The sequence below is a fragment of the Numenius arquata genome, chromosome 1 (genome assembly GCF_964106895.1).
Source record: "Numenius arquata chromosome 1, bNumArq3.hap1.1, whole genome shotgun sequence".
In the NCBI taxonomy this organism is placed as follows: domain Eukaryota; kingdom Metazoa; phylum Chordata; class Aves; order Charadriiformes; family Scolopacidae; genus Numenius; species Numenius arquata.
Genome location: NC_133576.1, coordinates 123,749,549 through 123,963,348, shown reverse-complemented (window position 1 = coordinate 123,963,348; position 213,800 = coordinate 123,749,549). Strand labels below are relative to the sequence as shown.

The 213,800-nt window shown below is 40.8% G+C and overlaps 3 protein-coding genes across 3 annotated transcripts; 1 reads left to right on the top strand and 2 right to left on the bottom strand.

Moving 5' to 3' along the window:
• The first annotated feature begins 22,315 nt into the window (after nucleotides 1-22,315).
• Nucleotides 22,316-24,023, top strand: LOC141470395 (vitelline membrane outer layer protein 1-like). The gene is made up of 3 exons (XM_074156407.1): nucleotides 22,316-22,486; nucleotides 23,085-23,188; nucleotides 23,729-24,023. The coding sequence occupies exons 1-3, from the start codon at nucleotides 22,316-22,318 to the stop codon at nucleotides 24,021-24,023; spliced, it is 570 nt and encodes a 189-aa protein (XP_074012508.1).
• A 29,567-nt stretch (nucleotides 24,024-53,590) lies between these two features.
• CWF19L2 (CWF19 like cell cycle control factor 2) lies at nucleotides 53,591-132,314 on the bottom strand. The gene is made up of 18 exons (XM_074158981.1): nucleotides 132,174-132,314; nucleotides 121,524-121,634; nucleotides 120,684-120,803; nucleotides 119,146-119,253; nucleotides 116,151-116,270; nucleotides 114,554-114,647; nucleotides 113,295-113,410; nucleotides 110,627-111,342; nucleotides 107,347-107,443; nucleotides 104,241-104,330; nucleotides 79,311-79,436; nucleotides 77,907-78,044; nucleotides 63,152-63,364; nucleotides 61,972-62,088; nucleotides 58,121-58,276; nucleotides 56,699-56,779; nucleotides 55,194-55,295; nucleotides 53,591-54,279 (listed from the first exon to the last, which is right to left on the bottom strand). The coding sequence occupies exons 1-18, from the start codon at nucleotides 132,255-132,257 to the stop codon at nucleotides 54,139-54,141; spliced, it is 2,730 nt and encodes a 909-aa protein (XP_074015082.1). The 5' UTR covers nucleotides 132,258-132,314; the 3' UTR covers nucleotides 53,591-54,138.
• A 22,317-nt stretch (nucleotides 132,315-154,631) lies between these two features.
• ALKBH8 (alkB homolog 8, tRNA methyltransferase) lies at nucleotides 154,632-204,579 on the bottom strand. The gene is made up of 12 exons (XM_074152905.1): nucleotides 204,485-204,579; nucleotides 202,076-202,216; nucleotides 198,839-199,079; nucleotides 197,663-197,794; nucleotides 196,669-196,764; nucleotides 195,200-195,304; nucleotides 192,249-192,319; nucleotides 171,769-171,875; nucleotides 167,526-167,680; nucleotides 166,422-166,687; nucleotides 157,503-157,652; nucleotides 154,632-155,334 (listed from the first exon to the last, which is right to left on the bottom strand). Exons 1-12 carry the CDS (start codon nucleotides 204,500-204,502, stop codon nucleotides 154,765-154,767), a joined length of 2,052 nt encoding a protein of 683 aa, XP_074009006.1. The 5' UTR covers nucleotides 204,503-204,579; the 3' UTR covers nucleotides 154,632-154,764.
• Between the last annotated feature and the right edge of the window lie 9,221 nt (nucleotides 204,580-213,800).

The window sequence follows — 213,800 nt, the reverse complement described above, 5'->3', positions numbered from 1 at the left end:
AACCCCAGGCATCAGTGCAAGCTGGTGTCCAGCTTGGGAAGCAGCTTGGAAGAAAAGGACCTGGGGGTCCTGGTGGACACCAGATTGAACATCAGCCAGTAATGTGCCCTTGCAGCAAAGAAGGCAAATAGTACCCCGGGCTGCATCAGGCAAAGCATTGCCAGCAGGTCAAGGGAGATGATCCTTCCCCTTTACTCAGCACTGGTGAAGCCACACCTGGAGTCCTGTGACCAATTCGGGCTCCTCAGTACGAAAGAGACATGAACATATTAAGGAAAGTCCAATAAGGGGCTTCACAAAGATGATTAAGAGACTGGAATGTCTCTCCTATGAGGAAAGGCTGAAAGAGATGAGACTGTTCAGCCTGGAGAAGAGAAGGCTCAGGGGCACCTCATAGATGTATATAAATAGCTGAAGGGAGATTGCAAAGAGGATGGAGCCAAGCTCTTTCCAGTGGTGCCCAGTGACAGGAACAGAGGCAACGGGCACAAACTGACACAGAGGAGGTCCCTCTGAACATCAGGAAACGCATTTTTGCTATGAGTGTGACTGGGCATTGGCACAGGTTCCCAGAGAGGTTGTGGAGCCTCCATCCTTGGAGATATTCAAAAGCTATCTGGACAAGGTCCTGGGCAACCAGCTCTAGGTGACTGCTTGAGCAGGCAGTTGGAGAAGATGACCTCCAGGGGTCCCTTCAACTTCAACTTTTCTCTGTGTGATTCTGTGAACTGGAATAGAGATGTTGACAGGAACAACAAAACAGCATAAATGGCCATGAAGATAATCTCAGTGATGTGTTTTAAGTGAGCTGTAGGAAGGGTTGAAGGCAGCATGTGCCCAGGATCTCAGGAGAGGAATGAAGGTATACAGTATCCACCAAAGAAGTCATTAAGTACAGAGGGTTGGTTTTGGCTGAATGACTGTGTGTTTCTGCATGCTCCAGGCCATTTTATGCTCCACCCACTCTGTTACCAAGATACTGGTTACCACAAGCCAGCTCTTAGTAGCCATGTCCCCTAGCAGCTCCAATGTCCAAACTAGCCATTACAATTAGGTATAAATCGTGCGTAAATCACTCAGCCTGGCTCTGTCAAACCTCCCTCACCTGCAGGCTGGAATGAAGATTAGACACCCTACAAGTGGTTGAATCCTGCAAAAGAATCCAGTGTCTCATGGAAACGGTACATCAGCAAACCCCAAAATCACACCTATTGCCAAAGAAACGTGCAAGGGCAACAGAGGACCTATTCTATTCTGTGAAAATACCAACAAGCAAAGGGTCGCATTATCTAGAAAAAATAGGTGGGATTCTGACTGAAAGTAGACATTTACAGTGCAGATGTCTCCATCTGAAATAATCACCATGGGCTCCCTTTATAGCCACTGAGAGAGACAATGTGACGATGACAGAGAGAAACAGATACCTTCACATGAACCTCTCTCCCTAAAAATACCCATTCATCTCTGCTGACTAAAGGGAAACATGATCCCCATCTGGACTAGTCTTATAACCTCAACCTCTTTTTAGGCTTTAGCAGGCTAAAAACAGTAGTGCTGAATTAGAATTAATTTTCAGTAATATGGGCAAATGTTTAAGAGAACATGAGTAATCAAATTATGTGTTGTCTGGTCCTCATTTTCTCATTTGTTAAATTGACTCAGATTAATACAAAATAGAATAGCAGAGAAAATGCAAGTGAGAGATGTCAGAAGTGAGACAAGAGCCAGGATTTTCTAGATGCATGAGCAGAGAAAGATGCTTTACAGCAAACAACAGACTAAGAATAGATGTTCCTCAGATGTAGGAGGAGACAGTTTTGCATTAGTGATGGGGGGTAAGGAAGAGCTCCACTCTGAGGTGGTGCTCTTCTTGTTGTGAACTTGTTTTCAGGCAGTTTCCCACCTGCCCATGACACCATCTTTCATGTAAAACTTTCCTTGGAACCTTAGACAGTTTGGTTATCTTACTTACTAGGATGAGCATCCATTAGTGTTTTTTAACACAGAAATTACAATCTGTATAGTTTCTGTGTTCTCAATAGAACTAACTTTCTTCATCTATAAATTATGTATGTCTTATTTCTATAGCCTTATTCTTTATTTGCTCATTGTGATTTTTGTTTACAATGACTAATCATTTTAACACAGTCTTGTGAAAGCCTAATTGCCCTGCAGTGGGAGCTCTCAATTTCTTTCAGTTCCTGATTCCTTCCCAGGAGCCAGCAGGCCAAAACTGTTTATTTTTGCCAGAGTGCCACAGAATAATCCTCTCTATAAATGAATCTGAGATAAAGAACCTGAAAAGACACAGCAAGAGAGTTTGTCCATGACTGCAGCCCTAAGGCAGCCCTAAGTGTTGCCACAGGATGAAGGATGCTTGTCCAACCTGAACTTAAAAACTTTCAATGATAAACACACCTCAGATCCCTTAAGCAAGACAGTCTAGTGCTCAGCTGTCCTCACTCTTAGACCAGCTCTTCTAGCATCTCCTGAAATGTAAGACGTTGGAAATGTAAAACTGTTTTTCTTATTCATAACAGTACCGTTTATTCGTTTCTTCCCTCCACAACCATTGACACACATGAAGAGGGTCACATTCCTCTTCAGACTTGTTTTCCTACTAAATAATCCAAATTCTTTCAGTCCTACTGCTTATATCATTTTCTGCATCTGGTGTTTTGCGGGGTTGGTTTAGGGATATTTTTTTATTCTCTGCTGTTGGTAGGTCCACAGGTTCCTTGTATTTCATCATCCAGAATTGTACCCAATATCCCAGCTAAGTTGAACCAAAATGCGGAGGAGAGAAGAAGGATTTTTCAGCATGGCTGGAAGCTTGCACTTCTGTTCAGGCTTTCCAGTACGATTCCTGTCATACAGTTCCCTTTCACAACAGTATGACACCATTGTCTCATGCTTAAGTTGTGATCTGCTATGCTCAGAATTGCTACAGAGAATCCTTGCTGTTTTCCTTCATACTAAATTAATTTTAGTGTTACTTGCTTTTTGTCATGCCCACACAAGAACTGAAAACATATAAAGGGTCCATTTGTCACTAGATCTCATTGAGATTTCTACCTGCACAGGGTGGCCAGGAAGCAAATCAAACATCCTTAGGAAACTTGTTGAGCAGAAAGAAAGGAGACACCATGGCCAGTAACAAAGAAATTGTTTTGCCCATGTCTCATAGTTGCTTACACTCTTTGCACCAAGACATTCACTTCTTTTCCTCAAGGCTGTGTGAGGGGTCAGAATCAGCAGGAAAGGAGGTTCACAAACAAGGACTGGAGAATAATAGCTAAAAGAGTAAGCGTGTCTGCTTAGGCAGGATTGTACAAGGGCAGCCAGGGATGGAGAGAGGTGCTGTCTGGCTGCAGCCCAGGTGTGCTGGAAGGAAGTGGACGGAAGCTGCAAAGAGAACAGCTGGGACCTGCAGATAAGGCCATAGCAGACAACTCAGTCCATTTATACCCAGGGTGCAGGACACCATCAGGTGACAACAGAAACCAAGGCATTGTCTTGTTTGGCTCTGACACTCGGCTCTTTCTGAAGGTTTAATCCTGCATACGTTGTTTTCTAGACCTCTCATCGTTTTTTGCTAGACATCTGTTTTCAACAGCATTTCAACAGAGACCTTGCCATTGCAGCATGGTACTGGAAAGGTGGAAACTTTCTACTCGCTTATTTAGTTAAAATGCCTGATTAGATAGGAATGGTGGGACCAGCATGTCCCTCCTGTAGAACTGCTGCCTCACCGGTCACTCTCTCTCAACTCTCTTTGAAGATGGCTGTTCTCACGACAGTGTAATACTTTGCACCTATGCTTATTTTGAATTCTATCCCCATCCTCTAGTGTCTTCAGCATCTTTCAGGTTGGTGCCATCTATAAATTTAATAAGCAAACTCTCTATTCTACCAAGCAAGTCATTAATAAAAATATTGAGTAATTCCAGACTCAGAAGTCTCCTGTGGAACGTCTCAATATATGTTCCTACAGTTGGATCAGCCTTTTGACATTTTTTACCATTGATCCAAATTGCTAATTAAAGAAAAAAGAAAAAAAAAGAAAGAGACAGACCCTCCTGTGGTGCAGGTTTACTGACAGCCAGAGACCAAATGTCAATTTACACCCACTGTAAATCTATGACTATATCTTCAACTAAAGATCACCTCACATATGAAAACTCTAACAACTTATCCTGAAAATACATTGGGGAAAACTTCTCAGGATTAGCCTTAACCACAGCCGCAAGGCTCTTCAGTCCCTTGAACATAAGTGTTGTGGCATATCTAATATGTCCAAAAGTGATCCATCCCCTTCATCCCCCTCATCCCCCTCATCCATGTCAAGGACCTACTCCCCTGGCTGTATATGCTGTGTACACGTTAGTGCACACCTGGGCTTTCTTCTCCAGTAAAACAAGTGGAGGACAGGTGCCACCAGCTACATCATATTCTGCATCGGGATGCAGATCAATCAGAATAATGGAGGCAAGTCAGTTCTCGTCACTCGACTGCAGAAAGCTGTCTGGTGCTAACAGCAATGCCAGCAAGGGTACTTCAGTCCCAGAGTGTCCCCTGCAGAGAGCTGGGACTGCTCTTGTCACTGATGCTGCCTTCCCCAAGCTCCTACTGGTGGATCTTGACCATCCTCCCCAGTTCCTTTCCTCCCCCTTTAACTGGCCTGTGGAAAAATGCAGCCTGTGCTGTGGCTGGGTTTGGGCCATGCCTGCGGTGGCAGGGTGGCTTGCACGCTGGGTCAGTAACGCCAAGCCAAAAAGAGCAGATTGAGGTCTGCTCAGGCTTAGGAGAGAGAGGAAGGAAGGAGGGAAGGAAAGAAAGAAACTGTGCACAAATCTCTGAAAAGAAAATTGAGTATTTGTAGATTATTCTGATAAATAATAGATCAAAGTATGCCTTTATTTTTAAAAAGGATTTAAATAGCAGGTTCTGAGCACAGGTGAAGGGGAGGATGAAAAGAAAGGAGAGGACATGTCTTTGACATCAAAATGTCTAACAGTGTTTAATATATGTAAAGACCGGATACTTATATCAAAATTTTGCATCTCCTAAGGTGATTCAGGTGTTGGCTGAAAATAATTCAGCCACCACTCTGAGATCCATGCTCATAAACAGAGCAGATTGCACCCTGGCTTGCACCCAGAGCCAGGCAGTGCAATGGTCTCTACTATACCACGTGTTTTGACAAGGAGTCTTGATGCCATCAGCCTAAGATGAAGACTCATGGGAGAGAGACCATGGTCTCACAGAAAGTGCACATGTAGAATTACAATCCCCTTCCACTCTGGAGCAGGGCAGAAATATTTGATGGACATTGGGAATTACTGCTGGCCACTGCAGCCTGAACACTTGCATGGGAAAAACTCAAGCAAAACTAAAGAGGTCTTCACAGGCAGTCCTGCTGATCCTGAGAATTTACTGTGAAACAGACCCTGTCATCTACAGTTAGTCATCCACCTCTGGAACTGGTGCTGCAAGGTATATTGATCCAGTAAAGCCTTTAAGCACAGCATTAATCTTTTGGACTTCATTTATATTCTTAAAGTTCAGCAAGTGCTAAAGGGCTTTGCTGTACTTGAGCTTGCAGTGCCTTAAAAGCTGACCTTCAATTAGCAGCCCTCAAACCACATTCCCACAGCCCTCACCACTGACCAGTGGACAGCTGACCTGGGAGGCAGCCCTGATCCTGATACTGCTTCAGTTCTCCCTTGTCATGAGATGGTGTGAACCACAATGGTCTGGGCCCAACAGCTTTGCTTGGGGATCTGGACTCACACTATGTGGGAGGCTCTGGACTAACCAGAAGATAAATCATGCATGATCAGCAACTTTTCTGATGAGTTACTCTGGGGTCTCTGTCAGGGACAGATGACTATAGGGAAAATGCTGATTAGGCACAGATTAACCCAAGATACCGTATACCTGCATGCAGTTTGGAGTAAGAACATGAAGGCTGTTCTGTCTGAGTTACGAATAGGTATTTATTCTGTAGTTTTGAACCTGCCACCTGCTTGGCTTCGATACCTGCAAACCCATTGATCCAAACCTTCACGTCTTGCCTCACCTCCATCATAAATGTCAAGAGCAAGAATTGGTCACCACCTGCAAACAATGGCAGCTGTTTGGGGCATGATCTATTTATTAGTTACATTCCGTTAAAACCCTGATCTGGAAAGGTTCAGTTATTTGCTTTGGGAGTTTCCATAGCTTTCTTCACTGAGGTACCCAAATGCTCCACAAACATTAGTTTCTCTTGTGAAATGGAGTGACGTTTCTCCATATAATAGTCCAGGCACCAAGGTGCATGGACTAAAGACAAAAGAACTCATTCACTCTGAGTGCCAGAATTCCTTGACTAGATTTCAAGGTTTCAGGTGTTACATAGGATATAATAAATTCAGGGCAGAGCTACAACTGCTTGTAGAAAACTCTGTTCTGCAGTTGAGACAGTGTCTCAGTGCAAACAACTTAGAAAACAACCGATGATTAGGAAATCATCTATGAATGACTGAAGTGATCCATGTTGAACCACCAAGGGAGGCAGGACAGAGGTGCCCTATGCAGCATTCACACTCAGCAGGGTCTCAGGCTTCAGTCCCCAGGCCCTGTCCTGTTGCCCAGTCATCCCAGACTGACCACATCCAGACCTTGTCTCCCTGTACATGACCCTGGTGCCAAGATCCAGTCCCTCCTGGAACATTTTCTGCTTTGTCCCTTGCCCGAAGACTTGGAAAGGAAAGGAAAAGAGGAACAATGACCGCAATATTATTAAAAGTGTAGCAGTAAATGGGGTATTTGTGACAAACCCCACCTGTTCCTGCTGTTATGGGTGATGCTGAGAGCTGCAGGGAGCAGGAAAGTCCTGAGGAGATAGAAAGAGTAGTGAAGAGGCAAACAGAGGAGATGGACGTCTCTCTCCTTGCACCTAGATGCTGACCATTAACAGGAACAGAAGGAAGGGGAGGCCAGCCCAGCCACAGGTAGAAGGCAGAGGAACCGCTGCCAGCCCAGGAGAGGGTAGCATCCACCTGACCACAGAGCTCTGGCAGGCACAGGACCCTCTCCCACCTCCTCCCACAGCCATGTGCATTCATGCAAACCCACCTGGAGAAAGTGGTGCTGGCTGGGACAGTGGGACCAAAGTGCTTGCTGGTAAGAGGAAGCTTCTCTTCCGATGGCTTGCTGAAGCTTCCATGTCTCCTAATCTGGGGGTTCACTTGCAGCCAGCCATTGGGAGGGGAGAAGAATTGCTGTGGAAGAGATGTTGGATGTTAAGGAATCCTGCATCCTAGACATGGCAACGGCTTTTCCTCACCCTAGCTCCTACCATCAGTTTCAAACCATTTATGCCTATTTTTCCCACGTTTCCCGTATCTGGTTTCTGACCCCTCTTTATTTGATTTGGGAACTTCTGGCAGTATGCTGCCTGTGTATAGCACTTGTAGCACTTCAGGAAAAGGGAAGGGCTGTGTCTCTGCCTTCTGTCCAGCATGAAGACAGGTGAAGGTGAGCATCACACCACAGCTGCGGTTGCAGCAATAATCCTCTTCTGCTCCATGCTGAAGTATACCCAGTAGAGATGAAATAACGAGTCCACTTAATGCAATTGCTGCCAAGGCTCACCTGCATAAGTGCAAAATACATTTTTTTTGGTTACATTTAATGTTCACACTAATTAGGGATAATAAAGAGATGTGGAAAGGGAATGATGGATATTTTGTCAGACTTTGTATTGTTCCAACACTACATGTCGCTGAAATGTTGACTTTTTACAACAATGCAAAATGACCTATTTCTCCCTAGCCTCCCTCTGAAAAATGCCTGGACCTGAAGTTTTACAGACAAGTAAAAAGTTTCACCACAGGCCTTTATAATGTGTCAAAGTTACAACCAACTGAAAATCGTTGGAAAGGAAAACTTGAGCAACCTAGTTAGGACAGTTGTTCTTCCTCCCTTCCACAGTTCCTCTGAGTCTTCTACTGCTTCTGTAAGTCTCAGATGATCTTTATTTTTTTAGCAGAAGCCACTTATCCACATCCCTACTGACTAGAAACTGCACTGCACCAGTGCTGGTTTGTATCACTCTCCTCCTGGCTGAAGCCAATGGGCACAAGCTTCCTAAACCCCTCTTCTCTGGAGTCACCACAGAGCAGAGGTAGGTTCCGCGCTGATGGGAACTGCCGGTCTCTGAGTAGACTTAAAATTTCTGTGTGGGTATGAATGAAAATCACCTGCCCTGAGAACTTCTCAGAGAGAGGCTAGGTGCATGTGAGTGATATCTCGTCTTTATAGATACTTGTACCTTTATATGCATGTATTAAAAAGGGGTTAAATGCTCCAGCAAGTCTAAGTTTGTTTAGTCCCCACCGAAGCCTGCCACTCTAGCTGTCAGTGAAGCTTTAACAGAGAACTGGTGATCTGAATAGGGTCTTGCACATGGCATGTCTCCTACAGCAGCCCTACAGGAAGCCCACTTAACTCTTTCCATTTGCTGCCACACACAGGTTTTCAGACAGCCCCAAGAGTTTCTTCTCCTAAAAGATTCATCAGGACTGTGCCAGGCTCTGCTTAGTTATCATCTCACTGCTCTAACCTGAAAAGGTCTGCCTATATGCACTTGCTCATGCGGCTCTTGGCAAGTCCTTGAAACCTTGACACTGCCGTTTCCATTCCTTCCCCCAGTGTTCATCCCTCATAACATAATCATAGAATCATAGAATCATAGAATCGTCTAGGTTGGAAGAGACCCTTGGGATCATCGAGTCCAACCATCTACCCTACTCTACAAAGTTCTCCCCTATACCATATCCCCCAACACCACATCTAAATGTCTCTTAAACACATCCAGGGATGGTGACTCAACCACCTCCCTGGGCAGCCTATTCCAATGCCCGACCACTCTTTCTGTGAAAAATTCTTTCCTAATGTTCAGTCTAAACCTACCTTGTTGGAGCTTGAAGCCATTACCTCTTGTTCTGTCATTAATTACCTGTGAGAAGAGACCAGCACCAACCTGGTGGTTGGTCACACTAGACATGGGAGATCACATGGGAGGTCACATTAGACATGGGAGTCATAATCATACTAGACATGGGAGAGACACTCATGTTCAGTCAGGGACAAAAGGAGAGTGCCTGTAGGGTGGTCCCTGCCACCATACAGGAGCATCCATGTAGATGTAAGGGGAAGGATCTCTGGAACAGCAAGAGAGAAAAAAGCAGACACCTTCTTTTTTCTTTTTATGGCATTACCTCCAGGTCAAAGCCCTTTCTCAATGGCTCTCTTCACTCCTTCAGATTTGTGTGGGGTGCAGCCAAAGGGCAGGTCTGGGTGTCCCCAGTTGCCATTGTGTCACCCTACCTGAGTAAACACACCTGGCCCTTCAGCTACTCTCTTGGGTTCTTGGCTGGTTTCTTATTTCAAGGAAAAAAGGTGAGTGCCTGGGTGAAAAATCTCCCTTTCTCGGCTATTTGCTATGCTATGGTCCTTTCTTTTTTTGTATTCAGATAAAACTCCCATGTAGTAGGTCCTTTTGGAGTCAATCTTTTTGTGCCTGTCTTGCCACGCTTCGTCCCTTCAAAAACATTTTCTTGCATCACTTTGCTGAGTCCGTCTTGTCCTCAGTATTAAACTAATTACATAAAAATACTAAATCATATGAATAATTGGTCACTCATGCTACATTAGTTCTTGACTTTTCAATTTACTTCTTAGAGTGTCTAATTTTCTAACCAATTTTAGAAAGGAGCTAAATCCCTCAAGCAGTAAACACTATGGCATCAGTAGAATTGAAAATTGCAAATTCATGGCACAGGCCTCCACCATCTGAGCGGAGATCACTACTGTAGAGAAGTAAGTTGCCATTTTTAGTATGTAAGTTTTTTTGTCCATCTCCCTCAAGCAATATACTTATCATCATTCCAGAAAACTTTCTAGAAAATTTTTTGCATTGAGTCAGGCACTGCAACCACAAATAGAAAATTTCAGCACAAGTGGCTATACACCGGAAAAGCTACAGGCAAATGAATTTGTTTGCATTGAGTCAGGCACTGCAACCACAAATAGAAAAATCTCAGCACAAGTGGTTATAGACTGGAAAAGCTACAGGCCAATGAAATCAGTCTTAGAGAAGCAAACAGTAGGAAATCTCAACAGGCATTGCTAGCAAGCCTGTACACAGCGACAACGCGTAAAATTCTTCCTAGAAGAAAATGTTAACATCATGCTGAGTCGAAATATCTTGCACTTCCTCTTAAAAATTGAAATTTATTTCAGGTGAAACCCAGAAGATAATTTTTTTAGAAAAAAAAAGAAAAGTAATGCATTCAATGAGGCCTCTAACAGGCTTTAGTGTGCACACAAACACTCAGACTGTGCATGCAACAAGCGGAGAAAACATGAGAAAATTAGGAAAGAGAAATACACTCTATAAGTGAACAAGTAAAGCCCCTTATTCTTGATGTACATCTGAGCAGCACCATTTTTCTGCCCCGTGGCAGAGTTTGGGTTAGGTGAGGTTAGGTTTAGGGTCAGGGTCCCAAGGTCCTCCGGGCTGGAAGTTCCCCAGCACCTTGCTTGGTGGAAGAGTTTAAAAGAGATAAAACACTATGGTCTAGATAACCAGTGCCTGAAGAGAAGATTAAATAATTGCAAAATGTGAACCTGTTAACAGTGATGAATAATTAGAAGCAATATTAGAAAGAAAAGGTTGAAACTAAGAAAAGATCTGTCTGGAACAAGCCTTAAGTGTCAGGCAAGGCTAGAAAATTTAGCCATTGCATGTCCTCTACTGAAGCTAGGAGATGTACTTCTGTCCTGGCAAAAGGTAAATACAATTTTAACAGGAAAAAGTGCTGTCACAATGACTGCTTATTTCCTCAAAGGGAGAAAAATGCAGCTATACACCACTTGCTGTGAAACTGTGCTTGCTTTGCCACCAGGAGCTGCCTGTGTGCAGGTTGTGAACCTCCGTGGTTCACAACCACAGAGGCATTTCTTGGCAGAAGATTTCATTCACCGAGTACTTTAATTCTCTATTTGTTTGAGGTCACCCTGGCTTTTGCCCCCTGCTTCAGAACTGTAGGAAGCCCACCCCCAAGGCTCCCCATCAGGACTGCAGGACAGTGGGGTGAGCAAAAGGGGGTTGCTGATGGGAAAAGCTGATATACAAACTGCCCACCTTTCCACAGCCTTGTGTCAGTGACAGCCAGGACAGGTCACCAGGTCACTGAAGACCTGCTCAAGCCAGGTGTCACAGAGCAATGACTGTGCTGTCATCAGGCCAGAGCTCAAACCCAGACACTCACCAGGACCCTCACCCAGGGGCTTGGTCTCCTTTTCTCCTGCGCTTCCAGGCAGCAGGTGCACAAAAACTCATTTTTGTCCTCCCTGTTCCTAATGAGGAGGTTCCTGGGGCAACTGGGGGAATCCCCACTCTTACTTTAGTGGATACATCATTGGATTTGCACTGAAGTTAAAAATCTCGACTCCCTGTGGTGTCCTATGCCAGCTACTCACATGTCATTAACTCCCTCTGAAAACCCTCCTTCGTCCCAGAACATGATTTTCCACAGGTACCACCACCTGTGGTGACAGTGGCAGTTTCCCAGGGTGCATGCCAAAAAATCTCATATTTCCCCCTGCATGTCCAGCTTTTCACTAATTTTATGCACCTATGGGTGTTGTCAATTTCTTGGAAACTTATGGACATTTCCCCAGAACATCTTTCACAAAAATAGGGTAATCGTATCCACGAAGCATGAACCCTCTTAACTTCCCATACAAATTGGCCTCTCAAATGTTGGCCTCTCAAATGCTCTGTTCCCCTCATCTTTACCTACTCCTCAAAATAGGGTTGCATTTGGTCTTCGAAGTGCTTTGAACACCACAAATGGTATCTACACACTTCACTTGAGTAACACTTGCTTTGGGGAATTTCCTCAGTGCTTGGATCCTTTTGTCCTTTACGCACCCGTGGCCAGGTATAGAAAGGCAAAGCCCCTGAGTTTCTTGAAATACAGGTCCAAACACTTTTGCCATAATAGCTTCACCAGAGAGGCTGAGGTCTTCTTTATTTTAAACATATGCCTACATGAGATCCCAGAATCACAGAATCACAGAATATTTTTGGTTGGATGGGACCTTTGGGATCATCGAGTCCAACCAAAAAAAAAAAAAAAAAACCAAAACAAAAAAATAACCAAAACAAAACAAAAAGAACCCCAAAAAATCCCAGAACACCAAACACCAAAACCAAACCAAAACAAACACCCACAACCACACACCACACCACCCACAAACAGACACAAACCAACAATCCAACAATCTCGGGCACTAGAGCATGCCCTGAAGTGCCATGTCTACATGTTTCTTAAATACCTCCAGGGATGGCGACTCCACCACCTCCCTGGGCAGGCTGTTCCAGTGCCTGACCACCCTCTCAGTAAAGTAATTCTTCCTAATATCTAATCTAAACCTCCCCTGCCGCAACTTCAGACCATTTCCTCTGGTCCTGTCATTATTCCCTTGGGAGAAGAGGCCAACACCCACCTCTCTACAACCTCCTTTCAGGTAGTTGTAGAGGGCAATGAGGTCCCTCCTCAGCCTCCTCTTCTCCAAACTAAACAAGGCCAGGTTTAGAGATGCAGTCATACAAGCCAAAAAAAAAAAAAAAAAAAAGAGAGACAGTTTATTTCTCTCTCCAAACTGGGACAAGCCACTGTGAAAAATACTCTATTAACAGCATGTGTCTCTTCTATGGCCACATCTGCACAATTTTGTCATGTAATTAGACCCTGGCTCCTGCCAATGAGGGATCTATTAGCGAAAAGCTCCTCAGACAAAGGGAAGCCTTAGTGCATAAATTAATGCAAATCAAGCCTGGGCTCTCCCCTCCCATGCCTCTTGGAGCTGTTATGATCTCTGTGTTGCTGCAAGAAATGAATGTTCTGCTGAAGCCTGGGGACAACAAGCTGATGAGAGGGAAGACAAGGGCAAGGCACCCCCCTCATTTTTTTTCCAGACGAGGTCCAGGACCTCAGCTTTACAGCCTGGATGAGAAGGAAATATGCATGAAACAGCTTTGTGGATTGCTATTGAAACCATGTGGTGTGTCAACTTCAGTTTTAATTTAATTTTTTTAAGATGTTCATTTAAATCAAAATATGCACACAACTTTATTGAATCCCTGAATAAAACCGAGGTGAATTTTTTCTGGTCTTCCACTCTTTTCTCATTCCACTAGATCTTTGCTTCCTCCCAGGTAAAGTCTGCTAAAAGTAGAGGTGATGACACAGCTCTGAAGAGCGCCCATCTTTACTGCACAGGTATCAAAGTCATCCTCTACGGAGGAGAGCAGCAGTGATGAGTCAGCCAGCCACCACCACAACACTGGCTGCTTGCAGATGCATTGGAGATTTGCTGCCCCTGCTCCCACGTCAGGTTTTCACTGCTGCTGCACCGCCAGAGACCCAGAGTTGGGAGATTTTCCAGTCCCACCGAAGCATTGCACAAAAGCGAACATTTTCCAGGACGCACAAGTAGTGTCAGTCCTGCTCCTTCACTTGGATAATTGCCCCAGATCTGGCAATGGCAGAGAAACTCAGCCCAAGTAAACTACTGTTTCTACTCTCTTTCCTTTCCCCTCTTGGACCCCAAAATGTCCTTTCATCTTCTGTCCCTACCTTAGAAAGGAGCTGAAGCCAGTCTGAAATGGTGTTTCCTCATCCCAACCCAGGCCAGACCAGGCAGGTACACTCAGACTCACCCAGACCCACAAGCAACACTGTAACTAGAGGGAAGTGCCGAGTTTCCCTAGGAAATTGGCTCTATGGTATTTCTTGCTTGTCAGTGCTAGGCAGGATTTATTTCCTTGTTTGCTTTCTTCCCTACTGCTTGGGGGATATTTAGCCTTTGCTAGGCTCATGTTATTGGTCAGGAAAAGGACTCCCCAGGCAGCAGGAATGTGATGTCCAAAATTTTCTTATCTGCAACCTTAGTCCAGCTTGTATTAATAAAAGTTCAAGATTATTTAGTACTTCCATTCTGCTGGCCAGTTGTAGAGGAGATGGGAAATTCAGTACAGGCTTATGATCACAGTAAAACATAATAAAATGTGATCTAATAAATATTTTCATATTCTTAATCTAATAAATGCAGCACATGCTGTAATGTATATGTGATCCTGGTTACTTACATTCTACATCAACAGTTTGCATAAACAGTTAGATCCCAGCTGTCCAACTGCCTTTGCTCATATTCTCATTTTTTTCCCAATTTTACCCTGAAAATACAAAGAAAATAAACACATTGTAATGATGCTTTTGGCAGCAGCCCTCACCCATTTGCTAGTGTGAAGCTCCTGTGAATGCCTATCACTTGCCATTTCACACTCCGCTCTTTGCGGCAGGGACGGAGGCTTTCATAGAATCACATGGGGTTGGAAGGGACCTCTGGAGATCACCTAGTCCAACCCCCCTGCCAAAGCAGGTCCACCTAGAGCAGGTTGCACAGGAATATATCCAGGCGGGTTTTGAATGTCTCCAGAGAAGGAGACTCCACCACCTCCCGAGGCAGCCTATTCCAGTGCTCTGCCACCCTCAAAGGAAAGTTCCTCCTCATGTTTAGATGGAACTTCTTATATTCAAGTTTGTGCCCGTTTCCTCTTGTCCTGTCACTGGGCACCACTGAAAAAAGACCAGCTCCATCCTCTTGACACCCACCCTTTAAGTATTTATAGGCACTGATCAGATCCCCCCTCAGTCTTCTCTAGACTAAAAAGACCCAAGTCCCTCAGCCTCTCCTCTTAAGAGAGATGCTTCAGGCCCCTAATCATCTTTGTAGCCCTCTGCTGTACCCCCTCCAGCAGTTGCCTGTCCTTCTTGAACTGGGGAGCCCAGAACTGGACACAGTACTCCAGATGGGGCCTCACCAGGGCAGAGTAGAGGGGGAGGATAACCTCCCTCGACCTGCTGGTCACACTCTTCCTGATGCACCCCAGGATGCCATTCGCTTTCTTGGCCACAAGGGCACATTGTTGGCTCAAGGGCACATTGGTGGGAGCCCAGCAGTGCCAGGGCCAAGGCCAGCAGCCAGGCAAGGCCCCAGGGAAAGCTGTCCCCAACAAGCTTACAGACAAATATGACATGATCGTGCGTGGCTGAGGGAGAGCAGCGGCATCTCCCTCCCACCTCAGTCCGTTTGCTCAGGTCTCCAGCAACTGACGCTTCAGCAAAGACCCTCTTGCTGCTGAGTCCCTGTGGTGAGCACTGACAACAGGTAGGGTGTGCAAGCAGAGCTGTGTCCATGATAGCTGCACCGCATCCCACAAGGCTCTTCCCACCAGGGTCCCCATCAGTCTCAGGTGCAGCTTGTGGGGGTTCTGCTCACCAGCTGAAGATCAGGGTGGGGTCCTTGTTTTGAACCACTTGATTTGCACAAAGAATCAGTTAGAGCAAACGGGGCTGGAAGGATGTTCAGGAAATCTTCTAGTGCGTTCCTGCTCCAAAGCAATCATTGCACGGCAATCACCCCTGATGCACATGTGCTCAAACTTTGCCAAGAATGCTCCAGTGATGGTGACTTCCCAGCCTCCCTGGCATAAAGTGCACCCCAGTGTCCAATCTCAGCCTGCTGCAATGCTCATACATTACTCTTTGTCTCAGGCAGACAGAGACCAGTTCATCACCTTTCTATTTGCAGCACTATTTTGCACTGTCGCAGGCTCTTCTCCTGCTCCCCCACAGTGGCCAGGGGCTGTTTGTAATGTCAGGTTGCCGATCTTCTCATTCCCTATAGACCCCAGGTGACAGCACTCCCGCTGTCACATCTTTTCTCAAGCCCTGAAGCAATGCTTACCTCCCCAACGTACTCTTTACGTCTAGCCCTTGAACAGGGGTTCCCATACAGCCACTGAGCCCCCCACACAGACTCTCCTCGCAGTCCACTTTGGCCCTTTATAGCTGCCACCCAACCTGGCTCTACATGACACAGAGGCAGCCTGGTAAGGAAGGAGATAGGAAAACTGGGGGCAGATTTTCTGCCCTGTGCTCCCTATGTTGACCTTCCCACATCTTCCCACAGCAGCACTAGCTGCAGACCCCTAACTGAACTGCTCTTCCCATGACTCCCTTTCCCCAGTCCTCCTGTCTCTTGATTATGCAGTCCCGGCTCTCACGCTCATTCCTCACAGGTCATGTCCGTCTTCCAGACCGCTGACCATTTTTGTTGCTTTCCATTGGACTCTGTCCAACTGGGCCACATCCCTCTGGATGTTCAGTGTCCTCAGCTGAGCAGAGCATCCCTGCCGGGGGCTCACACATGCTGAGAATTAAAATCACTCCATTTGTCTTTCAGGCTGTAATTTGGTTCCTATATCTCGACATGGAGACAACCTGACACCACTGACTCATGCTTTGCCTTTGATCTATTATGACCCTCAGGCCCTTCTCTGCAGAGTGATGTTAATGCAGGCATTTTTCCTCATGCAGATGCTTATTTCTGCATAAGGTGGGAACTCACACTTGTCCTTGCAGAACTGCATCCTATTTTTTTCAAACTATTTCTCCAATTTGACAAGACAGGATCAATCTCAGGATCAAGCTGTGTCCTCCAAAGTACTTGCAGCCTATTACAGCTTGCTGTGGTCTACAAAGTTAATAAGCTTATTATTTATTTTATAGGAAACCATTAATAATGACCTGGCCTGACATTTCCCTGCTACTGACTCTCTCTCCAGAAGCCACCTTATTCATTCTTCATGAAGCTTTTCTGTGGAAATTGGATTTGGTCAGGGCAACGGGATTCATGACGAGAACAGAAGAAAAAGGGCCTGATAAGAAGCAAGACAAAGCAAGAGATATGAGAAAACAAAGCTTAACTCAAGTTATTATCTGTTTCCCATCTGAGAACAATAAAAAAATAACACATAATGCACGCCATCTGCTTCATCTTAGAGGTCCTAGCCAGTAACGTCAGAAATGCATGTCCTTATGCCATAGGTATGTCACATAGCCCCAGATCAAGATCATTTTTCATATGCCAGCATGTCCCAGAGAGACAGGAGTTGAAAGACAGAAGAGGTCAGTGCATGCAGTGGCTGGAGCACAGGTTAGCAGGGAGCCTGGGGGAGCCCAAGAAAGGGGACACTGATGATGTTGGGGGTCAATGGAAATAGCCATCAGTCCTGCACATGGGACCGTGAAAAGATAAAAGCTCTCTGGCTGCACCTTTGCGTGGCCAACTGAGGACCTGTTTTACACTCTAACATCCACTTTTCCTATTAATGAACTTCAAGGAGATGCCCAACTGCGCCAGCTCATTCCCAGCAAACATGGCCAGTTTTCCTGTCTTACTGTCGTACTGAGCCGTGGCTCTCCTTACCCTGACAGCTTCTCACAGGAGCAGATACCAACAGTGGTTATAAAGGTTGGATCAACCTATGTTGTTGGAATATAAATTCCCCCATTTCCAAAGCTGGGAGCTGCCCAGTGACTGCTCTCTCAGTAGGCTCAAGATGAATGGTCATCATGCAACCCTGCTGCAGCTGGTCTCTGCCTCCCTGCTCTTTTCTTGCCCTGCTCAGCACAAAGGAGCTCAACAGCACAGCTCTGTCCCTGCTGCGCCTGTGGAGGCTCCTGGGGAAAAAAAGGGATGATGCATTTTTTCCTCCTGTGGCTATACCAAGGGATTTGCATTGAAAGAAAAAAACCTCCCCTTTTCTATGGTCTCCCTTCTGCCCTTGTACTTGCAATATCCAGTCTCACAAGAAGAATTTTTTTTTGCTTGAGGTATTTTCATTGTTTGCTTTTTTTTCATTGCCTTTTTTGCAATCAACTTGCTCTATGTTAGTGTAAAGAATACCTGAAACTCAGATTTGAGACTGGAGGGGTGTTATTGAAGAAGAAATTAAAGATTTTGCAGACAAAACTTTATGGGGGTTTAGCTCTTCAAGTGTCCAAAGTTCCCAGACAACACAAAAAATATCAGAAAGAAGTGCAAAGGAAGAGCTCAAAAGGATAAATCTGTGTGGCTAAGGAAAGTGAAGGGATGAGATAGCGTCTGGGAATTGATGAAAGTAGAGAAGGGACAGTGTAAACTGGAAAGAAGAGCATAAATCAGGAAGAAAATGTGTTTAGAACTAACTTAGAGGACAAGCCAAGAGAAGAGTTTTGCTTTCACAGTTATGTCAGTAACACTGTGATACATCTAGTTGATATTTATCAGTCACTTTGGCGCTCTCCTCTCCAGATCTGCAGAAAACCCTCCCCACAAGCTCTCCATGGGGTTGTGGGGCAGCATCAGTCCCTCACTCCCCACCCAGCCGCATCCAGGGCTCCTGCTCATTGATCGGGTGGGAACAAATTGGGCAACAGGCAGGCAAGTCCTTGGGAAAGGCCACTGACCTGCCTTCTGGCTTCCTCGGGTAACAGCTGTAATTTGTGTTACGATGTTCCTCAGTGGCATTTTACTTCTTAAAAAAATTCTGAGTAATCTTATAAACAGTAGTAGAGATTGTTGTTGGCACGGGGCATGTTCACAGCTGCAGGATGCCCGTCTCTTTCTGTTCACCATCGCGGGACTGAGGTGATACTGCAGGTCTCTGTTGCCTAGTCCTCAGGAGTGCTCAGAATAGCTCCTGGCTCTCTCTTCCCCTTGCTCACAGACAAACCATGGACAAGGATCCTGCAGGGAGTCCTTCTCCATTCTTCCTGTCAAAGGGCAGGCTGCAAAGGAGACCCTAGAGCTTGCACATTAACTCCAGGAGTGGTCTAAAAGTTATGGTGCTGGAAGTACAGGACCAGTGCACACACCTTGTTAATAAGGACTTGAGGAAGGGTAAAAGGAAATAGGCACTGGTGAACCATAAGGTAAGGGAGGCTGCAGGAAACAGTGAAAGCTAAAACTGTGGCCAAATGGAAAAAATAGAAGTAACATATCTGGTGGCAGATTGCATGTAAAAACACAGCAGACAAAAAGCATTTTGAGAAACAAATGGCAAAGGCAATTAATGCTAATAATGTTTCTTCACTTCAAAGATTCAGGCTTCTGTCAGAAAATCTGTAGGACCAGCTGATGGTATAAGAAGACCACAGCAAATATGGTGATTTTTTAATTATTTAGTTGTGTCGATGCTCATAGTGGAAGAAATTTTGTGTTTAGGTGGTTCTAACCACTCTTGGGCATTAGGGATCTTAGGAAAGAATAGGTAGAAATTAAAATTAACTTAGTAGAGAGATGAAAAAAATTCACAGAGTGAATAGCAAAAAATAACGAGAATTGATACTAAGCACTCAAGAGGTCTAAGATGTCTCTAAACTGGAAGAGCTAAGGTCATAGCAGTGATGGATAATGTGTCATTTAAAATTACTGGAAGGTTAAACAGGCAAACATGAGGTCAATTTTAAAAAATTGTTCCAAGGGCGATCTGAGTAACTACAGACCTCTTATTCCAGCTTATATACTACAGTAGAGTCTGCCGGTGTTTACCAGATTTACATGGCAAAGTCTTTGCAGTGGAGGGACTTCAGGAGGGGCTGCTGTGAGAAGACACCAGGAGCTGCCCCCGTGTCAGACACAGCCAGTACCAGCCAGGTCCAAGATGGATCTGCTGCTGCCCAAAGCTGAGCCCGTCAGTGACACTGGTGGCACTGGCCATCATGTCTTCATTTCTATTGCTGAGTCTAATGCTATCCTGCCTTCCAATAATTTGATTAAAAGAAAAAAAAAAAATGTGATACATAACATGACCCTACAACTAGCTGCCAAAGCTAACCAGCAAAGATGTTTCCAGACTCACTGAGTAATTCAAACCCCAGATTCCCAATCTAACATAATGAAAAATCCTCCCATCCTGGGCTTGCAAGCTGGTACTTTCCCTGCCTGACCAGAGGACTGCAGGTTAACAGAAGAGAAAAAGAAGCAGGGAGTGAAGAGAAAGAGCTTCCCCAGGTGAGAAAATGTTCATTAGCAGGACTGTTGGAGACATCACTGGATAGTTGGGGAAGTTCAGTGTATGAACTTTTATCCAAAAGCACTCATTGGCCCTGTACGCCAGCAGCACAAATGCAATTGCTGATACTGATCCCAGCATTTTCATTCCAGTCCATGCCTCTCCTAAAGCTGGGAAGGTTTTCTGTAGAGGGAAAAAACTCAAAAACTTCTTTGACTCAAGAAGAAGATTCATCACTCTGGAAGGGTTAAAAATTAATGAGAGACAAGAGAGGGAAACATGAAGCTGAGATTAGTTCCTTCCTTGTTTTCTAGCTCCCCACTCTGAAGTTACAGAAATGCATACTGCATGTCTGCTTTCTCCCACAGGCAGAGTTAATTACTAGTGTGAATTGTTTTCACTGCTTCCTGCTGGAGTATCACAGAACCACTGACCTGGTGCCACTGCCTCTGGCTGCCTCCTCCCCAGGCAGCCGAAAAAGGGGTCTTTCCCCAGCCAGGATCCCCCTTGTCCTACCTGCAGTTTCAGGACCACTGGGGCTAGAGCTCAGATTGATCGATGGAGAGGAAACAGGAGAAGCTGTGTAAAAGTAGAAGACAAAGAAAACAGTCCCTCTCAATAGGAGGGACTCAAACAGAACAAGATTCAGCTCTGTGGATATAACTACAAACTGTAAAACATCTCTACTTTTTTCGGGTCAGCCAGTTCGGGTCTCCTCCCCTACCTAGCTCCTCTTCACTGCTTCTCCTTAATATTCTTTCATGGTTCTACGTGCCTCTGCCACTGCTCCACCTTAAAGCCATAACTTTCTACATATCCTGAAAGCCTCATCAAGCAACCGACATGGTTAATGAAGAGGGTTGATCATATCACTTATTCACAGCTCTTTACTGTATATGGTACCTGGCAATGGCCCATTGCTCTTGATGTGGTTGCTGCCACTCTTATGAGGAAATCCAGTTGCCACCTCAAGCTTAGAAAGTCCTATCTTGCTGTAGTGGCAAAGTAGCCATGAGCTATCCATTCTCCAGATCAGGACCCTGACCACACAGCCCTTCATCCCTGTTGTCTTCTTTCTGCTGTGTTCCTGTTGCCTATGAGATACAATGACACAAAAAGACATTTTCATCCTCATTGTGTCCCGTGGGTGCAGTAAGTAACTGGGATCTTTACAATTTTACCCAAGGAATAACATCAGAGGATTTCAACTGAAAGCAACACTTTCTCCCTCACCTGCACAAAACAGCTATTACAGAAGCAGGCTATTCCATTCTTCAGTAACTGAAGCCTGGAATAACTCTTTCTCCCTATGTTGGCTGTGTTTATGGTGTAGGATATACTGCTGGTATAGACCTCACAGGACAACTCTCACAGCTGGCATCATCACTGACTCTTCAATGGGACTGTGAGAAGCTTAACATCCTACTTAGCAACTACTCACAGGATACCCATGAATATTGCTGTCAGCAGAGGTTTCTTTCCAGCTAGTCCATCTGGAGGATGAAAGTATGCAACAGGAATTCACGTCTGAGAGTGGAAGTAGGGTCTGCTTCTGTTGGGAACTCCCACCCTCTCTGTATGCTCACACCCCCTAAAGATACACCTGAGCAGCTGGGAGTTGTGTCTGCACGAGTCCATGGGACGATGGGACTGCATGCAGTTTTGCTCTCATTCCCCTGCCCCCAGGACAAGAAAGATATGAACAAACTGGTGTGAGTTCTGCAAAGGCCACACGATATGTTTGGCAGCTAGAGCACTTGCCCCGTGAGAAGGGTTGCCAGCCTTTACACAGTCACCTACACTTAATACATGTCCTGGAGCAAAATGCAACGGCTTCCAGTGCAGGCATCTTCCTCAGCCGCAGTACAACAGTGAGAAGAGAAGAAAAGTGAGGAAGAGGAAGCAAGTGAGGACTTCCACAGGGTGAAGGACCCTGAGACCCCTCCACCTCCATTTTGCCTCAGCCCCTTCAGAGGTTTCTTCTCTTTCCAGTCCACCACATCTCCTCCCACCTCACTCTCCCCAACACCCGCCTCACAGCATTGCTGGGATCTTCCTCAAAACCAGAGCACCCCTTGTGGAGTGCTACCCCCTTTCCTTCCCTCCCATCCACAAGTTTTCACAGCCCTGCAAGCCCCCCAACCAGCGCAAATGAGTTACAGCCCTTCTGCCTGGCAAGGGTGGCCCCACCACCAAGGGATAGGTTGGCAACAGCAGTACATAGCAACAAGTAGCACTCCCCATGGCGTTTGTGGACACTCCCCAAGGACTTCCACCCACTTGTCCTGGCTCATAAATTCCCCTGCGCCATCACCTCCACGCAGTGAGGTACCAAGCAGGTCCACCATGATGCAGCTGCTCATTCCTGCTGTCCTCTGCCTGCTGGGCTCCTGCTGCCTCTGGGGCACGGAGGCACGGGAATATGAGTCCGTCCTCACAGTGCCCAATGGAGGCCCCTGGGGGTCTTGGGGACACCAACAGTTTTGCCCCAGCGGCTACGCTAAGGGATTTGAAGTGAAGGTAAGGTTTCACTCCTTCTTTGGGCTGGGAAAAGACCCTGCTGTGAAATGATGTTATCTTGTTCTGGTCTCAGGAGGGCTGGCCACACCACTTTGTCCCCTTGTAGCAGTTTGCATTGTATCTGCAGCTCATGCAGGCTTATCAGCAAGAAATCTCCAGCCTCGAGCAGCTCTCCAGGCTCTCTGCCAGCAAGAGATTTCTTAGCAGGAGTCCATGGGGTAAGAAAAGACCTGGGGTCTGCAGTACTGCAGAGCCCATTCCCAAGGGGTGAGGACAACTCCCAGCTGCCAGCACTCCAGCTCTGGGCATCACAGCACACAGCAAGAGGGTGGGCATGACCCGGGACAGCAGCTACCAAGCATTCCTGTGTCCAGAGCCTCTGATCCACAGCTTGGAAAAAAATCAGAGGTGGGCAACAGCGAAAAGGACTCCCTGAGAAATGCCGTGGAGCTGCCTCACAGCCCTGCTCAGCAGCACTACCTGTGTCCGGCTCTGTCCCTGAAGCCTCCTACCACCCCCCATTACAAGGGCTCACCTCATCTCTTCTTTGAAAAGGGGGAGGATGCTGACCTCTCCCATTTTCTTCCCCTCTTCTAAGGTGCAGCCCTACCAGGGATTTTGGCTGTTTGGCGACGACACAGCTCTGAACGGCATCCGCCTGCTCTGCACGGACGGCACAGTCATCGAGTCCTCCATGGGGCAGTGAGTAGTCTTTGCTTTCTTATCCTCCTTCAGGGCAGCAGCTTTGGGAGAGCATGAAGGAAAATCAGGGCGATGGTTTCCTCCATAGGCACCCATATCCCCTATAAGGTGGCTCCCCTCCCTGCTTGAAGAGGTGGGTGAGGTCCCCCTGGCCACAAATTGTGAAGGTCTTGGGGTAGAGTTCTGGTCCCAGGGAAGGGAACAGTACTTTGAAAGATGAAGGAGAGTTCAAAAATGCATATCTTGAACTTGTATTTTCTCCTTTTCCTCAAATGCTTACTTTGAAAAGGACATTGATATTAAGTCACAGGGACAAAGCAAGCAGCTGAAATTCCCAAGGGGTCCTGAAACAACAGGGTTGATGGTGGCCAGGCATCTAGGGGGTGATGGAGAAGCAGAATGAAACATGCTGGTAGAAACACACCATCCCTGGGTAGGCCCCCTGCCCCAGGAATACCAGGATCCCAGGCTAGTTGTTGTGTTAATTGCAGCACAGCAGAGGTTGAACATGTCTTGGTGAGTTGTTTTCTTCTCTCACAGGTGGGGAAACTGGACCAAGGCCCAGTTCTGCCCCAGCAACAAGCTGGTTTCCTTCTCGCTGCGTGTGGAAAAGAGGTGGCACCTGCATGACGACACGGCAGCCAACAACGTGAGGTTCACCTGCTCAGATGGGACAAAGCTGGAAGGCAGGGGACTTTCATGGGGTCGCTTTGGCCCATGGAGCAGCAGCTGCACCTCTGGGGCCATCTGTGGGCTCCAGACAAAGGTGGAGGAACCCCAGGGAAAGGGGGACGACACAGCTCTCAATGATATGAGAGTCTTCTGCTGTGAATGAGCCCAACCCTCCACCCTATGCCAGCATCTACAAGGTGATCCACCATTAAATCTTGAATCTGTCCTTGCACAGGGAGCAGTGTGCATCTTTCTGCATTGCATATTGCAGAGGGCAGCCAGATCTTATGTTACAGCACCCAGGGGGTTTCCTCCCACCCTCGTCCAGTGGAGGTGGGGTTGCTGCAGCTCCCGGCTCCCAGGTCCAGCCTGCAGCGAGGCTGAGGGTGGGTCACCAGGAGGTGTATGCACACACACACACACAGGGCCAGCCACTGATGAACGCAGAGAGCAGTGTCTTAAGACTGTGCCTACACCCACATAGACTCACACACACACACAGGAACAGCATGGGCAGCAGCTACTGTTCCTCTCTGGCACATCAGGATTGATGTCCACTAGTGAAATACATACTCACAGATGGAAAACGGTTCTCTCTGGTAGCTGGGTTTAAACACTCAGTCTGCCCCAAGCAGCCTCAGGTCCCGGTTTCCCCAGTGCCGGCACCGGCACCTCCAGCCCCGGAAGCTTGTGGTCCCGCTCCAGGTGCAGGCACGTGGCTCTCCTGCTGCAGCCCAACCGTGTGGCCTGAAGGGTGCTGGGGGTCTCTCACACAGGCTCAGAACAGAGGGTGTGCCCACACAGAAAGTGGGCAGAGAGAACGTAAGAATAATTAGTAGTAGCAGTAATAATTATTTACATCATTACATAAGAACATGTAGTAAAACTGCAGGATAGGCTGTGTTGATCAGGTGCAGAACTCGGTCAGACGAGTGTACTGACCAGCCAGCTGTTACCCAGGGCAAGCCTCTTTTATCCCCTTTTCCCTCACACTGGTTCCCCCCACAGAACCTTCCCCTAAATGTCCCATGACAAGTCTTGCACAGTCCCACAACTCCCTCAAAACACCCCCGAAGAAGTTGTACAACATCCCCAAATGCTTTTTCCCCACAGCCTCCTATGAGCCCCCCACCACAGCAGGCGCTGACCCCCACCAGTCTGCAGGGCCTTCTGGGGAGGGGGTGGCCCCACTGGTTCCTTGGTAGGGTTCATGGGGGGTCTGGGGTCTGATCGCTCTCCTCCAGCAACGACAGACACAGCTGATTCAGTGCTACCTTTGTTTAAACCCTGCTGGGAGTCCAGATGTTCCAGTGGTTTCTGAAGCATTAACAGTGCCATCGTTTGCCCATATTCATCCATACGGACTGCCTGCCACTTGGCATGCAGCCAGGAGAAGCCTCACAACAAGCATATTCCAAGTTTAACCCTTTCCACCCAGTCACTGAAAAGAGGGGTCTGAAAATCCAAAAGGTTATGTTTTTCTTGCCTATTTGGTTGGTTACCACATACTTATCTTATTCCATACCTATACCGGTAAGCCCCGCAGAGCCATCTACTATCTCCGGAACGCAGCAGATCTAAAATCAAAAAAGAACCACTGAGTACACATGAGCCAGCAGCAAGGTCACTTATCATCATGGATGGGTATCCAACTTTAAGAGATAAAGGCACTCTTGAGGTAGCTCATTTTTCTGTTTCGGGATTCTCTGTTTACAATTAGATATAGTAGGAAAATTCATAACTCAGCTTTTCTCCTGGTAAAAAGGTTCCCCTAGGGCACTCTGAAATACACTGAGACAAAAAAGATGGGATTCTAGTCATGAATATCTCAAGAGGTTTTTATATTACCTTTTTATTATTATACCACTTTCATATTACTCATTCAGTTAAGCGAGTTGCTGTACACAGCACTTTACATGGCATTAAACACGAAAGAGACGTTCTGTCTACACAGGCAGTTCCTGCAAGAGAACTAGTATTAGAAGTAATTTCATGATCTTCCTGCTCAGCTCTTAGCCCTCCCCATTATAACAAAAATGCTTGATTCGACTGAATCCAAATGCAATGGCAGGTCATCTTAATACAAATCCCAGTTTCTGGGCTGGGAAGATCTAACAGTGAAATGCTGGAAGAGAAATCCATGTCCATTACTCTCTCAAATTAATTATTTGATTAATGTTGGGTTTTGTACTGTATATGTCACTACCCTAAAATAGTGAACCCCAGGGCTTTGCCGCAGCGCACCACAAAGTGACTAAGCTCATGTCAAGTGCTCACTTTCTGTCCATTCCCTCTCATCTCAGGAAAACCTGAATGAAATACCAGATGGAAACCCAAGGTTTTCAATCATGGTTGCGTTTCTTGTGTGGTTCTTTACCTTGATGCACAGCAAGTGCTGGTTGAGATATTTAGTCTTACACCCCTCACTTAGTGCCTATTTTGCCCTTGGTCACCTTGATGTAAAGCAACATCTACTCTTCTCCCATTTACTGGGCAGAGTGTGCAAGGTGCTGAATATTTTATGTGCAGACATTCACAGCAACACTTCCTCCAAATACGTAGGTTATGTGCAACAGTTGCCGTTAATGCAGAACCATCAGTTATTCACATATGCATGGTTTTGAGCATCTGGAGCATGGCATCTGGGTCTAAAATAGAACACCTAGGGTTCACCTCTGTAAACAGTGTGCTGTAGCTGTGGAGGGATGGTGGCCTTGTTCTACCCAAGCAAGCAACCAGCTTTCCTCCTCAGAAAGTCCTAGTTACTTGCCCAATATGGACTGGTTCAGTCAGAGAAGAGCCAATACAGTTACATTACAGTAAAGAAGTACAACAGGGAATATCCTCAAGATAAAACCTTTGTTAAGGGAACTGGCACTAAAGGCAATGCAATGCCATTTACACTCCAGCAAGCAAAATACAAACCATAAAGGTCTCTACACAGCTTGGACATGCACCCAGCAGGAACATTTCCTTGGGTGCACTGCCATGCTGTCCATAGCCAACAGTGAGCTAGGTCTGCCCTTATGGTTAACAACGCATTCATTGAGCCTGCGGTCGTAGCCATCACCTCCCAGCAGTGCTACCAGCCCAGCACCATGCTCATCATAGCTCTCCAGTACCCAGTCCAAAGCAAAAATTCTTGTGTCAGACAGCATGAACTTACCTGTAGGCACTGGGCATTTCAAACAAACCACCTTCCTGACAGCAGTCAGCCTGAAAACTGCCCTGGCAAGTTTCTTGTTTCTAACTTCTAAACTTCCCAGCTAAAAGCAGCAAGTGTTGGATTCCAGTCTAAACTAGAAAATAAACTGCACTGGGAGACATTCGAGCCTAGAAGCTCTCTTGTGCTCACCAGCACTCTCATCCTGAGCCCACCACATTTCCTTCAGAAAAAAAATATAATACATCTCCAGAGGAGCAAAGTTTGAATTTGGCTCCACATTGAGCAAATGTCCCCGAAATTCAGAGCTCTTCCAAGACAACTTATTTCCTCTGACATCTTTAATGAAGTACTTATTTACATTATCCTTGAAGTCAAAATACTGTATCTGATGTTATCTGTTATTTTTTGTTTTAGTAGGAGATTTTTTTTTTGCTTCCACAAGTGTGCCTTTGACCTGTAATAAAATCCTTCCTGAAGTAATGGCTAATTCTGAACAAGCAAGTAATTATTCCAGTAAATCCAAAGGAGGGTACAAACAGCTACATCCCTCTGACCTTTCTGTGCCCCTTTTCAGAAATGAACACGTACTTTGAACAACAGAACAAAATTTCTCGTGTTGTGGTTCTGCAGTGTCATAGCAGAGTGCTCCCTATATCCATGTAATTAGAAGGGAGGTTAATGAATTGCTAAAGCACGTTTCCAGTGGATAAAGCAGATAGAAAGCATATTTAAGTGGGCTGAATAGTTTATTAAATGAGATTATAATAGACACTTCACCCCTTGACAAGTGTCATTTCAAGACGAATTGATGTAATTCTTTACCTCAGGAAAGTCCATTAGTTAAAAAAGGGCTGTACTCTCTACTAATGCAAACCAGTGTGGTCCCTCATTTCTTTTGGCCTGAATATTTTCTCTTTTTTTCTTTTCTATCTCTTAACCTTTCATATTTTCCCTTTGATTTTCTAGCAAAAATAGAGATCAGCCTCAGCTGTGACTTCAGATACATGCTTTCTAGCACCCATTGCTGTACTGGAAATTTCCTCCGTTTACCCAGCTTCACCACAGTGTTTGCAGGGATATGTCCATGGAGTGCAGCTGCCCTTCCCTATGCAGGATTCAGAAGCTGATTTAGGAATCATCAGTCTCGTACGTAGCTTTCCAATGCTGCTGTCCCTAGGAAAGAAAAGCAGAGGGACATTACAACCCCCATGACTCCAATACCTGGAGCAGGTTCCTTTGTATGTCTGTGAAGGAGCTGATCCTTGCCCAGGCCTGGAGGTGGCCTTGCTGAAGAAGAAAAAGGACACATCTCTAGGGAGGCCACCCGCTCCCTGGCCTGCAGAGGAACCAGCTCCAGCCCTGCTGCTCTTTACAGCCACTCAGAGCTTCCATAACTGTTTCAGTAACACACTTTAGCCAGACATTTTAGAAAAGAAGGTTAGAGTTTTTCTGCCTAAGCTATGAAGTCTCTGCATCTGGTTCTGTTGGGGGAGGATGGGGTTTCCTGTTCCCATTTTAGGGGATAAGGATATCTTTTGAAAGCTTCCCAGTACCAAGCTACCATGGTGGTACTGCTGGGGGAGAATCTTAATAGAAGGGGAAAAAAAAAATCACCTCTCATTCTTCTTCTCTCTGTCATGACTTTGAAGTATGTATTTAAAAAAAAAAAAAAAGAAAATTGATTATATCAAGAAAGCAGACAGCACCATTTGCTGTTCTCATCGTGCTTCCAAGCCTCAAATTTGTGGAAGTAACATCTGATTTTACAAAAACAAGATGCCAAAAAAGTGCTACGAATTTATCATCTTGCTAAAATCTGTGTCTTGATTGCAGTTGTAATACATATTCCAAAGTCTCATCAGGCAGCTATTTTTTCCCAGTTCATTGCAATGCCCTGTCAAAAAACAACTATTGTCTAAGAACCCCATTCCCCTTCTTCTCTAAATATTGCTTGTCTGCTCATACAGATTTTTCTAAATGCACCTCTGTCATCTGTAATAGGGTAATAGGCCTAAAAATTACTTAGTGCCATCTTGCATCTTCCACTTAGGTACAGAGATGTTTTAAACCTAAATTGATGTCTTTATTACACCGTTTTCTTTCTGCTCCTTGTAGCACTTTCTGATATCATCTCCCAATAACTGCAGCAGGGAGAAAAAACATAAAACCATTCCAATGTTTTTTTCTTGGGCTGAAAAATCCCCATGTGAAGTTCAAGTTCAATATCTCTGCCTCATTTGCCATTTGTATTTGCTGTATTAATTAAACAACCCATAGAAATTCCACACGATGCAGCCTGGTAGGGGCTGATGTCCAGACTGGAATGCCTGGAGCCCAGATAAAGAAGCTGGCTTGCTGGCATGACACGTTCATTAGTAGCTTGTGTGCTGAAGCTAAGTGAAAAAAAAGCAGTAAGACCATGGCCTGACAGGAAAGAAAAGCAGGAAAAATTACCAGTATTTTTGTTACTGATGCAACCCATTGCCATGAGCAAGACAGGCAAGGTACCCGGTGCTGCTCTGGTGGGGCCAGCCAGGGTCCTCTCGCAGCTGCCCAGTGCTGGCATGTCTCTCCCGTGCTCTTCCTCCAGCACCTCTCTGCTCATATGCATTTGAATGTGATATCCCTGGATACATTTCCCTTTTTCTTATCTAGAGCAACTTCCCAGCAAACTGTGAAGTTCCTAATTTCAATGCACTTATCATCTGTCCCACCTTCCACTGTACTGCCAGGATGGGTTTTGTGTAATCAGACTTAGACTTACTTAAGTCAGTTTTACATACATCCTAAAAGATGCAGAATGCAGAGTGATTTTGCTGTCCAGTAAGCACGAAACACCACGTCAGCTTATGGAGCATATTTCTTACTGATCAATTCAGGTAACAAAAAACGCCACCTGTTCACTGTTCACTTACCCCAAACTGTGCTAGTCCTGCTTAAACCTGTTAGGACCATTTATGCCAAGCCTTTCTTGTCATGGGGATTAAAGACTATAAATTCACTATTTGTACACCAGCAGAATGATGGCATGAAGATACAAGCACCTGGAATTGCTCCAGGTTATCAAGAGCGATTCTGCAGTTGGGAGGGAGGGTTTGGCCCGGTACCCACAAAACTCATTTTTCCCTGACCTCTTCTATCAGTTTGTGCCACTCTTTCTTTGGGTTGTAAACTGTTTGGGCCAGACACAATATTATTATATATATAAGGTGCCTAGTGTAGGAAGTTAGCTAGAACCTCAAACTACATCCAACATCTGTGAGATTGCTGCTCTTGCCTCCCTCCCCAAGGCTTTTCATGCCAACTCCAACAGCTCTGAGAAGAAATGCTGTGTCTCAGGAGAGCTTACCATTGACTAAGGCACCTGCTTCTTTTTAAACTCCTAGATAATTTTGCTAACCATCACCCCGAACGCTGAATGTTAGGTTGATGACTGAGTTGGAAATACCTCAAAAATACAAGATTTATAATGGGAGGGAGCCAAAGACCACAAAATGGCCACAGAGCAGCCATTACACAGTCATATGCCTCCAGCATTATTTTTCATGCAAAATCAGTGATATATTTTAAGGAAGCCACAACAGCTACAAGAACCTGAGTCATTCCTCTGCACAGGAGGAAAGAATTACATTAGGGATCGAAATGTGCTGAGGCTTCTTAATATGAAAACATAATTGAGAGATTAGTGCAAGTCCTTGTGAGGTGATGCTGTCCTGAACAGCACAGAAAGAGCAAGTTGAGAGCTAGTATTGTCTATGAACTTGCTCGGAAATCTTTATTGCTTGGCTGCAGCCTGTGTGTCAGGCAATTCACACTGTCTCAGTCAAAAAGCTGGTAGAAAAGAGGTATCTCCAACCCCTCGGGCTGAAGGTGCAGAAAGTCAGTTATTTCTTTCTGCAGTCTTTGCTTAAGTGTCTAAAGGAACTCCACTTAGTACAGTTTCACAAAGAATCATTTCCAAATTGAGATTTAAAAAAAGAAAATTAGATTTTACTCTCTTTCAGAAAAATCACATTAAAAGAAGCTAGAGCATATCCCGTGCCAGGGAATGGCAGCCTTTGTTGTACCTAACCACACTGTTAAAATCGCTAATTAATGGAGAAAAAGTATTTCAGAGACACTATGATCTGTAGGTCCAGATTAATTAGGATAACACTTTCATTATTCAGTGGTAATACATGCCACCTTTGAAACCAAAATCATCAAAAGTGGGAGTTTGCAAGCTCAGCAAGGACCCCAAACACATTTCTTTCCGCTTGTATTAAGGCAGCAAGTAGATTTTATGCAATTGCAATTTTCTCTGCAAGGCTTAAAGCCACCTCAGTTAGGCAGACTGACTCCCAGAAGCACACCCTGAAGAGGAGAGAGGGCTCTGCAGAAGAATATTTCACCCCCAAATTAGAAGAGATGACTCAGACCTGTTCAAAATCATTTTTTCTCTCCTAGTCTTCATACCAATCAGGGGTGAAACTAAGAGGGAAAGCATTTACTCTCAGCCTCTTTTCTCAGTTGCTCTTCCAATTTTTCCTTTTTCTTCTTATTTTGAAACTTTACTTTTGTACTTTCTCTGAACAGGCTCACCCAGCATATTTTCAGGGCCTTCATCCCCTCTGATCAACTTCCCCAGCACTCCTAGGGCAGCTTCACCTTTTATGCCATGCCTCTCTTTTGGGATTAGCTTCTCTTCGGGTTGGCAGGACCTCCTATCACAGAAGCAATATCACCACCCAAACGATTAATCATGGCTCTGCCACAGGCAGGAGCCCACATTAGGCTGTAACTAGAGGCAGTCAGGAAAACAAGGTTTCAGCTACAGGCTGGACATTGCTCAACTGAATAATTACAATTCCTTCTGGCTTCCAAATTACACAGAGTAAACCAGCATTATTTTCAAGAGGCTGTGTCCAGCAGCCCTGTGGGAAGCGCGTGATGATGGAATACCTACCTGGAAGTGGCCTTTTGCTTTATATGGTTCTGGCTGTACCACAATGTACATCACCTAGTTCTGCCTCAAGCTTTACAGTTTTATTGCTTCTCCTGCTTGGCATGTGCAGCAGTTTCCCCAGAATTTTCCACCCATTTTCACCTCAGCTCTAAATCAGTAGATGCTGGAGCTGTGGATGCTGGAGGTTTCCATCACTGGTATATTTTGCCCTCAGCCTAATCCCATTCTTGGGCCCAAACATGCCGTGAAGCAGAGTCATTACAAAAGTGATGCCAGTGAGATCCATTGTCATAAAATTGAGACCCCCGCATAGGAGCTTTGTAATTAAGGGATAGAGGCAACGAGTCATTACATTTGGTGCTGTCGGAGTTTTAGGAAAGCATGTTTCCTGTAACTCATGGAAATAACATACAGCCTTTGACATGATATTTTTTTTTTCTTTTATTGTTAGCAGATGTCATTGCAGTCCAGGATACCATATGGCCACTGTTTTAAGAGAGTTATTTAATTGAGTCCATGCCTTTGATACCATATACTTAGAGCCTTCAGGAATGCCAGTCAACTACAAAGTAGTCTTCAAATATCTCAGATGCTCACAGGTTCAGACAATAGAGCATATCCATAATTAACTCCATTTAGCCTTAATCTCATGGACAATTGCATTTAGCCTAATGAGCAGTCTTCATTGTTGGTGTGAAGTGGTGCCTTGGATTCCAACAGCTGTCTCTGTCTTTCCAAAGGAGCGACCGTAGATTCTAAGCATAAAGCTTTCAGTTTAGGCAGCTGAAAGGTGTTTTGTAAATGCTAATATTTCTCACGCTCAAATCTGAAAGAATTGAACACGCACAACAATCATGTTGAATAGAAGTACCCATAATGACAGCTGTAGCATAGGAGGAAAAAGTAATCTTCTTGTACCTTCTTTTCCCATCTGTAAATAACAGGCTAGTAGTCCTTCCTTTCCCACAGGTGATGATGTATTTGGGACAGAAACTGTTTCGGTTCGTATATTCACAATATTTCTTGTCTGATCCTGTTGGAGACACAAACAGTAATAAAATTTAAAAACAGTCAAGATTCATATAACAAATATATAATCTTCTTAAATTTAGGGAAATATCCGGGCTACTTCCTGTTTGAGGACTTTGGAAGGCAGATGCCACATCCTGGGCTGTTCAGTCTGGACCAGGGGCTCTTCTCAGTCCTTTGAACAACAGTTAAAAAGAAGAGAGAGTTTTAGGCAAAAGTAGGCAGTTATGAATCCACAACCAAACTCCTGGCCTTTACAGTTGTGTGTTATTTTTTAAAAATCTTCTATTTCCCTCATGTATTTTTACATAATATTGAACTGCTGCAATTGGTACACTAAAAGCATCTTCTGGAAGTGTTTATTTTTGTTTGGGTTCTTGCAGTGCATCTAGAAATATGAGCCACGAGGAACACTAGATCCTCCAAAGACACATATCTTAACTGAAATAATGAGTCCACTCTCAGAAAGAGTCTAGAGCTCCAGGACAACAACTCTTCTTGGTTATGCTCAGCAGCAGTACGGAGCCTGGAGCTCCCCTACACCTGGGATTCCTGCCAGTATCTGACAACCTGACTGAAAACTCTGTGCTACCCACGACATGAGGTGTGAAGCAAGAGATTTCACCTGAGCAGTAGCCTGTACCAGGGGAGGGAACAAAACTCCATCTGAAGTCATTAAATAAAACGGTTGGTAAAAGTCAGTGGGAATTAGAAGCAGGAGGACCTAGTCAGGAGAAGAGGCTGTTGTCCCAAAGCGGGATCATTTACCCAGTGTGCAGATGCCAATACACACAAAAAGTAGAGGTATTATTTATCTAAATCATTTCTGCAGAGATGGGTGCTAGGCGGTAATCCACAAAGCTAGCACATCTGCCTAAAAACTCTTAGGAATATTTATACAGTTCAAAACACAGAAATACACATCCTTAATTATAATTATTGGTTAGTACCTTGTCTTAACAATTTGTATTGGTTAGTTCAGTCTCTCGCTTTCATTCAAGTTACAAGGTCCTTTAATTGATGTGCACATGTTCCAGTACCGTGGGTGTGGTAGTCCAGTTCAGTCTCTAATTGAGTTGGTGGTCACAATCTCCCACTGCCACCTTTATCTTTTCCCCAATTACTGCAAATCTTTGTTGACTTTATGCCTTATCCAGCAGCTGTCTGGTTTTCAGCTGGTTTCAGCTCCTCCTGTGGAGGGATATTCCCTTGTTCTTCTGTTGCCTTCTGTTCTTCTTCAAGGGTATATTCGTTAGCAGGGCATTTATTGTTTATACCAAGTGTATACCCAGTTCCACAGGGCCTTGTAACCTTTTTACAGCTCTTTGTTCTTACTTAGTGAGAGATTCTACCTTCTAAAATATATTTCACCTTTTTAAAATTACATTCTACCTTCTTAAAGTACATCAAGACTACTGATGTAAACTAGGGAATACATAGCACCATTTGTGCAAGAAGCACGTAAGAATTGGAGCTCAGCAGAACACAACTCACTTGTTAAAATTTGGTCTAATTGGGTGGGAGGAGGCGGGGGAGGCTACAAAAAAAGGGTAAGCTGCTCTTCCCGTGTTCTTTCTATTAAGGGCAGGGGGAAAAGGACAAGAGGCAGTAACTTCTGTCCAAACTACATCCTTTGATCCTTTCTGTCACCTCCGGTATGTGATCACCTTCTTTTTATGTGAAAGGCAGGAAAACCACACTCCAATAGCATCACATGTTGTTACTCACAGTGCATCATCCCACCATGAGAAAACCAGTCTTTTCAGGTCCTTTGTCTTGACTGAGAATTTCAACACAAGTTAAAAATAATTTCCTTTCTGCCAAAATTATCTCCTTGCTCTTCTTCACATTTTCAGGATTGTGCTAAGGCTTTACAAATCACATATCCTAAACCTAATAACCATGTGACATTTAATGACATTGTAGGAATCATCTGGATCCTACTGCTACATGAGACAAAAGGCAGAGAGATGCATCAGATAGTGGAAAGAAGTAACATTTTCAGGGTTTCATTATTCTCATAGGTTGCTTATGGAAGTATGACATACAAGTTACAGAATTATTAAATTTCCACATGTATCTTTTATCTATTGCTTTCTCTGTAGGCCATTCAAAGAAAAAAATAGACTCAAGAAATTTAAATATTTTTTTTCTTTCTTACGTTTGTTTATCACCCTTAGATGTTGACTTGCTTTCTTTCCAGTTCCAAGGTATGGGTTAGAAGAGTGTAGGTCCCTGGGTTCTCTTTAGCCCGTGTTTTGAAACATATTTTTATTCTGCAAGACCTCCGGGATATTGTCCAATGCCTTTGACTTCTGAAATATAACCACTAGTTTATGTGAAAACTTAACCTCAATTTTTAGGGGCTGGCCTCTTTTAAGATCCAGTGTCTTCAGTGCCCTTGGTTCTCCCCGCAGTTCCCACCCCTCATTAGAACATTGAACTATATTAACATGCATTAAACATTCAATATGTGAAACATATTAAATAAAACACAATTTGGCTAATATCTTAAGACAAGGAAATTCAATACTATTCTGATGGCTGCTGCAAGACTCATAGCAAAAAAGTTATATTCTATAGGATATAACTCCTCTCTGGGAGGGAAAAAAACAGCATGACAATAGTTTTCTGCACAGAAATATAGGCTATAACCCAGCCTTCCTGGATCTGAGTTTCTACAATGCTGTTTCACAGGTCTACATGAGGCAGGTGTCTGAGCTCCCATTACAGTCCATGGAGAACCAGTCCACTCCAAGCCACGTTTTTGGCTCATCCCAAGAACACCACCCACACTCGGTGGGCTGAATCACACTCTCAACTCCAATAACTGTAACAGGAGTTCAGCCACCTTCCCTATACTAGTGCTAAATCACCTCCCTAAATTTAAGATAAAGTATATTCTACTACTTGCATCACATCACTGTGTAGTGAAATGCCTGCACTTTTTACTGCTTTCCCTAGTGAAACTGCAGAATTCATTTCCAAGCAAATTCTGGAAGTTATAGAAGAAACGAAGTCTGAGTGTTACTTGCCAGCAGGCTTCTTGCCATTTGGCGGCTTCTCAGAGGAAGAAAAGCAAACTGCTGAATGTGAAAACTGGACTCAAGAGAGATAGATATAAGGGGTCCTGGTTGAAATGCATCTGCAGTCCATAATTGCATATCAGGTTCTCTTCCAGAGGATGCTGACGGGCATTTGAAGGAAGTTTCTTTCCACATACAGACAGCACATATATGAAGTTTCGAGCAGTTCTGTGATTTAGTTGGGAACAAACATAGACAAGTACTGAGATATTCAGACCTTTCCTACCTCTCATTGATGCCTGCCTTGGAAAGAATATGTAAATTGTTTTACTACCGATGCAATGTCTCCTCTCAGAGGGTTTGTCCCAACAGCAGGAAGATGTTTGAAAATGCAGACACAGAACAGCAAGTCCTTTTTTGTTTAATTCCCGAGAGCCATTTTTCTGTGATACTACAAAGCTTCTCAAAGGTGACAAGAAAGTACTGTAGGACTCCTGTCCGCTTATAGTAGCTATTAAGCATAAATTAACTGCCACAGATGAGATTTTAATTTTTTCTTCAGCAGTGTAGAAGAGAAAAATTTCACTAAAAATGCAGTTTTTTTACTATATCCTTTTGGAAACAGATTAGGATTACTTGATTATAGGGAGAGAGCACACAGGTGACTTTCAGGTTCTGAGCATTTTGCTTCTTGCAGCAACGTACTTTATCTGCTGCAGAGAATTTGGGACTAAAAAAGGAGCCTCATGGCCACAAGAGGGTGCAAAATTACTCAGCACAAAGAGCACTTCAAAATAACCTTTCTGCTGCACAAATCACCAAGAGGATAGCAGAAAATATACTCTTGGGCAGTAAAGCTCCATCTGAAAGAACTTTGTCACAGATTAATTTTATTTGGACTGTATAATGACAGAAAACTCAAAGTAGAAATACCGCAAGCTTTTCTCAGAGGGAAAGGTAACTTTTTAAGGAAGTGTGAAGATTCTCATGGAGAGAATGTCAAATTTTTTTTTTCTTTTTGAAAGTTTAACTTTTTTTTTAAAAAAAAATGGTCCTTGGCAAAAGGAACACAGCTATGGGCCATAGGCTTGCGCAATTTTACACATGCTGTATGTAACATTATACTATACTTGAAAGTCCTTGTAAATATTTATTAGTCTGCAGTAATAGTGTTTTCACATCTTCCCCAAATACTCCAAACCATTCAGAGAGTTTCTTGCTGATTTCTTAGAGATTGATATGCATGCAAGTTATCAAACATTTTATTCTACTTCTTCTTTCCTTATTTCTGATGACTATTTTCTCCTTTGAAAACTTAATTGTGTTTAGGATCTGGCCAACATTAACCTTTTTACAAAGTTAGAATCCAAAATTACTTCATCTATTTTTTGCACCATCAGTTATTTGCTGTTCTTCCTAACTCAGCAACGATGCCATGGTTTGATTGCCTTCCTCTTAGCACAGGTGTAGAAGCTTCTCTCCTTGTCTTTTATGACCCTAGAAGCCACCAGATCCACTTCACATCTTTCACATCTTAGCCCTTCTGATTTTATCCCTACACATTCCTATTATGTCCTTACATAGACCTCTAATAATTTTCCTTTCCATAATCTAGAAATCGATTATCATCCCTCCCATTAAACGCTGCCTGTGCTGACCACACCTGAGCAGGAGGGACTGCACGGTGTTAAGTGGAAACCCCCACAAGCTCTAATCTTTCTGTGGGTCATTCCTCATTAGCAAAATGGGAGCGAAAAGTATGAGTTTTCCTCTGCTCTGACATGTGGGATTTTTTGGCTAGAGCTTGCCCTTTTTATGATATGGGTGGCCTAGTTACGTGACCAGGCAATAGCCAGAGCACAACAGCTGATCTGGTCTGCAGTGAGCTGATAGAAATACAATATTCATAAATTCTAAATCATAATGTATTTGCTGAGAAACAGTTTCAAAATGCCAATGCTAATACTATTCCCTTCCCATTATAATGAGTAGAAAAATATGAGAGACACCTATGACAGTATTTTTCTGTTAACAGTTCTCAGTCTTCACTACAGGCTGCAGATGCCCAACTTTTCTAAGCAACCAAATATCCCAAAGTTCAAACATATGAATATTTGATAACTTCCAACTTCAAGCCCAGCTTGTTTGAATCTAAAAGATCCTTTTCCATCTCCAAACTCTGTCTACGCATCTTTGTGTTCCCCATCTTAAATAATAATCCATCAGGAAGACATCCTTCATAAGGATCAACTCCCTCTTCATAACTACTTGTTGCATAGAGAGAAATACAGTCCACTTTTGGCCAATACAAGCAATAAGCTGGGAGTAGGTCTTCAAATATAGCGAGACCCCCATGCTGCGCCCCAGCACGGCAGTAAGAAGGATTTTGCCCAGAAGCATGACTGCTCATTACCTTTACCACAAAGGGACCTCTCCGTCTTCAAAGGGCTGGAGAGAGAATGAATCCCACCAGAGACTACCAGTGGGGACTATGAATCAGTGGGAGAGTCAGACCTGATGTCTCCAAACAAAATAAAACTCTGAATTAATTAATTTCTTTAATCAAAGAATTGAAGGGAATCGAAATTTTCTTCCAGGCATGCTGTCAAACTGACAAAGTGACTCAGCAAGCAAAATAATTGGTCTGTAATGTGATTATATTCGTGGAATCAGGTTGTTGCTGTTAAAGACTAAACTGAAACAACAGATTTAACACAAAGTTGTCAGGCCTGCAGTTTTAAAAGGTCCTGCTGTCTGTCATTAAATAAGTGGGAACTCAGTGCAAAAAATAATTGGCTGCTGTGTCACCACACTAGGGCTTCGTTTGTAAATATCTGTAATAAGCTGATCCAGATGTGGAAAACTAGAAGGTGAGAGCGATTGCATTTAGATTATTCCCCAAGACCTGTCCGCCTACGTAACACTCTTCCTTCAGAGAAGCGAAGACGATCAGTAACCACACACCCCATCTCCAATAAACAGACCCTGTCCCCAACACCCCCACCTATTAAGAAGGGCAACAGCACAGGTCTCCAAGGACTCCCCAGGATCAGGCAGAGCCAGTCTTCTACTTAACTAAGAGGACTTCACATACAGAGATGCTAAGCATGATACCAGGCAGGAGAAGCGTTCTTGCTGGCACCCTCAAACTAACAGACATACTGCAGGCAACGTCTTAAAGGGGAAAAAAAAAAAACATGCAATGAAAACTGCATAACCAGAAATCTTCTGTGAGTCTCAAACACATTAACCAGAAGTTGTACAAACACCATTCTGTTACTCAACTAATGCATATAGGCTAATTTAAGAAAATGAAACATCAGAATTTTATTGCCCTAAATAATGCAGCCATACGCGCAAAACGTCATAGGACTGGTAACAACAGAACTGAGGAATCACCTGATTATTAAAGCAAAGGAAACGATATGAGCAGCAGAGAAACGAAGTTTTCTTTTAACAAGAGCTTTGATTAAGAAAAGTTGTACTGTTATTGGCAAAATATTTGTTAGTGGGACGGTCTTTCATGCAGAGGACCTTAAGCTAGTGTTCTCCAGTTAAAAGAAATTATTTGATGGATGTTTAAGGCTGCTGATAATTTTTCCCCAAAGTGATCATACTGAATTTGGCCACTTTTGGTGTGAAACCGATTCATGGATTATTTCTTCACTCTCCTGTGAAACACCAGAGCAAGGCTACAGGAAGAGATGGGATGTTCTGTGTTTATAAGTGATGCTGGAAACCTTTACAGATGTTTTTTTTGTCCCTGCATTCATGGCTAGCTGTTGCCTGACTTCTTGCCTCCTTGTATCATGACTCATACTCTATTCCTGAGCAGCATCAGTTCCTGCTACTGGGAAAAAAAAAAATTAAAAAAATTGATGCCACATTTTCTCTTGCTTGTTTCCTCTAAAATTGCAATTGTTTATAGCTTTTTCTGGATCTCTGCTTTTTGTTTAGACTTACAAATCTGTGTAAGATGCTTGTAATATGAACAGCCAAGACCGATGTTTGTGGATTGGTCCCCTGGAACCAGGGGTCATAAAATGAAGTTTAATGATTCTAAGTATTTTCAAGAAGTTAACTGGGTCAGCTAAAAAATTGAATCTGTCTTTGATACATATCACTGTGAGATTAAAAATATTATCCCTATATCTTCATGAGCCGTGTATAATACAGAAGGGGAGCGCGGGAGGAATTCAAGGTCTTTCCTGCTGTCACAGCAAGGAAGAGAGCAACCAGCAGCTTATTCTCTCTCCTCACAAGTTCATTAATCTTCATCTGTAACTTCCTGTATGAAAAGGAAGATACATTTTTTTGGTGATGGGAAACTACTATCTTCACCACGTTCTTGTATGTGAAGTATTATGCTCCAGCCCACAGAACAGCCTTAACTCAAAGATAATCCCTGTTGGAGTAGATCCAGATCAGAGGGCTGGAACACCACTCCTGTGAAGAAAGGCTGAGACAGTTGGGGTGGTTCAGCCTGGAGAAGAGAAGGCTTTGGGGAGACTTCATTGCAGCCTTTCAATATACAAAGGGAACTTATAAGAAAGACGGAGACTTTTTACCAGGGCCTATAGTGACAAGACTACAGTGACAAGACAAGATAATGTTTTTAAACTGAAAGAGGAGAGATTTAGATTGGACAGATGGAAGAAATTTTTTATGGTGAGGGTGGGGAGACACTGGAATAGGTTGCCCAGAGAAGTTGTGGATGCCCCATCCCTAGAAACATTCAAGGTCAGGTTGGATGGGACTTTGAGCAACCTGGTCTACTTAAAGATGTTCCTGCCCATGGCAGGTACATTGGACTAAATTTTTAAAGGTCTTTTTCAACCCAAACCATTCTGTAAATTGGTGTCAAAAATATCTCTTTCCTAATCCTACACTCCTGTGACAAAAAAAAACTGAAGCAAAGGAGGTGAGCAAATTTCTGAGAAACCACAGGCAACAGACAAGGGTTCCACTCCACTGCTCTGAAATAGAGTCACCCTGCTCCATGTCATTCTCCACAAGTGCTCTTCAGCCTGTTCTCAAAACCTCGAGACACCAGAGCTGCAGAGCTCAGAGCAGGGTACCCGACTCCAGCTAGGGCACTGCCATCACTGGCTGGAGAAGACACTTCAGACACGGTCATATACTCTGGTATAACACAGACACTAAGCAAATGAAGGAAGCTGCAACTATTGTCAGCGTTACCTGCCTGGGTTACAACAGGCCACATAGTTGCAACATGGAGGTGTTTTGTTCATCTTTCAGCATCTTGCTTCTGGTGCCTCTGTTTTTTCAGAGAAAAAAAAATAAATCTCTCTTTCAGGGAGTCCCTACTCTCCTTGAATGCAAACATGTCCCACACTAATTTCTTTCTGTTTCTGCCTTTTGTGCTTCTCCCTGTAGAGCCCTCACAGCCTAGGGCTGCAGGGGGAAGGCAACGTTGACACTGACGCCTGGTCTCTGACACAAACAAAGACAGCATTCTGCCACCAGATAGCCAAACACCTCGCCAAGTAGTGTCTTCCTTCTAGTTTAGAAGAAACACTTATCACCGTCTTGGGGGGTTGGACTACATGATCTCCAGAGGTCCCTTCCAACTCCGTATCATTCTGTGATTCTGTGATATTATATTTTCATATCTCTGATACCTTAAAAATTAATACTAATGTTTAAATCACAGCAGTTCACAGAAATCAAATACGATAAACAGGCTCAAAGACGGGTGAGAGAAGTGAGCATCCTCACTGCACACCAAATGTGGTTCCTGTGAACACTGCACAACTCTTCTCAGAATCAAGAGACAGAAAATGGTGGAGTCCTCACAACCCGCTTGCTTGTCCTCTCTTCTCATCATTAAAAGACAATCCAGGCTTTCTAGCACTGCTGTTTTGCGAGGCAGGGACTCATTAACCTTTTAAAAGTTAATTATTTTAATATGCCAGAATCATATTACTGTTCTCATCTACCTGTATTCCTGTTTGATTTGTATAAAAATGTACTAAGGAAGACAACCGCACCATTTAACTGCAAGACTGAACTTGTTCTTCATTAGTGGAGAGGAAGACAACAAAATTATGACAGACAGCAGTTCCCACCAAGATTTGATTTGGAAGCTTTGCATAGAGGCTAAAAATAAACGACTGTGCAGTCATAAATCATTTAAAACAGTGTTTGTGGACAAGGAGCACTTCAAGGAGGATGTGGTGAACTGAAGTGAATGGGATCTCAGCGCTGCACAAAGAGCTGGGATCTGAGAGGACCTTCTGGGCGCTCTGAGGAACCCGAAGCCCAGGTGCTGAGTTGGGGCAGAGGATGCACTGAGACCTGGGGGCAAATTCACATGGTCCAAAAGCAGAGCAGTTTTACAGCTGTCAGAGGGAGCTACGTTGGTCAAAACCTTCAGACATATGAAGTCAATGTTTGTAAAGAGCTGTGAAGATGAAAGGGGATTAAGATTTTCATTAGGAACTTCACTCTTTCAGTTTTAAGCAAAGTTTTTAAAATGTTTCATATTCTGTAGGAAATATAAAATGCTATTTTTCCAGACAGCTATATACAGAGACAAGAACTACTCACACAGATGTGAGGTGAAATCCATATCATCTGTTTCTTTTCTGATACTGGCCAAAATATTTTTGCTCTAAAGAGAAAATAACCCAAAAGCTTCCCACAAAAGACTACACTTCAGGAAAAGTGGAGAGCTGGTTCACAGAAATTTCTCAAGAAGCACGTGCTGTTTGTAAAAAGAGATAATAAACAAATTCTCTGACCACTCTCTGCCTCCAAAATCACATTAAGTTGTTTGGGGGTGTTAAAATCCCCAATCTATGTTGCAATTTTCCCAGAGTTCTCAGGAAAAGCCACAAGTACATACTTTTAAATTCAACCAACATGTTTGGAAATCACTGGCACATACTTATGGGACATAATTTCAACCAAGTCTCTCAAAACTTCTGCTGGGTGGTGGTCCTCTCACTGTCTGCCTATAGCAAGGGGCAAAGGAAATAGGTAATTTGCCCCAAGACTAGTATGGGCCAAACTAGGACCCACCTCAAGCTTTCCGGATCTGCTTTACATGGGAAGTTGCTTTCCACTCTAAATGCAATTGGCTAAAAATACTAAATATGGGAATATCACATGAATTTTCAACACACAATAAGTAAACAGAGAGAACTGCTGAGAAGACCAGCCACAAAGCTTAATTCAATAAGTTGTTTCAATAAAGCTGAGCCATTTCACTGAAATACGTTGATTTTGACCAAGTTTTCTTTGCTGACAGACTAACGCTCTGATCACTTCTGATTGATTAGATAGAAGAAAACCCAAGCAAAAAAAGCCTTGGATTTCTGACTGTAACAATCACTATTCCACATAGAGATCCCTTGCAACATTTGAAAGATTCCTTGCATCCACGTAGAACAAGTACTATACAGGGTTAGCCACACTGGTGGCTAAACCTCCATCAAGTGCTTCTCTTCGCTAAGAGAGTCAGACATCTGCCAAATTTAGACTGCTCTTACACAATAAAATTCACAATAGTAGGCATTGGTCCCTAACCAACAGAGTCACTTGAGCCTAATGAATGATTCAATTAACCCATCAGGTCAGCTACAGCAGCGCAAGAGGAATCACTCTCTAAGGTTCCATTGGCTTTCTTGATTAGGCCAACACTGACTGTTTTGTGAACTTAGACATGCAGCTCACCGGTGGACACATAAAAGTGTTTTGACATTGTGCTAAATCCCATCTGCGGTGTGTAAAAAAGATTTCTTCCCATTGCAAGAACATTCACGAACAGCAGTAGATGGAAGAAACGTTGCTTTGCCCCAAAGGGGCACTCACTAAAGTCTGAGATAGAGAATCCAGCGCATCCTAAACCTGCTGAAATGTAGGGAATATTTAAAGGGACAAAAAACAGCTCAGGTATTAGACATTTGCCACTTCACCTTCTGATCCTATACAGTTGGTCAAACTATGTACGAGTAGAAACTGATGCTCATTCTTAGAATCATAGAATCACAGAATGGTTAGAGTTGGAAGGGACCTTAAAGATCATCGAGTTCCAACCCCCCTGCCATGGGCAGGGACACCTCCACTAGAGCAGGTTGCTCAAAGCCCCATCCAGCCTGGCCTTGAACACTTCCAGGGACGGGGCATCCACAACTTCCCTGGGCAACCTGTTCCAGTGCTTCACCACCCTCACAGGAAAGAACTTCCTCCTAATACCTAATCTAAATCTCCCCTCTTCCAATTTAAAACCATTACCCCTTGTCCTGTCACTACATCTCCTGACAAAGAGTCCCTCTCCAGCTCTCCTGTAGGCTCCCTTCAGATATTGGAAGGCTGCTATGAGGTCTCCCCGGAGCCTTCTCTTCTCCAGGCTGAACAACCCCAGCTCTCTCAGCCTGTCTTCATAGGGGAGGTGCTCCATCCCTCTGATCATCTTCGTGGCCCTCTACTGGACCCGTTCCAACAGGTCCATGTCCTTCCTGTGTTAATGACTCCAAAGCTTGACACAGTATTCCAGGTGGGGTCTCACGAGCGCAGAGGGGCAGAATCAGCTCCCTCGACCTGCTGGCCACACTTCTCTTGATGCAGCCCAGGATCCAGTTGGCTTTCTGGGCAGCCACTGCACACTGCCAGCTCATGTTGAGCTTCTCATCCACAAACACCCCCAAGTCCTTCTCCTCAGGGCTGCTCTCCAGCCATTCTCCGCCCAACCTGTATTTGTGCCTGGGATTGCCACGTCCCAGGTGCAGGACCCTGCACTTGGCCTGGTTGAACTTCATGCGATTTGGACAAGCCCATCTCTCAAGCCTGTCCAGGTCCCTCTGGATGGCATCCCTTCCCTCCAGCACGTCGACCGCGCCACCGAGTTTAGTGTCGTCCGCAAACTTGCTGAGGGTGCACTCTGTCCCACTGTCCATGTCTCCGACAAAGATGTTGAACAGCACTGGTCCCAGTACCGACCCCTGAGGAACGCCACTCGTCACTGGCCGCCAATTGGACATTGACCACAACCCTTTGAGTGCGGCCAGTCAGCCAGTTCCTTATCCACTGAGTGGTCCATCCATCGAACCCATGACTTTCCAATTTTGAGACAGGATGTCGTGCGGGACAGTGTCAAACGCTTTGCATAAGTCCAGGTAGATGACGTCTGTTGCTCTGCCCTTGTCTACCAAGCCTGTGGCAGTATTGTAAAAGGCCACCAAATTTGTCAGACATGATTTGCCCTTGATGAAGCCATGCTGGCTGTCTCCAATCACCTCTTTATTTTCCATGTGCCTTAGCAGAGATTCCAGGAGGATCTGCTCCATGATCTTGCCAGGCACAGAGGGGAGGCTGACTGGCCTATAGTTCCCTGGGTCTTCCTTTTTTCCTTTTTTGAATAATGGGGTTATGTTCCCCTTTTTCTAGTCAGCGGAAACTTCGCCAGATTGCCACGATTTCTCAAATATGATGGAAAGCAGTTTAGCAACTTCGTCCACCAGCTCCCTCAGGACCCGGGGGTGGATTTCATCAGGTCCCATGGACTTATGCACCTTCAGGTTCCTTAATAGGTCTCGAACCTGATCTTCTCCTACTGTGGGCAGTTCTTCATTCGCAGAGCCCTGGTTTTTGCCTTCCGTGACTTGGGCAGTGTGGTTAGAGCCCTTGCCGGTGAAGACTGAGGCAAAAAAGTTGTTCAGTAGCTCAGCCTTATCCATATCCTGGGAGGCCAGCTCTCCCGTTTCCTTCCGGAGAGGGCCCACAACTTCCCTAGTCTTGCCTTTGTCCCTGACGTATCTGTAGAAGTTTTTCGTATTGTTTTTGATGTCCCTGGCTAGATTTAGTTCTGCCTGGGCTTTCGCTTGCCTGATCTGGTTCCTGGCCACTCGGACAGTTTCTTTATATTCTGCCCATTCTACTCATCCCTGCTCCCAGCCTCTGTAGGCCTCCCTTTTGGTCTTGAGCTTGTCCAGCAGTTCCTTGTTCATCCACGCAGGCCTGCTGGCTATTTTGCCTTACTACTTCTTTTTTGGGATGCACCTCTCCTGAGCTTCGTGGAGGCGACCCTTGAATGCCAACCAGCTTTCTTGGGCCCCTCTCCCCTCCAGTTCTTTCTCCCACACTACCCTGCCAATCAGATCTCTCAGGAGACCAAAGTCTGCTCTTCTGAAGTTCAGGGTAGCAAGCCTGCTGCACACCCTCCTCGCTTTCCTATGAATCTTGAATTCTACCATTTCGTGGTCACTGCAGCCAAGGCTACCCTTGAACTTGACATCCCCCACCAGTCCCTCCTTGTTGGTAAGGACAAGGTCCAGCACGGCTCCTCTCCTTGTTGGCTCCTCGATCATTTGAAGAAGAAAATTATCATTAACGCATTCCAAGAACTGCCTGGATTTCACGTGCCCTGCTGTGTTGTCCTTCCAACAGATATAGGGGTGGTTGAAGTCCCCCCATGAGGACCAGGGTGTGTGAGTGCGATGCTGCTTCTATCTGCCTATAGAGGGTCCCATCCTCCCTGTCACTCTGATCTGGTGGTCTGTAGCAGACCCCTACTGTAACATCACTTGCCCCTGTTCTCCCTTTAATCCTGACCCATAAGCTCTCTGTCAGGTCTCCATCCATCCCCAGGTGGAGCTCCACACACTCCAGCTGGTCATTGACATAGAGGGCAACACCCCCACCCCGTCTGCCCAGCCTGTCCTTCCTGAAGAGTCTGTAACCCTCCATTCCAACACTCCAGTCATAAGAGCCATCCCACCACGTCTCAGTAATGCCAATAAGATCGTAGCCCTGGAGGCGTGCGTGCGTCTCTAACTCCTCTTGCTTGTTCCCCATGCTGCATGCATTTGTGTAAAGGCACTTCAGCTGGGCGCCCAATGGGGCTGACTTACCAGCTGGAATGGCTCCATTTCCTTCATGTCGCTCTTCAGGTGGCCTTCCTTTGTGGTGCTTTATCTGTGTTTCCCAGATTCCTTTTGCCTCAGGAGCCTCAAGGACAGGCCTGGTGTTATCACCCCCCTCCCCTTCACATCTAGTTTAAAGACCTGTCAATCAACCCCGCAATCTCTTGGGCCAGAATATTCTTCCCCCTTTGGGAGAGGCATTCTAGAGTCCTGCAAAAAATACATGTATCTGCATCGGTTTCGGCTGGAATAATTTTCACAGCAGCTTGTACAGTGCCGCCTTTTAGATCTGAGACCAAAACAATACTGATAACACACTAACGTTTCAGCTACTGCTGAGCAGTGTTTGCACAGCACCAAGGCCGCCTCTGTTTCTCCCTCTGCCCCACAGTTAATAGACTGGGGGTGAGCAAGAGGTTGGGAAGGGACACAGCCAGGGAGATGACCCAAATGGGATTACCAGAACGTCTGATTTTCAGCCCATTTTTTCCCCATGGAAACACAGAATATAATCCCAGAGTTCATTTTTACCTCACCTTTCCCAGATGATATTGGTTCCTGACTCTTCTAAAGCCACCCTTCCGATTGCTTTTGCTACTCGTGATGCCCACGCCACCTACCTCCACAGCAAGAATAATGGTATCAGAAGTTGCAGCAAGTCCATCAGCAATGATAAAAGCAATAGCAGGGAAACAGCTTAGCCAGCGTACACAAATACTGCAGGGTGTGCATGGATGTGGCATCAATTTCTAGTTGCTGCAATACAGTACTGCTGCTTAATTTTGTAGATGACCCAAGGGGTTATTACAAAAAAAAAAAAAAAAAAATCATTTAAAAGCAGAAGCAGAATTGAAAATGATCTCAGCAAAATGGAAAAAATGGTCTACGAAAAGGAAACAAAGTCAACAAAAATAAAAGCAAGAACCTAGACTTGGGCAAAAAATATCCAATATAACAGCAAACTATTGACCTGGGAGCAGGAGAGGATCTCAAGATTGCAGGGAGTCATGGGCTTTACTGTGTCGTACTCCTGTGACAAAGGCAAACACTCCATTGTGTGTGGGGGGTGGGGGGAGTACAGGAGGATACATCACCAAGAACGGCAGTAACCCTTCCGCATCAGACACACTGATAACACCTCACTGAGATATCATACCCACTCCGGAGACTTCCCCCACATCACATCTTTATGAACCAGAGAGACTGCAGAGCACAAAAGAATGGTTAAAAAAAAAAAACCCACAACAACAACAAAAAAACCCCAAACCACCAACAAAATAAACCCTCACAAAAACTAGAAAAAACAACCTACAAGAGAAAGCACCGTCTGTACCCTTGCATCATTCCAGATTAACGGGCGACCAGTGGCTGTGCATCAATAACCAGAAATCACGAATCAGAAAATCTGGAATAAAAATATTGCCCTCGGAGACTCTGGTCTGTGAGGAGTGCCTTCAACTTAACTCCAAAAGGTTAATCAAGCTTGGGTTTTTTGCTAAATTCTTTGTTCCTGAATATATACTTTAATGTATACATGCTTTACAAAAGCCAAAAATCGAAAAATAATAAGTTGATGGATTTTTGAGTCTAAGGAAGATCTTAAAGCAAGTTCAGGAGAGCCATTTCAGGCGACCAGCTGCCCCCAGATCACACGTACAAAGGCACACGCAGCTTGAGCACCGTGGAATGAACTTTTTACATCAACCCCCACAAGAAGAGCTCAGGCAGTGCTTTCTCTAATGCAGCCAACACGCTCATCCCGTGTTGTGGGATGTGCCTCTGGGCTCTCTGCCCACAGTGCGCAGGTCACACCTGGGTGGGAGGCAGGACACCAGGGAGGGTAAAGACGCTTGCAGTTAAAGATGCCCTGCAATTATGCAGTCCTTTTGAAACATAGTTCTAGTACTTCACAGACACTATACTAAGTCTCATAAACAGAGACAGCTGGGGAGTTGTGCAAGACTGATCGTTGAGCAGGATACAATGTTTGTAACTACAAATTCATGAACTTCTACAATAATAGATAACTCTTTTCCTAAAGATTTCCCTGGGACAACCCTGGGATTTTATTCTTAGCTTTGAAATCTGGGACACAAGAAAAGCTTAGATCATCTTTTGGAACCAACTTCCAGTGGTTGTTCACCTGGAAGTAAAATTTACACCAACTTGCCTGTAAAGGGTGTAGCATCATGACGTTCTTGAAGGAAGCATGTTACCCTTCCTTCTCACTTCAACCATGTAAATAAATGCATCTAGAAAAATAATGTTACCACACAGTTACATCAAAATCCACATGAATATTATCATGTTAGCAAGCTTGGATTTCCAAAGTCTGTTCCTTCATGCTGGATTAGGTCGCCTTGATTTGTAAAGGCTAAAAATGGCACTTTTAGCTAGGACATAAAGGGTCTTGCTTCCAAAACAGCTACTCTTGCAGTAAGAGCACAGCAGTCAGTGTCTCCACATCTTTTCATCCAGCAGTCCAGCTGGAATTAGACAAAACATGTTTTAATGATAAAAATACAGATGCAGAAGGCAGGAAATGCTAAAGAAATGTCAACCAAAGACAGAAGCCTTAAGGGACCCATCAAAATGCTTCTTCTTCAACAGATTGCAAGAGATTTGTGATCTCTTGCCATGACAGTTACTATTTATTTTAACATGTTACTTTCCAATCAGAACTTGGATGAAATTTAAAACAAGTCAGTTGAACTCAATACATAAAATTCTACTAAATCACATTTGATTATGACTCTGGAATAACTCATCGTTTAGATTCATGAACTGAAAAAAAATCAGCCCAAACAGACCTAAGATTGAATGTTGCTATATTGATTTTCCACCAAAGCAACAAAAATGCACGTTGTTCTCTTTCGGGTATTTTAACAAGTACAAAGCAACAATCCACCACTGTTACACCAAAATGGCACTAAATGCAGCATCTCACTGTCTTACTCCAAAGGAAAACACAAAAGGGGAAGGGAAAAGCAAGTGGAACATGGACATACATGAGAACTACCTATCTGGAAGAACATCAGTAACTAGCAGAAAGTCTTCTATGAGTCTTGCTTTTACCTCAGCTTACATCAACTTCATTTCACTGTACCACAATTTACATCAACAGATGACTTCAGGCTATTACCTTGACATCAAGCAACCGCTGGTTATGGATAAGGATAATAATACCACGACAACTTTTACACTTCATTTGGTAGCTAATGGTGTGGTGCAAATTCATGGTGCTTTCCTTCAGTTTGAGCAAATATAACAACCTCAAAACGTGGGTCCTTAATACAAAGACAACTGCCTCATGCATCAGGCTGCTTTCTACACGGCTGGGGGGAATACCAGGTTGAACAGCACAGCCTGAGGAAAGGCAAAGAAGAAAGTGAACATCTCACAGGAGCCTGTTTAGCTCATTTTCCTCCAGACAGACAGGCTAGGAATCTGCAGGGTATCAAGGCCTGAGGCAGATGATCTGCTTCCCTGTATCATCCATCCTGGTTCTCTGTAGAGAACTTAGTGGCAAACACAATTGAATAAAAAGCCCTGGAGACTGAATTCCTGCTCAGACCTCACCCAGGGCTTGATCAAGCAGCAGCAATGGTGTGGTGGTGCAGCATACCTTCCCTGACAGACCTGGAATGCAGGTGAGAGGACACAATTCCTTCAGCAGGGAAATGAAATACAAAGGTGGGGAGTACTCTGCATTGGAAAAAGCCGACATGATAGCAGGGAAACATTGCATTTTATGCCAGGCACTGAGGAGGACAGCAGCAGGTATCATGCAAAAGGAGGATCTTCCTGTCTGACAGGGCAGGACGTGGCTACGTCCTAACGCCTGTTAGATCACACACATAGGTTCCATTGGAGAGAGAAGTTCCTTTTTCTCCCCAGTTACACCAAAGAGTGCATAGGAGCATGTTTACAGCAATGTAAGAAATACAGCTTCCGAGCCCTGTTCTCCCTAAAGACACGTGAATTTACATTTTCCACCTCTTAGTGCTGAAATAATTTAGGTATTGGGTATTCTTCTGGATAAAGGAGGTCTACTTAAAATATTTTAATATTTATAGGAGTAAGGACCGAACTCAAAGCATACCATGCCTTCCACATAAGTGCTCTAACAAGCCATGTTCACTCTCATGGCTTCATGAATATTTAGAGACACTTATGAAAAGGAACAGTTTAACCTGAAGATATGCATGTCTGGTCTGCAACCAATTACTACAAGACACTATTCTCAGTGTACGTGGTAAGCACAGTCGCCCATTCTGAAAACTTCTAATCAGGTAAGACACATTTTCCTGTATCACTAGCTTGAGATTATTACCCTTACTCTGTATTTCAGAGCCCTTTCTGGTCCAAAGAATATCAGTAGTTTTGCTGAAACCAGAAAAATAAAATACGCACAGACCATGAGTCAGAAAGGAAGACTTTTCTAGGTACAAGTTAGATATCCTCTGTGAAACACAGCGCCTCCCTTGAGGAACATGGATTTTGAGCAGAAGTGATACCATTTAGAAAAATTGCATCTCTAGCACAGCACTGGATAAAGACTTTTCCGCCTTTTAAAGACTTAAAAGACAAGTCACCTCTGCCACTTCCCAGCTGTCCTCCGGGGGGGGCGGCGCAGATGAGACTGGAGACAACATATGCTTTCAGAGAAAACAATTTTTAGTCACGCTTTATGCCACCGTGCCAGTTTTGGCTGGGATAGAGTTAACTTTCTTCACAGTAGCTGGTACAGGTCTCTGTTTTGGATTTGTGCTGAGAACAGTGTCGATAACACAGGGGTGTTTTAGTTATTGCTGAGCAGTGCTTATACAGAGTCAAAGTCGTTTCTGCTCCTCACACCACCCCACCAGCAAGCAGGCTGGGGGGGCACAAGAAGCTGGGAAGAGACACAACCGGGAGAGCTGACCCCAACTGACTAAAGGGACATTCCATACCCTGAAACATCATGCTCAGTATGTAAAGCTTGGGGAAGACCGAGGAAGTGGGGGACATTTGGAATTATGGCATTTTGTCTTCCCAAGTGGCCGTTACACGTGATGGAGCCCTGCTTTCCCAGAGATGGCTGAACACCTGCCTGCCCATGGGAAGTGGTGAACTAATTCCTTGTTTTGCTTTGCTTGTGTGTGCGGTTTTTGCTTTACTTATTAAACTGTCTTTATCTCGATCCATGAGTTTTCTCATTTTTACCCTTCTGATTCTCTCACCCATCCCACTGTGGGGGGCGAGTGGCTGCGTGGGGCTGGGGTTAAACCACAACCACCACCAAAGACTGCACTTTACCTAAACTTGCTGCCGCATTACCACATCCTAAGCAACTCCTAGCAAAGTAGCCTACGGAAGACCAAAACTTACTGCAGAACAGTACAACAAGACCTTTTATCCATGGCTTGCTGATGAAAACCAGCACAAATCAGACATTAAATCACTAGAAGTATCATGACAGCTTACTTTTAAGTTATTTCTCTTGCACTGACACAAATTTACAGAGACCCTAAGAAAATAATTCACAACACAGCAGATTTCTACCCCTACCAGACTTATTCGCAAAAAAAACCCAAAAAAACCCAAAAAAACAAAAACCAAAAAAAAAAGAAAAAACCCAAAACAACAAAAAAACCCAAAACAAAAAAAGAGTACTGGCTTTTCAGGAAAGTTGCAAAAGACCACCAAGGGACTAGAAATGAACACTTATTCAACCCTGTAATATTTTGGGATCCATTTCTTAATCTGAGCACTTCACAATAGGTAACAGAACTGTACAGTTCTGCAACCTGGTCTAGTGGGAGGTGTCCCTAAGGCCCATTCCAACCCAAACCACTCTATGATTCTATGAAAAGAGCAGGAAGGATGTCGGGACACTTGCAGGATGCCTTAACCTCTGCTATGCTAAGGGCCTTCCGCTTGCCACTCCCAGCCTTTCCCTGTAGCACTGCAGTCTTTCGTTTGTGAGTTTGCGCCCCTTCCCTTAACCACTGGGAGGACACTGTGGCAATGTCTTCATCCTCGTCCTTCTGTCCTTGTCCTGTCCTCCCAGCTCTGCCCCTGCGAAGCCTGAGCCCGCTATGTCAGATTTCTCATGGAAAGTGATGTAAGAATCACCCTTTTTTCCCCCCTCACACTTCCCCATTTTGTAACTTTTACACAAAAGAAAAGACAAAACCTAGTGAATAACACAGTAGACAGTAGTCCTTTACATAGCGGGCAGGCATTTCCCAGTGACATCCATGCACAAAGCTTAACAATCAATTAACGTGCAACTCATCTCTGATCACAGTGTGCTCCAATCAGCACTAACAGCATCACAAGCAGGAACAACCAGCAGGGAGTTTGAGCAGGTCTCGACAAAACCCATATAGTTATAATTAGAAGAGTATTATGGAACACCACCTGCCACACCAGAGGGAATACCAGGGCAGAAGAGTCACCTGGGGAGATCCCTGTGGTGATTTGCTTCTTTTCTGGTCATTGGAGAGTGTTTTTTCTTAGGGTTCTTCACTGCTCCTCTCTCTTTCCATTTTGTTTTTTATTGTCATCATAAGTAACTGCTACCATTAAAGTTGTCATTTACCACCAGCTATGGACTGTCTCATCATCCTTTGTGCACCAGGTCAGCTTGAAAATACTACTTCATATTGAAAGAAAGTACAGAAAATTCTTGTGCAGGGGGGCAGCAGGAGGTTTATCAATCACATCATACCTGAACATTTGTATTATTGCAATGACCTCAACTTAAAGAATACAAGGACTCAAAATCAGAAAATAATTTTCTGTACAGCTTCTTTTTGCAACAATGTATTTGTATTATTCAAAACGTTCTTAAAATTTACACCATTTTCTACAGAAGTCACTGTGATTCTACAGAAGTCACTGGCTCTATGCTATATAAAAAAAATTCAGTTGCCTCAAAGATTATAAAAACTCCAAAAGCAGAACATATATTTTGAAGAATACCAAAGTGACATGGGTACTACTCTTTTGGCTTAGCTGAAAAATTAATAACTAAAACCACTGTACACTCCTGGTTTGCCAGGCTCCCAGGTTCATGTAGCCCACATCGCCTAAACCAGAAATAGGTAATTAGCAATTAAACAATATCCTTGGTTTTAAAATATATTTGCAATATATAACACACTGGTGTTATTCTTAACATATGAAGTATCCTTAAATATAATTTGTGGCTTATAGAGTTCTTGACTGCAGGGATGTACTCATTCTTTCTTTTTGGTAAAGTCATATGGTTTCCACCACTGTGCAAACTGCAACACCTTCATCCTCTGATCCTCAAAATTCTGCCTGATTCCTTTCCTCCAGAGCCGCGGTTCCAAGTCCAGCATGCCACCAATGATTTCCTTTGCAAGTAGAACAAAGATACTTAATGATAAATGCAAAATTACCATATTACTTAACACCATTTTACTATAGAACATATAAGTACATATTTTCAAATTATAACATTATTTGTCACTGTTTTCTTCAAGTGCTATTTATCAAAACGGGAAATTCTGAAAAATATACCAATTCAAAAATTAGAACCATTGTTGTTAGATGGCTGCCTCAGCAAAATTCTTCTAACTACAGCATAGCAATGGACTGCACAAATATTCTAACATTGCAAGACTGTTAATATATTTGTACATTTGTGACTAAAAAGAGAAAAGTTCAGAAAAAAGTTGCACACTTTGCTCTTAACTCTTCTCAAAAAAACTCATATTTCTCCCCAGTCAGTCTTAATGTTTTTGCAATATTGACTTTTTCAATAAACAACTTCTGTGACATAATAAAGAAAAGAAGACTTTACTGCAGCTCTTCCTGTATATACTATACTCTCTATACTACATGGAGTAGTTTAACTACACACCTATTACACTAGGAGTTGTCTGTGAGTTTGTGTGTCTATGCACCCTAATTTATACAAGCAGAAGCCAGTGCACCTATATGAGAATATTATGGCCATGAAACCCCTTTTTTTTTCCTTCTTTTTAAATAGATGCAAGTGTTTTCCATCAATTAGATTACATGTCAAATATCTAGAGTTCCTATTAATTCAAAAGAAACATGGCTCTAGAATCACATTCTGAGTATCAGCTAATGAAGAAATCAACTACTTTATTCAACGTGCTAAGTTACAACCACTCCAAGAAAAGCCAGCTAATAAACTGGGATAAGGTACACCAAAGTGACGATTCTGCCAGTACCTGTTTTAATTACTTAAATTTTACAAAACAGAGTATAATTGGTAAATTGATCTTTTACACAACAATACCTTTCCAAAGTAATGAGGGAACTTGTGCTGATCTTCAATGACATGAGCAAATCCTCCTTGAAGGCCAAAGTCCACAGAAAAGTATGGTAATCCTTTAGGAATCTACACATGCAAAACCACATTTTTAGATGTTTAACAGGCTGTAGGTATTTAGTTAACCTCCCCACAACTTAACAAATTTGAAAGTGTTTTTACAGTTGATGGCATAGCTTTTTTTTTTTTTCCAAATGACCTCTCAGACCAAGTTATAAAATTGCTACAGAGAACCAAAACAGTAAATAAACAGGTAAGGGGAAAGAATACCATACAATGACGAGATAAAGAGACACTGAAAACTGAAAAGATGATTACTGGGTGGCAGAACCTCCAGAGGACACCACCTACAGCATCAGGCAGGAGATAGGAGGGACCATGCAGCAGCAGGCACCCTCAGCAAATGCCTCCCTGGCACCACAACTCTGAATTATACGGGATGAGTAGAAATTTTAAGATGACCCCCAGCAAGTTGCATTTATTAAAGATGAGATGTTGAGTGATAACAGGAAATATTTACCCAGAGGAAATGTTGATACTCAGGGGGAAGGGGAAACATCTCTATGGAGAAAACCCCACTATGTGACTGGAAATTATCATTAACTTGCCAAATCAATTAATTTAATGATTCAGTCAGTCTACAGAAGAGACAGTGGTTATCCTGGTACAAGGAAAGAAAGCAAGAAGTGACTTGAAAGCAGATTCATTTATTGCTACAGTACTGCAAGTAATTTCTGCTGTTCTCTGCAGCAAGTTATTTTCCACTCTTTTAAATGTCATATCAGGCTTCATGTCTCAGTATTAAAACCCATTTCCTCTTTCTCCTAAACCAGGATTTGTTTAGTGCAAAGGTGCTATATTTATTAAAAGACACTTTTGGAAATTTATTACTACTACATAGCAGTAAACTACTTGTGGTAAAATCTATACACATCTTTCACTTTAATGTTAAAATGATGGAACAATCTTTGAACCTAAGATTTGTTTATACAAAGATGTTTCAGTTTAGTATCCAGGAGACAGACAGTGTACTGTTCCCTTGTTTTAGAAAAAAAGACTTATAGTGCTATTTATATTTACGCTTCATAAACTTAGCAACACAGAAGGCTGTTATAGGTCAATGAAAAAGACACATCATATTTTTTCCAGGAAGGTAATTTGCAAATCTTTGATCTACCTTAATTCTTCAAGTTAATCAAGAAAATTATGCTAGTACGTGTCTTCAAAGTGCCAGCTTTGTTCTCAACCAATGCTTGCAGCTCAGTCCACCTATTGTTGAAATAAATGGGAATCTTTTCCCTAATGTCAGTTAGGAGTTCAGTCAGACTTTTAATTTTCATCATGCTTATTCCATCTCCTGAGCCACTGATCTAATTGCGTTCCCTTTCTTCTCTCTTTGAAACAGTTTATAACGAAAAAAGATGAGAAGAATTTGCTGAGAAATTCAGTGTTCAATATATTTCATTACTTACAGATTTCCGAATATCTTTTGAAGAAAGATCAATTAACTTCTTGTTCACGGACCACTCTTCATCAGACTCCATTATAGCTTTCTGTAAAATCGTTTTATCTGAATGTGAAAACAGTCCTTCATACAGCAAGCAAAGAACTAATTTTTTCAAGGTAGTGAAGTACGTTGCACTGCAAGTACCAATTACTTCTTAACAAAGTAATCTTACCTTTGGCAACTTTTCTGATTTCCAGAACTTACATACTTTATAAAGGCATCGTATAATATCCTCAAACTCACTTAATTCTAGTCGTCTTTTTCTTTTTTTAATTTAACTTTTGCCTGACACAAATTATCTCCAACAAGCTTCAACTAAAAGGCCACATTTTCTTTTTACTAAGCTCATACAAAACCTCTTATCACTACATTATATTAGCTTTTTTCCTTTTTTTTTTTTTTTTCTTTTTTTAAACACTAAGAGGAGAATCCAGCTTAGAAGGCTGATTGCACTTGAAAACCTTTTGAGCTGCCTCTGTATCTGTCATAGTATGGAATTGAGTATAGTGTAGGTATCATTTAAATTTCATTTGCTGCATATTTTAATGGTGGAAACATCTGAAGGAAAGTTTTATGCAAATGACATTGCATTAAATCTTGTACTTTGTCCTTCCTTTAGCATTCAGACAAAACACAAATTTTATCAGCACTCGAAGAATAGCAATGAAATCAAACAAGTGGGGAGTTTCAAATGTTGTAGAAGCTACTCCACTGCTGTTCGTCATACTGATTGCTCCACTTCATCAAAAAACAATTGCACTATTTATTTCCAGAAATTGTTTCAAAGAACAAATGAAATAATTTACTTATAAAACGCAAATCATGATCCAGCAGAAGCTTCAATGAGCCTTTCCTGACACAGTCAGTGGAAAGAGAACAGAGAAGCTACAGAAGAAATACCTATGATGCTGCCTAATGTTCATAAGAAACCTAAGACACATGTAAAATTTGGGCCTACTGAAATAAAATGGGGATGAAGCATTATACATTGCTATTTCATAAAACAGTTGACATTATTTACCCATTTTACGCTTGGCAAGGCACATGTATGGGGGTTTAAGTTTATACTACAGAACTTAAGTGAGAAGTATTGCAATCCTTACAGCACTTCAAGAAACTCCTCCTCTCATCCTCTTTCTGTTTCTGTCAGCAACTTGAAGCAGCTGCAGAGTGACATAAAGCTGTTTCACTGACTACTTGAAAAACAGAATTACCTCACAGGACTTGTTTTAAGATCACGGAATAGGATCAAAGAATGGATCAAGAAGTAGGATCAAAGAACACATCTTTTCAAAAATAGTTCTTGAGTATCAAAAAATTTTCCAGAAATAGATGAATTATGATAAATACATTCAAATAACCTAGAGAAAAAAATATTTCTGTGTACCTTAAAGTAGATTGGAGCCATATCTCCTACTTCTTTTGGAAGAGGAATACATTCATACACCATGTGATACCGTTTCTTCAGACTCATGTTCGTTTCTAGGAACACACAGTCCAAGTCTTTAGCTTCAAACATTTTCACCAATGCATTTCGGAACATCTGTTTAAAGAAAAAAAAAAAAACGTATAATTTGAATGAATATTACAAAGCTTTCAGAGACAATATTTTATATTATTTCACTAACATAATATATTTATAATAAACTCATAATAAAATGGATAACAGCAACAATCATACTAGGAAAATTCCATATGATTCAACAATTTAGTATGAACTATATTTCTTACAATACAAACATAGGAAATCTAGAAAACAATTGTGAAATATGCATTATATTAACATTACACAGTCAGTTTTAATAAGTACTGCATATTTTTACAGTTAAAATTAAAACTATATTGAACTTCGTAACTCTGACGCTCCATAAAACAACATCGCTTTAACAGTAGTTCCCAAGCTTGCAATTTCTGAGAAGTTAATGTATTGGCTTCTGTTGACTCCAGATATCATTATCCTTCCACTATTCCTTCCAATTACAGAGTTGTTTTTTAAAAAAAAAAAAAAAAATACATTTCCACTAGGCATGCTTGACCTTTAAGGAAAATACTAATGTTGCCTCAAAAGAAAGCCATGGCTATAACCACCATCTTCACTGTAATGAATATAACCAAATGCAATACTGTAATACATATGGTCTCAACATACACTTACTAGCTCCCATTACAGATTAGGTGCTGTACCTATTCAAAGTGTATTTCAAGTTATAATTCTGCTAGCTCCAGCATCAGAGCCCTGCATACGCACAACAGGCTCTGCAGCATCTCCTACCTTTCCGTGGTGGAAAGGGCCAGGGAGCCGCAATTAAGCTCAAGACCTCACTTTTGGCACTTGCTTGAGCTAAGTTTCAGGAATGCCTGTGCCCCCATGTGCCTCCCTGATCTAGACCCTGACTTGACCTTCAACCTAAATCATCGCTGCAGACCTATCTAGCCATGACTGGGCTGTGGCTGACCTTGTCTACCACCATGGGACCTGCTCTTTTCTCCTGGCTTGGGTACCAAGGGACTGTACCTTGTCAGGAAGGTGCCTTCTCTGTGGAGCAGCTTGCTCTTGCTGCTCCCTGATGCTTGGCAGTTGGTATCTGCATCCAAGATATGCAAGAGCATCATTCTATAGCTTACAATGTAGATGCTGAACTAAATTATCAAGGACAAGGGATGAATTCTGAAAACATTTTCAAACGCACAAAAGATCTGACTTTGTGACAGGGTGCATGTTTCTGAAAGTGTCTCAAAATCTTGAAAACTGCTTTTTAAAAATTACGATCTTTGTACTATACATGCTCCCCATCCCATTTCCACATTGCAAGCCAAGAAATCACTGAAACTGTATGAGTCTCAAAGACTACAGGCACCACAGCTCTACAACTCAGGTAACTCATAAATTGTCCTTCCTGCATTGATTTTTTTTTTTTTATTAACAATGCTTAGAAGTACAAACAACACAATTAAGAGGCTAAGCCCATCTAAAGGTTTAAGATTTCCTATCTTAATGTAAATGGAGAGTTGATGAATCAAACAAGCATAAGCAAATACACTTATTCATAAACATCAGCAAGTACTGAAGAAACATTAAACCAAAGGCTGGGAAGGACTATTACAGTTGCTACCCTGCAATATCAAGTGAAATACAAACCTACTGAAAAGCCTGGAATATCTGCAGATGTTACCTAATGTTTCCCAGACTGCAATTTCTTGTTTTTAAATACATTGCAGTTTTCCTCCAAGTTCTGAGCAGGCCAAAACATCAAGGATAATTAGCATTGGAAAGGACAAAACCATTCATAAGAGCAAATAAGAGGGCTTGGCTCATGCTCAAATGCACACTGCATTGATACATGTAGCAGCTCAGGCAATAGAGAACATGTAAAGATTTATATATTTTCATATTAAAACAATTACATGCATATTTACTTTGGCAAGTGAGCACATCAGTCTAAAATACACAATAAGCTAAATTCAAGTGCCTGAAGGCATACAGGATAAAAGAACCTCTCTTGCTTTATTCCAACATATCTTAAAAAAAAAAATCCCAGCAAAACTAGTTAGCTGAAACATGTGCTCAATACATTTTATGAATATTTAAAGTGTGCTAATTTTTTTCCCCCTCAACAACAATATAAAATATGGCTCTGGCATCAGAAAGTTAGTTTAGTCACTGAGTAAATGTGTGCTTATACTCTCACTAAAGCCTTCCATACTCCTCCTACTGAATTACCTGGAAGCTGGAAAAGAAAAAATAAATCTGTTTCCCTCGCCTCCCAAAGTACCTTGTTGCAAAGAAATGTTTAAACTGCTTATGAATGTATTCACAGGGTTAACAGATAATAGTTTTGCTAACCTGTTGCCTTTTCTAGCAAGGAAAAGACTAGCATTGAATACAGGAATTGCATTTGGTTATCTTTTCTTTATCTTATTTTCCTTCTCATACAAATTTAGAAAAATTATAATCTATTTAATTAAAAGAGGTTAGGATAAATAGAAGATATAGAATAAACATATTTATCACTTTTCCCCATGCTCTGTTGTTCCTCCTGATCCCTATTTATTGCACTTATTTGCTTCTTATAGAACACCTTGGGCTCCCTTCTTGCTTGGGAGGAGCATAATTTACTAGGAAACATTGTATAAAAATTACATCAGCCATGAGAATCAATGTGGGGAGCAAATTTGGAAGTCAGAGAATCCATAAGCCAGGCTTGAGGCACAATCAATGTTACTTAAACAATTTCAAACTCATGAACTAACCTGCTTTTAAACCTAAGCAACTGCAAGTGACGAAGCCTTTCTCTAGTCTGAAACAGCATCCAGTATTTTGATATAAGGGATTCCAAGCTGTTTTCCTTGAAATAATCCTGATGGCGGAGGAGGAAGACCAATCACTGTCAATCTCCTAGGCAGAACCTCAGAATCATCACAGAATCATGGAATGGTTCGGGTTGGAAGGGACCTTGAATATCACCTAGTTCCAGCCCCCCTGCCATGGGCAGGGACACCTCCCACTAGACCAGGTTGCTCAAAGCCCCATCCAGCCTGGCCTTCTTACATTCCTCCCTTGATTTTCCTTTTCCAAAGAAAACAGAACTCAAAAATGTCTTCATAAGAGTTGGAAAACATGACCCATCATGTTTGGCACTTTATTCTAATAATTCTTTTCGAAAAACTAGGAAATTGGATTCTAACATGGACCTCATATTTGCAGAAGAATGAGATCATTCTCTCTCCATTGACATCCACCAAAAATCCAGATTATCTTCAAAAAACTGAAGGTATGTAAACAACAGATTCATAGATTCATAGATCTTCAGCTTGTGTTTCATTACAAGTCATCTTTCTGCCCTGACAACCCCTGGCACTCCCAAGGGAATCCTAACTGCCAAGCCAGTTATTCCACTTTTTGTAAGGGATCAGCTGTACCTACATCACCCCCAAGAGATGTTCCTCTAACATGGTTTCAAAGACCTCCAACAGCAGAGGTTCTGCAGCATTCCTGGCAACCTTTTCTACTGCTTATAAATGAGAACTTTTCTTCAGCGTTTACCCAGCATCTCCCTTTTTCAATTTTTGACAACTAATTTTCATCCATATTGTAAGAACGTTCTGCCCCTTAGTGGAATCAGAAGAGAGCTGCCAGGCTGGAAATTATGAAAATAGGTACGTATGAGAAGTATATTATTATAGAAAACAACATTATTTTACAAAAATGTTAAAACATGAGCCAGTTTCTCAGCTGACCTGGATTTCTTCCCAGATTTCTTCATCCAAAAGTGTGGCTGCAGTATGGTGCTGCAGAGGGGCTATCAGGCAGTGGCCTTCAGTAAGGGACTGGTAGCTTGGTAGAGATAAGTAGACCTATAAAAAGCGAACAAAAACTGTAGTTTTTTCTAGTGTTAAAAACCTTCCCGTTGCTAAAGCTAAGAAACACATCATTTGCTAAAATTCAAACCAATAGAAGCCACTACCTTCTAATTACAGCAAGGTATTAGTAATTTTAGTGTTTTTAAAAAGGTCACGTTATCCATCAGTAGCTCCAATGAACCAGTAGCATCCAGACAGCAGCTCCACCAATAAGGCAGTATGAAATCACACAGTTTAGTCCATTAGAATACCTTTTTCTGTAGTTATATATGTCTGTATGGATTTTAACAGAATATATTATATAAATGCATACAGATATAGATATAGCTGTATATTTATCTATTAGGTATATAAACACAGGTACATATCTGTATGCATTTATATATATATATAATTTATGTATATACAAAAATAAGTGCAATGTACTATAATACATATCTATTAATCTAATTCCTTGGCCTATAAAAAGTTTCAAATCAAATGAAAAATATCAATGATAAATGAAAACTTTGGAGAAAGAATGACAAAAAAGCCTATACTGAAGCATTTCATGTTATAAATCCAAATATTTATGCAACTTTTAAAAGCATTAACAGAAACAAGAAGGTTCCCCAGACAAAACTTCTGTCTATTTCAAAGGATCTTAGGCTTAAAAATGGAATTCTCCACTTAATTTTCTTTGATATGATTGAGATACAATTCTTCACCAGTTCAAATTTCCTCCAGTGCAGTGTGATTCAGACTTCCACAAATCCACCTACAGTCTAATCTCTGCACTCAGATCTTTCATTATTTCTCCTGTCTTCCACAAATCCACAAGACTGAATTTCTGATAGCAAAGATTAGCTTTATATTTCACAACAGATTTAGATCTTTTTCTCCCTCATCCTTGAGGAATTTGTGAAATCAATTGGAAGCGCAAGGAAAATAAGAGGCAGAACAACGAATCATTTCATAGAAGCAATTTTGTTCTTAATCGTAGGCACTCTAATATTAACACTGCCTTCCTTTATTTCTTTTTTATTTTTGCATTTGTGTTAAATTGCCATTTTCTTACCTTGGTGCCAATTGCAATAATAAGATGTTTAGAAAGTTCACTGCTATCAAAGCAGTATGGGCACTTATCCATGCGTGCAGCAAGCTGCTGGTGCTCACGTATTGCTTTTCTTCTTTGTATTTCTTCCTCTTCCCCACTGCGCGCTCTTTTGGCTGCTTTGGAAACAAACATGTCATCCAGAGTGTAGTACTCTCTGTCAGTTTTTTCCATGAGCTGAAAAGATACACAGAAAAAATGCGCGTATATGTAAATAAGCAAGAAAATATACTTAGCTCTTTGCTTTATCCTTTATTGAGAAAAGCATAAAGTAGGTAAGCAGTAGCATTGCTTCCTTCCATACGGCATCTGCAGCACATGCAATCATCAGGTACATCTCCCGAAAGCAATCATACACATTCTTAGACAGCATAGATATTAAAATATAGACATGTGACAGCAGTGAGAGGAGTATATTACTATATTCCATCTCAAGTTAAGGGCTAGGTATTTCAATATTACCTTGACATAACTTCAGCTTTAAACAGATGCACAATTTTTAAATCATATATAACCATATGTTTTATTTCATTCTTTCCCCTCTTCCTCCTCCCCTATTATGACTATCACTATCCACTCAATCACCTCTTGTGAAATAACTAGACCTTGACTCTGCACCTCATATTCATATTCTATGAAAGCATGCTAACAGTTATTCTTATCAAGTGAACAGTCTGAGCCATTTTGTGAAGAAAACAGTCTTTTTCTTCAATATTTAGTTTTCTTGAGTATACCTGTTGCTAGATACAGATAACGAACACAACTAGTGCATTACCACAAACAAGGCTGAATGATCCACAGGATTTTTTCTTTGCTCATTAATTGCTGCATTTCAGTTAAATGTGTCACATTTAAAAGGAAACTCAGAAGATACTAAATTTGTTACAAAGACATGCTCAAGGGTCAGTGGTATCTCACAGGAGCTTATCGGTGGAAACCCATACAAACTGGATACACCTCACCTAGGCGATATTCGGGAGGGATGGAGGCTGTAGATAGGAACTGAAGGTGGGTTTATGGCAATAGCAGCAAGAGACAATGAATGGAAAGGAAAGCAAGAAAAGTATGCAGGTCATGGGACTCAAACCCAAATGACAGTAGATTTCACTAGGCTTTAAAACTCACAGAACATTTATATATATATATATATATATCACTAGGCTTTATCTTTTTTTTTTTTTTATTTTGATGAAAGCAAATCCCATGGCATCTTGCCTAAATCAAGACTTAGCAAGTCTTGATTGTAAAGATTAACCTTTTAAAAGACTTAGGAAAGTATTTCTCTATTTTCAGCTTTGGCTGCTCTACATGACTTTAAAATTAAGTGCCATTTATACTCTAAATACGTAACACACATAGCTAAAGCAAATGTAAAAAGAATTCAAAAGATTTTTTTCAAGTTTTTCTCTTTAAATTAAATCCCAGTGCTGCAATACTTTTATGCTATACTTGACTGCAATTTTCCCTTGAACAGTTTGAGTAATCTCCTTATCAAAATGACAAGGAGCAAAAAAACCAGACCATTATACAGATGTCTTGATATTGGAGGTGCTGGCCCTTCAGAGTCTTCGCAGATTTATATGTATGAGTGGTTTTGCTCCAAGAATTGTTAAGGAAATGGCAGAAGTGTCTTCACAACAAATCCTTATATTTTAGAATACTGATGGGGATAGCCCTGGGAAAGGACTAATGTTAGCTGAAGGCATTCTGAAGGCACGCTGTCAAAACTGGAACACAGTCTCCAAATAAAAGAAAATCTTCCAAATATCCCAGGTGCCATTTGTGTAGATAATTTGATATGAAAAGAATTTAAGACTTTATTTTGTAGTGTGGATAAGTAACCTCCTTCCCCAAAACACAGACAACAACTTTTGTTCTTCCTGAATACTGCAGTTCTCTAACACAGACCAATACCTTATTTTGTATATGTGCAGTACTTTCATTACCAAACAACTGAGGAGCAGCCTTCTTAATATTACTTTATTTATCTGTAATACTTTTAACTGCTTATGTGCATTTCCTACTGGAAGCCACTGTAGACTAAAATCAACATTTCAGTAGTTCAACTCTGTTATTGTTCTGTTTTACTAAAAAGCTGTAATCTACATTTAAAACAAACAGGAAATTCCCAAGCCATAGAAAAAATATTTAGTGGTTTGGGTGTCAAAAATCAAGTCTCTGTCATAGAAGCATAAGAAAGGTAAAACTGGAGCTTCAGCAGAAGAAACACCAATAAGCGCTATCTACAGAATGGCACCATTCTGTTATTAACAAAAGTACTGTGAGAAAGCAGATACACATGAAACAAGACAGCTGGCAGACTACAAAGAAAAGGAAGAATTGAAATCAAAACACCTTGGATATCAGGAACATCACATGCAGCACAGAATACCATTACTATTTTGCTTTGGTTGCACTTAGTAGTCATGGAAATTCCTGGTTTGCTATTCATGACCTCTTTTAAATAATAGTACTTTTCAAAACACCTTAAAAATACTCTACAGATCCTTTTACGCAAGTCCCTTATATCACAGGAACATATTTCAAGAATTCTGTCTAGTGATGAAATAAATATGGGCCGGATGATGTGTTTCTTCAACAAGTGCTACATACAATAAGACACCTGGTACTCAAAATAGAATGTTCACCTAAAAAAAGCAGTAAACTTTAAAAAAAGTATGTGTTGCCTGAAGACCAGACTCAGTTTTTCTTGGTACAGTCATGACCAACAGAAGATCAGTACATTTCAAATAGTAATTCAGTAAGACCAAAAAGAAATTACGTTGCTGTTCTTGAGAAATTATACTTTTCTGCATCATGTTCAACACAATATGAAAAAAATATTCATAATTCAATGGCACAGATCTAACAGTAGATCTGAAGCAATATAAAGTCTAATAAATGATGACCTTGAGTGGAATCAATAAAAAGAAGAACAATTCAGGAGACTTAGAAAAACAAGTTAAAAATGCAACAACAGCAGCAAAAACAGAAAAGGAAGAAAACAAATAAACCAACCAGCCATTGGGAAAAGTTAGAGTCACCCCAAAAAATGGTGAGAAAGATTTCCCAGTTGCACCAGAGACATCTTCCAGTGCTTCCAGGAAATCCAACGGTAGCATTTCAGGATTCAACAGTAAGTCAGTGGAGAATCTTAAACAAAATTTTGGATTTTTCCTGGAAACAAAAAGACGTGTAGAAGAGTTCTTCATACAGGTAGTGGCCATGGGAGCCAGTCAACATTGCACTTCTGGTTTAAGATGTAATATATATTGGTCAACAGAATTAGATGAAGCGCATTGGGGAAGGAAGTAAAATAAACGTAAGTTTACTTTGGAGAAGGAACAAGAAAACGTAGGCAGTAATGCAGCATTTTGGGGAGAGAAGCTACAGTAAAGGGGTATTTAGAGAAGTATTCGCAGATCAGGTTCAGGTTACCCCTACCACAGAGCCTGTTGTAGATCGCATTGCAATACTAACAAGTAACGGAAGATAATAAGGAAGGCAAGGCAGTTCCAGAAACCAACACCTCAGCTTCAAAGACATTAAATAAATGCCTGAAATAAGCAAAGTCGAAGAATAAAGTTACTTTAAACATTTCATTCCACTTATGCAATAAAAAAAAGCCTAGTAATTAATAATTCATGTCTAATTGGATGTTCTTCAAGCACTATACCCTTCCCTTGCTGAAGAAAAACAGACAAGAAGAAAGTGGAAAAATGAGGGGTTATCTTCTCCTTTTTCACACCTTTAAGGAGAAGCTTATGAGATCTTTATTCAAGTCGTAAGTCCAGCACATCAATGCACAATGCAATTATACTGCAGTTCTGAGACAAAGAGACCAAGTTGCAGATGGTCACCCTGTCCATGAATCTTCATTCCTTGCTGTTTTATCACATCCTTTAGATGACTTCAAAGGAGTGTTAAAACGGGATATATTTTCACCTCTAAAAACAACAGTCATGAAAGGAATAACAATCTCTTTGCAACTCCCGTATTACCACAGTGTCCTTCCAAGATCCCTCAAAACAGTTCAGAAGTACAGAAACCTAAAAATAGGCAACAATATCATCCAGCAAGAACTGTGTATTCCTACTGAAATAATATATGATATGAATATGTTGAAAAATCCATTCAGCAATATTTTCTGCCTTAAAAAAACAAACAAAAAACAAACTAAAGATGCTTAGTCTGAAATATTGGAATAGTAGCAATGAAAACAACTAACACATTCTTTGTCAGCAGCAAGGAAAAAAATGTACATATTTTTTAAAGGGCATAATTCCTTAAATATGAGCATCCTTCAAATCCTACAAATGCCAAACATCAATGTGTCAGAACTGAAATAAAATAAAACGTAGCTGCTACCACGGCAGATTACAGCTACTGCTACTTGAAATATTGGCCTTTTTGAAAACTTATTTGGGAAGAAAATGGAAGTTTTCTTTCCAAAAAAATGTATACTCTTTTACAAGAAGGTGCCCAGTGCGTTCTGCCAATTGCATTATTTCACCGTAACAAAAATCTCTCCAAACAAGTTAAAGGGAAATTGAAAGCACAAGAAGAGAGTGTTAACCAAAATGCCAGAAGGAAAGCAAGCAATCACTTAAAAACTGATTTCTTTGATACATATCTTCTTCCATACACAAGACAGAGCTAGTACAAATCCAAATTAGGTTCGCTGGAAAGCTTCTGGTCTGCATCAGCTAAAGCATCACACCTGTTAAATGCGTAAGTCAATGCCTGCTGGAGGTTGTGTGCTTAGTTCCTCACTGTGCTGGATGCTGCGTGCACCCTTTTTCAGGTGGTGCACAGAAGTCGGAAAGAAGCAGGCAGTCACTTTCATATATCATTTTTAAGTTGGGATGGCCTACAAATACATCACTGAACTGCCTAAAGTTAATATAAGAAATTCAGACATCTATAAAGACAGTGCACCTGACGTTCTCATTTCTACCAGATGCTGTCCAAAACCAAGAGCTAACATAAACCGACGTTCTCAGAAGACAGATCATCTCCACAGTCCCTTGTCTTCTCTTTCCTATTTCACTTTTTTGTTCTGGATTCATCTGCTACATTCTTCCTTCAAACGCGCCCTCTGTTTTCCAACTTTTCCTTCTCTTTTGGCAAGCAACAGTTAACCAGAGAATACACAGGCAGCTTTAGGACTCAACACCAGGCAAAATGACACAGCCTCCTACACCTCGTGTTGTGATTGTACAACAGTGGCATTTCTACCATCCATCTGACAGGGGATCTGTTTTCCACAACCAGGATGCAGTTTTGGTTTAACCAACAGGGACGGCATCACAGCTTTGCTTGCCCTGGCCAAAAAAGGCCTGTAATACACAAACATTTAAACAGCAGTCAGGGAAGGCATCCAAACTTCTTTCACGAACAGATAAAAACCATCCTCAGGGCTCTTATTTGGGTAGATCTAATGTGTGTAAATGTGGCCAAAACCCAAAACAAGGAGAGAGATCACCAACCATTCAGCACAGGAGTTCAGAAAGAGATTGGCATCTGACTATGCATAAATGAGAATGATTTGAGAGAGGGAAAAATTACAATGTTTTATTTGCTGATGAAATCATTAACATTATAATTAGCATGAATAATATGAATATATAATATGAATAATTTCATTATATAACATTCTTTTCATAACACAATTCATGTCGTCTTTCATTTTTTACGTTACTGAAGCCATTACGCATCTTGGCACGGGGCTACCTCCAAAAGTAACGCTTGTCGATCTACATCAGGTACACTCCAGGGTGAACCTCATTTTCCTGCCAAGTGTTCAGATTGATGGAACTGCATCTCACAGCTTAATTTTAAACGTATTCTGTTTTTCTTATTGCTACAGTAAAACCCCTGGAGTCTTAAACACTGCTGGCTGCCTACACACTCCATCTGAAGTATGCTGCGTGGTGTGTCTCTTATCTCTCCCTCCGCGGCTCTTACTTGCTCTTTGGGTGCACCCTTTGGAAAAGAAAGCCCTACTCAAAATTTAGTATCATGGTGATACTGAAAGGAAACCTCAAGAGACAGAACTCCTCATCATTGGGGATTATTCCGACATAACACCCCAAGTACACTTTTTTCCATCTTCAAATTTCCTCTGAAATTTGGGGTTGAAACAGGAAATTCCATTAAATGCAATTAGCAGGGTGACAAAATATACCTGCATCTTTCTAGTGTGGGTTATTTTCAGCTTTTTTGTGTGCCTACTTTTCTGATTATTGTTCTATTTTGTATGCAACTATTGAACTTCTGCTTTTCCTGTTTTCTTGCTAATGCAATCACAGTTAAAGTTACTTCCATATAAGCTAATAAAAGTGCATCTGCTTGGAAAATTTGTGGGGAAAAACAGTCTATAGATTGTATAAAACGTATCAGTTTGGTTTTAAATTGTCATGGCAACACTGACGTCTTCAACTTTAAATGACAGTTAATATTTGTGGAATGTTGCACTCACATATTTTGGGAAGCTGCAATAAGGAAGAATAACCTATTATTTTAGAATATAAACCTGACATACGAATACATCTCATCACATTTAAATTTATTCAGCATTTAGCACTCATTTTTTACAACAAAATCACCTCAGAAAACAGACTTTCTGATCTCAAATAGCACTTGCTGGAGCCCAAGCAAAGCAGAATTTTATCATGTCAATCTTTTTACAACTCCAATCTCCCTATGACCACAGACATCCGAATTTGTAGGTTTAGTTCAACATATAATTCAGCATACAGGCATTCCCCAAACCTATCATCCCAGTGAAATAAGTAAGATTTTAAACACATAGTATCAAAGGATTTTAATATATCAATGCACAGAGTGCTTTTAAGGCCTATGTTCCTGACAGGAAAATATTATGAATCATTTTGATAAGCAAGGACTACCTTTGAGCAGCAGAAGCCAAGCAATAAACAAATAGCAGAGGACTGCTCAATGGTTAGGGACCACGCTCCTTTTTGCTTCAGTTATTTCAAACGAAAAACTATAGATTTTGCTATAATTAGCTATTAGGACAGAGAAAACTTTATATGCAAGACAATGAAATGAAATGCAAGCCAAACAAAATACCTTCAGTCACAAAATTCTGCTATTAAAGTTGTGATTAGCATTGAACTTTACAGTTATCCCTGGCCATAACTTAAATGCCTAGAAAAGACTGCCCTGCACAAGTCTTCATTTGTAACATATCCTGTAATTTTAACATAATTCAGGAAGAAAGCCAAATGCTTATGCAGTCATTTCATACAGTCTGCATGTACAGAGTCCCTCCTGTTCCCAGGTTTTCTTTCCTAATCCAGCTGTCACTGCTGTTTTGTTTCCATATGCAGGAACAGCTTTAACTTTGTGTCTACACAATATACACAGAAAGTTGTTTAGTGCATTGAACCGAAATGTAGCATAACGCAGAACAAGGTGTTTGAAATTATTTTCTCTTGGGTTTTCATATTAATTTTTTTACAGCAAACCATGCACATGTGTAGATTTTTAAGTAAATGGAAAAAGCAACTGTGCACTAGAGCTTTGTTAGAGTTTTATAGTGTCTGTTAAATACTGTGCTAGAATGGATTCACCATGTGAAGAAAGAGAAGAAAAAGCTTTATTACATAATAGTAGCAGCAGCAACATTCTGCATTTTTCACTTTACCTTTTAAAATGTTTCTAGACTATTATTTTGGTTTATGGCGATGAAAATGCAAAGCTGTGCAACAGGCAGATAAGGCTGAAAGCAATTTTCCATTTTACAGACTTCAGAACTAAGAAAAGGCAACATGCAAATTCCCTTTTTGCAAACCTGTAATACCAGCATCCCTCTTTACTAAATCCATACATGAAGGTCAGCATTACTAATATAGTTCTGTATTCTTCACTGCTTAAATTCATTTTATGGATTGCTGCAGAGATTTTTTAAATAAAATGAGTTTATGGCCAATATTTAAATGGTGTGATAAACAACACAAATTAATCTTCCTCACTTTCTTTTATGAAAATGTAATCGAAAAGAAAAAAAAGGCCTTAGAATTCATGGGTACAAACAGAAGGTAATTTCTATTGAGGCAATGTTCTAGAAATCAGCCTCTATACACCCACAAGTATCTATTGACATAACTGAAAGGATTACATAAATCTTAACAGCATGAATTTGGGAAAACAACTTCCTGCAACAGTCAAGGGCAGAAGGAACTACAGACCAGGTACCTAAAGCTATCAGTAGTGAAAACCTAAGACTTCACATTCATTTTGTACTCTAAAACAGGCCAGGGGCGGGGGGCGGGGAGGGAGGGGGAATCAGTTTTCAAATGTTTTGTTGATTTTTTTTTGTATCCTATAGTACTGCTTCTGTAGCAGTGAGAACTCAACCTCCTTTACAAGTTGAAGAAAGAAAACAGTAACTTCAAATAGGTTGGTTTTTTATTTTAGGCATAACAGTGAAATATGAAAGAATTAAGACTCTAAGGCCTGCCTTTTTCCATATATCAAAAAGATAAAGGTTGGACCAGAGTTCCCTGAGGTCCCTTCCAACCTGGTATTCTATGAATCCATGATGATATGAAGATTAGTATTGGGTTTTTAATTTTTGTTTAAAAAAAGCTTTCGCACCACTGAAAATTACATATTTGAGGCTTTTTCATTATGTTCATGAGTTTGACATAATAGCATGCCTGGGATGGCTGTGGGAGAAGCTATATTTAAAACTGCTTAAGACAACTGATGTCCACAACCTGCTGTGAACAGAAGCCAGAAAGTAACAGGAGATAAGAGCCTCAAGTACAATAGGTTTGTATTAGAACCATGACTAGATAAAGAAGAATGGGCAAGAGAGGAATGATAAAACAGAATTTGCTTTTCATCTAAATTTAAAACACAGGCTCAACAGGCAAACAAATGGCAAGGAGATGGCACATTCCTTCCATCTGATCTCATGGAGCTCTTGAGAAAAGGAAACTTTACAGGTGGGAAAAAGACTTGTAAGGACAAGTATGGCTTGGCCACCACAGATGTTTAGTCTGTGAATCTGAGTGGGAGTCAGGCATGAAATAATGTCATATAGACCTTCATTTTGCAATGGGATTAGACAGAGATTTCATGGACTGAGATTTTGGGTCTACAAAAACAAGACTTGGAAGAAATGTCAGTAAGAAAGTAAATCCTTTTATGAATTTTATCTTTATATTTCAACATCCCCATTTCCCATTACAAAACTGCAATTATGTCATTATCTTCAGAGATGTGTAACAGCTAGCCTGCATATCATTTGAAGTACCATTAAAACACTAAATATCAGGAAAGTATTATTCATCTGGAGCAGAGCACTCAGCTGTGCAAAAGCCGGAAAACATACTGGTCTGTGTTTCTCCTTCCATTCCCATTCATGAGAGCGGTGCCCATTTCCTCCATTCACAACAATTGTGTGGCTGGAATCTTCTTTTTGGCATAGTCTGGGAAAGCAATAAAAGCCCTGGGAAAATCCACGAATGAAATAATAGTGCCGTAGTCTACGTGCTTAGCGGTAACCACGGTTGGCCACAGCCACAACTGCGTGGGGAATTATACTGCTGGCTGGTTCAACACGTCATGGGAGCAGGAGCAAACTCGCTGCACAAGACTGAGGTGGTGAAAACAGGGAGGGTTTAGCCTCCTCAGTTCACAGTGGTAAATTGGGTTAAAGGTGGCAATAAGGGTAACCAGAGAACATAACCAAAGAGCTGTAAGGACTGGAGAGCCACCTTGCTGCCAGACACTGAACATTCACTACACTGAACAAGATACAGACAATATGGAAAAATAATCTGATAGATGGATAGACAGATAGATCGATAGATCTAAAGATAGAAAGAATCTCTAAAAAAAAAAATCCAGACACATTTGGCCATATTATGGTAGCAGAACCTCCCTAAGTTTGGAGTCTAACTTTTCTTTTCACTTGGCTGAGCAGCCAGCAATTTTAAGACAACTAACAAATGCCACAGATTAAAACAAATAACTAAATTTCTTTTTGGTAATTCAAACAAATGTTGGTTTGATTTCCATTCAGCCAAAAAGAGGTATCCAACTGAACCTTAGGATGAACCACCCTTCAAACACCCATTTTCCTGCAAATTATGTTGGCATCAGATTTGACATTAGATTTTACGGAAGCAAAACAAACACTGTAATGAGAAGCAATTGTGCAAGAGATCTTTAATGGAAGGTTGTTGGTAAAAACATACCCTGTATTTCATTCTTTAAAAGCAATTGCCTCGACTGCAGTGGGTAACTTCTTCTATCCCAGTAGCCACACCTAAGATCACAACAATCACTCAACAAAAGCAGTTCAGACTGGTAAGATGAATGAAATCATTTCAACAGAATGTAAAGGGAAGGATATCCCTTCTCCCACCCTAGGTAGGATACCATTTACAGACTTTCAGCAGTTTCCTCCCACCGCTCTTTTGAAAGATGATAGAATCATTTTAGTAGAATTTTTTTTTCCCACTTCTCAAATGAAGGCATAAAGAGAAAGTAATTTGTATGTGTCCAATTTGTGTACTATGTTATCAAACTAAAACTGACAAAAAAGATTTGGTTGCTAGACTTCCTGCTGGACGTAAAAACACCTTGATGAGTCCACTCAGAAGAGATACAAGATTTTTGAAGATTGTCTCACTGAGGCCCCAGATCATAATGCAGATACTCTCTGTAGTATAGGTTTATAAAGTACATAAAGAAACCATCTAGAATGTCTGTGATGACAACCAAATTTTTCAGACTGCTGCCAACACTTCAGCACTAACACTGACCTTGCAGTGCTGTGAACAAGAATGCCTTCTACCTAGACACATGGAAAACTCAGGATGCCTAGGAGACAGTTTCTTAATTTAGGATCAAGAAACAATCACCAACTTGGGAAGACCATCACATTTTGTGGTGATAAGAGCTGGGAATCACCTGTACAGAAACTACCAGAGAAGAACTGGCATCTATGATGCTTGTTTTTATGAAAGCCAAACAAAAATACCTTCAAAACCTAAATGTGACATTGCATGGCACTGGAGGACTTTCAGTATCCTGAATTAAAATTCAGACAACTAAAAATCCATTGCAACAGATTTGTTTTACAGCCAAAAGAGAACCACCTCATCTTGAACGGTAATTGACAAAAACATCTACTGTGAGCACACGCTCCAGCACACTTAGCTAGTAAATAAATAATATGGCTCAATCTTAAAACTTTAGTCAAAAGCTAGCTACTTATTCAAGAAGCTTGTTCTAATAAAATAGTGTGAGGTAGTGCATTTTATACTAGTAACAAAAAAGAAACCTCGTACATAGCATCTGACCCAAAGCTTACTGAAGTCAGTAGGAACATCAGAGCCTTCCCAAACTAAAATAAAGCAGTTGCATAAGCCAGGAAAAACAGTACATTATTCTAACATTATTAAAAAATTTTCTCCTTAAACAACAAAAAAACACCAAAAAGAGAGAAGCTTTTAGAATGAAACATACTAAACTCAGCTGTTCGCTCTAACCCAGAGTGATCATTTTATGTTGCAAAATCAACCCCCAGCAACGGCTTAAGCGTATGGGGGAAAAGCATAAAAAAAGCACATAGAACTGATGCTTCTGCTACACACTCGCAACTCTCAAGCATTTCACTGTGGAAATCCTGAGCCAAAAGCCTACCCAGATCTCCCTATTTAATATTTACCAATGAAACTGTACTTCACAAAGTCGCTGTATCTTTTTTCCTCCCGCTCACGATTAAGGCCTCCACAACGTCTCATGCTCTACAGTGTGAGTTCTACAATTTCCTTCTTCACTGAAAAAAAAAAAACAATCCCAAAACAAAACTCTGCTCTGTGACCACTTCACAGATGAGAAACAAAAAATACTTGTTTTCTATATAACTTTTGTGCTCATGGTGTGTTCTAGTCTACCACCTGCCCTTTTGGCTCCCAGGCTGAAGAAATTTTGCTGACTTCGGTTTTCTTCAAATGGCTGCCAGTCTGTGCCTGCGGCTACAAGGGTATGTTTTACAAGCTTGGGTAGCATTCAACCTCTGGGTGCACCACGGGTGCATTATAGTAGCCTTATATGTTTAAAATGGGACCTAAATTCCCTTTTTTCACAATCCCCAAATTCTGTTTCTCTTTTTAATCCCACCAGCACCAAGACGGTGTTTGCAGACTCGCAATGACTCTCAAATGAAGCAGTCCCAGCCTCTTGTGGCACATGCACAGTTACAGCTTCACTCAGCTTCACGATTACCATCATTTTGCACTCATCAACCCTGACTTTCATCTGAATTTATCGCCTTGATACCTACAGTGGGATCTCTTTCTCCCTATTTGAGAGGGGTATAGCACAATCTTCTATGTCTGAGCTAGACATCTTAATTCCTTTTATACCCATAATGTCTTTCAGATGGCATTCAAAATAGGACAGATGATTCACACCACTAAAATATGTACGTCTCTCCAGCAACTCTCTGAAGTGAATCTTAAGAATCAGTTCAGATACAAGTTTCACAATGTTAGAAAAGTCCCAGCTTTGTATTTTGAAATTCTACAGTTTACAATGACCTCCATTTTTGACAGCCTTGAATAATTATGTAACAATAACAAATTTTCAGGTCATAAAGGATCCCTTCCTTCACATGGTTTATGTATGTATTGAAGAAGAAATTCCTGATGAACCCACTGATAACCGCCTTTTATAATAAAAACCAACCATTTACTCCTGCCCTCTGTTTTCTTTTTAAAGATTGCCATTATATTTATCCTCTTCTGTTCCTGAGGATGAATAAAGATTCCACTCAGCGGTTCATAGTTCAGCACATCACATCTGACTTCTTTCAGACCACCTAAGCGAGGACCATTCGGTTTTTGTCATTTGTTATTATTCATCTCAAATGCAAGTGTCTTTTTAAAAATAATGAATTTCTATAAATTTGAGCTAAAATTCATTTTACTGACACTGTTAATTTGAGACAGTTTTTCACTTATTCCCTATAAATAATGTTTCATGCAAAAGAATTGCCCCAACCTCATTTATAGAGGATATTAATGCAAATAGCTCATTAGTTCTTCTGGCATGCACTTATCCTTCCTAAATGCTCTAATTATACCTTGATCAGGCTTTTTCAACATCACATTCCTGCAGGCTTCTTGCTTCCATTGAGTTTAACTCCTAGTTTTACGCTTTTAGCAAACTCAAAATAATTACTTAATGTAATTCCCTCAAGACAATTTTTCAATCTTTCTTATCAAAGCTTACTTCTAAGCCTGCTAGGCTCACGCTCTTTTCCATTCTCCTTACTTGGACACGACAAGTACTTTTTAAATAATGGTTGGGCTCTGGATTCGATTAACCTCCAGAAGCTCTTCATTTTTCTGTTTGCCCACCCTTGGATTATTTTTTTTAATAAATAAATTAAATAAATTTTTAGCCTGTTTGGGGAGGGTGTTCACTCCCTTAGGATATTTTTCACCAGTGGCGTGCATGTGCAATTAGCACTGAGTACTAGAGTCCCTCATAACGTGCAAGCATTTTCTCTTTACGTACTCATTTTAAACTCCTAAATAGACTCCACATTTCTTCATAACTGCCTCTTTATAGAAGTTAAACACTATATTGCATTTTCGTCTACTACATGGATGCAGAAGTTCAGCTGCCAAGGTTCACTCTCATATGTACAGAATCTTTACTTTAAAACAGCTCCATAATGAGCCAGGCCATTCCTGCATCACCCCTAAATGGATCAAATTTCACCATTGTCCCAGAAATCCTGCATCACATTAAATATTCTCTACTGGGCACTATCATGGCTTTTCTGATTCTTTCAAGTATCACCTGAAGAAGGAGAATTTTAAAAATAAAAAAACCCCACCAAAACCTACTCTCCAGGATCTTCTCTGCCTTCTAGATAAATGTAAAAAAAACCAAATTCTGTCTGTGATGAAATTAATTCCATGCTAATAAGCTTTTTCAAAACCTGCTCAGCAGTACACAAAATACAGAAGCAGTAACCTAGTAAAATTTGAAGCATGCTAGAGAAACCGTATATTGGAAATTGTGTAAATTGTGTATTAGAAATCACCTCTGTCAAACGCTTCCGTAACAAGCACAGAAAAAAAATATGCTTTATTATTCTATTTGCGCTGCACTATCTGTCTGTGAACTGGACGCTCTTAAGTGGAATTACTCACAGAACCATAATATATAAAATCTGTGTGGCCTGCAAGCATAAATTCTCGCATTATTCCATCAGGATGTCCTGGATTTCAGGTAGTTTGCTTCAAATCTCATTGATTCTTGTAACTTCTAGATGAAGAGACATTCTAAACACTAAGAAAACGCTGCTTTTATTCATCACTAATTCGTGAAAAACGTGCTTTGTTGGGCATGAGTAACCTATTAATGTACAGCACACTCTAAAAGTGTTCACCTCAAAAGCATCAAATTCTACAGGCAGAGGAACAGCTCAATCACTTCTATGAAGAAACTGAACGCATCACATTTTCTACACACATGCAGGTTTCCATCATTTTAATAACATCTACCAGGACCACCTTACAACAGACTTGATTATTATTCAAGACCATCAGAATTCTCAACCAAAAGCAACATACCTACAGCACTGAGGCCTCATATCCTCCCTGATATTTCTAATAATAAAATGCTAAATTAAAAAGCCATACATGTGACACCTTACCTTTGACGCCATACGCATGAACAGTGAGTTTTGATCCTCTGCTGTTCTCATCTTCTCATTTTTGACCAAATCCTTCAGGTTCATACTATCATCATCTTGAAAATACCTTACTCTTTCTTTATCTACATGAGTAGGGATCTGGAAACAAACATATTGAAAATAAATATTAACCTAATGAGAAAGATCAGATATAAAATTCAAATCCCAATAATTTCAAAAAGTTTAAAGAATCATGAATCAAGCTAAGCTTGTCTGAAACAACTGGACTTGCTGCTTCATTTGACCTAAGGAAAAGAACATCTTCTCCTTTCTTCAATTGCATCAGGACGTCTAAATAAAAATATAGCATCCTCCCACAATCACTACATCCTTTATATCCTTAAGCTATCAGAGTTACAACATTACTGCTCAGGAAAGATGTACAGTAATTCACTGAAACAGTTAATCAGCTCACAAAAATGGAATATTCCAAAAATTAATCTTCATTATTTACAGAAGCTTTTGAACCACCACGTCACAGACACTACTGAAACACAGCAATCGCAGACACTACTGAAAACTTGTATAAATGTGGTATCTCTGCTGGGAAATGTTGCCATCTTAGACAGGGTGCCCAAGAGAACAGAGTTTGTCCTTTAGGGCAGGACTAAACTAAATCCTGAAGGAGCATAGGGAATGGCCATTAACATAAAGCAAGATGGAATTTTCCAAAATGGAAACAACAGGAGGATGACAAGCAATTCCTCACCCTCTTGTGCCTTTCACTCCTCCATAACAGTGTCACAAACTGATCTGTCCTACTAATCAAGAAAATATTTGCTAGAAGTATGAGGTATTGTCATCTCTTATCCCAAGAAGATCAAAATATTAATTTATTTACCATTGCATGCAAATATCCTAAGAAAAAAAACACTATTCCAGCCTCCAAGCTTCTCACTTTTCCCAAAGTACTTTGTTACAAAGATAAGGTCATAATTTTTATTATCAGCTGTGGCAGTATTTTTGATCAGGAGAAAAGCAAAGGAAAATTAGCCCCTGAGACTTGAGTATCTCAGTAAAATCTTTCTTATTTTGGAAATATTCACCTCTGCTAATCTCCATTATTTACATAACTTTATGTAAAATAAACTAATTGGCTAAGAGACTATGATAACTTGAAAAACTTTTCCTTGAATGTACATTTAAACAAGCCCTAAAGTGATCCCTAGGGAAACACAGTCTGAAAATAAACTTAATATATGCTTAATAAATATGTACTCTAACACTTAATTACAATCATCTTCCGAAAGGAACTTTTTAACCACCTATTGACATTCTGATAAGGCACTCATATTAATTACGACATCATAAAACTACAAGATCATTTCAGAATTACACTTCAATATGCACATTTTTAACACTTACTGTCTGTCGCTTTCTCCGTCCGCCTTTTGGTTCCTGTGGTTCAGCTGGTGTGGTCACAGGCCATGCCCTTCCGCTTTCATCTGTTCTGACAAGGACCACTTGTTCGTCTTCTTGATGGCTTGAAGCCTGTGTCAGGTTTTAAAATATATTTTTAAACAGATGATACAGATAAAACCAAAAGAAACACCTAGTCCACACTAAATAAAAGTTTTAAATCCTAAAGAGTAAAGTAACAAATTTTTTACATTTTGTGTGATCATTATAATTCAAAGCAGATAGTATTGCTTTACACAAGGTATTCTTTTCCATATTCAAAAAGAACAGAATAATAAAAATATATTCAGCAAATTAAGAGCAGAGTTAACAAATCCTTTCCAAGAAGAACCAAATTTGTATTCTTGGTTTTTTCTCATAACACTTCACCCCAGAAGAAATACAATGCTTTTGAAGATTTAAAAAGGTAATATTGAATTAATATACACCACCACCATTATAACGACAAATTCCTGAAAGCCGTCTGAAAAGCTGCAGCATGTTACCACTTCTGGGTATTTTGTGGATTGGGGATATTGGGGGTTTTTTTGGATTTTTTTTCCTTTCAAAACTTAGCTAAAAACTAGCCAAAACATTAGCTATTGCTTTTCAACACATTCCATTAGATCAGACTTTGTTTCCTATGCTGCACCTACCACCAGTACAGATCACTTTTATCACAATGTAATACCAAACGTTTTTTAATCTTGACTCTAGGATATGCAGAATAGGAGATACAAAAAGCTCAATACAAGTATCTCTCTCTATGGTGAAGAAGAAACAGATTAGTAGACATACAATGATAATTTAGGTCAAATAAAATTATAGACTGAGGCAAAAAGGACAATGTTTAAATCATCTGTTTGTGTATTGAAATATATGGAAACAAACCCAAGCTTTTACCTGATATATGCCAAATAAGTTATTTGCCTTTGTATGGCAAGCACATTCAGTCTCCCATAAACTACACTTGTACTTAATTACTGCTTCTACATACCACAAGAAATTTGGGAATCATGAGGAAGGTATCTCTAAACCTGACAAAACCAAGCTGTTGAGGTGCTGGAGATGTGAGGTGAGAGGGAAGCTTTCACACATTTACCCTTTGTCCTGATGGTGGAATGGAGCCACCAGTTCATCTGCTGGAAGACCAACAAAGTAGGACACAAATAATCTAGATTTCTAATGCATTGAGGACAAGTAGTGACACAAATGCTGAACAAACTGACTAGGAGTGTTGCTGCAGAATTTCCTAATCAGAAATCTAAAAAACCAGCCCAATCAGGGACGTGGAAGTCAGCAGCTGCCTTGGCTGCAGCAACCATGAGATAGTGAAGCTTAAGATTCTAACGGAAGTGAGGAAGGCAAGTAACAGAACAAAGAAAAGCCCCTGGATTATAGGAAAACTTATAGGGCAAAAACTTGAATATAAGAAGTTCCATCTAAACATGAGGAGGAACTTCTTCACTTTGAGGGTGGCAGAGCACTAGAACAGGCTGCCCAGAGAGGTGGTGGAGTCTCCGTAGACATTCAAAACCTGCCTGGATATGTTCCTGTGCAACCTGCTCTAGGTGGACCTGCTTTGGCAGGGGGGTTGGACTAGATGATCTCCAGAGGTCCCTTCCAACCCCATATCATTCTGTGATTCTGTGAAAATGGACTTCAGCTTATTCAGGGATCTGCTTGGCTGTATCTCATGAGAGATGGTCATGAATGACAAAGGTGCCCAAGGCAGCTCGTTGGTCTTCAAGGACAATCTCTACAGAGGATAAGAAGGGTCCATTTCAGTTGCTGTTTGGCTAAATGGGGAACTTCTAACGAAGCTCAAAATCAAAAAGGAATCTTACAGAAGGTGCAACCTGAGACAAGTTACCCAGGAAGACCACAGAAGCACTTTCCAGGCCTGTAGGGATAGAATCAGCTGAAGCTGAAACCAGCAAGTGATGCAAAGAACAAAAAGAAGGGATTTTCTGAGCATACTGGATATCCTTCTGCAAACAAGGACAACACAGATCCACTGCTGAAAGAGAGGAAAGACCTAGTGACAAAGGACATGAAAGAGGCTAAGACACTCAGTATCTTGCCAGCCTTTACCAGCAAGGTCTGCTCTCAGGTTTCTTGTGCACAAGGGAAGTATCGGGGGAGGCTGTTTATCTTGAAGCTTGCCAGGTTTTCAATGCAGTCTCGTAGTACTTTTGTTGTCAAATTGGAGGGATGCGTAGACTGCGAGATGGGCGGGAAACTGTCTGGATTACGAGGCTGAAAGAGTAGTTGCCAATACTTCCAAGTCTAACTGGCACTCCTCATAGCTTAACTAGCACATTGTTACAGATGCCATTCCTCGGGGGCTGATCTCTATCAACACAACTTAACTTCAACACCTTGGACAATGGAACAGAACATGCTCTCGGCAAACAAATTTGTGGAGACACCAAGCAGGTAGGATAGGGACATGGTTGATAGACTTGAGGGTAGGGGTGCCATTCAGAGGGAGCTCAACAACCTGAAAGAGTGGGCTGACAGGAACCTCAAACAAATGCTAAGTGTTGCACCTGGGGACAAACTCATGCATTGGCAAAGGTTGAAGACAGACTAGAGGGTATCTCTGTAGAAAAAAGACTTGGGATCCTTGGTTGACAGCACATCAAAAAACGAGTTTGTGAGCCAGCTAATCACATCCTGAGCTGCGATTTCCATCTCATAGATTGTATAAAGTAATGAGAATTCTAGAGGCCAAAATGCTACCCTTTATCATGCACATGTAATTTATTATGCCAATTCAGAAGAATTGCAAAAAAGTAATTTTCAAAAGATTCCATAAACTAGTAAGATTACAGAGGGAAATGGGCAACTGAAACAAGCTTAAAGCGTTCATTCTCCCCAAACTGCTCTAGCTCTGGACAAAATACAGTAGAAAAACATTCTGAAATAACTCCTATTTTTTAATGATATAAGTACATAGCCTTGAAACATGGTTGAGTGAAATAATCAGTTTTGTCAAACACTAAAAAAAATGTATATCAAAAGTTATCATTTCCCCCCTCCGTAAAACTAAACGGAATCTTGTAAATGTATTTTCAGATTAACACCTTTTGTACTGTCAGCTACAAGTTTTTCAGTAATTTTCTACTCTATATTTTAATATTTTAAATTGTTACAGATACAAACCAGTCTTTAATCAGACTTCCTTTGTTCTTTATATAGAACATAATACAACTGCTTATTTACAATGGATGTAAAAATTTGCAAGTCTCCACGTTGCCTTTGCTTTCCTTGTAATCAGCAGATATCAGTAAGAAATCTTTTATTTTTAGGAAAAAACAGTTTGCTGACTGTTATTATTGCAGTCAACAAGTTCTAACCTGTTCTCTTTAACGAGACAAACAGCACTAGAGACACATCTTATCAGTTATTTCACAATTACTATTACCTGACAAAGCATGGATACCTTTTTATGACCTATGAGCCAAAAAAAGATGATTATATATTTTCTTTTTTCTTTATTATGCTTATCCTAACTGGTGTAAGAGTTCAAAACTTCTAAACAGGAGCTACCTGATGTAGAAATAGTGCAATCAGTCAACTGAATCCTTTGTTTGACATACATCTTTTATTTAAACTGAATAAAGACCAATAGGAAACTAAAGACAAAGTGTCTTTTTTTTTTTCATTATCTCTATCAGTATTTTGAACACTTTTTTTTTTTTTTGCAATACTGAAGTTCACAAAGCACCATGTCCCAGGACCCAAACTCATAGAAGACAAGGCCCCAAACTAGTCCTCTGGTTTGTTTGAGTTTTTTTAACTTTCATTTCAAACTTGAAAGGCAAATCACTACTGAAGAGGTATCACAAGATCCACGTCACAAGCTACACAGGGATGCTACCAAAATCAGTGCATGTCCATTCTGCATGATGCTCCTAATCTATTTCAGTTGAAGGATAGAAAAGAAAAAAACACCAACAAAAAACCCTACTAGCTATGACTGTCAGTCCTTCTGAAATTATTTTACAGAGAGGAAAAACAGAACAGCTGTGAACACATTAAATGCTGGATATCAGAAACAAACTAGTTGACAGAGTGGTCCTTACCACTAGACACAGATAGAGAAGCTTAATATGAAAACTACTGGTAATGTTGACTTTTCCTTATCAGAACCCAAGAAGCAAGCTGCCAATTGCCTGGTTTCAGTTCAATCTGTCAGCCAGTGACAGGTGAATCAATAGTAAAATCACTATCACTTGTATGAACACAGAAGAGACCCCTCAGTTTCCTTGTAAAATAGGAACGTTTTGCCAGATAGTGTAAATCCTTATTATATTGGGAATCTTCAGAAGACCACAAGTAAACACTTGTCTGAAGGAATTACCTACAATTGAGGTCATCTTAGTTTGGACAGAAAAGTGTAATCCTCCAACTCCTAGTCTGCCCTTCAGTGCTTAAGAACTTACAGGAACCTAAGTTTTTATCAGTAGAGTTCTAGAGTCATATCAAGTTATGCCTCTCAGCATTCCCAAAACCGCTCCCATTTTGACAGAGATGATGACTTAACATCTATTCCATATCCAAACCCAATTAGAATGCATGGACTAAGCTTCTTATCCCTAAGTTTTATCCGTGGTTGGCTTAGTTCACATTCAGTGCTCATTAACACTCTTGATTTCATTATAATGGGCTGTGGCTGCAGATTTTATTCAGAAAAATATACACTTTTATAAAAATATTCTGGAGGAAAATCATTCACTTGGGAGGGAGGTTTAACTTCAATGCAGCTCAGGAAAATTACAAATCTCTCTCTCATGACTTCTCTGCCCACTGAGAGAGGAGGAGGAGGAGGCCTGGAATACCTGTACAGCAGGACTGAAGAATAGACATGGAGGACTCATTAAGCCAGACAGAATTTACCAACATATCTGAAAATGGAGCATTATCATATAGCTCAGTGATGAAGGCTCTCCCATGGATTCCAGTCCTTCATACAAAATACCAGGGAGCAGAATGAATATGTCCATTTCCCAAGTGACTGCTTAAATACTTCATTACACTTCAGCTATTACAAACTCCCTTCCTAGGCATTTACAGTTGCAGCTTGGACTATTGTTGCCAGCTCCCTAAAAATAAAGCATGGAAGTGCTAAGTGCTGTTCCACATCACTCCATTTATGCATCCTGCCCTCGGTCTTCCCATACCTTCATCTGCTCCCACCAACTACCTTCTCATTTGGAATGGAAGTTACTACCTTTTCAGCTGACGGATGTCTGTTCAGATGATGGACGTCCTATCAATAGCCAGGTCGGCTCAGCTCCCTCCAGAACATGGACATCCAGTACATTCCCACTTTATAGGGGTGCTCTCAGACTTAACTAAAGAGCTATGTGTATATATATATACACACATACACACACATTTAAAAATAGAAAGGCAGAAACTCTTCACCAGGAAAAAAAAAAGTGTTTAACTTTCTGAAGAGATTAATAATAATAAAAAAAATAAATTAAAAACCCTGAAAGCCTCTTGATTACACTACAAAGATGTTTAGGTAAATCAGTTGATTAAATCAGAGCAAATAATGGGGACATCACTAAATCTGGTGATAGTGGGACAGCCTTTGTCAAATCCTATAAACAATTTTATTGATCTCAATTTGAAGCTATTTTCCACCAAACAACCAATGTCTGCTTTACATCTGCCATCCTTGCCTAATGAAAGCTTGTCCCAGAAACCCCAATAAAGTCTGAAAATTCTGTAGAGATTGAAGTATGCTAGCTTCAGTGGCTTAATCATATTTTTCCAAGAGAAGTCACACAAAGGTAGAAGTTATGGACCAAAAAGCTGTCTAGGTAAGACAAACTTCTCTCTTCTGTATCTCCAAAGGCAAATCTCATTTTGCAAAGCAAACCGTGATGTCCAACACTGGCCTGTCACCAACAACAATAAAGATATTTTCAGAGAATATACAGACAACACTACTTATTTCCAGCAGCAGCCAGATACCTTGCCTATCTTTTCATAAGATAAGGTGTTTTCTCTCTATTGGGAGGGGAGAAGAGGTGATTCACTGCAACAAGAGAAAAAGGCCATGTGCCTCCACCCCACACTTGCCATGAGCTAAAGGTCAAACATGGTTAAAGCAAGAGACCACCACAGGGGGGACACTGTTTTCATATAATCGCTGTGCGGTTCACACAGGTGTGAGACCTAGTTATCGCTACAGCATTAAAAGCACTATTATTTTGAAAACGTAACAACAACAGAAAAATCAGCATTATATGGGCAAAGGACAACACAGGACAACAGGGTGGAGAAAGAATACAACATGAGGGAAAAGCAGCAAGATGCTGCTTAAATGGGATATAAATGCAAATGGAGTATTCTGGAGATAGTGACAAAGAGGTAATCAATGCAATTTGCTAGGGCACTGGTCATTTTTTTATGCATGTAAAAAGAGCCCAAAACAAAACACGTAGACATTTGTGAGAACTGTAATGCTTAAACAACCTATGACTTAGCAAGGCTCAGTACTGTGACAGAGAATAGAAACAATTTTTAACAGTTGAAGAGCTGGGGAAAGGAAAAGTCAAAGAAAAAGCAAAGTTTTAAAAAGCAGAATGAGGTGGGGAAAAAGTTTCCTAAAGAGTACTTCACGTGATAACAAGAAACTCGCTCATCTGCAACATCTGGTTGAAATAAGCACAAAATTTTGTTTGAAATCGTGGAAAAGAAATACACTCACAGAATAAATATTTTAGACTTAACACAAGATATTATGTAGAGGAAAATCATAAAAAGAGAAGTACAAAAAGGTAGAAAGGATCAGGGAATAATTTTAAAAATTTATACACAGATAGGGAAAGTAAAGACAAAGTTAACACCAACAGAACATACCATAGGAGACATGACAAATGCCCTAGTTCTGTAAAGACTTGGATAACTCTACAAGTCTGGAAGCTGAAGACATAACTGCAGATGTTGTAATGAAAACTCAAAAATCCAGAGCATTGCTAATTGAAATGAAACAGACCTCTGTAGAGGAAAAAAACCACTTTGTTCCAAACCTACCAAAGCCACGTGGCTAAGCAGGGTTATGGCAGCTCTCCCAAGAGGACCAGTCAAAGCAACACGCAGAAGGGGCAGCAAGTAACAGGAGCTGAATGAGTGGAAGGACATGTCTGACTGGGGATTTCACATTAACAGGACCCTTCAGAAATGGTTACTTGTTAGATTATTCACTGAAAACTGTGAAGGGGCCTGCTGCCCCTATGGGGTCTCCAAAAAGATGCTGGCTTCAGGTGAATCGGGTTCCTCCTTCCCCATATCTTTGTGTTGCTGAGACAAGAAAAGGGATGGAAATCTTCCATAGGAGTGGCTGCAGCTTTTCCATTCCTGGTCTCTGAATTTTCACCTCATTGTAGCATACACAACTTTTCAAAAAGACAACTCGCTAAAAACAATAGACATTACAGCAGCAATACTGCTTGGTTCAGCAACCACACAGAAAAGTCAAAATCAGATTCTCATGTCAACTTACAAGCATCTAATTCCATTTAAAACCTCCATCCCCAGATTTAAGTGTCTTGACTAAAATGTTTACATTAGACATTTCAAAAAGGATGCATTGTTGAGCAGCCTATTATTTTCCCAAAATGAATAGAATTCACAAGGTATTCTACATGTCAGAAAAACAGACTTTCTGTGCCTTTGAAGGCAGGCTCTAAAATGTTACACCCTAACAACAATTGTACTTTTTTTCTTCTTCTCGTTTCTGCATGCCAACACACTAATATCCAGGCAGTGGAAGAGTAACTTCTGGATCTGAACCACAGAATGAGTTGAGGTGGGGGCGGAAACTTAGTAAAATAGAGCTGACTCTGTGCCCACTCAAATGTTCCTCCTTTCGCCTAACGCATTTGATAATTCTTCACTAAGTTTCCATCCTCAGGAGGGCCAACTGTTTCACTTCAAATATTACATGCCCCGTAGGCTGTTACCAAACTTAAAACATCTGGCTGAAGATCAAGCAAAAATACAATACAGTAATCAAATACCTAAACCCCAATTTTTGTTAGCAAAAAGCCTTTTATAGGCTAAGAGAAGAAAAATTACTAAATCTGCCCATAAATTATGAATAACTTCAGACTTTTAGGTATGATTTTGGACAAGCTTCTGGAATGTTTTTAAGTAAAAGTATCATGTTTGATACCAATATCAATGGTTTATTTCCATGTTTAATGATCATTTACATAAATAGGCATCTGTTCCCTACCCACCTTTTTACTGTTTAAAACAGTACAGTGTGTTCTAGTTCGGCCTCAAAAATCACTTTCTCAGCTTCCCAATAATTGTCATCCCATGAGGTCCTTCAAAGTTGTCTATTTATTCTAGCAATAAGCAATTCACAATTGAACATATCATTGGAACATTTTGTTATTTTAGCATGATATAGAACTCAGTAGCTGCCACCAAACACTAAGACGCTATAAAGCTGCTTTTAGAAGTAGTGCTCTCTAAATATGATTTTTTTTCTCCTGGTGAATGCTCTGATCTTGGAGATGCAGAATGGTTCACAAACCAAGTAAACTTACATATTGTGGAAATAAACAAGCATTATACTGAAACATATACACGAGATGTATGAGAAGCTCAACATATACACAAGTGGATGAGAAGCTCAACATGAGCTGGCAGTGCACACTGGCAGCCCAGAAAGCCAACCTCATCCTGGGCTGCATCAAGAGAAGTGTGGCCAGCAGGTCGCGGGAGGCGATTCTGCCCCTCTACTCTGCGCTCGTGAGACCCCACCTGGAATACTGTGTCCAGCTTTGGAGTCCTCAACACAGCAAGGACATGGACCCGTTGGAACGGGTCCAGTAGAGGGCCACGAAGATGATCAGAGGGATGGAGCACCTCCCCTACGAAGACAGGCTGAGAGAGCTAGGGCTGTTCAGCCTGGAGAAGAGAAGGCTCCGGGGAGACCTCATAGCAGCCTTCCAATATCTGAAGGGAGCCTACAGCAGTGCCGGAGAGGGACTCTTTGTCAGGAAGTGTAGTGACAGGACAAGGGGTAATGGTTTTAAATTGGAAGAGGGGAGATTTAGGTTAGATACCAGGAAGAAATTCTTTACTGTGAGGGTAGTGAAGCACTGGAACAGGTTTCCCAGGGAAGTTGTGGATGCCCCATCCCTGGAAGTGTTTAAGGCCAGGCTGGATGGGGCTTTGAGCAACCTCCTCTAGTGGAGGTGTCCCTGCCCATGGCAGGGGGGTTGGAACTCGATGATCTTTAAGGTCCCTTCCAACTCTAACCATTCTATGATTCCATGATTCTATGATTCTATGTACACCAGTATAAGCTGACTTGTGTGAGAATACTTTCCTTTTTCTTCATGCAAGACTTCAGATGGCCTCACAGCTTGTTTGGGGTATTACACTTCAAGAAAGATGCAAACTTACCAGGAGAGAAACTGGAAAAAAGCAAGAAGAGTGACAAGAGAAGAAGAAAAGTTATTAAAAAAAAAAAGAGCTGGAAGAGAAGGAAGACAAAATTAGGGAACACATGCTGATAGGTTGCAAAAACTCAAAAGGTTTTGTCAAACAGACTACATGATGAATAAGAGGAAAACCAAAAGGTTTAAATTACAGAACAAATGCAAGTTAGTATTAAAAAGTATACGTTTTTCTAACATTAAGGACTGTAGATCAATAGTAAAGTTTCCTGGGAAGAATATGGAATCATCATCATGTTTTCTTTTTTTAAAAAAACCAAGAAGGGCTAGAATACTACTAAGAACCATAGATTTGTAGTGTACAGAGAAAGACAGTAGGGCATTAGTAATTTGTAAAGAGAGATTTCAGCAGGCTCCCATTTACACAACATGAAATGATGCAGAGGATAAACAGGTATAACACTGAATTATTTCAGTCAGAACCCTACAGCTGGCATGTTGGGGGGGGGTGCGTTGTGAATTTATTTTTTTTTCCTAATTTCAAAGAGTCCAGAGCGCTGACAGAAGGCATATGAGACTGACTACAATGTATTTTGATTTAATATTCCAGAGAAAAGGAAAAGGCATAAAATTAATAGTAATATTTAGCTTCAGAAGATAAAGTACAAAAAAGCAGTGGTCCATCAAACAGAAATTAAAACGAACAGATAAAAGGATAAAATAATTATGAACAGCATGAAAACTAATGTAAAGTCATGTTAGAGACTAAAACTAAATGCGCACTATGAACCAAGATGGATCCAATGGATAAGATATGCCAGGCATGATTACTCAGAAGATTAAAGAAGTTATTAGAGGTAAAGACATCTTTCAAAAGTCAAAGTCCTGGCTAAATAGAACTGAATTAAAAACACAACAAAATATACAAAGTTAATTGTATTAACATAAAAAGGCAAGGTAAAAGTTGATTTTGAGGAGGATCTTACTCACAAGAAATACAAAAGCTATTTCTAAAGACATCAGAAGCAGAAAGCTTTCCAGCAGAAAAAAAAGTCATTATAGAAGTATCAGAAGATGACATTTGAATAATAAATTAGTTATTTGCATTCTAAATATAAGATTTACCTATTCCACAATCTCTTTTGGTTTTTTTGGTTTTTTAGAAAGAATACACTTTAGAAATCATCTTCAAATTGAAATGTCAGTAAAAGGAATTTTCAAGCAAGTTGCCATGAAGAGATGATTTTCATTAGAGGTCCCCAAAAGAATTCCAGTACATAATGTCCACATCCTTCAGCGTGCATTACATCAACTCAAATAGGCCTCAGTACAAAAATAATGGAGAGTGGTAAGTACAACATAAACCTTTAAGATGTGCCAAAGGCTGATTCTGGGAATTACGGGGCGACGCATCTAATATTTGTAATGGACAAACTCACACAAGTGTAACAAAGAACAGAATTCCTCTACCCTTGAACAAGCGTGGCACACTGGGAAAGAGCCTTGGCAGGGAAAAGCCATGTCTCACAGAAGTATTACACTTCTCTGAAGGATTTAAAGGAGTGTGGATACCGATCTAACCGAAAACTCTCATTTATCTGTTGATATTTTCTTTACACATTTATAGGCTTGCATTCCTACGACTATATGACACTGTATACTGACACTGTATACGACTATATGACACTTGTCATTCAGCATAGCACAAATATGGAGTAACTACTTTCCTTCCTACTCACAAACAGTGAAATCATCCAGGAGACCTTACAAATATGCCCAGGAACTGTTACCATCTTTCATAAAAGAGGTAATAATTACCCTTTTGTGCTTTAGGTAGAGATTCACCTAAGTCTGGCTTTTTGCTTCTGTTTTAACTTGCTTTTAATATCTAAAGAGTGTATTATTTCATCATGCAGTGGCATGGCATTACATAGCTTACTTTAAATCTCTAAAGTTTCTGAATTAATAACTTCTCTTATTAAATAAATATTATTAAAGATTAAGCACGTTAAGCTATATTTTAAGCAAAAATGACAGTAATCATACTATAATAATTATTGATTATTATAATCAGCTAAATATTATCTTTATTTATATAATTATAAGTAAAACATAGTTTTAATATATATATTAAAGTACTTTAAATATGATACATATCATTAAATGTTAAAATTGAAACCGGAGAAGAGGCTCATTCACCATCCCTGAATCTTGTGATGACTTCTACACAATGTAATTTATAGTCTGTAACAAACAAAGATAGTGTGTATTTACAGAATGAGAGGGGAACCGTTTGTTGCCATTAATTAATGAACACGAATTTTTACTTCAGGCCAATTAAATATGCAAAGTACGCAGTTTTTCTCACCAAACATACAAACCGCTATACAGCGATTAACACCCAACTGAACAAAACAAAGAAGACAAGTCTGGGTTTGAAAGATAAACGCTTTAAATTAAATACATAAATAAATAAAATGCAGTTCTAAAACATATTTTTCAACTCCCCAGAGATGATGTCTGTTCCATAATCCAGCAGGAGGAAATGGTAAAGCTCTGCCACCAGGTGCTCAACTTAATTTGAGGAACAGACACTGGAGTAGCTGAACAAAGGGAGTAAACAGGCCAAGCATCTGAATAGGATCTACTCAGTTGGAACTGCTTTTCAACGTTAATAGCTAAAGAGAATAAAATATATTTTAAGAGTCAGGATATTGTGGGATAGGGAGCAACTAGAGGTAGGAAAAACAAACATGTTTTTTTTAATTACTGAGCCAACAAGAAGTTGCATGCTGTGTGGCTGAGAGCTGTCTGCAAATGTTTACCAAGAGCTACACTAAAGTGGTACAAGCACAGTGTAATGAAGGAATAACAAAGCTCAGCAACAGTCTTCAGCAAGGAACAAACATCTACAACCTAGTTATGGGCAAATGAGATGCTGGAATAAGCATCCTTTCTCTTACAGCCTACAGCCAATGGAAATGCTTTGAATACCGTCTTATTCCTCTGTGGGAAAAGTCTGTCCTTATAATATCAAATAAGTGTCTAAAAGAGATCTAACACTTCTCAGCATGCTGGACGCAGCTATTTCTTCCATCCACTGTCTCCTGTTCTCTTCCATGATCCATGACTCTTTCCTCTCCCATTTCAGTCAGCCTTCTTAGGTTCTCAGGTTGTGTTTATACACGACCACCACAGTTATCGGCAGGATGAGTAAACCCAGTTTAGAAGGAGCATCTGCCTCCTTCAGTGCTGGCTATTTGTAAAGGCAAGTCTCATCACTGAGGAGTCACTGTAGTCACTACGTGGAGTCCCCACGTAACACAGGTTTCAAAGCATCTAAGCTACCCTTCAGGCTCTGCCGTTTGTTGTGCATAATGGAACCATCAAGTTTGAGGTAATACTTATAAAATCCATAGGTAGACCATTCTCCATAGCACGACCAAGGTTTGGATCTCCCAGCAAGATCAAATTAAAATGGTCAGAAGTCTGTAGCAGCAGCCCACTGTGTATAAAAATTGTATCTTTGATTTGGGTTTCTTACAACAGAAAAAAAGTAAGATTAAGAAAAATAGCATCATGAGGAATGGAAGCAAGAATAAACCTCCACCAAGGTTAAAAATTTAGTATTTCAAGAAAGACTCAGTAAACATAGTAATAAGCATCACTATTACAACTTCAAAAGGTTATTAACCTAATATAGAAATGGGAATTAAAAAAAAAGGTTTTATAAGATCAGAAAGTTGGTCTGCCATGATCAGGACCTTGTGCTTAACAGTGAGGAGAAGCATTAGAAAACCTATTGCAGGCTGTAACACAGAAAAGAACTACCCTACATAAGAGGATCTCCATTGGGTAGTGCTAGGTTTATGTATAAAGTATGAGACTAAAAAATAAAAATTAAAAAAAAACCCCAAACCGTAGCTCCTGCTTATAAGTGAAAACATTAATTATTAGAAAAGGATTAGGTAATTAGATAACTACTAATCGTTTGGTCTCTATCCTTTCTTTCCCCAAGCCAGTGAGTGACACAGGTTAATAACACGTTATGTAAAAAACTTAATTTTGTCTTACTGATATAAAATCAGTTGCCCTTTTAATGCAACAATTCTTTTTTCTCATATTACAAAAAGGGGTATTTTAGCTAAACTGTTTATTACTCAGAATAAGCAACCTGACCTTCTTAACCTCTCATCTTTATACTGAATGCCTCCAATCATCACTGCATTCAAAAATCTTTCTATTTGCTCTCACTATCTATTTTTCAGAGACTCTCTGAGATAGGGCGATCAGAATAATATCTCGTAAGTAGAATGGACACACACACAAACCTCAAATCAAGTTCAGCAAGAGTCGTACTACCAGCCTGTGGGAGTAAGATTGGAAGTAGTAACGTGTAACTTACAGCAGCTTGCAATGTGTCCAGTGATGCACCCAGAAATGGGGAAAACTAAAGCGATTAAGTCTAATGTAACAATAATATTGGATGTCAGGAAGCCACATAACTTTGCAAACACAACTTTTGAAAAAAAGGTCTAAAGATGCAGTTTGACATTTTAAACTGTTAGCTATGCTTCGAAATTGTTACTCACTTAACCATACCATCAAAGAGCCACTGTAGGTAAGGGATGTAAGAAAATTTTACAAGATTTAACGACTAGATGGTTTGTTTCTATAGCAAGAACATCTGATACAAAACATATACACTCAGACTATAAAAAAAATAAATATTGCAGCAGGCTGGTTCTTAAGTCCACAAATTCCTGTTTCATCTTATCAAAGACAGAAATGTCATACACAACTGAGAAGGTGATAAGCAGAAGTTCAGCATATACAAATAAAAACAGCATTTACTTAAGAAATGTAACAATTTAGTAACAAGTAAATAAAGAAGCAGAGTAAAAATACTGCAAGAAGTTTCAAAAGTGTTCAGGCCTCAATATTCACTATTTAGAAAAGAGATTTACCCTAGCTCTAGTATATGAGATATTTTCAGAGACTGTAGTATCAGAAAAGGTAATTTTACAAACCGAAAGCAACAGATCAACCCACCAAAAGACAGTAATTCAGGCATATATGAGTGAGGGAGCTTAATAATGCATTTTTATTAGAAAGATAAGTAGCCCAATCTGAAAAATTATTATTAAAAGGAGTATATGTAGAAAAAGGTCTTCAAAAAAAAAAAAAACAAAACCAAAACAAAGGGTGGAGGAAGAATGTGGAAAATTAGATGCTGCAGAACGAAGATTCAACTCCACATCCTTTATCCATGTATATCCATACCCTCAAGCCATTATCACTGCTGTTACTTTGGGAGACATCAGAAGAAAGCCAAAGACTTGAAAAAGGCATGAGCCTGTAACACCTTACCCAGAAGCAATTCCTCTGGGCACACAGGCAGAACAGAATGGGAAAGCGAATACTGACATGGGTAGTGGTGCATCCGTTCCAGCCATGGGCAGAGAGCCCCACACTCCACAGCCCTTAGCACAGTGCCCACGAAGAATCTCTGCAAAAATCCCACATCCACAAATATGCAAACCCTGCTGCTAGCTGAAAGTACCTCATTATCCAGATGGGCTGGCCAAACGCCAAATGTCTTAATTCCTTTTCAAAGGATGGGTGCAGTTTAATTGCTCCTCTTAAACAGCCTATTTCTATAAAATGTTTCTGCTTTATGTTGGTAGCAATGATACCTAACCTGTGATTATACTAAAGACCAGGTGGTCCCAACAGTCATTGTATGATCAAATTCTCCTTTCAAAACCTCATCTCGAACATAACAGTTGTGCTTCATTGCTTACACATACAAAATAAATTGTTAATTCATGGTTCACACTTTTATAATTGGTTTTACGTGTAAATTATTTGAAATCCAAAGAAGTGTAATATCATGTGTTTAGTAAGGCTGTGCGAAGACCAAAAGAAGCATCAGCAAGATTCTACCTTTCGATTTCAAATTGGATCTGCTGCACCAGAAAGGTTTTCCAGGAATGTTTTTGCTTATGTTTTTTCTAGGTGTTAGGGTGTCAAATTTGTTAAGTAAACCAGAATTCACTCTGAACAAACATTGCAACAGGACAGACACAGCAGTAAAAATATGCAGAAATTCTACTTAGTGTTAGAAGGAAAACAGAGTCAGAAAAACTGGCACCATCAGCTACAAGCACTGCACGGCACTTGGAAAGGACTTTTGCTTCCAGTGTCAAAGCAAACTCCAGAGGTTTTGTATTATGAGTTTGAACTCTTATGAAGTTTTATCCGCTCTGCCCTTTTATACCTGTTACATGTACTGAAACCAGAAGATATTTTATATCATTTAGTTGCTGATACCATTTCTCCAGTACTTTTTAATTGTGAAAACCAATTTCCTATAAATTACATTCAGGAAGTTAAGACAGTTTGTCTTAATACATTTTTGTCATATAAATAATTGTGTAATTTTCTCTTACTGACATCAACAAGAGTGTTCAGGAAATGAACCCACCAGATATTGTAAATACCTATTTTATTTTTTTTAATGTATGCACTAATGATGTTAAAGCTGTTTTGCAAAAGTAGGCCCACTTTATTACTCCCTGTTCCAGTTACAGTGTATTGGGTTAGCGTGGCAAGGTTTTGGTAGCCGGGGGGGCTAGGGGCTACAGCGGTGGTTTCTGTAAGAAGCTGCTAGAAGCTTCCCCCATGTCCCATACAGCCAGCCAGCTCCAAGATGGAGTCACCGCCAGCCAAGCCTGAACCCATCGGCAACGGTGGTAGTGCCTCTGGGATAACAGAAGGGAAAAAATAACCCCCAAACCTGCAACAACAGCAACCAGGAGAGAGGATTAAGAGAAACAACTGTGTAGAAACCAAGGTCAGTGAAGAAGGAGGAGGAAGAGGTGCTCCAGGCACCGGAGCAGAGATCCCCCTGCAGCCCATGTAGGTCCATGGTGGAGCAGATATCCACCTGCAGTCTGTGGATGACCCCACGCCAGAGGAGGTGGACACCCAAAGGAGGCTGTGACCCTGTGGCAAGCCCATGCCGAAGCAAGCTCCTGGCAGGACCTGTGGACCCACGGAGAGAGGAGCCCATGCTGCATGCTAGAGCAGGTTTGCTGGGAGGACTTGTGAACCCTTGGGGGGACCCATGCTGGAGCAGTTTTCTTCTGAAGGACTACACCCCATGGAAAGGACCCACGTGGAGCAGTTCATGAAGCAGTGCGGCCCATGAAAAGCACCCACATTGGAGAAGTTTGTGGAGAACTGTCTCCCAAGGGAGAGACCCCCATGCTGGACCAGGAGGAGTGTGAGGAGTCCTCCCCCCAAAGAGGAAAGAGCAGCAGAGAGAATGTGACCACAACCCCCATTCCCCATCCCCCTGCACCACTCGGAGGAAGGAGGTAGAGAAAATTGGGAGTGAAGTTGAGCCTGGGAGGAAGAGAGGTGTGTGGGGGGAAGGTATTTCAAGATTTAATTTTTATTTCTCATTATCATCCTCTGATCTGGTTGGCAATAAATTAAACTAATTTTCCAAAGTCAAGTCTGTTTTGCCTGTGACAGTAATTGCTGAGTGATCTCCCTGTCCTTATCTCAACTCACGAGCCCTTTAGTATTTTTTCCTCTCCCGTGACCAGCTGAGAAGGGCAGGGATAGAGCAGCTTAGTGGGCACCTGGCGTCCAGACAGGGTCAACTCACCACACAGAACTAGTTAACTCTTTGAACGGAAAACACAAACTTTTGCCTAAGAAAGACTGGCACAGCCACCCTGCAGACAAGATTCAAGTGTGATGAAACAGCAGGAATTAGAAATTATGATGAGTTGAAAACATTTGGGAGTCAACAGGCCAAGAGCCATCTTCTGCTGTACCTCCCCACCATCTGAAGTTCCAAATGAAATCAGAACTATATTGTGCTTTCAACAAGGACCATTAACCACCAGCATACTAGTTTTAATACAAGTATCTCAGCTGTATTTTTCTGAGAAGCTGTTTTAAATAATTTTTAAATGATTCTTTATATATCAGAAGTCTAACAACTGTGTTTAAGCTCTGCACTGGATTTGTCACAATGAAAGGCCACTCAACCGTGTGTTACTAAAACATTACAGGTAAATTTTGACAACCAAATATTTTTAATGCAGAAAAATATCTGTGTTTATAGTCTCAATTCCCAAACATAGTTAAACATGCTGGCACACCTACAATTTAGAATGTTAATTTTCAGGGTGATTTGGTTTTGGGTTTTGTTTTTTTTTTTTAAGAAAAAAACCCAAGCAAATCAGAAGCACTGATTATTTTTCTTCTTTCTTTCACTTCCAAAGTATTAATGACTATCTAAATTTTACATGTACACACACATATACACAAACACACACGCACACACACGAACACACCACTTTTAGATAACTGGCCCTTTTTTAAAGGAATCACTGTCATTTTTAAGCTCTTTTTGAAAAGTCCAATCTTGAAAACGTGACAAATAAACATTTTCATTTTTTCCTATTATTATTATTGGAACCAATTGAGTATTATTTCACATTTGTTCCACAACTGATACCTCTCAGCTACTCCTAATGTCATATAGCTTGCTTGTCTCAGGATAACAACTGTGCTGCAAATAATTTCTCTAGATAAAGATCCAGCATGTTCCACCCTGTCTCTCTTAATGCAGAGCTATACATAATGGTATGCCATGAATGGTATTTATCATAAATAGGATTCGAGGTATACTCCAAGCTGCTGTATTCAGTTTCCCTTCTGAAAAAATATGTAAATTCTTCGAAAAGAAGAAAACAAAAATCATATATACTGAGCTAGGTTCCCCAGAATTCTCTCTCAGTCTGGACTCTAAGACACTTCGGGGATCCAAATCAAACATCAGACCTTCAATACATCAAAATTTGTGCTCAGATGTAGTTTGTAAGAAATGTTGGAAATGTAATTATTACAGGAAGAATAATTAAATAAAAAAAGTAAAATAATTTGAAGTACATTAAAGTCTTGATATTAGGAAGGTTTTCACTAAAAGACAAGCCCTACTTATGCCATAAAACTTGCTAAATTAACTTCTCCTTGCACTATAAACCTTCTCCACCCGAGCCGCACAAGCAACGGACTGCAGTGGTACGCTTACAGAGCCAACAGGTAGCCTAGAAAAAGCTTTCTCCTTTAAAGCAGCATTATGTCAGTCAAATGCCTACTGTAAAGTGAAAGACACTGCCTGCCAAAATTGAAGACTACTGTTGTACAGATATCTTTCATACCCAAGAGGCTTCACAGAAGCAGTACATACCCTTCATTAGAAAAGCTCTAGGAGATTTTTTTCTGAGTTTTTTTGCTATCTTGAGGAACATATATATATATATATATATATATATCTTGTGGATTATATATATGTTTTTATATTTTATGTGTGTGCAGATATATATCTATCGCAATCACTGGTTTATTGCTCATGCTTTAAATATATTTACTAAATGAATCATACTAGACTGAAGGCTGATGGACTTTCATAGAAAATTCAGTTATTCAAACGAAAATTTGCTATGCCGAAATCATTCATGCTTTCCCTACAATTTCTCAAATGCATGGCAGAAAAGCCTGTTATTAGTTTCTCTCTACTCTTTCAGATCTTCACTCTCTTCTTTTAAATACTCTATGATAGTATACCCTCTACCATGTTATTTTGCTTAAAGTATCATCTTCTACCTTTCACTCAATTTTGTAATGATTTTGTATTTTAAACACAATTCATCATTATTAAGAACTGTCTCTAGCAACTGCTCAGCAGAGACCACTTTCTGTTTCCTGCATGCTGATTAAGTGCTATGGAACACAGTAACAGGCTTAGCGTTGAGAAGGTTTTTTCTTACAGGCCATACTTAGTTTGGAATTGAAAACCATTTTAAAAGATGCATACACTTACACTTCATACATCTACCACCATGAACCGAGTCTAACGTCACCTAATTTTGCATCATGTCAATATATTTCCTGATTAAAAAACACAAACCCAATTACGTCAGTCTGTAGCAACTCAAAAGCAAACTGTTTTTAATTTAGCAGATTTAACTCCAACTCTTCTGCAGGGACCATATTGATAGAAATATGATAAAAGATAGGGAAAAAAATCTGAACAAAAAGAACTAAAGAGGCAAAGCACACAAATTATGGATATCATAAATTATTTAGAATCATCACAAAGAATATTTTCTATGTGTAGATTAAAATATAAAAGCAGCGATACTGGATCAAACCAAAGCCCAACAAGCCTGCTCCAGCAGTAGCCAGAAGTGAATGCCTAATGAGCAGTACAAAAAGAAAGGATGCCTCCAAGAATTTGCAGCTCAGCAATTAAGAGCCAGACATCATTTCTGTACAATCCTCAAGGGATTTAAGTATAATCCTACTAAAATTTGTCAGACTACACAGTTAAGGTAACCTGCAGTGAAAAGAGAGGGGCTCTACCCCACCTGAGACATCTACACAGTATGCACCAGACACACCACACAGGTAACTTCCATCTATGGACTTCCAGGATGCAGACAAGTCGACGTCTCTCTCACTGGAGCTGAGCACACAAAACCAGTTGAGACACCTATGCATTTTGCACTCAGTGCTTTCAATTACAGACTTTCCATTTACAACAGACACACACACGCACACACACACAGAGTCTCTGCTCCATGACAGCTATCTAATCCAATGTGCCGTAAACCAGTGCTCACTGAACAATGTGCTTGTTCAGTGTCTAGATGGCTTAAAATGGTGTTCTGATCTAATTTCATGTTTCAGACTGGAAAAACTAGGGTCAAAAATGCTTATTTAACATTACTAATACAGAAAATTATCTGTGATAGACTTAAGGATATCAGATATTGGCATATTTGGAAGTATGAAGAGAAGAAATCTTAGTAAATCTACCTTTTGCCTCCAATTATCTTCCTGTCTAGTCTGCTGCTCTGTTTCACAAAGCCTTGTTACTGAGGAGCTTTCCCAACTTACAGCAGCCTGATACACGGTGGTGTCCTCTCACAGTCCTTCTGCTTAATGTAGAGCAGAAAACTCGCATCTTCTTAACTGCATATTCAGGCATTAAGCCTAAAAATAGCAATGCTTCTTAACTCTCATAGCACAACTAACTAGAAAAACACTTACAATAGCATACCAGTTCAGAGGTTATTAAAAAAAACTTATCCTCTATTTAAGTTCCATATGTGTGTTTTATATACATATATTTTTATTTATTTATTTATTGATAGAATAGATATTTTATCACATAAATTACCACATGAAAGAAGTAGGAAAAAGTGCAATTGTGAAATTAAATATTAAAGATGACATGGGAAGTGATGTAGGCAACAAAAAACATGGGAATAGTATCAAACAACTTCAGTGAACCAATATCCCCAAATATTAACCAATATATCCCCTAGCATTTTTCTTGAGGTACAAACAAAGCAAGATAATAGCTACTCATGCCTTCAAGAGGAATATATACAAAAACTGAGCTCTTCAACCACACAAATTATCTTGAAAAATTTGTATGTCAATTCAGGCACAAGAATTCCATTTATAAAGCTACTCAAAACCCACAGACAATTTAACAACAGCTCAACTAATAAATTTTCATCTTTTCTGCACTGTGGACACATAGAAGGCTAGCAGGTGAAAACAAATCAAATGGTAGACAAGCAAGACAGAGGGCTGGTAGTGCATAAAAGAAATACTTCAATACTGCTGCTGAAAACTTACAAAGTTACTTTCCCCCCCCCCCCCAATATCAAGAGAATCCAAACACGTTTGCACTTGTACTGAATTTTAATCTGGGATACCTTCATACAGAGAAAACCTACAACTTTATCAGTCGTGATCGCTCATTTTATTTAATAGAAATGGCACACTACCTACCAACAAAAAAAAAAAAAAAACACCAAAAAAAACCCAACAACAATCCTCTTTCCCAAGACAAATTTTGGCTATAAAATTACACAAGTAGCCTTACTCAGAACTTTTCTTCTTCAGTACCCTGTAGAATTTTCTTGCTATTCTAGGTTTGGAAAGATGTATATATTCATGCTTTTTGGCTTCTTTCACCTGCAAATCTCCACTTGCAATGTCTAAATGCACTACAAACAGCAGGTCTTAAAACTACAGATGACTTTGGCCAAAAAGGAAAACCTGTAGCAAAGCAGTCTTACCAGGACCTTTATGCTTGGTGAAATGCATCAGCTAACATACTTAAGGTTTTTAAACACCAAACATCAGCATTTGAAAACTGCAGTTCAAAACTGTAATTTGGGGGTTGCATGGGGTAGAATTCTTGTCTAAATCAAACTATAAAAGCTAGGTTTGCCTTTATTCTCAATTATTACAAACAAATAAATAAAACCAGGATTTAACTACCACTTCACAGTGCTTTCAGTCTGTAGTTTCTTGATCGCTTCAAGGTAGAATGATCCAACACTGCTGTTAGAAGAATTGATCGTGTCCTCTGTACAAACCCCAGCCGCCCATGCACACCCCTTACACCTGCATGAGTCTGCACTCAGTCACAGTGACCTGAATTGGGAAATTGATCCATGTTCAATTAATCAAAAATAAAAGGGAGATGCACTCAGAATTGCCTTCACTATTTCCTCATTTATCTCTCCAGTTCTCCCAAGTAAAAATAGGGCAAAGCCACATTTCAGGACCTTTCAGCCTGGCATTGGCCATACTGCTCCAAGGAACCAGAGACAGACCTCCCTGAAACAAAATGCTTCATGTTTGTTATAGGTAGCAGAGACAAAGCTTTGGGATCAATGGGACATCCATTTGGAAAACTGCTTCAGGTACCTTACTTGGAATACAGCTGGCTGAACTGATTGAGGCTGTCACTTGGGTGATCAACATTTTAGCAGGACTGATGCCCACGTATCAAATACACTTTCACAAATAAGCTGCTCTTGTGTAACAAGATGGGTTCTGAACATCCAGGTTGTTTATGGACACACTGAGATACAGCTGGCCCTTGACACAGCAGCACCCAACACATCCTGCTTGTGTCCCGGTAGTCCAGGATCAGTTTGAAGCTGTAAAACCAGTAAGGCTACCCTGGCAACATAATATAGGCTAAAGTAGCCTTGAAACAGGCAAGGCATATTGATAAAGATGAGACAACAAGCCTCTACAATGTACAGGAAGACCTTCATGCTCTGAAATTAAAATCTGAGTGACTTCAAGTAAACTTCAACCACACACCGTGGTTTGTGAAGCCTGCAAATTTACTGCAAGCCCAAGAAGTTGAGCAACTTTACAGAAAGTTGTAAAGAAGTTGAAACTGTTCCGGCATGATGCAGTTCAAGAACTAGCCATTTGCAGAATGGCAGACATCAGCCCTGTGGTATCTGTAAGGGACTATTTCCACTGGCAAACCATGGAGAGCCCAAAACAGCAGGACTGTCAACAGGCCTGGCTCCCACAAATTAAAGATCGCTTCTGCAAGACAGATGGGCTTTAACATAAAAATAATCATTCTGAGATGAACAGATGTAAAAACCAAGCTCCTACATCTAGACTTATGTAAGAAGCTGATCGCAAGCTTCAGAGAAAGCCAACATGGAACTCACAAGGGTAGACATTTTGCATCCAAGATACTTCAAAGAGGAAAGAGCCCTGTTTTTACATCCCTTCAATCTTCCAAAGAAGCTTATACTAATCACAAGACTGAAGTGGTCAATGGGGGGCTTAGTCAAGGCCCCCATTAGGAGAGGAAGAAAAAGAAGGGGAAGAGTAAGGGTAACCACAACTTTTTCCACCGTGTTCAAAGAGAATGCTGGACAAGGAGTGGACATGCCCTGTAAGTCCCCAGACCCAGCTTGAGTAAATACACACACAAGTGGGCAAAACTGAATATGGACAGGCACACAAAAGATAAAAGAAAAATCATAACTATGATAAAAGAAAAATCATAACTTTGAGGCCTTAGGTCAGCAAGATGGTATTTCCAAACTAGCCAAGTCTATAATACACCTTTCTTTTTCAGTAAGGCTCCTGCGGGACTACTCATGCATTTTTCAGATGCCAGTCCAGAGAGAGACTAGGACCCATGTCACACCAGAAAGATGCAGACTATTTCTTCTTTGTCAGTTTATCCTTCTGAATCCCCAAAATCTTTCATCGCAGAGCTTGGTCTTTCTACATGTAGGGAAGAATCTCCCTGTCGCCAAACAGCCTACCACTCGGTAAAAGCACAAGCTGTGAGATCAATTGCCCTCAGGATGAAAGAGCTAGAAAGAGAAGCCTCATGCTACATAGGTCTTCACTTCGGTTTTTTAAATTATTTTTCCTTTCTGAAAATTGAAGCAGTATTTATATTTGGTACTTTCACAATGACTACATGCTGTTAGTTTTAAAAATCCTTTAATTAAAAATTAAGATAAAAATCACACTATGGTTAAGACTGAGGCTGACCAAAACTATTATTCATAACTCAATTTCTAAGGAACAGGTCTTTATCAAGATTTTTGAGGACCACTCATAACATGTCCTCTGCTTTCAAATTTTAAAATCTGAAAGGATTTTTTCCTGTGTAATTACACAACTCCAAACTGCTTTATTCAGGTTTTTTTTGTATGTACACAAAAAATATGCCTAAGAACTGCACCGCAACAAAGCAAAGTATACCTATACAGAGCTTTTGTAATCTTAAATGCTTGTGAAATCTTGTGAAATTATACTTTAATATGATTGTCACTAAGTAGTCAACAAGAGGCCACACGTTAACATCCAGTTCAGTCTGTCTCTGGAGAATGGAGAAATACTAGTCAATGTATGAGGTCTGAGATGAAGCGTTTTTGAAAAAAATATTAGTGGCTTTTCAAACTCAGCTGACTTGCAGCTGAATTCTCACTGTGGAATTGGGGTCAAATTGGACAAGAACATTAGTTCTTGCCTAGAAGTCTCCTCTCCAACATGAGGACAGAGCCTGTTTCCTTGTAGCTATATCAAAGTTGGTGTTGAAAAAGATTACTATACGTTTCTTGAGTATCACCGTTTAAAAAGAACAACATCTGAAGTGTCAGCTTCTTCAGAGACATCAGATACTTAACAGCCAGCACCAAATCCTGGCAAGCTAAGCAAGATGCAGATCACCTGCGGAGCTTGAAAGGCAAGAGAGCCTAGGTTCCAGATCACAAGGTCTAGGCCTCCTCAGCAAACAGTCAACAACCTGACACATATCATTTTATTTTTAATGGAAGATATATATCGTTGCTGAGAAAATATTCCCAGTAAAAAAATCCTGTGGAAGTTGCTAAAGTACAATGGAGAAAGTTTTGTTTACCACAAAAGTACAATTTAATTAGATGAGTTGCTGTTCAAAAGTCACCCCTTGTAATTTTCCTAAGTGCATTTCATGTTGTCTAGAATTCATCTGCTACCTGTATTATACCATTGTGTTAGCACAAAGATAAGAAGAACGTTTTCCCCTTACCTCTCTACCAGACTTTGCTGGAATCTGCCCTTGAGTCTCCTTCAATTTGCGTGCGTTCTCAAGTTCTGCTTGAAGTTTTGAAGCTAACTCCTTCAAAAGAAAGTGATAGTAGTCCATTAGTTCAACCATTTTAAACTTCTAGAGACCTTTATATCAGAATTAACTATGCATTCCATGTCTTCATGTTTTGATTTTTTTTTTAAACTCTAATAATACAAAACACTAAAGAAAACATGTAGACAGTTCACACAATTCTTTAACGGTGATAAAATTTAAAAAAAATTGTTCAGAGGTATCTAAAATGTAGAAACATATATAGTCACAAAAACATCAGAAAAAATATGCTTAAACATTATTCAGTTATACTAATAAAACCTCTGTGTAGCTAAGCATAGATGCTACTTTATGTATAGGAAGCTAAATAAGGAAGCCTGAATACATGAAGTGTATGACATTTCCAGGTTATGGTAACCTTTTTATATCCTTTTTATATCCTTTTACTTATTTTTATATATATACACATACACACACATGCACACAATGGGAAATCTCTAGAGAAATTTCTAAGGAAATCTCTCTCATTTTTCCTATGCAGTTTCATATCTCTCTACACCACGTGTCTCAGCTTTGGCACTTAAGACCTTACTTTGGGTATTAAAATGAACCAGAAGTGGAAAACGAGAACTGTTTACAGTCTTGTGTAAATTGTTTTTGATGCTCCTCTCTCATCCACCTCTTTATTAAACAAATACTTGTATTTTAGAATATCTTGGTTTACTAAGAATTGGCAGGTGACCACCTATCGACCCATAAGAAACACAACCATTTCTACTGTGACAGCTTTTCCAGTTTCATTGATTGGACTCCAGCAATCAAGCCTATACTTGTGGCCCCAAAATTCAGTCATGTGATCAACACCAAACAGGAAGGCAGTAACAAAAATAGGTTCAGAATTCATTTGTCCCACATCACCAACCTTGAGCTCCAGCCACCAGGACATGCTGTTACATACTTATCTGTTCTGGTGTGTGGGGATGAACTTGTTTAAACAAACTGCATTTTCAATCTGATCAAAGAAAGCCCATGAAGAAATATTTAAAGAGCAACAAGGCAAAGGTTATCTCTCTTATTATTTTATACTGTGGTTTGGTTTTGTTGCTTTTGGTTTGTTTTGGTTTTGTTTTTTTTTTTTTTTAAACTAGGCTAATTCAAAATGCATATGTAGAAAAATGTATATATAAAATTAACAATAAAGCTGTAATGTTGGCTTCTGCTACATGATTTTTTGGTCAAAATGCATCGGCAGAATAATAAAACAATCATTCTCTCCTCACAGAATAACTGTATATTTTTATTGAAATTACTGTTATTCTGCTACTGTCAGTCTGAAAAGAAAAACCCCACACTTGTGCCCAAACTTTTATTTGGTCAACGCTATTGAAGCTGAATAATAAAAAAAAAAAAAAAAAGTTTTAAAATTTTTGCTCTTCTCCATGAAAGTCTTTGGAAAACTTTCCCCTCCCCAGTACTTTATAGCAACTACTGTATAGCTAGCTTCAATCATTTTCCCCTGTAGGAAAATATCTTAAAATAATATCCTAACTGACTAACACCAGTTCCTTATAAGCTTATCATATAATTACACCCATAAACATATTTTTTCCTCACCAGTATTTTTTGTATGTTAATCAGGAAAACTAGAGGTTAAAACACGGAGGCATCTATTTAAATCATTAAGACTCATTATATCTCAGTAGAAAATACACTGCTTAAAGTTACTTTCAATTCACTTTTGAAGTTGGTAAGATTTCAAATGGACAGAATTTCTAGAAAAGGTGTATTTGTTCAAATTTTGTAAAGCTACATACACACATCTGTGTCTAAAGTCTCTGGAAAAAGAATCCATAATATAAAGTCATTTGAAAATAAAATATTTATAAAATGAACACTTTCTCCTAGCAAAATTTAAATTATGTGATGGGGGCTTTGACAAAAACCAACTCCAAGTTCTAATCCAGCAATAAAATCATATGTCAAACATCCTAAAACTTCCCACAAATCAAAGAATCAATGGCTCTCAGGAAGTATTAATTTGGCACTTGAAGTCGTAACGTGTCTCATTTATTACTTCTTAGTGATGCAGATTTTGGTGCAAATATTCTGTCACAAGAGGCAAGGTAAACAGGTACATTAAACATTAATCTTAAAAAAAATAAAAACAAAGGCCCACAGTGATAGGATTCACTTCTTAAAAACTGTTATTATATCCGTGAAAAAAAAGCAGCAATTCTTCCTTGAGAGACATTCAGAGCAAGCCCTTGTAAAACAGCTTAAAAACTAACAGACTATGACCTTGTTATAATTGAAACTTCCAGGCAGTATTACTGCACGCAATTAACTCACTATAGCCATGTAATTAAAAAAATAAAAAAATATGTACTTCCAGAGTTTAGAGTTCTCCAAAAGAGTGAAGTTCTTGATCCCTTAGGTTTCTGTCTGAAACAAGCCTCCTAAAACATAATTAAAGGTGCAGCTGTTTATCTCGGCTCCACAGACCCCGTCTTCCTCGGGGCAGAGATTTTGAGGAGCTGACCACAGCGTGTTCCACAGCTGTTCTCATTGCAGAGCTGGATGCAATGGCCTATGTGGTTCCTTTTCAGTTTTATATTTCCACATCATAATCTACTAAGTTACGCTGATACAGCAGAGCTATGGACCACAAAGCACCTACCTGTGACAAAGCTGATGAAAAAACAAAAGCTCCAGACACAACCTTGTAACATACAGTGGCAGCTTTGTAGTTGTCACCTGTTCCCTGCTTAGTAAAACCACAGTAAAACCTATGAAAAAGGCAACAACTGGTTTTGGATATGCTGCCTAGCCTACAAAACCTGGGGACCTGAATCCTCTATTCTAGTCTATGAACCATTCCATTTAAAGCAGAAGTTACAGTAAAAGCAGTATCTTTAAATCCTACCTCATCAAATTTTGCAGGACTTTATTTGCTTGAATCAATACCTTTATTTTTTTCTTTTTAAACAACTAAATCACTGTGAGCTTTAAAGACAAATTGCAGTAAATCATGGCAATTTTTCAAAGACATTACCATGTCTCCCATGAGTTCTGCCTTCACAATCCTCGCTCCCAGTCTGTTCATCTCCTCTCCAGTAAGGACCCGAGGCGGCTCATCCTTTGCTGTATGTCTGTAAAACACCAGCAGCACTAAACCCATAGAAAAACAATGTAGTTTTCACAATGTGTAATTAAGTATTATATGCCTACTGTACTGGTGCGTATGCTCCTATTGCCAAAATAATCAATAACAACATATTATAAAAATGTATTTGCAGTCAGAAGTTGCCAAGAACTCTGAAACCAAAAAGCTTGAATAAAATTTTTATGAGGTATGTTTCCTTTTACTTTTGAGATCAATTAAAATGAAAAGCACCATCTATGAACACCTTCTCAGTATGAAAAAACAGTCAAGCGCCAATAACAGGTATAAGCAGACAAAAAGCACAGAAAAGAAGAGCAGAAGAGTAATTTAAACCCACTCTGTAACGGTCCTTTCTGGCTTTGGTCATGGTTTTACTTCTCAGCTCCAACAAAATCACCCATTTCCCAGTTTTTCTCCTCCAATATGCCAAATGGCCTTACATTTCTGAAAACTATTTATATGCCCAGACTTATCTCCTCACAGTGAAATCTTTGCTTCTAAAGACATTATGGCTGATATGGCAAAGTTTCCATGGAAAATTAACTGGGACCATTTTTAAAACATGAAGTCTCCCTAGGGAAACTATAGCTAGTAATAAATAATATCGTATCTTAATTTTAATATTTAAAGGTGGATGTATGAGTTCTTATGATAATAAATAAGGTCTCTAAGAATTATTGCAAAGAGGCATCAAACAAGTCTGGCTCTTCTTCTCTAACCCTGGGAAAGACTAAAGCCAACCAACTTTAAAAGTAAAATATCTAACACAAAAAAGACATAAGAATATGGTTATGATATTGGTCCCTGCTATTAAAAGAGAGAGAGAGAGAATTCAGTCACTACTCAATATTGTTAAACCATGTAGGATTTGAAGAACAGGAGAACTTCAAAGACGGTGTGATCTTAACTGCCAGACCTCCCCAGGCCTGAGAAAATTACCAAAGCTACTTCTGTCTGTTCTGAAGATGCCCAATACAAAACAAAAAAACTCAGCAGAAACATCTACATTAACTTCATCAGAAACAGAACATTCAAAGATTAAGTTCGCACTTTTCCTTAACCTATATTTTTCAAAACAATGCAGACTATTTCAGTAAAGGGAGCAAGAGCTGTTTATTACTTCATACATGCTTTATTTAAGTGGTGTTAGCACTTTAATCATTGTCTGAACTTTTTGAGACTAGAGACATTGTTTTGTTTTGCTTTTTATCTTGTCTCAAATTAAAATCTGAACCAGTCACATTACTAAGTGTGATTTTCAGCAAACGCTAGCTGGACGGCCTTTTCCTCTAGGTAGATCACTTGGACATCCAATCAGCACTTTTAATTAACCTGTGTCATAACTGTCCAAAACACTTTGATTTATAGGCTGAAAAAACCCTCTCTGTGTTTTAAAAGGGATAAAACTCAAAAGGTACATTGTCAGCATGAGAGATGAGGAACCGAATCAGCAACACCTATTAATCCAAGCCTTCACATCAATGAAGATCTACTTTTTGTGATTGAGCGAACACCACTAGAAGAGTACATGTATTAGAAGACTTGAAATTTCAGGAAGAGAGTAGCAGCATGTAAACTATCCCCAACAGGTAACTACCCCACATATCCAAAACTGAAATGTTCCAAGAGTCAGAATTTTCTACAAAATTCTACAAAAAGAGACAACTCCCACTGAAGGAAACAGGAAGACAGGTGATACTCTGTCTCACACAGAAGCTTAGGAGTCAAGAGTCAGCTTAAAAGAATTTGGAAATAAATAAGTCAATAAGCAGATGTTATGTGGTTTTCCAGGCCTAAATAACCTCCATTTTACTAATAAATCAGCTCAGTAATTGTATTGGCTAAGAAATAAAATTAAAATGTCGAAAGAAGATGCACAATTGGGTTTAACTACTAGAACAGAAAACACATGCAAAAGAAAGTATCAGCTAAATAGTCTCTAATTTTAGTTTTCTTCTGTGAGAAAAGGAAAAATTATCTTTTCTATCATAATAATTTAATTATTTAAACTTGAATAAGCCAAAAGCTTCCATACGCAATGTAGTTTCCCAAAATTTGCAGCTCTGTACAGTTACAATTAGCATTGCACTTACTACACGTGGTAACCAAAAGCTAAAAGGTACAGGGTTTGTACTTGCAATTAAAAAATAATAATAATAATAATAATAGACTGTAAAGGAGTAGTTGCTTCTTTTAAGACAACAATAACAAGGCCGTGGTATCACTAACTTCTACTCAAGAATTACATGCTCTGCTAGGTCTGGCTGGGATGGAGTTCATGCTCTTCCCAGCAGCCCGTATGGTGCTGTGCTCTGGACTTAACTGGTGACTACAACAGTGCTGGTAACACACCAGTGCTCTGGCTGCTGCTGAACAGGGCTTACACTGCCCCAAGGTGTTCTCCATTTCTCCCCCTGCACCCCCAGCAAACAGGCTGAAGGAAAGCATTCACAGTAATAACCACACTACTCATGCCACTGGAAGAACCAGCAAGCTGGTAACACTGGAGAACAGGTGGCCTCGAGTAGAGCAAAAGCTCAGTTGTCTACAACTTACCTTTCTGACCACCTCTCCTTACTACTCTCTGTTGTCTTTCACTAAAGCGAGTCAGGCAAACTGAAATTCCTACCACTTATTAGTTTGCGTTTCCCTTCCCACTCCTATTTACCTTTCTACTTTCCCACAGAAAATGCATTTTTCTAATCAATCCCTTCTAATATTTTTCATATGCTACTACTTCAGCATATGGGTTCATCTCACAGGTGACAAACCTATCGCTGCTGTATTAATTATTTCAGTTTTCAGTCAGCGTTTTCTAACATTTCAAGTTTGTCTTTTATAAACTCAGGAACAATTAAGATATTGTTTTGCAGGTTTTTTGCTTATGAAGCAAATTTCACTGCATTGTGAACTAACATTAGAAAGAAGCAGAAAATAATCTATCGTTAGCAGTTCTCAAATATGCTGAGGAGACAGGACAAGTAGGGGTGTTCATTACTTTTACAGTGGTCCGTTGTAGCTGCCCCTAGCTGGGAGGCAAGCCTCCTCCTAACTAAAGGGATCTGATATGATCAGATCTGATACTATCACAAAGAAGGAAGAGCTTCCAGTATACTTTGCCATGAAAAATACAGCAAATAAAAGACAAGTAAAGATGTTTGTAAAATACCCAGAGCATGATGTTTTACTGTCGTTTTGTTTCATCTCGGTGATATCACTTGGGTATTCCTGTTGCGACTTCTCTTTTTCATCACTTGGAGTTCTTTCCCAACTATTGTCATCAATTTTTTCCCTTGTACCTGATGATTTTTGATCAGACATGAATTTCTCATGGTTATCTTTTGTGTGTGTTTTGGTCCATGGCACAGTATCCTCACTAGGTTTTTGGAAACGGCTGCTCAAAGAGCCATGAGCCGGCAGTTTGGAAGAGGACTGCTGTGAATTGTAGTCTCTAGATGCACTGTAAGATGATACATCATCTTCAGAGGGCTTCAGAAATTTGTGTTTTATGTTGCTTAGAGATGAACTCTTTTCCTGACTTCGTTTTTCATCGGAGTGTTTTTCTGCTTTGGAGCTGTAGCCTCTCAATACTGAGTCCGTGCTACTGTGTCCACATTCTTGGTCTTCTCTTGACATATCTCGTTTGTAACCTTTGTCTTCTTGCGCCCATCCCTTGCCGCTGTATTTCTCCCTAGTATAGCTCCCAAACGTGCTTCTGTTTCTGTCATGTTCATCTCGTGTGTCCTTTTTCGTATACTGTTCTTTCTTCTCTTTCTCACTTTCTGAATAGTCAGTTTTCTTCCATCTTCCACTTCTATAATAATTTTCCTTTCTGGATGCAACTTTTTCAGCTTCTTCTAATCGTGACTGAAATACCTCCATGGACTATAAAACAGAATAAAAAAAGTCATACTGCTTGTAAGATCCTGGGGTATTGTGAAGCTCTCTACAAAGTATTACAAGAAAGGCACCATTCTGTGAGTCACTGCGCAAAGGGCAAGGCACAAGCCATGGAGTGGACCGGAAGACCAGTACGAGAAAGGAAATTTATAGCCTCACATCTAAGATGCTCTGTTGGGAAGACTTTCTCATTCCTCTCTTGGACAATTTCTAACTTTCATCCTGTGGCTCTAAAGTAAAGTGCTAAAGCACTTCTGGAAACAGAGACCAGAGCCTCACAACTGTCTCTTCCTGGCAACTGGGAGATTAGGGGCTTGAGCCAGGGAGAGAGGCTTCCCCTTTCTCACTCATGAGCTTTGCATTTATGCTCACCAGATGCTCAGCTTCTATAGAACCAATGGACATTCCCACTAAACCATTGTACAGGCTAGTTAAACTCTTAAAAATACAGAAGTGGGGGTTCAAAATATTGAGCTTGAAACGGGCTTTGAATCTCCTGTCTCTGGCTTTCTGGACAAATACTCTATCCATTAGGCAATCATGCAAAAGGTGGACTGTTCCTCTTCTCTCTTTCTAGCTGAATTAAAAGCCACCAATTACTTTGTTTTTTTTTCCTCAAAACATCATATACTGAAGCAAATCAGGCAGGGATATCTTTGAATCACTATCCTGCAGTCAGAGTGGTTCATGCTGTTTTAATTCTAGTTTCTTGATAAAGATTATTAAAAATAATATTCTTTCCAATCACTGACATTGAATGATTTCTATCAGCATTGACCATGTTGGTTTCATCACTCAGGAGTGACTACAATTCAGTTCAAAAACAACAGTATGAAGTCATGCTGTCTTTAACCGAGATTTCCACAACCAAACCAACCTAATCAAAAACTCACAGAAAACTCAAAAGTAACACTATGGCCAAGATTTAACACCCCACACCTTTAACCAGTGCTTTTAAAAACAATAATATAATATGTAGGGGGGACAGGCTTTAAAGAGTTAATATTGTTATGGCAGATTTTTATTAAAAATGAATTTTGAAGACTTTTAAACCCTTCAGAAGCAAGCAGCTTTCTCAGTATAACTGGACTGAGCACATCACAAGTGGCCAGAAGATTTATACTTGGTAAAATTTGACACAGCTCTCCAAATTATCTTGGCATTATTATTACCCTCAACGTGCATTATTATCTGCTATGCGCAGAAGAACGAAATATATTTTCTAGTACAGATCATAATTTTGGAAGAACTCAGGTATTTTGTAACTGGGATCACTGAATTTCACTGAATTTTTTAGAGTTGGAAGGGACCATAAAGATCATCTAGTCCAACTCCCCTGCCGAAGCAGGATTGCCCAGAGCATGTCAGAGCATGTTACTCAGGACTGCACCCAGGCAGGTCTTGAAAATCTCCAAAGAAGGGGACTCCACAACCTCCCTGGGCAGCCTGTTCCAGGGCTCTGTCACCCTCACCGTAAAGAAGTTTCTTCTCATATTTGAGTGGAACCTCCTATGTTCCAGCTTGTGCCCGTTGCCCCTCGTCCTCTCACTGGCAACCACTGAAAAGAGTCTGGCTCCCTCCTCCTTCAACTCACCCTTCAGATACTTATAAGCATTGATAAGGTCTCCCCTCAGCCTTCTCTTCTCCAGGCTAAAGAGTCCCAGCTCTCTCAGCCTTTCTGCATCACTTGATGCAGAAGATAAGTATCTTATATTTGCTATAGGATCCCATATATTAGAAAATATTTAACAAAAAGATATAAAAGACTGGGTAGCTTTAAACTCTTCATCGCTTGAGAGAAGCTTCAGAGGCTGTTTTTTTCCTGCTTCCTTCCTTATGACTTACACTACATATTTTGTGCCTTTACATGAAAGTAACCTTTTCCAAGGATCTAATAGTATGGAAGAAAAAAAAAAAAAGTAATTGAAGATCCTTACCCCATATCTCTCAGCTACAATTTCCTCAAGATTTCGTTTCTCTCTCTCAGCCTGCTCCTTCATCCTTTGGTATGACTTTCGTAACCAACTTAATCCAGCATCTTCTACCACCGTAACTAAAGTAGAAAACAATGAGAGGTCATAGTTTTATATCTCAGTAGTTATTCCTATGTAACATTACTCTGTACATGACATTAAATCTTCACCTAAACTTAATGTAAAAATTGAAGGGATGCAAAATAAAAATAGAAAGAATATAATAATATAAATACATGTTTTTATAAGTTAATCCTGGATATACGTCAGTAATAGCACTCATTTAATTAAGCTTCTCCATTTTATCATAGAACACAACAAGCAGTTTCCAAGACAGGAGTGGCATATGAGAAGTTGTGGGGTTTTTTTATGAAATTAAAGAACCTCTTATTGTTTCCACTTTCTGCGTCCAGCCTTTGGCATACTCCTTACATAGAAGCAAGTGCATTCTCCTTCTCAGAAAATTAATGAGTAACCCATTGCTTTCCATTTGAGAAGCTAGCAGAGGTCTTAACATTCAGGACACATACTCACTGATGCCTGTCACCTCTTACAGCTCGCTGATTGATCTCTGTGACTCCTGAAAGTGGGCATGAGGCTAATGGTTTGCAGGACAGACTGTCCACAGGGAAAGGTTCCCAAAGAGAAAAGCCAGGGACCCTGCTATTCCCTGCTGACAGAATACAAGGACCCTTCTTATCACATAATAAATGTTTCATGACATTATGAAAAACATTTTTCTAACTGTTCTTGCAGGAAATAGGCAGGATAACCCTGGGGTAAGGAAAGAAGGGAAAAGGTTACAGAAATAATATCTTTCACAAACTGCATCTGTAATGTACTTTATTTTAATGTGACTCAGACTTCTGTGGTTGAATATTTTAAAACTATAATTTGTGTAATGGAATGAAAGAAAGCAAATGAGATGACAACAATTTATCTTGTCTTGGTTAAATCATGCTTTCCTCTAATTAGTTCAAAATGGAGAACTTCTGTAAAGATATTGAAGGTCAAACCACTCAAGATTAAAAAACAGTGAAGAGAAATTCTACAAAGCAACATGCTATGATATTAACCCAATGTTCACTAGTGAATTTTCGTCCAATTTTTACTTTATTATATGTTATTCATAATCTCTTTACATCAACATTAGTATTAACGTGTTACCAACACATAGACTAGAGACTGGAGAGAGAAAATTATTACTAAAAGTTGCTGTTTACCTTTCTTAACTGAAGCTGCTTCACCCTTTTCTGGTGGCAAACCTGTACCACCATCTTTCCAATAGGGATTGAGTTCTCTCTCAGACAGCATCGCCTAAAACAGAAATAATTTTTATGTGTGCATAGCATATGGTTTGTATTTTCTTGAAGATTTGATAAATTTTGTGAGATTTGCGTGGGAATAGAACAGCTTACTCATAACTGATGCTATCTAAAGACAGGTAGAAATAAACATTCCATCCTGAGTCAAAGCTCTCCAAAGCGCGCTTAGTTGGCATCCTTATTACACAGAAGCAGTTTTACTGTTTGACTTCATTGCCTGTGTAGCAGTAATATGCACTTGCATCTCAAGCCCTGCTGTTATGGGGGCTCTTAAGTTTACCTCAAGTTACTGCTTATTACCCTCAAACTAGATCGCTTACTGTGATTCTGTCTACTGACTTCTCTGGAAGCAGGCAATGAAGTCCCCTGGAGAAAAGGGCTGATTAGGCATTCCTGAACTTATAGAATTTCGAATTTGTCTATATTATATCATCAACTCATCACCACCACTGGCATGCTGTTTTACACATTGGTTTGGGCATCAAAGAAAGGACAGACATTCTGGTGCAGAAAACACAAAAGTATAAAACTGCATGGAGAGAAAGTGGTTTGGTGGGAGAGTCTATAAAAATTGTATTCTTCTAGGATCAAGAATACATATAAATGATCATTAATCATAGAATACATGCCGATATTCTGGTGATTTAAGATCTTCACATTAAAGGGTTCTTCAACAGCTCAGAAAAAATGTTCAGCAAAAAGTTATGTGGGGAAAAAAACAAAAATGGTTAATCCCTTCTCAAAAGACAATAACGAAGCGCTGCATACTACACAAGAACAGCGCTCCAGGTTAATCTGGTTCTGAGCCACAACACAACTAACTGGAAAACCTAACAGCTACAAATGGCCTACTGTGAGATATGAGGACAAGTAAATATTAGATAGTGATCAACAACTATGTTTTCAGATCAGACTACATTGCATTTAAGGAGCTGAATGAACAAATGAAGTAGCCAGCAACTGTATGTAAACAGAACTAATTCAATGACAGCAACCCCTTCCCCAGCCAGACCCCAATCCACCCAACGTGCTCATGCACAACTGTAGCATGAAAGGCACAGCAACTGCTTTGAATTCTTCTTCAGGAAAAGACAAGCCACAGCACCCTATGCTTTAAGACAGAAACTTAGGAAGGCTTTTATCAGACAAAACAATGTGCTCCCTTCACGCACACCATGGGGAAGAAGGCCAGACTGTCATTGTTATTAAGTAAAACATCTCAGAAGCACTTCAAATACCACAGAACTTAGTACTAACAAAACTGGCTTTATCCATACTTAGAAGATAGTTTAAAGGCTTTTCTCCACAAGAACCCTTCCCATCCCAAACAGAACAAATAACTGATTAATTTAATTAAAATCACTATCATGTAACACATCAGGCATTAGTTTAAAAACTATACAAAGACTTATGTATTTGAACCAATTCATTTGTTCGTTCATCACACAAAATTTAGAAAGATGCAGAAAAAGGTTGATGTACTAATTCCTCCTACCTGCTCAATTTCTTGAGCTTTCTGTCGTTCCAATATTTTTTCTTTGTGTCTTTCACCTTTGACAGCTGCTGCTGACGTGGTTTTCAATGACATGAAGTCTAAATTCATCCATTCTTCTCTCTTTAAAATAAACACAAAGAATCAGTGTTCATGCTTCCAACAACAACATAGCTTAGGTACAAATCAAACCAGTGCACCTACTGACGAATATTACTTACTATAAAAAGTATAGGTTTTACGAACACATATGAAATACTTCAATGAAAAGCAAGTATGATTTGAAGAACCCCAATCTTTCAAGTTTTTAGTACTCACACAAATAAATTTCATAAATACCTTTCTGTAATTTGAAATACCTCTTCACAATATATTTAAGACACTAGTAAACATGCAAACCGTCTGGACTGCTTATTATTCACTTAAAAGAACATTGTACATCTAGACAAATTCCTTTTCATCTGGCTAATTCTGACTTCATGGCCTCCTACATCTCTTTTAGTGTATACAAAATCCACAATCTAACTGAACAGAGTTCATACCTCTGATATCCAAGCACTAGCTGCACCCTCAAATTAAACAGTTACACATCTAAATTCTGTGTGCTGTACCCACAACAACAGGGCACATAAAAAACCTAAGCCAGGCCAAGGACATTTTACAAATGAGGACTACTCTTTAAAGAAAAGCAGCACGTAAAAAGCCTCAATATACCTAGTACCTTTATATATACAAAGCCTGAAGCCTCAAAAGAAAGCGGTGACATACACACTATAAACAACTACTCTGAAAAAAAAAAAAAGCACTTGGAACATTTCTGGGGATAGTATACAACCAAAATGACAAGATTTCACCTAGTTTGAAACATATCCTTGTAGAACAGTCTTCATATCTTCAGTAGGGTTCAAGTCCGAGTTGTCAGTCTGAAGACATGCTATATGTCACACTTTCTCTGTTATTTAAAAATTACACGAGGCAACACATCAGAGAGTTTCAGAGGTGAAACACAACATTCCACTTCTCAGATCTTCTCCAAGAAAGAGAAGGAACTGAAAAATAATCTATCTTCAAGTGATTCGACAGTATCTATGGCCACACCAGCAAGCAACATGGAAGTGGGATGTGCGTGGGACCTCGGGAGAAGTGGATGTGCATGGGACCTCTAGAGGTCATCTGGTCCAAACCCCCTGCTCAAGCAGAGCCACCTAGAGCCAGTTGCCCAGGACCTGATCCAGACAGCTTGTAAATATATCCAAGGATGGAGATTCCTCGACCTCTGCAAGTAACCTGTGCCAGTGCCTGGTCACCCTCACAGTAAAACACTGTTTCCTGATGTTCAGACAGAAACTCCTGTGTTTCCATCTGCACCCACTGTCTCTGGTCCTGTCATGAGGCATCACTGAAAAGCGCCTGACTGTCTTCTATACAGGTTTCAGCTCTGCAGGTTTGGGGATTTTTTTTTTAATTTTTTTTTTGTCCTTTGTTTTGCTTTTTTTTTAAGTAAGCACTCTGGACTAGTCCAAGACTGGTCCCATGGAGCACCTTAGCTGCACTTTGAGAACATACATTCTAACTTGGTTTAATCCAACAGGAAATGGACTTACATGCACCAAGACTTCTCCATAATGTGAACCAAAATACAAAAAATAGGGATGACCAGGTAATTCCTTTCAAAAACACACTCTTTATCCAAAATAGACAAGCCCAGGGTGCACATTATACAATAAATACTTGGAAAAAAATGGTTTTGTAGTATAAATTATCATGACATACATAAGGATTTCTATTTCATTACTTTACACTTTTCCAAGAAGACAGATATGATTCAGAGATCCTTTTTATTTCTCTTAACAAGATGTACAAATTCAGAATGAGAAACAGGGACTTTTTTCACGAGCGGAATTAGACACTAAATTAAAAATCATCATTTTCACACAACTGAGGATGTTGTGATATGTGACTACGTTTATGGTACTGAAATCAGAGCAGTTCATTTCAGAATGACTCAATTTTCCAGAACAGACACTGCTTACTGGGCACAGAATTCACCTAGGAAGATTGAAAGAGGCATTGATTCCATAAATATTGTTACTGCGAAGTTCTACACCTCTCCTCCTTATCTGTTTAAGCACCACAGAAGCAAAAACTCATTCAACTGTAGAACAGCCACCAAAATTATGCGGAAAAAAATACTATGTCTAGTCAAGATCTTTAAGTTGACCACTTCAAGAAAATCAAGCTAAGTTGCTAGAGCCTCAAAACATGATAAAAGGAATTGGTGCTAGACAACTTCAAGCATAGTGCCTTAGAATCATAGAAGCATAGAATCATCCAGGTTGGAAGAGACCCTTGGGATCATCGAGTCCAACCATCTACCCTACACTACAAAGTTCTTCCCTATATTATATCCCCCAACACCACATCTAAACGTCTCTTAAACACATCCAGGGATGGTGACTCAACCACCTCCCTGGGCAGCCTATTCCAATGCCCGACCACTCTTTCTGTGAAAAATTCTTTCCTAATGTTCAGTCTAAACCTACCCTGTTGGAGCTTGAAGCCATTCCCTCTCGTTCTGTCATTAATTACCTGTGCGAAGAGACCAGCACCAACCTCTCTACAGTGTCCTTTCAAGTAGTTGTAGAGAGTGATGAGGTCTCCCCTCAGCCTCCTCTTCCTCATACTAAACAGTCCCATAAGTTGTAGTACTTGTTAAGTACTTAGTACTTAAGTAGTACTAAGTACTTAAGTACTAAGTACTTAAGTAGTTAGTACTTAACTAACTTACTTAGTACTAAGTACTTAGTACTTGTTAAGTACTAAGCAACTACTAGGTAGAGAAGTCTTCCAATGAATGAAATGTAACATTTGCCTAGCTAAGCAAAGACATTTGTCTGTAAAATAGGTTTTGTTGAACACATTGCAAAAGAGTTGTCAAGAAACCTAAGCACGTTTCACATGCTGAATTTATTTCTGGAGTAGTTATCAGACTGCTTACCTGCAAGGAGGGTTCTTTCACAGCATCTGATTGCTTGTTGACCTTCCAAGCCTTTTCTGTGTTATTGGACAGTGACGCATTTGACTCAACCCATTCAACTGAAGAATCCTAAAAAGAGTTTAGTGTAAAGAAAAATAATAACAGTGTAACATAGTATTATATGTTGATAAAATGCAATACTTACCAAGTATATTGACAATCAAAACTGATGTCGATTAGCATTACTAACATAGCACTATTTAGTATTTTAAAATACTGATAATAAAAATACAATATTGATATTCCCATAGGAGATTGTTCCTTCATGATCAAAATATTCCATCATACTTCATGATCACATCACAGTATGTAACACTAGTTCACCCTGGCAGTTTATTAGCACAACGCTACTGAAGTTAAAAACTGCCAGAATAAAACCAAAACCAACTGACTTTATGGCATTACAAAAAAAAAATTAAAAAAAAAAAAAAATCTAAATTCATTACTAAGTTCTACATTAAAAAAGTAAAATCAGTAACACTAAAATGTAAAACACTGTATATGCTATCTCCTCCTATTTTCATATCCAACTTTCTATACTTGCGCTTGCAAACAGTGTACTCAGATATTACACTTGAAGCAAATAGAATGCTATTGAACAGAGTTTCTTTGCTATTTACATGAACCTGTCATGGGAATAAAAGACTTTGGATCGAAAGTATCAGCCAGGACAGTGCTTTATCCTGGACTCACTGAAGTGATCTGAGGGGTTTTGATGACTCCCACGGGAAATGTGGGACATCTGTGCCTTAGGTTACTTACCACACTGAAAAGCATAGTTAACCTCTGATATCAGCCCCTGGAAACTAAATCACATGATACTGCATGTTCCTTCACTCAATAAAAGAGACTCTCTGAAAAGAAAAGAATCACTTTGCTAAATCAAAATTGCTATCTGACTTACAGCAAAATGCTGGGAGGATGTTTTACACAACAGGATGAGAAAGCAGCACCCAGATTTCTAATGCATTCTCTGTAGTGTTTTGCCAGAGCGCCCCTCAACATGAGGGCATCTACAAATTCACAAGTCTGAGCCTTCCTTCAGACCCATGTACAACTCCCATGTTGCTGCGAGCTTCCATGGTTGAACATCCGTGGAAAAAGTCAGTAGTAACTCATGCTTGAAATCAAAGTCAAGTATTTGCAATTTCAGACATATCATTCTATGACACACCACTGACTACAGGGAACCTACGAATTTTTCCACTCTATCCGAGAATGAGGATTTTTTTTCAATTTCCCTCTGCTGAAAAACTATAAATCCCTTAGTTCTTAATGAGTGAATTCAATATTATAAAATTTACAAGTGCTCACATACCAGTATCTTTTAAATGGATTAAATACTCAGGTATATTAAAAAGACAAACTTTGCCACAGTTCTTCCCAACAGAAAATGATAAGAACGAGTCTCAACTTTACAAACCATGTGTAGTCACACAGACTGAAATGGTGTAGGTTTTAAAAATGCCATTTGAAGAATTTTAAATTTTCTTACTTACCGAAGAACTATCAAGTAAGTCATCCTTCTTTTCAGATTTTTCTTTCTTATTTTTCTTCTTTTCTTTCTTAGCTTTTTTTGAATGTTTATCCTTTTTCTTTTTTTTATGCACAGAATGTTCCTAGAAGTCAATGTTTGTAAATGAGACCCACCAAAACAAATCATCCACATACAAGAAAAACAGTCACAACCTACGTACCAAACCACATTGAAAAAGGTAAAACACACACAGCTGGACGTAGCTACATTTTACTTCTACTACCCTCTCTCTTTTCTACTGGGGTGAGGTGGGGAGGGCAAGCCTGATATCTATAATTGACTTTTCTTCCCCCTCTTAATATCTTTTTCACTGGAACTAAGGCACTATAACTATACCCAGAGTATCTTCTACACTACCTTTATTTCAGTCAAACCTATTTCCTTGAGAATCACTCCATCATCAATACATAGCTGTCCTTTGTTGAAATATCTGCACAGATTTCTACCCTAATACTAAAGGACGTGATATTGAGAGGTTCCATTAAGGCTTCTCCTGTAAAAGACCACAAACAGCATGGCTACAAAGCCCTGGATCCTCCAGATTTCTTCCCATAGGACTGTTCTTGCTAGGCAGCACTTGCTCTTTTGCATTTGTTAGAAAGTATAGCTGGAATTGAATGAAAGAAAATTTTCCTCTTTGTGAGTAAAAGATTATTTCCACAAAAAAAAGCTAATATTGAACCATAAAGAATTCAGAAATTGGGAGGTTTTTAAAGATCATCTTAAAGCCCCCAAAGCCTTCTGTTCATACGAACATGCTGTAAAGATAACAACACAATTCAATGATTTACAGTTTCACCACCTTTTCCAGTTGTTCCACACGTTCGTTCACATCAGCAAGCATCCACGTATCTTCACCTCGTAGATGCTTTAGCAGCTTCTGCCTCTGCTCCTTCTCATAACTAATTTTGGCCTAAGACAAACAGAGAAGAAAAATAACCAGACAGAGATCAGTAGCATTTACTTACAGACAGACCTTTGTAAGCCACACAATATTGAGAACTGTTTTTGATAACTTTGCCTTTTAGAGGACTGCAATAAAAATATTTTTGGGTTACGTGTCAAAGGAGAAATCAGGCTAAAACATATTATGCACCCTTCCCCCTCAAGCTAGAGCTTGTAGTTCCTCTAGCACCAATTTCCTCCCAGCATCCTAAATAAGTGACACGAAGACATTCAACTTCTGTTCTTCATTCTAATAATTCTTCTGTTTTTACAACCTTCACGAACAGCATATGATATAGTGGACTTCTGATTTTCTATTTCAAAGAATTCTCTGGGCAATTACACCATTGCAAAGCGCAGCTCCCTATCCATTAATATGAGAAGTTTGCAAGCCTATCTTTGTGCACATTCAGCTTTGGAAATATCTCAGCCAAGCACAAAACTTGGAACTGCACAAGTCCATGCTCTCAAGGAGTACACAAATATATAAGGGTTAGCATTTCTGGCTGCAGAATGTTCTTTCCTTTCTGGTTATAGAGATAAAACTAGAAATACTTCTACTACTACTTCAGAAAGAATAATAATCATTGCAGACTGTTTCAATTCCTGAAAAGGATTTCTATAAACCACATCAATAAAATAACAACCTTTTCAGCTTCTGAAGATCCCTCTATTACTTTCAGCAGAAACATGACTTTCACAAACAAGTTTATTTTAACTTGCCATTAGAGAACTTTTTATCCCAAAGTGCAATATAACACCACACCTGATTAAAAAGGAGGAAAGTTACTTTAAGTTATTACAACCCTAATTTTGTGTGAGATAAGACTTGCAAGTTTGAGCTTCCTTCTGGGTTTTGTTTGTTTGCAGGTTTTTTATTTTACATAACTAAAGTCAAAGCAAAAACTAAAGGTAGAGTTTGGTTTTCACCCTGAAACACCGAGTTTTACCAGAAAGTGTTTTCAAACATATGCCAAGAGATCTCATACAAGGTTAAAAAGACCAATAGTTTAAGGAAATAAAAATCTCAGGAGATTAGACAACCAGTTGAAGTCTTTCTTCCTGGTCACCTATTAGCTCTCTGTAACAAACTCTAGATACAAGCCTGTGCCTGCACACGACAGTAAGCTCCCTACCCACGGGCCAGTTTCTCTGTCTTGATACAGAGAAGAAAGAAACCTGCAGCTTTTGAATTGATTGAAAACAAGGCTTTTGAAAACTGGAGGATAACCTGTATGACCAGTACACCATAAGGGTTCAATAAACAGAAACACACGCTAAAAAAAAAAAGATTAAAAGTGTTTTTTTTAAAAAAAAGTTAACTCATAAGGTAGGAGTGCTATTGTATTTTTGAACATTGTTGTTAGCATTATTGAAAGTGGCAAAAAGAAAAAAAAATAAAAAAAATCAAAATACTACACACCTGTGCCCAAACAAAGCACCCTTTTAAGGCTTCATTGTCTACTTTCTTAAAAGCCCCAAGTGATAAACTTTCTAATGCACTTAAATGCAAGCAAAGCAAAGCAGCTACACAGATTTCTTAATTTTAAAAGAAGGGACTTTGCAAAACAAAAAAAAAAAGAAAAAATTGTCTAAGTGACACTGAATAAAGAGGCCAAGACTAGGACTTCCATCTCTAGAATGAAGTTGACAGTCTACAAAGATGATGCTACATCTTAAAATTGAAAAGGCAAGGATAAAGAAAGAACGAGTTAAGAGCAAGTTGAGATATTTATTCCAGTATCAAAACAGTTTTCAAGTTTATAAATAAACAAAACAACAAAAGAGTAAGCAGGACTATAATTCAGTGACAATGAAATAGTGGTTAAGCATAACATAAGGTCACCAAAACCACCCGGGACACCAAAAAATGCAGGTATGTTTCCTGCTACCTCTCCGTGATCCAGAGAGCTCTTTGGCTAACACTGCCCACCCTAAGACATTTATCCATCTGGCACGACACTCTTGAAAGTTCACAGGGAAATCACTGACTGGTATTTTCTGGTTTAGTCCATACAATGGCCCTTCTGTCTTAAAAATATTGATGTCACTAAAATAAACTAAGCATGCCACATTCATGGACAAGTAAAGGGTAATAACCCCAGCTATGCAACTCACAAAATGTCCACAAGCCACACATACACAAAACTTAAGCTTACAACTTGACAGAGGTGAAACAGTGGAGATAAAGGGAACTTGAATATAGTTCTAGATGGGAAAAACACAACAAAAACGGGCTCCAAACTTGTTTGCTCCACAAGTAAACATGAAACCTGTTGCCAAGATTTAGACTGGGGAAAGGACAGGCTTTCTACATACTTCATTTCACTTTTGGTTGAGGAAGACCTGCAGCTGGAGTCAACAGTTCCCTTCCACCCCTTTAGAAGCTCTTGGGCATATAAATCTATAAACACCTCAAATAAAGGCCAATCAAGATCAGCCTGTCAACATGTCTTTATTTAATACACTCTTTGCCTATCTAGGAAGATTTAGCCTCTTACCCTTCTCTATATTTTAAATTAATTTTATTTAAAATAGTAATTTCCTATTTCCTTTATGTTACCGAAGTTAAAAATATACATTGCAAAAACTAAGTTAACATTATAAATAAGGTACAAAAGGATCTTTTATACTTTTTATTAGATCTAAGAATAAACAGAAAAAATACACGCAAGTACTTAAGTAATTGAGATACATGATCCTAATAAAAGAGGTGGATCATCGTTTTGGTTGAAGTACACAAATACATATTCAGAACACAGAATGACTAGAAATCAAACTGCAGACTGCTCTCTCCTGAATACTAAATGAAACAGGGTTGGGCAAGATGAATCTGTAGTGGCAATACCACTAGACTGTTAAAAAGAGAGACAGACACAAAAACATCAGGTGAAATCTTGTTTCTTCTTAGACAAAGATACAAAATATAGAAGATTCTTAACAATATCCATATGTAAAACAATAAAACAGAAACTGCCTAGACATTTTAAAAGATGAAAGAAATTGTATTTTAACCTAAATTATCTTTTTAACATGAGACTAGGAAGTTAGCAGCAATACCCGCTGATCCTTTCCAGCTCTAAAAACTATCTAACTCCCTCTACCATCAAATTACAATATTCATTTTTATTGTTGGTGAATGGTTTCCCTGCACACATGCACACCCCCACTAATTTCAAGTGAGGGGGAAGAGGAAAATCTGTCTACATTGCTTTATTAGCTTCAAACCTTACCTTTCTATTCTACTTGTCTTTTATAATGATGCTGGGCTTATTAGCATCTACTGATTTTTCTTCCTTTTCTACATTTTATAATTAAGTCCCCTGTCAGACTTATCGTTCTATGCAACAAAGGCCAACTCTAATAGTTTCACATCTCCCAACCCACAGAGTCCAACCATTTAATTCACATTAAGGTTTCTTAATACTTTATGATACCACAAAAATATCCAACAATTTATCCTTTCCCCTTTACAGAGTATTTAACATTATGTACATCTTAGGTCACCACTGCAATATTTTTACATTTTTTTCTCCAAAAATACAGGATGCTACATTTCTGAAATACCTCTATTTCAAAGTAATGTATTAATTAAGCAAATGACTGTGCGTGCTACACAGGAACACAGAGGACCATTACAAGCAACAGCCTGTCAAGAAGGGCAAGCATCGTGTCACATTACGTACTTCTGCAACACTCTGATAAAGTTGCTCATAGTGTCCTTTGCAACAAGAAGGAGGTGAAATATAACGCTGGCAGAGCACTCTGAAAGGTCTGTTGGTAAGGTGCTATATGAACAATAATTACTTTAAAGCACTATGTTAGCAGTGTTTGCCAAACTTTGCTGTCTTTACCACAAGCAGGCCAAAGGGTCTTGGATTTCACAGCCCCATCTGAATAAGGAAGGAAATCAAGTTCAGAGAAAGTGCTTTCTGGTTTTCATTAGGCAGGTCATTAAGGCCAGCCTGCATCATTGCTGACAATCTGCTAAATGAAGAACAAATTTGCTCCAAACAACCAGTAATACACCGCAGACACAAACACCAAAAACTGTACAAGTTACACGGTGCCACCCCATAAGAAGCAGAAAAGACCAAAGACACTGCCAAAGGCCAAGGTCTAGGTCACACAGTAAATGGAGGTTGTTACATGACAGTCCCCCAAAGGTGTCCAGAAGGGATGGAGGGATGTCACCTGGGGACAGAAGCTAAAACCCTCCCCAGCCCACAGAAATTGACCAACACCCTTTCCTGACCCCTACTCTATTTACCATCTCAGCTCTCACCAAGGCCAGAGAAAATTTTCCACGCCAATACAGAGTCCATGCAATTTCCCGTCTTTAACTGTGGTCAACTTCTACTTCTTCAGATGACAGTCACCACTATTCAATAGCCAACTTCTCCATCCAAAACAAGAAAAATTCCATTTTTCTCCAGCAAGTGATCAGAAGAAACTCTACAGCACAACACCAGATCAATACAGCGCAACAAAAACATCCAACGCAGAGAGGAACAGCTAAGCTGCTCTAGTAGCTACTTGCCATTGAAGGGCAGGACCCCATTCCCGCACCTCTCCTCTCCACACTCCCACTCATGTGTTCCCACCACCTTCCCTGCACAGGCTTGTCTCTGCACTCCAGCCTCAGGGGAAGCCACTTCAAGGACCACTCTGACACAAAACAAATCCCACCAAGAGCAGACTGCAGCTTCCTGCAGATCAAGCTTCCAAGCTGCCCCTCTGGCAAGGTCATCATGGCTACCCATTAAAGCACAAGGAATGAGGCGGAAAATGTACACTTTGGGGAGGAAGGGCAAGAGAGGAAGAAGTGTGGAAAAATCTCCTTTCAGCAACAGCTTTCTGTTAGACAAGTTCAAATAATCAAGACCTAACACACTTCTTCAGACATCAACATAAGGCACCCACAATCTAAACAATGAGCTTTTACCTCTAATTTCAGGCCCACCTATCATACAAGCCATTCCACTCATTTATCAGTTCCAATATTCACTTATCAGAAAGGTTACTGTGGCCTGTCTTACCCTCACAGCTTCCATCACCCCAAAGTTCAGGGCTGGAGAGTCCTGATTACATGAGTGCCTACCTTCAGGGAACCTGAACATATCCTTCCTTGCAGTTCTGATGCTCTTATACTACCAATTCTCTATGTGAATAACGCACTTATTTTTGTGAATGCTTAGACTATTTTTCTACCCTCAATATTCTGATTTCTGTTACATCCATGAAGCTTTCCTCAGGAGGACAGCAGTGGAAGCACAAGGAAAGGCTTAGCTTCTACCCCAACTTGCCATATCACAACTGAGTCAAGAGCGCTGCCTGTAACTCCACCTACTCCAGACACAGCCGTGCCAGCTGGAAACGTCACTGCTCTCTGTCATTTTCACCTATCAAAAGGCACAAAGACACCTCACTGAAACAACCATCACTTAAACTATTATCACAAGAAGCTTAAATGATCATTACAGAACAGTGATTTAAAGAGCAGACTGCAGGAGATGTCGACCTTCTGTCAGAAATACCCGGGAGGCAGTAACTGTTTCTGCTGGTACAGCTTCAGACACACCACAAACAGATGCACGACTGTAGGTACTACTGCTAGGAAACCCTAGGCAGGTATTTCACATTAGTGTAGGGCCTCTCCACTCCTGTGCTGCAGCGAGCTCTAGAAGGTCTTGCAGAGTATAACAATGGAGGCATCTGTCTTCACCCCTCGCCTTCTAGAGTGACCTGTCTGTAAATCAAAGATGTTACCTGCAAAAATGCATACAGAGGGGCTGTGTCAGAAGTCTGAAAATCTTTTGTGAGAAGGAAGTATTCATTTCTCAGTGCTGTTACTCTCCTAATATCAATCAAAGATTTAAGTGAGTGTAATAATACTGACATGCTTATTTCCTCCAACAGAGAGAGTGAAGGATATAACACTTGATAATAGATGTAAAAGAACAAAAAGAAGGTGCTTAGTGTTACAGCACAGAAGCAACTTCCAACAAATAACAGCTCTATAACCTGTAACAGTGATATGTTTTGCTATTAATTTCTGTCTAAGGAGAAATTTCTGTAATTTTCCACTGAAAACTGAAGTGTAAAAACTACTGCCAAAGCTTTCCATCACCTTGGCAAATACTAATCACTGCAACAACCCAACAGTTAGGTTTTTATGAGGAAATATCTGATCGTACTTCACTGGGAAAACCTGCTGATTTCACAGCTTGTTTAGAGCTCAAATACAGTGAACTCAGTGATACTGTTACACATAGAGGGTTTTTAAATTTTAGGCTGTATTTTTATTGTCAAAGAAAATAAATCAGAAAACATAAATCAAAAATAAAGTTAGGGGTCTAAGTCAAAAGCATCAAACAAGATGTTTCCAAAAATAAGGGCCTGTGCATCTGTTTGGTTTTTTTTTATAGAAACCTAAATAAGTAAAACCAAATACGTAATTTCTTGTTTGTGCTGCGGACCTGATTCAAAGTATCATTTTATTTGCATTGTTTCAAGAACATATTTTATTTGTTTAGAACACCGAGTGAGGTCTTATTTACCTATGATCAACTTTTATTTTAAATCTATACGTACTGGTATCAAGATAAACTTGCAATCTATTGGTAATCCTTAGCAATTAAAAGACAGGATTTCTACATAAGCAATGGTCAAAACACATCCCCCTCAGAGACCAAAGAGTGAAAGACTGAAAGTCCATGAAAAAACACAGGTAGCAGAAGAGCAACCCTGAAGTACAGAAATATCCTGTCATAGCACAAATGCAGGAATAATTCAAGATTGAATTATTGCTGATTTTTTACCCCAAAAAATGTGTTTATGTCTAGCAAAAGTACACATCCCTGCACTTACCAAAACACCCATCAGATTATTTCCTCTTTCTAAACTTGCAAAGTGAAACAGCAGTGTCATGAACTATCGTGCTCATCAAAACAAGATGCTATTTCTGGAGCTTAATAACAATTTGCATGTCAACACTTAATTATTTGATTACTGATCATTATCATAAACATTACCAGCTGCTGGGTTTTACCAATGCAATTGGGAGGCCAGACTACACAAATAAAAGAATACGCTTCCAAAATTTGAAAGAGAGATCTCAATGGGTTGGGTGGTCTTTTGGTTCTTCAAAAGAAAAAAAAGTTCATAACCGGCAAAAAACATGAAACAGTAAATAAATTTTTAAAAATCAACAAGAAGCAACCTCCTCTGTTCAGCTTGTTTTAAAAGTAAAAGGTACTAATGAAATCCATTCTATTTCTACAACTGTTTCAAAATCTACCTCTTGATTTAACCTCTTGATTTTTGTGGATATCCAATCTGCAAGAGGAAGCAAATCCCAGATTCTTCTAGTGAGCTCAGTGATAAAGGGAGAATTACTTCTGAAGAGATAGTGATGGTCTCTCGGACTCCTTACTGTCCTACCAAGAAAAAGATGGTATCTGTGACCAGAACTGAAGAGCTCCCTTTCATCTTAGTCCTAACTACATACTCTATAGCACATAAGACAGACTAATAATTTTCAATATTTAATAACTAAAAGCTCCTCAAAGGCGAGTTAGTTGAACATCTCCTCTCATCTTTCCAGAAACAGAACTGCCAAAGTACAGTCATTTCTGTAAACTTCTCAGATTATTAGAACCAAAGATCTATGCAGTTTCCCGAGTGTCCTTCCCAAAAATAAATGCAGCAGCTTCCAAGATTGCAACCACCAAATAATTGTCTTGACTACGTTAGCTAGACATGAAATGTCCCTGTGCATCTCTTTTTTGCCTTCACAAGCAAGAAGGTCCAAATGCACCGAGATAAAGCCTTGCAGTAGTCTCCCCTCAGTTCTGTTCACAGTGTTCAATGCTGTATCTCTTGCTTCGAATTAACAGTATTTTAAAGATATTAACAAAAAAAAAGTAAAAATCATCCACAGATATGTGGAAAGAGGAAGTTATACCAAAAATTTTAAACAGCATCCTCACAGAACACTTTTATTTCACGTTAAACTGTTGATGCAAATAGAAGCAAATAAGAAAAGAAGAAAATTATTGTTATTTAACAACTACTGCAATAATGCCTGACACTGTAAAAAACTTTTACAATAAATAACCATTGATCAATGTTTTTCACTCAGGTTGGGAGCCTGTCACAAGTGGGGTCCCCCAGGATCAATACTGGGCCCCACACTGCTCAACATCTTCATGAATGATCTGGCTGATGCGACTGAAAGCACCCCCACCATGTTTGCTGATGACACCAAAGTGGGTGGTGGGGTGGACGCATCAGAAGGGCAAGACATCTTAGAGAGACATCAGCAGAGGCTGGAAGAGCAGGCTAGCAACAACTGTACAAAACATAACAAAGACAAGTGCAAAGTCCCGCATCTGGGACAGAACATCCCAAGAGCCCAGCGCAGGCTAGGACCTGCGTGGCTGGGGAGCAGCCTTGCTGGCTGGGGTCCTGGTGGCCAACAAACTGCCTGGTGGCCAGCAGTGCGCTGCTGCAGCAGCAAAGGCAAATCAGATCCTGGGCTGTAGCTGCAGGGGCATCACTAGCAGGGACAGAGATGTGATCATCCCATTCTACTCAGCACTTGTCAGGCCACACCTGGAGTACTGTGTCCAGTGCTGGTCCCCACAATTCAACAAGGACACAGACAGACTGCAGAGAATCCAAAGGAGGGCCACAAAGATGATCAAGGGGCTGAAGAACCTGCCCTATGAGAAAAGGTTGAAAGAGTTAGGTCTTTTCTCCCTGGAGAAGAGACATCTAAGGGGAAACCTCATCACAGTATTCCAGTGGGCACCTATAGAGAGGACAGAAGCTATCTCTTCACAAGGAGGGAGCCACACAGAGAGGACAAGGGGTCAAATTCCCATCACTGGAGATTTTCAAGACATGACTGAACAAAGCACTAAATAATCTCATCTAAGGTCCCTTTCACACAAAAGGTTGGACCAGGTGGCCTTTCAAGGTCCTTCCGACCAGGGCTGTTCCATGATTCCAAGAGAGAGGCATTGCCCCATATCGCTTGCTGTACAAGTGGCACCAGCTGAGAAGAAACGGTAAGGTAGGATAATGGTGTCCTACATAAGTTTTGCTTCCACTTAAAGAGTATTTTCTGAACATCCAAAAGGTTGAACTGAGCAAAGGAGCACTCTTAAATGTATACGGCAGTTCAAATAGAGAAAAAGACATCTTAACAACAACAAACTTTTGCAGGATTGTATCATTCACTAAGTTAAAGGAACTTCCCTTCAACTGCTTGTCAAAAAGGGGGAAGCACACGTGCAGCAGGATCACCCCACACTTGTCAAGTCACTGAAGGGAACTTCTGTTGCCTAGAAGTGGTTCCACACCTGTCCAAGGGAGACACCCGCACAATGTATTACCTGAAATCCTCTGTCTTCCTACTTTGCCTTGAGAAAAGACATCACTACTCTGTAAGCCTCAGGCTATTCAGGCCATTTTCTCATCACTTTTTTTTCTGAAAATATCTTTCCCCAGTAAGCTTTGGTTGCTGCTTACATTGGCCTCCTTCTCTCAAATGCCCATCATCACAATCTCACACTTTTTCCATACTTTGTCCTCCTCTTTCCATACAGCTACCCTCTACTCCTTCAAAACCAGTCATGTCATCTAACTGATGTGCCATTTACTACTTTATCATTCACTTTACCTACAAGTTACAGGAATAATCAGCAGCTTACTGCACAAGTACCAAACATGGCATATAGGCAGATTTTTAATAAAATGCATCAGGATTAGCACTGGTCTCCAAGTAAAAGCAACTCTACCAAAGCATCTGTGAGTGGGAACCTCCTAATTCCTGGCTAACACTACAGCAAGATGTAACCCCAGCAACATCCTGGCTTCATGAAAACAGGCTGTCCTGCTTTGGTTCAAGTTATTACCTATTCCATGAGCGTAGTGTTGTAATGGAGGAATACTGACTCCTACAGAAAGACAGGCCAGGAATACAAGAAGGAATTGCCTTTTATGTCTCATTTAAGGAAATGCTGAGAGTTGGGACAGTTTAGCCTAGAGAAGGCTGGGGAGTGGGGATGGTGTCATCTTATCAACATATACAAATATCTGAAGAGACGGTGTAAGAAAGACCAAGCCATGCTCTTTCCAATGGTGTAAGAACAAAATCACATAGTAAGTGAAATACCAAGCAGATTAACACCACTACAAGTGGCAAAACACATGAATTCGGGTGGCTGTCACTCAAAACTCAGTTCCCAGTCGCTTTCTGCTGCTCCCGGAACCGCAGCCCAGCTCCCCCCGGGGCAGAGGGAACTCTCCCCAGGCCGTCCCCCTCCTTCAGCTCCCGTGGCGGTCCTGCGGGCGGGAGGCCGCGGCCAGGGCCGCCCTCAGGAGCGCACCGACCCCGCGCAAGACGAGGCCTCCAGCACCCGGCCTGGGGGAGAGGAGGGGAGGGGAAGCGGCCCCCAGAAAAAGGCCCGGCCGGGCCGGGCCGGACCGGGCACCCCACCTGCGCCAGCAGCGCTTCCCGCTGCCGCTGCCGCTCCTCCTTGCGCGCCGCCAGGCTCCGCTCGCTCTCAAACGCGGACGCCATCGCCAGGCCCCACCGGAAACCGACAGCCGCGCATCAGCCGTACAGCAACCCCGCCGTACGGCGAGTTCCGCGGACTGTCGTAAACGGCGTACCTAGCAACAGCGGGCGGAACGGGTCGGAACGGGGGTGGTTCCTCCCTCTGGTGCCGTGGTCCCCCCAGCGACCTCCCCATCGGGAAGGGCCTCTCCGGCTCCTCTAGCACCCTCCCCGCCGGGCCGGGCCAGGGCCTTACAGGGTCCCCAGCGCCCTCGTACGGGGTGGGGCGGCAGGTCCCTGGTGCCCCCGGCCGCCAGCTCTCTGCTCCTCCGGTGCCCCTCGCCACTGCCCGGCTGTAACGCTGTCAGTCTCATGACAGACTTTCCCCAAGTTCTCTCATGGCTTCAGAATTAAAGTCAACCTCTGGAAGGCTTTCCACGGCCTCGCAGGTGAAGGTCACGGCAAATGGCGTGTCGTGGCACAAGCCTGTGCTACTTCACTGAGAGGACCACCAAGTGCTGGGGTGGGGACACCAACCTCCCAGCTTATCCTCCTGTTGGGCTGAAATTACCTTGGGGGACCTCCAGCCTGTTCCTCTGGACCAACATTAACGGGAAGTGAAGAAAGGACAGGTGGCCTCACTGGCACTCGCACACCCTGGTGCCACGCAGCACCCCACGCTGCACATTGCCACGACCCACCTGCAGAACGGTTGGATGCATCCGTGCTAGCCGGTGGCTTCTGTAATGGCAGGATGCTGGCTGCTCAGGTGGGAGTAGAGAAATTAAAAAATACGGACATCAAGCACTTACAAGTTACAGTCAGCCAACAGTGTTTGACAGGGCTGCTATATCTCAGGTGAAGCAAATGTTTGTCTGAGACATAATTTCTTTTGGGATGAGATCAGAACATTATTAATGTGTCTGACACCAAATGTGTTCACAATTGCCAAGTAATAACATTATTTAGGTAAAGGTCTCAGCAAAGTGCTTGAGTAATTTGTTAGCTATTTGCACAGGACAGTATGCTTTCAAAGTGATAATGGTAATTATCATCTTCATGGTGATATTAAATGTGGAAATTGCATTTGCATCTTTGTACAATTTATGCTATGACAGTTAGCAAGACGTCAAGAAAAAGCTGCTGCAATTCACCACTAGATAAGAAATGATAAGTGACAACTTCATAGACACTATTTGGAAAAGCAGCACATGAACCCCCATTGGGGAGCCATTTACAAAGCAAACAGACGGATACAAAAGACATTCCCACAGGATTGACGGATGCTATTGCTGTCCCAAAGTGGGACATCTACCCGGTGTGAAAGACGCCAGTGTACACACAGAGCAGAGGTATTTTATTATTGCATATTTGTGCAGGGATGGGTGCTAGGGGGTATTCCACAAAGCTAGAACACGGGTTCACAAAATCTTCAGTACATTTATACGATTCAAAACACAGAAGTACACACCTTTAGTTACGATTATTGGTTCATACCTTATCTTAACAATTTCTATTAATTAACATTACAGCGCCCTATGACTGATGTGCGTGTCCTCCAATACAGTGGGGGGTTAAGCTTGCTCGGTCTCTAATTGAGTCAGCGGTCGCAATCTCTCCCAGCCGCCTTTACCTTTCCATTAGTTACAACTGATTTTTGCTGACTTCATGCTTTTTTGCAATTATCCGGCTTTTGGCACCTCCTGGGGGAGCGTCCTTCTATCAGCCTTCTGTTCCTCTTCAAGGGTATATTCATTAGCAAGGCATGCATCGTTTATACAAAGTGTCCTGTTTCACAAGGCCTTGTAACTTTTTTGCAGCTCTTTGCTCTTGCGCAGTCAGAGATTCTGCCTTCTAAAGTACATGACTATGCTCAGTCCATAGCTATATGCAGCAAAGTACACTGGTTGAGAGAGGAGAAGAAAGAAAAGTGCATGGTTGGCCCAGTAAGGAAAGCCCCTCCTCTGATCGTGATGTGCTGTTCTTACCGACAAACCGGTTTCTTTCCACCCCAGTGTTACCACTTGCTCCAGACAGCCAGTGGAGCATCTCAAGTGGGAGCTCCCTAATTCACTCAGCACACAGCCAGGCATATGGGCTTAACAGATTTGTATTAAATCTAAACCGCAAATTGATAGTCCCTGAGCTGACCTGACTAGTTGTGACTGAATGAGTTTAGGATGTACTTGGAAGAGCTACATGAGAACAGAAAGCCTGGCAACTGTGGCAGAGGGAAGTTAGTGACAGCTGTGGAGATTTTCTTCCTCCGGTACAGGAGTGGGAAAAGGGAATATGTTTTCTACAGCAGGAAGTTACAAAGAAGAGAACTCAAAGCAGGGTGTGAACTTTTACAGTATTTGCTGTTATTCTTGATATCCATCAGCATATCCAGTACCATCATTAATAAGGTGGTACTGTGAATTTTCATTTAAAAACACATTTCCAATACTCCTGTTTTTAGGAGAGAAATCACGAATTTCTCTCCTAAATCTAGAATCTCAAAAACTGAAGAACAATAAAAACTAGAAAGCCATTTTACAAATATCTTCATTCTGCCTTTGGGGTTTTTGAGAGCTGATTTGAATTTTGAAGTCAGCAGCTAGGGATAGGATGATGTAATTTAATCTTATTTCCTCTCCTCACCCAAGAAAAGGATTTTCTCAGAGGAAGCAGGCAAAACCAAAAGTTTAGTCTTATTTCTTTCAAGATGTTAGTATGTCTGAGAGCTCCTCACATGCTCAGAAATCTCCAGAGAGCCTAGAGAACAAGTCCTTGGTATATCACTTTTAATGGTCAGCTGGGCAGCTCTTTTTGGTAATCTCAATCTCAGTGCCAAAATTAAACACACTAATAAAACAATAATGCTTCAGAGATACTGATCTTTGCTGAACTCCTACAGGGAGGCGCTGACCTTGCAGAGTGAAATATCATTTCCCATCTAATGGCACATTTTACATTTTCTGTGAAAGAAGCTGGTGTCTCTCCAACTGACCTGTGTTATAAACCTCCACGCTGCTAACCTTCACTGCTTGCCTTCAGCACGCTGATATTTTATTTTCATATGAAAAAGGTTGGGAAAAAAAAAACCTCTCCACTCAGTGCGATCCTGTGCAGTTTTCTGTAAGCAAAAGGCAATGTTTCACTATGGAAAGGGGTTTTTTTACTTTGAGAATATACAACTTTTTTTCCGCAGTGCCACTGGAGAGAGTTTCTTACCTCGATTTTAGCAACACATTCTGACATCTTCATACTAAAGAAGCACAATATCCAGTAGGATGCTGGGGAGAGGGCAGAGAGGGGGTACACCTAAGACAAAATGTACTTAGTTTCAGTTAACTCTCATTATGTTCATTTTAAAAACCACCAGGTTTTCAGTTGCCTTTGATACTACTGAGCAGTCATTTACATTAGATTTTGAGGGATTACTTAGACTGGGATAGGAATTTTCAATGACGTCTAAGAAATAAAAATGTCAGTCCCTGGAGAAATTGCGAGGGGGGGGAACACGAAAACAAAGAATGATGCAATTGTGGGGAATAAACATATTTCTTTCATAGAAATTTTATTTTGTTTCCTCAGGAGAAAATTAAAGCAACTGTGTCTAAACTCAGTGCCATAAAATGATAGAACACCTTGCCCAAAAATCAATGCAGTAGCAATGCCTGGGTTATTAGTTGCTCGTACCTGAATTGTGCAGCGAGGGCTGATTGAAAAACCAGACAGCTTTCTACTGTCCATCAAAGAGAGTGCTCCTGGCAGCAACAAAAGAGCCCCTGTGACACCAGGGATCCTGACAGCCTGCCTTGGAAATGAGAGCTCAGCTTGCGATGAAAATGAACAAGGAGACTACAGTGGATTGAGGAATGATTCACCCATTGTTCCATATTCAATAGCAAATCGTGTGTTGTCTGCCCCTGAGAGAGAGTTATTTTGTTAATTTGCTCAGCTACTTTGAAAATAAGTGATCTCTTCAGCTGTAGTTCTCCAGACCAGGGGGATGGGGTTTAGAAACTTCCATTTTTCCTCTCCCCACCCCAGCTTCATGACTGTAACAATGAAAATTGTTCATTTGGAAAATTCTCTAGTGACAACTACTATTAATAAATGTTTTGTGAGGAAGCTGTTACACATGTGAAATGATAACTCATTCAGTTGATTTCTTGTGGGGCTTTTACATGCCTTTTTTTTTTTTTTTTTCCCTTTGAGAAGTTGAAAACAAAGACTTTTATCAGATGGGGAGCACACAGCAGTGATACCACCCATCCTGTCCTTGCTTTACTAAATCTGGTAACATACCTTTTTAGAAATTATTTGAGAGAAACGGGTAAGTCTTTTCTGGTGCCTGCTCAACTTGGAGAGGTCCAGAGGTGCACATGCCAGGGAGCTTCAAATCAGCTACTTCCAAAACGAGATGTAAATTCTGACTTGGGTCACCTGGCTGGGGCTTTCGTTTATTAGTCCTTATGCATCAGACCAATGCAGTAATAACTCAAACGATCTTAGGCAGACCTTCGATGCAGTGCAATGGGTTGGTTTTATTTTTAAAGTGAGATTGAAGCATATCTTTGCTTTTTAAAGGTAGGTCAGTTCCATAAGCTAGGCTGTAGCCTAGTCCCACAGACAGTTATCACAGAATCACAGAATGATATGGGGTCAGAAGGGACCTCTGGAGATCATCTAGTCCAACCCCTCTGCCAAAGCAAGTCCGCCTAGAGGAGGTTGCACAGGAATGTGTCCAGGCGGGTTTTGAATATCTCCAGAGACGGAGACTCCACCACCTCTCTGGGCAGCCTGTTACAGTGCTCTGCCACCCTCAAAGTGAAGAAGTTCCTCCTCATGTTTAGATGGAACTTCTTATGTACAAGTTTGTGCCCATTTCCTCTTGTCCTGTCACTGGGCACCACTGAAAAAAGACTGGCCCCTTCCTCTTGACACCCACCCTTTAAGTACTTATAGGTGTTGATTTATAGGTTATATCAGTTACAAGAGCAGCAATACCTTAAGCTGATGCCACAGACGCTCTGTACAGAGAAAGCACAGCCTTTGGCTGCTCCAGAGACCTTGGGGCTGCCTTTGCACTTTTCTCCTGCAGTGCTGCTGCGCAATCTGATGCACACTCAGCTGGGCAGCAGCACCCAGCAAACTGAAGGAAGCTGCTGCAACACTCCCAGCTGGACTCCGTGTGTGGAGCATCATAGGAGAGTCCTCTCCTTTTGTTGCAATAGAGAATCAAAAAACACACGGGGATGGGAACATGTCTTTAATGAAATGGTGAACTCTCACAGAAAAAAATTGTTGAGACCTGTGAGGTCTTGCTCCATGGAAAGGGCTCCAAGGCACTACAGCACTGTAATGATAATTGTAAAGAGAATTTGACTGCCACAGAGAGTGTCCATAATTGTCTCTTTTGGCAGCAACTTGAACAATTGACTTCTCTCCAATTTTCACCCCACAATTCCTAAAATTGCTTCTCATTTTTCTTTATTTTATACTACTGTGTTAAGAGGGAAGGATAATTTCATGTCCAATTCTTGTCTCAGCCCTTGACCCAGAAATAGCTGTAAATACCATCTGAGTAATGCGCCCGACATCCCAAGCCACAGTCTTTGTCACTGTTCTTGACAGCAAACTCTCTGAGGAGTGTAACACTTCCAGCTTGGCTTGCTGCACCACTCATTTTCAAGCACAAATGCCCCTCCAGGCCCCTGTCTCCGCAAACACACAGGCTACCCCAAGCAAGCATATCTTCAAGCACGTCACAGAATCACAGAATCTTCATGGTTGGAAGGGACCTTTGCGATCATTGAGTCCAACCAACAACAAAAAAAAAACCAAACAAAAAAACCACAAAAAAAAAAACCCCAACACCCTCCCCCAACACACCCACAACCCCACACCACACCCACCCACAAACAGACACAAACCAACAATCTCGGGCACTAGAGCATGCCCTCAAGTGCCACATCTACATGTTTCTTAAACACTTCCAGGGATGGCAACTCCACCACCTCCCTGGGCAGGCTGTTCTCAGCGCCTGACCACCCTCTCAGTAAAGTAATTCTTCCTAATATCTAATCTAAACCTCCCCTGCCGCAACTTCAGACCATTTCCTCTGGTTCTGTCATTATTCCCTTGGGAGAAGAGGCCAACACCCACCTCTCTACAACCTCCTTTCAGGTAGTTGTAGAGGGCAGTGAGGTCCCCCCTCAGCTTCCTGTTCTCCAAACTAAACATGCCCGGTTCCCTCAGCCTCTCCTCATATGACTTGTTCTCCAAATCAAGGTGTTGGGTACCAACGAGTCAGAAGAGACCATACAGTGGGATGACCTTGGATTTCTCTGCCAGGGGAGGTTCAGATTGGATATTAGGAAAAATTTTTACACCGAAAGGGTTATTAAACATTGGAATGGGCTGCCCAGGGAAGTGGTTGAGGCACCATCCCTGGAGGTTTTCAAAAGATGGGTTGACATAGCGCTTAGAGACATAGTTTAGTAATGGGGGGGGTGGTTGTATGGTTTTCTTTTGTTGTTTTCTTTTTTTTATCAGAGTTAGGTTGATGGTTGGACTAGATGATTTTAAAGGTCCCTTCCAACCTAGACAATTCTATGATTCTATTCTATGATTCTATGATTCTTTCAGCGTGTGCTTTGGCCTCTCCTGTCCTAGAAGTTTCAGAGTGGGAAAGACCAAACATAGTATCTTTCAGAGTCAAGATCCACTTAATATTTCTCTGTGATGTGGTTTTAAGCTCTTACCTTGACTGTCAGAAGCATCCTAGGAAGCCGCTGGCACAGGCAGAGATATACAGATACACCTGCAGGGTGTCCTGCCTGGGTGGCGGATTCAGAAAGGGATTCACCACACAGGAACAGTGCCTTATTATAATGCCTTTATACCTTATAAAGCCAAGCACATAATAGAATAGATGGGTGAGAAGTGATATCTACCCCTTGATTTTCTCCAGCCTGTTCCCCCAGGAGCCTACCTGGCATGCCAGCCTGGCCAAGCGACTGACTCAACGGAGAGGATTATTTGGGAAGAGCAGAGGTGAAGCAAGAGCTCTGGCCATCCAAACAGCACTCCTACGAGGGATCCTGGTATGATAAATGTACCTATGGCCTGCAAGCTGGCTCCATGTCTTTCAGGCTTTGTAACATAAAATGAGAGAGAACAGGAACAGTGCCATAGATTGCCAGACTTTGTGTTTATTTAACCTGTGAAACATCAACAGGAAGAGACAGACTAGTCACAGTAATTCCTCTAACACAAAGCACACAGATAAGCCAAATCTTCATGATCAGGATTGCTTCATTAAAAGGAATCGGCGTGAATGTGTTTCACTGCAGATCACCTTCTCATTTACATCCTTGCCATATACAGCCTGAGACCCAAGAAAAGTATGTGATAAATAAACATGCTTTCTTTACTACCTTCTTAATAGCACTGCCTCAGAAAGAAGGGTTAGAGATCTCTTATAGTAAAAACAAGCAACAAAACTCAAGCCCATGTTCAAAACTGTGCCTCCTATACACTGACACAAGAACCATCCATGCCAGGAAAGGTTCAGATTTAATGAACGGCATGGTGAATCGCTCCTTGCACTATACATGTTTGCAATGCAGAATAAGGCAAAATGGGCTAGAGAGACCTTAGTATGCATTTTGATCTCTTCTTGTCTAATTTTAGTTGAATACAGACAATGTGATGCTCTGACTCCCTTAGAAATTTCATTTCTTTGTCTGAGTCTTAAATTAATCTAGACGAGAAGGAGACCATGTTACTTTGTGAGGAAACAGAGGGGAAAGTACCATCACAGTTTTCCTCTGGTCTGTATAACTGTGAAACCAACTAGAGCCCAAGGGCAGGATTCCTGCATCCCTCTCTGATCTTAGGTACCACCAGAAGTGCTGGTTGCACTTAGCCAGAAGAAGTATGCATGTGCCTTCTGATAGGAACCAGGCTTCCTCCGGCCTCCACCAAGGAGGCTTGCAATAGGCACTGCTTTTAAGCCCACATGCAGTGTTAAAAGCTGCAGGTGACAGCCCTCTCCTGCCAGTGTCATAGAAGATCTTAAACCAAACCACCTGCCAGAACCAGATGCCTGTTAATGCAACATCTGGGACTCTCTGCAAATCCCAGTTCACAAAGGCCAGAGTAGAGAGCGCTGATACTGAAGGAGAGGCTAATTCATTTCTTGTTAATTTAAAAAGGTATTAGACTGGGTAGAGGACTCAAAAATATTTCTGTGCTCTGAATATGGATGCTAGTTTCCAGCGTCTCTGCAGTAATTTAACTTCAAGGTAATTTGAGAGGAAGCAATCTGAAGGAAGATGGGGAACCAAACAGTTGGGCCAGATGAAATATACCCTCTCATTCTGGTGGCCTGGTGAGAGGCAGTGATGATCTCTGAAAAAAAAGCATCCTCTGATCCTTCCTCATAATATGGAATGCAGAGTGAGGAAAGCAAGATGTGAAGTGAGTACATGCAGCATAAATCATTAGAGTAGCAATAAAAAAAAATGAGATAGGAAGCATTCCTCAGAGAAACCACACGCTTTTGAAGGGCATAACCCTTCAAGATAAAAGTCATGCTAGTAACTGTTTCTTATGGTACATTAAAAACAGCATCAGGCTATTTACCAGGCAGGCTATTTCTTAAAGGGCTTTATGTCAAAATTTCCCAGCCTGAGATGCCTAAAAAGAATCTATTTTTCAGGAACCAAAAACTGCTCTCAGAAAGTTCATGTAGACTTAAAGCTTAATCGTTCAATTCTAAGAGTAATTCCTTTAAGCTCTGCAGAAGTCAGGTCTTTGGTCATGTTTGCTCCTCTGTGGATACCTAAGACAGAGAGAGAGTTCAAGAACTCATCCAAAAAGTAAGAAGCATTTGGCCAGTGTCAAGGCTTGTGAGCAATCCACCACCCCCCACCCCGAGGAGTGCAGACCTGATGATGATGAGACGGCCTGTTCTTTGAGGCTGGAGGGTTCACATCTCACATAATTCCTTCCCAGGAGCCCTCACAAGAATGGCCAATATCGTTTTAAAAGCCAGCTCTTGATTAAAAAAAAAGGCATAAAACCAGTTGGTTAGAAGTGGAAAAAGACAGATATGGAAAAGATTGCATGAAGTCCTGCAGTGAGGAGCAAATAATCTGGGGAGAGTATTTGAATGGGAAATACGAAGTATTGGGATTTTCAAGGGACTCGGGCATGGTATTACTTGTGAGTCAAGGGATTATTTCAGTGTTGGTAAATTAGGAAGTCTGATATGGGTAAGAGTTTAGAGGCCATGAGGCCAGTGGGAGGAAAGGTGTACATTAATGAAGGTGAAAACATGGACAGCACACACAAACAAGGCCTTAGAAAGAGATGTTGGGCACTGAAGACTGGTTGGGGGAGGGAAGAGGGGAAGGAAAAGAAATACAGCAGAATTGTGTTGCTAGATTTAGAGACAATAAAAAAATGTATCAAGACTATACACTGTGCAAATCACTTTTGGAAACTAAGCAAGAGGCAAGGGGAAAAAAAGAATGAACACCATCTTCTCTCCTCCTTATCCTTGCCGTCTTCAACCAGAAGAATAAGGCAGTGTGAAAAGCTGTGGAGCTTTGAAAATGGAAAATTGAAGGCAGGATTTGCCTTCCAATAGCCAGACTGCAGGATTCACTGTAATTATTCTAACAGAGCTTTAGATATTGTCAGATGGCAACTGGGATGATTGCTGAAGAGAGATGCAGCATACTGTAAAGGGCTCTGCCTCCCTGAGATTAATGCTTTAGCAGTTTCTTGGTTGAAAGTTTCTACTTTGAACTCATTCAAGGGTATGAGAAACCTGACATTAAAGACTGATGTGTGTTTGAGCAGTAGAACGTGATGAGAAATGTGTTTCTCCATCTTGTGCTCTGCACAAGGCATCAAAGATGAACTAGTTGAGGAGACAGGGTGGCTCAGCAACAGACTATGAGCTATTTTTAATGTTAATAATTTCTAAACTCTGTCTAGGCCTTGAAATCACTGTTTCAGTTTTGATCTAGATTCCGAACAAGGCATCGCATGAAGAAGCGCAAACTTATTTACAAAAATATATATTTCACACTAATTTATTCCACTGCCTTATGCTTTGGTTTAGTAGTTTTCCTTTTAATTTACATTTCAGTAGGAACATAAGACAAAAACATAGCTAAAAATAAATACATCAATATCGTTGATTGTTGTGATAGAAGATTGATTTTCTTTTTATGTTTCAGATAAAAGGCATTGGTTTTACAACAAAGGTAAGCTTGCCATTGTGTTAGAGTGATAATACAGAGCGTTTCTGCATTGGAAGGAGAAATGTAGCTACTAATATTGCAATGACACATCTCTCCACTTTATTTGCTTGTAAATTGGTAATTTCTTGCCTTTGCTTTTGTAAAATCAAAGCAAAAACTACTGCTGTCATTGGAGTTGATGTTTTGTAATGGTAAAGCATAGGTATAGCCTGCTAAAGGAGGAGAGACAAGTTTCATGTCAGAGAGCTGTCTCTGTGTCCCTGATCCAGTCAGTGCCCAGACATAACTCCATAAAGCTGCCTATTCGGAGGGACTGCCTACAGTGAGGTCCTGATGTCCTCAGTCCTCTCACGCAACGTCAGACCTGGCATGTCCAGCCCTCCTGGCTAAGCCACCTTCCTCAGAGCCTGATCCAGAGCTCACAGAAGTCAGAGGGGCAACTCTCCATCAATTCCCAGAAGGCTGTAGATAAAGTCCTAAAATAAAATGCTTAGATCACCTTGTTTACTGGAACTGAAGGGAAGAAGAAACAGACAGGACAAGAAATCCCCCTGGATTGTCTCTAGGTTCCTCCTTGTGTTATCCTCAGCTCTTCAAAGCCACAGCTATGGCTGACAGCAAAAATGTCTAGTTTTGAAAGTCAACTCACACAATACCAGATTTGATGTTATGACAAAATCACAGGTTAGACTAATTTAAACAAGGCTTAAATTAGTAAACTATTTTAAAGGTTTAAAGTCAGTTTAAAATAGTTAAATATAAAAATAGTTTAAAATCATTGCAAAGCTTTTAATAATTTTACAGTACTTACACCCCAGTAGTGGCTTGTTGCAAGTGCAGAAATACAACAGGATACTTCCTTTGAACAAACAAAAACCAAATTATATTTTGTGAAAGGTCTTAATTTTTCTTGCAGCCCATGATTTTACTTATGACTCGTATCCCTGGTTACATTAGCTCAGCTATCTATTAACCACGACAACCCATCTGCATGCAAAAACTTCCCATTAAAATAAAAAGAAACAACCAATCCAGGACTTTGTTAATCAAATGCATTGACACGACTATAATCTGTGCAACTCACTGCAGTAAGAGAACTGGGGCTTAGATGACCCGTACAGAAATTATATTGATATTTCACTATAGCTTAGACATCATCTAGCCTAGTTATGCCCACACATTCATACTACTCACACGCAGGTTGGATGATCTGGTGAATCAGGGTGACCACAGGGCAAGTTGCTTATCTCACAGCTCAAAACTAGGCTTTTCTTTCCTCCTAATTTCAGCCCAGAAAGGAATAACACTGATGCAGGGGTGGCTCTTACCTTGGGAACAGTGGAGTCCATCTCTGCCAGAACTTCAAATCCATCAGTAAAATCTTTCAGAGTCTTATATCCCTCTTGCCCCAGGTGCAGACAGTGCACATGTGAGCACCAGGCCAAGCAGCACAGCGCTGACAGATGCTGCCCCTGCACAGTAGCCCTTACCAGCGAGGGGTTCCTGCCAGCTGTAAAGCATGAGAGATGCTTCTGCACAAGAGGGTGCGTCAGAGCACTAAAAGCTAAGAGTAGAGCTCTCTCCCTTTTACTGGGAAAGCAAGCGAGATACAGGCATCTTCTCAGTGTGAGAGCAGCTCCTGAGAAGGTGTGAAGGATGAAGCTTAAGGAGAGCGCTATTGAACGGTTTCCTTCAGTTCCCAAAAAGGGACGAGGGCATAAGAAGTGGTCCTAAGTAAAGCAGAGATCAGATGGGCCTGGAGGAGCCTGGCACAGACATAGACACACACACACTGGGTAAGAACAGGAGCACCCCTGGAAGTCTTAGATGTAGAAAGCTGGTAGTGCTGGCCATTGCATCACATACACTATTTATTTATTTATTTATTTATTAAACTTCCAGGACTTCTTATGACCTCCTTTATCTTTCACTCAATATGGGTTCACCATACATCCCAAAGAGCTTGAAAACAATGGAAAAACAGGATGTGACAAAGAGAGGATCATTAGAGGAATGTAAAGAGAATGGCAAGACAGTGAAAGTGAGAAGCTGGAAAGATAACCTCAGCAGTAGCGCACTGGGTATGGGTATCTAATCAGATATAAATATGGTAAGAACACATTGCTGAGGCCAAATGAAAATAAATGGTGCAGCAAGCAAGCCATAACAACCTACAGCTGGAGAAAGGCTAACAGACTTTGTTTTAACTACAGTGAGTTGTGTCTGCCAGACAGCCAAGGGAAAGAGCCATGATTTTAAGGAAAGAAGTCTGGAATGGAGAGTTTGACTTGCAGCTGGTCTGCATACCAATAATAATTAATTTTGTATTTGTGGATGAGACTACATCAAGACAAGGAGAAGAGAGGAACACGGGCAGAGCCTTATGGAGTCTATTGTGAAGGAAGGAAAACTCACTCGAGGATATGCACAAAGTGATTAGAAAAGCAGGACGCTCTGGAGGGAAAAGCATCACAGGAGCAAGGGGAGGATAAGATTTCAAAAGAAGAACAGCTGGCATCCTCAAAGGTAGAATGAATGTCAGTGAAGATGAGGCTTCAAAATTTTGGCTAAGAAAAAGTCTTAATTTTGTAACCATCTGACAGGAGACATACTGAGGATTTTGTACAAAATGAAGTCAGTCAGGTAACACTTTAAAGTCCCTATTTGTCTCTGGTAAGTATTCAGAGAGCTTTGCTGCTGACCTGAGATGTAGGTATCAATATTGATGCCTTTTAAAGTTCGGTGAGGTGGCTCAGCCTAGAAATCTGTACCCAGCTTGTGGACAAGAGGAGCGTCAGGCACAGGAACAAGTGGCCTGCACGCAACAAGCGTCTCTGCAGCAAACGCCTGGTGAGGAGGCAGGCAAGAGAAGGAAAATGATTCATCTGTGGCCACTTGAGATGTCAGGTTTGGCCTTTCAGAGGCGTTTGGACAAAGCCACGCAATTCTGATTCTGCGTCAGGGGGACACATATTAGTTAATGCAGGGCAAGTTATTTCCATAATAAATTAGAGTCCAAATGCTGCTGTTATCAGTGTAATCACTTCATATAAAGTGCATTAACACACATAAAAGAGATTTGCAATGATGAATTAAATGTCTTTTCCTCTTTTCTCCCCAATAAATTACAGAAAACCATAGTGACACACAAAAGTGATAATGACAAGAAATCCTTAATTGTAGCAGCAAGAAGAATACACAAAACAAAGCACACGGGAGACAGTAACTATTAATCTTCTTTAGTATTTCTAGACAAATCTTTGCAAATGGAAACTGTTTCTTTTATATTTATAGGTATAACATATCTGAACTGGAATTCTGAGACTAAAACTTGTCCAGATTCTAGTAAATCTGAAAGTTTTGTAACGTATGGAAAATGTTATCACTCTAAATCTCTTATAATGTAAGTGTTTGGGATGGCTCCCCATCCACCCAGTATTTCCCATAGTGTCAGGGGAATACTTTGTACAATTCAGAACATTTGCTGTATGCAGTGACAGCTGCACGACATTAATTGCTGGCACACGGTTCCCCAAACGTGCTCATCGCCGTTCACTTTACATGGAGCACGTTTGAGCTCTGCTCAGGAGAGACTTACTACACAGCTGACTTTCTGTATTGTTTCCAGAAGTTCTCTTCATCCTGTATGCACAGCAGCAGCTTGCTATCACTCAGACTGATTGCTGTTTTTCTAGCCTATGTTTAATATCTCTGATAGATGCTTACTTTAATTGTTCCCCCCGGGATCATGCCATTTAACTGATCACTATTAGTCTCCGCTCTCTTGCTGTCATGCTCTATTGATATTAAGTTGTAGTTTCTATTCACCAAGCTCTTCCCTATAACCTGTTCTTACAATCTTTCTGCTTTTCCATCTCTTAGTATGTTAAAGCAACTTCCTGACTTCCTACACTGCTTTATACCTCTTAAAGACTGAAGTCTGAGCTAGTTCCCTTATATCCAGCATCAACATCGATATGATGGAAATCAACTCTCAGTCAAAAGCCAGTAGCAAGATGCACACTTTAATCTTGCTTGTACATAAGAAACACATCTGTATTTGTATTTATATAGACTAGAAGGTTCAGCACATAGAGAAGTTTCATATTCATAATGGTTCTGCCAAGGGAAGGAGATACCTAGTCCTGGCATAAGAACAGGACATGACCATTTCCCAAAGCATGAAGAAAGAGCAGAGGAGAAAATGTAAAAAGTCAAGGAAATCAAAAAGATAGAAGTCCAGTAAGTAAAAGGAGGGAGATTATTTCAATAAAGAACAAAAGAAGTCCCAAATAATACTTGGTCCACAAAAATTAGCAGTGTTCTTCATGGTTCTTTCCTCAAAAGGAAAACTCAGAACTCAAGTGGTCCATGGCCACAGTGGTGAGGTAAACACTTCTAAAATAAGATAACAGAAAGCTTTCAGGTCTGAATTTGGGAAAGTACATCAAATGTGGTTTCTTCCTTCTGGAATTAACACCTTTATTGTTTAGATTTTATAAATAAACACTTAACATTTGGTTTTCCCTTAACACTGTTTGAGTTAAGGGTGACTTTAATGTAGACAGCTAACATCAAGCTACTACATTCCATTCTAGTCTTCAGACAAAGGAACAGGAACATTTTCACTATACCCAACACTAGCCACCCTTTAGGATACATAGCAATGTAACAGAATGTGCTGCTTCTGAGCTCCATGGATTACTTCAAGAATTGATAATACCAAGGCCTCCATGGAAGAAGTCTTTTACTGCTAGCCAGCACTAGCAAAAAGACCTCCTTGGCCTTCATCAAGGTTAGTGGAGAAATGCCCACAGAAGTTATGGTATCACAGCATTTGAAAAAAATCTTTGAAAATAATTTTAAGTTCTAACTTTGAATTCAAGCCTGCTTTGAGCAGTAGGTTGGACTACAAGGCTCCAGAGGTCCCTTCCAACATGACTCTATGATCCTACACCTATCATCCTACACTTTGTAACCCCCCCAGCCCCACCATCAGCCATTGGCATTGTTTTGCTGTTTCTGCCTTCCCAGCTACACAAGTTTCATTCCTGTCTCTGACTCGGTGTTTTCATCTCCATCTCCGTTTCAACCCCTACCTTCCCTGCTTTGTTACACCATGTTGAGCAAGAAGAGACTGGTAACATACCTTCAGCATTGCTCTTCATGCCCTGACCAACAGCAAAACTTTCCAATCTCTGACTTGCAGCTTTTCAAGCACAAAGTGCCCATTACACTTAGGACAACATTTTAGATCTTTCCACCTCAGCGGTTCCGTTGCTCATTTTTGAATGAGCCACAGCATCGCACAGACCAGTTTGAAGGCACAAACCCCCATGGTTGCTGCAGTCCAAGCTGGACAGGGAGGAAAAGCAAAGCACAGTATTGCCTGCAACAAATTACTTATTCATTTTTCCAGCCCGTAAGACAGTGACATTTGGAGATCATGGCTCTGTAGGAACCTTGTGATTCTTTGATTAAAATAGCCCTTTAAGAACAAAGAAAGGGGAGTGGAAAGGACAGAAGAGTAATATGGCATAAAACTATATTATTTTTCCTCTGTCACCCTCCAGTTGCAGCAACACAATCCTCTACTGCATTTCAGAAACTAAAACTAAGTCACACTATCAGAATCTTTGCCCATTCCTTATTCTCCCAGTCTCTATTCAAAAATATCTTTAAAAAATAAAACATCCCCCAGCGGGGATTAGTACAAGAAAGTGAGGAACAGCAGTCTGAAGAATTTTAAAAAAGGATCTAAGACCACATGCCTAAGTCAAAACCTAAGCATGTAGTTGAGCTATTTCATTTCTTTTTTGTATCCCCCCGAAACTACACTGAGACCCGGGGCACCCCTGAAGCAAGTAGCTCCAGTGTGAAGCGCTAGATCTAGTACAGCTGACAGCATCCAGATGTGGCAGGAACTTTTGACGTAGCATCTTGTAAACACATCTGGTAAGAGTTGCCAGGGATGTTTTCTCTAACCACTTACAAAAATGATATATGCACACAAACACCCACTGAACGTTTGGTTTTACCGCAGTCTGCAAAACCTTAGTCTGTATTAGACGAGGTAAACGCCGAGTGCTTTGCTGTCTCCTCCTTTGTTCTGGTGTTAGCAGGGAGGGTCTGGGGAACACGACAGCATATGGATTCTGCTCTCTTTTTATAAACTGGTTGTATGTTCAACCATTGTCCTGGTGGCTATACTCTTTATGCAAAGCAGCACCTCTGTGTCTGTTTAAAGGAGGCAGTAACTGATGGCCATCAGCTGGCACAGACCAGACTGGACAAACGGGATGAAACGGAGGGAAAGCAGTTTTGTTCTGGCTTTCTTGCATTGGGACAGGAAGACTAGAATTGCCTCGGGAGCAAAACAAGGGATCAAGTCATAATAGGAGAATCTGTAATCATAGAAAGGTTGAGGTTAGAAGGGACCTTCACAGATCATCTAGTCCAAACCCCTGCTATGGGCAGGGACATCTTTCACTAGATCAGGTTGCTCAAAGCCCCATCCAACCTGGCCTTGAACACAATTCAGGCTCAGATCAGGAATAGGGAATGAAGGATGTTTGTCCAGCACAGCAGGCTGGTTCTGTCCACACAGTAACGTGTTTCTGTAGAGCATTTGCATGAGGCACTTGCACCTCTGCTTTGTGTATTCCCATCACTAAGCAGCTCTTCACCTATCTACATTTCAAAGCAGTGCCCGAGCCTCAGGAGCTGGCCCTTTCTCATGGCATCCTCACCACAGCTCCATGGGACTAAGCCTCTCCTGTGAAGTGTGTTTTCACCAAATGTGATGCTGTAGAAACACATTGCAGGAGACAGGAGACCAAGTTCCTATGTCAAGAGCTTCTCAGAGCTCTTGACTCCAAACACTCATCTTCTTCTAGAAGTACACTGTCTATTTACTGCCCCTTGTGTTGAAACCGTGTCTCTGAGTCAAGGGAGCACAGAAGGATATGCAGGGTTCTAAATTCAGCTCTTGAGCTCAGTGACCTACAAGTTTGGCACAAAAGAATTTTAGGGGAATCTGACTTTCTGTGATTCTCCTGAGCCGTAGAGAGCTGAGGCCATGGCTGTCCTCATAAGAACAAACAACTCAACACCAAAGCAGGTGTCTTCAGCCTCATTGAAGCTCAGAGGTACCTTAAGCTGTTCTGGATCAAATCATCAGTCAGTCACAGGAGTGACAGATGCAACAGACCTGGCTCTGTTCAGGCCAGAGAGATGCACCCCGTATCAGCAGCCAGGCCTGCCCTGGACCCATCACACAGGTGCAGTAGAGACAGTGCCATTCTGCCCAGAAGATCTTTCACGTTCAATATGAACTACCGCTGGCTCCTCTCTGCATCGGCTTCAGACTACTATTCTGTTTGTCACACCCTCGCTAAAATACTGCCCCTTTGAACAAGTCTGCAATGTGTCTGAGACAAGGATGAACTATCCTCAGCTCTAGATGTTTTGCTCCTGTACCTCTCAAACCACTCTGAGTACATAAACTGGGAGGAAAGATCTTGACTTAAATATCTGCATCTCTTGTACAGACTAATTGCTTTGTCTGCAGGATTAGAGGCTGATACCTGACAGATTCTTCCAAACTGCACATCTTCCTAAGTCCTCATCCTGCTTCAACATTTCCTACCATGCAATAGCTTTTCCAGAAGAAAGAAACTGGAATGCTGTTTGCTAACACGGTGATGTGCGAATTCTTTGACTTGATGGTTTGTAATTCAGCTGTCACTTCCTGAAAAAGCTTACTATAAACATGTCAATGTTTATAACATATATGTGTATAAATATGTTTATAATAATATGTGTATATATAATGTTTATAATAATACGTGTAGAAAACAAGGAGAGATTAGGCAAAGCAAAAACTCGGGAGGGGGTCAAATACCACCCTCCTGCCATCTGGACCCTCAGTACAGATCTGTGTGGGTCCATGGAAGAACCCTGAGCTAGGGCAATCTCATCTGTCTCAGGCCTCTTTCCTCCTACAAATCATGTATCTCATGTAATATTTCTCCATGCAGCTATCTCAGAGTTTTCAGCAGAGCTGAGAGATGGGGTCTGCAGCTTAAGAGAAGACACATCTCAATCTTCCTTTGCTGGTGAGGAACACACCTATGAAACCAAACCCTACGTGAAATACAGCTGCAGAGGAGGAGACAGTTGCTCTCACAATACACAAAGAACACACACCTCAGAATGTACAAAATGAGGCAGAAGAAAATAAGGATGCAGACGAGGGGAGCAAGGAGTCACCCAGCTGTGAGACAGGCAGTAGGCACTGGAGCACACTGCTCCAGTATTTTCTAGGCACCACTGCAAAGGAGAGAAAAAAAGGAGACAAGATATTACATAACCATACAGAAGACAAAGCAGAAAATTTATCCAAACCCCATTTTTGGAATTTGTAGAAATATGGACCCCAGTAACAAGGGAAATTTGTAGACTGCACATTGAGACCCCTCCCAGATTAACACAAAATGGGAAAAAACCAACAGTCTAACCAGCCAGTCCAATGGCTGAAGCATGCCTTGCCATGGGGGAGAGTACTTGGGATTCTTCTGTATTGGTTTTTTATTTTCATGTTTGATGAACAAGGAATTTTCTTAAAATGAAAGTTTAAAGTTTTTTGTATTGTTTCTTGCACATGGAAATGGCTTTTTTTTTTCCCACACACGCAGAAATTCACCAAACACATCTACAAAATTTTCATCACAGATTTCAATAAAATAATGTTGGAAATTGTTGTGCACACACAAATAAAAAATCTTGACAAACTCCACTAAAAATAGAGAAACAGTTCTGAAAAAAACAAATACTAAATTAAAAAAAAAAACCCAATAGGCAAGTAGCAAACTTGAGACTTGCGTTGCTCAGTAAAGACCTAAATATTCTCTTAGAACCATCATTTGGAAGCCTCACCAGAAATAGGTTCTCAAGTATATTTTGATGCTTTGATCAAGGACTGACATATAAATCTATCTTCCATCATATTAAAATTGTTGAAGTTCCAGAACAGGGAAAATTACCTTTCCCTCTGCATTCTCCTCTATGCTGACTCTGTATAGCCTCGAGGAGCAGTACAAGAGCTCGTCTTCTGCTCACTCTGCCAAGGCCAGTCCTTCAAGCTCTCTGAAGAGAAGCTGTGGTCCCCACGCAGCTTTTTGGGACTCTCAGTCAGCAAAGAACACAGTCGGCACGTTGTCCCTTGCTATCTGCTGTCTGAAGCCTCTCCCTACCAAGCTGCAGTTGAGCACTTCCAGGAAAATCCAGTCTCTGAGGTCTGGGGGAATTTTGTCACTGGCATCGCTGCACAAGGTGTCAGTCTGAAGGGCCTCTATGAAGTTAAGAGAAGCCCTCAGTGCTTTGCAGGTTTCATTTTTAGTCTGCCCCCAGGACAACGAATTCCATCATTATATACTTAGCTTCAAGCACATAAATGCTCTGAAGCACTGGTTTCGTGAGGGCAGGACAGTGCAACACATCAGCGGACAGGGCTGTCTGATGCAGGGTCAGGTGGGGCGGCCTGGTGGTCCCTGTAACATCAGGCTGGGAACAAAGGGGACAGTGACCCCCAAAACAAACAGCTGCCTCTGGTCACACCACCAGACGCCTGCCTGCAAGTGCCCAGAGCTAAACCAAGGCCCATATCCGGGCCAGAGCAGAAATTCCCACCTCCCTACTCGTGGGTGCACTACGGCACGTTGAGGATGCCTGGGACACAGGGAGGACTGCCGCAGGAGATGCAACGGCATTCACCACACAGGTCATACCCACATGGAGCTCTGCCGTCCCTTCATCTTCTAGACTGCAAATGAATAGCCATTCAAGCACATTTGTTATTTAAATAAGGCCAAAACCAGAACATAGTTATTATAAAAACCACTGCACTGTGACACCTGTAACACTTAAATCCAACTGTTGACCTTAAAGAGTTTTGGCTCGTTACTCTTCCAAGAGGTAAAAAGGGGCAAGCGAGTACTGCAGAGGACAGCTGTGGTGGCACGTAATCCTGTGTTGTAATGAGCTCCTCGATAAACCTCTGCAATACATTTTGTTAACATCTATCTGCCGTCCTCCCTTGTCATTTTCTCCTTCAACACTTGATTCCTTTCTGAGCATCTGAAGAAACAGCCTGACTTTAATCAAAGAAGTATTTCATAACGTTTCCAGCCTCGGAGGATGTCAGAGTTCTTTCAACTCTTCTAATGTCTTTGAAGAGCCGATACGCTCCTGGGACCAGCCTCCGGCTCACAGCCCTTGGCAACACCAGGAAAAACCCCTTAGGTAATGAGTTATGTACCACATGTTCAACCCACACACCAGCGTTGCTCAAGCTGGTGTTCTCCATCCCAGAACCCCCTTCCAGAGCCAGGACCAGCTGAGACCCATCACCATCAGGCTGCCTGGGACAGGGAGAGCAACACTTTCTGCTCTGGGTGAGGGTGAAAGGGATGGGAAATGCTGCTGTGACTCAAGCTAAAAGCTGTTGGCTGAAAGGAATACCTCACAGCAGGAGCATCGATGGGATTTGAAGGCTGACAGCAAACCATGACTTTTCTCAGACAACCCAGGTGCTTCACTGTAGAATTGGTGAAAGTGGGGATCCGAACTCTTCATTTATGCAGCAGTCAACAAGTGATGTTAATCAGCCTTGGCAGCCAAGAAACGCTTAATAGCACACCAGACACTACCTGATGCTGCCTCTGCTGGGGAAGCAGCGGGAGGCAGCAGAGCTTTGGGGGAGCCACAGGGTCTAAGAAAAATAGATGGGTTTGTTACATGAAGTCCATATTTGACTGTTCTACTTGGTGTGTCGGAGCCCTAGGTTAGAACAGCGCTTCAGCCCAAGCCCAGCTCAGAGCCAGCGCCTCTGAGCTCTCCCCAGACAGAACAAGAGAATATTGAGTCATCGAGCGCTGCTGCAGACCTGATTCCTCATTTGTCACACAAGGTCAAGATACAGCAACACTTTGGGCTGTTTAAAGCAGCGCTTGCGTTTCTTGCCAGCGCATTGTATATCCTTTATAGAAAATGCACTTATAGACAAAGGGAACAGAAGCTGCTGTGCGCTCAGCAGGAAGTCAGACACCGACAAACACATGGCCATGCAGATAAGGAGCGTAAGAGATGTTGTCCTCCTACTTTCGTCTGTATGAATGCAATCCACAGTCATCAGAAATAACAGGCGGCCCAATTTAGTGAGTTAGTCACTGCACAGACACCCAGCAGAAGCTGTCCCTGGCCTCTGCCACCAGTGACACATTGACACTGTGTGACACTGCGCTGGGGAGCCACCTGGGCTTGCTCCAGTCCCACAGCCCACCGGGGAACTGGGGTGGGCTGCTGCACCCAAGCACGGTGTCCCAGTACTGAAGCCAGCTCAGGGGCCTCGATGCAAAACTGTGTCAAAACCACCCCCAGTGGGGAATGCAACTTTTTGGGAAGTGTCCCAGAGGGGATTGAGCACGCGGGGACACCCCTGCAAAACACGATGCAGTCTCAGTAACTGATAGGCAGGTTTCTCAGCAGTATGCAATGCCAAGTAAAAGTAGAAAAACAATCCAGATCTCACAGCCGATTTGACACATTTCTTTAAGTTTTCTTAGCTTGACTATGTATTACTCAGTGTTGCCATTTACTCATGGTAACTATCAGCACAGGATCCCCCTCTGCGTGTCTTCCTGGGGCCATCCTCTGCCCGTAGCATGACAGCTGGGAGCAGAAGCAAGGACAAGCAAGTTGCCCTCTAGGCCAAAGGAAGAGGAGGAAAATAGGAAACAGCAAAACACATGCCATTCATTCCCTCCTCCCTGACCCACAGTGTTATAGAGCAAACAGCTTTAGCTTTCCTGCCCAGAGCTCCATTCCAATTAGCTGTGGCCTGCTGTGTGTACCACTACAGCTACACCAGCATGAACTGGTGTAAGAGGAAAGGAGAACCAGGCCCTTCGTCTTTATAAGCTCAACACTGGCCTCACTGATTTCCATGGCCAGTATTTTCCCACTTAATACTCTTTGCTGTAACTCACAAAAGTAAAATAAACACTCTGCAGAGGTGGTATCCGAGTTTAGCCCTTAATTTTGTTAAGATATGCATACAGTGCTAGTTACTGTTATTAACTCAATAAACAATCTTTATTATGCAGTTTTAAAAGAGGTAATAACTGCAGCCTGCATTAAAAATACCTTTCACACTGTGAAAAGAAACAGAACACCACAGATAGTGGAGGAAATACCACAGGCTACAACTTTTCTAGAACCACACACCAGTTTCCCTGATCATAGTAACTCTTTTGAACCCTCACACAATCCAGGGATCTGCACGCTGCTTCCAGTTCCCCTTCACAGAACACATGGTAATAGCGGTGGAAAACAGCGCTGAGTTCCTGGGATTCCTTGGAGCCAGTTAGAAGCAACACTGTATCAACACTTTCCCCTTTCTTTTTAGTGCCACCTTTCAGGTGCCAGGGAACCAGCAAATCTTGAGAGTGAAAGGAGGTTCGGTTAGTGTGAACGGGCAGTCTGCAGTCTGCGACTGGCTTTGCGTCACTGCCTTTGTCCTCCGAGTCATTAATGAGCTGGTCAGAACACGCTGGGTCTTGGCTGCTGCTACCAGGCATTTGATTACTAAGTGGTTTCTGGGCCATGCCAGTGTTGATTTCCTCCTCTGCACCTTTACTACCAATCTTTTCCTTAAGGTATTTAGACTTCTTGTTTTTGTACTCTTGTTCCATCGCCCAGACATAAATGAGTGCTGTTCCACCAGGTCTTAGAAGCCGGGCTAGTTCACGGATAGTAGCCAGTCTCCTCTCCTATAAAGAAAAAGCAAAAGTGTAAAGCTAGTACATAAACAAAAAGACAGGAGAACGGAATGGCAGCAATTCCTCCTTGCTGTCCCCCCACAAGACATAATAAAAATCAGAAAAATTTTTTCCACTATTCATTTTCATTCATAACATAGTCCATCACTATTGTGCAAGCCTGTCGCGACGGAGGGAAGACAGGGCCACTCAATGAGTGATCAGCAAGCTTCGTTTATTGATTCACACAGTAGCCTTTTATGTTCTAACATAATTAGCTCATACATATTACAAAAGTTAAGCTCATGATTGGTTAGTTCTTAGAAAGATCAACTCCGCCCTTGGTTCCTTCTTTACAGTTACTTTCATCCTCTTTTCCCATGCCTGAGCAGCTGCAACCTCTCTGTTATCTTACAACAATTATAGTCAAGGACGAGGTGTCTTTACCAGCCCAGTAGTTACGGGGGCTGAATCCGAAGTTTCTCAAGCTTTTGCTCGGCCAGCTGGATCATGTCTACGTAACCCTTCTCAGCTAGCCATTCTCCCACACAAGCCAAGACACTTTCCTAAAGACAATGCTCACTGAAACACAATTTCTTCACCAAAAGGGTTGTCAAGCATTGGAACAGGTTGCCCAGGGAAGCCATTTAGTCACCATCCCTGGAGGTATTTAAAAGACATGTAGATGGGCACAAAGGGACATGCTTTAATGGTGGACTTGGCAGTGTTAATAGTTGGACTTGATGATCTTAAAGGTCATTTTCCAACCTAAATGATTCTATGATTCTCTTTCCATTTGAAACTAGTGCTGTGCTGAGAAGAACTTCCTAGATGTATCAGCCCAGCCGGAAACGACACACGCCTCTGTCTAAAATCCCAGATTCAGATCTACCATACCTGATGATAAACACCCTAAGTCTGCAGCTGAAGGAATCAGATTTATGGCTTAAACACAGATCCCTCTGACGTCAGCATTCTCCGAAGTCTCCTAAACAGACACCTTCCTACTTTTTTATATTGGGTTTGGAAATATTTGCTGTGTTTCTGGTATGGACCACCTAAGATTATGGCTCCATGGCCTAAAGTTTGTTACTATCGCACAGTTCCTGCCAGAAGACGCTCACACAGCCCAGAGACACAGCAGACTAGCAAGCAGTCCATCTGCACGACAGGGACACTATGAAGGCACAGAGGAAAAAAAAACATGAGATCTACTCAAGATCTGAGCTGGGAAGTAATATATCTCTTGACTCCCAAAGCAGAGTCCCCTTCTCCAGTGTCATTAATTATAAGCAGGCAAAAATGAAACACAAACACCAAGATCAAAGTGCCAGGAGGAGCAAGGGCATCTGACAAGCAAAGGAAGAAGGTGAAGAGAAAGCTTAAGAAGCAGCAGCAGTACAACAGCTTAATTCTGCTCTTACAGCTGCTTACACCAAGAGCAAACCAAGAAGGCCAACAGCATTCTAGCCTGTATCAGGAACAGTGTGGCCAGCAGGACTAGGGAAATGATCGTCCCCCTGTACTGGGCACAGGTGAGGCGCCACCTCAAGCACTGTGTCCAGTTTTGGGCCCCTCACTACAGGAATGACATTGAGGTGCTGGAGCGGGTCCAGAGAAGGGCAACGAAGCTGGTGAGGGGTCTGGAGAATAAGTCTTATGAGGAGAGGCTGAGGGAGCTGGGGTTGTTCAGCCTGGAGAAAAGGAGGTTGAGGGGTGACCTTACTGCTTTCTACAACTACCTGAAAGGAAGTTGTAGAGAGGCGGGGGTCGGTCTCTTCTCCCAAGTCACAGGCGACAGGACTAGAGGAAACAGCCTCAAGTTGTGCCAGGGGAGGTTCAGATTGAATATTAGGAAGAATTTTTACACTGAAAGGGTTATTAAGCATTGGAACAGGCTGCCCAGGGAAGTGGTTGAGTCACCATCCCTGGAGGTGTTTAAAAGACAGGTAGACATGTAGCTTAGAGATATGGTTTAGTGATGGTTTTTGTCAAGAGTTAGGTTGATGGTTGGACTAGATGATCTGAAAGGACCCTTCCAACCTAGGCAATTCTATGATTCCCCCCCATTTTGTTCTTCCCTTTTGCTTCCGTGAGCCCAAACTAGCGGGTTTTTGTAATATTAGTAGCTCTGCACAGCAATACAACAGTACAGTGGAGCACAGGGAGGGGTGACTTACCGCTGTTGAGAAATGGTGGATTACAGCAATAGAGATGCAGGCGTCACAAGAACCACTGCGGATTGGCACCGACAGGGCATCACAGACAAAAGCCTGGAAATTTTTTTCTCCACAAATATCCACCAGGTTTTTGCTGCGATCACAGCCAACCTATAACAGAAAGTGTTTCATTAAGCTTTTCTTAAGAGGATAATTACAAGATTGGAAAATTATTTTCACTTGACGCTTACAGTAATAGAGTCATCACAGTCTCCTACTGAGGTAACACATTCTAGTTTAAAATAAAAACAAGTGCGAGAAAATAGCCTTAAGAAGAATATATGGCTCCCAGGTAGAGACAAAAAGAACAAAACCCCTGATGCTTACTTAAAACAAAGATGGCAGGTTGGGTATTGGACAGCTCATTTTAGCACCCTGATTTTGAACCAGCTTAAGGCAGTACAGGTTTCAACCTAATTGTTCCTCAAAACTGGCTCTTGAAACCAAGAAAACCAGAGGTGGCCTAACCTCAGTCTTTGCTTTTCCTTTCAATTGCCATTTGTAACCTCACAACATTTGAAGCAGCCAAATACTGAACTCACAAAAGCTGAACCTACAAGTGTAAAGGACAAACTGGTGACCTTGGTGGCATCATTGAAATATACCACACAGTTTCAATAATCACCCAGGTTTCTTCATTTCAGTGTAAGTAAGGAAGTGCTCAGGTACAGTCCTCTTCACCCTCAGTATCAAAATTCACAAAAATTTAGCCACAACATAATTTTCCAAGGTTCTGTACAGTCCAGATAAAGTGACTGCTAGGAACCACTTCAAGACACCTCATAGAACGTTTCCTTTTGTCCCCCCTTTGAACCTTGCCCAGTGTCCAGGTCAAAGATGATAAGAAAAAGCACCTAGAGGAGTTTTTTTACCTGCTTGCATAAACACAATAAATTCAAATTGATCAAGACACTTCTGAAAGAACAAATAAAGCGAGGCATGCACCACCCTCATTTTCACGTCTGCCATGCACATTGAATACTCAAACCAAAGCCCTGCTACCAAGTCATATATTAAACTCAGCTTGCATAAGAATATTATTTATTTTTGTTTTCAATGATCAGCAACAAGTAGATAGCAGAGAACACATTCAGAATCCTAAATAATTACTGCTGACAGTGTTTATTGCATTTGACACAGAAAGACTACTAAACCATCCTTGATGCAAGAAGAATAGCAAAGAACTTGCTCTGGTTAATCAACACAGTAGAGACAACAGTACTGTTAAAATTAAAAATCTCCTTTGCAATGATTAATGAAAATATATTTATTTTCCATCATAACTTTTCATTTTATCTGTTCAAATCATTTTAGCTTTCAGTCTACCATCACAGTTTTTAAGAAAGTCACGATTCTGTTCCAGCCATATGTCCTGAAACCTTCTAGGTGAGCTGCTTTCTAGTCAGGTATCTGATTTTTGGTCCAAAGCAAAAGAAACAGTTGTGAAAATCCGAACTGACAACCCAAGATAATCCTCCATAAAAACAATCCAATTAATATGTACATATTGTCCTGCCAATTAGCTCTAAACAGACCTGAAAAGATCAATCCTAGCATTGCTTTCTTCCCATTTATTCCTTGGCCTCATCTCTGCATTTACTGAAGTACTGAGTGACTAGTGCTATTTATGAATAAAAAAAGGAAACTCTTGGTTTATTTGGAAGTAAACATAAATCCCCATCATTTCACACTGGAACCCAACTGAAGTGTCTTTAAATTACTCTCATCATGGAACAGATTTAGCTGACAACCTGCATGTTAGAGATTCCACGCCTCATTACCAGTGCCTTCAACTACTTTTGCAATTAAGACATTAGCATGCGGTATTTAATAAAACTCAAAGGACCAAATTCACTGCTGGCAGAAGGAGGGAGAAGAATACTTGCAAATTCCACTGACAACAAGCTTTCCCAGAAAGAATTGCCTTGGTCCTGCACATCTACAGTAAAAATGGGCTGGGTAATGGAACTCAATCCTCCCCTCCCAAAATGACCTTGAAAAGGACTACGCTGTATGTTGATGAAATCCAATGAACTGAGAATGAGAACAAAGGCGTGACTGCCAGAATGTGAAGTCCTCATTTGCATCTAAATTATATCAAATAATTACGAAGTCAGGCTTGCTCGTATTGTCATACTTATTAAAGTGAATCTACACCCAAAGCAAAAAGATTCTGTTTTGCAATGAAAATGGAGACCTTGAAATAGACCACTTTGAAGGCACAGCTGCTCTAAAATTGGTACATTAGGCTAAAACTTTATGTGGTTTTAAATGTAAACATCATAATAGGTGCTATACATGTATGCTGAACACAGGGAGTCACCACAGATATGCCGGGTGCTGAAGCTAAGCAAATTTAGCATCCTTATAGAATTATCTCTGTATGATACCTTAAAAGAATTATAATCACCACATTCCTGCATTTTCTAGCTTACAAGAAACATGCATTCATTAAAAACCAAAATACATTGGTTTCTGTTCCTTAGAAAACAATAAGCTAGAAAAAGCAGCTAACTTCAGTGGTGCAACGGCAGCTTCCAGCTGGAAAATGAGCCTACCTATGATTTTTATAAATATAGAAAACTTTTACAGTAATAGGCAGAGACCACTTAACTCTTCACAATTCTGTTACTGATTCCTACATTCTGAAGCACACGGAAGCTTTGATGTGATGAAACTTCATTTACAGGAAACAGATCAAAGGAATGTTTTAATTTCTTTTTCTCTAATTAAACACATAATCAAACATTTTTAAAAAATTCTCAAAATATAACTGGAATGCTTTAGTTTTTGCCAGTTCATAACTCTAATTTTGATGCTCAGCACAGGATACTGTCCTTGCTGACATCTGTTTTTGAAGAGTGGAAAAAGGTAGATGAATTACTACTACTTCAGCATCCAAAACCAACAGAATCTAGTACATTTCTTGGTGAGCCGAGTTGTATACGTTTTTAAGGTTCCCTATTTATCTGTGAGTCTTCTCAATCATTTCTTATACCTGTTTTCCCATTTTTCCAAATCCAATTGCTTGCTCAACCCCCCCAGTTTCTCATATATATCTCCAATAGCATGGCTGACTATTCAGCTGAATCCACCTCTCGGTAAGTTGCTCTACACCTTTTAGCATTTCCCCAAAGGAGGTTGGCTTCTCAGGTTTCTTGGCTTTTACTCCAGGCAGCCATTCCCACATCCCTGCCTTTTTGGCAGGTACCTCCACCCCTCTCTGCTGCTTTTTGTGATGTGGACAATGACTCACAGGAGCTCCAGAGTGGCCGCTGACACCTGTGTACTGGGCTCAGAATCCACGTACATTTTTAACAGGGATTTCAGGCACTGATTTTCATTGTATCTGGATAAACACTAACTGCACCCAGCTCTAGGTTTAAGCCAGGAAATCTCTATTAGTGTGGAGGCCTGTAACTCTGTAACGAGAACCCCAGCAAACACAAAACTTACAAAAGAGGCAAAAGCGTGACATCATTCATACAGCACCCTCTATTTAGGGCACACTGGGTAACACAAACCTCTAGATTAATGGAAGTATCAAAAAAGACTAAGATAAAAAGATAAAGGAAGGGAGAAACACATGTAACACCTGTGATTTGTCTTGAGTTTGCAGCAGCTGTACTGGCCTCCTGGGAACGGGACAACAGGCAGATATCCCATCCCACTCCCTTGCATTCCCAGGCACCTTCACCGTTTCAGCCAGTAGTAGCTAAACTAAGTTTTATAAAATCTACTTAATGCAGTGGCGCGGAATAGATCATTAGGGGGCAAAAGATACTAAACAAATAGCTTGCTTTGTAATGGTGCTGCAAATCTGCAAGAGTGAAATCCTCTTGCAAGCTTAAAGACAGGTCAATGTTGCCCACCATTATATATTTTCTTTCTGCATTATCTCATTATAACTAACTCTACTTGGTAGAATTAGTTCATTTAAGTATTTGGAAGCCTGATTGATTCAGCACATTAGAAACTGATGGAGAAAACAACATCTAATTCTGAAATCCAGCCGCCAAATGGAATTATGTGGCTCCCCAGAGAAACACCTCAGCTATAACTAATAGCATGAGAGCCTCAACCAAATTACATTCCAGCAAACACACACGTACATAGAAAAAGAGACACCAGCACAGCCGCAGCAAGACAGACAAATCTCCTTGCTCCATTCGGTCTGAGTCAGGCCTTTAGCATTCCTTCCACGTAGTGTTTTGGTTTTCCATTGCATACAGTCAGGGTGTCTGTGGAAACAAAGCGCTATGTCTAAAACGTGAAGTTCATTTCTCAGTGACAAAGCGTCAGAACCAGGCTGAGCAATTCGGCGTTCATTCTTGTGCTGCTGTTGCCCAGCTCCTTCCTAGCTCTCCTCCCAGATTTCCCATCATTTTAATAACTCCTATTCATTGAGAGAAAAGGTCAGCAAAGGTTCCTCTGCCTCACCCTCCAATAGCTAAGATAGAGTGAATTTGCTCCAGGTACACCTTTACCAATGAGCTTTGTCCTTCCTGTTTTTATCCACTACTACTAAGTCCTTTGGATAGGAAACTGTGCTCAACCAACACGGACCCAGTGCAACTAAACCCCACCCACCATTATGCAAGCATACCACAGCAAATATTCACTCTCCCTCTTCCCCACACACTGGCAAAATCAAACTTCTATACAGTTCCAGTGGATCCCAGTTTGAGATGGTAATGCAGAAAACAGAGATGCACGTCTTATAGCAAAAGGGACATGTGAAATACAAGCTACGTTATTGATAACCTTCAAATGACAAGCACTACAGAAATAGGAACGTCTGTATTAAAGCAAACCATTTCGGCTCCTGCATTGCCATCATTTTTCTTCCTAGCATCACTATTCTGGCAAGGAGAGTAATTTCTTTATATGTAAAGAAAAAATATCTACCCAATGGCATTTTGAGTCATCTGTAACTGGATTTCCCATCAGTTTATCAGTTCAATTACAAAATGTAAACCACAAAATTGAAAGGCTTCAATGTCTTTCACTCACACCCTGGCCCCATGAGGATGCCCAATGTTCCCGTGGGGATTTACACATCACCACACCTTCCTGAACACTGGCAACAGGAAGACAGAGCTAACGCTCATAAAAATTGATGAGATACATTGCAATGACATCAATTGACTCTGGAACGAAACCTTTGTGGTGACAGGGGGCTGGGTAAAGCTGAAATGTAGCATTCTATAAAAATAAAAGCCCTGCTTACAAATATTAAGCTTGAAAGCACTTAAATATAAACTGTTATAATAATTCCCCCAAATGAGGTTGGGTGGAAAGGGGATTATGTAAAAACAACCCTAAAGCCATTTCTCTCTTCTGCATTCATTCAAACAATAAAAAGCTGGGTGAGGCAGAAAAAGTAATCTGAAACTTTATTAAATTCAATCTTTCTCCAGTCTTTGTCCTAACTACATCAGACTTGGATTCCATCTCTCGCTCATACATTCTTAATCTGAATTTGTTTGTCATGAAATTGCTGCTCTTGCACTGTGTCAGAATAAGGCAGCCATATCAGCACTGTCATTTTCGCTGAGTGTAGATGGACTCATGTGCGTTTCATTGTCACACAACCGTACACTCAAGTAGATAAGGCTATATGTAATCATGCAAAGAAACTGAAGTAAATACAGTAGCACAGGTCACAGTGGAGACATTTTCAGACACTGCTTGAAGATTAAAACCATCAAGAGAACGACCTTAGCTTTGATCTACCATTGGTGCTGCTACTTAAAGTATCCTATCTAAAAACGTACCGTAACCTTTACAGCACATCGTTTGCCTTCAGAAAGTGCTTGCCTCGGGTTTTCAGTATTTCTGAGTCAAAACCACTCCAAGTTACGTGGCTGTACTGACAGTGCTCTACCCAACCCCTAAGTAACTCCTGATTTCACAGCATTGCTTTACTGCTTCTTTCCCAGCAGGGGAAAGAGCTCCAATGCACTGTGCATAAAAACTTAAGCTGCAGCAATTTATTAAATTTCTGCCTGGATTTTATGCCCCCAAGTCAAGAGGAGTAAATGAGGGAGGAAACTGATGCCCTGCACGTGGAGAGCACTGTCCTTATCCCAATGATGCAACTGATACACAACGCATATTCTTCAACCCCTCACCCTTGGGTCCATGCCCAACCTGTGGTAAATGGAAGTAACACAATATGAGAAACAGCACAACCAATCTGTTGAGCCCAAATAAGAATGCAGGAGAACTACAAAGTGGAAACGACTGTTCCTCTCTCCCTCAGATAAAAAAAAGAGTTGAACAGTGACTCATACAACACAGTCACCGTATCAAGGAGACAGGCTACTGGTCATAATACTGATATATCACTAACACTTGTTCTACAGTACTTCCTATAGAACAGTATAGCAAGGGAATAGAGGTAAAAATCACATCAAGGAATAAATAAGTACTGATTTCCCGCAAATCAGAATCCACAAAATAAAGAACTGATGTCAGTCACTTCTGCAGTCACTGATATAGCAAAGTATTTAAAGTAGTACTTTGCTTCAAATAATAGCCATTACCGGTTGCTTTAGAGGAAGATATACAAAAGAAAAAAAAAAAAAAAATCATCAGGACAGTTCATTCTCTAAAAAGCTGACCATAAGGAAAATGTCTTGCTAAGTCCTGTCTACTGGCATTTTCCTTCGGGTCAAAGAATGAGGGTTTGTATTACCTAAAATATAATGATCTTATGTCTCTTAGAAGAATTTGACCCAATCCCTATGACTGCTTCTCAGTGCTTGGCTTTCTGGCATTTTGCAACCATAAGTTCCATCTGATAAATGGCACTAAATATGCCCAAAGTATTTTGTCTTCCAGCAGAAAACAGATCGCTGCAGTTTAACCTGCTCCCAAACCATCAGGTCCCCTTGAATCACCTCATTGTCCTCACTACCAGCAACTACGCATATCCATGCTAGGTGATCTAAGTGACACTCACTGATAACCCTTCATCAGTACTGAATCACATCCAACAGTTTGACCTTCCTCTTTCTCCAACCCAATGTAACACCACATCCCTCCTCTCACCTACGATAATTTAGTTCTCGTCAAAAGCTTAAAAACATCTGTAAACACAATATACACTGGTTTTTCTTTAACAACACTTTGGCTGACATATAAAAATAAATATAGTAGAAATAAGGAGGCACATCCCTCCTCCTGAGACCCTGTGCTGGCTTGCAGATGAAAATAAGCAAATGCAAAGTCTAGAGCCTAGCTCCAACCAAAAAGAACTAGTTGTCACCATCAGAAAACAAACGTCAAGGAAGACCAACTGAGTGAAGCAATTCGCAGATTCAGTTTTTCAACTGTCTCAACTGCTTCTTTAAAAGTTCCCTGCCTTTCACTGTTATTTTTCACATTTTGGATTTCTCCTGCAGGCACATATGAAATGAGGTAACACCTAAAGGAACAGAGGAGAGGGACTGGCTTTCATTTGACTGCTAGTACTTATGTGAACTTTCTTTCCCTCAGGTTGTTAACTGTGGGCTCCAGAAAACAAACTGGTGCTGGCAATTTCTGAACACAGCATCTTGCAGAGATTTTGCCTTAAAAGTCTACGACAAACGAACACAACAACCATTTACCAAATTCATTCTAGGACCAGGTGACCTTCACGGTACCCTGATAAACTTTTCTCCTCCCTAGTTAAGTTTACTGATTTTTCTTACAGGAGTCAGGAGTAAAAGAACATTAATAATTATTTTCAGGCTACAGCAGTCACGCATAAACTTGCCTACTTATAAATCAGTTGATATTGTTCTAGCTTATAAGAACAGTAATAGAAATAAATCCATTACTAATACAGACAGGGCTGTAAATAACTTATGTTTTATAGCTGAATATAAATAGCAGGACAGAAACTCCTGAAACAGACAAACAACTCTGACTTTTATTATTAATAATGAATGTTTTGCATTACATAGAAGTTTTCAAGACTGATGGATTTCAAAGTGTTTCATAGCACAAGCACATGAAAGAATCAGACAATTCTGCAACCGGGAAGAGCCAATGGCATAATGCACACCTCTCAGAAAGATTTCTTTTGGGTAAAAATAACAGTAAGTTCGGCCCTTACAAAAAAGGTCTTTGAAATGTTTGCAATAAGAACTACCTCTTTGAATAAAAACTTCATATTTGTATGTGCTTCATGTCTTCCTGATAGGAAGGGAGAGAAGTAAAACTGGGCTAAGTATACAGACTGTAAGACAAGGAAGGTGATGAGAACATCAGCAAGAATGATGTCAGAACTGTCTAAAAGTGAAGAAAAGCAAGTGAGAGAAAGGCCAGGAATCTGGGCTGAAGTTGAGACTCCCCCATGAATTTTATGTTGGCATATTTACAGGGCCTATGCAGAGTCAGAGGTGGGACAGCCAAACATGACATCATTCACAAATGAGCCATGCCACCAGGCTGAAGAAAAGTGAAAAGGATAACTGAGAAGTCCAATGAAGATTTCAGGGACGTGTACATTGCATTTCCCACCCACCAGCCAAGTGAAAAACTTGGAAGCATTCAAACCGTCCAACCATTTTCCCTTTTAGTAAGCTTATTCAAACCCAAAAAAGGCTAAAGCATCCGTTACAATTTTTCAATCCACTGCAACCATTACTATTTGTTTTTAATAACACACGTTGACTTGCAAAGCAAAAGTGGCTTTGAAAAAAGAAAAGCGTAATGCACACAGTGAACGGATGTGGAAAACTAACACAACCGGTAATTGATCTTGGACCAGGAAACAGCTTTCTGTTCTTGGCACTATACCCACAACTGAAGCTCCAACATGCTGCAACCGCATGATGGAATAAACACTAGTACCAATGAAAACAAATGACAAAAGCTACTACTTACCATGTACAAATCCTCGTTGATGCCTAGATATTTCCCATTACCACAACCAACATCAGCCACTATTGACCCTTTTGGCAGTGACCTGAGAAACTCTACAATTCGGGGCCACGGGCTATGCCTAGTGCTGCTGAAGTGGGTGGCAATCTCTTCGTACACCTTGTGTACATATTCTTGCTCCAGCTTTGAGGCCTCCATCTCATTGTGGGGAAATGAAGGTTGGGCCTGTCTTTGCTGTCCTTTCTGGCTGTCACAGACAGATGGGTAAACTAGATACAGCAACAGAGACACAAAAAAATAAATGTTTTTAAAGTCATTCCTTGATGGTTAAATGTATTTAGCAAAACAAAATTAGAAGTGAAATAAAATGCAAAAAATGCTTCATTACTCCTTTATCTTTTAAAAACTGAAATGCAGGTCAAACTGCAGTAGTGTTTGATGACCTTAAAACAAGCAACCTGCCCACACGTATCAGAGGCTGTTTGCAGTGATCATTCATCCTCCTATGTTAACGAGGCTTATGTTTTCAAAACTGAGACAGTGCCCCTAGTATCAAAGATCATGACATCATTGCAATTCAGCCTCTGAAATTCTGTTCTGAGGGCACAAATGACCTTCAATTCCATGTATTTGTTGAGCCACCTATCTATTATTATCTGCATGGCCCTAAGGCACTTACATGGCTCTATCACTGCAGATCTGACTACTTCTCCTTCTCTAACATACTTATTTTCACAAAATTACAGTCTGCTTCAAATAAAAAACAAACAAAAAATGATGGGAACCTGAGTAATAGTAGCTACTCCTATTCTGGTACATAATTCCAGCACTTCAGGTCCCAATGAAATGAAGGATTCCAGATTATTTGCCTAGATCTAGAGCAAGCCCGATGCCTTCCTCTACAGAGAAACTACAGCGGCCAAATAGATGCAACCAATTCAAGCCGCCATAGAGTACCCCTAACCCTGAGCCATTCAGGAATGGCTACCAGGACTGCCAAAACCACCCAAATGGATAAACTGGTTTGCTCCAAAAAAAAAAAAAAAAAAGCTTACATATTGGTGATAAATAACAATTTTGACTTGGAGATCACCTCAAGACACTTACTGCAATTGCAAGGGCTTCTCCTTACTTTCCTGAATGTAAATGATGTCCTTGTTTCCCTTCGATTTAGTGTTAAATCTCCAACATCAGCAGTGATTGTTCCAACTTTCTGCCCAAGCTCAGATGCTTGAATGACATCATATTTTCGGGGTGTAATCCTAAAACAAAGTAACACAAAATAAAAGAATAATTTGCATCAGAAAAAAACATTCCATCTTTATAAGGTGGCACTTCTTAAATACTGTGGCAAGTGTGGTTACAACATGCTTTAATGCACTGCTGCTTCTGTTTTCAACTTACTCAATTTCAGAGAAAAAAAAGAGGTGCTGACACAAACTAATGACATTAATTAAAGTGGCATTTAATTACAAGTAATTACATTTCCCTTTTCTACATTCCTTTCCTTCCATAAAGTTTGATTGTTTATTTTTCTAGGACTTTATTTGAGATATATTTATTAAAGATAAAATACACTAGTAAAAATGGTGGCAGAGCTCTGTATTAGCAGATTAAAGCTTCTTGTTACAAATTAGCAGATTAAAGCTTCTTGTTACAAATTAATTCCACTTTGCAAAAGAACTGCTTTTCCATTTACTGACAACAGGAGATGCAAAGAAGCAGCGTTTGGGACATTTGCTAAAATGCCTAAAGGGAGAAACTCTGCTGTAGATTTTGGTCAAGAAAGAAGATCTATCAATCAAGCACACTGGGAATAGAGCTTCTTAAGATACTTCTGAGTTTGGCACTGATCTTAATGGAAAACAAAAACATTTTTGCAAAGACAAAATTCATAAAAATGAAAGTGATTTTGAACTTTTTGGCAGTGACAAAAGTTTCAAATAATTTTCTGAAGAAATTTACGTTACAAAAAAGTACCAAACTCAAGAATTTTTAATAGCTCCATAAATGGATCTCTCTCAAAGTTGAGAAGAGGAGAATAAGAAAGTAAAATGCGAAACACAACACGAGAGAAGAGAAACAGCTGCACCCACATGTGGCTTCCCATCACTTGCACATGGGAAATAGTAGATACTCTTGGAACAGGATGGAAACTCTTCAGGGAAATAGCTTAGCACTTCAAAGCTGTTACTGTCACACTGAAATGCTTCCTGAATTTAGTCATCAAGGAGATTAATGCAGAAATTTCCTCAAGAAAAAAAAAAATCATCTCTAAGGAACTGGCCTCTCAGTGAGGCCCCTTCAGAGCTGCTGACTTCAAAGTAGTGACTCCCAGCATAAAATGACTTCCATATTGGTTAGCTGAATTTAACCCTCATAGGTTGAGCCAAAAGAGGGAAAAACGTGTCTCACATCTTTTAATAAAGCAGAGCATCCAGTCTCATCTTAAATTTCTACTGGAACTTTTTCACAGGTCACATGAAACTGCTGACCAGTGCCTGTACTTAACCAAGAAGAATGATCTGAATGCCGCCAAGGCAGCCTGCTTTGCTGCATGCCACCTTCCCTACCGCAGGGAAGCAGACCTCTTACCATGTCACCAGGAGAAAGAGTGCGGGTCCTTTCTGTCTGGAAAGCAGAAAGCAAAACATTGATGCTCCATCCATTACAAAAAGGAGACATGGAGCAGCCTTGAGAATGTAAATCTCCCAAAGGCAGCCATGGAAAGGCTGGGATCTAATAAAGAACTGCCTTGTTCTTGGCAGATAATGAAGCTATAATGAAATAATTAGCTGAGGATGCCCAAGACTCCGGGAGAAGAGAACTTCAAATCCTGAATTTGCAGATTTTCTATTGGATTTTCTTTTGTACATACAGCAATAGCAGCTAATATTTTCAGAAATAAGTCTTCTTTTTCAAGGTTCTAGTTTCAACCTACATAACTTCCTTTTGCCTATACTACAAGCAAGAATTCTAGATAAAGTCTGGACTAAAAACAGGACTCCCAATGTCAAAAATAAAATGCTGCATATCTTCTTGCTTGGCACTGAGCTGTTTTACTATCACAGTGTCAGGAATGGTATTTTGCCAGGTAACCCAACCGAAAATGAACCTCATCAGAAAAGACACCTCAAATAAACCTTATGAGAAAAGACATAATTCTACTTTCAACTATGAGACAAAAAGAGCACGTATCTTTTGCTCTCCTTGATGACACCGTATAACTTATTTCTTAACCATGTTTCTCTTTCAGAGAGAATAGAACAAAAATCCTTTTCCTGCGCACGCTGTTAACAAGGTCAAAACAAAGTCTCTAATTCCCTTGGCATCCAAATATACACATTGAAAACATTTCCAGAATAATTCCAAAACTGAACCTCTCTAATTTGACTCCTGAGTAAATAAAAGGCATCACAAATGATCTTAACTGCATCCTGACATTACGTATCAACTACACTTGCTCGCTGGAAGATTAATCTTGTTGATTACAATAGTATGCTTCACAAGCATGATGAAAAGCTTACTCCAGCTGAGTACCTTGACCCACTACTGCTTTTAAAAATACACAGAAAAACCTATTTTTAGGAAAGGTGGGCAAGCGCTAGGACAGGAAAAACTTATACACGAGCAGAAAGATCTAGGATCTTAGTTTTAAATGAAGTTTATATCATTTGTTCTCAAAAGACAACCATCATTTGAAGGTACAACTGAGTTAAGTAATAATCTCATTTCAGTTCTTAGTAGGCAGGTGCATTACCCCAACTTGAATGGTTGCTGGCAAGTACTGCAAGTGCCCTGCGTGCATCCTTCCCCCTCCTGGGAGTCTGGCTGCTCACGGCCAGCTTGGAAAGAGCAGAGCTGGTGGCTGTGGAGAGAAGACAGCCAGAGGCCTCAACAAGAGCCACCTCTCCTTCCCCTGGGAGCTGCTTTTAGATGGAGGCTGTCTCGCTGGGCCTTGCCCCAGCTACAGCCCCAGACACGTCCCCAGCTGTGTCTGTGTATGGCCACTGCCCCGCTGATCTGGGCCTCAAACGCCAGGCTGACGTCCCAACCTGGCCTCAGCCCAATTCCGTGGAGCTGCTTGATGCTCAGGGCTGGGGGCTGCCCCTGGCTCTCCAGGGCCCCTCCTGGTCCCCAGGCCAGCAAAGTCACTGACATGGAAATGGGACTAAGTTCTCAGAGTTGTACATAACCATTCCAAAGGACAACTGACAGTATTTGACAGGACAGAATATGAAGCTTGTAACACTGGTATTCGTGTTCAGTCTTGTATACCAAAAAACAAAGGACTTCACTGCCCTTGGCTTCTATAATGATGCACGTCAGAAGTACCAGCTGCTTTTTACAACTATTTAATTTAATGAGGGAATATACAGGTGGTATAAGCGCTCTATAAAAATGAACAATGTAAAGGTCATCAGGGAGTTCATATTCACCCTTCTTCATAAAACAAATTAACAAATAAAATGAAAAGGCAGAAAATCTTCTGCCAATAAAAGGATTTGATGTTTAATTTACACAGAATGTAATTAGTATGTCCAATTGACTACTGTAATCAGTGACGGCTTGGGTCAAACAAAGGCAGAAACATTTACCATGGGTGTTTCTGTCCAACATGAGGGTTTCCACATTCTCCTAAGTGCACTTCTGTCACTCTCAGAGCTTGCCAAGGTTTTAGCCTTTTTGCCAATTTCGGCACTCCTTTTGTAAGTATCTCCCAGTGGTGCATGATTTAAAAAGCACTTAAACTCTACAATAAGCAAAGCCTCAAGACATATTTCAAGAAATCTCTTTTCCAGGATCCCAAACCTGCTCAGTACAATGCAGCCTTATCAGTAGTTAAAGTGTCCCTAAGGCAGCTGGGAAGAGCTCAGGAAGACTCCCCTTTTTCACCCTCATGCCCTCGGTGCAGGGGAAGTTACTCTCTTAAACCAGCCCTTCTCTAAAGCCTTTAGCATATATAATCCAATGGGAAAAGCTATGGGCTGAAAAGAGAGAAAGGAAATGGTAAAGATAATTGCAGTACAATCAATTCTTTGCCAGTTCAGAGTCACTGAGGACTTTCACACCGAATATGTTAAGTGATAGCGATTTCAGAGCGAAACTTCACTTGTGACAGCAGCAGGAAACTGCAGCTCAGGGACTGGCAATTAGTTTCCCGAAATCTCTGTTTTTTTTCAAATTAACCTGAGCAGCATCTGAGCAGAGAAGTGAATTTGTATATTAATTATAAAACTTAATTTTATTTCTTTCAGAGCAATTTTAAATACGGATTATCATTAACAAAGCAAACAAACAACATATATTATTCTTCTATTATCAGCAGTGCTGGAATGCTTTCACATACCCATGCGTCCACAGGTACCTGGATTCTCCAGCCATCACCAATAAACTGCATCGGGGCAGCAAAATTGCCACTGTATGGCCATCAGGGTGTTTGAAATCCATCACAATCTAAAAAGAAACAAAACCATATACATGGCTTCATATACATGCCAGGCATTCATAAGTCCTCACTCTGTTTACCTCTTCAATGTGTTCATCAGAATATTGTCATGAGATACCTACGTATTTCCTAGGGATGCAAAAGCCTCCAGGTCTCTGTCCTTAAGATCTCTACCTTTTGGCACTGTGGTCAAAAATCTGAGGCAGCTAAAAATATGTCTGTATATATAATTAAAATATTAACATATACATTTATATATAAATATAATATATATAACACCATTCTATGATTCTATATTTTTATAAATATATATATATGAAGACCAGTGACGAGTGGAGTTCCTCAGGGGTCAGTACTGGGACCAGTGCTGTTCAACATCTTTGTTGGCAACACGGACAGCAGGACTGAGTGCACCCTCAGCAAGTTTGCTGATCTGTGTGGCATGGTCAACACACTGGAGGGAAGGGATGCCATCCAGAGGGACCCGGACAGGCTTGAGAGGTGGGCCCATGCAAACCTCATGAAGTTCAACCAGGCCAAGTGCAAGGTCCTGCACCTGGGACATGGCAATCCCAGGCACAAATACACGCTGCGTGGAGAATGGATTGAGAGCAGCCTTGAGGAGAAGGACTTGGGGGTGTTGGTGGATGAGAAGCTTAACAGGAGCCAGCAATATGCGCTGGCAGCCCAGAAAGCCAACTGCACCCTGGACTGCATCAAGAGAAGTGTGGCCAGCAGGTCGAGGAAGGTGATTTTGCCCCTCTACTCTGCTCTCATGAGACCCCACCTGGAGTACTGTGTCCAGCTCTGCAGCCCTCAGTACAGGAAGGACATAGATCTGTTGGAACAGGTGCAGCAGAGGGCCACGAAGATGATCAGAGGGCTGGAGCACCTCTCCTATGAGGACAGGCTGAGAGTTGGGGATGTTCAGCCTGGAGAAGGCTCTAGGGAGACCTTATGGGCACTCCAGAACCTAAAGGGAGCCTACAGGAGAGATGGGAAGGGACTCCTTATGAGGGAGTGCAGCAATAGGATGAGGGGTAACAGTTTTAAACTGAAAGAGGGGAGATTTAGATTAGATATCAGGAAGAAATTCTTTACTGTGAGGGTGGTGAGACAGTGGAACAGGTTACCCAGGGAAGTTGTGGATGCCCCATCCCTGGAGATGTTCAAGGCCAGGCTGGATGGGGCTTTGAGCAACCTGGTCTAGTGGGAGGTGTCCCTGCCCATGGCAGGGGGGTTGGAACTAGATGATCTTTAAGGTCTCTTCAAACCCAAACCATTGTATGATTCTATGAAAATTTTCTTTTCACAGTAATAGCTTTCTTCGCAAGAACATGGTAGCACCATTTAATCTCTGTGTGTACCTGTGAGGTATGAAAGGATTACTACCCCTCAACTAAACACAAATGCATAAGAGGAAGAGAGGGCTCATTTGCTGCATCTCAGGCATCTGAAAGTTAGGAACCTGGGATAAGGCAGTTAGCTACTGTCTTTCTGTGAAGTCTGTGCAGAGAGAGACAAGTATCTCCACAGAATGATTCATCCTAGTGTAAAATGTAGAGTTAAGTGATTTGGAATGACCCTATAACCTCTGGAAATGCCTATCCATTCACAGCAGACTGAGCTGAGACAATTAACTCAGAGTAGATACGTAACATTTAGATAACCAGTATTAGGCGAGAGAAATAATTTCCAACCTGCCCACATTCGCGGAGGTTTGCAGCACAAGCAGCACATGCAGTCTCCCAAGATCCTGACTAACATGCCAACTACAAGACCATCCTTTTATTATTTGCCACCTGGCTTCCAGCCACAGCAATATATTGAGGTAACGCTTTCAGCTTTATTCCAATTTCACAGCCCAGATGGCAGTGCTACATTTTGCTTCTGCTTGGGCTAGGAATGTTATCCTTTTACATTTCCCAAATGAGAGAAACTCTTGCTGTGGAAAAGAAGGAGCAAGTCATTTAACCATTTAAGCAAGTCAAAGGAGTTACAGAAGGCTTACAAAAAAGAAAAGTGGTCCAAAAGTATTCAAGTCAGCCATTCCAGCTACGCTGGAGAATTAGCATCACGAAAGTGCTGCCACCTGATTTGTAACCTACTAAGTATGCAATTTAAAAGCAGACTTACTACGGTATGCCAGATTGAAACAAATTAAGCAGTTCTGCTTCTGCATACAGATGCGTTTAACAAAGAAAACAGTGGTGCAATGATCAGTCATTCAGCACAAAAACCAACAACACAGGGACTGAATAAGCAAGACTTAAACACTACAAATTATCACTTACAACATTTACTATTTAGTGTTGTGCACACTGGAGCAAACTACAATGGCATTTACATTCTTAGGAAAAAAATTATTTATGCTGTAGTACCACCCACATAGAATGACACGGTTTCGCCTGTTGAGCTATCTAAATTTAAAGCAAGAATGACGAGGGTGACAAACAGTGGGGCTGAAAGAGGAAACGTATGGGGAAAGAGGAATAAAGCCTACCTGTAAGTTCTGATTAATGAATATGAAACACTTTGATAGCTACACAAACAAAGATGAATGGCAGCCACTTGCTAACATACTCCTTCCCTTGCACTTAACAATTTCTTGTAGGTATCCTCAAAGAAGCACGGGGTGAAGAAGGAGAAAACACAACAGCTTCACAGATCTGACGGGGAGGCTGCCCCATAAAGCATGACTGGGTGCAAGCCCCTGTAAAAAGATGGAGCTATCTGGCAATGCAAAGAAACCAGAGGATGACTGATCAGGAGCAGCAAATAAGGAAAAGAAAAGGATGAAGAGAAGTGGGGAGTGGTTGGATGAAATGGGTGAGATGTCCTTTGCCTCTCTGGCTCACTGTTGCTGGGGGACAGGTGTGAGGGGACAAGACAGAGACTGGGTTCTTCAGAAGTATCACAGAATAAACTGAACATGAGACTGTCCAGAATCCTTCCTGGAGGCTGTTACCCCAGTGTCCCTCTTTCTGTGTCAGTAGTAGCTACAAAGCATCTGCAGATGATTGCAGATGATGTTCAAGAACAGCACTTTCTCCAAGGGTCAATGATTGCCAGCTCTATGGGGTCTAGTTCCCGTCTCCAGACCCTGGAAGAGGGTGAGGGTCTCGTTCCCTTTCACTTCTCTGTGCACCAGGCTGGGGAACTCTCTATGAAGCAGTGGGAAACTGTTCCTCCAGTTCTCTGCCTTCTCACTGCTCTACCTCATGCAACTCCAGTTCCTTTCCCCCCAGCTGCATGGCGCCCCAGAGTCTCTTAGCAGAAGATGCTCCTCAAACCCTGTCCTGTTAACAACTGTGCATCCAAAATAGCAGAGGTTGAGTGCTCTATAACAGATAGCATGTTGGGAATGAGAGGTCACAAAACTATCCCTGGCAGCTGGATTTTCAGGCAGAAGTGGCAGGAAAATAGCAGACAGTAGAAGAGGAGAGCATTCCCTCCTAGGTGAACTTTAGCTTTGCTAAGCCAACAAGAAATAAGTGAAACAAATCTCTGATGGTGCAGAATTTGAGGGTGAAAAGCAGATTACCTATTGTACGTAACATCTGTTGAGTCTAGTCCTCACTAGCACAGAATCCAGCTCTGTCCCTGCTCTCTACTTTTCCATGGAGGAAAAACTTCTGTATTATCATCTTACACTGTGTGGCTGCTTCCCTTCTAAATGAATTTAATCCTTATGACAAGCCAGTGACTATTTGGGGAAGAAAACAAATAAAGGATTAATTTACTTGCAAAGGGGCAATGACAATAAGTAATTAGCAGTAATTGGAAGAGTCAAAAATCCAAATCCGAAACTGACTTTTACTTATGAAGCAGACAGAGGTCCTCAGCTAGAATATATTGAAGTTTTGCACTTTTAACAGCAAATTTGACATTGCAATTCAGACAGAGAATCAAATTTAAGGAACTCACTGTGAGCATCTGAAGAAAATCAGTGCAATTCCTATGTTTCATTTATTTATCTAGAATAATGTCACCTGAATGCTTAAAAAAAAAAAAAACAAACAAGAAACAGTATTTCTTCTATTCTTTGTCTACAGCAAAGAACATTTAACACAGAAGGGTTTTTGAAGAACTTGGTTCTTATCTCAGAAAAGCCTATTACTGGCTGAAGTAGATAACATTCCCACACTCCTGTATGTGTCTTTATCCTGGCAGAACATTCTAAATTGTCACTGTCACACACACACACACAAAAGATTAACGCATTTGGTCCTCTTTTTAATTTACTAAGGACTCACAATCAATAAAGCCACTCTGCCACTGCTGAATCAATCTGCTTCGTGACAGCTTTGCTCCACAGGAGCTATTTCCAATTACTATTTTCGTTTTTACCTATTTTCTTTTTTCTCTTAGGTGGCAGAGTCAATAAAGATCAAACTTCCAGCTAGTCCATAGTGCATCATCCAGGGGTTACACTGAAAAATAAAAATAGTGGATGCTTTGATCTCATACAACTTCTACCTTCTTTCTTTGTACTATGGAATAAGTATGTCTCTATATATACAGCAAAAAACTTGAAAGAAACAAACAGCTAATAATACCTGCTTGTGGATTTAAATATCTTGTCATGATGCCAGGTTATTTGAAAGAGAGTGTTCATGACGAGGGACCACATGAAGTAGTAAACAGCTTTTAAGGATGGCTAAACATCAAAGCAAAGCGACACCCACATCACAAACATTGTTCCTGTGGCACAAAATACAGCAAAATGCAAAAACCAGAAAAGAATCCATCTTAAAAGGGAAGAAAGTACGGGGGTTTTAACTCCTCAGGGAATGAGAAGTCTGCACCACCTTCCAGTGCAGTGGTACTGCACTTCACGAAAGAGCAGGAGGATGGAGGTGAATGACTGGTCTATCAAATAAGTAATAATCCAAAGACAAAACAGAAATAACGCAATGGGGCTAAAAGGACAACATCAATAAGGATTTCATGGCTACAGCATGGAATGACAACACTGTTTTTCTAAGCTTTGTCTCTGATGCAATTTGTATTTTATGTGAATAGAGTACCTTACAGAAAAGATACTCTAAAGCTAAAAAAACCACAATGTGGAATGCTTCTCAAGTCTCTGACATTATTTACTGAATTTTCAGAGAGCAAAGACACATTATCAGCCTACATAGCAGTTTCCCACATGTAAAACAGATGAAAAAGAATGTCTACTTCAAAGACAGCTGAGAGGTTTAAAGCCCACACATGGCGCTTGAACAACACAGTGGGGCTCTATGCAGAAACAAGAGCCTGCTGGCTTACACAGGACTGAGGCAATCAACCAGTGATACACAGTGCCTTTCACAGCAAAAAACATTCTAAGTTCCAAAATTTGGAATTCAGAAAAATGCTGAATTTTAGTGGGAAAGAGAACGAGATTATCTTCTACAAATAATCCATGTCATAGGCAATTTATCTTATGTAACCCATGCTGACATTTACATTCTATAACATGGTCTCTAGCCATACTTCAGAAAATGAGTGCAACGTTGGCAATCATGATGATGAAATATTTCAGTACCGCTGACCTCAAAAATCTCTCAACACATACACAGGCCTCCCCCATATCAGATTTACAACAAAGCATACCACCTTATATACTTAGGCACTATGGTGATGCTAGTCAGATGCTTAATATACCTACTAGGGTTTTTTTCTTCAAAAATTGTATTAAATTTTCCATCCATGCAATGCATTAGTATTTTCCTGAATTTTCTGTGTTGTTTTAAGTACCTATATATTTCTTCCTCTTAATTGAAGTCTAGGATATGAATGTTTTAAAACTATTTCAATATACAGAGAGTACTTCATTCTTTTCTCTCTGAGGTCTCACCTTGTTATGATTTCCTGATAACCCCAACAAGAAGAGTGTATCCACTGAAAGTATACCAGTATCTCTCCTATCTATTACATATGCCATTTTCTCCAGAATACAAATTCTCTTGTTGCCTGTACTCTGCTTACAAAATTCAGGTAGTGCACAAGAAAGAGAACTACTGCTCCTCCCGTTGTGTGGAGGAACTTCCAATACTCCGCAGGCCTTGTCACAGCCAGCTGGAACATACACCACTCTCCTTGGGACTCCACATCCCTGCGAATGCATCTCTTGAGGTTCACCAACTCCAAGTTACTAGAAGTTTTTCAATCAGTACAACACCGACCAGGAGAGCTGATACGCCAATAACTCCTCTACTGTGTGTCATCACTGATCTTTGACACTGAAGAGTAACTGCAGTGCTGAAGTTCAGCCACTCTGTGCACATCTACATTTCTAAACAAAAGATGGTTAGAGACAACCTCCAGCCCTGAGGCCAAGTGACCCGCACTGCTGGAGGAATGCCCAGAAGTATGATTATTATTTACAGGTCAAGGTGTTTGAAGTGTTAGGAGAACCATGTGGCAACTCACCCCAGCCTGGAGTTTTATAGCACAAACCAGGAAAGTGTTAGATTTCTCAAGAGACAGCACAAGCCAGGCGAAAGGGGGTGGGTGGGAACTGCAGCTAAAGGGGACCAAACACAGTGTAGTCTCATCCACGCTGCCTTTTGAGGACCCCTGTCATATCAACTAAGCCTAAAACCATACTTCCATTGTGTCTTGGAAATACTTAGCTCCGTACTTCAAGTATGACTGTAACGGGAAAACCTGCTTGACTCCTATGGTTTAAATCAAATCAGAGTCAAAGCAGTTTACTGATTTATTAGGAACACTTAATTAACAAGCAACCAGTGATTTATACATTGAACAAAAGCATCACCAAAATAATGGATAAACCACAGCACTAGATGCCTACAAAATGTTAATAAACACCTAGAGATTTCAAAATAGCCTTCATAAATAATCCTCCAAACTTCTAATCCCACGGTGTGCACAGTTACGTGCACACCACCTCCTCAAAGGCCACGTGGGCCACCAGCACTCACCCCTCTCCTAGCAATGGGGGCTCCTCTACTCACACAGCCCTCCTGTGAGATGTAGGTGCTTCCCCCGCACACACCAGCGACAAAGTCTGCAGGCTCACACACAGGCACTCTAAGTGTGCATCTCCACAGCAGCACCCTGTGCTTCTACCTCACTAGCTGGATGCCGGCTCCTTGTGGTGTCCAATAGGGCAGCTGCTCTGCCCAGCCTCAGCAGAGGTTGAGATGCTGGTGATACTTCTGGCAAGAAGTACCAACTTTTGACAGCTGCTGTTCCCACTCCAAGGCCTCTCCCTGCTTCTACAAATTTTTATGCTTCACTCGTACACTTTCTCAAGTTGACTTCTTTCAAAAGCCTCTTTGCAAATCCAGGGTCAATGTTTAATCTTGCCGAGTGAACAGACAGACTAAAAGAAGAACACAACAAACCTAATCCATTAAAGACTATCCATCAAATATACCAGCTCCTACTAACTCTAAAAGCATGAGGTTTCTTTTGTATGTCAGGACATTACCTATGGCCTTTGCACCTTCCCAGGTGTGTTAAAACTCAATGTTGAGTATTAGACTTCTGCATAGAAGACTTCCAACCCTTTCAGTAAAAGGCAATAGCTGCATTACCACTGCTTACCTCTCTCTGCCACCATAGGTATAATTTCTCCTTTCCATAAAAATGCTATCCAACCCCAGCATGTCCTTGATGTCCTTTTGTGAATCCAGAGACAAAGACTCTGTCAAGTTCTCAACAATATCCAGTTTATTCAATTTCACTAACATTCCATTTTCATCCTTTAATAAATCACCTCCCTAGCTCTTAGCTTAAACTCTTCTAGGACACAGAGAGCAAGAGGCTAATGTTGTTAGTCTTAATTTAATTTCTTTTATTGTCTTAGCCTCCTCTGCAATATCTTCCATTCTTTCAGTCATATGTCTTCCCTTACATCCGTGGGTGCTACTACATGACATACAGGGAATTGCATCCACCTACATCAGGGCAGAACATGCCCCAAATGTAAGAAATCACACATTTGCCTTTCCAGGATTTTGTATCACTTGCTCTCTAATGGAGTACAGGTCAACAGAAGAGCACAAGAGGACTCTTACACATCCTGATCCTAGTGTCCTCCAGAGGGCTCAATCTGCTCAAGATATAATGCCCAGATGTCACAAGAAAGCAGTTCTGCATTCTCAAATACACCTCCTCAGACTTGCACTTAATTTATTACTCTGTTCTGAAAGCAAATAATCCTTATTTACATGTTTAATGCTGTACCAATTATCTACTGAGAAACCACTGTACAAGTCCTTGCAACACAGACGCAGCTATTCTGTAATGGGTACAACTTTATATGCAAGTATGATGACCTTTACAGCATTCTGGTATGCACATCTGTGTATGTGTGGCTGTGGCATGTCTAATTCTTTCACACATGAAAAACTTACAAGTTCTTAAGAGATTGTCAATATCTAAGTAGAAAAGGAAACATTTCAGGGTTCAGAAAGAGCATATCACCTTTTTAAAATCACTGATCATTTACAAGTATCTGTGGAAACACACTATAATCAGCAATTTCCATGTTACCAAGGTTGCAAATACATGTAGCAGGACTATCATCACGCATAATTTTTTTCCCTTGCATCATATATCACAAGAGCTGACAAGACACGGTTTTTAATCTATTGCTATAGAAACTACCATATGGCCTGTTTCTTCACTGTAAAAGGGAAATTTACTGAGGAACAAAGACCTGGGCATGAATTTACAGAAAGGGCTTAAAGACATAAAGAAAAGTGATTCCTTAGCAGAGAAAAGCATGTAACAAAAAAAAAAAAAACACAAAAACCCCAACCAAAAAAAAAACCACCCAAGCCCCATGCTCGCTCTCTCCCCTCAAAAAACAAAAACCGACCCCATTCGAAACAAAATGAAAGCCATCTTTTTGGTTAATGATGTCTCCTAGGGCCATAAAGTGTAATTCAAAAGACAGCATGACAGAGAAAGACTTCTTTAAAATAATTTGAAGAAAACTGTTTTCTCAATTCACACAATTGCTATGTTTCACGCCATGGAAGCAGCACAGATCTGAAATACATGTATTATTTTAAAGCAGATAAAACAATCGAAAAGGAAAACTACATTTTGATGTTTGGATATGCAGTATTACTGAATTTCACTGAATTTTTAGAGTTGGAAGGGACCATAAAGATCATCTAGTCCAACTCCCCTGCTGAAGCAGGATTGCCCAGAGCATGTTAGAGCATGTTACTCAGGACTGCATCCAGGCGGGTCTTGAAAAATCTCCAAAGAAGGGGACTCCACAACCTCCCTGGGCAGCCTGTTCCAGGGCTCTGTCACCCTCACTGTGAGGAAGTTTTTTCTCATATCTGAGTGGAATCTCCTATATTCCAACTTGTGCCCGTTGCCCCTCGTTGTATTACAACACTGCTGATTTTCATCACAAGCAACAACTTCCCTCTTTCCTCCCTCATTCCCTCCATCTGCTTCATTAGCTCAATGAGTGTCTTCACATAATGCAGCCAGAAGTTATACAAAGGGCTCTACCAGGGCCTCAGCATCTGGCCCTGAATTCACCATGACTTGTGTGAATACGCAGAGATGTACACAGTAACAGGGGAAGAGGAGGAGGAGGAACAAGAACACCTCAGGAGATGTGAAGTGTCCAGTTTTCCCTGCTTTCAGATGCACCATCAACCTTGGTTCCTTCCAGCCATTCTTCTGCTGCCTCAGCAAACGGACCAGAGCTTCACCTGCATCGCCCCTGCACTGCACCAGGAGGCTGCCTGCCCACTTTCTTCTCCAGTAAGAGCACACACCTCTCCCTGCCTTGATGCAGAATCTTTCTGTCACAGAATCACAGAATCACCTAGGTTGGAAGGGACCCTTTAAGATCATCTAGTCCAACCAATGAAAAAAAACAAAACAAAACAAAAAAACCCACCACACACACACAACACACCACACACAACCCACACACACACCACCACACCACCCAACACTAATCCATATCCCCGAGCACCATGTCAACTCCTCTCTTGAATACCTCCAGGGATGGTGCCTCAACCACCTCCCTGGGCAGCCCATTCCAATGCCTGATAACCCTTTCAGTAAAGAAATATTTCCTAATATCTAACCTGAACTTCCCCTGGCATAACTTGAGGCCATTACCCCTTGTCCTATCATCTGTAACTTGGGAGAAGAGACCGACCCCCGCCTCTCTACAGCCTCCTTTCAGGTAGTTGTAGAGAGCAATAAGGTCTCCTCTCAGTCTCCTCTTCCCCAGACTGAGCAACCCCAGCTCCCTCAGCCTTTCCTCGTAAGACTTGTGCTCTAGACCCCTCACCAGCTTCGTTGCCCTTCTCTGGACCTGCTCCAGCACCTCAATGTCTTTCCTGTGGTAGGGGGCCCAAAACTGGACACAGTACTCGAGGTGGGGTCTCACCAGTGCCGAGTACAGGGGGACGATCACCTCTCGGGTCCTACTCACCACACTGTTCTTGATACAGGCCAGGATGCTGTTGGCCTTTTTGGCCACCTGGGCACACTGCTGGCTCATGTTCAGCTGACAGTCGACCAACACCCCCAGGTCCTTTTCTGCCAGGCAGCTCTCCAGCCACTCTGCCCCAAGCCTGTAGCGCTGCCTGGGGTTGTTGTGACCCAAGTGCAGGACCCGGCACTTGGCCTTATTGAACCTCATCCCGTTGGTCTCAGCCCATCCAGCCAGCCTGTCAAGTGTATCAGCATCACAGGTTTGACAGCTCTGGCTCCAGCACGCTTTTAACCGCTCTAGATTGGAAATTCTCATTAAGGAACTGGTGGAGTCCACTCTACTGAAACAAGAGCTCTGTGGAGAAACTCTTCCTGAAACACTCAACATAGCTGGGAAGAAAAACAGAAACAGAATATTGCAGTATGTTAAATGCTCAGATTTGTAAAGACAGTATAAACGCAGACAGACTTCAAGCGCCATTTGCTACACTTACTCGTGTTAAAAAAGTCCAGTTCAAAGCCAGGAGAGACAATACACCACAGCAGGAGCTTAAGATGTTAAGCGAGTTTCTTTGCTTATAGACTACTTGTGATTATTATTATTATTGACTGACTACTTGTCATTTCTACATGAAATTTGCCACAGTCTTAAAATAGACTCCTATGACAATAGAGATGACATCACAGGCTAATGAAATTAGATTTCTTTATTGAATTCCAGAACTGAAGTACAGCTGAAATGCAACAGCTAAAGATAACGACTTTTTAATGCCCCAGAGTTCAGCCTGTTTGCTGTTAATTTGTGGCAGACGCCAGGATTCCATTTCATGCATCAAATACTGATCTTCTAAAAATAACATGGGGAATAGAAATAACTTCTACTGATAAACCTCTCACAGAAACTAAAAATTCTTCAAAAAATAAAGAAATTCGTAGCTACTAAAACAACAATACAGGGGTTTCTTTAAAAAAAAAAAAAATTGAACTGTATTTCAAGAACAACAATCCAAAAACTGACTCAAAAATAATTTCAGCTGTAAAAATATTAATTGAAATGTAAATTTAAATGCTCTGTTAGTTTTCTTCTATTACAATGATTACATTTTTCACAGGAATAAATAGCAACTTCATATTTAAACAGTTAATTCATCCCACCACCACTGAAGAGTAGTTCATGTATCATAGTGAAGGGTACACGGGCAGAACGAAATGGAACAAGATTCAAAAAAAGGTTCTAGTTTAAGAAGAGCAATATTGTGCATCATAATCTAATTTTTTTCAAGATTTTTATCTATCTACATATTTCCTACCATATGAAAACCAGTTTGAAATCTCTAGCAATAGCAAGACACTTCTTAGAGAGCACGATTTTTTCCACTGAAAAATTCAGTATTTGTATTTGTGTGTCACAGTAAAGCCATAACAGCCAGACGACTGAGAATTGGAAATGAAACAATGCTGCTTCAGCATACAAAATAAGCACACTACAGAAAAAGCAAATAGCCCGGAGACAACAGGTTCTGTTAAAACAGAAGCAAGTTGGTAAAGGAATTATGCAGTTTTCCTTCATTATTTAGCAGCTATGACCGCAGTCAGAAAACCGTAAGCCCTACTGCAGACTTCAAAGATTATATAAATTATTTCACTCACAGTGGGATTTTGGTGTTATTGTGACAAAACTAACTGGAACTATATGACATTTTTCATAGCATCTCTATGTATTTTACCATGTGATATTGAGTGGATTTCATTTTCAAATTCCTCCTAATTGCAATTTCTTTTATCTCTCTTTCCACATTCACCTCAGATGCATTGTTGATGCAATTGCCCAGAGGAGTTCAGAAGGCAACGAGAACATTCTTCCCACATCCCCTTTCTTCATACCAATGACTCAAAGAAAACACAGGATGCTAAAAAGAGCAACCAACTGACTGGAAAGAAAGCAAAATAGTATGAACCAGGTGGAGTCGCAGCTCTGCCCTCCCTCTCAGCAGCCAAAATAACGGACCACATACAAGAAACATTAAAGTGCTACACAGAACGGAGTAAGGCAAATTCCTACTCTAACAGACCCAGGAGAAATATCTCAGCAAGTCATGCTGTATTCTACAGAACACAGCTCTCACAGCAATCAAACTACAGGCTGCCCTTCCTTCCTTAGTACTGACGCAGGAATCTAGCCAATTTAGGACTTATCAGGCCTTGCATAGTGGGGAACAGCTTTATAGAAAGGCACAATAGATGACAAGTTTGTTTCTTCTGTGGAGAGGAGGAAAGGCTGGTACGAATCCAACAACAGGGAGATGGGAAACAAACCTTTGCAGTGCTATTTTGCCCAGTATTGGCCCACTGGTGGTAAATGCCAGACCTCAGAGACTCACCACAGGGACAACTCATACAAAGAGGCACCTGGAAACTATAATGTCTCACCAATACGAAAGAGGAGAAAAAAAAGAATATTTTTACATACAGAACTTTAAAATACAGGCTCTGTCATAGATTAGCTTTGATTTTGCTCCTTCCAAGTAGCTGAGGAGGTAGCGGGGAAGGTAAGATCTCCATGCTGCTGTCTCATTACTCAACAAATTACCGCCACACAGCTTCTAGAGAAATAATGCAAGTATCATTGTTCTGAGGGCGATTCTGTCCCAACGCTGTTCTTGTAGCATTCCAGGGCAAATCAAGATTGGTTAGCAGATTCCTACAGCACTTGAGAAACAAATGCTTGTCTGCATTAGTTGCACACAGTGAGTGCCTTACTGTTGTCACCTTTGGCTAAAATAGGAGTTAGCCTATAAACAACCAAGACTGTGGAAGGAGGCAATAAGGTATGGCGGAACAGGTTCCCTTTGAATAATTTACATGAAAGTTGGGCTTTCAAGATCTTTACACAAAGGTTAAAATAACTGATCAGGTGGAAACATCAGCAGGACATGTTGATACCTAAAGAGAATCCTGTATGTAAACAGAGAAGAGACATCCACAGCACAGAAATAAAAACTCGGAACAGTATGTTTACTGAATATTCACCTTTCCCGAAAAAGACAGTAAGACAATTATAAATATTCTCATGAAAGGCTGCAAGCTTTGTTGCTTATCTCAGAGGGCACAATTCAATGTTCAATTACATCAACAGAAAGTTCTCCCTTGATTTTGATGGGTCTTGTATCTGATCCAAGCTCAATGACAGTACATTATGGTATGACGTGGACAGAAAGAAACACAAAGGATTTATTTATACAGAGTAAATGCAAACAGGAGAGACAGATTTATGAAACCTGATGCATTTAACTTGTGGTGGTCAGGACACATTTCCCATGGAGAAGCTATTCAGTAGTTTTCAAAAATTAAATACCACTTTAAATGGGGAAAAAAACCCTAAATTTGGTATACAATTATAAATGTAGTTCCTTTGGGTTTCCAACTAAATGATACAAAAACCATTGCAAACCACTACTCTTCAAAAACTGATAAAATCCACAACTGTAAGATGGGTACAGCTCAAGAAACGTGTCTCACAGATCTGAAAAGCACACTATTGAGCTTCAGGAATCCCACCAGACTCACTTGAACAAACTTTGAACTCAACATTAGGATGTAGTGATTAAAATTAATGTCTTCTACTTGGGTTAAGAGACATTTTTGTTCTGCCAATCCAAGCTCTTTTTAAATATTTATTGCTATCGCTACTATTTCCCCTACTACAATCATGCTGCTAGCACGGACAGAGGGAAAAACTTTGGTATAGCCACTACACTACCAGAGTAATTCCTTAAATAGGTAAGACGCCTTCTGCCTTCCCTTAAAAGCAACGTAAATAGTAAATTAAACTGAATCAGCAACTAGACAAGATAAGCAAAATAAGAGCAGGATCACAAAGTTAACACAACAATATCCAGTGCCTGCCTACCTTGTTAGAGCTCATGAGACATGGAACAGACACTAACTGTCAAACACTGGGTACAATCTAGACTTTCTTAAAGGCTTCTGATAAAAATCCCTCAAGCAGCTGTTACAGAAACAGCTGCTGCTATAGCAGCTACTGGTTTCTGTTTGTTAAACAAGACAGATTAGAAGTAGATCAACAGATAAGAAGCAAAAGTGCCAGAAAAATGGTCAATTATCAGCCTGAGAGATGAGTAATAGCAGGGCACCTCATTCTATGTGTTCTGGGCCGACCATCAGTGATACATAGTTCAAAAGGTCTGGTGGAGTTTTGCTGTGTAACATCGCTCTGCTTTCAAGGCTTAAGAGAGTCACAGCTTTTCTTTATAGATCAAGGCACTTAATATCTGCAGGCTAAGACATGATGAATATGTGTTCAGATGACCAGAAGTTAGGCAGAGGTCAAGGATGATCCACACACTGCCCCACTGTTTAACCCTGAGCCACAAATCTGACTCAAAACCCCGAAGCTTCCCTTTCGCAGACATTAGGTCAGGGGCCTTACCAGGGCATAACAGCAGTTCTCAGTGCTTATACCAACCTTCTGCCAGGCCATGGCACAGGAAGCAGAATAAGGCACTCAAGGCGGAAAAGTAAAAGGTAAGGCAAAGAGAATGACAAGCCTGGGGCTTCCACATCAGGGCTGGATATTAGAGAAACGGGACAGAACAACATAAATCGTAATATGGTGCCAACACAACACACCCTTCAGGAAAACTATGGCTGATCTTCACCCTCTGGTACGGGGCAGCGGGTGTCCCACAGCACTCCTGGACAGAGCTGGGAGTTGGAGGGACTGCAGGGTGTCGCAGGCTGTTCACTAGGGGTAAGATCCGCAGCCAGGAAGGGAAAATTCTTTTATGGTTTGGATACTCTCATAGCACCACTGAGCTCATTATAGAAACGCTACCTCTGTATTTCAAAAGTTCTAATGAATCAAGGCTTACATGACAGCATGTAAAGTGGCAAATTAGGAAAAGTGGAAAAACAGAAATCTCAATATTGATCAAGCTCCTGCTGTAAATGTGCAAAAGGAAATTTGACACAGGCTTTAACAAGGATTTTTTCAAGACAGCTGCAAACTTTGCCAGGCTCCTAAGATGAAATACTGTAAAATTATGTATCTTTAGAGACACCAAATGGAGGCACTGAAAATAACACCTAACCCAACCAAAGAAAATCCTCAACAGAAAGGAACTGTTCCCTGTTTTGTAGTACTTTGTTCAAATCCACAGACAGAGAACATATGGTTTGCCATGGATTAATAAAAATTACTCTGAACTAATTTTTGCATTACAAGCCCACAGGACATTCTGGAAGTCTCACTTTATTCTGCAGGTTCCCAAGAGATGCCAAAGAAATGGGTCAAGACCAGAGAAGTGATTAGCCTGACTCTCACTTTTCCTGGAGTATTATGGGACAAGACACATCACATATCTCACTGCTTTGCCCTCAAATTATTTGGTGGTTTTTATAAGCTAGGCAGGAGTACAAAGTAATAGTGAGATTTTTCTCCATCAAATCAAATTTAATCTGCCTTGTAAACTCCCCAAAACATAAGGTATTACACCAACTAGAACAAAATTGAGCCAATTGGTTTCTCTGGGCCTCTTGATAAAGCTGCTCCATGCGACTGAGACAGGAAAGAGAATCTCACACCTATGCTTTTGCCTCATTACATACAAGCGTAAGAACTTGGATTGCTGTAGGTTATCAGATGCAAGACAAATGCAGTATTGTGAAGAATCATGCCCTTATTTTCTTCTCAAGATTGTTCTTATTCACAATGAACATATATGCCACATGCCAATAGCTACTCCTTTTTTAACATAAATTGCATTTACACAAACAAATTAGACTTACAATGATTCCTCTAACAAAATAATACGAAGTGCTTTGTTACCGGATAAACTCATTTGCCACTGAGGAAAAGACTGATTCTCAACAGTGTGATTTAGGCTGCAAGATATCACTGAAGAAGGCAGTGGCACAAAGTGCAGTTGGATACACGTAACGTACCCTCAGGGTTGATACTGGGGCTAACACTGTTTAACATCTTCATTAATGAGCCGGACAATGGGTCAGAGTGCACCCTCAGCAAGTTTACAGACAATACAAAACCAGGAGGAGCATCTCATACACCACATGATTGTGCTGCCATCCACAGGGACCTCAACAGGCTGGACAACTGGTGCCAACAGGAACTTCATGAAATTCAACAAAGGGAAGTGCGAAATCCCGCACCTGGTCAGGAGTAACTCCACGCATCACTATGCAATGGGGGCTGATCAGTTAGAAAGCAGCTTTGCCAAAAAGGACCTTGGGGTCCTGCTGGACAAGAAGTTGAACATGAACCACCAGTGTACTCTAACAGAAAAAAAGGCTAACGGCTTCCTGGGTTACAACAGGAAGAGCACTGCCAGCAGGTCAAGGGAGGTAATCCTTCCTCTCTACTCAGCACTGGTGAGGATGCAACTAGAGTACTCTGTCCAGTACCGGTACTGGACTTCCCAATACAAGATATGGACTTACTAAGCAGTCCAGCACAGGGACTTGGAGATGATTAAGGAGTATCTTTGTATGAGGAGATGATTAAGGAGTATCTTTGTATGAGGAGATGCTGAGAGAGCTCAGACTGATCAGCCTGGAGAAGAGATGGCTCAGGCTCAGATAAGACGGCTCTTATCAACATGTATAAATACCTGATGGGAGGGAATGAAGAAGAAAGATCCAGATTCTTCCTAGCAGTGTCCACCAACAGGAAAAGAGACAATGGACACAATTTAAAACCTATGTGATTCTATCTGAACACAATAAAAGAGTTTTTTTTTTTACTGTGATGGAGGTCAAACACTGGAACAGGTTCCCCAGAGAGGTTCTGAAGTCTCCATCTGCAGAGATAATGGAAACACAACAGAACAGTTTTGGACAAGCTGTGTTAGCTGACCCTGTTTATGCAGAGGCCTTGGACTAGATGACCTCAAGAAGTCCCTTCCAACCTAAACAATTCTGTGAAGAGGATAAAAGAAGTTTAAGAACCTATGCTGATAGCTAATGCGCTAGGCTAAGAAGGCACTTGTGTTTAGTCCCCTGCTCTGTCACAGACTTCTTTTTCATAAGCCAAAGTGTTTATTTTAGTTACTAGAATCTGCCTATGTCAGATCCTCGAAGGGCAAGCATACAACCAATCGAAAGAAAAGCTCTTTCCATGACTTAGTATAAGAATAAACTATATGAGGTATTCTGCTTTCTTTTCTTCTTCTGAAGTGTCTTGTTAGTCAGCTTCCAAAGTAGAATACAAAACCAGTTGGGCTGCAAGGTTATTTCTCCTTGTGTGCGTTTACTGCTGAGGAGAATAAAGAAAGGACAAGACATAAGATTTTGTTCATGTATGTTTTTCATTATGTTGCAGCCTAACTTATTCAGGTGAAAAAAAATAAGTCACACTACAGAGAGAAGAGAGGAGAGACAGATGCCAAAGTTTGCTGCTGTATATGCAACTCCAATTATTTATTATGAGAGTGTGTAAATTTTGTACATGGTAAGCTTTAATAGGAATAGTGTCGGAGGCTTCACTCCTAAAATAGTTAACTTGCATATAACTGCAATTGCTACTTATATTCTAAAATCAGATGAAGAGCTATGTGCACAAAAACACCCTAAAGAATCATAAAAAGTTGTAAAAGTACAAGAAGGAAAAGCCATTAAATAATGTAGCACTTAATGGGCCACTGGCTTGTTTTACTACATGTGTGCTGTGATTGTCTGCACCTGAGAAGTGCATTAATGGCCCATTAGGAAAAGGCACTGAAACTTCAGAGCTATCTAACAGACTGTATCCAATGCCTATGCCTGAAATATCTAGAAATGGCCCAAGTCTGGCCGTTTCCCTGATTGAAATGTACACATTCCAATTTTTAACAGCATCATAATGCTCCAGGCAATCCACTTTCCAGAAAGGTTTGTATTTCTCAAGTGATTAAAATCACTCTGCTTTTGGCCATCTCTGAGATCATCACAAAGGTGTGCGGTAACATAATCACCTAGAAATGCACTGCCTATGGTGCCTCATCAATGAAGTAATGGAGCACCTGTGCCAGAGTTAGCCTTTTAATTGACATGGAAAGGGTAAGAAAGCCTGGGGCTGCAGACTGAGGCAGAACATGTGAAATTACAGCACCAATGTGTTTTTTACAAAATAAACTATTTTTTTTTTTATTTACAATATCAACATAGGAACAGCTGTAAGTTGGGATCATCTACTGTTGCTGTGCTGCTCTGAATGCTTAGCACGTATTAGAAAAATTAAACTTAGGATTGATAACTACATAGAAGATCAATTGGACCCCTGCTCCTAGAGATGGTTGCTCATAACAGCAACCAACGTTCCCATGTGCTACCTTCCATGGAGGTGTTGGCACTGTTAAAGACAACGCTGCTGTTGAACAGAGAACGCGCTGTCGCTATGACAAGTTTAGAAGCCACATAAGGAAGTAGCCTCTATATTGGGAGATTCCAAAACAAAAGTAGTAAGAACTCCACTGCAACTGTGCATACCACCTCACAACTAATCCCAGACGCTCCTACTTGAGTGGATGCTTTTGTGAGTGGTGGACAAATACATCTATGATCAGGCTGAGAGGACTAGCAATGCTGACCCCTCCTTTTCAAGCAACCACCTTTTCAAGCAACCAAGAACGCAGATGTGCCACTGCTGCACACGAATGAAAAAGCTATCCTTCCTTGGTTTCACTCCTAGGCCCAGGAGCTCCGCATCCACTACACAGCTTGCAAGATGAAAAGAGGAAGTGGATGCCACAGCCCAGACTAAAGATTCAAAAAATGTCAGTGCTCAGAATATACAGCCATGTTCCTCTCTCTGCCTAAAGAGTAAGACAAACCCAGAGCAATAATCAAAGTTGTTTTGTAACAGGAGAATGCTATCAGTAATGCAACTCTATAAAGCATGCACATCTGTGTCATCCACACACCACTGCCAGAAAAAACAAATAGCAGATTAGATCATTCTTATCACAGCATTCATAGCTTTTCAATGGAAAGATTCAAAAGTCAAACCTTTATTACCCGCTGCAATAACTTGTTCTTAGCCTTGCTAAGCTTCTATTTATCCAGTACCATGGGAATACACAGCAATACATGTAACTCCTGTCACAAAAAGCCCAAGGCAGTGAGGGAAGCAGGCCTTGCAGATGTGTAGAACACACTCACAAGAAATACACAGAAAGGGAAGGCCAAGTAGCAGACTGGCTGCAGTAGTGGTTAAGGCAGAGAAGGTAATGCTAAATTTGTAAAACATGGATCGGCACAGATGCAATAGATTAACCCAAACAGAGTAAAAGCAAAGACATTAATTAGAGCACTGACACTAGATGATACAGCCTGTTTTCAGCCTTGTTCCTGATATGCTGCGTGACTTCATGCTAGTCCACTGTTCTTCCATGTCCCTTTCCACTCTTTTTCTACATCATCTGCATACATTGGAAGCTCATGAGATCAGAGTCTACCTCTGCCTGTACCATGACCAGCTCAGTGGGGTTCAGACTCTGACTGGACCTTCTACAGGTAATAAATACAACTACGTTAGCCTACTCTAGGTGTACTGAATATATATATAATGGGAGGCTTATGCAGACCAGAGGGAACAGCTGATGACACAGGAAAAAATGGAAGTAGAAATATAAACAGGAGTGATATAACCTCTAAGTTAAATACAAAATGAAGGAAGGTTGGTGGAGAACTGGATGCTAAGATTTAAAAATAGGGTATCATTGATATCACTGGCAAATCTTCCAGTAACAACATCTCATTGCAGTTACTTATTTAATTAGCATGTCACATTACCTTACATGCTTGATATTAAACTCAAAAGAGTGTGAACAGACACCATGGAAAATCAAATTAACTTGCATTAAACAATATAAAAATCAAAGTTCTCAGTAAAGCATCATCAAAACACATGCAAACATTAAGTTTACCTCAGATCCTAAACTGAGAGAGATTATTTCATCCTCGAAAGCAGAATGTGTATCAATATGGGGAGGAATTCCTGCATAAGGAAAAAAAACCACAAAAAAGTCAGTATAATAATAATAGAGTGGTATCTCTGTTAGTAAGCTCTCTATTTCCATGGATGTCAATATAGAAAACTGGGATGTACGGCCGAACAAACAAAACTTCCAGATTAGATCCTGTATAATCAGTGGAAATATCTAAAAGACTAACTCACCCTCTGAAGACTCCAAATGGTCTCCTTGCTGCAGAGAGCACTTGAAATCACTGTGCTCTCCCCTTAGGCAGTTTAGCACTTCTCACTAACAGTTATGCTACATTAGGTGATTTTGGGCCCAAGTTCGTCCATGATCATGTATTTCTCCCTCATTTTCTTCACAGAGAAGGACTCATACTAAATACTCCCTCTATTGCTAAGCAAATGACTGTGCTAAGGGTCTCAGCTTCAGAATTAGGACCTACTACCACAAACGCAGGCACTGCCAGGGTCAAACTCTGCCTCTGCTTTGCAGTTCCCAAGAGAACTCCACACACCATTGCTAGGCTAACTTCAGGGTAGTACATCTGTTGCTGTGTGTATGAGTAACCACACAGAGTTGAGAATTGCCAAAGGGACAGCAATTTTTTCTTATTTATTTTTATTTTACATCTGCTAATTGGAAAGAAATTGCCATTCCTCGCAGCTTGTACCACACATTTTAACACGAAGCGCTGAAACAGCACTGTGTGCCACAGCAAGATCTCACCACATGGTGGGGAACTGTAGCCAGCAGTGGAGCAAGGCCAGCAGACAGCTCACAGGAATTGGGAACTACACCTTCCTCTGACACCATTGCAGGCCCAAGCAGAGTTAACTCCTACATGATCCAAATAAAAACAGTTTTATTTGCTTATTAAAAACTCTACCCACATTCATTTTGGACACTATCGAATTTTTGAGCTGGAAATATTTTCTCCTAACAGTGTCAGTCAGCCCTATATATTAGATTTTACCTCCAGATGTAAATATTCTGAAAGTAGTAGAAGTGTTTTATGAGGCCAACGTTTAATCTGATAGAAAATCAGTGAAACTTGAAAACCAAGGACACATACCTGTTTGTGTTTGCTCATAACTTTGCCTCATTCAGAGCACTGAAACTCTGCCTTCAGATGCGCACTGAAGTCAGTGCAGTTCACTGTGCAACAGAACATCCACTGCTCTTCAACATCACTCAGACAACTCAATCAAGACCACACTGACCTACCTACCTACTGTTCATATCCATATACGCAGCACACAGTAAGAGATGGTGACCTAAGCATTCAAAACTAGATGGTAACTTTCAAGTCTCAATCTACAATTTTAAACATTACTAGGACCCTGAATGAAAAAAGTGCCCTCAAAAAGGAATTCATTAATGTGTCTTAAGTGTAGCCGCTACAGCTTACATACCCTGACTTCCACTCTGGCTCATTCATATCCTAACAACTTGCACTTAACAAAAGCTAATTTGGTTTAGGTTTTTTTTTTGAAATCCAAAGCCAACAAAAACAAACAAAAAACTACTTCTATTCTCGATAGAAACCTACAATTCTAACTAGTCTCCTCTGATGTCCCAGCCAGAAATACATGACTATCAATTTAACACTGTCAGATATGTAAACCAATAGGAACAGCTTTTCAGTCTCCTGTTTGGCAGACATTGTATTAGCTGTCAGACATTAATTCTGAAAGAAATGCCGTTGTCCTTTCCTCCTAAGGACAAATGAGATATCCACTCTGGAAAGGAAGCCAGACACTTAGCCTTGATGACTGACCTTAGGAAAAAGCACAGCATGTGATTTATTCCCTAGAGGTGTGATTACAAGCAAATGTCTCTTCAGATGTCTCCAGTTTAGGAAATATTAAAGAAATAGAGTAATTTCTTATTCCTCAGATAAGGGAACACTCCTTGTATCATCCTTATGAGTCCATATATCACATCTACTAACATTATATCATCTGTACTGGCAAGAGCCATTTGCTGGAGACTGCATGCACAGTACAGTGAGAAAGAAGAGTCTGGAGTGAAAAAATGCACTTGACTACAAAACCAAATACGACTATTTATTCCTCTATCTTTTTATGTTTCGTTTCCATGTTATTGCCTTGGACTCTGAAACACCATCAATTTCCGTAACAGTGGTATCAAAGAATGTACTTCTAAACACAAGCTCCCGGCTTCAGAAACCAGTTTAAAGACTTTAGTTTTGATTCAAAGCATCTCTGGTCACAGCGGAAATACACTAAACAGGTGCTTAAATCCTGTTCCTACACCATGTCACATTTAGACACTATTCTCTTCTGATTTTCATTTAAGTTGTACTGGTTTGGCTGGGATAGAGTTAAATTTCTTCACAGTAGTTTGCATGGTGCTATGTTTTGGATCTGAGATGAAAACAGTGTTGATAACACAGGGATGTTTTAGATATTGCTGAGTAGTGCTTTCACAGTCAAGGTCCTTTATGATTCTCATGCTTCCCTACCAGAGAGTAGGCTGGAGGTGCACAAGGAGTTGGGAGGGAACACAGCTGGGACAGCCAACCCCAACTGACCAAAGAGGTATTCCTTATCATATGACATTGTGCTCAGCAATAAAACTAGGGGTGAAGTTTACTAAGATGCCATTGCTCAGGGACTGGTGGGGCATCAGTAGTAAGCAACTTGGGTTTTCTGCATCACTTTTTTTTGCTGGTTTTTTGTTTTGTTTTGTTTTTTTAAATTTAAACTGTCTTTATCTCAACCCACGAGTTTTCTCACTTTTATCCTTCTGATTCTCTCCCCTATCTCAATGAGGGGGAGTAAGCAAGAGGCTATGTGGTGCTTTAGTTGCCCACCAAGGCTAAGCCACAATGTAAGGTAAAGAGCTCAAAATTTTTGAAGGACAAATAAACTTACCCTGTCCAGGTTCATACTGATTTACAGTCAGTTGATCAGGTTTATGTTTGATATATCCCTGTGTCAAGCACTTCTCCAAGAATAGGTCACAAATTTCAGGAAGACCTAGTTACAGAAACAAAACTATAAGCAAGACAGGATAGCTTTTTACATTTTTATCCTTTCTTTTCACAATAAATGTAGTAACTGGACAAAATACATAGAAACAGCTTCAGATATACATAAATCCATCTTTAATAATGATCACTTTACATTTGCTGTAACACGCATATCAGAACTGGAGCCCTGATCTGCAAGTCCAATATATTTATAACATATCACAATTAGAAAGGCCATTCCACCAATGCCTCCGCAGTCAGAAAAGGATCAGGCCTACTCCTTACAAATGCAAACTTCACCCTCTCTAAATAAAAGTATATCAAATCAGAGGCAAAGTTTCCACCAATTACAGAAAAAAAGTTGCGGTCAAGAAGCAAAATTATTATACAGAAAGTCAGATGCTGTGCAGAGAGCTCTCCAAATAAATTTATGCCCTTAAAATCTGTTACTGAATTAGATTAAATAAAATCTGCTGAGGTTAAACTGGTTTTGAAACAGGAATGAAAGTTACAGTCCTTCACAGAATCTTTCATTTGCTATTTTATCCGAGGACTTCATTGTAAAATTCTGTTTGAGGTAACACCCACAAACATGTTAGTAACAGCCCTTTCATGAAACTATTTTTTTTTTTATTTTTCAATTGTTCTCCTCCAATGAACTGTTTATGCTTTTCTCACACAAAATATTCTAGCTGTGAGACTAGAGAACAGCTCAATTATCAATGCTTTTATGATCATATAGTTTCACTGTTAAAACCACAATGTAGCCAGAATCCTTCTGTTGGAAGCTATATCCACCCCAGTACACATACATCACCTTAAACACCTTCAAGCTTTATAGGAATTTAACTCCCCTATTTTATTATTTTTAAATCTAAGACTATAAGATGACTCACTCGCTTTGCTCTGACTCACAGCTCTGAACTCCAAATAAGAGTTACTCAAACCTTTTCAAAATTGCTTTTAGTCCAAAGGAAGTTTTATTTCAGTGTGCATCCAGCAAGCTTCAAGCTAGGTAAATATACACAACAATATACATCACAATCCCCAAACAAATGAATATATAATTTCTAACGTGATTGTTTTATGAAACAAAAGCTAAAAAAGAATGACAATTACAATCCCAAAAGCCTTATTTGACTGGACCTCAAAGGGCAGCAACCCTTGGCTGCAAGCGATTGGAAAACAAGCCTCAAGCACTCACAATACTTTAGAATGGATCCTATTCAAAAGCACTGTTCAGTGTGTGCTTAAGATACAGTGAAGGCTCTCCTTTTATCAGAATCTCACAACTCAGTGAGGCTTAAAGGCTTTATATAATGGTTCAAACATCAGCACAAAATAAGTATGATTTAATAAAGAAGTTCTCACCTCCAGGTAAAGGTTTGTCTTTATCAACATTGTTGTTACTATAGCAAAACTCATATCCGAAATGTTTTACTCTTCTATGTTTTAAAGTCTTCTGGGCTGTAAAATGACACAAGTTTAAGATTAGACTACATAAAACAGTATAGGCAATTTGCTATGCTTCCCTATTCCATCTGACCTGTTACACCTAAACATCCTTTAATTAACAGTTGGAAGAATGTATGTGACCCTTGCTCTTCATGGCATACACTTCTTCTGCCTTATTATCTTTTGTATTTGCATCAAGCATCACATTCCCTGCTGTTTGAAGTCAAAATGATGGTGGTTTTGTACATGCAAGAAGTAGAGAGCGCCAATCTTCTTCAGTCATGTTTAATGCATCTTTAGTGTTGCCCTTGAACCTGCACTTGATTAATATCCTATGGATGCAGCAGGATCCTTTACTTCCACCAATCACCAAGTTACGTGCTAGCTAAGGTCAATATAACCCTTTGTGTTGCTTCAAGGAACAAAATTTACAGAGAAACCTTGAAGTGAATTCCAAGAACAATTAATTTATTAAGCAATTTAACTCCACAGAGCTCAAGTGAAAGCACAAAAGCACCCAGAATGTGTGTTTCACTGACTTCTTCTTGATTTAAGAGAAGACACAGCTCCTCAGTTGCACATCAAATTACAACGGTAACCTTCACAAGAATAGTCTTGTGCTTGGTTTAAGACACATGAAAAAGACCTTAGTTTTTATAGTTTTAATAGACCTTAGTTTTAATATGCAGCAATATTATTCAACTAAATCCATACCAGAGTATCAATTCAGACCACTTGCCCCCAGGAGTTTATCACTTCCAATATAAGACCCAATTTCTATAACACCAAGAACAAATACACAGTGATTTCAAACAATACATTTACCAAGATGAAGACTTCTTGTAAACTGAAACTGCAGGAAAAAACAGCATAAAAGTATGAAGGTCTGGATTTCTATGGTTTTGCCCACCGTTTTGAGTTTCTTCATCTCCTATCCAGTCAATACTTTCCAACATCCTCCTTTCTTCCTCTGGAGAAATAACCTTTTCAATGACCATTAGGCCTGGAGGCAAGCTTGTCGGAACAGCATTCTTCCAGAAAACTAGGGTGGATGGAAAAAGAGAATATTGTCACTGTTTAGAAAAAATAAAACCATAGGGATATTTATATATATGAGCATATAGTATAGCTGTAGAAATATTTACTTTAATGATACAATGGAGCCTTCATCGAGGTCTTATTTGGTGAATGAAAGAACCCTTTTTGACATGACAAAACACGGTAAGGCCCAAATTTTGCATCATGCCAAGCACTTTCTAAAAATTTTACTGCATAAAACCAACAAGACTCCACACTATTCAAATACAAAACCATTTGTGATTTTCCTGTCAAAATAATGGTAAGAAGAATTTCCCAATCACCTCAGGATTCTACCTGCATTTTATTTTAATTTTCTAGAACGTTGGTGATTTACCAAATCACCAGATTGCTTCTCTGTCCAGAGAAGCAATCTGTAATCAAATATGGAGGAATATAATGCAATATCCAGATGAACATAAAATATTGGTGATGTAGGGATACTCAGTTCGCTATCCTAAGAGCTTTAAAAAAAGCTATTCACTGGCAGAATGTACAGACCAACACCAGGAACCCTTTTCACTAAACACTACAAAAGCTCATAGAAAGAGTGACAGTTCTAAACCTAAACAGCCTATAGTCAACCATTAAAAAAAAGCCTGGAGAGAAGGGGGAAAAACCCAGAAATTATTGTGTCTATTTTCCTTCTTGAAATTGAGATAGAGATCACAAGACCAAGGTCACACAAAAATCCCAGTGACTGTCCAGAGATCTCCTGGGTACCAATTTAGCTTGTTAATCACAAAACCTTCAAGTGCAGTATTGAACGGTCTGGAAACTACCTAAAATAGTTTCTCCTCTTGCTTCCCAGTAAAGCAGTTCAAATTAGAGTATCCTATCATTAAATAGAGGAGGAAAGATTATTTTATGTCTTGAATCCTAGATTCTGGCTTTCATTCTCTGTGTCTACTTACAGAACCCAGTGTGCTTTTAACTATATTTACAACCTAGGAAGTAAAAGCAAAAGTATGCAAGAAGTTGGATATATAGGAGAGCAGAAAAATTATACCTTTTTCCACAAAATTAATATATAGAACAATGTTTTGACCAAAGTCTTCCAGTGTTACTTCTTTTCCATTAAGGGCATCAAAGGCTTTCTTGGCTTCTTCTGTTGTCCCGTATTTCACAAATGAATATGGTTTATTCGGTGGCATTAAGAGCATTTCCACCAAGCCATACTCTTCTACTATCCTGAGCAGTTGGTGTCTACTCATCCCATTACCAAGACCAGCATTGGCAATAACCAGACTCTAATTGAAGAGGAATTAAAAAAAATTGATAATTAGCAATTACTATTGGTTCATTTAAAACTAACACTCTACCAAGAGACCAGCTTACTTGGAAGTAAGTCCATTAGTATTCTTTTACGTATTCCACACAAGATATTTACACTTTAATGAGCTTGGTATATGAGGCTGAGACAACCTTTGTTTGCCCAACACATATTCTGGCAAAAAGGCCTCCTCCATTAATGCATGTAGCAGCATAAAATCATAGAATTGCTTTGGTTGGAAAAAGACCTTCTGATAATCAAGTCCAACCATCAACCTACCACTGCCAAGCTACCACAAAACCACGTCACTCAACACCACATGTACACGTCCTTTAAATACCTCCAGGGATGGTGACTCAACTGCTTCCCTGGGCAGCCTGTTCCAATGCTTCACAACCCCTTCAGTGAAGAAATTTTTCCTAATATCCAATCTAAACCTCTCTGGTGCAACTTGAGACCATTTCCTCTTGTCTTATTGCCTGTTACTTGGGAGAAGAAACTAATCCCCACCTCACTACAACCTCCTTTCAGTTGTAGAGAGCAATAAAGTCTCCACTCAGCATCCTTTTCTCCAGTGACACTGACATGCACAATTTTGGAGGTTTCTAAAATGGATATTTTTCCAGAGACCTGCTACCACTAACAAAAACAAAGAGAAAAACCTTTGGAAACTGTGATTCCTTTCTTTAAGAATGGTTTTCTCATGTTCGCCAAGGAGCCTCTCCAAGCATAGAGAGACTGGTATTCCCAGTCCCAACTCATGTCCCGATACATCAGGTTCACCCAAAAAAAAGCATGAGCCTCTAGAAACAGAGCATCTAGTTCTGCTCCAGCACTCTTATCTGAAAATTTTCCCTCTTTTTTTTATAAACAAAAGGGATTTCTGTCCCATCCTTAGTTAACACAGAGTACTTTATGCACAATGCCCAATTATTAATTCTACACTTTCATAGTGATTTATGTCCAAAAATATCAAGGACTGCACTTTGTGAGGATTGCTGATGGTTTGCCAAATCCTAGAAGAAACAACAAAACAGAACTTTTCAAATTACTTTTATTCAAGAAATATCCTTGCATTCAAGAAAATACATAGGCCTTTTCAAAATAAATTAACAAGTTCTTTTGACATCTAAATAGCTATATGCCATAACTGGATGTTCAATCTAATCATGGTGGTTGAAAGAAATTTAAGTCCCTTTTTAAGGCCAAATGAGGATGCAGTCTTGAAGTTTTGATTAAGCTATGGTGACTCCAAACAGCTAGCAACAATTTACTCAGATTGACTCCATGTAATACCTTTCCAGAAAGCTTTCAGACAATCTTTTCCTTAAAGTCTATAAATGTTCTATGACCTTTTCTGAAGGCAGCAGATAAAGTGTTCAATTGTTTCAAATGATAGCATTTCACTCCTCTAAAAGACAGAAAATTAGGTTTAAAACTGAAGGATTATTTTAAAAAAAAATACATATAGTGAGCTATATAGTGAGCACACCTGAGGTACTGCTGTGATTATGCCTATTGCGATGGCTTTGTTAATACTTGCTCTTAGCACTGCATCAGGCTGTTCGTTACTGACCACATTTTTCAAAGCTGACCACATTATTAATTATTGTTATTTTCTAGAGTGTTATTAATGGGGAGGCCCACATGTGTAGACGAAACACAGAGACTCAAACCACTGCTTTCACTGGCTGTACGCGTTTCTTCTACAAAGATGGTCACTATGCAACAGCAGCATGTACAGCAACTGATCACGTTCTGACAGCAATTTCAATATAATCAGACTCTTGCACAAAGCCTTAAAGCATTTTCTGTATTCTTGACACAAGTTTATCACTAGCGCTATGATTTTGTTTCATACATCACTTATTCAAATGTTCCATCATCAATGAGGATCTTGCTGGACCCCAAAACTACTCTTTGAATAGATTCAATGGATAATTTGTATCTGGAGCAATGTTGAGGGGAACAAGTCACGGATTACTGACCCATTTCCAAGCAACACTAGAAAAAACACAGTCCCTGCTCCAAAGAGCTTACAATATATACAAGATTGCTGGGTCATTTCAGCATATGCCCATGTGCTGTGAAATCTGAGTGCAGACTAAGCCAAATTTTGTTACAAAAAAGTATAAAGATCTAACTGATGTTTCCACATTTGAATAGGAAGAATTTGCAGGATCAAGATGAACAAGGCTAGAATAAACGATACTGCTCTACAGTGCTTCAAGCCATCAGCATCTCCTCACAACTGAAGGAAGGAAATTATAAACTCTCTGACTTCTTCCCTTTCTGTCTGCAAGTTCCTTTCACTTTTTGCTATACCAGCATCTGCAAGGTCACCCTCTGATCTGCTGTAGTATCTAGTGTGGCAGAAAACTACAGATGAAAAAGCTGAGTGGTCTTCTGTTAGGTTAGGTGGTTTATGGTAAAGTTCACTGAGCATCATAAGAAAGCAGAATTCCTTCCTATCTTGTCCCCTTTTGTGCAAGGGAAGAGAAAGTTGTCCCCATTTCAACAGTTGCAAGTCAGTCAATCAGTTCAACCCCCACAGAACCACAGCCTTAATCAATTTAGGTGAAGAAAACAATGTGGAAAACATTTCTAAGAAAGTAATGTTTTTAACAGAGAGTTTAAACAAGACAAATCATACTTGATAGAGAAGTATAGAGGAAAGATACAAAAGCTAAAAGCCACAGAAAAAAAAAAACCACAAAGCAGCTCATCTTTTTCAACAAGGTAACAGTAACATTTCCCACACTTCCTCCTCCTTATCCAAAGGCCATCAAAGTCTCCACAGACATTAAATGGCTGAAGTACAGTTCTGCTTTGAAATCAAAGAGGCACAGAAAACCCTCAATCTCAGGAAGTGCATTTTGGAGGAGAACTGCATTTTAGACAAAGCATATGAAGGAATCGAACACAGATAAACAGCATTTTCACACTACCATTACAATCAGAACTGCCAGTTACCTGCGTGGCATGGGATGTGCACTCAATGCCCTCATGTCTCATCAATGTATGCTGAGCTCTGACCTGCTTCCTCAATACCTTTTTCTTCATTTTATGGACTTTCAAATGATCTTCGCTGGTTTTAACATCCATGCTGGTGACCTGGGAAGCAGAAGTAACACCACATAGTAAGCGTTCTATGTGAAAAATTAAATACTTCGGTCTGCTCCAGAGAGATGGCCCCCCCATTCATGTCATCTCTGTGACAGTAACAGGACTTTCAATAATTCCAGATTTTATGAATTATTTGGGGCTGACAAAACCAAGTCTACAAAGTATGTTCTTCCTCAGTCAATAGCATGGTTTTCCTCATCTCTGAGGTTTGGTTATTAAACTCTCTTTATTAAGATAATCCCTCAGGAAAATAAAGCTTTATAAAGACTGCCATGATGCTAGACTTCATTTTCCAGTTTTTCTGTTTTTCTCCACTCCTTTATTCACAATACCACTACATCCATTTGCAGTTTTTAACCTGCTTGCCTCTCCTGTTTTCGTATTTCATACAGTTAATTTTCTTCTCTCTGCAGTCTCTCCAAAGCAAAACAAGAGAAAAAAAAAAAAATATGTGGAGCTGCCATGAGATTTGTACAGTCTTAGCTTCTAAATTATTCTTGCCTAACCAAATGCTTGACTTGGAGATGAACTGTTTCCATTTGGCTCCTTTTTCCTAATTGCCACTTTCAAGTGAATATGACATTGGCAAAAAATGGGTTTTTTGAGAGTATAAAAATGTGTTCAATACTTAGATGTCCAAGAACTAGCGACCAGATGCTCCATACATCTCCCTAGGCTAAACTTCACGTAAATCACATTCCTCTCATGAGAAGGAAGAGAAAACTGTGTGCATATATTAAATATTGAACTTATGGCAACACAGCATTTGCCTACCAGTGAGTTACTTAAGGGTCACTGGCCTTCTCCAGGTTTTGTTGCATCTTTTGCCACTTCTGGTCTCACAAACTCCCACATTCTCCAGCCAAGAAGTCATGTCTCAATATTCAGCAAACTAGCACATAAACTGAGGTTGAAAGACTATTTTCCATCCTTTCATAACCTCTAAACTGAACAACAGATCAAGGGACAGATGAGGTACGACTCAGCTGCCTAAACAACAGCACTTAAAACTGTCAGAGATGTCCTACCCCACACTGCCTGGGCTTTCATCTGCTGCTCAAGAGGCTGAAGATCTTCCCCACGTGCTGTGTCACGCTTGCCAACACCACCCAGATGCCTTCAGGGGCTGAAGGCATCTCAGACAGCATTACCCGCATTGCCAAGACAACAGAACCTTCCCTTGGTTTCTGTCTGAACTGGGCCTAAACTCTCTGCCTTGGCTGTTGCATCATTACTCGAGGCTCAATTCTGCAGGCACAGAAACCAACGGTCTGCCTTGATTTCGGAACTAAGGAATCACACTCAACTGCACAGAATTGGAAAAATTTATTTGGTAGCATCTCACACTCCCCTTACGAAGGCCAACATGACTACAGAAGAAAAAGCATGCAGCAGGGAATTATTCACTACTATTATCACTTCCTTTCACAAATATTAAAAAAGTACCTCCTGAAAACACACTGAAACAGTCTCCCCGTGCAATGTTAGCTCAGATTATACAGGTGACTCAATTGGCCTGAAATTACTACAAAGGTTAATGTAAAACTTTAACGTAGGGCAGGAAGATTTATTTGCTGTAGAAGCCACTTCTGAAAATGAAAGTTGATCGTTACTGGAACGGAGCTAAACGGCAGCTGTCAGCAGAGGGAGCACCACGCTCACTTACGAAGTTTGGCAGTTTATTGCTCAGTTTTGGGTTGGTTTTGTGCTACAGACACGTAAACATAAACGTACACAGACGCTGCACCAAACACAGCCATCAAAACTCGTGGAAAAAATGAAATTCAGGAGTCCTGGAAGGGAGATTTAAGAGTTCCCGCATTGGTTAAAATACGCCTGAAGGCGCCAGTACATCCCTGCGGCTATCCCCACCCCATCCGCCGGTGACAGCCAGCACTTAAACCTCCCACCGACACCCCTCAAATTGATGGGTTCTGGGTACTCGTAAAAAAATAACGATAACAGGAACAACAGCAGGAATGTGCACGTGCTCCTCTGCCCTCAGTAAACTCAGGGGGTGGGTGTCAAAGCTGCGGGGCAGACGCTGGGGTTGACTTGGCCTTGTCGTCCCCCCCTCACACCACCTCCCCCTGACAGGGACAGGGCCAGGCCGCCGCGGCCTCGGCTCCAGCGCGCCGGGGAGGGGAGGCCGCGCCGGGAGCCGCCCGCGCTCCCGCCGCCCCCGCAGTGCCCTCACCCCCCCTCAGCGCCGAGCCGGGAGCCGCAGGCTCTTCAGCCCCGGGCCCGGCACGTTACCTGGCTGGAGGCGGCCATGTTGGGGCAGGCAAACAGACCGCCGCCGCCTCCACCGCCCCGTCATGGCGGCGCCCCGCCCTCGGCCCGCCCCGGGCGGGTGGGTCTTCGCTGCCGGGCGGCAAGCGGCCTGGGGGTGTTTTCCGAGAGAAAACATCTGTCTCGTTATCGCAGGGTGAGAGAAGGAGAATCTGTCCGAGGCGAACTCCGGTTTTGCTGGCGTAGGCGAGCGTCCCGGGGCTGTGGTACCTCAGAGGAGGCGCGTCCGTGCCCGGTCGGGCCCGGGGCTCTCAGCGCGGAGGCAGACTTGGCAGTGTAACGAGGGGAGAGAGCGGCCTTCTTCAGCCTCCTGCCTTGGACACACGCTTATTGTAGCTGTTTCATATCCTCATTTCTGCTTACCCAGATGTCACCCGGCTTCACTTGTCTGCAAGCCCTCTCCTCGCTGCCTTTCCTCTCCAAATAAAGCCTGCGCCTTGTCATCATCCTCATCAGTAAAGTCTTCCTCCAAGTCTGCAACAGAAGAAAAGCGATGTTTGAGCCCCTACCTCAGCCCCATGCCTCATTCCACTCCTTCGTCGAGGACAATTCAGGGCAGAGCCTCCTCCAGCACAGGGGACCCCCAAATGCCCACATCCACACAGCAGGGTAAAGACAGCTTCCCTCAGGCTGACAGCACCCTGCAAAGGGACCATCACCTAGAAAGATCTACATCACAGATCAAATTATCTTTGGCACATCACACACTATGATCAGAGGAAGACAAACCCATGCCAATGCAGCCAAGGCCATATGAAGACCAAGCGTCTGGTTGTACATACATATTTCCCCACACCACTTTTCAGCTCGCTAGCAACCCCACTAAGACCTCACTCAAAGGAAGCATCTCCACAGCTTGCTGGCTCCCTGTGCAAGAAAGTGAGCCCTTAAATCAGAGACAGAGCATGTAAGTCTTCTTTTCCCTTCATTTTTCTGTGCCATGATAGACTAACTGAGCCATGCTATGGCCCTAGACATAACCCTTTCCTCCTCTGTCCAAAATACTGAAGTTCAGCATTACCTACTTTCTCTGTCTTTACCTAACAAATATTCTACTTCCCACTGTAGTTTATTACCTAAAAACTGGGTGGTTTTTTTCCCCTATTTAAATACCAAGCTGATTTTTTTTCCTCCCTCAACCTCCTGTGGGTATTTAGCCTTTCTCAGGATAAGTTAAGTTAGGTGTGGGATTCCCAGGTGCATGGTAGGTAAGGTAACTGATGAGCCGGTAAACCTGTAGTCAGACACCAGCTCCTCAGCTTTGTCCCAGATCCACACTCTGGAGCAGTCTACCCATGCTGTTAGGTAGGGCTGTACTTACCCAGAAAAAAAATAGATGTTGGTCTCCCTTGGAGCATATACCATGCCCTGTGCCAGGGATACAGCTACCCCATGTGCTGGAGGTACAAGCACACTATGGATGTGAGGCTGATGGGGCACATCCACCAGCTTGTGCAGGTAGTATTTGGTCAGAAAAGTAGTCAATTCTGTCCTTCCACTGCAGTCTGTGGCATTACATCACTCTCCATCTTTGACCCACGCTGCGTGTAGCATGGTATTGTGATAGCACAAATCTTTTACTTAAGTTTTCTCATAGTTAAGTGTGAATATTTACTGCCTACCTAGTAAGAGTATAGCAGGGAGCTTGTTAACACTAAGCATCAGCATCATCTGGTCTTTTTGTAAGCCAGAATGAATGGGAGGAAAGAACAACCAGGCAACGTCAACAGCTGCTGTCTCTATTAAAATATTCTCTGAGGCCCTCAGCTCTGGAAACCACCAAACCCAAAAGCTACTGAAAGGATGATTCTGATGAAATTGGTTTGTAATTCATTACCAATTTGTTCTGACAAATGAAAAATACTGGCCCAAAGGTTGTTTCTATTAAGTACTCACGTTCCAGTTCAAAGCCCTGATTGTGTGGGCTCTGCATTCTTCTACTTGGCTGTCCATGTGTGGTTTGGGATGCTTTGTTGGTAGGTAAGAAGTAGAACACAGGCTTAGTGGAACGTTACATCTCAGAGCACAAACCAAGAGGTTCTGGCAGCTGCCTGACCTTGTGTTTGTTAGTCATTGTTTGCATTTATTCTCTTTTATTATTTTGAAAACTGCTTTCTGGGGGAGAACAAACTCACTCTGCATTTTTTTCTTGAAATAGCTCTGTATGATTAGCATTGGTCAAGAATTTGTGATACATATTGCAGTAACATTTCCTTTGTAAATGCATCAAAATTTTACTTTTAAAAACAACATTCTCACATAGGAAAAGTCCACCAATTAAAATGAAAACAGTTAAAGGCTGGTTATGGAGATTTTAATACAAGCTTATTTTGGTCAAACCAGAACTGTTATTCCCTTTATAATTGAAGCCCTGGAGTACTGTGCAGTCCCTTCTCATGCTAGATAACACAGGTACAGACTCCTCCTACAGGAACCACTGTGCTTATTGACCACAAGTAAAAATACATCTCCATATGGTTAACAATACTGTCATTGACTAACCCACAAAATAGTTCACAGAAGTGGGGTTTCAAATACGTTTACATTTGATGTTAATATAATCTCTGATAAAAAGTGCATTGGAAGAAATCTCAATATTTCTTAAAAAATCAAGTTTTTTATAATGATAATATTTTGGTCTTAAAATTCCGCAAATATTCTAGTTTGAAATTAAATTTTTGTAGTTTTCTTAAGAAAAAAATGTTTATATCAGAAAATCTTCGTTCTGGCTCTATTTTTTATTTTAATTGATAACCAGGAAGCGTGTCTTCTAAAGCAGAATGTCATGCTCCCACTTCCTCATGGGGGAGAAATAAAATGCTGCTGACTTTTTCCAGGAGCAAATTACGATACTCACTGTGCTGTTAGCTATTTTATCTTTGCCATATTCACAGGGAGAGTCAAGGCATTTGGCTATTACTTCTAATTTCCCATCTGCTTCATATGATAGTAAGTAAACAGATAACACCACTTCTGTTTCCTCCAACAAAATACAGGTTACTGGTCTATACATGGAAAGACAATCTTACTCACTTTTATACCAATGCAAGCCAAGCCATGCTTTAGCCTCATGTGATCACACTGGATTTCCATCACTTTCAAACCCAATTAAAAGAAAATCACAGGAAGATAGTAGGATTTGCTGTATCAAATCTCTTGATTTAAGAAGCTGCAGTTTAAGAATCATGACAAATAGGATATATTTGAGGATAGCAGTTTGTTATAGAAATAAGAAGAAACCTCTTAGCACAAAATCCAGCTCAAAATCATCCATGACTAGTACTGTAGAGAAGTACTATAGTAAATGATGAGACACAAGCTGAATTGTTTTAGTATAGCATTCATGTAAGAGTTAAGGACTTTGACAAATATCTGTTGACCTAAATTCAAAATGTGCTGCTACTGCTGTTTGCGATAGTAAAATTCTCCATAACAGACCTCTGCAATGCCAAAGGCTTATATTTTTCAGGAAGATAGCAAAGCTGGCTCTGTGCTGCATGTCATTTTGATTCTGCATTTGTGCTGTTCAGTGCTGGATTTCATATTATCTTCTAAAAAGGAAAAACAACCAAAAAAACAACTTTAAGAAATTTTTAGCAATTGCATAAGACCAAAAAAAGATGTGAGAAATCTAGGCCCTGGTAAAATCAATGGGAGTTGTGCCAGTTATTACAATGAAGGCAGGTTTTATCCTTATTTTCAAATAATAGCAAATAAAAATCTTTTGTTCTCAAGAGACTTGAAACGTCAAGTAATATCAATATGCTCTCTGATTTCTAAGCTTTAGGCTACACTCTCTTCATACCTCCAAGCTTTTTTCCACAAACATAAGACTTTGGAGTACATATTTTTTCCTTTCCTTAAATAAAAGCTGAAATTTTCCTGAAATCTCTACATTCAGGGTAGTGGAACTTTGAGAAATAAATTAAGTAGCTTAAATTATATGATAAAATTGGAAGATTTTTTCTGAGCAGGCACATTTCAGTTTTGTGTTGGGACAGCTAGAGATCTTGTCATCCAGAGAACTGAACCAGTCAGTGAATGTTTAGGACTGGGCAGAGATTAGCTAAATTGAGCACTTCTGCTATACCATGAGATTGCATTAATGCAATGTAAGCACGTGCTATCAGAGGATGGAGGAACAATTTTAACTTCTGTTGTCAGACATGCTGCAAAGGTGCGCCTACGTTGCTGGGTCACCATTAATTTCTCACTAGAATTGGGAGCAAAATTCTGGAGGCTTCAATAAATGGAAAATCTTTGATCCCCTCCTGGAGAGTCCTCAGAAAATTCTTGTGAGCTTTCAGGCACAAGACAGAAGTTACGGTAGTTGTGATGTGCATGCCACACATCTGAAGACCTTCTGTTATCAGTACTGCAATCCAAAGCTTGCACATCTGCAATCTTGGAGACTTAGGGCTTTAAATCTTTCCAAAGGCATGCCTTCTCTGCTGTAAGAATACTTACTGACATTTCCAGCCTCTAGGACAGGGAACCTCATGCAGTTTGGATCAATGGGCCACTGTCAGATTGTCATCAGGCGCTATGCACCTTTATCATCATGGTTTTGTTTGAAAATACTATAAAACTACAATACTACACGATAGGTCCATGAACCGTATACCAGAGGCTTGGAGATGATTCAATACATAAACCACTGCTGGAAAGACTTCTCAAAAAAATTCCTGAAGTCTCTGTTGGCTCTCTGCTGAACAGGAACTGCTGCTTTCACTGCCCAGGTAACTCTTTCTCTGCAGTTTGGGCAAAGTCTAAGGAAAATCTTCTTGTGCCTGTCTAGCACACTTTCCAGGGTGTCAGAAAAGTAGTATGAAGTACTGAAAGAACCATACAAAATACTGATTTCCCTCCAAATCACTGAACCCATCAACACATGGTTTAGTTTAGCCTTGAAAGCAACACAGTTACAAAGATTCCGACAAAATATTTCTGTTTTTCTTTGACACAAAGGCTGAAAATCATAATCTCTTCTTCAAAGCCTGCACGTACTTTACATTCTCTTCTTGCTCTTTATGCCTGTTTTTCATGATGAAACAGGAAATATTGTTTTTTGGAATTACTGATTGAATTCTATTATTCTCTTCTGGCCCTACAGTCAAAGTCTTACACTAACCTGGCAAAACCCAGTTCTGTCACAAGCAATTAGGATTTGGTAGGCATTCAGAAAGCAATGCGACCCTACTCAGGGATCCTCCCTGATATCTACACTAGACAGGCAGTCTGCTTTCCTACATATCCTTGGAAACCATCATTTCTCACAGTTATCCTTCAGGGCATAAATGTAGCATAACGGCAATCATGGAATATCAGGCAGTGAATTTGTCTACTTCATCAGTCAGTACATTTTTAAGGATATAGTGCTTGCAGTCCAGACACAATCAGCAAAGTTAATTTTTAAAGGCATAGTATTGTTTACAGAGAACTAAATATTACATTTCCATCGTAAGTGAGATCCTTAGTGCCTCCAGTGAGACTGGAGAGAATACTGCAAAGTATTCCTTAGTCTGGGACTCTATCCTTTCAGCCCCTTTCAGGCATCACATCAGAAGTTCTCATTAGCTGTTGTTGTAATAGATGCAATAGATTATGCAATAGATTCACCTTCTTTGGAAGAAGAATAGATGTGCAACCGTAAGTTAAAATTTTCTATGTGAAAACATGATCTTGGGCCAACAGTTTCTTGGGTCACCCCACTTGCTGCTCTTGTAATCCAGTTTTCATTGACTTCTCAGGATCTATATGCATACTCAACACATCTGAAAAATAGAAGTTGTAAGTCTTTCAACCGAATAGGCAAAAAAAAATATCTGCATTCAAACTTCATGGAATTTTTTTACAAACACTACTTCTCTGTGACTCAGTTTGCCAATCTGTATGACATTCACATAAATATTTACCCAACTCACCAAGGGTTGTGAATCTTCATGAATCATTGTTTGTGTAACACTTTGTAATCCTTGAATGAAATGTAGCATATGCATTCAGAGTATGGATCTGATTAATAACAGAGGATAAACGAAAAGAAGAACAGATAAAAAATGATCACATCACTCTTTTTTTCCCTTTTTCAAAATTGGTTTCAAAGCAATTCTCTATTAGAAATGCAAATCTTTCATAATATGGTTGGTATTCATCTTAGTGAAGAAGAATAGGAAACAGTCTGATGCTAATCAGCATATTCAAGTTTGTTCACTTTTATTAAGATAAAAAAGCAGACATTGTTAGCATACAGTATTTGAAATTTATGTCTACACCACTTTATTTTACTCTTTCTATATAGATGTATCAGTTATTTAACTTAAAACGTATAGCATTAAATGCTCTTGATTCATACATAAAATCCTCTCTGGCAAAATTCTTTCAAGAGACTAAATGAGCATACTGGCTGCTTCACTTAGCTGTCATCTCTCGAAAGGCTGTACGAGCAAGCCTGACACACTTCATCTCTCATGTTATCATCGTCTACATGCTTTTGTTATTGTCTCCCGTGTTAAACTTTACGGCATCTTCAGTCAAAGGAATACGCGTGAAACGAAGTGTAGCACTGTAAATGAACAAAATAACTAGGAGAGAGGTTTAAGAAATGATCATAAAGGTTGTGTGCAGATTGCTTTAGTTCCTATAATATCAGTGCACAAGAGCCGTGTAATACATCATCTCAGGACAATCCTGTATTTGATGCTTGTTCTGAGCTAGGCACAAAGAATTGCCAGCTGTTCAATATTTCAAAGCGGAGTGTGGACTCAGATTTGAAGCATCATAATGATTATGAAATCATTGTGATACTTGTAATAGATACTCAGACATAGCAAGAAAATAGCTTTTAATTTGGGGAACCAAATTTCTTAAGAAAACAAAATTATAGAAGCTAGTGATTGGAAATATATTTTGTCACCCCATCCTTCTCTTCACTGCATCAGGATGGTTCTTTATAACACACTTCTGTAGTGTTCGGCAGCTCAATTGTAGGAACGTATTTGAAGGGGGGGAGAGGATATCTGCAGGGAAGTTCCCATACACCCGTCAACTACACAGGACACTGTCCTAGAAATGGAATCAGCAGCTATTTGAATGTACATGGAGATCAAAGAGGGCAGTCACTGATTGCATCACATAATTCAGGATCATAGTCACTACCTGAGCACTGCTTGGAATGGGGAAGAATGAACTACAAACCTCAGATCCCACCCAGTAAATCCCAGCATGGATATACATGATTATATAGAGTAAAAATAAGTGGCTTGTACATATGTTGTGCAGTTTCAAACATAAAACAGAGATGGTAACTCATGCTATCACGAGTATCGCTACAAAAGTGTGATAATTCTCACATATAAGCAAGTCTACAGATGTTTAATACTCTCACAGATCCCCGAGAGGCCTGTTTCCTCATCTTTTATATCTTTTTTGTATTTATTAGAAGTAAACTATACAACTCCAAGCAGATATATAAAAGTTTCTGACTATGCTGATGCAGGAGTAAGAACTGTATTGGGAGCACCTGTCCAGCTGCAAATGTAGTGCAGTCCAGCAACTGGAAATGGATTTACAGAGCTCACAATAGTTAACATACCTCTTGCATGATTCCTGCTCCCACTGGTCGCCTCCAAGTCTCCAGATTCCTCCCCTGCAATGATCCTTATGGAAATTCTTTTCCGGCAAGTAATGTACACCCCAAATGCATGTGTGCAGAATAGTGACAAGCTGTGCTCAGACAAACGTCCTCCCATCTGCACTTTTTACCTGAGTATCCTGTTCACCTGGACCATATAACACCTCCCAGAAGACATAGCTGGATGTTTGCTTGATGACATCCTACACCTAAGGTAATCTGAGCTTGATTCTTCTCTGAACATCTTGACAAAAGCTGTAGTTAGCATCAGGCTCGCTAATTACAGCATTATTTTTTCATCTGCTTGCTCTGTAAAGGCTCCATTTCACCACATACCAGTGTTTGATCATTTCTTACAGAGGTCTGACACCAAAGTCCTTTACAGTTTCATATAAACATATTGGTTTCCAAATGACAAGAGGTGTGATGCCTTTTCCTATGGAGTGAGGGCAAATACTCCTTCATGTGTTCCAGTACTGGGAGACATGTTCCAGACACACTTTGTGTGTCTCCAGTATTAGGAGAAAGGTATAACCTTTTTAATGCAAAGCTTTCCTACAAACAAAAAAGTTTGGTCAGCTCAAAGTAATAAAGAAACACAGCAGCTGGTCTTGCAGTACTTAATCCACTATTGTTCCTTTGATATCACAAGTATCATTATACTTAGCAGTATGCTTCCATTTCAGCAATTTTGTTTTAAATGCACAGCACTGTCACTGGTTGCCTAATGTATTATGGTCTCTTAAATCATGCCTGGGTTAATAAAGTCAGAAGATCAAACACTAAGAAACAAAAAATAAAAACTTTCAGCTGATCCATGGGTCTTGGGGAAAGTACTAGCACCCTAAAGCCAAGGGTGTGGTTTATCACACCCTGGTAATGCCCAGCTGACAAAAGGGTCCCTTGATGCCCAGGGCAGCTGAGGAGGATTGGAAGAAGCCTGAGAAGGTTTTACTTTATGCTGAGAGTAGCCTGTGTTGTCCTGAGTAAGACGTAAACAGATTGATAATCTAGACTATGGATTTTGAAAACTGAGGTAAGAAAGTTCCTTATGTAAATGGGGGGTGGGGTGGGGGGTGTTTTTATTCTTTCCTTACTACAACTTTTAAGACTATTCTTAAATTCTTGGGATTGCTAGGTAAAATATTCTTTCTCTTATATGGTTTAACTAAAAGAATACCAGGATAGCTAAAGTATTTCTGCCACCATCTGTATTATCGCAAAAAGAAAAATGTTATTTGTTAAAAAGAAAACAAAGTAATACTATGAAAGTGTTTACTAAAAAGTAACTCCACGGTACATTTAATAATGCTTGGGTGGCACATCTTCTGAGAAAAGTGCTGGGTGGTGTCAAAACACGTTGGTTTCTTCACAAGGGCATAGTGTCTGTACTCCTTATCAATCTTGTCTTTATCAGTAAATTGTGCAACAACAAGAGCTTCCATCCAAAATAATGAGGGACTTGAGCTTTTGATTTTTTCACAAATATCTGAGTTAAGTGTGTTGCTGTCTGTTTTTTTGCTGCATCTGTCACCTTTTCTAACGTGAAATTTATCATGCGGCTGACCTTGCTGGTTTTTATTACACACAGCAGGCTGTATGAGCTATTGCTGGGAAAGTGTGACATTGCTCAACTAGTGGGGTCTTGTA

Bases quoted from the DNA above. Each gene is read 5' to 3' on its own strand.
- LOC141470395 (XM_074156407.1), top strand. From the start codon at position 22,316: ATGCAGCTGCTCATTCCTGCTGTCCTCTGCCTGCTGGGCTCCTGCTGC. The intron at 22,487-23,084 runs GTAAGGTTTCAC...CCCTCTTCTAAG, and splicing joins CTAAGGGATTTGAAGTGAAG to GTGCAGCCCTACCAGGGATT. The intron at 23,189-23,728 runs GTGAGTAGTCTT...CTTCTCTCACAG, and splicing joins ATCGAGTCCTCCATGGGGCA to GTGGGGAAACTGGACCAAGG.
- CWF19L2 (XM_074158981.1), bottom strand. From the start codon at position 132,257: ATGGCGTCCGCGTTTGAGAGCGAGCGGAGCCTGGCGGCGCGCAAGGAG. The intron at 107,444-110,626 runs GTATTTTACAAA...GGTGTTTTACAG, and splicing joins AGTAAAACATCATGCTCTGG to ACATACAGCAAAGGATGAGC. The intron at 62,089-63,151 runs GTAAGAAAATGG...CGCTTTTTATAG, and splicing joins TTATTGCAATTGGCACCAAG to GTCTACTTATCTCTACCAAG.
- ALKBH8 (XM_074152905.1), bottom strand. The intron at 199,080-202,075 runs GTAACTGGCAGT...CTCTTCAATTAG, and splicing joins GCACATCCCATGCCACGCAG to AGTCTGGTTATTGCCAATGC. The intron at 196,765-197,662 runs GTGGGCAAAACC...GTCATTTTACAG, and splicing joins AGATGAAGAAACTCAAAACG to CCCAGAAGACTTTAAAACAT.